This window comes from Anabrus simplex, chromosome 1 (assembly GCF_040414725.1).
Source record: "Anabrus simplex isolate iqAnaSimp1 chromosome 1, ASM4041472v1, whole genome shotgun sequence".
In the NCBI taxonomy this organism is placed as follows: domain Eukaryota; kingdom Metazoa; phylum Arthropoda; class Insecta; order Orthoptera; family Tettigoniidae; genus Anabrus; species Anabrus simplex.
In genome coordinates this window covers 965,839,495-966,127,852 of record NC_090265.1, presented here as the reverse complement: position 1 = coordinate 966,127,852, position 288,358 = coordinate 965,839,495, and the positions used below count along the sequence as shown (strand labels likewise).

The window sequence follows — 288,358 nt, the reverse complement described above, 5'->3', positions numbered from 1 at the left end:
TAGTATAATTGTAGGAATGTTGAAGTGCCAAAAAAATAACCTGTTTGTGCCAATATGTGAATTCTAAGGCACATGCCGGAGAAAATAACCACAGATACGTATTATTTATGTGTAGTAATATACTGCCGTGCTCATAAGTTGACCTGAGGTTAAGGTGAGCAGTATCGGGAAGTGAATAATGATGTCTTTCAACCTATATGCTTAAGAGAATGTCGTATGTCAAACTAGGCGAGGCTAAGATATGAAAGTGAAGTGTATAATAATAATAATAAACCTAGGCTACCCAATGACCAGATCGACTAACTAGGCCAATATCGTTCATATTTACGAAGAATTGGAATAAATAGTAGCAGCTTGCGGTGTTATGAATAGATATTGAGGTAAAAGAAGTGTTTTACTGCGACGAATAGTCATTATGAAGAAGTTGAGTAAAGATATTGATTGTATGCGGAGGAATCGCAGTAATTAGAAGCGTGAATGATAATATGTTGTTGGAGTTTTGAAATGTTGAATAGGTATTGTGTAAATAAATGATTGAATGAAATAGGTGCGAATTTATGCTTAGCTACGGTTATGTTGTGATTGAAAATGAGGCAAGCAATGGAATTAAGGCCTAGATACGTGAATATTAAGTATAGCAGTGAGGTTAGATGGTCGATTTCGTCGAACTTAAATGAAATAAGGAGACAGGTTGATCATAATTTACATGTGTTTGAAGTGCATATGGGAAAGAGATATAGTCGCCTAGCAATATATTTGTCTCACATAGTGGATATACAGTATTGGAACATGCTTGAACCTGAAAATGGTAAAATTAGTAGGCAGTAGAAGGAATCATTTTAATTGAAAATGCACATAATATTTAATTGATCTGTACGATTTTGGCAGGTTATGACGATTGATGAACATGGATATGGCACTCGTAAATGAAGATAATTTTATTTTATTTTGGCACATATTTTAAATATATAAGGATGTTGGAATTGATATTAATATGGTTAGGATTAATTCCTTTTAATTACTTAAGATGGCATTTTGAAGCCATAGTTGGAAAGGAGTTACTTATCTCATGCCATAAACAAGTCAATACGCATTTCCAAACCAATCCCATAGAGAACTGCAAATAGACCTAAAGGAAAGAAAGACAACTCCCTCCTTTAATAAAGAATAAATCCTAATTATCCCCATCATGAAATGTGGTCACACAGAAAAATAATAATTAATGCCCAAATGACTTACTGATACCTACCCAATTTTAATTGTGTTAATTCAAGAATTTGATTTGTCAAGAATGATAATGTGTAATATTTGAGTTTATTTTCCTCTATTACCAGAGATTGATATTATTTTATTATTTATAATATTGGCATGCTAATAAATTAGTTTTAAGATTATTTAAGCGTTTATTTTCCAAGGTAGAGATAGGAAGATTAGTTATAAGATAATATATAGACTGGTATTTCGGAGTCATGACATCTAGAAGCTCATATTGATTCTACGATAGGATTTCGGAGAAAATGAGTAACTTATTGAACAAACACACCCTCTTCAACGGAACTTGCGAAGGTAGATAGTATTTTTGAATATATATAGATGTTTTTACCCTGAGATACTGACTAAATATTGACATGCAACCACCGCGCTTGATCTGTATATCCATCCCCGATTTCGTATAGTTAATTAGTAGCATTTAAGAGGAAATATAGCGCGGGCAACAACATATTAAATTAGTACTACAACATGAGGTGAATTGAGAGGAAGTACAGCGCGATGGTCATACCTATATTTTTTATCGGTCCAACATGGAACTTGATAAGAATTAGGACTACTATGTCACCAAAGGTTGCAGTACCATACCTCGCATTTGCGGACGATCTGGCGATTTTAACAGAGGATGAGGAGACTGCCATCAAGCAGCTTGAGATACTTAAGGAATCTGCAGAAAAAGTGGGACTACAGATTTCATTTGAGAAAACTAAATTCTTCTGTTCAAAGACAGATATCACGAGCCTGAGAACAAAATACGGTAAAATCGACCGGGTCTCGTACTTTAAATACCTCGGAGAATTCATCGAACCGACAGGCCTTGAGAAGATCTCACAGCAAAACCGTATCCAAAAAGTCAAGAAGGCATTAGGGTTAGTTCAAGACATCTACAACAAAAAATTCATGTCAAGACAGACAAAAATTCGGCATTACAACACAGTCATAAAACCAACAGTACTTTACGCAAGTGAAACATTGTCACTTAACAGGAAACAAGAATTAGAAGAAATAAAAAGGCAAGAGAGGAAGATCATCAGGAAAATCCTAGGAGCAAGATATACCCAAGATGGTTACAGGCTACAATCAATTAAAACAACAGAAAAAGTTTCAAACATTGAAATTGACATTAAGAAAAGACGAATGAAATTCTTTGGACACCTCACAAGATTACCAGAAAATCGACTGTCAAAAAGAATATTAAATTATGTTAGCTCACTTAAGAATTCAACACCTTTACTGGACGAACTTCGAAAGGACCTCAAAAACGCAAACATATTTGCAACAAACATTTTAGAAAGAGACACCTTCAGACACAAAGTCAACAAGTGGGAAGTTACATCAGAGCAACCAAAGCAAAAACAGTGCAGACCGAAATGGTCGGAAGAACGTAAACAAGCATTCTCAGAGAGAATGAAAGCCTATTGGAAGAACAAGAAGAACCCAAAGAAAGCCTGATTGAGTTGTTTGCTTAACGTCTTCCATTATTGGGAGAATACGCTAATAATAATAATAATAATAATAATAATAATAATAATAATAATAATAATAATAATAATAATAATAATAATAATATGTAGTGTCACGCAAAAAGTAGTTCCTGAAGGTAAGCAATATCTAGCAATCCTAATAAATCAATTGGGTGTTCCACATACCAACACTATATTTCAGTGGCAATCTAAATATTCAATAAAGTTGTACGTATCATTATTCGATGTTGCGTCACAATAAGCCTACACATACATCATCAGGTCCTTTTAACTACTTAATATCTTCGATTGGTTCATCAGCACATCTGCCTTTCAATACTATGTTACTTCGGCTTAATAATGACGGCATTCATCTGATATCAGCTCCATCGCTGATTTCTCTACATTTTTCAATCAACAGGGAGGTACATTCAGGAAAACGGGATGGCCTAGGGAGCGGTGATAAGGGAACAGGGAACTGGAAATCAAGTAGGGATGACATAAAATTGTTAGTGTTGAACTGTAGAAGTATTGTAAAGAAAGGGATAGAATTAAGTAATTTAATAGAGATATATTTACCAGATATTGTAATAGGAGTTGAATCATGGCTGAGAAATGATATAATGGATGCAGAAATTTTCTCACGGCACTGGAGTGTGTATCGTAGAGATAGGATAGGAAAGGTGGGAGGGGGAGTTTTCATTCTGGTGAAAGAAGAATTTGTAAGCTACGAAAAAGTTAAAGATGAGACACATGAAATTCTAGGTGTAAGGCTCATTTCTAAAGATAATAGGCAACTTGATATATTTGGAGTGTACAGATCGGGAAAGGGTAGCCCTGATGCGGATTCGGAATTATTTGATAGGATAGTCAGCTATGTGGGAAACGACATGGAAAGAAATGTGATTGTAGCGGGGATCTGAATTTGCCAGATGTCAATTGGGAAGGAAATGCGAACGACAGGAAGCATGACCAACAAATGGCAAATAAGTTAATATGGGAAGGACAGCTCATTCCGAAAGTGATGGAACCAACCAGAGGGAAAAATATTTTGGATGTGGTGCTGATAAAACCAGACGAGCTTTATAGGGAAACTGAAGTAATAGATGGTATTAGTGATCATGAAGCTGTTTTTGTGGTAGTTAAAAATAAATGTGATAGAAAGGAAGGTCTTAAAAGTAGGACTGTTAGGCAGTACCATATGGCTGATAAAGCATGTATGAGGCAGTTTCTAAAAAGTAACTATGATCGGTGGAAAACGGTAAATAAAAATGTAAACAGACTCTGGGATGGGTTTAAAGGAATTGTTGAGGAATGCGAAAACAGGTTTGTACCTTTAAGGGTGGTAAGGAATGCTAAAGACCCACCTTATTATAACAGAGAAATAAAGAGACTAAGAAGGAGGTGCAGACTGGAAAGAAATAGAGTTAGAAATGGCTGTGGAAGTAAGGAGAAATTGAAGGAACTTACTAGAAAATTGAATCTAGCAAAGAAGGCAGCTAAGGATAACATGATGGCAAGCATAATTGGCAGTCATACAAATTTTAGTGAAAAATGGAAGGGTATGTATAGGTATTTTAAGGCAGAAACAGGTTCCAAGAAGGACATTCCAGGAATAATTAATGAACAAGGGGAGTGTGTATGTGAGGATCTTCAAAAGGCAGAAGTATTCAGTCAGCAGTATGTAAAGATTGTTGGTTACAAGGATAATGTCGAGATAGAGGAAGAGACTAAGGCCAAAGAAGTAATAAAATTTACATATGATAACAATGACATTTACAATAAGATACAAAAGTTGAAAACTAGAAAAGCGGCTGGAATTGATCAGATTTCTGGGGATATACTAAAGACAATGGGTTGGGATATAGTACCATATCTGAAGTACTTATTTGATTATTGTTTGGCCGAAGGAGCTATACCAGATGAATGGAGAGTTGCTATAGTAGCCCCTGTGTATAAAGGAAAGGGTGATAGACATAAAGCTGAAAATTACAGGTCAGTAAGTTTGACATGCATTGTATGTAAGCTTTGGGAAGGCATTCTTTCTGATTATATTAGACATGTTTGTGAAATTAATAATTGGTTCGATAGAAGGCAATTCGGTTTTAGGAAAGGTTATTCCACTGAAGCTCAACTTGTAGGATTCCAGCAAGATATAGCAGATATCTTGGATTCTGGAGGTCAAATGCACTGTATCGCGATTGACATGTCTAAAGCATTTGATAGGGTGGATCATGGGAGACTACTGGCGAAAATGAGTGCAATTGGACTAGACAAAAGAGTGACTGAATGGGTTGCTATATTTCTAGAAAATAGATCTGAGAGAGTCAGAGTAGGTGAAGCTTTGTCTGACCCTGTAATGGTTGAGAGGGGAGTTCCTCAGGGCAGTGTTATCGGACCTTTATGTTTTCTTATATATATAAATGATATGAGTAAAGGAGTGGAATCGGAGGTAAGGCTTTTTGCGGATGATGTTATTCTCTATAGAGTGATAAATAAGTTATAAGATTGTGAGCAACTGCAACGTGACCTCGAAAATATTGTGAGATGGACAGCAGGCAATGGTATGTTGATAAACGAGGCTAAAAGTCAGGTTGTGAGTTTCACAAATAGGAAAAGTCCTCTCAGTTTTAATTACTGCGTTGATGGGGTGAAAGTTCCTTTTGGGGATCATTGTAAGTATCTAGGTGTTAATATAAGGAAAGATCTTCAATGGGGTAATCACATAGATGGGATTGTAAATAAAGGGTACCGATCTCTGCACATGGTTATGAGGGTGTTTAGGGGTTGTAGTAAGGATGTAAAGGAGAGTGCATATAAGTCTCTGGTAAGACCCCAACTAGAGTATGGTTCCAGTGTATGAGACCCTCACCAGGATTACCTGATTCAAGAACTGGAAAAAATCCAAAGAAAAGCAGCTCGATTTGTTCTGGGTGATTTCCGACAAAAGAGTAGCGTTACTAAAATGTTGCAATGTTTGGGTTGGGAAGAATTGAGAGAAAGAAGAAGAGCTGCTCGACTAAGTGGTATGTTCCGAGCTGTCAGCGGAGAGATGGCGTGGAATGACATTAGTAGACGCATAGGTTTGAATGGCGTCTATAAAAGTAGGAAAGATCACAATATGAAGATAAAGTTGGAATTCAAGAGGACAAACTGGGGCAAATATTCATTTATAGGAAGGGGAGTTAGGGATTGGAATAACTTACCAAGGGAGATGTTCAATAAATTTCCAATTTCTTTGAAATCATTTCGGAAAAGGCTAGGAAAGCAACAGATAGGGAATCTGCCACCTGGGCGACTGCCCTAAATGCAGATCAGTATTGATTGATTGATTGATTGATTGATTGATTGATTGATTGATTGATTGATTGATTGATTGATTGATTGATTGATTGATTGATTGAACAGCTAATGTATAATCTCTCAATTACTCTTTGAGAACGACATCACATGACACACTATTCTGTTAAATATGGACCTCAAGAAATCTCTGACCGCTATCGTCACTCAACATCGCATTTCATTTCAATGACAAATAGTTCTTACTCGAGGCTATAAATTTTATAGTGATAATAATCACCCAATAATTATTCACTAAGATTAAACTACAAAAAAGTAACGATTACAATCATCTTTACTGAGATTATGATAGTAACCTACTCCTGGTCAATATTGAATTAGGTTACCACAATCCTAACCCGATATGCTGAATCACACAAATAAAATAGCACCATTAATTAATTAATTAATTAATTAATTAATTAAAAATGATTATTTTCCAACGACGGTCCTATAAATATCTCAAAATAGATATGTGTACGACACCACATCAAACTGAAGTTATGCTTCCCACAGTCATAAAAATCACTACAAATAACCTGAAGTAGTACCATAATACCCTAAATAATTTGACTGTGCCCTCGTGTCTAAATCTACGACTCGCGTACCTACATTTATGTTTTAAATTCTACATAATAATATGAGAATAATACTCACATATAGCAACTACTTCACCCGTCAGAGAATCCCGCCATAAGAAGTTAGTATTCCATGTAACTTCCGTTATTATGATTCTTCATTTTTCTTGATGTATTCATATTGCTTAATCACTACTTATTACATTTAACACAGAAAATATTATCTTTGATGATTTACACTTTCACACGATATTTTCACTGTACTTCTTGTATAAGATATCAGAACACTAATCATTGAATATGTACACATCATATCTCGTGCTCAACCGCGAAAGACTGTTAATAACATTTTTCGTCTTAGACGTCTTTTAGTTTCATACACACGCCGTCAAATACCTGGTGTTGTCGGCCTTCTCTGCGGTCTTGACAAAAAAGAAAGTTTAAGATGTGAGGTTGCGTTTAGCCTTGAAAGAGCCCGCTGGTGAAAGTGGAGATTACCCCAAATAACTGCTTGCCAGCTGACTGACTACAGCAGGACAAGGAAAGTGTTCTCAAGACTGCAGTGATCTCCTTGCAAGTTAAAGTGTTAAAGTTTCGTCACTAGTGAGCATAACAAACTCGTATTACAACTGTGTTCTAACTATTTCGCACTCAAAATCTCGTGTCGGCAATATGTAAATTGACACATAGAATATGCTTCTCCATTATCTACTTCCCTGATATTCTGAAAAAACACTGTTATTGGCACTTGGTGTTTCCATGACTTAACTTTGTATGTATACATAGTCAGATACACTTTGTTCACCGTAAATAATTACTCATTACGGAGCGATACTCAACACACGTCTTATCATCACGACCCCTTCTGATGAACTAAATGTTGCGAATTGCGGGCTCTGCTGTGGTGGAGTTACTTCTCGGCGGAAGGATACATACTTTTGTCACACAAAAATCCCCGTTGAAGTGCGTCTCCTAAATAAAATGTTCAAGAGATGAAATGCATTACTCAATTATATAAAAATGCGTGCCAATATATATGTATAGCGTGATCCAAAAATTGTTCGTAATATTTTTTATAATCTTGAGAGCGTTGGTCGGATTAATTCTCCCTCTGCGCTGTCGAACCAAATCCATAGTCGCGGGAGCTGACCATCTCTGTTGCTAACTGAGGGTTCTGTGTGCGATTAATATTTTCCATTACCATTAATGCATTTACTTGGTCCGAAATTACTTGATCAATACCAATATCCTGCTGTTATAAAGTCCATCATAATTATTTGCCTTTTTTGCAGATACATTAAATATTCCATCCGGCTAATTTGGAAATTTGAATGGTGAAACCTGATTGGACCAGATGTATTCGCCAGTCACTTGTATGGACGAGTCCATTTCAAATCAAGGGATTTCAGGTAGTATTCGTCATTTTCTGTCTCACTCATCCAGTGGAATTTTCCGCTGCTACTGCGCAATTTCTATTCGGATGCAACAGTCCGGATGTTGACCGTTTACCTTACAGAGATAGCATTTTCTTCCAGAAAAAAAGGAAGTTTGGGCTTCTAATTCTTTGTTCATATACAATGGCCTCCTGAATGTCCCACAATTTTTATAATTTTGATGACATATATGAACATCTCCCATCCAATATCAAATATAATTAATTAAATTTCCCAGTAGGCTCAAATGATGGGTGCAGTATTTCTGTACATATGGCCCAGTGCTGTAGTCTAGCACATAGATTTGAGCCTGAACAGTAGCAAATTTAGAGACATTTGGTTAATGAAATTTTGAAGCTTTATGAATCAGTAAACGAATGTTCAAATTTATTATGACGCGATTATTTTATTTGTTGTTTACGCGGTGTTAGAGAAAAATGACTTAATCCTGTAGAAAGCTTCTGTATGGCGATTTTTGGTGCCATGTTGCTTGACATTTATGAATGATTAACGTACGAATAATAGAAGCTTATTTATTAATATGAATGATAATACATGGATAACTAGGGTTGTGAATAAATCACCAACCACCGAGAGCACCCCCGCGCTGTCGTATTTGCATAGTATTCAGTACGGCTGTGACGTTAGCCGATTTATTGGCACGTATGTACATGATGACGGAGCAGGCGGACAAGCGTGAACAGGAACGTATGGCAGAACTATACAATAAAATAGAACGTGTCGCGAAGAAAGCGGGGATCAATTGAAGCAGGTCACAGAAAAGAGAAGAGGAACAATTTAAACAGCCTGCAGAAAGACAGATGAACAATTTAGGCAGGTCGGAGAAAAGACGGAGGAACAAGGCGTTCAACTCAAACAGGCGACGAGTGAGCTAGAAGTCAGAATAGACACAGTTCAGAGGTATTGCAGGGAAGGAATGAAGAGACAGGAAACACGCTTAGATGAAGTGGAGTATAAAGCGCAGGCTCAGATCGAGAAAGTCCGAGACTCTGTTGAGGAATTAGCTAGCAAAAATAGCGGATCACACTTTAAGCTCTGAGAAATGATATGGGGAAATTACAACTAGTCTGGATGAACCTAGGATCGATATAGCCTTGAAAAGTTGAGTGAGGATACAGAAAATAGATTCGGTGCTATGTCTACAGATATAGGGAAGCAGATAGCCGAAGCTAAGTAGAAGACAGAGGATAAGATTGATACGAAACTGAAGGGAAAGCGACGAGAAACTGAAGAGAAAATGGAGATGGAGGAGCGACTCAGGATAGAAATGCAGGGAGAAATAGAGGAGACAGGAAAAAAGTGGAGAACTTGGATCTTGGCGGATCAAGAAACGGCCAGAGCAAATAATCAGGAGCTAGGCTCTGGTATCGAAGCATGGGCGTAGGCTAGTCAGAAAAAACAAACGAACTTAAATTCAGTAGAAAAGGAAATAACTTTCAAGCGAGATAAACTAGAATTGGTTGATCTACATACGGACAAGGCGTTGAGTAAAATTAAATGCGCTTTACAACAACAAAGTATGGAGAAAACGCCGAGCCAAACCAGCGAACATGCTACTTTGAGCGATATTCTGCAATTACCCCGACCTGAACAACGTACTTCAACTCCAAACGTAACAGGTGTTGTTCCCATGTACAACATAGTACGCAGTAGTGAAGATAAATAAAGCACGGAAATTTACGGGAAACGATGACAGGACACCTAGAGCATTCTTAAGAGGAATGGATGATTATATCGCGGACTGTAGAATACCACCTGACCGAAGACTCCGGACTGTGGGTAAACTTTTAGGAGTTGCTACACAGGAGTGGATGACAGCTTTCAGAAAAAAACGTTAGCACTTATGAAGAATTCAATGTAGCATTTCTTAAAAATTTTGGGATGTTGTTACCAAACAATCGTTAAGAATGAAATTATACTCGCGAAAGTATCCACCTACCTTACCTGCTAAATTTTCACAGTTCTTTGTCTCTTAAGTAATTAAATTCAGAGATTCAGATGTCCCATCTTCGGAGAAAGAAATGATAGCGGAGATTTCCCGGCAATTATCTATTGAAGTTCAGAGGACATTAATTGCAGCAAACGTGCGGGCAGCAGCGGAAGCCGAGATAATCTTACGACAGTTAGACTAGATGTCAAGTCAAAATCAACCAAGAGTAAGACACGTAGAGGCTATTCATACTTTGGACGTGAGCGATGACAATAGTACCCTACCGAAGGTGAGGAAACATAATAACCAACAGAATCGTCTACACAAACCATATCTCGTGAGCGGAGACACGAAAATAGGATACCACAGCACGAGAACTGGCAACGTCGGAACAGGATGGAAGATCGCAAAAGAACAGACTACCGGGGTAATTCATCAAATCAAAGAGGCCGAAATTATCCTAGTGGAGACAACGAAAGAACCTATAGATATTAATATCGGAATTATAATGGACCCTGGAGACCTTACTACCGATGGGATGATAAGGATCAGAGGGAGAGAAGAGAGAGAGAAAACTATCGACCTAACTTCGACCAACCCAGCGATGAGTCACGCAAGTACATCGAAGAGTTGAGAGATAAAAGGCAGGAAGAAGACATATGGAAGGAAGCGATCCGAGAAGAAGATGTGGAACAATGTCACGTAGTAGGAAGTGGAGCATATAGAGAATATCGTCTGAGACAGCAAGGACAAGGATTGAACCCCAACGCACCAAATTATGACGGCGGAGGGGCGAACGAAAAACGAAGCCCGGTAACAGGAGGTCTAGATTTCATCCAGGTGGACCATAATGACGGATGGACAGTAGTGACAGTTGACAGTTGGGTAATATGACCGGAAGACCTGTTAGAAGAAGACTTACTGCAGAATTCCAAACCAATTAAACGCTTACCAGTTATTTATACCAGACAGAACATCTGTTTGTAAGGAACAGGCTTTACGGGATGTGAAGATTGGGAAATTAGTAATGACGCATCCTTGTGTAATTCTACAGAGAATGGAATTTAATTTGGTACTTGGTGCAGATTTTCTGGGGAAATAATATGCTTTGATTCATATGGGCGACAATCACATTATTTTTCGGGCTGAAAATTCAAAGGAGGAACTAAGAAAATTCGGAGGGGAGAAAATATGGACAGCGACTGCATTGGAAAAGAAGGAGGAATTTCTTGATTTCCCAACCAATTCGTTAGAAAATTGTAGTGAGCTCACAGAACACTTCGAAACAATGACAGCGAATCTGGAATCGGAGAGTGAAGAGGATAAATTTTTGAAATTGCTACCTAGGAAATTAGCAGAAGCATCTGTGAGCGAACAGGCACGTAGAAAGCTACGGGAAATTCTATTGCACCATCAAAATGTTTTCGGAACCACGCCAGGAAAATACCAAATTATAAATACAAAATTGTCGTGATCAACTGGGAGGTTTTTAAACAAAGGCCATATCACACTGTTGAGAAATTATTACCTCAAGTCAGAGAATTAATGGATGAAATGGAAAGAAACAAGGTAATTACAAAGTCACCAACTCCATTCTTAAACCCAATCCTCCCAGTGCCCAAAGCAAATGGTTCAATAAGGGTATGTCTAGATGGCAGAAATGTCAACAAACGCTTAGTCCCCGAGTACACACAAGCACCAGCTATTAAAGATATACTTAAGAAGTTTGGAGGTATATAATTCTTCGAAACTGGTGACCTAACACCATCCTTCCACCACATTGAGTTACATCAAGAATCTAGTATGTTGACCGGATTTATGTTCGATAATCAAATCACTTCTTGAGACTTCCGTTCTGTTTGATAAACTCAACTTCAGCCCTCATCCGATCACTTGAGGATAACCTAAGTTTCGAAGTTAAGGCCTTCGTCATCAAATACATCAATGACATAATTTTCTGTTCTAAGACTATTGAAGAGCACCTTCACAAAATTGATCTTCTATTGGCCGATTTTATCAAGTGCGATTTCGAAGTCAATTTAGAAAAATCACATTTCTCTAAGTGCAATACCCCGTATATTGGATATGTGATCGATGGCAAAGGGATCAAACCAAATCCAGCAAAAATTTCGGCAATTTTAAATTTTCCTAAACCTACTCGAGTGAAATATATTAGATATTTTGGGATGTCAAATTTTTGCGGATCCCTGTGTCTCGTATACTGAGACGGTGGGACCTCTTCAAGAATTATTAAAGGTTAACAACCGCTGGAAATGGGGAGAACAGGAAGAAGAAGCCTTTAGGTAAACAAAGGAAATGCTTGCAAGAGCAGTGAAGTATGGATATCTACTATATGATCACCCTTTTATAATACCGATAGATGCTTCAAATGTGGGTATAGGAGCATTACTCTATCAGGAGACTCCAGAGAGCGAGCAGAAAATAACATACATGACCTTCATGAGTAGAAAATTGCGCGCTCATGAGTTGTAGTGGACAACCACTTAACTAGAGACGGTGTCTATAGTTGTCGCACTAAGACAGTGGAAAAGGTACATTTATGGGTTTCCGGTTGTTATTCGCACGGATCATAAAGCACTTACTTTTATTCTGAAGTCTAATGTGGGAAGTGATCGCAACTCCCGATGGTCACTATTCGTACAGCAATTCGATCTTACGCTGGAGCACTGTCCAGGCAGACTGAGCGTAGTAATCAATGCACTTAGTCGAAATACAGATATCACTGAGGCTACAGTAAACTTAGAAGTATTAGATAATGAAAATCAAACTATTCTAGATAAACTTCCAAGTTTAGACCAAGAACAGAGAAGTTACGCACCTACACGATTGCTCATTGACTACTTCAGTAAGGAAATCGAACCAGGTATTCCGAGATTCCTTGAAGCTCAGAAGAAGGCTACACAATACCACTTCCTTAGTGATCTACTGCATAAGTTCATAGACGACGAACACACCAAGTTCCGGATTGTCGTCCCACTGGTGTTCCAGACATTTTTAATTTGGTTAGGTCACCGTGCTACTGGACACGCTGGGATCGATAAGGTAACTGTCACGCTACAGGAGACCTCCATTTGGCCTCGAATGCGACGGATGATTCAACAAGGATTAACGACAAGCGACACGTGCCAACGTATTAAGCCGAATACATATTTACTCAAGCACATACCAAAAGCAGTGCTACCAAATGAGCCAAACAACTGTTCGCAATAGAATACTTCGGAGCTTCACCCTCCGGACGCTGTGGTGTGAAATACATACTCGTCTGCATGGATGTCTTTTCTAAATTGGTACACAAATCAAATTAAAAACAAAATTATACCAAGGATGTGTAAACCTACTAACTTGCTGAGCGATCATGGACTTCAATTTTCCTCACCGGCATTTAAGCATGAACTGGAAAAGCTGGATGTAAGGCATGTTTTGAACACTGTACGGCACCGTGAATCAAACCCAAATGAGCGGATCATGAGAGAAATTGCCAAGTACTGCCGTATTTTCATTCCCAAGGAGCGTTGGAAATGGCCAGACGTAATACCGGTCATCACTGAGAGTATAAATTCTACCAAGCTTGCATCGACTGGTCAGATGTCGTCAGTTATACATTTGAACGAGTATCCGCGCCGACCTTGGCACGATATTATACCATGTCCTAGCTATCCCAGATCGTCAGCTGTGATGTGTATCAGAGATACCGCGGACGGATGAAGACTCAAGCAGGTAAGAGACTACGTCGCAGCAGAAATAAACGTTTCTATCGCAAAGTACGGATTAATGAGCTTGTTTTAGTAAAACGCCCAGCTAGTTCAGACGCACCAGCTAAATTTTGTCAGAAATGTGATGGGTTATTTGTTGGTCCAAACAAAGTAGTGCATGTCTACGGAAATAACTCATAAAGAATACAAAGTCCGGATGGAAATGTGGAAAAGACATTCAATGCCGACAATCTAAAATTATACTACCCAGCTGGACAAATTAGAATGGACGATACTCCCGAGAGTGAAGATGTGAAAAGAGAAGACGAGGAGGTGGAAGATGATGAGGAGGGGGAAGAAGAAGACCCAGAAGCAGGAACTGTGATGGTAGAAGACGGAGAAGAGGACGAAGCTGAAGAGGTAATCAACCTAGTGGAAAATAAGGATCCAGCCAACCTTCAAGACGATCTCTGTACAGAATGCGAAGGCAACCAGCGGAGATTCCAAGCGCTGCTTGATGTTTACTATGACATCCGGAAAGATTATGAACGTCTACGTAAGGAGAATGACAGACTGCGAGGCGATAGAGAAAAGCATGTGGGAGTTGGTCCACGTTGCTGAGTTCTTGTAGCTCAATTATTTGAAAGAAAAAACAGTCTCGTACTTTTACCCTGACTAGGAGGGGGATGATCCATACCTAGATGCCTCATGTATATTTAATCATATTTACAACGTGGACAACTGTCTGATATTCCTAATGCAGAAGGCTGAAGGCGAGGTTAAAAATAAGTTGGAGTGATGAGAGGAGGTAAGACTCGCCGGTAATTTTCCGCTAGCAGCGAGATGTTACAATTTTTAAATCAAGCCGTTGGCGGTAGGCATGTGTAAGGGAGCATCACATCACCAGTTGAATTTAGCTAATGACAAGCTATGGGCGTGCCAGATTTGAATCCCATGACGAAGATTCCAGAATGACCAACTTAGATTTTGCACTGCTGTGATCGGCAATATTTAATCCATTAAATCCGTTATTAGCTGTTATTCCACAGGTCTGATTGAGATAGAAGTCTGAGACAGAATTATTGTATACAAGTGGACAGATAGAATGAGTACTTGTGAGCTTTTACTTATTAAATAGTTGAAATACAGAGCCGTTTATCAAGGTCAGGCCACTGATTGGCTCCATTTCAAACACTTTGGGTATTCCACTTGAGTGTCGGTTATTTAAGCTCACCGCGAGGTGAAAGCTTTCCCCATTCTTCCGTTGATCGTGGTGTAAGTTGTATGTGTCACGATACGGTCGCCACATGGACAGACTTTACCTTTGTGCGGACATGTGTTTTAGAAATAGTGTAATATTGTACAATTGAAACCGAAATTTTGCCTAAAGATAACTGCATTCCATTGCCAAGTGCGGGATGGCATTAAAAACACGCATTAACTGTTTAAACTGGAAATTAAACATTTGCAACTGATAGTAACAAGCGCGACGGAAGCTTCTTCTTATTATTATCGGTCTGTCTGGGGGACCCGTGGGATAAACTGTACGAGCGCATTCCGTATGAATTTGTGCCGCTACCAAGGACGAGTGTCGAACCATAAGATGCTCTATATCTTAAAAAGTACGATGTGTTAATATACATAATTCGTACAACGGCTAACTTAAATATAGCCTGTGTTGGTTCGATGCTGTGCACTCGAGCACACTAAGCGGTCAAGAGTGAATTAGCATACTGCAGATCTTCCAGATTTCAACATAAACGGACCCTAAAGCAGATGGCAACACCAGAAGCTGAAGCAAGGACTTATCTGCGTGTGCAATCTGTGATGATGATGGTGTAAGGAGGCACGACACAGCGGAAATGTAAACCACTGGCTGGTGACATGTGAGCTGCTGAAAGTTAAGTGCAATGATGTCTTTTTATGCATGATTAATGATATACGGGAAATGCTAGTGAGGAATAGGTTAATTTATTCTAATGTAAATATCAGCCAGATTGGTATTTGATTACTTTGAATTTTATTAAATGTAAATATGGACAGGGTTGGACAACATGCTTTGTTTTCTGTATATAATTACTAGTTGGGATACAATGAAACAGCAGGTTTATTTTGTGTTTTATTGTATGTGCTTATGTTGTGTAGTGTATTATATTTCTTTGTGCTTCGAGAGTAAGGTTTAGCTAGCTGCAATCATCAAAAGTGAGAATAGTGTGTATTTGAGATAGATAATTTTCCCCGCTGTGTTTAATAGAAGCCCATGAGAGGCTGGTCTAGCGAGCCGAGTAATCAGCTGAGATACTGTTAGCCTTGTGTGAAGTGAACGTGTTTTCCGTTGTAAAACTGGCCCCCAGACAGCAAACCAAGTCTAGTGTATTTATCTGTATTTGTCGATGACAGCTGTTAGGCAAGCACGTGGCGTGAGTACGAGAAGACTGTGGGCGTTATGACACGGTCGAATACAGCTGAATGATACGGGAATATTTCCCGTTGCCTACTTCATTTTATGTTGTGATATTATGCCATTGTTTTTATTTTCAGGAGTGTTTCATTTACGCTGTGTGTTGATATTTACCTTTTCTTGTTTAAATTGAGGATACAGCCCGTATGCTGTTTGATGATTGTGGTTTTCCATTTCTGTATGGATCCTTGCCGTGGGCTGCGACCCACAAGTAGATTCCGTGCCTTTTGGAAGGGATTATTGCCAACCTTGTACCAATGTGTATTATGTGATTTTGTGACCGTAATAACGGATGAATATATAAAGTAATTAGAGATTCACTATTTTTTTCGTATGTCATGAATTCATGTTTTGGACGTTCGTAAACGCGGTCGTTAGGCCATTCGACATCGTACTTAACCGAAGCAACTCAATCAATTAACTAATTCGCAAACTTAGAGTTGTGTCTATACGTATATAAATTTTGATTTTGTGTAATTTGTTTTGGGGGTCGAAACCCAAGTTTGCATTTAATTGTGTTAAACTTTCTTGCAGTTTTATTTAATTTTATTCGTGATGTACGGATCATATTTTTGGAGCCGTTGTAAGGCTGATTTAATTTATTCTGTTTACATTTGTTTAGTACGGATCGGTTATTTTTCGGTAACAAAACCTCAACTTAAGTATAAGATTTGGGGATGGAAGAGTAAAGGGTGGGTTATTATGGTGGTTGATGGGACTGCATAGAAATAAAGGATGGATCAGAAGCAAAGAGAACTCTCAGTGCATGCTATGTAAAGCTAGGAATGATGATTTACATTTACTTTGTGATTGTATAGGAACAGAGAAGCTAAGAGCAAAATGTCTAAATACTAAGCAACAGAAAATGTGTAGACAAAAAGATGAGCAGAAAATTGTCATATGGGTAGCGAAACAGTGGAGAAACGACAGCGGCCTGAATAAGTTCTTATGTGCAGTGAAAAAGCAATGTCTGAGAGAAATACGAGGTAGTATATGATGTAAGAACTTGGAATGTAAATAGTGGAGCAGCTAGCATAAATAGGTCAGTAGGAGTTTGGCACTCAGCACTTTCAATATTAGGAACGTCAGCTTGTCCTAATAATTCCATTATACATGCTGACAGGGTAGGATGCAGAAGTAGGTTTGCATGGTTGCGACAAGCTTGCTCCTTTATTATCCCTTGTCTTATCTTGATTGGTATGTAGCATCAGTAATTTACGAGCATTATAACCTTATTATTATTTGCAGGAAGCTATCAGCATGATACTCAGTTCTATACATTTGGGCATGTGCGTTTTACTCACTATTCACGGATAGTAAGGGATGGTAAGGAGTGATGGGCAAGGGAGAACAGGACATAACCGTAAGAGAACGGGTGGGACGGGCCCACCCTAAATGTGTAAAAGAAGGGAGAAATGTGAGAGGTGGGATAAAGGAGGAAAGCGGCTCCAGCTTCACGTGGCCGGCCGCAATGGAATGGTGAGAGAAACGCACTGTCATCTGGTAAAGATGTTGGGGTCATCCTTAGGGCCTCACGGATAGGGCCGGTCGTATCATCAACGGGAGGGTGGCTTCTTTTCACCAGGGGTGATGACACGGCCGGGCAGTTGCAGTAGATTATCCTTAATATTAGTTCTTGCTTTTATTTTATTATCCCTTATTGTTCATTTAGTTTGTTTCTTAATATTAAGTGTAGACGATGGGCGTGCCATGTAGAGACTGAGGATGACTGCTGTGGTGACCCACCCTTGGGAGTGTCACGTTTCCGGGATATCCAATGAACCTCATGCCATGCCCAGGAATTTTCTATTTCTGTTTTTCTTATTTTGTTGTCAGCTGTCCTTGTGAACATGTATCGGGGCTAATTCGCCTGTTAAGGTTCAATAAATAAATAATAAATAAATAAATACAATATTGTTCGTTAATATATCGATCTTACCCCTTAATTGTATTTCTCATTCAACAAATCAACATTTTACCTGTCATTATACATAGCAGTATGTTTGTATTTTCGACTTATATTTTACCCTTGGCAGCCTAACCCACTTCTCTACCCACTTGAGCTTAGTCGGAAGTTATAGGAAATGGAACAATCGTCCTAGGTGGTCTTTACACTTATTGTACTGTACACTGTAAAGACTTATTGAATGAATAAATAAATAAATAAATATAGAAGATATTTGGACGATTATATTTTATTTGTGCTTGTTTGAGCATCTAGTAATGTAAAATGTTGTTTGTTTCACGTCAGCTAGCACTTGAGATTTTAAAATGATTTATAAATTATACCATGTTTGGTGAAGTTTAAAAAATCGGACTGTCTACTAATTAAGAACCGTTTTCTGAAATACTATTATATTTACCTTATTTTCATCATGAAAAATGTGCGCTACAATAACAAAACAATATTGAAAATGATATATAAATAATAATTGTTCAATATTAATGGTAATAACAATAACAAAAATGCGAGCTCTTATGAAATTGTATTTATTTATTTATTTATTTATTTATTTATTTATTTATTTATTTATTTATTTATTTATTTATTTATTTATTTATTTATTTATTTATTTATTTATTTATTTGTGACAGTGGCTCGGAAGGTGATGTTAGCGAAGATACTCAGAGTGAAGATGATATTGAAGGTATGTCATTATAATTGTATACACAAATGGAAATTTTAATTCGAAACAACAATTACATTTCATTATGAATCCGTTTCCATATTTTATATTTGCATGGATATGTAACGATCTCTACATATTAGAGAAGTTTTCTGTTTTCTTTTAGATTTTGGGATTACAGTTACTAGTTATGCTCGCAGTTAGACCGGAATGATAAACCTTCCACCCCTAGCTTTTCAGGCCAAGGAAAAAGTTAAAGCTTGCACATAAGATCCCTTCCCCAGCATAATTCTTCAAAAGAACAACACGGAATTTAAAGGCAGAGTCTTTCACAGCATTACAATAACAGCGTAATGTCGTATTTCGAATGTTAATGAAACTAAAAGAATGCCGTAACAACTTTGACATATTTTGTGCAATAGACTGTTGCCAAGAGTTTTTATTAATTATGGAATTGAATAGCATGAAAAGTAAGAAGTGCACTTTAACTACAGCTTTCAAAGAAGCTGCCTTTTGCAAACAAACAAGATGTGACGCCAGCAGCCAAAGAATTTAACCCTCAACTGCATAGTATAGTATTTTCGCTACATAATATTCTTCATCTTGTAGTTCAGTAACATGCTAAACGATGGCAAACCTAACAATGTACAAAATATTTTTGACATCTGTACTTCCAGATATTATGGTACAGGGAGCTAGGGGCAATAATTTTCTCCACTTATGAAATATGTTATCTTTGCCTGAGGCAGTTGGACGTGTATCATAGCGGCTGTATATGCATGAGAAGCATTGAAATATAAATTTAGGTGATTCATTGATGATTGAACTTCAAGAAAAATACTGCCCTGTCCACAATATATTTATCTTTTAGCATAAATGTCGAATAATGATAAATTAACAATAATTATTGTTAAAAATTATGAAATATGAATTTAGTATTTTACTACATAATGCAGCTAAAGCATTTATTTTCGTATACATATTTGAAGGTTATGGGCAGCAATGACTTGAAGTACTTCTAGATGATTATTGTATTAACACCCTAAGAATGGCGTATGGGTGTTTTTGACCCGGACTCAAATATTAGCCTATAATTCTGATTTGGTCACCTCTCGTTTCTTGTCGCCTTCAGTGCCTTCCTTTCTGACCTTGAAGTAAATTCTGTAAAGTTGATATGTTATAGCTTTTTCATCACCCGAGTTATTAGTGTGTTACTCCCTGGCTGGTCAGGTTTACCCTAGGCGCTAGTCCTCACGTGACTGTTCCTTGGTGAGTAAGCATTCCTCATTCCCGTTGCCTTCTGCTCAGTCAAATCAGTGCTTATCTTGATAGCTGTGGCTGTGGATTGGAATAAGAAACAAGAACGTTTAAAACGATTAATTAGCGAAATATTTCAAGAAGATGAAGAGGAGGAAGGAATTTGTGGAAAGGCAAGTGAAAGTGAAGATGACATTGTGTCAGAAAGGTTAGATTAGCACAAGATCTGCTGAACAATCATCGGATTACTTTAGTTGGAAAGATACGTATGAATAAAAAGTAAAGTCCTCATAGTTTTGTACAATAAAAACAGACTAAAGTATTCAAGTCAATTTGCATTTGATAATCAAATGTCTCATTTATCACATCTTTCGAGGAAAGGAAAGACCGTGCTGCTCCTATCAACAATGCACAATGACGCAACATTGATGGAGAAACCAGTGACAAACAGAAGCCGGAGATGAACACATTTTACAACTGCACAAAGTCTGGCGTTGATGTTGTTGAAGAGCTTTTTGAAACATACAAAGTTTAATGTGTGAGTAACAGCAGGCAACTAATGGTATTATATGCCATAATGAATGTAGATGGCATAAATACTCTCATCATCTACAAATCAAAGAGACCTGATAAGGTAGTTAGATGAGCTTGTCTCAGGAAATGGTCCACGAACACATGAAAAGCCGAGCCGTAATGCAGAACCTTCTTCGTTCACCGAGATTGAAGACAGCTGAATATGTAAACATTGAAACTCCGATGACAGGGCCTCCAGCTAAGAAAGACCGAATAAGATGTGGGTATTGCCATTCCAGTGCTGACGGGAAGACTACAACTGAGCGCAACAATTGTGGAATAATGATTTATGGTCAACACGCCACCCCCATGTGTCTACATTGCGCGGGTATTCGATACCAGCAAGCGTGAATAAAAGGGCATATTTTGGACGGCCATGAGTTCTTGAGGAATACTGGTAACGATTTGTGAGTGACTGGAAACGTTTATTGTTATATATGCTATATATTAATGTTAATATTTCTTTGAATTGTTGACCCTAAGTGACTGAAATTTAAGATGTATATTTTCCTGCCGATATTAAGGCCTATTTTACCATTCATTAAATTATTGAAATTATTTTGCATGTTATATTGAACACATTTTCAAAAATTCACGTTAAACGACTTAGAATAGTTCTTTAGAATAGTCTAGGTGCAAATTCATTTCGTACGTAGTGCATGATTGCTAAACATTTTTATTAAATCCGGGTCAAATACACCCATACGCCAGTCCTCAAGAGTTAATGTTTAATTCCAAATACATATTATTAATAGTAATGTGCATTGTACTGTAATATGTATTGCATTTCTCAAAATGGAATTGTGTACCTTTAGCAAATATATTCGTAATACCTTTTGACATAAATGTCTCATGGCTGGGGATCATTTGAAAATATGGGTTACGGAAGTTAGCTTGAGAGACGTGTAACCCTAGTAACTGTGCAGGCTGTGATGTAAGGTGTGGATGGACGGCCAAACAATGTTACCTAGCAACCGTGCAAACTAACATTATGGCTGGTGGTCATCTGAAATTAGCAGCCGTTGATGGATGGCCATGATCGAGCAGCATTTTGTTTGAAAATGAATGCAGATTTTTTTCCCGAAGGCTATCACATAAGTTGAACTGTGAACTTATCACGTTGGGTGCCACGTGCCGCCATATGGCGTCACGGTGGTCTACAAATTTGAGATGGCGTGACGCCATATGGCGGGACACCGTTCTTGAAATCAGAGTTGGCGTGACGCCATATGGCGGCACAGTTGAGTTTCAGGCGATGCGCCGTAGATAATCAGCTGTGACATCTATGCGCGTAAAATTGGTACTACGTGAAGGGCGAACTTCAGGGTCTATTCCAGCTATGTATTTTTACTGTATGCCACCATGTGGCGCCACAGTATTCTTCCGAAGCCACTGACTGGCCAGTGGTCTTTGTCACAGGCGAAAGCGCGCCAGGCTTTGTTTATTCCTCGTTTACGTACGTATTATCACTCAGTTTATATAGTTGTGCAAAAATATAAAAAAATGGAAGATATTGGTAATAATCTTACGAGGGAACACATACATGTGTTACACTCGGATTCGGTTGAAATTTCGTAGGAATATTCGGGGGAGGCAGTAGAATGCCAAGGTGAAAACTGCTTGTACCCAGCGCAAGTTTAAACGCCAAAATTGAGCAAATAAATAGTCATAAAATTAGAAGTACCACGGGAGTATCGGGGTGTGGCGGAGAGGTAGGGAGGAGCGAAGCATCGGACGTGATCCAACCGGGCTGCGTCGAGCTGCGCCAGCAGCCAGGTAGCGCGTCTCCCTTAACTTCCCGATCAGATGTGCAAAACGTAAATATGAAAACAGCACATGAAACAAGTGTACAAAGGACGATGTTTGAACAACGATGCCAATAAGGTTTGAAAAATTACAACGAGTAACAAGAACTCGGGCATGCCGAGACGCATATTTTCATTGTTTAGAGTTATCAGAAAACTGTTCACAACAATATGTAATGCAATATAAGTACTTGTTTTGCATTTTACTAGGTTTTCATAAATATTGCGTTAATTTGAATTAGGAAATAAATATCCCGTATTGGAAATTCGTACTGAACATTCCATGTCAAAAAATTCTGTTGACACCATATGGCGTCACGCTATATTTTATCTTTCCTAAAAATTGATGTGACACCATATGGCGTCACGCATGACCATGGTATGGTGAGATAAAATTTACTTAGTACATCATATAAATACATCCCAAGATTATATAAACAGTCTACAACGCGTACAATTGCTTTGGCACCAGCGGAATGCAATTCAAAAACATGCCTGGCACCAGTGGAATAGTGTGCTACAATCGGCTCGGCACTCAACGTGTTAACCTATCCATTTCAGCAAGCTATTATTTTCCAATTCTATCATGGTTATAGATCTCTTTTAATTGTTTAAAAATCATTTTATTAGTTTTCTATGTTCTTATGAGTAATAAACAATACTTCTTCTCGTATACTGTACTCGCTAACATTTGTACTTAAGTAGCCTCCGATAATATATGATGTAGCGTTTTTGAACACTCCTGAATGGTTTTTCCCTTTTGCTCACCATTATGCTCCCCCTGTCGGTGGAGACAGTAGAATAACACCCACGGTATACCCTACCTGTCGTAAGAGGCGACTAAAAGGGGGCCCAGGGGCTCTGAACTTTGGAGTGTGGATTGGCGTCCTCAGGGCCCTTAGCTGAGCCCTGGCATTGCTTCTACTTACTTGTACCAGGCTCCTCACTTTCATCTGTCCTATCCGACCTCCCTTGGTCAACTCTTGTTCTTTTCCGACCCCGAAGGTATTACGTATGGTGGCCCTTGTCTTCCTTTGGCCGATACCTTAATTTTTCGAAGTGTCCGATCCCTTCCATTTTTCTCTCTGATTAGTTTTATATAGAGGATGGTTGCCAAGTTGTACTTCCTCTTAAAACAATAATCACCACCACAACCACCTCACCAGTATGATAAAATACATCAAAAATCGGTTGTCAGTGTGTTGTTACATATCTAATCTCCCTGCAATAATGTTATCAAATCAAAGTTGTGGGTGTAAATATATTCATACAGTGCAGGGTTAATACTCCAACTAATATATCGTACAACAAGAAAGAGCATTTCAAAGAGGCAAATGAAACTTAAGTTTTCACAGCGCCAAAAAGATAGATATACTGAGGTCAATTTTCAAGTTGTGGTGTATATAAGTTGAGAAATGATGGTTTTGCTTTTACTCATTATACCATTTACTTAAGATCATTGGAAGTGGCAAAATAATTTAATCTTGTCAGCAAAAATAGACATACCGAATTTGCTCTCATATTAGATCCCGTTTTTTCCCATTTTTAAGGCCAAAAAAATGAAAGGGTCCGATATGCAATAACCTCAAAGTTTGTGCAGTGAACACATTACTTCTAGACTATAAAGATCTATAAATTATACACGTAAACATTCTACACTATTCTTTGACAAACTTATGAATGTATTCTGAGTTTTACTGGCTATTTTTCTTGGAAAGCAGCATTTCTAAATTCAAAAAGAGAATAAATGGTGAACACATGACTTTTAGGCCTACATAAAAAATAAATATAGTCAGTTTTAGTTACTCTTATATCACGTCATTCCTTTCATCTTATGAACTCCCCTTGTGAGGTTGACGTCAGGAAGGGTATCGGGTCGTAAACATTCGCTACGAAGATTCGTCTCACTTCACACTCGACCCCGTAGAAAAATGGGTAAGAGTATCATATTAACCAATATTAATACAGAAGAACGTAATGGCCAGTCATTTGTCTCTCTCACTTGAGCAGTAGGTCTACAAACAGTAAACATGATCACTGCTTTCATTTGAATTATCGTCGTTTTGCGCCGTCAAGTTCCCCGTTACCGGCATGCCCGTCATTCCAAATGACGCCATCTTCACTGCCATCTCGGTCAGCCACGCACTGCCATGCAGAGCATTCGAGATTCCGTCTTTTTGAAACTTTTAAAAATATTTTCGTTCCCTACTATAGGGTCCAAATAGTAAGAATCTATTCGCAAATGCTTTCTGGAGATGGTATATGTTATTCCCAATTGGTGTATGTATAGCAGAAGCCACCCTTTCTCAATAAAGCCGTGCTGTAGAAGCGTGACAACCCATGAGTTGATAACTCGCGTATGTTACGAGTTGTGCTTCCAAATGTATTACATAGTGACTGGAAGCATTATTTGGATAACTGCGGCTGTTGAAAGCCAGATCTTAATTTTTAGTTATATTTCATGCTTGTCCTCTACATTCATCACATCAGGATTTACCTAAACATCTGTAATTGAGATAAGAGGGACCGCATTGTTTAGGTTAGGCTGGTATGCTATCAAGTGCCCGGATAGTGCCAGAAGTTCCACGACGAAAAGAATAAAAATAAATAACAGGGAAGCTTGTCGCATGAATGGATATCTACAGATGTGGCAGTAATGTGTTTTATTATCATAGCGTTTAATTTCGTACGTTCGTTTTCTCCATTTTTTTATTAACGTGTAGCGTGTTTTGTTTGAAGTCTTCGAAAATCATAAAAGTAGATAGTGGCAATGTAAAAGCAATAACATTATTATTATAATTTGTTAGGTACGTTGGCGAGTAAAACCAGCGTTATAATTGGATTGTTTGTATTACGTTTTAAACCTTCCTCTCTCCAAAAATACCTATATTGGCCCGAGTTACGAGATATTAAACGATCACTTTGTTAACGATATCATCTGCTATATTGGTAACAGCAACCGTGAATATTTCATAACTAAATTGAACTCGCTTCCTTATCCCAAGGTGGTGCAGCTCCTTTTAAGCACGCATCCAATGGAGGGGAGCTGCATGTACCATTATTACCGCCTGTCAACCTTGCTGCCATTCATACATATTTGACAGTACGGTACCAGGAATAGAACTCAGGTCTAGGAGAATTGTGCTAACCATTACGCTGGAGTACATTCTTCAGTACGAAACACAAACATGTAGTATGATTGATGCGTGCTTGCAATGCGCGGGTCGGACACAAAACTATTCACTTATTTGTGCGACGTCACCAGAGCTGCAGTTGGTCTACGCTACGGGGCAGATATTTTAACTACGAAACAGAGATATATCGCACGAATTTGACGCGCGTTTTCATTGCGCGGGTAGTATAGACGAAACTATTCACAAATCTGTGCGATGTCATCGGAGCTGCACTAACGCTTGTAACCAATTCGAAGCGGAATCGTTGTTCCCTGACGAATTCCGTTGGGGCGTTCTTTATGCCAGATTTTTTTTCATTTTTGTTTCGAAAAGCCAGTGAACATCTAATAGGCGAGGGGGTCTAATACACGAGTAAATACAGTACTTATCTGTTCCAAAACTTTCAACAAAAACCTGGGGAGCCTCTTTTATAAGAGGGAGAATTCATGACGAAGAAAGACATATTAAAACAAGCAACATCTCGAAAGAAAAATGATCTACAACATGAAAAGCGATATTGCAAACTAGTAACAACTAACATCAGCTGTGTAGCTGATGTAACGTAACACAGATAGTATACAGAGTACCGTATTCACGCAGGTCTCGCACCTAAGTGGGTTGGTCCCGTCGAGGTCGATAAGCAGCTGGGTCATGGTGTCTACTTACTAAAGACCAACCCTCCTATCAAGGTCCACGCATCGGAGTTGTGGCGAGTCACCCAACCGCTGCGCATTCAGAGTAAGACTGGTACTGCCGCGGGTCCACCTGGAGGAGGGGCTATTCGTGACACAGCACAATCTGGTCATGAGGAGGAGAAAGCATCGACTACCACCGACCCCCGATTCGGCACGATCCAGTCAAGAGGAGGAGAGCACATTCAGCGACGTCGAGAAAGAGAGAAGATATAATCCATGCCAAGGCAAAGTCGACGAGTACGATACACCGTCGAAACTGTTTCAAGTCTTAGGGGGATATTGATGCAAGTGTAATGAACTAGTTTAACTTGGAAACAATTCTCTAACCATGGGTAAATATAGAGTTCGATTATTATTTACGAAGTTATGGACGGACTTTATTTGGTATAAATCGTGGTCGAAACAAAACGTGTGAGGTTATGTCACGACACGCCTGCTGTGTATATATTAACGTGAGTTTATTTAATGAAAGAACATGTGATTAATAATACATAATTTATTATTACCTGTAAATATGATGTATAAATCCGGTCTAATGCTGTGCAACACACGGTTATGTTCCAGAACAACGCATCTTGCCACTAGAGTTGTATAGAAAATTCGATCTATTTGTAAATAGGTTACTGGAGACTCGAGAAATTTTGAGAGAACATGTTGAGTCGTACTTTTCTAGAAGCCTGGCCTGGCAATGTATATACAGAGGCAGTCTCGGGAGTTGGAATTAAGGGGTCATACACTAGTCATGCCATGTTTAGTTACCACTTGACAAAAATATGACTATTTCCTACATTATTTCAAGTAGGACATTGAAAATCAATATGATAATATATAACATCCTAACCTATTGTATGATATAGTACAGATCGAAGTTTAATGTAAAGTAGCCACATTATTTATTAATTAATTTTGATAAAATTATTAACCACGTGATATGACAAAACATGATAACTCTTTAAATATGAGCTCAAAGGCTATTTTCTTTCTTTTGAATTGAAACTGACAGAATATTATAGACGATGGTCTAAGATGAAATCTCTTAGTGCTTTCAAATAAATTTGGCAGATTTTAAAAAATATACATATAATCTTTACATTTTTTGACCTGTTTATATCATTATATTAGTCATAAATGTTGTCTCAGTTCCATTATTTTGGTTCATCCTCTATAGAATTACTAATTTAACAACTGTGCAAAGTTTCATTTATATCAGACAAATGGTTCTTGTGATATTACACTTCTTGTTTGAAAAAAATAAGTGTTCAGGAAATCGCATGTAAAGTTGTCACACACAGTTCTACTCACCGTTCACCTTAGAAGGCTCCACTGTGATATGTTATACCCTCTGGCTGGGTGTTCATGGAATATTCTTCCAGTCTGAGTCTTCGCCTAGTCCTTCTAGCCTCCAAAGTTGAGCTATTTTTTTTACTTTTTTCAGCTGAATCCACACGTGCCTTATCAAACTTGTTCAAAGCTTCCACAGTATTCTTCCCAACTTTGATTCCCAATCCCTTCAGTACTTGTAGACTACTACTAGCTCCATCATTAAAACTGGCCACTGCACTGTAGGTTGCTATTTGAACAATTTAATTACCATTTCATGATGTTTTGGGACAAATGGACCAAACTTTACAGTTGAATGAATCATTTCCATTTTGGTTTCTCCTTTTTAAACATCTTCTCAGTAACTCTGTTTTGCCAACCCAAATATATTTCTTTCAGTTAATTTCACACTTCCATGACACAATTTGCAACACAAATGATCACTTATGTTATCCACTAAAGAAGAAAAATCTATAATCCTATATGACACACTGTCAGTATCCTTTGCATCATTGACAGGTAACCTAACCTCTGCTCCAAGTTTCCTGGCTGATGCACTAGGGCTACTGGTTACGTCAATAATAACATTGCCACTATCATCTCTTTCTTCATTAGAAAAGCGATTTCCAGCAAATCCCCTCTTTTTCCGTCTTGCAACGTTCCCTTTCTTAGGCATTATGATCACAATTCACAACACAATGTAATAAAAGCACGTGGAAAGTTTCAAAACAAATTGCTACTACCGCCAAGAAGTACACATCAGAAACCATGGAAACAGAAGTTCAAAGCTCTCCACTCTCAAAGACATCTCACTAAACCAAGGATACAGGCATGGCCTGCAACTCTCTGGCGCTGTACATTTGCATCCATTGCTACGTAGCCACGCCCATCACAATGTGCAAGCTGTCAGTAAAATGCAAATATCTCTAAAACTATGAGGAATTTTTACATAAAACTTTGTATCTGTGTTTAGAAAGCCTGAACATTTCGTCTGAGAATCATTTTTAAAAATGATAGTTTTTAGTATAATCTACTGTATGACTCTCCTTAGTTGTTAGCGAGAGTTGCTAGTGAAAGTCGTTAGTCAAGCATGGGAAATAATGTTGTCATTTTGTTGTGTTGGTAATTAGTTGACATGCAAATGTCGCAGTCTTCTTCTTCTTCGTAGCAGTGTTTTGTTCAAGACAGCTGTTTATTAGTGCAAGAACCAGGTGTGTATAATGTGTATATAATTTGCAAATAAGACTATACACAACTGACAGCATATCGTGTGTACGTCTTTATGGTTACAACGTTGGCGACCGTAGAACAGGACTGAAGAATAATTTTCGGTAGTGAATACGAGTGTAAGTGGGAATCAGAACAAAATGAAAATGATACTGGAAAATGTCTGTGAAACAACTTAAAGACGAACTCTCAAAGAGAAATCTTCCGACTAACGACAATAAGAAATAATTGAAGACACGGCTACAAGAGGACCTCATTGAAAACGGCGAAGGTCCCGAAAGTTTTTTATCTAGGTGGACTAAACACCGGACTCTTCATCGGAAGACGAGGTAAATATTACCAAAATATGTTCCAACTTAATGAGCATGATACACACATTCAATTTCACTTCAACACAACAAATTCCACTATAACAGAAAAGATTTCCAACAACATTTCGAAAGTAAATGACAAAATTTCAGACGTCAATTCTACCCTAACAGAACAGATATCAGAACTAATTTCGAAGGTAGATGACAAGATTTCTGAAGCTAATACAGTTTTAACTAGACAAATATCTGAAGTGTACACACAGGTTTACAAAGTAGAACAGTGCCTAGATTCGAACATTTCAACCGTAGATGACAACATTTCGCAGATGAATGCACAAATAAGCAACGTCACCAATCAATTAACAGAGCATATATCGGATATCAGGTCAAAACTGGGACAGGTTGAACAGATCGATAATAGGGTAAACCAACTTGAAGGGGACATCTCGAACCTCAAGGAGGAGGTAGAAATCCAGGTTTCCGGCATAAAACAACAGGTTGAGGGGGGATTTTCTGCCGTCGAGGTAAATTTTGGGAGCCGTATTTCTGCCATTGAAGGAAGGTTAAAAAACGGATTTCGACCATCAAGGGAAATGTACAGAATTTGAGAGAGACTATCCTTCACGCGGTAGAAAATAGATTAAATCGAACAGGATCTATCACCACGCCTTCAACACCCTCAAACCTAACCGACAATACAGAACATATAGACCCGAAGGTGATTATAGAGAGACTTTCGGAATTCCACGGGCGACTGGAAGAGAACCCGACAAGCTTCACTGAGGGATCGGTCAGTCTACTAGGAAGGACTAATCTGCCGGAGCACAACTTCATACAAATCGTTGCACCGCAGTTAAAGAGGCAAGCCGCTACTTGGTGGAAAAACTTGAAGGGCTTAAACGTAAACTGGAATGATTTCAAGAGGGAATTCCTTGCAAGGTTTAATTCCCAAGGGGTGAAGAGCTCTGTGAAAAGGAAGCTACTGACTCATGCACAACCCACCGGCATGAGAGCTAGCGCGTTCGTCCTCCAGAGGAGTACCAGCTCTTTAAACGGCTGCATCCTGAAGGAAACGAGAACAAGATCTTACCAGACATCGTAGAGCTACTCCACGATAAGATTAGACCCCTAGTGAAGGTATCGTAACCGAGATCCTATGATGTTCTGTGTAGAATCATCGCCCAGTTGGAAGAAGAACACAAGAGTAAAGCCACGGAAGAGACCAGCTCGGTTAGGAAATGCTACCAGTGTGGAAGAAAGGGACACCTGAGGAACTTGCCCAACTTCGGCGTCGGGAAACTAGGTCCGACCTGTTCTGGACTGAGTAGAGATGGGACGGGAAACAGGAATGCGCCTCAAGATCCGACAGAGAAGCAGGCCTGGAGAAGTAGGAAAGGGATTGTTTACATTGTGAGCAGAACATGCCAATGTGTCGGTGCGACGTAAAGCCCCTAGCAAGAAAAAATCCTAAAGTAGCGCTATGTAGAGCCTGAACTCCGCGATATGAGAGAATATGATCCCATAGAGCGAGCTAGAGACTGTGGGATTATTTGTGAGGACCCCGGAATTAAACGAACATTCAGTTCAAATTTTACTGCCCAAGCAGCGAGTCAGAGAAACGAGATTGTGAGAGGGCGACAGAGTATTTTGAATTTGTCATGTTGAGCTAATTGTGCCAACACCACGTAGCCAAATACGAGGACTCCAGGCCTGACAGTTAAACTAGTTATTTCTACATGACTACAAATTATAACATTCATTAGAGCATATGTCCGACTCGTTGGCTGAATGGTCAGCGTACTGGCCTTCGGTTCAGAGGGTCCCGGGTTCGATTCTCGGCCGGGTCGGGGATTTTAACCTTAATTGGTTAATTTCAGTGGCCCGGGGGCTGGGTGTTTGTGCTGTCCTCAACATCCCTGCAACTCACACACCACACATCACACTATCCTCCACCACAATAACACGCAGTTACCTACAAATGGCAGATGCCGCCCACCCTCATCGGAGGGTCTGCCTTACAAGGGCTGCACTCGGCTAGAAATAGCCACACGAAATTATTATTATTTATTAGAGCATATTGTGCCTACTTTATTTTTAAAAGGATAATTGTACCACTGCATAGAGATACTAGCTGGTTTTATATTTATGTACCCAAATTCAAACGTCCGTTGGGAACCAACCGCCACTTAACAAAGACAGGCTGGAGAGAGCTTGGGGATTCGCCGTCTGTAAAGACAACCGCCTTCGTCTATAAAAGAGAGATAGACGCCGAACTCGTCCTTCTTGTTACCGTGTTCGCCGTGTTCGCTTGTGATTGAGTCTAGTGCGCAGGCCGTACGGCTTGAAATTAACCTCGAGACCGCGTGCCTTATCGACGTACTAGAACACTATTAGAGTAAACTTTATAATAGAAAGTAACTAGCTCACCCGAGCACTGACTGTGCATTTGTAAAATATTATTGACGTAATTCTCGTTCGCGGATTTTAGTACGGTTCACGCTACAGTAAAATCTCGTCAATTCGAAGTCGTTGGGACGCAAAAATCGAATCTCGAATTACGTGATTTCGAATTAATCGCCAAATCGTAATTCAGAAATGCCAACCCTGGCGGCGTCACAAAGCTTTCTAAAATCCGTTACTGCATACAATTAACCTTGATTCACAGTTGAAGCCTTTAAAATGCCATGAAAAAAGATTTCCAAAACATATCCATCCAACAAGGTGTATTTCCAGTATTCAAATAATGCACTTAGATAACTCACCGGCAAACATAACATCACGCAATTTATTCATAGGATTATTGTACTGTATGCATTTTAGATGCCTTGTACTTGCACGGAAAGTACACAAAGCCCTTAAAACATCGTGGCTTATGGAACTTTCCTATGATGAGGGGAGAAAATCTCTTGCTTCCGTCTGTATTATAGTACAGTACAATGACTATCCTTGTACGATTTCCCCCAATGGCACTTGTCCATGGCCACCTTGTTTCGTAATTTAGAAATGGCAACTCTTGCCGCGTCACAAAGTATTCTAAGACCCATTAATGAATGCAATCACCTTGATTCTCACTTCAAACGTTTGAAATGCCATGGAAACCACTATTTACGAAATGTATCCAACAAGGTGCATTTACATTAATCAAATAATGCACTTGGATAAAACACTGGCAAACATACTAACCTCACGGAACGAATGAAAAAATATTTCAAAGAGGAGGAGAATTTATGCTGGTTCTCCTGTGCAAAAGATTTATCTCTTGAATTACTATACCATTTCCTTTTTAGATGCCTTCTAATTTCACGTAAAGTGCCCGACACCCTTAAAACATTGTAGCTTATCGAACTTTCATAAGGCAAGGGAAGGAAGCCTCTCGAGTAGTATAATAGCCCATTCGAGACAATCCTGGCATTCACGTGCATGCCGATTTACAACACATATTTTTTTCCTATTGTCCTCAATAAGCCCACGAAAAAATACAAAATAACAGTTATTTAACACTTTTATTACTTTTTCTTTTTGTCCCAAACGCACCCCAACGAAAAAAATTGTGTAAATACCTAAAATGGTGAAAAAACTGTTTAAATACCTATAATTTGTCCCAAGTGTGAAACTCGAAAAATCATAAAATAACAATTTTAAGATTATTATTATTATTATTATTATTATTATTATTATTATTATTATTATTATTATTATTATTATTATTATTATTATTATTATTATTATTATTATTCCGATTTGTCTTGAAAAAATAAATAAAATATCAGATAGGTAAGAAAAATTTTCAGCTCCCTCTCATTTCGGCTACTTTTTAATATCCCTAAGAACTACGAATTGGATTATATTTTACCTATTTTTACAATGAAATATTACGTAATTCATCTATTTTTTAATCTGTGGTCCAAAACTTGTCTTATATTAAGTGTTTATTCTGTTATCTAAATGGAAGCTGAAAATAAGAATTCTGCTACGACTAATAAATATTCTATTACAGAGTTGCTCGGAAATAAAATAAAACCAACAAACGAAAGATTTGGATTATGGTTATTAACAGAAAATTTACATAACAGTAATTTAGATACCAACATTGGAGACATTAATTATGTACAAGGAGAACAAAAATTACAACAACTTAAAACAATTACAGATCCATTTTGCGACAATATTATGGTAGTTAAAATAACAGATTCTTTGCATTGCGAAGGAGATTTAAAAAATGAAAAATTCTTATTTAAAAAAGGTGCATGTGGATCTTTTAATAGTTTTCTTAGAACTTGCTTTTCTAATTTTAAGTTAGCTGGACATGGGCATAAAGCAAAACTTCCGTATTTACTAAATTCTTCTTCTAAAACAAATAAAATAGTTAATGGAGTAAAACAAATCGCGAAACAAGACATGGATAGAACAACTTTCTAAAGAACATTATTATTTATTAGACTTAGATATAACACAAGATTTTGCTGGAATATTTAACAAAGAAGAAATGGTTAATTATTTAATAAACAACTATAATTTTCGAAAGGAAGGAGAATATAAAAAAGATTGTAATATAATTGTAGATAATGACAAAACAGTTGGAATAGATTGTCTAACATGGATTAATAGTAATTCTAGAGTTAAAATATATAATAAATTTATATGCCAATTAACTAGTCCAGGAGTAAATAAACAGTTAGGGAACCATATTATAGATTTTTTAAACTGTCCAGATAGAAGATTAAAAGAAATATTTGCATCTTGTTTAACTAAAGAGAATGGAATAACTAGATTAGAAGCAACAATTTACAATTAATAAAGAATTCCAAAACAAACAAGAATTTGATCCATTAAACGACTGCGTAAATTTAATACGAGACAGTAGAAATTTTTTCGATAATGCGCCATTTTATTCTGTTCCACTCTCTAAAATGTGGATAAAATTAACAGATTGGTTATTAAACAGTTGTTGTGTTGTTTCTAAAAACTTGTTACAATACGCATACTGGGAAAATATAAATACTAAAAAATTAACTGGAATACAAATAAAACTACCAGAAAAACCAGAAGATAGAAACAAGCTTATAAATTATGTATTATCGGTTTGTAGTTTTAACATGTTACCAATTAATTACTTAGAAATTTTAGAAGATGCAGAAGATAATAATAATGTGTCTATAATCCAAAAATCTTATATTAAATCTGAAGAAACTTATTTTTCCAAGTCTAATACTCTTTATTCTTCTTTAGATAAAGATATCGATATCGAAGGATTAGGATTAATTAACACTAAGAATGTTATGCCTTTAGTTTTAGTTTTAAGAAAGAGAACTAACATACCAAGTAAGATATTCCCTTATACATTTAAAGAAGTAAAACCAATTAATAATGCATACTTAACATCCACAAAGAAAAGAGAACAAGAATTGGATGAAATAATGTTACAAGAGAGAAAATTAGAATATTTAAATAAAACGAAAGCTATACAAGAGGATTACAAAACAGCATTAGAAAAGGAGCAACAGATTAGCAAACAGAAGACGAAATACGGAATTACTTTAGACAAAAATGGGATAATTTACAAACATTTGGGAATTATAATTTACATGCATTTTTAGCAAACGGAAGAGGAAAATATACTTATGTTGGTGCATTATGCGAAAGAAAAGGCGGTAAAAATGTTTATTTTATTAAGGGTGCATTTAAAAATACATTAATAAATATCGCTAAAGATAAAGAAAATTTAAAGAACGAAGGGTTTGTTTTTCTTCCATACAACAAAGATTTAGAAATAATTTATTATTCGACACAGAATCCTTTTATGGAAATAGAAATGGATGGTATTAAAATGTACAATGGAAATAGTTTTCCAAATATAAAAAACTATAAAACCTTAGATTCTTTCCAGTCTAAAATTAATCTAGAATACTCCGAAGACACCAAGGAACAAATAGATAATTCGAAAATGGGTAGTATAACTGGAAAAATAAAACCAATAGATTGTAAAAGACTCGAAAGCTTAGAAGAAGGTTTAGAATTAATTATTTCCAACTTATCTGTAATAAACTATAGAGGAAAAGAGAGATAATGTATTTAAATTCTAAAACATTGTAGATTGTTACATTTCCAATTATTGGATGGAGAAAGAAATGCAAGATAAAAAGAAAGATTTAAATTTTAAGTTAAAAGTTAAGTTGGATAAAATAAAAACGACACCAAATAAACATAAAAAGAGATTAGCGTTTATTGCTTAATTTTTATCTTTACAATCTAAATTTAGCAATTAACAGTAACAACTTGGAATGTTTCTGGAATTTTTATTTTTTATCTTTAAAATAATCCAACATAAATTTAGGAAATTCTTTACATGTTAATCCAGATATACTCCTAATAAAATTATCTTTATAATTACTTCCAAAATAATAAACTCGTCCACATTTTATAATATCTTTTGGAGCCAATTTATGGTAAACATATGAATTGCAAAAACTATTTAAGAAAACATAGTCGTCGTTAATTATTATTTTATTTGTTATGTATACTTCTACATCGCAATGCCATGGAGATATATCTCTGGGAGCCGGTCGTGGTGGTGGTGGCGGCCGAACTGTCCTATTATACTACTAATACGGAAATTTAGCTTTAAGACCATGTCCAGCGAACTTAAAATTAGAAAAGCAAGATCTAAGAAAACTATTAAAAGATCCACATGCACATTTTTTTAAATAATAATTTTCCATTTTTAAAATCTCCTTCGCAATGCAAAGAATCTGTTGTTTTAACTACCATAATATTGTCGCAAAATGGATCTGTAATTGGTTTAAGTTGTTGTAATTTTTGTTCTCCTTGTACATAATTAATGTCTCCAATGTTGGTAACTAAATTTCTGTTATGTAAATTTTCTGTTAATAACCATAATCCAAATCTTTCGTTTGTTGGTTTTATTTTATTTCCGAGTAACTCTGTAATAGAACATTTATTAGTCGTAGCAGAATTCTTATTTTCAGCTTCCATTTAGATAACAGAAAAAACACTTAATATAAGACAAGTTTTGGACCACGGATTAAAAAAATAGACGAATTACGTAATATTTCATTGTAAAAGTAGGTAAAATATAATCCAATTCGTAGTTCTTAGGGATATTAAAAAGTAGCCGAAACGAGAGGGAGCTGAAAATTTTTCTTACCTATCTGATATTTTATTTATTTTTTCAAGACAAATCGGAATAATAATAATAATAATAATAATAATAATAATAATAATAATAATAATAATAATAATAATAATAATAATAATTGTACCGGGCGGTACACCTCCACGCCGCTAATTCAAAAGGTGCGCCAGTTGAAACTCCTCTGCTGGAGGAAGTCTGAACTTTATTGACGGTATTAATTTTCTACTTTCTCAGAAGATGTCACTACCTGTAAATTTTGGAGTTTTAGAACTGTGTCATTTTTGATGTGTTTTTGTTTTGCATGAAGTAAGAAGTGTGAACTTTCTCTTCTAGAGGACACTACTGAAGAACTACAATAGTGCACCCTAGTGCGAAGAAAAAGAACTGTTCTTTGGAGAAAATTTTATTTCAAAAGTTTGTTCTTTGTTAAATTTCTTTCAGTCATTGGTTAAGTTGGCAATATTACCCCTTTCTTTCCCCTTGTTTTAAATCTAGCCAATCCCGAATTTCTGAAATTAATTTTCCACCAATAATGTGTGTCTTCTTCATCTTGTGTAGGGGTTTCTCTTTATTCTCCAATAAAGTGATTGTGGGCGGGTGTTCTCATTCCCCTAACGCCTAGAACCTTCCGCGAGAGTATATAAACTGCTGATTTTAGGGTCTCTGCGCCACTTCTGTTCCATCTTTCAGTGTGTAAAGTACATAGCAGGGGGCGGGAAGCGCCTCTTTCTTCGGCAGCGGTCAACAACAAGGTAATGGCCAATTAATAACTTCTTTCTTTGCTAGCTCAGCAGTTTAACTCTCGGGGCGGGTCCGAATCTTTTTCCATTATGTAACCTTCCTTAAAATGTAAAGAAACTTGTATCTATTTCATCTTTTAAACTGCATATCGGGATAGAGAGTGCTTAACCCTCTCGAGCTCCCAATCATATTGTTTTGAGGTGAACTTATTTTTCTCAACCTATTCTTCGTTAATATAATGTAAATTGTTCTTTTCTGAAGTCACCTCTGTAGTATGGGATTAGCCCTTGCATTAACGGCCTAGTGCCAAGTAGGTTTTAAATAAAGTGTATTAGGAGTGCGGTGAGCCTCCTTTCAAGTTGGTATTTTAGAGGCCATATAATTAACATTTTCTCACTTAATAGGCCTCAGTAGATTGGGTATTTTACCCCTGTGTTTATGTCCGTTGAGGACAGCTTGAAGGTGGAGTTTGGTGTGGCCTGGGAGAGGCTTAAATTTGAGAGCGAGTGGCTCTTTTCCGGAAACTAAGTCTTGCATGCCTCGAAGAGGCTTTACGGTGTAATTTGGAGCAAGTGCTCCAGGGTTTGATTGGGGTCTTCTGCCCCGTTGTTGAAATTTGTATATCGTAAAGTTGGGCTAGTTGCTCAAGAATTGTGTTTTCAGGGCTCGAAGCCCAAATCCTGTAAATACTGTAATTGTACTTTGTTGTCTTGCTACTCCGTACCTGCCATTCTTGTTATTTCTGAATTTTGGGAAGAAAATATAACCTTGTTAAATTTTACATTTAACTTTAATTCCGTAGTTGGAGACCTATTCACACCCGCACCTTCTTTCACCTCTACCTACCACGGAAATCTCCGTAACAATAATAATAATAATAATAATAATAATAATAATAATAATAATAATAATAATAATAATAATAATAATAATAATAAGTGATTGTTATTTTATATTTTTTGAGGGTCACACTTAGGACAAATTATAGGCATTTAAACAGTTTTTTCACCATTTTAGGTATTTACACAATTTTTTTCGTTGGGGCGCGTTTGGGACAAAAATAAAAAAGTGTTAAATAACTGTTATTTTATATTTTTCGTGGACAATAGGAAAAAAATTATGTGTTGTAAATCGCCTTGCACGTGAATGCCAGGATTGTCTCGAATGGGCCCTTATACTACTCTCTCGCTTCCGTGTGCATTGCAACACAGTACAGAGACCCCACCCTTGTACGACTTCCCAGCGCGGCACTTCTCTCCTTTAAAACCGTCAGTCTGTTTGGGCTCGGCATTAAAAATGCAGTTTCATCGGCACCGAAAATATTCTTCGTTGTGTACGAATTGATTATATGAGCCACGCTTTTTGGCTAAGTGTCAGCATTAACAGTGTTCGCGGATGATGTTCCTCCGCACACTGCCTGCTACGTGATAATGTGGCGTTCCTTAAAACGCTGAATACAAAATAATTACGATTTCACTCGGACTTCGCAGATATTAAGCACACTGTAGACACACCGAAGTGAGTGAAAGTGCGGAAAGCTACCCCTGCACATTCCTAAAGAGGCGTAGAAATTTTAAATTTCAATTACTCTGTAAAATATTATTTTTGTAAAATGTAAAGGGAGTTTTGAATTAAAAGTCTAAATTTTGGTAAGGGGAACGACATTGTTCTTCGAATTACGAATTATCCGTATTTCGAATTAAACGATGTAAATAACATGCAAAACCATACCACATGTTTCCAGGAACGAGAGCTTCTTCGAATTAGGCGAGATTTTGAATAAACTGATTTCGAATTATCGAGGTTCAACTGTACATATATTCTGCCAGATTAACTTGTCTGTGACCGTTTTCAAACCATAAATAGGCACAGAGCCAAACGTGCATGACCAATTCCCAATTATTACAGTTCGGCTATTGCTAATGACCTCACCTTGGACGACTTGATAACTTCCATGAATATACTAGAGGGGGCAGCTCCCTCGATGCTGGGCACTGATGGTCGTATCTTTCCGACGAGATGTTAATTTTATCTCCTTGACTCGAATCGTTGGTTGTTGCTTTGGGAGAATATAAAAATGGACTCCACGCATATCGGATTAGAGTTTTTGACGTATAGAAAAGTCTTTAAACACTTCAAACTTACACTGTACTACCATCATTCTCCTTTCTTTGACCGTTAATATACTCCAGGTATGGTTGTTCTTTCGCGTCCGACTCGTTGGCTGAATGGTCAGCGTACTGGCCTTCGGTTCAGAGGGTCCCAGGTTCGATTCCCGGCCGGGTCGGGGATTTTAATCGCTTATGATTAATTGTTCTGGCTCGGGGACTGGGTGTATATGACCGTCCCAACACTCTCCTCATCATATTCAGACAAAACACTACACTACCAACCACCACAGAAACACGCAATAGTGCTTACATCCCTCCATAGAGGGTTGGCGTCAGGAAGGGCATCCGGCCGTAAAAACAGGGCCAAATCCACATGTGCGACGCAGTTCGCACCCGCGACCCCACAGGTGTGGGGAAAAAGCGGCAGGAAAAGAAGAAGATGGTTGTTCTTTCGCAATATTTGTTCAAAGATGTGTGTTCGCTCCACAGTATGAATGGACTGCATGTTTTTCCTTGTGATTGTTGGAATTATGTTATGTTTGATGGTACGGTCTCATATTACTACTGTGTACGCGCGCTGCATGTTTATGTAATTCGCCATCTGATGACTGCCCTTTGTGTTGGCGCGAGATTCCACTCGTACCGTACGAAGTGCAAACTAGTGATGGGCAACGCTCTCGTTCGAGACTCTCGAGACTGACGTCACAGATCTCGAGACTCTCGCGAGAATCTCGAGAACGATTCTCCTGTATTGCGAGCTGTGCGTCGTCGCAGTAACTACGAGTGTAAGCTTTTCAGCAGTTCTCATATGGAAATGTGTGTGCCGATAAAAGTTACTAAAAGCCTGGGAGAGTACTACGTTTTGAACTGTGAGCCCCTTAATACCATTAACGAAAGTGAAAATTGAATGTCAGTACAGTATCTTAAATTGTTCACAACTTATTTGAGGTGGACATCTTAGCTTAATAATCCTGTATAATTTGTGAATAACTGTAGATAGGATGTACACCTACTTGGATACTAAAGGCGTGCATTATTCGAACTGGAGACGAGAAAAGATATGCTTTGCTACATGTGCAACCACCATTACACATGAGTGGAACGTGTAATCTAAAATGCCTGAGTATGCTCCAATTCTTTCGAGAGGGGTGATTGGCATCGCTCTCGAGACCGATTCTCCTATGCTGCAAGCTTTGTGACGTCCCAGTAACTACGAGTGTAAGCTTGATAGTATATCACCAGTTCGCATATGGAAACGTGTGTGCCAATACATTTTGTCAAAAGCCTAGGAAAGCACTGCATGTTTAACTTTGAGCTCCTTAATACCATTAACGAAAGTGAAAACAGAATGTCAGTATCTTAAACTGTTCACGACCGATTTCAGGTGGACTTCTTAGCTGAATAACCCGTGTAATTTGTTAATAACTGTATATAGGATGTACACCTGCCTGGATACCTCGCAGTTGTTGTCGACTGGGTAGCTTCTTGTGATGCAGACCGGCCCGGAGGTGTTTTGTGACGATTACTCTTCAGCGATAGTATGCGGGCTGTGTTATGTGACATCTCTTCAAAATAACCGACATCCACGACTTACGTTGCATTTCGGACATAGGCTTCAAGTTGTCGCGTATAACTGGACACAATTACACATTGCACCGCCATATACCGAAATACCTAATTATGACGCGAATACTATATAACATTGTAAGGAATTATTTCTTTAGTCACCAAAATATCGGTAAACACAAGCAGTGGTCATACGATATTGAATGTGGGGTCTGATAACGATGTACACCTACCTGTCGAAAGAATTAGAGCATACTCAAGCATTTTAGATTACACTCGTGCGTAATGGTAGTTGCATATGCAGCAAGATGCATCTTGCCTCGTCTCGAGTTCGAATATGCACGCCTCTAGTATCCAGGTAAGTGTACCTACAGTACTCGTCAGTTTCTGTACTTAGCCTATTCATTCGCATACTTGCGCTCCATGTAATGAGAGAATTAGTGATGGGCAACGCTCTCACTCGAGACTCTCGAGAATGACGTCACAAATCTCGAGACCGATCCTCCTGTAGTGCAAGCTGTGCGACGTACCAGTAACTACGGCTGTAAACTTGACAGTTTATCATTCGCAGTTATTGCGTGAAATAACGTTCTTATGTGAAAACGTGTGAGCCAATACATTTTCTCAAAAGCTTGGAAAAGTACTGCATGTTCAACTCTGAACCTCTTAATACCATTAACGAAAGTAAAAAACGAATGTCAGTATCTTAAACTGTTCACGACATATTTGGAGTGGCCATCTTAGATGAATAACCCTGCATAATTTCTGAATAACTGTAGATAGGATACTAGAGGCGTGCAATGTTCGAACTTGAGACGGGGAAGATGTTCTTTGCTACATATGCAACCCCCATTACATATGAGTGGAACGTGTAATCTAAAATGCCCGATTTTGCTTCAATTCTTTCAGCAGAGGTGATGGGCCACGCTCTCGAGACCGATTCTCATGTGCTGCGAGCTGTGCGACGTTCCAGTAACTATGAGTGTAAGCTTGATAATTAGCATAAGCAGTTCTCATATGGAAACGTGTGTGACGATAAATTTTGTCAAAAGCCTAGAAAAGCACTGCATGCTGAACTATGAGCTCCTTAATACCATTAACGAAAGTGAAGACAGAATGCCAGTATCTTAAACTGTTCACGAGTTATTTCAAGTGAACTTCTTATCTGAATAACTGGTATAATTTGTTAATAACTGTTATTAGGATGTAAACCTACCTGGATGCCTCACAATCGTCGGCAGGGTACCTTCTTGTGATTCAGACCGGGCCAGAGGTGTTCTGTGACTTCTGTGACTATTCCTCCTCATGTGTTTTTAAGTGTCGGACCACCCCAGAAGTGTTTCTGCAGACGTATTTTACTTCTTTTGAATAAAAAACACAGCGGGCTGTGCTATGTGGCATCTCTTCAAAATAACCGACATTCACGACTTACGTTGCATTTGGGACATCGTCTTCAAGTTGTCGCGTACAACTTGACACAATTACACATTGCACTGTCATATACCGAAGCACCTAATTTATTATTATTATTATTATTATTATTATTATTATTATTATTATTATTATTATTATTATTATTATTATCGTCGGCAGGGTATCTTCTTGTGATTCAGACCGGCCCAGAAGGGTTCTGTGACTTCTGTGACTATTCCTCATGTGTTTTTAAGTGTCGGACCATCCCAGAAGTTTTCCTTCGTAAACAGGACCATAAGGGATTGGAATAAATTACCTGCAGCAGTCTTTGATAGATTCTCTTCCGGTATCAAATCCTTTAAGATGATGATTAATGCTAGTGTACAGTAAAATATTAAAAGCTGTAAATGACGGACACTGAATTTGTAATTTTCTTCTGGATTTAGAATGTTAAACCAGTAGTATTTCTTCTTACATTCCCTCTTCATGGAATTGCTTGTTGTACTCTTGTTGTTGTAGTTGTTGGGTAGTTTAGTTTTAATTTTAATATCACTTGTAGTGTTAAGCTAGTAGTACATTCAACCTATGGTATTGTAAGCCATAGTGTTAAGTAATGGAAATACTTAAGCTGTGTGTGAATTAGCGTATAATGATGCTGGGTTTAGAAAGTTAAACTCGTAGTATTTATTGTCATATTTTCTTTCGTTGTTGTTGTCGTTATAGTTGTAGGGTAATGATGGTTTAACTTCACTTTATTATCACTTGTAATGTTAAGCTAGTAGAAAGCTCAACCTGTAATATTGTAAGCGGTAATGTTAAGCACTGGAAATACTGAATTTGTGTATGATGATGCTGGATTTAGAATGTTAAATTAGTAGTACTTCTTGTAATATTTCCTTTCCATGGAATTGCTTGTTGTACTCTTGTTGTTGTTGTTGTTGGGTAATTATGCTAACTTTACATATGACGCGAATACTCTATAACATTGTAAGGATTATTTCCTTCGTCACCAAAATATCGGTAAACACAAGCAGTGGTCATAATATGATATTGAATGTGGGGTCTGATAACAATGTAAACCTACCTGGCAAAAGAATTGGAGCAAACTCAACCATTTTAGATTACACATTCCACTCATGCGTAATGGTGGTTGCATATGCAGCAAGGTGCATCTTGCCTAATTTCGAGTTCGAATACTGCACGCCTCTAGTATCCAGGTACGTGTACCTCCAGTAGCCGTCAGGTTCTGTACTTAAACCACTCATTCGTGTACCTACCAGTGCATACAATGCCAGAATGCGTATCCTTTATAATTATGTTATACCGGTACTGGGTTAAAATAGACCCCGGTAGAAATGAACGCCCTAGTCGCTTGTTAATACGTATTTACGAAATGGAGAAGGCCCGTGGTTGGCTATTCGCATACTCATCACAAACAACGTTCAACACTGGCACCTGTAGGCCTAACGACACGCTGTTCGCCGCACAATGCGGGGACAACGTTCTCGAGATCTCTCGAAATTCCTCGCGAGAAACTGTGCCTGCGCTAGTCTCGAGAAATCCCGAGAAATCTCGAGAGCTAGTCTCAGACTGCCCATCACTAGTGCAAACCTTGATGGGGCTGTGCATGAGTGCGGGATTTCTCTTCTTCCATTGCTGAATTCGTTTGACCTGCGCACGCAACTTCTGGAATAAATGAGACCTCGTGTGAGCTTGGGGTCATGTTATATGAATATGATTCATTTAACTGACGCTGCTGTCCGTATTGTTTGCCGAATGCGGCTGTGTCTGAATGTGTGCACGGATGTTAGTATGAGAGGAGAGTGTAACAAGGACGTATCAATCAGTTGGGTTACGTCGCGCATTCCTATCTACGAAATGTCACTGTAAAATTTGTCACAAATGGAACATAATAATTGCTTTTACACAGTTGAAGTCTAAAATCTGCGGTAAATTAAGAAATTTTTATTTTTGGAGAATATTATGTATACCTATTTTACTACTTTACAAGTACCTTTGGTGCTACACTCACAGTAACACACGTATGTCTTTTGTCTGTCTTACACTTTCAACAATTTCGTGTGTGATGTCTTGTGTTCACTGAAGTTCTTTGCTTTCGTTTCATTGCTTCAGTTGTCAATGACATAATTTCCTGAATTGTATCGCGATATGCAAGATTTAATAGGCGACAAAAAGCTATGGCTAATGTACATAAGACGAATTCTGTGGACTGGTGATTTATTGGTCCAGGGATCATGCACGCTATTTTTCTTTCAACAAAAATCACTTTTGTGGTACTTAAGATATTTCTTTGTAATGTGCAGCACCAAGTTGTTGAATGCGTTTTTAGTTGTTTTTCCGCAGAGTTCCAGCCACATCACTATAACATGGTCATTTGCCTCACTGAAGAACGAAATAACATCATGAATGCTGTTGACCTCCATTTTGCTGTTTGAACTGGCCACTCTAGTCATATGGACCGTTGCCTACGAGATATACAAGGCCGGGACATAGCTACTAATTTGTCGCTGAAAAAGCGGCCCGACCGTGTTCACGGTTTGGCCGCTAAATGTCAGGCTTCCGTTCTGTTCTTGGCGGACTTAAACATTGTGATATGCGGAGTAATTGTGATGCTGTGTTGATTTTGTGCAATTTATTGTGAATATTGTTTCTGTCGGTGAGTGTCTGTGAGGTTAAGAAGAAAGTGCACTGTTGTGTACCTCTCTGTATTCCGGATGACACTAAAAAGCATGAAAATTGACGTTCCATAGTTTCTCTTCCGAGTGCGGTTCAAGGGAGAAATAGAAGCAAACTGTTTCTAGGCAAGGTGATATTGTAGGATCGCTTTAGATACCTAGCAATTCTTCTCATAAAACAGATTTCAGTGTAAGCACATCATCAAACTTCTGTTTTCATTGTGTATCCTGTTCACAAACAGGAAAATGTCAAACGTAGGAAGCGTCCATCTCCCAAAAATGATGTATTGCCATCAAAATTTAGTAGAAGTTCCGATTCAGATAACGATGAACATACCATATCTTCATACGTCAGCCACAAACGAAAAAGGAGTACAAGTCTCGTTTCTGTATCAAGGAAAGTCTACGAGTATCCCTGTTAAATCAAAAAAATATACGGATGAGAAAATTAAATACTAGATTACAGAAAACAATTTTAAATTGAGAAGTAGGACACGGGTAATGAAATCAGAATAAAAAAGTTTTACGGTATCTGAACTTGACCAAAGAGCAAACCAAATTGAAGAGCATGCTAAAATTTGTAATTTAGGAGCTTTATTCCTGTTAGAACGAAGAAAATAAGTCAAACAATTGCTCTTGGTCTATCTTTGATCTCATATCTGTTTGCTGCCTTCTGAAATTACTAGTTTTAATGAATTTTTATAGTTTTCATATTCGAACGTGTTGCAATGAGCGGGATAGACAGATCAGTAAAGAGAACTCTAGCGGCACTTGCCGGAAGTATATCGAGGACGAGTCTAGTGTGCTGTATTTCCCGGCCTTGTGTATCTCATAGGCAACGTATGGACAAAGATAATGAGAATCCAGACACATAGCGCTCCCATTCCTCGGTGATAGCCCTGGACCTCAAGAAATTAACAAAAGACGGCACCAGCAGCGGAATACGACATAAAGGTGTCCTATCTGCAGACCTTAAGTATGTATTCATATTTCTCTAATAACGACGGTATTTCTTAATTTACCGCAGATTTTTCACTTTATTTAAGTAAAAGTAATTATGTTCCATTTGTGACAAATTTTAGTGACATTTCGTAGATAGGAATGCGCGATGTAACCATCAGTTGAATTTGTATTTTGATCTTGTTTCATTATTTTATTTATGCATTTTCGTATGTGCTATTTCTTTTGCCTTCGCACCTACCTTGGCCCCTCATTTACCTTTTGGGAAACCATGTTTTTTCTTTCGTTCATTTAGACTATGAGCATGACTGGGATTTTCCCCTTTGTGATATATTAACTCCTTGGTTCAGAGTTATTTCTCTCTTATCCCATACTGAAATCCTACGATTTTTTTTTAAACTCTGGGTCTTCTCCTTGATGCGTGGGGGTTGGAGGATCTGGGGTTATTGTTATTAATGAGGGTGGTGTGTGGGCGTTATTGAGTGGAAATGATATGGAATATACTCGTTGGAAAGAAGATCTCTCTTTTGATCTGTTGAGCCATTTGAGATATGCAAATACTGGCACCATTTGAAAGGTACTGTACTTAATTGAGTGACCTCGCCCAATGTTTAAATATGGTTCTTTGTGACCTGATGCTCACAGAACAATGTCGTGCCAACAATTCGGTCTGGACTGATTATATATGTATGCGTCCTTTATCCTTTTTTTATTTGAATTAATTTCCTTTCCCTCTACTTTGGTTACAAGATTTGAATAAACCCTTATTTCCTGTATTTTGAATGTTATTACTTATAAATCTTGTCTCTTACTATTATTGTCAAGAGCATTGTTTCCAGTTCAAGGCCGTTTGCATTTAGGCCTATCCTAGTCGCGATCTACGCCTCAACCTTCGTTTTGTATCTTATTGGTACTGGGAGTGCTTCCGCGATGCAAGGGGGAGTGGCTCAGCACTACTTATAACGGAACTAATAAACAAGTGGGAGATTTGTCAATCTCGCCGAGGTCACAGCATTGTGCGCGATTTCGTACGACAAAGTGAAGCTGTGTATTCAATTTGTAGAAGCTAGTTCCAGGACGATCTAAGCTCAAGAAAGAAGACGACGGCATCAGAGATGACAGCCCAGGAGATCGAGTGGCTGATTTCCGGACTGGAAATCCACCGTGTAATTCCAACCCGAGCTCCAGCTGGAGGCAATCGCAGAAGATTTTTAGATGAGTTAAACTGCATTTTTAAGCATGAAATATAAGCTCGTCTGTATGCCCTTTTTCTTTAAAATTTCAGTAAACCTTTATATATTTCGTTATGGTACATAATCCTATGCCTTAAGCATAATATTTCCTTTGATTATAAAGTAATTTAACTTGGGGATGCTGACCCGCGTGTGATTTATTCAGCTTTGTTTAGAGATGGGATAAAGGGAATGTTAGTGATTTTCTTGTAGTGTTGTTTTATATAATTTCACCAGTGCCATTTTTGTGTGCTTAGATTTATGATGGCAGTATCGTCAAATTAAATTCACAGGTGGAATCACCTCTAGTATTTGTGCGAAAATGTGGGAATTAATACCAGACAGTTAAGGTTAGAATGTGTACGAATTTCTTTGCATGTGGTATGGCTTTCAGCATGGAGCAAGACAAGCGAGGTAATTTTCCACTATTGTGTTGAGATAAGATCATTCTAATTATGAAACAGACCAATCCGGAGTCGAGGAGAGTTATGAACCCAGGGAGGTATAGTGTGAGGCCGGAATGCACCCAGAGAGTGTAATACTACAGTCACGAGATAGATGTGAATTTAGTCACGTGAAGACTCTGTGAATAGCCCGCGAATGAGTCGGCAGTGTTCAGGATATTGGAAGCCAGGAGGGCTTATGAGAGTATATTTAAGCACAGAATGACGTGAATTGGAAGCCAGAAGTGCTCATGTAGAGTACGAGTGGTGAATGCCCTGAAACGGCATTATAATTGACGCGAATGTTGAGCAAAATGAGGGCTTATTTTGCAATTGCCTCCCTGCTACGCGAGCATCCGGAGCGTGTTTTGTCAGCCACGAAGGCAAGCATTTATGGAATGAAGGTTGGGCTCAAATGTTGGCGAGCCATGGCGTTGCAGTCTGTGGGTACACTCGGTCCCGTTATTATTGTATCCCAGGTGAAGGGGAGGTCAGCTCTTGCTATTTAAGCTTGTTTCCCTTGTCAATTCACTTTCTCCACAGCTGATAACTTTAGCCTTGATGTATACGACTTGCCTGTTGGCAGGACACAGCTGTTGATATCCCGTACGCAACACCTGCACATCAGACGATTCTGAGTGTATAATTTTGTTTTTTTTCTTTCAGCTGGTGCTCAATTTATTTTTATTTTGTATTTGTATCACAATACTAAAAAGAAAGTATACAGATTCCACCTTTTCAATACACTGTTATTAAGTTGTACCAATATTAAGTTGAACATGTTAACTTTAGGACCGGTTTTGATACATTTAAAGTGTCATCATCAGCCGATTAAGAGAAAAGGGCAAAAGGACTAAATCATGAACAATTATAAATACACATAACAAGTACAAGACGTTATTAACAGTCAAAAAGATGTACGTCTAAATATCAACACTTTTTATGAAGAAGTAAATTCAGCTGAAGTTCATTTGTAACGTGACAGTCTTGTATATTCTTGCTGTGTTGTAATCTCGTAAAAAGATGTTGAATTGATGGTAAATAACGAGTTGAAAAGCTTGATCCAACACAAAATCTTCAGGGATGACTCGTTAAAAGATTGATCTTGAGAGATGCAGCTTGTGTACAGTTGTCAGTCCCAAGACTGTGTTTTTGTGCATTTACTCACCGACTTCATCGGTTATTTGTTAAGGTTGGGCCAGACAAGCGAATCTTATCGTATGTCATATTGAATTATACAGTTAACTTTTGGCTTTAAGCCATGCTTAGCTTAGCTCACCTGAATATTCCGCGCAAATACGAGATCCAACCATATTTCTCCACTTATGAGACATTTTGACATAGGTTCATGGCCCATATTGGCGAGTCACACTTGTGAAGTGAAATTATTGTAATCATGTTTCGTTTGAGTTCATTTGTTTTTGTTGTATTTCTCATTGCGATTTGTTTATTAAATAATTCCACCTTTTACATCTGTGACTTCTCAATTAATGTATGTAGTCTTGCACCTGTCCTATTTTGATTTAAGTAAATTCTAGATAGATTTTTTAAGACCCACTTTACTATCGGACGATGCACGCAGCTTCTCCGCTGAGCTAGGCCAAGATTTTGAGGACATTGTAAAGTAGAGTAGGTCTACGAGTCATGTTCACTATTCAGAAAGGGAGGTCTCACATATTGGAACACCTCTTACTTTTTGTGGCTGTAAAAATGACAGGAAAAAATTGTGTCTAATATGAGATTAAATACAGTACACCTTCATGCACCTTGTTTCAGCACCCTAAAAAATGACAAAGCTGGGAAATGGCCAATGAAAACTGATGAGGAACCTATTACACCAACATATACCACTGCAGCAGTTTCTATAATTTACTAACTCTTATTTGAAGTCAGGTTATAATTATCGAAGTCCTTGCTTTTGTTTACTAAAATCAAATTAAAAACACTAATAAAATCCTAAGAAATTTAAGAGAAAATCTCTCACTATCTTTCTGTCTCACTTCTCATGTCGTTTACAGTATCATCATAATCATTTCCCAATTCCAGCTTCCCGGGTGTGGTGTACAAGCACTCGCCATCTCCTTCTGTCTTCATACATCTTCTGATCCAGTACATCCTCCCAATTGTATCCTCTCTCCTCCACATCTGATGAAAAAATGAAATGTCGTATGGCTTTTAGTGCCGGGATATCCCAGGACGGGTTCGGCTCGCCAGGTGCAGGTCGTTCTATTTGACACCCGTAGGTGACCTGCGCGTCGTGATGAGGATGAAACGATGATGAAGACAACACATACACCCAGCCCCCGTGCCATTGGAATTAACCAATTAAGGTTAAAATCCCCGACCCGGCCGGGAATCGAACCCGGGACCCTCTGAACCGAAGGCCAGTACGCTGACCGTTCAGCCAGCGAGTCGGACTTCCACATCTGATATTAGTCTCTATCCAACGTTTTCTTGGTCTTCTTCCTAAGAGATTAAGGTCAAAATATTTTCTGGCAGGTCTTTCCCTGTTCATTCTTATTACATGCCCCTACCACTGAAGTCTGCGTTTCTTTACGACACTGATAATAGGAACCTCAATACCAGCTACTTTCCTATTCACTTCATTTCTGATCTTGTCCTTTCTGGTTGTTTGGTTCATGGTTCTGATGAATCTCATTTCAGTTGCTTAGGTTCCACTTCAAGTCTTTGTTTAGTAGGGTACATGTCTCTAAACCGTACGTGAGGATTGGTAGGAAGTAAGTGTGGTACATGATTGTTTTAGCTTTTTGTGGTATTTTGCAGTCCCAGAGGAGATTCCTGACTTGACTGTAGAAGTTCGATGCTTTCTGTGTCCTGCTGAGTATTTCCTGCCTAACAGTGTTGTCTTTCGATATTGTGCTTCCGAAGTACTTGAAGTGGGAAGCTGATTCGATTTTTGCTCCTTCCAGAAATATATTTGAGCTTGTTCCCTGTTGATGGTCATCTCCACTGTCTGTTTTGCTCATCTTCATCCAAAATTTTTGGATGTGTTGTTCCATTCATTAAGTTTCTTCTGAACTTCAGCTTCTGTCTCTCCCCATAAAAGCACATCATCAGCAAATACCAAGGTGTTTGGTTCACTGTCCATTTTCTTGATAGATTTGATGACCATGTCCATTACTATTATGAACAGGAGTGGTGACCGAGCACTTCCTTGTTGGACACCTCTCGTTTCAAACCATTTTGATCGTCCGTTGCCTATCTGGATACAGCTGTAGCACTTCTGGTATAGCATCTTTACTTTGTCAATGAAGTACTTTGGCACCTTTAGGTCTTCCAGACATTCCCATATTATGTTTCGCGCCATCATATGCTTTTTCAATGTCCACAAATGCAATCACAAGATTTCTTCCGTATTCCCAGTACTTTTCTCTCAGCATCTTTACTGCAAAGATAAGATCCACAGTACTTCAACCTTTCCTGAACCCGTGTTGTTCTTCCTCAAGCAAAGGCTCCACTATCTTCCTTTGTTTCTATGATCTTTTCCAGCAGCTTCAGTGAGTGACAACAGCGTGATACCTCTGTAATTTCCACATTTCCGTCGGTTGCCCTTTTAGAACAGCGGGATGATGACTCCTTTACTCTAATCTTCTGGAATTTTGTTACTTTCCCAAATCATTGATAACACACTGTATAGCCTATTCAAACCTGGTATTCCAGCTCCCTTTATCATGTCTGAGCTGAGATCATCAAAGCCTAGGGACTTCCCATTTCACATGCTCTTTCTACCTCAAGCCATGTTAATGGGTATTTGTTGCTTTTGGCTTCATCTACACTACAATCATTGGTGGCGGTGTTGCCTCCATCTGCATTTACCAGCATGTAGAAGTACTTCTTCATTTCATCCCTGATCCCTTCCTCTGTTTGTATTAAGCTACCATCACCTGTTTCCAGTGCGAGGATGTTTATATTTTCATTTCTTTTACTGTTTACTATTTTGTATAGTAGTTTCCTACTTCCTTGACAGTCTTCCTCTATCCTTGTAGTAAAGACATCCCAGCACTTTTCTTCCCAGATCAGTCTTTTTACAGCTAGTTTCCTTTTCCAGTATTCCTCTGCTAGATGTACAATTTCTAATTCATTTCGCCTATCATCTGTTTTTCGAGGTCTAATTTTCTTTTCAGTATATTTTTATCTTTTACTGCTGTCTTCACTCGGTCATTCCACCAAGGTGTTTCCTTCTCTTTTGGTGTGGCACTTAATTTTCCGTGGCTCTTCTTTGAATAAGGACCATTCTTCTTCTACTCCCCCTTTCTCAGTTTTGGGTAATTTAGCTGTTATCCTTGCTTCATAGTTTTCTTTCTTCACCATGTCTTATTCTTTTGTTTAATTTTGGGCACATTAACATCTTTTAGGTAAGCGATTAATAGCCCATGGTCGCTATCTAAGCACTCGCTGGGTATGACTTTATGACTTTAACATCTGTAACATACTGACCCGCTTTTCTATCAGTGATGATGAAGTCGATCATAGTCTTGAGCTTTCCATCCCAGCTGTATCTCATTATTTTATGGCTGTCCCTCTTCTGTTACCATGTGTTCTGGATAATTAAGTTGTTTTGCACACAGAAATCAATCAGGTTCTTTCCTTCAGAGTTTCTGTTACCATAGCCATGGGGTCCAACGATGTTTTCACATTCTAGTCTTTCTTTACCAACTTGGGCATTCAGATCACCCATAATGATTGTGTTCTCCTTGGTTATTTGTTCCTCAAGTTCAATAAGGAATTTCTCTTTCTCTTCTGTGGTACATATACCTGCAGGAGAGTTTGATGTGCATTACCAACACAGTCTCATCTGGATGATCCTATCACTCACATATTTGACATCTGTCTGTGTCTATATCTTTATGAAGGAGGAAGCCAACTCCATTTTTGGATTCTTCATTGTTCCCACTCCAGTACAGCACATATCCATTTCTAAAGGGCTTCTTCCCATATCCTTCCCATTTTGTCTCACTCAACCCCAATACCTTGAGCTTACGCCTCTCCATAAGGTCCACAAGTTCTTCATATTTGTTGGCGAGAGTAAGGATATTGAGTGTACCAATTTTCAGTCGCTCTTTCTTGGGATTGGGAGGGTTTTGTGGCTTTTGGCCATCATAACTTTGGATGGTACGAGAAGAACTGTCATGTCCGGTATTTAATTTATTCTTCCATCCGAGGCTTGTTTTAGGTTTGAAAGCAGTATATTCATACTTAACTGTTGACTTGCTAGGCATAACAAAGGTGAGGATTTTCTCTTGGGGTTTACTCCCTTAGCCTTTGAAGATCCCTCTTCTCCACAAGGCAGTGGTGTCCTCTTCTAATTTCCCCCAGGGAGGATGGGTTGCCTCATCTGCCATTCTGAAGGTCTCCTCTGCCAAAGATGGGGTTAAGGTCTTCACCTGTAACCCTGGGCATGTGTTCCACGTTATACCCTGTGGTGCTGGGTCCCTGTCTGAACTTAGCCATCCTTTCACGCCGGCCTACTGATGTGGAGGATGCCCACCCCCGCAGCGTGGATGCGCCAGGCAAGAATTACTCAAGTGGAGAACAGGGAAGGTGACCCTCTCCCCCTTGAGTCGGGTTAATGGTAGCGTATGATGCCACAACAATATGCAGGGTGTAAACAATAAGGTAGGCAAACATTTGGGACATATTGTTCACATATAGAAGAAAACATGGTTCCGGAAACTCTTTATTTCCATGTTAGCACTCATTTTCTACAACTCTACATAGTAAATTAATCACGGGAAATAAAAAGGGGTAGAATATACCACATGAAACTTTCTTTCATGAAATGTTCTAAATCCCCTGCGTTAGCATTAATACAGGCATCAACCTACATCAGTGCATCTGGGATTAAATGTGATGGTGGGTTGATGCATGTATCACTACTAACGGAGAGCATTTGGAACATTTCATGAAGGAAAGAGTTTCATGTGGTATGCTGGTAGGTTCTATTCCTACCAGGTGAATGCATGAAGTCTTTTTCCGGTTCAGGACACAGCGTATGAATTTGACACATACATCAGTTTGTTCGTCTGATATTAAGCTACCAACTCACACAAGTTGAGTGCGCCAAACACAGTAGCGTAGCCAGGATCGGCCAATGAGGGGGGGGGTTACAGTTACAAAATTAAGATATAACATAATGAAAGTGCTTGTGCTTGTGCGTGTCTGGTACGCGCATGCATGACTGTCATAAGGATACTGATACAAGAGTGAATTACTGTATGTGATATTCAGATTGCAATACACTACAAAATTCTTACTTTAAAATACAGAACAAGAACAATATGATCAAGGTCAGCAGTTTTATCTCAAACGGTATGTTCAGTTTGCAATCTAAAATCTAATTTTTGAGGCTTCCTAGAAAATAAATTTAACACATCTGTTGGTTTTACAACTATGTCTCTGTGAATGTTCAAGGGAGCCAACCCGTTGAGTCGACTTTCACTTGTGGTATTTCTGAGGTAGGTTTTAAGGCGTCTAAATGTTGAAAATGATCTCTCACTGGCTGCAGTGGTGACAGGTAGGCTGGCAAACACTCTCAACAAGCAGTAGATTGCAGGGAGTTTATTTTGATCACATAAAAGAAGTTTATTGTTTACTGTCAGTTTCTATTTATTTTCTTTTTGTGAAAGTTCAATGGGGGGGTTCTAACCCCCAGTAACCCCCCTCTGGCTACGCCCCTGGCCAAACACTAGCGTCTGTGTTGTGTCGTTCAGTGATCATGTTGATGTTTGTGTCTGAAAAAGAACATTTGAAGCACGCTTTTCTTTTCTCATTTAATCAAAAGAAAAATGCTGTGGAAAGTCATAGTTTGCTGGTAGACACATATGGTGAACATGCTCCATCAATTAGAACATGAGAGACATGGTTTGGACAATTTAAACAGGGTGATTTCTTTCTTGTTCAAAGGGGCCTAACATCTAAGGTCATCGATCTAAGGGTGATTTCAATGTGAAAGACGCTGCGCTCTGACAGACCACAAAAGTTTGAGGACAAGCAATTGCAGGCATTACTGGATGATGATCCAACTCAAACTCAATGCTATCACCAACAAATGATTAATTTAAATCGTGCATTGATCAAAAGATGACCGGACATGGCAAAGTGATTATGTTACATGATAATGCACCGCCTCGCATACCAAAACCAGTGAAAGACACCGTAAAAATCGCTTGGATGGGACATCCTTCTGCACCCACCGTACTCCCACCGACCTGACGCCATATGACTATCCACCTATTCGCATCAATGGGGCACGTGCTCGCAGAGCAGCACTTTCGAGGAAGTTGGAAAATGGCTCAATGAATGGTTTGCCGCAAAAGACAAGCAGCTTTTCTGGTATGGTATTCATGGCGAACTGTGTAGAAGCCGATGGCCAATACTTTGAATTAACAAAAAAATGAATTTCCCTTAAAAATTAAGTGTTTCCTTTACCACAAAAACCAGCAAAAACTTATGCATACACCTGATAGGCGTTTCCCATGATTAATGAACTACGTCGAGTTTTAGAGAAATATGGAAATAAAACATTTCTGGACCCATGTCCATATAACAAATTTTCTTTTACATGTGAGCAATTTGTTCTGGAAGTTTGGCCTACCTTATTGCTACACCCTACATATAAATTATGCAGTTAAGGAATGTAGGTTATTTTAGTATCTATATTTAAAAATAGATAAACCAAATAAATGATACATTTATCAACAGAGATATTATGGATAGTGATAATGAAGTAACTTATAGTCTGTTTTATCCAAATAGTTCATCAGAAAGTTTTGTGCACCTCACTTACATTGATAAGTTTAGTTACTTTACATAATAAAATTTGATTATAAATTACAAGAAATGAACATTTTTCAGAACCCATTTCATATACTATATTAATAATTCATTCATCTGTACATTTTTTTTAAATCACCATGTAATACTAACTGTACTTTAAATAGTTATGTTCTTTGAAACAATCAATGCTTCTTTCAACCAAATTTCTATGCATTCCAATCTGGACATATATACAAGCCATTTAGAATAGAATTATTTACAAGTACTGAAATAAAAAATGTTCTCAATTGTTGATTTAACATAAAAATGACCACTAAAGTGCAACTACTTGTTGATGTAATTTAACTTGGTGGTGGTGGTGGAGGAGCAGCCAGTAAGCTTGGCAACCCTGCCAGAGTATTGATGTCAACATTCTGAGTACCACCTTGTGCTGGAGGAGGTTGAACAGGCTGAGGCTGTGGAGGGGGTACACCTATGAAATTTTGGTGCCAAGGAAACATGCTGGGTGGTGGGGGTGGAGGAGCTCGGGAGGGTGGTGGCACTGGCCCAGGTGGAGCAGAAGACAGAGGAGGCGGCGGCTGTTGCCAAGGTGGTAAACCTGGAGGAGGAAGAACAGCAGGTGGTGGCTGAGGCAAAGGTTGCTGTGGGGGCTGAGAGCCAGGAGGTGGAGGCTGGGATGGGTTCTGAAGCCATGGCAAAAGAGGTGGAATGCTTGGTTGCGTTGTGGTTACAGGTGGAGGCTGGTTGGTGGGTGGCGGTGGAGGAGGAGCTTGCAAAAGGTTAGGGGGTGGTATGTTAGAAGTTTGCCATGGAGGAGGCATAGCAACAGTAGGAACAGCAGGTGGAGGAGGATGACTTAAATTTGGTATCATTTCTGAACCCTGTGGTTTGCTGACAGCAGGTACAGCTGGTGACCATGGTGGAGGTGGCAAAGTATTTGGAATCAGTTGAGGTGGAGTAGGCATGACAGTCTGCTCGATACGAGGTGGAGGTGCCATTATAGCACGAGGAGCCATCTGTCGATCAAACACGCTAGCAGTTCCAGTAGCACGCCGAGTCATCTTATTGGCAGAATCACCATCTTTATTTGGAGGAGGACCTTCACCAAGTTCAGCCATCAGTGACATATACTGGGAAAGAAAAAAGAGAAATAATTTCCATACTCTCAGCAGCAGAGAAACAGAACAAAAACACCTACCAACAGACAACTGCAAGAGAATTTACAAGAATTATGTTACAATAGAGACCAGTTAAATTCATATTTGGAGGGAAGAAAAGTGGGGGGGGGGGGAGTTAAAGAGATATTATTACTACATTAATGGACTAAATCAATAACATTAATTTTTATTTTATTTTCTTGCTGTACAAGATATTCCTAAAAATACTTACATTTCATCGCTCATCTTTTTACTAAGCTATCAGAATAATCTGCAAATGTCAAGACACATGTCGGGAGAACAGAGTGGTTTGGAAATGAAATTGGGCTACAACAAGGAAGTGCTGAGCCATGCTAAAATGGCATGTTCATAAAAATGATGTTTTGCATATTGCAAAGGGCTTGTATCAGCCTCACCTCGATTGAGTTAAGTGTTTCCATGATTGTACCAGAGAGGGCAGCTCCCTCGGTCATGAGCACGGAAGATCATTCTTTTGGCGAGACTGTTGTTTTATCTCTTTGGAGCGAACCTTGGCATTGTTATGTGTGTGGAATATAAACATGGTCCCATGTAGATTGTAGTGGCGTTTTTATGCCATAAATGGGTTTTTAATAGATTTAAACTTGACCCATACTACCATCCTTGTCATTTTGATTACTGATATTACAGGTATGGTAATCCTTGTATTAATATTATTTCTACGGTTCTGATTTGCCATTCTCCTCTTTTAATGGTGGCCGATTGATATGCATCCTGCTCTACAGCGAGAATGGGCTCTGTGTCTGTTGCTGACGTGATTGTGATGTGTTGATACCTGGGTCTCTGATTGATTTTATTTACGTGCACTACATTGTAAAGTATTCTGCCGTCGAATGAATGTACGCCCTGCGTGTTGACGCGGAGTTCCATTCGTGTTGTACGAAGTGCGTAAGCTGATGGGTTTATGCGTGACCACTGGGTCCCTATTATCCTACTGCTAATTGTCTGCGCCGTGCACGCTATCTCTGACATATGTGAGACCTTCGTTTGTGACCATGAGAGTCATAATATATGAGTTGGTGTTCAACTTATTAACTGGAGCAACTGCTCGTATTGTTTGCCGATACCAGAAATGTCTGAATGTTTGGGTGTGTGTTGGTGAGTGGAAGGAGAGAAAGGATGACGTATCGGTCAGCTCAATTTATATTTTTTCACTTTGTTTCTGAGCCTCATGCTTGTTGCCGGTACGGTGATATTTATTTTGCCTTGGTCTCCGTCATGGCCGTTTGCTTGCCTACGAGGCCGCAATGTTTGTTTTCTTATAATCAGGCTATGTGCCTCCCTGTGTTTCTCTTTGGGTTCGAATATTGTTTCCATGGTCCAGAGATGTTTCTCTCTGTGCTGTTATGATCTTTCACATTTTATTTCACCTTCTCCGAGTTTTTTTCCTTTCTTCTCCTTGCTGTGTGGGAACTTTGATCTGTGGTAATTGTTGAGATGATGTGGAAGTAAAATAGACGCGTACGTAAAGAATTTTATTAATCTTGCAGAAAGAATGACCTGAGTTGATCTGTGTGGATTGTATTCACATTACCACATTACGTAGCGAGATTGCAATTGAGACGGTGAGCCCGCCGTATGAATAATTTAAGCTTGGTGTTTGAAAAGCTGTGCTCAGGCATTAATGTTAGGACTCCAATTGGATGAACTCTGCACATGTATGTATCCTTTCTTTTAATCGCTAGCTTCATTTCTTGTTTGTTTTTTTTCAAATTTTATTATATCAATAAACCCTCATTTAAATTTAGTTTTAATGTTATTGCTAGTAGCCAAAGTCTCGTTCCTGTTCTGCATTGAAATGAGGGTCGTTTCCAGTTCAGGGCTGTGTCATTGGCCTCACCTAGTCGCAGTCCACACCTCGAATCTCCCGACGTGTGTGTTTTATGGTGACGTAGATTGTTGGTAAGGGAGGGGGTGCTGTTCAGTGCGTTGTCACTACTTTTATTTATAATGCTTATGGATCAGGGGCATCTTGTCTTAAGGATCACAAAAGCACATGAACATCCTGGTAATCCCAAATCTATTGAAATTTAGATGATATTGTGCCAATTCACTTTCCATTTGAATCATGCGTCACGTCTACTGATAACAACCCCAATTTTGAAGTACAAACTTCGGCTCATTGCACAGCTAGAGCTTGAAGGGACAAGGCTGTGGGTATGGCAAATATGATCACAGTTTCCTGTGTGATCACAGACTGCTGACCCCCTTCCAATGCCTTCTCTAAAAGTTCTCAATTGCCAAAGATGGCAGCACATATCACGTAGTCCGTGACAGGGGTTAATGCACCGCCGGCAGCGCAGTAGCGTGACTGGGGAAGAGCTGGCCATGCGAGTACTGCCATGTTGAGTGCACTCCTTAGCTCGCCGAGGAGATTGTAGTACGGAATAAATGTATTAACCTACATTAACACACGCATGAAAATAACTCATTACTTCTATGACACGAGATAACACTGTAAGAACGAATGTTAATTAGGTACATAGAAAATATTTTTAAAAGGGACGGCAATAGGAAACAGAAAATCATCAGTTCGCAAACCAAAAACACTGTATTGCGAATTTTAAATCACATCCCAGGCAGATGTACACAGGGAAGTAATCCGAGGTTTGAGTGGTTAAAGTGGGACGTGAAGTGCGGAAGTCTGTGTGTTCTTCTACATTGATTCTCGGTAAATGTCCGAAAATCTCACATTTGGGCCTCAGGGAAACTTAGCCATTGTCAAGTAACTGATAATGAAAGATACAGCCCGCATCAACTGTCGTGTACATATAAAAAACTGAACACATTTTGCATTGTTATTGAACAATCAGCACTAACTTTTTTTTTTTTACAATTTTCTTTACGACGCATTGACACAGATAGGTCTTACAGAGACGATGGGATAGAAAAAGGCCTGGGAGTAGGAAGGAAGTGGCCGTGGCCTTTATTAAGGTACAGTCCCAGCATTTGTGTGGTGTAAAAATAGGAAACCACGGAAAACCATCTTCATAGCTGCCGACAGTGAGGTTCAAACCCACTATCTCCCGGATGCAAGCTAACAGCTCCGCGCCCCTAACCGCATGGCCAACTCACCCGTAACTAACATATTTTAAATTAAGAGACCGTTCCCGAAAACAGAAAAACATCATAAATCAGTACACGAATTTGATATCCTTAAAAAAAAAATCACGTAGCTCAGAGGCTTGTAATGAGCATTTGATAGACTTGGGCATAGTAAAAAGAAAATTGGGATAGCATATTTAACCATTCTTTTACTATAAAACAGATGTGAAAAAGGAGAAATCAAGACTTAGGGTTCTTGCAAAGATTTTAAGAGATAATGTTTAATAATTTGAAGCTATATATTGCCCTGAAACTAGACAGTCTTATCAAACTTTATCAACCACATTTTCCGGATTCTAGGCTCATGTTCTTCCGATTATTAGTACCGGTACACAGCCTATAAGAAAAATATGCAGTTTTTTTTTCAGAATACCTGTTTATTTCTTAAGAATTACCTCTCAATAAATTGAAAAAAGGCCAAGAATAAGAAGCCTACAATTCAAAACTCCACGTCTACACATTCTCTGAATCTGCCATCATACAGCCTGATTCATTCAGATTAGGGTAATTGAAAATATATTTTATAACAGTTCAATATCCACTCACTTATGTGAAGACATACCAGATCCCTTCTGAGGTGCACAAGGGTTCATCACCCTTGAAAAAGCTTCCGCTCCACACGTAAGGCCTTGCTTAACTCTCTTTTAATATTTCTCGTAAATTTAAGTACTGCAAAAGCTCTTATTCACTGAAAACATTTGACAATATATTATAACTCCTTCACATATAATACTACAACAGATCCACTAACCGACACGATTCAATATGAAAGCACGCAAGAAACTGTAAACATTATTACATGCTTCATTCAAAGCTGAAGTTCCCACAATATGGCGATGCTCGAATATGTTCAATATTCTTCATAGCATCAGCGTGCTCTGTGAGTCTAGATAAGTAATATTAAAGTCTTTGCTTAGTAGCATACCTAAGCTAAACAATGCGGTCTCTCATCTCAATTACAGCTGTTTTGGAAAATCCTGATGTAATAAATGTAGAGAACAAGCATGAAATATACTTAGAAATAAAGGCCTGGCTTTTAAGACGCGAGAGGTCACACCCGTTTTAGAACGCGAGAGGTCGCGCAAAGGCATATTGCTTACACTTAATATTCTAATGAGCTGCTATTTTCCTTTTGCAGTGAATGCTCTGATAAAAATATAAATATGTACCCTGTTTAACTGCCTTTCAACTAGTACTAACGTAGTTACCCAGTAAAAATATTTTCTCAATATAAAAAAAATAATGAATTTTGTTGCAAAATCTGGTAAAAATACACAAGTTTTTAAAGAGCGCGAGAGGTCACGCATGAGCAAATTGCCTCAATGTTTTCATTTGTACATTTCAATGAATGATTTGGTCACAATTCAAGATAAAACTGCAGCACCACACTTCACTGAAAGCCACCATAAACCTCATGAACCTTACTTAAAAGACTTTCTTGGAAATGCAGTCATGTAAGAATGCACTACGCAAGGGGTCGCATGAAGGCAATTTGCCGCGGTAGATGTGAGCGTGGAAGAAAACTTAAAACTACTCCGGAACGCAGCAGGCAATACACTGACGATAATCAACGTCAGGCGAGAGAGAGGGAGGGATGAAACGAGCGCCCTAAGCCCTACAGCGGCTAGCAACAAAATTATTAACAAATATTTAAAAAGTACGGCAAATAGCCGCGGGTGCGACCTCTCGCGTGTTAATAGCCGCAGTTATCCAAAGAATGTTTCCAGTCACTATGTATTACATTCAGAAGTACAACTCGTAACATACGCTAGTTATCAGCTGGTGGGTTGGCACGCTTTTTACAGCACAGCTTTATTCAGAAGGGGTGGCTTCTGCTACACATACACGAACTGGGAATAACAGAGACCTCCTTCAGAAACTATTTTCGAATAGATTCTCACAGTTTGGACTGTATAGCCTGAAACAAAACTATTTTTTTAAGTTGCAAACAGACGGGCACTCAGGTACTCGCGATTGCCGTGGAGAGGAATTTGGAATGACGACACATTGGTAGCAGGGATGTTGGCGGCACAAGACGAAGAGGATTCAAATGAAAGCAAGATCAGGTTTACGGTGTGGCAGACTTGCTGCTTAACTGACAGACACAAATAACTGCCATTACGTTCTTTTGCATAATACCATACCCTTATATCACTTTTCTCTACGGGGTCGAGCATGAAGCGAGACAAATCTTCGTAGAGAGTTTTAATGACCACATGCGGAGACGTCAACCTCATCAGAGGAGTTTTTTATTTAGCGTATGGCTTATACAGACATAATCAGTAATATATATATATTTACAGCTGAGAAAGTAATGTGTGCTTCACAATTGAATACAAAGTTTTTCTATCCAACGTACAGCATCTGAAGATACCAGCATGAAGTCATCTTCATCACCGTGATAAGCTCAAATTTTACATTCCCTGACGATATGATGAATAGTCTGGTGTGGAGCTCCGCAGTTGCAGTCTGGATTAGGTAGCTTTTTCCACTTATGGAGAGTGGCTCTGCACCGGCCATGTCCTGTTCTGATTCTATTCAGGGCAGTCCAGGTCTTGCGTGGTAGGTGGGATCCACTTGGAAGTCTGGGACCTGAGAAGAAGGTATGATGGCACACATCCGTTGCTGCTTCCCATCTACTTTTCCACTCATCAAGAGATTTAAAATCCTTAGCATCCATGTTAGCAGCATCACGCAGAGTTGGATGGCGTGAATTTAGTCTATTAAGATTCAGAAGTGGCAGGTCACTCACTATTCACGGGTAGACTAGGATTTCTTGAGATCTTGTGGAATTCCTTCATAAGGGCATTAGATCGGCGTAGATCAGGTGGCATTATACCAGTTAGCAGTGGAAGCCAATGAACTGGACTAGATGTGATTGCGCCAGATATGATGCGCATTGTGGTATTAAGCTGGGTGTCAACAAGCCTTGTATGACTGTTCATCCAAACAGGTGCACAATACTCAGCACTTGAATACACCAAACCCAGGGCTGAAGATCGCAAAGTGGTTGCTGAAGATCCCCAGGTAGTTCCACGCAGTTTGTGAAGGATGTTATTTCGAGACTTCAACTTTTGTGCTAAGTTCAGTATGCAGAAAACCTTCAGGAGTAACACCTGACCAAATTGCTTCCCGCATCATTACCACATCAAGAGTGCCTCCTGACAAAGAAACATACCAAACATATCAGACGACAGCTTCGTGACTTGAAAAAGACAACATCTCCCTCATCTGAATATGCACGTCCCTTCACAGTTTTAGACATTGACATGGGACTGAAGGACCTCAAACCTTTTAAGTCACCTGGTTTCGATGGCATCCATCCAGAATTTCTGATTCATTTGGGAGGATATGCTAAGAAATGGTTGGCAGAGTTCTCTACTGACATCCTGCCTACTGGTCAACTTCCATTGCAGTTCAAGAAGGCAAAGATAATTTCAATTCTGAAACCTCGCAAACCCAGCAACAAGGTAGAAAGCTATCGACCCATCGCCTTTCTTGGCTGCTGCTACAAACTTTTTGAAAAGTTGATATATAACAGATTAAGTAGCGCAATCCTAGAGCATATTCCAGTTGAACAGGCAGGCTTCAGACCAGGACGTAGTTGCTGTGACCAAGTATTATCAGAGGAGTGATGAGATGAAATGAATGACGTAATACAAGAGTAACTAAAACTGACAATACAGTAGAAGTCCGTTATAGCAAGAATTCGTAACAGCGAAAAATTTACTCACTATAGCGGATTGTCTTTATACCCGATGTTTGTATGAAAGCCGGAAAAAACCCATACACATTAAAATTGGTATGAAAGGGCAATTAGTTTGTTCAAAACTTGTGTTTCCGCGGATGATATCCACACTCTGTATCACTTGTTTGTTATTTTTCGTGGAAGTATGTGTTTAATTTCCTCCTGAAAAAATTATAGTACCGTATTTCTCCGAATCCAAGACGAACCCCACTTTTTCCTTCAAAAAAATTAAATCAGGCTCAAAAAGTGCTTTGTAAAATCATATGAAGCCTTTGTTGTACATTACGCATTTTTAGACACTGAACATTGGCTTTCGTTATGCCGTATTTTTTTTTTTTGCGGCTGTATAATTATTCTTTATTTCCGCGGGTTTAACGACCACTAACTTAAAATGGGCATCATAATACCGAAGAGAACCCGTTGAAAATTTGCCAGCAATACCTACTACATGCGCCTCTACAATACGACGATTCATCAGGGAAATTATTCTTGCTGTCTATAAAACTGTTACTTTTACTCAGCGTCGGATATAACTGGCTACCGCTACACGCACGTCTCGCTTGCCGAGTTCAGCCAACTTCAGCGGCAGGCGATGTACAGTATAGGCCTAATCGTGGTTGTTGAAGATCAATGAACGAGTTTATTGTGCAACGGTATGGCCATTCTGCCCTTGAGATTTTCGTGCACATGCCTCACAATTTCATCTTCGACTTCTTTATAGCACCCTTGTTGCGGACCACTAAATGCATTTTTTGTACAGTACGCATTTTTCAGCTATCTTTGTCTTCATGGTAACGTCAAATATTGGCTTTAGTTTGGCCTATGTTGTATTTTCTTGCGGCTGCACAATTATTCTAAATTTCCGAGTGTTAACTTAAAATTGGCATCATATCAACAAGAACCCATTGATAATTTGCTGGCAATACCTGTTCGAGGTATCTTTACAATATGACTATCCATCACGAAAACGTTCCTGCTGTCTATAAAAATTTTACTAAGCGTCAGGTACGGTAGATGCGTTATAACTCTGCCACTGAGTAGCCGTGGCTTTTCTGAGAATTCGAAGGCTCGCATGTTTTGATGCCATTCTGCAGATTTGAGAAACGATTTTGTAGAGGCTAATAGAACGTCATTCTCTCTTCACTATTGTGTATGTGCGTGTGCGGGGGTGAAAAGAAGCAGTGTGGTTACCGCGGTAGTTGTCAGTGGCATTCGTTACTGTTAGGCCGCGAATGCAAGAGAACCCTTGATATTTCGCATAAGATTCTGAGAAAAAAACGTTGTCTTGGATTCGAAAAAATACGGTATCACTCCAGAGGCTTCTGTGGCAAACAGTTCAGTTTTCTTCTTTAAACGGCGTTACCTAACCTAACCGTATATGTATCATGAAAACATATTTGAAACGCACGTAGAGAAACGATAACTTCCTCGCTAAAAATTTACATGTGAATAGACTTTCCGAAATTTAATCCGACGCGAGAAAATATGAATTATCCTCTGAAATCAGTGATGTACTCTGCCATGTCTTGAGGTGTATCACATTCTTACTTAATTTCAGTGTACGGTATAACATTAAAATTAAGCGACCGTTTACCTCAGCCTTTATTTTTAATGAGTTGACAACTGTTATTAGCCACGTTATTTACGCGTTTATTACAAACACATGGTATCCTCTTTCATTTTGAATTTTCGTTACGGAACAGCAGTCGACGGGTATTACTAATCGACTCTTGACATCGCCTTCGACCGTGGACGAGAGAACTCGCTAGTGGAAATAGTAAGGAACGATACTGAAGGTAATCGATCGCACGCAACATAATTACTGGGCTGCATAAATAGTGGAATCGGAAAAAATCGAGGATGCTGAATCACTCGTAATAACGGATGCGTCAGTGATAGGGCTTTGCTGTAACTGAAGGATAATACACAGTTTAATATAGGAATTTTGAAGGGTCCACAAACGATTCCCGTTATAACGGGGTTCTCGTCATATGCAGTATTTGCTATGGCGGGCTTCTACTGTATTTACTTATATGTAGACTTAAAAGTTGTGTGTTCACAATTTACTCTTTTTAAATTTAGAAATACTGCCGTCAAACAAAAATAGCCATTAAAACTCGTCGTAAATTTGTTAAAGAATAGTGTTGAATGTTAACATGTACAATTTATAGCTCTTTATAGCCTAGAAGTCATGCGTTCACTGCACAAAATTTGAGGTTATCGCATATTGGACCCCCCCTTTACTTTTCTTGGCGGTAAATGTGGAAAAAAAATTGGTCTAATGCGCAAGTAAATACGGTATCTATCCTATGCTATCAGACTGTCCAGAACAGCACACTTTGTAGTGCGATGGACACTGGCTCCACAACAGCCAGGCATGCCTTAAGTTATGGCAATGCATGAAAAGTGTTTCACTGGAATTATTTGTTCTTCCTCTTCCTCATGTACTTTGATCGTTTTCCACATACGAGATGGTGAAATAGCGAATCTTTAACTGTAACCACCCAGTATATCAGTTTACAGGCCGGATGTGACTCGCAGGCAGCTAGTTGGCCGCCTACTTCTTCTTATTCTTATTCTTCTTCAGAGGGCTTATCTCTTCATGGTAAGCATTGTGTTAATCTATCCAGAAACAGCAACAATACAGTACAATATTTACCTCTTCATCGATCTTGTTCTTATCTCCTGCAGTTGTTGTTCCTGCAGTCCCAGTCCGCTTTTGTCTGCAATCTCGTGCAATATGTCCTGCTCCTCCACAGCTTGAACAAACTATGTTGTTCGTAACATTGGGTTTATCTGGACACTGAAAAGAAACCACATAAATACATTATTTTATTTTAAATCTTCCTAACAAACCTAAATACCCAACTTCACTGAAATAATAGTAATAAAATCACATGAATTTCTTGTACAGTATGTACCATTGCAAAGTAGGTTTTTTTCAAGATACAGTAAAATCTCTTAAGACATTTCTGTAGGGAAAAGGAAAGGGAATGCATTAAATAGGAATACGTACTACTGAATATCCCATTAAAAAAATGATGTGAAAATTTCAAGAGAACAAATATGAAATATTTTCCAATGAAGCCTAAGGAAGTAACAACAGAGTATTAGAAGATGTGAAAAACACGAGGGAACAAATACGAAGTCATTTGTAGTGAAGCGCATAAAAGTAACTACTTATTCACTTTCTTCCTAAAACAAATGAGTAACGTTGAAATGTTAGTTGAAGACTCATGTTTCTGACCAGTGAGTTATTTTAAACTTTTTTTTTTTTGTCACAATCTTTGACCAGGAATTATTTAGAGGTCACATTCGCCCATGTGTCCCTTGTACAACGAAAAGACTTTGGCTGCCATCTTGAACGCGACAAGCCGACAACACTCAAGAAATACTCTGCATTGGTTCACACCGATTTCAACAATTACGTGCCGGTTGTCAAACTAACAGTTTCTATTTTTGTAGGAATAGTACACTGGTTCGCATAACCTTTTTAATGGAAGATATAGACGCCTCATCACTTGCCTATGCAGTTATTGGATCTTTGTAGTAATGAAATAAATTAGTTGTTGAAGACGCTATTATTGCTGCACTATATATTTTAATTTCAGTCAGAACACACAGATTTAAATCACCTGATCACAATCACACGCACATTTGTTGGCAGTACCTCAATAGAGGTACACAGAATTAAACATAGTACAGTGAGTTGTTAATAATAATAATAATAATAATAATAATAATAATAATAATAATAATAATAATAACAAATATGTACAGAAAAAATAGCATATGCCATTGTTCACTCTGGAAACTTCCCTTCATGCACTCATTTTATTTTTCCTGTTTTCTTTATAAACACTTTCAATTTTACATATGATGAATTTGATTCTCATTCTGTATTGACAATTTTGCTATATAATAAACAAGTATAAACGGTCCACCTAATCAATACTATAACATTCCAATGGGCTGGATCAGAGTTAAAGAGAACATTGGAAGTTTATGGTTATATAAAATTAATGAAATCGTACATCCAGTCGTCAGATGTCCAAGTACGTCAGTAAAATAAATAACTCGCGCAGCTGAATAAATAACAGATAACGAACTGAAGGCACCGGTGATTCACAAGCTCAGAGCCCCGTGGTATTTTATTAAGTCACGACCGACAACGAAATATATAGTACGATGAGATAATATTGAATAATATTGTATTTTCTTCAGCGTAAAATGAACAAATATCAACAGAAGGCATGTAGTATCAATGACGAAAATGCCAAGATCAGTGATTACAAGAGTGTTCTTTATCAAAGAAGTTATGCGTTAAACGTCAAAATCATCTAGAAGGAAGATTACAGGCCACAGAATTCGGTAGATTTATAAGATGCAAACCGACTTTTATTATTGCATTTTAGAATTGGATTTTGTTTTTGAGAAAACAATGTGGATGCTAAAAAAAAAAAAAAAAAAAAAAAAAAAAAGGATTCAGAAGGTCATCAGAAATATCGCACACGACTAGGGAAAAGCTGGATATGAAAACCAATGTTAAATGTGTAAATATTGTACGACAGTACAAATTATTTATTGTTAAGAGATAAAGATATATCTTATTCTTTCAAGTAATACGGCAAGTGTTAACTCAGTATACTGTCAATGTTATTTATGAATATGACATTGTATTAATTTCATGTTACAAGTTTCAGATACCACAATGTTGCCACATATGAAGAAAATTTATTATGTGATGTCTAAATACCAGACGATGATGAATTAAACATTTAATGGTGGGCCTGAAAGATCTGGAGAGTGTTGAGATGAATGCCAAAGGATAAAAGTTAAGACCCGAGAGATGGGAGATGTCATCTTCCCGAAGCCATCAAATCGATAAGTACCAAAAATAAATGTCTTTCGTCTATTCTGCTATGTAGTTGCTTAAAGTAGTATAGAATCAAAATTGTGGTGTCAGAATATGACATGTATTGGTAACAACTTGAATGATACTGTGTGATCGTCGATCATTATTTCATAATGGACAGGAAATGTTGTGATTTTCCTCATGAATAATCCATGAAAAATTATAATATGTCGCGTACTATATTTTGAGTCCAAGTGATCAACCTTAGTTATTTCGCAGGAGATTTTTAGACACGGTCGCTTCATATTAGTAAGATAATGTCATCGTAAGTGAACCTCAGTGTGTAATTTATTGTGTAGATATGTTTTATTTGAAGATGACTATAAGATGATTAACATGCGTGTGAATTAGTCATCTAAAATCGTATATGCAAGGATGAAGTAATCTTCACGAAATAATGTGCTTTGAGTATTTGTAAGATTGAGTAGTTATTGGGCATGGCGCACGTGTGATATGAGAAAGGTTTGGAATAGGATCGTCGAAATAATGTGAATAATTAATGTGTGTTGATGGAGAGTAACTTCATTGGGGTTATGCATAAAATGATATGATGCAGCCTTCGAAAAGTCCTGGTGATATGTTTTTGAGGTAAGGATTAATGTTTGTCATGGTATGATTTAATGGTGGTAATTAGTAATGTATACTTAGGCATGGATGTAATTTTGTGATGACGTTTTCGAAGAATACTGAAATTGCTTAGGTAATAGTTGTCGAATATGCAATAACTAAGATTTAATATGAGTGAATTACGCGCAGATGTGAAGGAATGAAATAGAATCTTCGATAATAAATGATGACATGTAGAGGTGAACCATGTCGCAGATGAGATGTGTAGGCATTATTTTGAGCAGTGTGTAGCTTGATTTCCTGCTAAATGATATTCTTCTAGTAGATCCTAGAGTTGGCAATTAGCAATGAATGTAGATTTTCAGGATTTCTCATGGAGGATACCAGAGGTTGCAGAGTCATCGGAAATTTTTGAACTAATGTTGTTAGTGATGACCTTATTTTCAGGAATTTGTTGTTTAGATGCAGCTGTTGCTGAAAATCAAAGGAGGGTGATTTCCAAGTTATTACCCAACCTTTGTAATTAGAGTGGGATCATAATGTAGTCTTATTTCTTGATCGCATGTTGGTGTAAGCAACAACTTTGTGAACATGTTATGGGAGCATCCAAGTTGCTTATTAAATTTTGCTGAATTAGGTGATGATTTTTTTTTTTTTTTTTTTTTTTAGATAACGGAATACTGAAAGACATGAATTTTTGGGGATCAACAAACACGAATGCCAAAGAACAAGATTTCTCTGATTTCATTATATTAACCAGAAATAAATAATGTGAATAATGGATTGGCAGTGCGAAGTAAGTCTTCAGCAACTTGTATGTTGGTTCATTTCATTTATGGAAATTTAAGGTTAATAATGGAGCCAACATGTTTTAATTATACTATGAAAGTTTATTATTGTGATGTATCATAACCAACAAAAGTTAAGGGCTTTAAATATTTACAATTATTGATTATTATAATCAGTTTCAACTAGATATCCATTTGTGTTGCTGTTTCAATTAATTTGTAATTCTATTTAATGAATTGATACTCATTAAACGGGATAGCCTTCCAATAAAAAAAACATTCTCCAAATTATCATTCATAGGCTAAGTTTAGTATCATAGTGTGGTATAGTTTTAAGTAATTGTTGATACACGCTCTCGTACGTCAGTCAGATACTGAAAATCTAAATCAGGGCCTCTCAGAGTGCATGCACCAGGTGCATGCACTGTGCACGGTGCAAAAGATGACTTCGCTTGGTTGACCAGAGTACAGACCCCCACTCCTCGATTTGGAGCAATATCGCTGTCTCTCTCTTTCCCCACGCCTGTCTCGCTCGCTCCACCTGTCTCCCACTTTGTCACTTGCTCCGTAGCGTTCTACATCCGAGCCGAGTTGAGCCGAGCTTAGCCGAGTAGTCCAGAGACAAAGCGTTGGTCCGAGGCGAATCGAGCGGGACCGATGCACAGTGCAAGGAGCTCTTGCGCCTCGATTTGCACGCGTGAGATTTTGGGCGTTTGAGAGTCCCTGATCTACATGGTGGGACACTGTGACTAGACTCGCTGAACTTGCACATCCCTTGAGTGGAGTTCCTTTCATCTCCGCATGATCCCAGCCCAGGCATAACTTTAATAATTTGAACTCAATATTTTAGATATGTGTAAGGTCACAACACATTTAGACTAATATACAATTTACCATTGCCACATCATCAGAAAAGGAGCACAGTACATGTTTTGGCCTATTTAGGCCATCTTCAGCTGTAAATAAGAACATAAAATTATGCAACTTTATGTGATATGAATAAAATTTACATTTTTGTAAAAACATAGGAACAAAATCATATGAATTAAAACATTACACATGAAAGAGTCATCCCTCATTATGTGAATATTAAACAACATTTTGGTCTTCAAAAACGATTCATCTTGATAGGTGTATGGCAAGCTAATTTCTAAGATAATAATCTTATTAATTAAAAATTGTTGTTTCATATAATACACTGCCAGAAAAAAGAAAAGAAAAAAACATGCAACATCCTTAAGGAGAAGGTCATTTTATTCACAACTGATGTGACAGTTAGTTCATCAATGCAGACATAATATGATTTACAAATTCAGACCAAATGATCACACGTCACAGTAAAGGGTGCCCGAACAGTCTCATCAATTCACAGTGTCCCCCCGCCCTCCACCAGCCATACAGGCATGTATTCGCAAATGCAAACTATCATGAGGTTGCCAAATGGCATCCTGCAATAGACTGTCTCAAGCAACTTTCACCTTTTGATGCAATTCAGCAATGGTTCTTGCAGGCCCTGGAGAACGCTTAAGTTCCTGCTTCATCACGTCCCATACGTGTTCAACTGGCGAGAGATCCAGTGATCTTGCTGGCCAGGGCAGTTGTACACCACGCAGAGTACATTGCGTCACAGCAGTTATATGTGGACACGCATTGTCCTGCTGAAAAAGTACATCATCCTCCTGTCGAAGAAATAGCAGTAACCCTGGGGACAAGTAACCTGTGCAATGTAGCGGGCACTGTTTATGTTACCCTGCAAAAATGATCACGAGCTGTAATTGATGGCCTCCCCACACCAAGAAGCCTACGGTGGGACTTGGGTGTTGGGAGCGAATGCACTCTGGAATAGGCCGCTCACCAGGTCTATGCCATGTATATGTATGTCTAGGGACCTGAAAAAAAATCGCATTCGCGATTCAGTAGGCTTGGATTCAGTACAAGATTCAAATGTGGAATAAAATAATTTTTACGCATATATAGAAGTGCGACAAAATGCGAATTGTGACCCAAAATGCGAAATTAGTATAGTACCATTTCATTGCCCTGATAATTTCGAATCATGGTGTTAAAATCGTTGTTTTGCCGTGAATAGCGATAAAGTGTTGGAAATCATGCGGCAGAAAATACGAATTATAATGTACAAGCATATACAATCAAACAGGCCGTAAACGTGAAGTAAGAAAGTACAGACCAACGGAATCCAAATGGCCGTGATTTAGGTGAATGCAGTGACTTTTAATTGGAAGAACCAACAATAGGAACAGGGGAACATCGCATGAAGTTACCAGAAAAAGATTTACGAGTGGATTGATATGCAACAAGGACAGAAGATTTAAAAGGGATACTTCCTAAATTGTTGTGAAACCAGATTGCGTTATAAAGTTATAACGATACATCTTTCGTAGTCGTAACAGAAATCCCAAGCGGAGTATCAAAAAAAAAGTAAACAAAGTAAATAGTGGAGCGCAGATCACTGGAGACGTTGAAAATTGATCATTAATGTATCTAATCAAAACAGGGCAACATTTAAGATACCTCTTAGATCATTCAAATTAAAATATTAACGTTTGTCAAGTCATAACCTACTTAGCTCAACATAAGTATCATTCAAGGAAGATCTACAAGTAGCATGATTGTCAAACTAATGACATTTTCAAATATGTGTTTTATGCATGTCTTCGAGAGCTACACGATGACCGGCTAAACTGAAGATGGGATTGACGTCTGACGATAACCCACCAACCATTCCTACGGACTCGAGGATCGAGACCGCAGCCCGATCGTGATGCAGCGATAATCCGGAGATGATCGTCCCAGGATAACCAGGAAGCAGCCATCCCAGTCCAGAAACGCAGACGGATTAAGTTAAGTTACACAAAGTTCTTTTCTTAAATTTTAGTTATATGTATTTTATTTGATATCAAGTTGTCAATGATGTTTGTACAAGAGCTAGGTCGATATATCTTCGAGAGATGATCTCAATATCGAGTTTCAGCGCGAATGAACCAATAGTGATGTTTAACTGATGGATTTAGGTAATCTTCCAAAACTTATAATCACTCCCATGTGTAGGAAAGATAACACTCGCAAATGATGTGCTTTGCTAGCAATGTCCAGCTTTCTTTCAAAGAAAATTGCATTACATAATGTGATCTTAGATATTTGAAATGAGAATATGTAGCACATTGAATTGTAGGTTATCGAGCGGATAAGACGTCAACTTTTTGCCAAATGTAAATAGATACAGGCTTAATATGTTCGTACTTTGATAAGAGAAGTGTGCGTCGATATAAATGATAGTTGTGGATCCATATAATATAAATTGTGATGAGATATTGAATCTATTGAATTGAGCAGTACTTTGAACAGAGTTAATGATGTTTATATTTGCAGTGAGGTCATATACGTCGGAAATATTGAGGTAAGATTTGTGAATGTTATAAATGATATATGCATTGAGATATTAGGCGGGGAATTATGACTAATACGACGAAGAATTAGGAAGGAATTCAGAGTATGGCTAATTGATGTCAGTTTATTTCAAGCAGTTATGGATCAGGATATATTTGACGACTATAGCGACATTTAATATGGCTTGTCTTATTATATGAGTTGTTGACAGTTGGTTAGTGAACTTGCAGAATAATAATAAAGTACGATCTTCAAAAATAACCCTAGATAACCTATAGTAGAGTATAATGACATCATTTTTTGAGAAAATTTTACCTGTTACTCAATATTTAAAACGACTTAAGTAGGAACTGCAAATCATTGATGGTAGTGTCTTCATACTGTTATGTTATTGCTATTTGCGTGTGTGGAAGTTACATCTACGGTAGTCCTTGACCATTAACATTCAGTTGATTGGATTTATAAAGCATTACAACCTTAATTTAACCTAGACATAAACTTGTTGAGATTTTATTGAAGAATTATTACATACTTCTTTGGGAATATTTTGAACATGTCCAAGTATGATAATATATATATATTTATTTAATGTTCATTGGTATATCAGCTTAGGTAGCAACTGAAAGCTACACATGTGAAACATTGCTTACTCCGTCTACGTTATTAATGATAGTCATAAATATGAAATAATATTAGAATGAGACACCAAAAAGAAGCATTCTTTAAATGCATGATTGAACAAACCTTTCAATAATTATGTACATATGTAAAACATATTATGTAATCATTTAATATCTGATAGAATTTAACAACAAATTAGGATTTGATATTTAAGGAGAATTTGAGAGTTCTATTCCCAGATAATTTTATTTTATTTTATTCTTAAAATAACAGTTCGTTAATTTTGAGTTAGCCAGAAGGAATGCTGGAATTATTTGTTAGTTTAGTGGATTGAACATTTTAACTTTCTTTTATATGGGACTGAGGAGATGTAGAAGGTAATCCATGTCAGGTCAGGAGAGCCTCCTGAAATAATACAATTCTGCAGAGAAATAGAGGGAGATGATTGTTTATGGGAGTAGACAAGACCGTGGATGTTGAGAAAAATATTGATAATGTGAAATGGAAACTAATAATTAGCATGATAACTTCACGGCAATCACTTTTTTCTGGATTAAATACCTACATGTACATAAGACTTATTTGATTGACAACTTATCCTTAGTACAAAAATAATTTTGAATAAAATTAGTATTTAAGAATTTAATTTATTAATATTATTATATATAGGTTATAAGATTAATTTAAGGTAATTTCGTAATGGAAATAGTTGAATTTAAGATCGATCGCATTTTGATTTATTGACCTGTTAGTCATGCAGATATGATGAATATATTAGAGGCGCGTATCTCAGTCGGATTCACGTAAAAAAAACAACCAATATTTAGTTTGATATAGGATAATCCCTGAGTTGTACAGCATAGCTAGCTGGAGATTTTCTTGAACGCTGGCATGTAGTTAAGTGGAAGAAAGAATGACTCCCATACGTGGGACAAGGAAAGAAGAAAGACGCCGCGGGACTCAAAACGTGGTTGCAAAAATAAGGGTTGGGTAAAAAAAAAAAAGATTGTCGTTAACAGTGGGGCTCGAACAGGAAATTGAAACCCCAGTCAAGAGCAGAGCGGTTCAGTATGAATATGCGACTTTGGTGCGAATTCTGCAAAAATATGCTATTTTACTGGCGAAAACAACATATTTCGGCAAAATCGTCAGAAATAGTCAAAATATGATGCATAAATCTTTTGACCGTTCCAATCAATGAAGAAAAGTAGCCGATCGATTGCTGCTTGCTGACTTTAATCGATATTTACAATGGGAATAGCAAGGGGAATAAGATCTGTATCAATTATTATCAAAATGTAAATAGAGTGTCACCGAAATAACGAGATAGACGCAGCGTTGTTTTCCTGTTGTTCAATATTGAAACTAGTGAGGAGTAGAAAGTCGAGCGATTGTTTAGGTTATGAGGCTCACGACAAAAACTGAGCACGACAGGGCTCAGCAATATGCAAAGGATGATTTATATGCCACAGATTCAGCGACAGTGTTTTGCAAGTATTGTAATTGCCGAGTTGGTTGGGGAAAAAAAGGATAGCATTGTGAAATATATTAAATCTGAAAAACACGTAAGCGACGCGATAACGAAAGTTCAATCCTTGCTGCTAGTACGTCTCAAAGAAAGCAATCTTCTGTGCTTACACAGATAGTTGTAAAAGACAAAAAAATTTCCAGAGATAATTTCTCGAAACACACGGTTGAAGTATTTGCCAAAGCAAATATACCTCTAGAAAAGCTAGAAAGCAAAGAGCTAAGTGCCTGGATTACTGAGTTTTCAAATGAAGAGCTGCCATGTGTGAGAACTCTACGTGAAGTATATTTACCGGGTAAGTTTAGATTTCATTGATCGGGTACAGTTTAGGTATTACATCAAAACCACGCGCAAAATTGAAGGATACCGAATTTGAGTGCGATTTCCATATCGAACTATCTTACCCGTACCCAATCGATCCAGTAATTTTAAATTAGTTTGTTATAATTTGAGGTATTTCTTCCTTTCTAGAAGTTGCATCTGATCACCAGAAAAGAACAGCAGAGGCTCTAGTGGGGAAGGACATAAACATACTCTGTGATGAAACTACAGATAGAATGGGCCATTGTGTTTTTATCATCATATTCCAAGTCCCAGCCGGATCGAAAAGAGAGCTGAACATTGTTTCTGTGAACTATCTTGATGCAGGAAATGCCACAAACTGCTCTCGTGCTGTTTTAGAAGCTCTGCGCAGTTATAGTGTACCATATGATGCAGTTTAAGTGTTTGTTAGTGACAGTGCCCCATACATGACCCGGTGTTATGATGCTCTGATGATGATGCTTGTTGTTTTAAGGGGCCTAACATCCGGTGTTATGAAACATTAAGTGTGGTCATAGGGGATCATTTAATGCATGTACAGTGCTGGGCACGTAAGATCAGCTTGGTTGGCAATAGTTGGGTCGCAGTGATGACAGATTTAAATCATGTGGTTGCGATGTAAAGTCTGCATTTTTGAACAGAAGAAAGCGAAAATATAATTATCTACAATTCTTAACATCGAAGTATTGTGCTTCAAAGGAAGCAAAGCTTTTGCCTGCACCTGTCATAACCCGATGGAATAGCTGGTTTCAGGCTGTCTTGTATTTGAGTGCTTATTTTACTGATGTTGTTACATTTTTCAAGATGTCTGACATGAAAGACATCAACAACTATGGTATTAAGACCTGACTGATCTGAATGACTGAGAAGTGAACAGGCTTTACCTCCACATGGTTTTTGTCACAGATCATGCAGCTGGATTGGTTGACCTCCTTACTGAACCTGAAGGGTCGCTGTATCCTACCGACTATCTCCTTTACCCCAAACTGCATAACCTTCACACCAGTTTTACCTTCATTTGTGAGGGAATTTTTCTGCGGCAACTAATGATGCTTTGATTAAGCTCACTCCTCTACAGCAGGCTGCATGTAGAGAAACATCTGTCAAAGCTGCTCATTCTTCACAGTGCAAGCTAGCCACATTGAAAGCTAAAGACCCCAACAATAAGCATTTTGTGTCAATTTCTCAAGCTTTGTATCCAAAAAATATAATTTTGAATAACACTGATAAATTAGATGAGCTTGAGAAATTGTTTGGAGTAACAGATCTCTCACAAAACAATATCTGGTCTGGTTACTGTTCTCTGAAACATGCAATTCAAACTCAGATGAAAGGAAGTGAAAAATGTGATGTCATGCTTGCATTAACTGCAGTTCAGACAGAGTTTTACATATCTGCTAAATACTGCCTTGAGTTGTTGTGGACCCCAACGAACAATGTAGATAGCGAGCGTGTGTTGTCTCATTACAACGCAGTGGTTACAGACAGACTGTGCAATTTGAAGAAAAGCAATGCCAAAGTACTGACAGTGCTTTCGTTTGAACAATGAATTTGTATTGTGTGTGAACTAAGCACAATAATTGCACTTCATAAACGTGGAATCGTTAAAATTAAAAATACCATGCGATTATTTTAACTTTGTAAATACAGTAGATGCTAATTTTGGAAAAAATAGATGCTAATTTTTCAGGTCCCTATGTATGTCCATCACCTGCATACAGACAGAACCTATTCTCATCACTGAAGACAACAGAGTCGACTCTGTCATGAAACCAGAGCAGCTGTGTTTGGCGATGCAATGGCGTCAGTGGTAGCCTAGCCAGAGGCACACGTGATCGTAATCTGTTCCCAGTGGTCCTTGGAGACACGGCAGGTGTAACATGTGACCAGATTTCATTCCTAGATGATCTTCGGTCGGCCACCACTGCTCGCATAATGCGTCTATCTTGATGTGCGTCTGTACTACGTAGACTCCCGGAGCCTGATCTAGGTGTGTGGGTTTGAATGTTCCACACACAACTGCTGAAAGGAGCGAAACATCATTACATTGTACCCAACGTGTGCAGCAATCCATTGATACGTCCATTCAGCTCCCCGCAGACCCACAATGCGACCCCGTTCAAATGGATGCAGTTGTTCAACAGGAGCACGTACTCGTTGGGGGTGGGGCATTGTTGTACCTAGAATGAATGTTGCAAACACTGTTCACCTCTAACTTCAGCACAATTACTGTCTGCAGAGTCAAAACTGAGTGCGCATGGACAGGCGTCCTGAGCGCCAATGATTGCCGATGTTCATGACAAATGAATCACTAACACAACAACCCCTCAATAAGTATTAAAGATAATTTAAAGATGTTGACGTATGTCAAATGTAATGCTAGCCAAATAATAGTGTTGCAATTTGAACTGCCAATAGTAATACCAACAATAGCTTAGCCAGCATACTAACTTCTTGTGATGCAAATACACAGCTATTAAAAACTTCACACCTCCATAGGTCGAGGTAGTTTGATGGCACTTTATAGTATATGAACATATGTTTTCTTTTTCAGGTAGTTTATAAATTTACTAATCAAAATTAGTTATGGCAGACTGAAGAACTTAACAGCTATAAATGTTAACACTTGCACCAACTCCGCCATCAGCTGCTACAGCAAGCATTGCAGTACATCATTGTCTTTCGCTTCCGGTAGTGGGTATGATAACACTCGCTGTCCCTTTCTTACAGATTATTCAACTTTGTGGCACATGGAAACAGATTGGCGCTTGACCTGCGGTTCCTGTTCGGGAGATCAAATATTCCTTCACTTTACGCTGAACCCTTACGTACCGTGACTCCTAAACTCTCGAAACAATGTATTAAACATGCTAAGAAAATTGAAGACCACTACTGGGAAAAATATGGACTGTCCAAAAATGCCCCTTATTTCGAGCCAGTCATAATATACATGAATGACAGCAGCAGCGATTCATCGGAACACAGTGATTCTTCAGACGAAGAAAATTGATAAAATTAAATATTGTAATTATATATCAATAATAATGCAAATAACTCTTGTAAAAATTGTACAGTGTGATATTTCTAAATTAGGAAGTCAACCATTTTTAAACCTGCCATTGAAGGTCCAAAGCCCTTATGAGAAAAGGTGATGGGAAGTGGTATTTATAAGAGGCAATAAAATTGAAGGTTGTAAAGAAAAGGCTGTGTTTGTTGCGCGCGTGATTACTATTGAACGCGGCAACACTGCGCCTGTTTTCACCACCCGGCCTGCTGTTAATCGCACAGTCCAGCGTACACAAAACCTCCTTTCAATATTACCCTTCATAAATTCGGTACCACACTGTATGGTTACAGTTGTTGTAGTTTCTGATAACCATGACTGAGTGCTTCAAAACAAACCCAAGTTTGCTGCTGTACATTTATTCTGGGCTGAGAAGGAGTTGCTTTAGAAAGAACTTATTTCAGGGTGGTTGAAAAAAATTGTAACTTAAGTATTACACTACAAATACATGTGGTTATAACATATAAAAATGTCATTATCATCAGACAAGTAGGTGTCCTTGTATATATTCTTAAGTGAGCGCTTCCTAGAGAAGAAGCCAAAAACCTGGGCAATATTTATTATAACCACAAATAAAAAATATTTAATGAACGTCAAAAACAATGTGTTTTATATACGGTAATGTAGAATTAAACAAGGAAAATATTGGTATAACTCGCATTGCAATAGGCCTATAGGTTCGTTTGTAATTAAACCCTAAACTCGAGTGTCCATAATAAAAAATCCGACAGTAATAAGTCTGCAACCTCACTGTGTGCACTTATTGTTCATTTCCATCGGTATCATTTGTTTTCATTTCTTTTCTTCTTAGGTTAACACGTTTTGTATTAACCCCTGTTTTCACTGAATTTTATCGCAGTGAGTTGTTTATTGCTCCATATGATTATGTAAATATTGTACAAGATTCCTTTTTTCTCAAGTAATAATGTTATTAGAAGAGTTATGTATATAAGAAACAGAGTCCTGTAAATATGTAAACAACACAATGAGTGAATAAATACTAATAGTACTATAAAAAAAAGAGGATACACTTAATTTTAGCTTAGTAAAGGAGAAAGTTTGATATTCTAGGATTGAGTGAGAAAATGGAAAGGGAAAGGTGTAAAATCATTGAGGAAGGGTTATAAGATCTATTGACATGGACACGAAAAGGAACCCCGTAATGCCGTAGCATTTGTCATCAGTAAAAACACTGACACAGTGCTGGATGTAGAACATGTCGATAGAATAATTGAGCTAAGATGGAAAGTGAAAGAGGTGTTAATCATAATCCAAGTATATGCCCCTCAATCTGGGTGTACTCTGGAGGAGAGAGACACATTCCTGGAAGAACTAGAAGAGCATATTGAAGAGAATGTAATCGTGATGGGAGATTTGAATGCCCAAGTTGGTGTTGATAAAACAGGGTATGAAAATGTTACTGGTCCAAATGGCTTTGGAAACAGGAAACAAGGTAAAGATCTGCTGGACTTCTGTTTAAGAAATAACCTCATAATTAAGAACACCTTTTTCCAGAAAAGACCCAGCCATAATTTAACAAGATACATCTGGGATGGACAGCAGAAATCTTTAATCGATTATATTATCTCTGATAAGGAAGCCGGTTTGTTTATCACCGATATGAAAGTATTGCCAGGAGAAAGCTTGGACAGTGGCCACTGATTACTGATGGCAACCTTTAGAAACATCCCATTGAAAAATATGAAGACCAAGCGAAAACCCAAAATAAGGGTGTGGAAATTGGATGAACCTGAAAAAAAGGAAGAATACCAAAGAAGGATCCGCGACCAGCTCCCGACAGATGAGACAGAAACAGGAGAAAAGGAAAGGACCTGATTCAAGAAAATACTGTGAGCTCAGCTGATGATATTGTAGGAAAAACGAGTTGTATACCAAAAGAACAGGAAACTTCTTGGCGGAATGATTCTGTTCAGCAAGCCATAAAAGATAGGAATACGGCAAAACGAGAAAGAGATAAAGAGAACGTAAAAGGCACAGATAAGGATTACGTAAAACTGAGAGAACTAGAACAGAAGTATAGAGACGTAAAACACGGCGCAAAGAGACTAATTAAATCTGAGAAAGAGAAAAACTGGCTTGAATTTACTGACAAATTGGTAGAAGACAGTAAAGGAAATAAGAAACGTCTGTACAGAATTGTGAAAAGCAAAAGAACTATTCATGTACCTATTGAAGCATTGGAAAGAGATGATGGAATTATAACGTGGAGAGAGGAAGACAATCAGGAAAAGATGAGAAGGTATTTTTCTTCCCCGTATAATGGAATAGACCCAGCAGAAATCATTCATTTGGAATTGGATACTGGGAACAAGGCTGGAAAAAGTGAATCCCCCACTGACTTGGTTTGAGCAAAAGAAGATCACCTGGCCTTGATGAGGTGAGCTCAGCCATGATTAAAGCTGCTGGAACTTATGGACTTCAGTGGCTATTTAGTGATGAATGCTATGTGGAATGAAGAAAAAATCCTGACTGACTAGACTACGGGTTGTATAGTCCCCCTCTTCAAGAAAGAAAATAGACATATGTGTCAATTATAGAGGAATCTCACTCCTGTCTCATGGACTTAAGTTGACGGAGAAAGTGATACATAAAAGATTACAAAACATCATCGAACCACAGCTTGAGGAAGAACAATACGGGTTTCGAAGTAACAGATCAACATTTTTTCTGTTAGGATGATAATGGAAAAACACTGGGAAAAGGGGACAAAATGTCATCTTTGTCTTTCTGGACCTAGAAAAAGCCTATGACAGTATACTGAGGTCTTTGGGATTGCTTGAGAAGGAGAAACGTTCCAGAATCTCTCATCAGTAAAGTAAAAATGTTGTACAAACACTGCCAGAGCTGCGAAAGGACAGGAAATGACTATTCCAACTGGTTTGTAACAAGTAAAGGAGTGCAACAAGTCACAAGTCACTTTGTCACCTCTACTATTTATCACAGTGATAGATGAGAGAATGAAAAGAGTGAAACAGCACAGCAAGAACAGTGCATTCAAGGCATTTGCACTTGCAGATGATGTGGTAATTTGAGGAGGTAATGAGGAAGTAGTTCAAGGAAAGATTAATGCTTGGAATTGTCATTTTAAGGAATTTGGACTTAAAATCAGCCTTAAAAAAAAAAAAAAAAAAAAAAAAAAAAAAAAAAAAAAAAAAAAAAAAAAGTTATGACAGTAAACAGACATAAGTCAGGAGCAAATATCACAGTAGACGGACAGAAATTGCAAGAAGTTAACCACTTCCAATACCTCGGTAGTGTCCTGACTGAAGATAATCGATCAAATGCTGAAATCACAAACAGAGTTCAAAGAGGAGCTGTCCTTAACCATCAGGTTAGAAGCCTTCTCTGGGACAGCCAGATTCCAATACTAGCCAAACACACACTTTACCAAGCTTACTTCTTGCCCATTATAACCAGTGGCCTTGAAATTTGTATCATCACAGTCAAAGATAGAGTAGACTCTAAGCTGCAGAAATGAATTTCCTCCAGACAATGCTACAAAAAACCAGGAGAGATAAGGTCTGCAACAAGAGGATTCGCCACGAGATTCAAATAAGAGAATCGTTATGAGATACCATAATCAGATCAAGATTGAAATAGTATGGCCATGTAATGAGAATGCTCAGTAGCTAAAGAACGGTTGGAGAGAACTTTAGATGGCAAAAGACCAGAGGCAGACCTCAAAGGAGATTGATCGAACAAGTCAAACAATACCTAGAACAGAGAGGAGTGGACTGGAACCAAGTACAGGAAGAAGAGTGGTACCTGAATTGACTGAAGTGGCGAGGACTCATACACTGCACCTGGAAAACTGGAGATGGTTAAATGATGATGATTACAGAATGCTGGAGTCTATTCTTGAAGCATCTTACATTTTTGGGAAAAGGCTCTAAGACAGCTGCAAGTAATGCATTCCAATCATCAATTCCCCAATTTACAAACGAATATTTACCATACTTACTTTTCTGCTATCTACCTTTTACTTTATGTGGACGATCTGTCCTGTTTGTCTAACAGAGCTTTTCTAGTCAACTGTTCAACTCTTCCGATGCTGGCTTATTCGCGTAGGCATTATACACGGCACATAACTGTGGCCGTTCCCTTCTAGCCCCCAGTGTCTCTCATCCAAGTTTTTCTATCATACATGTCACAATATTTCTAGGATCTTCTAGGTTCTGTGGTAGTGGTGCTTCATAAATGTTATCCTTAACAAAACTCGACAGGAAGAAGTCACAAGGAGTCAAATCCAGTGACTGTGGAGCCCTGCTGACATGTGCAAAGTCGCCAGCTCCTTGACGATCACTCCAACGGTTCAGTAGAGTTTCATTCAGATATTCATGCACCTGGCAACTCCAGTGAGGGGGTCTTGTTGAAAAATGAAGTTTTCCTCATGCAGCCTCAGAAACAACCAGTTTTGTAACATAGAAAGATACTGCTGTCAGTTAACCATGTTTCCATCAAAGAAGAATGGGCCGTAAACGAACGAGTAGTATATTCCACAAAACACATTGACTTTGGGCAAATTTCATACATGTTCAGTGTATGCATGTGGGTTCTGTAGGCCCCAAATTCAAACACTGTGTTTCTCTACCTGCTCTAACATGGAAAGTCGCTTCATCACGGAACACAACGCGTTTTGTGAATAGCATTATGAATCTAGTTACAAAATTCCACACATTTGCGGTGGTCATCAGAATGCAGAGCCTGTATCAGCTGTAACTTGTACAGCTTCATACCAACCGATGTCTCAAAACACGCCAAATTATTATTGTAGGCAGTTCTAACTCCCGACTCGCACGACGAGTTGATTTTGTTGGACGACGTTGAAAAAAGGTTCGAATTTGTGCGTTATTTTCTTCAGAAACACAAGGGTGGCCAGGACTCTTTCCTTTATACACATCCTGTGTCTAAAAACTGCCGATACCATCTACAAATGTTCCATCCTTTCGTAGGATCGATATGGTACATCAACCTCAAACGTCTTTGCACTGTGATAACGGAATTACATTTCACAAACTCTAGTACATAAAACGATTTCTGATAGAGAGTAGCAATTTTACATCAAAGTTAAACATGTAACGGTAACCAAGCTAAACAGAAGACAACTAACATCTAGCAGCAATGAATATAAACTAGACAATGTGTTCATTCCTATAATAACCTGTGGTGCAGCGATCAATAGTTTTGACCAAATAATACTTTATAATACATATATTCTTTTTGAAACACCCTGTATACAGAAAATTATAATTCTAGGCACCATCATCAAAGCAGTAACCCACATCTTTCTATTTCAAAGAGACGTTATACTGCTGAAGGCAGACAATACTTTTATATATAATACTACAAAGCTCGTAACTGACTGTCATGTAAATATTTGCAAAAGAGATATAATGTGGTCAGCCTCATTCTTGCTGTTATTCATGTTAGAATATACAGGCATAATTAACAATGATAAAAAAATCATCCTTATTTCCAGCAATTTAACAGTTTTATCATTTAAAAAACACAATTACAACACTACCACATAAGAATTTTAATAACAATGACTTTTGCATAGTTTCAATTAACTTATTACTGTTAATTGTTCTATTACTGCATTACTTTGGTTTGTAATTCTTTCCTCTCATTTAAACTTAGTGTAATTACTACAGAATTTATGCAATAAAGTTATGGTATAACTTAAATTAACCTTTTCACTGCCGAGTTTTGATGACCAGGCGAACCCTCTGGGCCGGGATTTTTAAAGGAAGAAGCACTTTTACAGATACATTTTTATTGATACTATTAGGCCCGGTTGTATAAAGACATCTGACTGGAGATCAATTAAGAACTTAGTTCTGAAAATGAACTGAGGTTACGACTTCATCGCGTTGTATAAAACTGAACTCGGTTTACACATATGTAGTTCAAATGTAATCGGAGTTCAAAAAAGTGGACTTGGCAACACCGCAAAACAAATGAAATACGAAATAGCTCGGCCCTTTGGATAATATATAAATGCCGGGATTGACCTGGCCGTGACTGTAAACAAATGAAATACGAAACTGCCGTGACTGTCGAAGCAGGAGAAGAAGAAGAAGAAATATTGAAATCTCGCGAAGTAAACATGGAAGGAAATTCAAAGGAGCGTTCTGCGAATTTCACACCGAAATAAAAGGACGATCTGGTGGATATTGCACTATCGAGCTACAAACATATAATAGAAAATAAAAGAACCGATATGGTGACATCAAAGTTGAACGAGAAAGCCGTTGACTTGTCAATTTAAAGAAATTTCCAACAACCAATTGAAAACTTCTTGTAGCAAAACATACACATGAGTGACAGGGGATAATTTCTTTGAGTAGGTTTTTGTAGTATGTCCCTTAACTTTAGTTCCAGTCGTTCCTCAACATCTTTCGAGAAACGGAATCTCATTTTGAACATTTGATCACTCATTTCAATCATCGGATTCCGTCTGTACCGAAAGACGCGAGGAGTTCATTGTAAAATCAACTCTTCTTCATCAGACGAAAAGTCGGAATAATCTGACATCCCTGCTAGTTGCTTTGTTTTGTAAACTTGAAACATAATTTAAAATAATTCATTATTGAAGCAGTATCATAAAACTAAGTAACAACAACGTGTTGGTATGGCAGTAGGCTATTGTTTATATGATATTCACATAACCTCACTTCTGAAAAAATCTAGCGATCTTTAGCAATATAATTTAATTACTAGCATTCAAGATATTTATAACTCATCTCGATATTATTAAGACGCGGTATTCTTACGCAGATACGATACAAGGAAACACTTCTCAAGTCTTCAGGACTAGTTCAATGTTTAATATGAACGATAATGATCTAGGTTCAAGGAGATTAACCGACGAATATTCGCCAGTCAAATCTGAACTTAGATCGAGACGAGATGATCTTAGATTAGCGTTTATACAACGGAAAATCGAAGTTCAACTTGACTGGCAGCCATTTTTCCTCGTTAAACTCAGATCAAATGTTTTATACAACCGGGCCTTAATGGAATGCATACCGTCCCCTTAGCCCCGCAGCCCAGAACGGGGTCGGGGATGAAGTGAGATTACATCTTAATGCATATTTTTACGGCCGATGCCCTTCCTGATGCACACCTCAGTTGAGAAGATAATGAATACGAATTGAATGATGGTGAATGAAACTGGGTAAGGAAGTGGAAGGAATTGGCTGTGGCTTCTGAATAGGAACTGTCCTGGCATTTGCTTTGAAGTGCAACACGCAAAATGGAGTGGTATATCTGCCATACAGAACTTCTTTATTGCGTTCATTTGTGAGATCGGTGAAGTATACACTGCACCAAAACTTGTATATATATACGGGTTTGACGGACAAGGCACAGCGTTCAATAACGTGTATATATACGGGTTTGGCAATGAATGGGTTAACTGCATGACTTATATGCTAGCAATAAATAAATACATATACAAGTATAAAATCGCAATACATACCATCCATGACTTATGATCAGATGCACCACAATTTGAACAACGTGGTCCTTCATTTTCTCTCAGAGTTCCATTTAAGAGAGCTAATTCTCTGAGCTGCATACGTCTTAAATCATTCTGGCCCTCAGGGACTTCAACACCTTGTCTAATGATCTCCTTTATCTGCAATAAACTTAAAATTGCTTTAGGTACTGAGCAGCCCAGAATGAATATTATATTTTTGAAAACACACATGGAACAGAAGGCAATAAATAGGAACAACACCTATGAATGTCTTAGACCGGCGATATTCACAGTCTTTCCATGGCAATGCATTACTGAACTCTAAAATACTGTGCAACACCCTATTGCTCGACTGCAACACGTTCATAGGCTACTTACACAATCTTCACGAGATGAATATAAAAAACACATTTTTCCAGTAATATTTACCCACCTTTGTTCATTCAGCACTTTAAACTGCCATGCTTCACTGTTTCAATACTGATCATCATAGAAAATAATGTTTAGCAAGAATATGTGGTTGAGAACTGCAAAAAGGATAAAAGCCTGTTTGGTCAGATGCAGAAAACCTCAAAATTAAATTCAAAATTTGTCCAAATAATTTTTGTGCTACCTTAACTTCAATTTCCTACAATTTTTAAACTCTTTCAGTTTTCCCCTGCTATTAAGTAAAGTCCACTAACTTCCAATGAAACATATGGATTTCTTAACCAATTACAGTATAAGCATTAATGTTCAGTTCTGGCAAGTAACTTACAAGTTTCTTTAAGTAATATCAAACCGTTCAAATCACAAGAGAGAGAGAAACAAAGTCTATTTTTAAATTACAGTCAGGTTTTACATATCTTTTAAAACCCTGTGAGTTTGTTCTTTTGCACATGCACACTGAATCATAACACACTGGTTGACAGGTTTGTACTGTGTTGTTGCTTCGCAGTGTGTGAAGTACAGCCAGTTATCTGGTTTTTGTCAGTAAGAAATGTGCCACCTGCAGAAAATCATCACCAGACTGAAATGCACAGCCCTAACGCTATGAGTGATGGGAAAGTCAGCGAGTGCGTAACGTTCAGCGAACATGTAAGACCAATAAAAAGGGCATGGAGCGCGAGGTGAAGCCAGATATGATGAGTCACCTTACTAGCAAGCATTTTGTCCTCCACAGAGCGTGGGAACTCAAGCCGATGATAAACCCTGCCATCAATTCGAGTTTAATATGTTGCATGGTATTAAATTATGTCTTTACAATAAAACATTCTGTGTGTTTAGAGCTCTTAGTTAGCAATGCTTCATAGGTTACCAGTTTTAATTCATTGCAAAAACAGAGGTGGATTTATTCAACCCTCTGAAGGTGTTTCGTTTGTTATGTATGTTATGTGAATCAACGGTGAAGTACGTAGGTGATTTGAAAAGTTCTCGGAATGTACTAGAATTAAGTATCTTACCTCGGTGGAACTGCTTTTATTTTTCAACATAGTCTCCCTGTAGACTAATGCATTTGGTCCAACAATGTTCCAATGCCTTGATCCCATCTCGAAAATGAGATTCCTCTAGGCCTGCAAAATACCTCTCCAATTCGTCAGTTCTTCCCTTATAGAAAATCTCCGTCCACCGAGGAAAATTTTCAGCTTGGGGAATAGATGAAAGTCTGATGGTGCCAAATCAGGTGAATAAGGTGGATGTGGCAACAATTTGTACACCAGTTCATGAAGTTTTGCCACGGCAATAACACTTGTGTGCGGCGGAGCGCTGTCCTGATGAAAGATGAACTTTTTCCTTGCCAAACCAGGCCCTGTTTCGCGTATCTTTACCTGTAGTTGGTCTAGGAGGTTGGCATAATATTGCCTCGTAATTATTTGACCAGTAGGAAGATAATCTATCAGCAGAATGCCTTTTGCATCCCAGAAAACTGAGGCCATGACCTATCCGGCCGAACGCACTGCCTTTGCTTTCTTTGGTGGTAGTGAATCAGTATGTTTCCACTGCTTTGACTGCTGTTTTGTCTCTGGGGTATAGTAGTGGACCCAAGTTTCATCTGTAGTCACAAACTGGCGCAAAAAACCTTGATGGTTGCACTGAAAACAGGCACCCATCTTGCGAATAATTTTTTCATACCCAATTCTTCGGTTAACATATAATATACTCATTCAGAAGACATCCCTACAGCTTCAGCAATCTCCCGCACTTTCAGTCGACGATCCTCCATGGCCATTTTATCCATCTTTGCGATAAATTCTGGGGTCGTTACACTTTTTGGCCGACCACTACGCGGATCATCATCCAAGCTCTCCCGACCAAATTTAAACTCGCTGGTCCACTTGGCAACAGTTGAAAATGAAGGAGCAGAGTACCCCAGTGTGTTTTGAAAGTCGGCATGAATTTCCTTTGCTTTCATACCTTTCTTTACAAAGTATTTAATCACTGCTGGAATCTCAGTTTTTTCCATTGCCACAAATCACTACGCGGGAACTACAACAAAGAGTCATCACTACCACACTCCTGCAGCTAGAGCACTGACGCGCCACGTGTTCACTCACAAAGGATGTGTGATTATTGCGTGGGAACCTCGTTGCTCTAGCATTGACATCTAGCGGTGATTCCAAGAACTTTTCAAACCGTCCTTGTATCTTGGGCCCAGATTTTTCAACTCTGCGTTAGGTTTTACTTAAATGTTAAATAACAATTATTATTAATTTAACACTTCAGTTAAAAGTACCCTGTTTCACGAACACATTTCCAACATTTGTTACAAAACATTTTCGTGAGATTTCAGAATGCGTTTGGCAGTGATCATCCCTTGTGTACATAAAGCGCTCGTAGCGGTGCGCTGAAATAGTATTTTGTCACACATGGTTGACATCATTATAGGTTATGGTTAGCGGAAACCATTTAGACGTAAACATGTCAAGTAAGAGGCAACAAAATCCAGCCCCGCGGTGTAGGGGGCAATGCATCCGCCTGCCACCCGGCAGCCCCGGGTTCGCATCCTGGCCGGGTCAGGGGTTTATAATTGTAAATGATTAATATCCCTGGCCTGGGGGCTGGATGTTTGTGTCGTGTCCTTAATGTTCCTTTCCTCACATTCAACACTTTACACTTCCACCCTTTACAAAATACATGCAGGTTCCCCACATATGGTGCAAGTAGGGGCAAAAGATCTTTCTAGGTCGAAGCCCCGAACAAACACCATATATATATATAAAAAGAGGCAAGTAAAGCGTTATGATGTTGAATGTGAGACAAATGTTGTTATAGATTTAATTTGAAAGTATGCGAGTGTGCTTGAAAAATGTAAGAACGAACTGTTATATCACAACAATCAATATATTTTTATACGAGTGCAACCTAAGGCTCCTACATCACCAGAAAAATGTGATAATTGACATGTCTTGAATGATTTTTGGGCATTCTTTCATTGTGGGAAAATAATGTAATGCCTCGTTAACAATGAAATGGCAGCAAGAATTCTTTGAAGAATTCTACACACTGTTCTTTTGCACTCATGAACATAGTCGCCTACAATTACACGAAAAGAGTTTGAAGCATAATATCTAACAAGGAGAGGCCAGACTCTGCGGTTAATCGATTTCAACGAGCTTCAATGTACCGTGGGGGGCTAAAAGGCTTTAGGTCAACACGCTTTTATTTTTTTTTTTAAATCAAATGTCATGACGCAGCACCCACTTCAGACAAAGTAGAGGTAAAAAAGTAAACTTGTGTCCTCATCCCGAGGTGGTGCAGCTCTTTTCAGGCACACCCCCACAGGAGACGAGCTGCATGTACCATTTCAACCACATACCAGCCCTCCTGTCATTCTTAAATTTCTGGCACTACCAGGAATCGAACCCGGGCCCCCAAGGACGGCAGCTAATAACACCAACCGTTATGCTACGGAGACGGACAAAAGTGGAGGTGATAGAACACTATGTATGAAGAAAAATCATCATAGAAGGTTGATTCGAGAATAGCTCTGATGCATATTGTGATGACATTTTACTTAAACATGTCAGTTCTGCAACCTAATAATTTCAGAAAAATTGATGAATCCCCGATTCCACTGTAATGCATATATACTTGGAGAGTTACGCCACAGTCAACCGGAGTGGTGGCCTAGTGGTCACCATACTTGACTGCGAACCTCGAAGACGCGAGTTCGAGTATCGTCGCATCTATTTTTCTTGTATAAAATAAATTCATATTTGAGGGAACATGAAGATAAAAATGGGAACAAAAATATTAAGCAAATTGCAGTACACTTTATTTTCTACCTGAAATTAATATAGGCCTAAACGTTCTCACAATTACGGCTGGATATCTCTCTCTCTATATATATACACACACACACACATATATTACAACCTTTCAGTGGTCTCGAGGTCAAGAGCGAAGGAGCCATTGAAAGTTATAAGTAAATAGATCAACAGAAGCGGTGCATAAGTACACAACCAGCCGGAATACGTCCAGTCTATACGTCCAACTACGTGCGTAAACCGAGACAACTTGCTCATTAAAAGGAAACCTAATGGGATGAAATCAGGAAATTCACAAGCTCAGAACCCCGTGGTATTCGGATGATTGAATTAAAAACATGACTTGGGATACAAATAGAGGCCGGCAAATGAAAGATCGCACCAACAGCTGTGAAGGAGAAATCTCATATGTAACATTCAAGTCCAGAAACGCCACGCGGCGAAGGCCATGGAACAGTTTGGAGCAATGCCAGGTCAATCATCAAGAAGGCGCATACGGAGTGACGGATCGTATGCATCGAGAAAATAAATGAACGGCAGAATGTGTTCCTTTGTGCAGTTCCGTGAATGAAAAGAGTGACTGTGTTAGGCAAAGTTCCTCAAATGTCAAAAACATATGCAACGGAGATTATGACATAGGAATTTTAATATGAATCATAAAATGCAAACCAAAGTATTATTGTGATGTTATTAAAATGGGATTTTGTTTTATGACAATGTATGAAGAAAAAACATCATAGAAGGTTGATTCGAGAATAGCTCTGATGCATATTGGAAGGAATTGAGGAGATTATAAGAGTTTTTAAGATATCGCAAGGTTTATAAAAGCTCAATAACCAATTGTACGACGTCAATATACGAAGGCGAGTTTAGTAAATGAAATTGAGAATTTTAAACTCTGTTTAGCACTATTCTAATCTGGTCTGTACAAGTTTCAGGGTGGAAGAACAACGAAACTGGTTATTATTATGATGAAGGATCCAGCTAAGACGGAGATGTGTGCCTAAGTCGGGACTGGGATTCTGATGGGTCCGAGTTCTGCTGGAGTTGCCACAATAACATGAAAACAGATGTCCATAGCTACCACAACCTAAAGGATCGGATGAACAACAGACTCTTCGGATGTTAAGTACCCAAGCACGGTTTTCCCTTATTCTATTTGTAGAAGCTTATACAGTAGAACCTCGATAATTCGAAATCGGTTAATTCAAAATCCCGCCTAATTCGAAGCAGCTCTCGTTCCCGGAAACAGGAGATACAGTTTTGCACGTTGTTTCAATTGTTTAATTCGAAATACGGATAATTCGTAATTCGAAGTACAATGTCGGCCCCATTACCGAAATTCAGATTTTTAATTCGAAACTGCCTTTACATTTTAAAACAATAGTATGTTACAGAGTAATTTCAACTCGAAATTTACCCGCTCCGCGTCATAATAGAACGCGCGTTCTGGAACGTGGAGGGGTAGCTTTCCGCACTTACACTCACTTCGGTGGGTCTACAGTGCGCTTCATGATTGCTAAGTTGAATGAAATCGGAATTCTTTTGTATTCAACCTTTTAAGGAACGCCGTAATATCACGCAACATGCAGTGTGCGGGAAAACAGAATCTGCGAACACTGGCGATGCCGACAGTTGACGAAAAACGTGGGAAATATAATAAATTCGTAGGCACCGAACAACATTGACATTGCCGGTGAAACTGCATTGCTTTATTTTCATGCGAGCCCAAACGGTCTTGTGGTTTTAAAGGAGAAATTGCCAGCCGGGAAATCGTACAGTGTGAGGGATGGGGGTCATAGTAGTGCGTTGGAATGCACATGGAAGCGAGATACTTCATCCCCTCGTCATAGGAAAGTTCGATAAGCTACAATGTTTTAAGGGCGTCGGGCACTTTCCATGCCAGTACAAAGCATCTAAAAATGCAAACAGTACAGAAATCCAAAAAATAATGTATTTGCACAGAGGAACCGGCATAATTTATCCTCGTCCTTGAATTGTGCGATTTTTTCTTTCGTTGCGCGAGGTTATGTTTGTCAGTGATTTATCCAATTGCATTATTTGAACATTGTAAATGCACCTTGTTGGGTACATTTCGGAAATAGTTTTCTCCATGGCATTTGAAAGGTTTAAACTGTGAATCGAGGTGATTGCATGTATTAATGGGTCTTAGAATACTTTGTGACGCGGCAAGTGTTTACGTTTCTGAAGTACGAGTGAAGTGCTATGGCGGGAAATCGTACAAGGATAGAGTCATAGGAAAGTTCGATTTTAAGGGCATCGGGTACTTTCTGTGGAAATACAAGGCATCTAAAATGCATACAGCATAGTAATCCAATTAATAAAAATCTTGCACATGGGAGCCAGCATAGATTTCTCCTCGTCTTTGAATCGTGCTTTTTTTCTTTCTTTCTTTCGTTGCGTAAGGTTATGTTTACCAGTGAGATATCCGAGTGCATTATTTGAATACTGTAAATGCACCTTCTTGGATACATTTTGGAAATAGTTCTTCTTTCATGGCATTTGAAAGGTATAAACTGTGAAGCAAGGTTAACTGAAACGGGCCTTAAAATATTTTGTAACGCGGCAAGGGTTGGTACTTCTGAATTGCGAATTGGCGGTTAATTCGAAATCACGTAATTCGAAGTCCGATTTTTGAGTCCCAACGACTTCGAATTAACGAGGTTTTACTGTACTAGTGTTAGATTTGTCATCATAATGCGGGTGACTTTTTAAGAATATGGCTTGAGTAACCTAACGTGTCTGTCATTATGTATCTATGTGAGGTGTTGATCTAATCATGGGTAAGAGTGAAATTCGGTCTATCATCAATGTCAAGTAGTAAAGGTATACAGGCGCGATTATATTTCATCTAATTTCCTGATACTGTCTGAATAATCATGAGAATCTATTTGCAATGAGATAATATCGAGTGCTGTGTAGGTAAGTTCAGCGAGTGATTGTACACAATAAATGTCAGTGTCAAGATCTTCTTTGGAATAACTTGTGCCACAGAATAATTTAATGAAGTGCGTATATGCTAAATGATATGATGATTTTATATGCGTATAGTGAGGTTCTTCGATACCTGCGCTTGTATATTTGAATAATGATGTAGACATGGTGCACATTTTTGATGAGATATGGTAAATATTAGGGTCGTCGAATATGTTATGATAAGATAGTGTGATTATTATAAGAATATGGTTTGTTGAGATTGACACTACGGTAATGTGGTAAATCTTCAAGAATGTCAATGAACCTCGGTAGTAATGTTAAGTGAGATGTTCATCATGTTATTTTAAAGATTCTGAATAGGCAAGCGGAATAATGTGATGCTAGTATTTCCAAAGGAATCCCGGAGAGATTAAATGTTAAGCGTGTAGAAATCATCAAAATAAGAATTTACGACACAGCATAGAGGTAAAACGGATATATTAGCGGATGAGTTGTTAGGATCTTCGGTATGACATATATAAAGAATAAAATAAGTTGTTTTATGAGGTTAATGTCACCTGATGAAGTGAGTTGGCATTCAAGGTAATTGCTTGCTGTAGTTATTTAGGCAGTAGTTATTTTCAGGAAACACTGGAGGAGAGCAGATGCAGTACAGACCTTCCGAGATTATCGTTTCATTGAACATGCCAGTAGTTAGATGATGTTGATTTTCAGGTATGGCGAAGCTGAGTGTTCCAGATGAGTGTGACCTCACCGTGATTGTTCATTTATTGAATTTATTTGTGTCTTTTGGATGATTGACAGGTTATTATATTTTCTCATGCAACATTAGGGAGCCAAACTACCAGGATATTCAAGTTGTATATTAGATAGCTAGACAGTTAAATGATCAGACAGAACTGGGGAAGGCGGACTATGGGCAAATATTGACTCAGATGAATGAACAAAGTGAATGACTTCATGACTGGCAGATTTTCGGAACTGTTAATAATTTCATTATTTGTGGAAAATATTTCAGATATTGTGATGAATTATTTAAGAGTTTAAAAGAGTATAAAAGTTTTTAATGTGTTTGCAGAACCAACAAAGATTGATAAGATGTGTGTTACTTGTAATTCTCTGTCATGTTGTCTAGTCAGATGATGATGATGATGATGATGATTCTATTTTCTTTCATGATTACTTAATTAAATGGAATATCCTTCCAAAATTTTACTGCAATCTTTCATTTTCAAATTATAATTTAAGAGCCTTTATACAATTAGGTAAGACACGAAAATAATACTTTGTTTGAGCTGATGTTGGAAGAGATTTGACCGGTACTCGCCGAATGACCATGCCCGTGAGTGGAGTTTCTTGCGAACCGCTGATACTCGCCGAGGTTTAATAGAAGGAAATCATGTCATTTCGAACCTCCCAGATCCACGAATGGTCACAACATATTAGTAAATTTGAGGTAGAAAATAAAGTTTACCGCAGTATGCCTAATTCGCATATTTATCTTCACGTTCCCTCATATAATAACTTATTTTGTACAAGAAATATAGCTACAACTCGAACTCACATTGTCGAGGTTCCTAGACAAGTACGGTGCCCACTTGGTCACCGTTCCGCTTGACCGACTTGTAGCTCTCGAAGGACTATGTACATTCATAGGTAATAAATTTCATATTATTCCGTATTGAAGAGCAATATAATGTAAAACAAAAGCTAAAGGTTTCCACCTATTCAATACTATTTATTGTAACCTTCAAAAAAGTTGCATATATTTGATGAAACTAGTTTGGGTCTTGCAAAAGACCATCATCAGTCAAAATCAATAAAAGTTAAGGCAAGACATGAATTACAGATAAAATTTATGAAGCAAAAGTGTGTTGTTGAAATTCAGTGCAAGATGAGTAAAGATATGGATGTTAAACACTCATCACAAACACATGTCTTGTGTAAGTTCTCAGTTTTCTTCCTATTTGAAGAATGCACTTCAAAGAAGACCAGGTGAATCACTTTTAATAATCCACAGATATACCAGATTTCCAACATTTTCAAAAAACATGATATAAAAATATCTTTTAAAACAGACAATAACAGTGCATCAATTCTACACAACACAATAGTAATAAATTCTATAGACAGTTTCTCTCAAGGCATTTGTGTCCTTAAAAATGTCACTTCCTCTGAAAGCATTTGTAAACTTTGTCAATGTATTAATTTTTTCATCTAAACAGTGTTATTATGTGGCTGAAGATGTTACAACAATATGAAACATATACCACTATAAACCCCTTAAGTGGGTATGACGTCTTTAGAAGTTTTCGCGCTGGGCTTCTACAGTGGGTATGACAGCATTAGTCGATCGTAAACTTTATCGCGCATTTACCTTGAGGGTAGAGGCATGAAATCTATCGCATTAGTTGATATGTTTTCCACGAGATCACGCTGCGTATTGTTTTTTAGAGCTGTCACAGCTTTGTGAAATATATTTGTTTTAGCGCCTTCCCATCCAGCCATTTATGTCGCGAAGCATGGCTTCCAAACGTAAAGTAGATCAGCTTGATTGTGTGGATATTTCAACAGTTTTAGAAGCGGAGAGTGATGATGAGGTATCTTCTTTATCTGATGATGATTGGATTCATACTGATGAAGAGGACAGTAATGTGATATGTCTGTAGTTTTGTAGTTAAGGATGTCCGTCGGCGAAACAGTTAGCAGAATTACCTGCCGTTCCTGCGGGCCTGAGTTTGACTCCCAGTACTGCCAGAGATATAACAGCAGGAAGGTTGATATGAGGTAAAATGGTACACGCAGCTCAACTTCATTGAGGGAGTACCGAAAAAGAGCTACACCACCTCGGGTTGAGGAAACTAGTTTACTTTAGTTAAGAAATATTAAATTTTACGTGCCTTTCCCTAAACTACCATTTCACTCAGCGCAAATAAAATTATTTATAGCCTAGATTGTAATGTCTCATTCCCAGACTTTACATACCGATTTTCATTAAATTCTCTTCAACCGTTTTCTCGTGATGCGTGTACATACATACATACAGACAGACAGAAATTACGGAAAAATAAAAAGTGCAATTCCTTGTTACTGTGGACATGACGGAAACAGAAATACCATTCTTTTCAAATTCTGAGCAATGTACAAACAAAATTCTTATTTATATATATAGATTTGTTTTGTAAAGTATTTAATAGGGTAATTATTCAAAAATATTGCACTTACAATGATACAAAATAAAAATATTACCCACCTATATTTATTTAGTAATTCATTTTAAATTAGGGGTGTCACTATGTTAATTACAGTATCCAGAAATCTTACACTCAAAAACATGTTAATTATTATTCAAAAGTATCACACTTTCAAACAAACAGTATATGACGAAATATGTGATTTAGAAAGAATAATAGAAAATCCAGTGCATGATATAGTTGGGGTAACAGAAGGACGAAGACAGAAATTTGTTACTTCGTGGTGGCAAGCAAATTTTCAAAGACCTTGCCAAACGTGATGTAAATTGGCAGCAAAAGCTGTGGATGGACAAGACGAACTGGAAGAGGCTTGTAAACACCTGCACCCAGCTTGCTGGAGCGGAAAATCGACGACTACGATGATGATGATGTGGCAGCAAGTGCAGGTCTCAGTTGATGGATGGCTCTACCAGGAAAAACCTTTGGTGAAGATCTTCCAATAGTGGTTGTAATAATGAGAGTGAGAGAAATTGAAAATATAAAGGAAATAAGGGAGAAGAAAATAAAGGTATGAAAATTAAAAGGTAAAAATGTACAGGAGATATTGAACCAACAAATTCTGGCAATGGAAGAAGGAAGTGTGGAAGGTTCCAAGTTCAAAGAGATATTTGTAAGCTGTACAAAGAACACCTGTGTTAGAACATCTGCAAGAGTAAAAACAAAAGAAGACACTATGGTGAGTATGCACAAAGCTGATGAAAGATGAAGGTTGACAGTTACTAACACAGCCAAAAGAGATAAAGAAAACATGTGAAGACTATTTTGACAAATTCCTGAATGTGAGAAATAGTGAGAAACAATAGTGGTACAGTATGAAGGGACAAATAGGATACTGTGTAACAATGTGATAGGTGGAATTAAATGTTAAAGAACAAAAATACCGAGCTCGATAGCTGCAGTCGCTTAAGTGCGGCCAGTATCCAGCATTCGGGAGATAGTGGGTTTGAACCCCACTGTCGGCAGCCCTGAAGATGGTTTTCCGTGGTTTCCCATTTTCACACCAGGCGAATGCTGGGGCTGGACCTTAATTAAGGCCACAGCCGCTTCCTTCCCAGTCCTAGCCCTTTCCTGCCCCATCGTCACCATAAGACCTATCTGTGTCGGTGCGACGTAAAGCCAATAGCAAAAAAAAAAAAAAAAGGAAAAAAATTGTTGAAATCCACGTGGGGCTGAGACCCAACGGAATAAAATTAAAGTAAAAGAATAGTGGAAGGAGAGAAGAAGTTGGAGAAATACCACAAATGCCCCGACACAGCTGGATAAGGAGAAATGAAGATGACGAAAAAATAAACGTTTTTATGAAAAGAACCATGGCACTGATGGTTTATTCACTGTAGAGACTTCACGTATCTTAAATTCTTCGTTAGTTATTTTCATGATCTGAAAACAAAATTCACAACTTTTTCAGGACTTTCATGACCAAAACTACAAATGATGATTTTTTCATTACTATCACAACCTGTGGACACAATGGTTTAACACAAGCGTAATCTTCAGCTCAAACGGTACAAGGTTGTAACTACAGTATGGTGTGTAGGGTAGGTATCTCCACGGTTTATTGCTGTCATTGCATAAATGTGTGTGATGTGCAATTTATGTTCATTCATACAGGCAAAGATACCTGGAAAAGGTGTGCTTGCCACTGAAACCTCAATTTAAGGCTTTAAAATGCTAAACAGAGGTTTTACTGTATCAGTACAGCGAAAAAATAACTGAAGCAAAGAGTTAGGAAAATAGAAATGGCATTAACATTTAAACTTAGTTACTTTGAATAAACCAGTCTCACAAGCAATTGGCTGTGGGATGTGGGTCACATAGCTATCAGCTTGTATTCGGGAGATAATGGTTTTGAAGCCCACTGTCGGCAGACCTGAAGAGGGTTCTCTGTTCTTACCTATTTTCACACTACGCAAAGGCTATGGCCACTATCTCCCCAATTCTAGCCCTTTCCCAATCCTGCATTGCCAAACACCTTTGATGTGTTAGTGTGACATTAAACCACTAGCAACAAAGTGTATATAATATACATATCAAAGGGCATAAAATAGTTGTTAAATAGCACACAAATCATTGCCATAAATACGGGCAGGTTGAGACTGTTCTTTTCTTTACAATTTGCTTTACGTCACACCAACACAGACATGTCTTATGGCAACAATGAGATAGGAAAGGGCCAGGAGTGGAAAGAATGTAACCGTGGCCTTATTTAAAGGTACACCAGCAGCATTTGCCTGATGTGAAAATGGGAAGCCATGGAAAACCATCTTCAGGGCTGCCCACGACTGGAATCAAATCCATCATCTCCCGAAGCAAGTTTCTCCTGAAGGGGTGTTTTCAAGATGCCAGAAGCTAATAAAGTGATCTGGTACATTTAAATATCCTCAAATGCCACAGAGCTCCACCAAGATTCTTTGGTAACAGAAAAACAAAATCGCACCAGGTAAGAAGATCAGAGGGATAAAACTTAAAACCTACACTCTCACCTTATCTACAGCTTTCTTCACAGCTTCGGGATTATTAGCAGTTACATAAGCATGAAGTGGTTCATCTTCTCCGGGCAAAGGCTGGCCATCTTTACGACCCACTTTACCTTCCTTCACAGAGCCCTTTCCACGAATAATTATCTTTGCTCCAGTATCACGTTCCATAGCTATAAATATTACAATGAAGAAATAATATAAACTAAAACGTAACGAAAATTACACTTTATAAAATAAAAAAGGGTGTATAAAGAGCCTAAATTTTAAATACATACATTTAAGAGTATTTCCGCGTGGCCCAATAAGAAGCCCCACGAAGTTGATATCAGGGTGATCATCCTGGGGAATCATAACTTTATCACTCACACGGATTATTGGTGGCCTATAAAATAAGAAAGACATAAGAAGGATAAATAACTTGGATATAATAATAAGCTATACTGTTAATATTGATCATGAACATTATTTTTTGTTCAAAATCCTGTAATTACTATTAACCTTTTCACTCCCAAGATCTTTCCTGCTTATGCATACCCCATCCCGGGTTATTTTGGATAATTTCACACTAGCTGAAATAAGTTAATATTTATTTTTCATTTACAACTATTTACAAAGTTTTATGACTAAAAATGAAATTAAAACATTATCCCTTCACATTTTCATCGAAACTTCACTACTGTGTGGTATATTTCCATGCACGGGGGTACACAACATGAAGCACTACACTTGACACATTCATATCTAGTTTCCTTCCTCTTATGGCTTGTCTTATTTGTCCTTTGTGAATAACTTAATGAATATTTCGTATTCAGTAGAACGTTCGTTGAGGTTAAGTTCGTCCCTAATGCCAGACTGGGTTGGGCCAAAATCATGCTTTATTGGTGTAAAATTAGAGTCATTTATCCAGGTTCTACGAGAAACTGTATGTGGTGGCACAAACCTCGCTCGTTTCCGCACCATGTTATCAGGTTCAATTTCTAATTCCTCCTCCTCCCCCCTTCAGATAAATCACTCCTATCACTTTCCACAGAATCATTCACTAAGGTATCATTCCCACTATCCTCGTAATAGACTCGTCATCATTACCTAAAACATCTAAAATATCACTTTCCGTCAAACTTTGTTTACTAGTGCTTGTGGATGCAGCCATGTTGGGCGACTCAAGACAGCTGTCAAAGAATAGTGTAAGGGTCGAGACTAAATATACGGCGCTTGCGATGTATCAAGATAGCTGTGTTCTCTGAGCATTGTCAGATGATGCCATCTCACGTTCAGCGACAGAACTGGAACATACGACCAAATTCGGCACCGGGAGAGAGCGGGGCATTTGAAATACGAGTTAACTCATGGTTGGGATAGCGAAAGACACTCGGATGTTCGAGTTAACTCGGGCGTGGGAGTGAAAAAGTTCATTACAGTAGCCAAAGTGTTCAAATTTTACTCTGAAAATGTTCTGTAAGTGCCAGAAATGTAGAGACAAATGTTACATAATTCATGTGCATACCTGCCAACTTTACAAAACCTAAAATCAGGAGATTTTGATATGAAAATCAGGAAAAATCGTGAGATACAATTGGTCAAAACTGCTTATTCTACATGTCTTGCACAACACAGTAATACTGTGGTATACGGGTGTTTCTATATACCCATTACAGACTCTGAGGGCTTGCAGTGGGGACTAAGACGGTAAAGTTTAGCATAGGAACCTGTGTCCGGAAACGTACTGTCTTCCCGCTACTCGCAAGAAACCACCACAGCACACATTCAAATCTCCCGCATTTTCAGTGCCACTGACTAGAGTACATACATCATTGAACGATCACGTGATGTCCCATAACCCTACAGGTTTGTTGATATTCCAAGCCATTCAGTTGAGTGTGTGATCTGCACGGAGACGTGTTGTACCTGCTGTTGTGGTTGTGATCTTCGTTCATACTACAGTACAGCAGTAATTCTTTACTACGTGCATAGCATAAGCTGTGCGTACAGTAATATACTTGCAATAGTTCATAGGTAGTATGTTGCTGTTGACCATACAGAATATGCCAAAATGTTGATATTGTACGGCGAAGCTCGGTGCAATATGAGAGCTGCTCATCGGTTGTATGGGGAGTGTTTTCCACACCGCCAGACACCTTTGCACGCCCTATTTGCGAAGGTGTATCAGCGAGCCTCAGAGAAGGGTAGATTCACCACCAACAGATACGAGGCTGTACTCCACGCAGTGGAAGAGGATGATACTACGAGTGCCAGAAACATAGCAAGGACACTGAATGTGGATCACACAACTGTCTGGAGTGTTCTGCATGAGCAGCAGCTACACCCATACCACCCCCAGAGGGTACAGGCAATGCAGCCACAGGATTTTGAGTCAAGAGCCCACTTCTCAAGGTGGTTCTTGCACCGCTGTGTAGATGGTCCCCACTGGCGGATCCTCTTCACTGATGATTTTCAATTCCTGCAACAGTCATGTGTGGGCTGCTGAAAATCTGCATGCTGCGTGCCCCTACGGGTTTCAGCAACGATACGGTGTGAACATTTGGGCAGGGTTCCTGAATGGATGTGTGATTGGGCCATACCTTCTTCCATGAAATCTCACAGGTGCTGCGTACTTAATATTCCTTGAAGACATACTGCACGAGTTCTTAGACGATGTGCCACTGCATGTGCGTCAAAACACGTGGTTTCTGCAGGATGGCGCACCACCTCACTTTTTACTTGCGGTCCAAGATCATCTGCACCATAGATTTGGGCAACGGTGGATAGGTCATGGTGGCCTGATTGCTAGGCCTGCACGTTCACCTGACTTGACACTGCTAGACAAGTACCTGTGGGGTCACATGAAAACCTTGATTTATGAGACCCTTGTGGAATCCGAGGAAGACCTACTGGTGCGAGTTATGGCTGCGGCGGATGTTGGAGGACCAGCGATTGGTGATTGTGTGTACGAAAACTTTGTACGGAGGTACCGTGTCTATGCTGACGTCGGTGGTTGTCACATCGAGCCCCACCTGTAACTGGACCCAGATGACAAGTAGCAGGAATCGGACAGAGCGCCGAAACTGCAGGAGCTGTGAACGTTTGCCGTGGTGGTTTCTTGCGGGTAGCGGGAAGACGGTAAGCTTCCGGACACAAGTTCCTATGATAAACTTAACCGTCTTAGTCCCGACTGCAAGCCCTCAAAGTCCATAATGGGAATTTAGAAACACCCTGTATATTATAAATCCAACTGTTACTATACAAGGCTACAAGGCTAAAAATTACACATTTATTCCCTCACAAGAAGTACGTAGGTGAGATGATCGGTCTCTGATAAGCCTTCCGAAAATAGTATGAACTCGTGCTCCACGTGTGTGAATCAGTCATGCACTTAGATGCTATTACTTACTTTTCCATATATAAGATGCTATTACTTAGCAAATGCATGTCCACGCGATTATGCAAAACACGATGCTATTTTTATCAAGTAATAAATTAAAATTCAACAGAATTGTCTACAGATGACTCCTAAAATCGCTATCTTTGAAGTTCTGTCACTAAATTACTAAAATAGACTCCAAATCTAGTGACTAGTCTCAACAATTGACTAGACTCATGAGAACAAATACAAACATACTGTAACACGTGAGAAGGAGAGATTTAAGACCGATATACACGTCGCGATATACAGGTTTCAATGAACATCGCACATTCGCACGTATTTCTCGTATTAATAAACGTCGATATTTCATCTGAAAGCAGCCAATGAGAGAAGGACTTCCGCCCAGTGGCGAACAATGCTGAAATGGCAGGATTTCAAAACAAATGTTCAAAGTTCACCAAAAAATAAGCTAAAATCGGGAGAAATAATAGAGTAATCGGGAGACGGGAAAAACCGTCGAAAATCGGGAGTCTTAGGCCTAAATCGGGAAAGGTGGTAGGTATACATGTGGAATTCGGAATTCAAATTTTCCAAAAATCTGACAAATTTTGACCGATTACCAGGCTGAGTAGCTCAGATGGTAGACTGCCGGACTTCCAAACACAAGTTGGCATGTATGACACCACTACAACTTGCAACTTGATCTCATCGATTTACAATGCAATGTGCTGTTGCGGGACAAGTTCTTCACAGCAACACCCTTGAAAGAATTCTATGAGAAAATTTCTGATCATGAATTTCCTTTACTTCACCGAAAACCACCAAACTTACTTGTATGTTCAGTTCAATCTTCCAATGTAATAGATTATTTTCGGTATTAAAACTAAATAAACCAAGTCTGCAAGTAGGCATTTCGGATGAATATTTCGAGATTTTTTAAGCTTATCTGCAACACGTTCATATGCGTCAGATTTTAAGACAATTGTTTACTCACGAAAACCAGACTGTCTGCCACAAATCGGGTCTTCTTTTGACAAACACTGTTGTGCAATCTTCTTAAAACTTCCCAATAAAAGGTTTCCACATTGTTCACTTAAACTTGCCATCATAAAAAACGAAACAAGAACAAAACAGCGCTAGCATAAACAATCACTGCAGATGAACAGAACAAGTGAGGTCGACAAAACAGGCGGCACTGAACTGGCCATGAGTTGCGTTATAAACGCCTAGCAGCAGAAATCATTACTACACCCGCTTACTACACACGGTGATGTCATTCCGGTTATTTTTGGGTACCCCTCGTATATCCCTTGGCTAATTATTCTCATTCCTAATTCCTCTTCCTATAAACTTCTATTTTCCCCAAACTGTCCTCCTGAATTTCAACTTTACTTTCATGTTAAGAAATTTTTACTTCAAAAATCTCCATTCAAGCATATCCTGAAGATACCAGTTAGTCAAGCAGCTTGTGTTCTCACTGCCAAGTCTTCCCAGCCAAAAGTTTGCAACTTTTTTGTAAAAGTAAACTTGTGCCCTATTTCTTAGGTGGGGCAGCCCTTTTCAGGCACTCTCCGATTGGAAGTGAGCTACATGTACATAACAGCCCTTCTGCCAATCATAAAATCCTTCCAGGCAGGTATAGGAAGTGTACGTAGGACAAACAACTGGCTGTGAATGGTGTTCCTGTTACCTGACAATTGCTCGGGCTGAATGTTCTCACCTCACATCTAGTTTAAGTTCTAAGGAATACAGAAAGAGAAAATAAACTGGTGTTTTAAAAAACTGTGCCAGCACATGTTTTCTAATCCAATAAATAGAAATTTGATCATTAAATGTCAGCCTTGTCAATACTTAGAGTTGTGCAATTAATCGTTTTTTATCACCTAATACACCGTATTTGTGTGTTTCGAGGCCTACTGTCCTCTTCCTCAGCGGTTTTTCCTCTCACTACCAATTATCACTCAGACCTTTCAACCTAATATTACACATCAAACACCCAAGTCCTAAACATCTCTTAACTCACTGGCATACTTTGCCGCCTGGCAGGCTGCAAGTACTTCAAGCCTTCTGTCCAGAGATGGCATGACATGCAGTATACCATCTGTAAGTTGAGAATCTGCTCTCTCTCTTGAGGTTGGATGAACATCATAGATTGCATCATGCAACAGGCAATTACTCTCCAAGTAGGGTAATTACCCGCTTGATAAACAGCAGAAATTGCAGGCCCTAGCAAATCTTGTATTACAAGGAATAAAATCAAACGTATATTAAGGGATAGTCAAAGTGAATTGGGCAGTGACGTAGTTTTAGAAAATTAATCAATTCTATTTACTAGCAGTGAAAATTATAGCAGCATAACAAAAGTTTCACATGAGAGTGATGACGCGTTTGAAAGTGACGGTGATAATGAAGTCCATCCTGCCTACAAAAAGACAAAGGAAGATGGCCGGGAATGGAATAAAACAGGTGATAAAACATCCAAATATAATTTTATATGAAATTCTGGGATAACCCATCATAAACAGCACTCTCCTTCCAGATTTCTCCCCACTACACATTCCTCAACATGTGATTCACAAGTCTACGGGATGAGATAGCTACTGAAAGAAACAGTTTTGCCAATCAGTTATTCACAGAAAAAATCCCAACTTACACTGTACGAGTTCACTGGGAACATTCCACAAGGCGTATAACCCTAAACCATGAGGTGACTGTGTTGAAAACAAGAAAAGTGTAATGAGATACGACTGTGAAAGTATTTGGTGGCTTTGCATTTCCCTGAGTGTTATAGATTGTTTCAGACCATTAAAAAATACACAAATTGTTCTTCTGGGTGCTGCACTTCATCACATCAAACAAGGGTATGACTAAAATTCAGTATGTTGCGGATTACATGTGTAAATCTCAGTAGCGTAGAACTGTATCTTGCACAAAAAATGGTATACATGTGCATGCTCAGTACATTAAAATTAGTATGTAAATAAGTTAATATAAATCTAACATGTGTCATAATAATTAAAATAAAATATTTCCTAAATATCATAAGAACACAAACGACCACTATTTTTTTACAACTCTCCCTTGAAATTTACATTCTTAACCTGCTTGTCAACTGAACACCGATATCAGGATGACAATCCTTTTCCTCTGTTTGCCAGATGGACGAGGATTATTTTGATCCCAAATCTGAAACCTAATCAAGAATATTAACATCACTCACCTAAACGCGGGATTATGGAAGGAAAATTTCAATACACTTAATGTCATAGTTACTCTGTCAGTTATACTATTAAACTTTTTAGTGCTTTCCCTTGACCTTCGTTGGTTGTCAATCGAATCAAAACAAACCTAGACCTGTTCCCTTGAAATGGCGCGCATAGTGAAAAGAGAGTGGGTAGAGAGGAAATTTGTATTTATTGGATTAGAGATTGTAGTCGATACGGACCATTATAAAAATAAACCACAATCATTAAGTTAATAAACTCTGCCCATGTTTTATCAGCACATCCTTGCGACCCTTCCAGGAAGAGGTTGTCTAGTCAATAGTCTCTCCCTCTCTAGGTCAATGGCTCCACTTCATTCTCATCACTTGCCATGAGAAACTGACTAGCATAGTCGAAGTCTGACCTCTCCAGGCCTATAACACTTCATTCTCATCTCTTCCAGTGAGAGCTTGCCTACCCTACAACACAGTCTGACCTCTCTAAGTCAATAGCTTCACCAATAAATAATAATAATAATAATAATAATAATAATAATAATAATAATAATAATCATAATAATAATAATAATAATTTATTGCCTTTACGTTCCACTAACAGCTTTTAAGGCTTAGGGAGAAGCCGAGGTGCCAGAATTTAGTCCCAGAAAGTTCTTTACGTGCCAGTAATAATCTACAAACACGAGGCTGACATATTTGAGCACCTTCAAATACCATAAGCAAGGATTCAACTTGCCAAGTTGGGATCAGAAGGCCAGCGCTCTATCGTCTCAGCCACTCAGCCCAGGAATGGAAAGTTTCTACTATGCACCAGAACAAACTTTGGGAAGTTCAACCAGCACCATATAATGTTAGGTGCCTGAAAACTGAAAGGGAAGATAGATCATGCGGCAACAGACAACGCAATATGTTGAAGAAACTAACTTAATTCAATGAAATGTGAATAGCAATAATAGACTTAGTTGCATGAATTTGAACATAAATAAACTAAAACTAAATTATTCACCCTCACGAATGAGTAATTTTATATTTGTTGAGACCTGACCCCCACAAAATAAAGTTAATATAATCGTACGGTTAAAGAAAGGTGAACTAGTCTCATATTTAGCATCAGAATTCGGTGTGGGTGTGACAACAGTGCGGAACCTAATGAAGAATAAAGACAAAGCGTTGCAGTTTGCGGCGAGTTCTGACAGTTTGCATGGATTTGCTAAAAGAAAAACAATGAAAGCATCATCTTTAAAAGAACTGGATAATGCGTTATTCATGTAGTTTCAGCAAAAGAGAGGCGAAGGTGTACCTATTAGTGGTCCTATGATAACAAGGCAGGCACAAATATTTCCCGAAAATATGGGGCTCTCAGGGTCCTCACCAGCGTCCAAGGGTTGGCTACAGAGATTTAAGGACAGACATGGCATTCGAGAATTAAACATCGAAGGCCAGAGAGATACAATTACGTTCCAAGTCAAGTGTACCATGCCGATGAAATTGGACTTTATTGGAAGAGCTTATCTAGTAAAACACTAGCAGCTGCTGAAGAGAAATCAGCTCCTATCTAGTAAAGAGTGCGTTACAATCTTGTGCTGTGCGAATGCTAGTAGCGACCATAAATTAAAATTAGCTGTTATTGGTAAAGCAAAAAATCCACGTTCTTTCAAAGGAACAATAAAATATTTCCGAGTAGATTATCGTCTGCATGGGTGACGTGCAATATTTCCAGGACTAGGTTCCATAATAAGTTCGTTCCAGGGGTTCGAGATTTCTTGGCGTGTACAGGCTTGCCATTAAAGGCCGTCCTTTTTCTTGATAATGTACCCTCTCACCCTGTTGATACAGAGTTGAAATCAGAGGACGGAAACATCTTTGTTTCCTATTTCCCACCTAATGTAACTTCATTAATTCAGCTGATGGACCAAGGCGTCATCGCAACCTTTAAGGCGCATTATAAGTGTGAATTGCTAGGCCTCTTACTTTCTGAAGAAACATCAATGGTTGAGTTCTGGAAGAAACTCAATCTTAAAGAGGCACTTCATCTTGCCCAGAAATCATGGGATCTACACTAGTGTCCAAAAGTTAAGCACAAGTTATGAGTATGCAGGGCAACAGTAAATAGACCACAAATCGCACGACATATGCACCTACCAACTTTACGTGTTCGCTCTGTATAGGAAAGGAGTGTTTCCTGCTTTGACTAGCGGCGTAACCGCAAGGTAAACACAGCCAGTGCTTGCGCCCCATATTCCTTCAGTCGTGTTTGCCCTGTTATAGTGTGTGGAGTGTAGCCTCGTGGTGAACGTGACAACGTAATGGCATGACGCCATTTGGACCCCGTTTTGCAGCAGCATAGAATACTCAGATGCCTAGAAGCAGGCCAGACACAGACCGAAGTCGCCGTATTCTTGGATGTGTCACAAAGTGTCATTTCCAGGCTTTGGAGACAATTTCGAGACACAGGAGATGTTAGTCGTAGGCCAGTACCAGGTCGACCAAGGGTAACCACCCCACTGCAGGACCGATATCTGGCCTTCACCGCCCGACGAAATCGGAGTGCATCTGCAACTCAATTTTCAGCGGAGCTTGCAGCCGTCTCAGGGGTTGACGTTTCCCGGCAAACTGCGTACCAGAGGCTTGGAACAGCAGGGCTGTTTGCCCGACGTCAAGCGGTGTACATCCTGCTCACTCCAGCACAGAGATGGGCCCGTTTACTGTGGAGCCGTCAACATCAAAACTGGACCATGGATGAATGGAGGCACGTGCTCTTCACAGATGGATTTCGCTTCAGTTTGAAGAGTGATTCCCGTCGCACATTAATCTGGAGAGAAGCGGGTAGCCGATACCACAGGAACATCGTAGAACGGGACCAGTATGGTGGTGATGGTGGTGTCATGGTGTGGGGCGGCCTCATGTTGAATGGCCGTACGGACCTGCACATCTTCGTGGGTGGTCCGAGGAACACTATTAACACTTGGAGATACAGGGATGAGGTACTACTGAGACCACATGTTCGACTCTTTAGAGGTGCGGTTGGCCCACACTTTATCTTAATGGACGATAATGCCCGACCGCACCGCGCTGCTCTGGTGGATGAATTTCTGGCTGGGGAAGACATTCATCGCATGGACTGGCCAGCGAGGTCTGTGGATCTGAATCCTATAGAACATGCCTGGGATGCACTGGGGAGGCAAATTGCAATCCGCCGGCCTCCACCAAGGACCCTCCAAGACCTTTGCATTGCCCTTTCGGAGGAATGGGATCAACTGCCACAAGAGCTCTTGGACTATCTGACAGAGAGCATGCCACATGACTGCGAAGCATGTGTGGCCTTTAGGGATAACCATACACCCTATTAACAGCATATTTTGTTGTGGAAAACATTGCTAAGTTTTGTTAGTTGCTGTCAACGGTATATAGCTATCAGAACATTTCTGACCCTGTTTTTTTTGGACAAGTTGTGCGACATATGATGTGTGATTCAGCTTCCAATTGTTCAGCAATCCGTCTTGACATTCCTATCAGGCGGTATGGCCTTGTTTAGTGATTATGCTTAACTTCTGGACACTAGTGTAGTAACCGCACAGAACATCACTCGATCATGGAGATATTGTATGCTGATGTCGAAGAGCTCGCCGACAATTTTCATGGGTTCACTGATGAAGATGAAAATGAGGGATTGATGATCAAAGATATCCTGAAGACTATTGAAAATAACATTCATTTTAAGTGGATGAAAGTAACAATTGAGGAGTGGCTTCATACTGATGATGTACTGCTTCGGCATCACATTTGAATTGATGACGAAATAGTAAATAAAAGCGTGAACGGGAACTCTGCAGTCAGCTGCGAAGTGACGAGTGAAAGAGAGGGGGATGGGGAAGAAGTGTGCGTCATAAACAATCGTGTACCGCTTCAGACCGAAATGGAGTCGGCTGAAATGTTAATGGAATTCTTCGAGGAAGAAGACGATATGGATTTTTCAGACATTCTTGTAATCAGAAAGCTCAGAATGGACATAAAGAAGAATATAAGTTGTAGGAGAGTGGAAAAAAAAAAAGCAATTTTTTTAAAAAAGCAGCTTAAATGATACCAGGTAAATTATTTATGGTCTGATGGTAATTTAGGTGAATATTTAGTATGTATTGTTGTAGCTTTGACTATATTATGGTTTTAAAGAGGGTATAATGCACTGCATTTTAAGGTTATACTGTATGTACTTTTAAAGTCCATTAAAATTAGTAGTATGGATTATCTGTGTTTCTTCATTAACCGTTTACCACTTCCCGGGCATAAGAACGGATAATCAAGGATTTACTGTACTTCATTCTTCAATCGCCTGTATTCCATTCTGCCCTCTTCATTCTTTTCATTCTTGTACTTTCGCCATTCATCAATCAGGTCTAGTGTCTCCCGAGTTATCCATTGATTGATAGTTGATCTTTCCTTTCTTCCTACATTTCTTCAGCAGCCCTAGAGACCTCATTCTTCACGACTGTCCATTCTTCCTCCATTGTGTTTCCTTCAGCCTTTCCATTCAGTCCTTGTGCAACATGTTCCTGGAAACAATCCCTCTTACTATGTTCTTTCAACTTGTCTAGATCCCATCTCCTTGCTTTCCTTCCTTTCTTCAATTTCTTCAATTTCAGAGGCATTTCATGACCAACAGGTCCACATTTTTTCCTGGGAAAGTCTTGCAATCCAAAACCTGGTTTCTGAATCTCTGCCTAATCATAATGAAGTCTATTTGATTCCTTCCAGTGTCTCCAGGTCTCGATGTATACAGCCGTTGTTTGTGGTGTTTGAACCAAGTGTTAGCACTCACGCGGCGGGCCATGCCCGACAACAAGAATACCCCGCATAGATCCTATGTCAGGCATAACTCTTTTGCCAGGTTACGCGTGCATGAATTACAGGTACAGTAAGCTACTGCCATCCTTCGACGACAATTTGAAGCCATCTATAGCTATAATCTCTTTGAAATCAGGCTTTCTGCGCATTCTTTGAAGACCATATGGGCATGTGCCAGGCTTTGTGGCTAAAATGGTAAATGAGCCTCAGGTATAACCTATTATAACAGAAAGGCTTGCCAATGAGGTGGTGCTTATGTTCAGCCTGACCAAGGAACAGAAATTTCCTTTTCAACACTCCCTCTACACACACACACACACACACGCGCGCACGCGCGCGCACACGCACAGAGTTTCAGCACGCTTGGCACACTGAGGACAGCCCGCCCCCTTTTCTTTTTTTTTTGCATCTGTAATAACGTAAGTGAAGCCTACAGAACAATGATAGACTTTTATATTTACGGATGAAAGTAGTTCGTTACTGATCTACGAAAGCAGCTTTTGTAAGGTTAGGTTATGAAGTGAATTGCTGAAAAAAAGTTTTGGTATAGAAAAAAAGTATTAGTCAGCATAAAACAAAATCAAATCAATTATCTAAGATCTGCATTTAAGACTTGCCCAGGTGGCAGATTCCTTATCAACTGTTTACTTAGTCTTTTCTTAAATGCTCTCAAAGAAATTGGAAATTTATTGAACATTTTCCTTGATAAATTATTCCAATCCCTTACTCCTCATCCTATAAAAACCAATATCGTCCTCTTGAATTCCAACTTTATCTTCATATGTGACGCACTCCAGAAAACCATGCCTATAGTCGAAAAATCTCAATTTGTGGTTTATTATATATCTTGATATTAGGTAAATTTGCAAACATTCTCATGAGAACCAGAAGCTTCTAGCTTAAAAACTGATCATGTTGTGTAAATTTGAAGTTGTAAGACAGAATTTATTGAATTTTGAGAAAATCAATTGGAAAATGGGGTATAGTACTCCGTTAATATATGTTATTAAGAATTTAAGAAAATCTGACCATCAAACTGGATAAAGGAACATAAACTTTGTGTATTGCAATCATTTTAGTAAATATTTAAGAGTTTTATTCTCTGGAAATTACAAATTACACACCACACCCATGGAGCCAAGCTCTGCATTTTGGAGATAAGTGGGTTTGAACCCCACTGTTGGCTTTCCTGAGAGTAGTTTTCTGTGGTGTCATCATTTGCACTTCCAGGCATATGTCAGAACAGTTCCTATTTTTAGGCCACAACCAATTCCTTCTCCCTCCTCACACAATTTCATTCACAATCATTCATTTCATCATTAGCTTCTCAACTGAGGTTGGCGCCAGGCAGGGCATCTGGCCGTAAAAAATATGCTGTACAAATCCATCTCACTTCATCTCCGACCCAGAATCAGGAAACCGGACTAAGGGGTAAACATGCATGTATACATACATACATACATACAAACAAAATTAAGCTTATTAACATATGACTCACATCACCTTGAATCTAATGCAAGATTAATTTAGGTACTGTATAGTCCCTAATTTAACGTTTATATCTATAAAATTACAGCTAACATGGCAATATGATGGGAACATTAAGAAAAGGCAACAAAATATATATACAGCCTCATACTTATAATCAGCAGGAGGTTTGAAGTCTGGATTAAGGCTCAACATCTGTTGAATCAGATGGTGCCTTTCTTCTTCTAGTCTCTTTCTTGTTCGATATTCCCTGGTGTTCAACCGTTTACCATCGCTGCTATAGATTGGTTCAGGTGAAGGGGATCTATAATATAAAATAAAGAATATTATTTACACATATAGTAATAAGTCATGTGTACAGCAAGGTACATCTGCCAGTGTGTTCTAGTACTTTATATAGCCAAGCATAAAGGTATTAGTTTTGAAATTTCTATCACACTTGTATTAACAAGTAAACTCATATAATTTGTACATTAATTGAAAGCAAATGCTTTCAACTTTTAATATTTCCAAGGACCTAGTTCACCAGGACTCGAAATATATCCTTGCACAGTTCATTTTCGAAAGTTTTTAATATCTTTCAATTTCACATCAGCAAGGATTTCCTCTATTTATTATTACAAGTAATATCTCAAAACTAAATCCAGAGGGAGTTGGATAAATTAGATCTATGTAACATTAAAGGTAGTTACACCACCAGCACCACATGCTATAACCTGAGTTTTCTCCTCAGGTTCAAACCTATGAAAGTTAACTGATCAACACCCAGTGATATTCTTAGTTTTGTATACACCATTAAAGTGACATATCTAAAATGATAAAAGCTCTGTATAGTAATTGTAAAATGAAAGTAAGAACTCTAGCAGTGGATTCCTGTCATCACTTTTATTTATAAGTACTACGGATGAAATACCGTACAATAAGAGATAAAATAATGATTATACAAAAAACAGAGCATGGTTAAGTATTGGTGTTGTACTGATGGAGGACAATGACAAACAAATACAAGACCAAATAAATTTGTAGGGTGAAAGAACTGAATATTCAGAAATGAAAATTGGTATAAAGAAATGTAAGGCAGTTTTATTGTAGTAACACGAAAGGAGAGGAAAATAACATGTAGCCATTGGAAACAGTACAGAATTTTAAACGCTTAGGATACAAGACATAAGAAGACTGTAGCATAAGCATGAATTTTTAGGCATACATACAGTACCATCTGACGTAATGGATGCCACTGCATAATGGATGGACTGGAATTTCCCCTTCCATTTTAGGAAAAACATTTCCTTGGTTAACTCTTATACGCTCAGCGAGCCGATCTATTGCTCTGTGTTTGAATGGCTGTATTAGTACTATAACGGACTCCCAGATGCCAGGAAAAGGCAGCAATAGTAGCTTTTGGATTTAGTTTACACTTTTCTTGAGAGATACTCTAAGCTCATCCGTTTGAAACAAACGAAATTATCAAACCGTACATGTTTACCGCATGGCAAGTTGAAGTGTGCTGTTTGCGAGTACAGTCCTGTTTACGCTTCAAAATACATGTTTTCCTTCATTATATTGTTTCCATTTTAATAGTAGTTTACCGTTTGTTATATTTTGTTTATATTCAAGATTTATCGGTGTTCTGAAGTGAAGTTTAGTTTAACATTTCGTGTTATTAGATTATCGTGCTGCGAGTAGGCCTAATTTTTTTAAATGGCTGGGCCAAGTTCTAGGCTAAATAATTCCAAAGTCTTGAATTATTTAGATGCTTTAGACGATGACAGTGACTTTATAGCCGAGAGTGATTCAAATTTTATAGATAGTGATGATAGTGCTCAAGAAACAACCCCAACAAATGCTCACAGTATATCTGACAGTGATGATGATATGGATGATGAAGATTACAGAGAGATTCTGTCACCTGAAAGTCCTCTCCCTTTTCCATTTCAATATCATGAATTATCTGGACCCAAACACATGCCACCTCCTGAGTCTCTTCCAATAGCCTACTTCCTTTTGTTTTTCACAGATTTTATTCTATCACTTATGGTGACAGAATCTAATCAATATGCCCAGCAATTCATCACGAGTAAGAGAGATAATGTTCCCGCCTCTCTAAAGAATTGGGTCAGGATCACACTGTCTGAAATGAAAGGATTTATTGCATGTCTTCTTAATATGGGTATCAACAGAAAACCAACCATAGCATCTTACTGGTCTACATAGCCTTCTCAGTTCAACCCATGGTTCCCTAAAATGTTTACTAAACATACGTTCTCCCACTTCCTGCAGTTCTTTCATCTTGTAAACAATGAGGGATTGCCAGGGCCAAACTGTGCAAACTATCAACCATTAGTGGATCATGCCGACAGTGTATTTAGGCACTACTATATACCACATCAGGAGATTAGCATTGATGAGTCTCTTGTAGGAACAAAAAATTAAATCAGCCTTCTCCAATACCTGCCCAACAAACACTACCACCGCTGGGGGATCAAATTTTGGATTTTTGTGTGATCCTGTTTCCAATTACTGTCTGGGTTTCTTTACCTACAGGGGTGCCAGATCTCAAGAAGACAGAGACAATATTATAAAAAAAGGTTTGGGATACACTGTTGTAAAAAAGCTCCTAGTGATGGATGGTTACCTCAACAAGGGTTACCATGTCTTTGTTGACAACTATTTCATGTCTATACAACTCGTGCGCCATCTCTACCTTCTTGGTACATATATAACAGGAACTGTTAAGAGAAATAGGAAATATTTGCCTCAGAATTTTAAAAATAAATTTTCTGTTGGACAGAAACAGTATTTTAGATCAGGTCGAATGTTAGCATGTGCATTCCGAGAAAAGAAGTCCCAGAAGAACCCAGTCTTTCTCCTATCTAGCCGTGCAATAGCCCAAGAACAGGAAATTCCAGCAACCCACAACAGTGCCAACAGCAATTCTAAACCAGCATTAATAACATCCTATAATAAATCCATGGGTGGGATCGACACCTTGGACATGATGTTATACAGTTACCTTGATGAGAGGCGGACTGTACGGTACTGGAAGAAGGTGGCTTTCAATATCATTGCTAGAATGGTACTGACAGCTACGTTCTTTATAAGGAAAACAATAAGGGATCAGGTAAAATGAAATCTAGACTGTACTATACAGTATCAATAATTGAGAGCCTAGGGGATGAGAGGATTACCATAAAATTAAGTGCCATCCATGATCAAAGAGAACCGAAGGGGGTGAGGAAGCTTCCTGAGAAGGAGTCCAATTATGTTGTATGCAGCACTAAGGAAAAGAGGAAGAGGGCCAGAACAGTATGCACTAGGTGTAACAAAGGTCTGCATGGAGAGTGTTTTCCAAAACACAAATGCCGACACCGAAAGTTACGTGTACAGTTCTTTATGTCAGGTGCTATAAATAATGACTAAATAAGAATACAAAAAAAAAAAACAACAATTATATCATGTCACAGAGGATTAATTGCTCTTATTTTCAGAATGGCTGATCAAAAATATCACTAAAGAACAATTACTTTTTTAGTAATTGAAAACCTATTTTTATTTTTTGTAATATATATTCTAATTTTCAAATTATTTTGGAGTCCTTGAAGTTGCCTTGCGTAGTTCAAAAATGTTGAGTTAGGAATGAATGAAATTGCATTAAAACTTGAAGTCCTGCCGATATCCACCGTTAATGGGTGTTAAAATGATGTCTATTTTAAATTAAAATATTGGACACAGCGTCGTATAATGGTGTGAATTTACGGTGTCCTAGGAATTATAATACTATCTTGCGTAGTTCAATTGGATTTGTACAAGAATAAATGAAGCTGCGTTAAAACTTGGAGTCCTGCCATTATCTTTGGTTGATAGATGTATTATGCAGGCAGGTTGAAAATAGGTTAAAATGGTCTATAAAAAGGAAATGAAATAAAAATTAACAAAAGGCTCCGACATGAACAATTGAGAATACAACAAGGACACTGTGAATTCATATCATCACAAGACGTTGTATTTAATTAGACATTACTATATTGTGTTTTTAATTTGTACTTGACAAAATGGGATTTTAATTCTATGTTTGTACTATCCAAAATTTTTAAGTGTCACATTGTCATACTCATTGTTTTGAATTTTTAATGGGGGCCCCCGTATTTTAGTCAGGTCTTATTGTATACTGAATTTTAATCCACTAGCCGAGGAAGAGAATGCATAATATTCTCAAAACATGTACTAGATATTAAGGTGAAAGGTAAATAAATGAATAGTATTGACTAGGCGGACTATCTTCCAACATATTTACTGTTACTAAGTCAATACGAATCCAATCCCGACCATCATGGTCAAGATTATTAATAATTAAAAAAAACAATGAGTATACGAATGGCACAAATATGGCATTCATACTACACAGTGTGTAAAAAGACTATTGAATGGAGCCACAAATGGTATTTCTTTGAAAAGTATCACAACGTACAGACTAAGAAGCAACCTAGGGAGTACATGTTCCAAGATTGAGGTTGATATCTTGAATACATTTCGAGTTACAGTAGTTTGAGTGCAGCAGTGTAATTTCTTCCTTGCAGGCTTGAACTATCTGGTCTGCATGGGGTAGCAGCCTCCGTTCGGCGCCCATGGTCGATGTGTTAATGTTTTTGCTGCTTCCAATGCTCTTAGTTGAATCACTTAAAACTACGATTTCTCAACTTACTCAATATACATAGCATTATTTGAAATAAGGTTGGTACTGCTTCACCTCAAAATATGACCTACTTATCATATAGTGTACGTTAGGTAGGCAACACGCAGTTTCTCTTTTTTCGGTTGTACCAATGTGTTAGGATGAATATTAAATTCTTTGGCTGCTGGTTTCACAACTTGTTTTACAGCAGAAGGTTAATTTGAAAGCTGTGGTAAATCTACACTTCTTGCTTTTTGTGTTATTCAATAATACAAAACTCTCTTAGCTGCAGGCTACTGCACAAAACTCATGTTACTGACAAAAGGAAGCTATATCTTGTTATTAATTCATAAACAATCAAAATGCAATTTTGTGTTGTTGTTGGAAAGCTTAGAAAGACTGCTACAAAGTATAACCTTTGTTTTTCTTTGAAAAATTATGCTGGGGGTTATATATGTAAGCTTTAACTTGTTTATTTTACTTCTCCTGAAAAGCCCAGGTGGGGAGAAGGGGCTCTAATATGCAAGGGAATCTAATACGCGAGTAAATGTGGTACAGACAAGCGGAATTGAGTTCCTGTAAAGTATGCTGGAAAAAACAAGGGATCATGCAAAAGGGGTGGCTCAGAATCAACAGTCCTCATGAAAGGATTTGAGATGGTATGGGCACCTGCGGAGAATGGACAAAAAGCAAACACCAAGTCAAGTATTTGAAATGAAAGTAAAAAGCACAAAACCCAGGCGGAGACCCAAAGGAAGATGGCTGGAGCAGGAAAAGGCAGATGTGGGAAGAGGAGTGAAAGATGCGGAAGAGGTGTTGGAACGAAAGTGGTGAAAGAATAGAAGCAGATGCAAGTCACTGATCCAAAACACCAACCCAAACTTAACTGGAGGAGGAGATACATCTTAAAGGCAGTCTCAAGGTCTTTCTACCACAAAATCAAATCACACTGCAACATCACTTAGGAACAAATATAATTTGGAGTGAACTTACTTATACAGAACATAATTAATCAAAACACTAGCCCATTGTTAACTGGGAGTGAGCACTTAAACAGTACTCAGTGTAAGGGTACGAACATGCCGAATGGATTACTCCTCGCTCAGCGCTCATCACTCCTGTGTCTTCACACAGGAAGCTGAGAGATGCAAAACAAACCCATACATTTCTATAGTAGTGTTCATGCCGGCACTTCACTCATCCCTCTTCTCTCCGCTCCTCCCTCAAGAATCAAATCGGTTTGATTTTGGAGCGATGTGCTTCTTGAGCGCTGTTCTGTGATTGGTTGGCTCAAGGCCACGGCCGCCTACTCATAATATTATCGGCCTGCGTTCACTGAAGGTAAAATATCCATGTTGAATATTATCTTTATACTCAGTAAATTTAATCTTTCGATGAAGTACAGATTGCTTTATTGAAGTGGAGAATAATATTATATTACTACTGCTTACGCTATTGTAATGACCAGTTCTTCTTCAATGCAAATATGACTGACATGATAGCTGCTGTACTTCCGTGGTTTCATATTGCCTTCAATTCCTTTCAGCAAATATTGAAATGTCTGCATTCTTCTTCTTCTTTTTCTGCCGCCATTTGCCACACCTTGTGGGGCCGCGGATGCGAACCGTATCACACATGTTGACTGACGCTGTTTTACGGATGGATGCCTTTCCTGACGTCAACCTTATGTGGAGGGATGTAATTACTATTGCGTGTTTCGGTGGTAGTTTGTAGTATGGTGTGTTGTCTGAGTATGAAGAGGAGAGTGTTGGAACAAACGCAAATAACCAATCCCCGAGCCAGAAGAATTAATGTCGCCAATAAAATCTCCGACCCGGCCAGGAATCGAACCCGGGATTCACTGAACCGAAGGGATTAACGTTTGCCATTCAGCCAAGGAGTCGTATACTGAAATGTCTGCATTGACATTCTTCAATAGTCGTGACATTTCTGTGGGTCTTTCTTCACTTCTTGGTATAAATGATGGAATTCACCCAATCTCTGCCTTCTCTAATTAATTGGATGTGCGCTGTATCTTCTGTCAGAACTTGAAATCAAGTACAGTTTGCGTGCTATCATAAGTTCATCATCACTTCTGCTACTATACTTAACTATTATGTATGCTATTTTGCTTTACGTCGCACCGACACAGATAGGTCTTATGGCGACGATGGGATAGGAGAGGCCTAGGAATGGGAAGGAAGCGTCCGTGGCCTTAATTAAGGTACAGCCCCAGCATTTGCCTGGTGTGAAAATGGGAAACCGCGGAAAAACATATTCAGGGCTGCCGACAGTGGGATTCGAACCCACTATCTCCCGGATGCAAGCCCACAGCTGCGCGCTCCTAGGCGCACGGTCAACTCGCCCAGTACTATTATGTATACAGAGGAGTATGAACATTTTCACGAAACAAAATTACATATAAAGAACACAACCCTATCTTCTCGTGAATGCTGCACAATCATAACTGGATGGAAAACTTTTCCTCATTAATGAAGAAAGAGCGAGGGTCTCCTACCCGGTATGTGCGCCTTTGAATGATGAGTGATGAGTGAAGAGCACTGCTATGAGCACTGAGTGAGGAGTAATCCACTCGGCATGTTCGTACCCCAAGACATTTCAATTCTGCTTCATAAAACAACTCCCCACAGAAACTGAAATGGTGGAACAGTATTACTGTAGTCTAAAATCATTACTTCTATCATTATTGTACTGAATAAAGCCTTTTTAAAAGCAGTAAAGTCAGTATATCCAAATAAATATTATGCATGACAATAGTACTAATACAAACACACTGGCTGTGCACAAAATAGTTAATCAACAAAACTACTATTTTTTTTTTAAAGTCAAGCCTTTCTTTAACCTAAAGCAGTGGTAATAACAATTGCAGAATATGGTGATTCTAAAACAGTTTGTCATACTGAAAGGAATAATTTCCACAATGCACTGAATCCTCTGAGCAGTTGATCACATCAAAAGGATTTACCAAATATCTTCGCGTTTTAAATACCAATATTGGCCCAAAGAAAAATGTTTATGCATAAATAAACCAAACAAACTACTTTTAAAGTATTAAGTGAGATTAAGGAAGATTTCTACATTGTAATAGGTCTACCAAAATGTGAGGATGCAGGGTATAAAAATGAAAAAACTTTACAACTCATCCCCATGACAAAAATACAAGAAAAGAAAATAAGTCGGAGCAGAGGCATGCTCAGCTTGGGGACATACAGTGTAAATCTAAACCTCACCAGTTTGCTGCCATGAGCTCAAATGAACTTTGGTATGAGTAAGCTCTTCTCAAAGAATTTGTCTGAGACCTTAATGCAACAAAACAGTGATGTATAGACTATCTGGCATCCAACTGGAAGAAGTATTGTATTGTAGGAATGCAGGAAATATATTTTCCTGTTAAAGTTCCATGATATTCCTGGACAAATAAATTCAAAATTTTATCAATGCAGCACTACTTGTTATGCAAAAATGACATTACTTCAAAATGTCACTAGATGGGCTGCTGACAGATACAGAAACAACATTTCTAAATAATGTTGAAGGTCATGAGTATAAGGAGCAATACACAAAAATTGCATTGAATTTTCTCAGATTCAAGAGCATGAAACTGTTCCATGGAGATGTTTGGATGCAGAGATATTTTGATATAAATTACAACCTGGGTCTACATTTATATATTACTGATCACAGCTCTCAAGGATTCATAGCACGCAACATCAATTCAATGTTCACGAGGGCCTGTCAGACATTGCTTCCACGTAGTTCCTCTCCTAGGGTGCTATTCATAGTCGTGTTTAGTCCGAACTAAAGCCTAAACAACTACGGGCTAACAGCAGGCGAAAGTTTTTCATATTCAAAGACTGTTTTTCCCATTAGTACGAGGATGACCCGGCTTTAGTCCAGATGAACTTTAGTAGTTTAGCCGAGGACTAACTTCAATAACATGAAGGTCGTACGTGAAGTTGCGTTTAGTTCCGAAATAAGGGAGATGAGGAGACGTATGAAAAGGTATGGAATATGACAGATTTTCTTCCTGAAGTATGACGATCTCAGTTTTAAGAATATAGTTTTTCGAAGACCAATGCAAGCGACTGATAGAAGTTGTGCGTCCAAACCTATATGAGCATGTAACCAATCAAGGACTGGCTGTTTCTATAGAGAACAGAATTATCATTGCCCTGCATTATTACACACGATGACAAATCCAAGACAATACTGCAACACAAATTTGCACGGAATTAGTCAGCCCACGGACAGCCGAATTATTTACAATGTCTATCTTCCCACCACTTGACTCTTACCTCAGTATGTTAAGTTTCCTGCTGAAGAAGAAAGATTACTGGAAATGTGAGTTTCAAAAATTGCTCAGTTCCCTTAGATAATTATTTGAGTTGTATTAGAATAGTGTCTGCAGTAACAGACGATATATCATGTGTAAATCATTTCGTTTGGTGGCCATCATTGTTAAGGCGTCTGTGTTATCACCTGACACCAATGGTTAGCTGGTTCAAGTCCTTTTGGTCAAAAATATTTTCACTATCTTAATGCTGGCTGGCAGGATATGGGAGGGGGTGGTATAGAATTTCTGATCACCAGATTGCATGCCAAACTCTCCGCAGTATTCATAATTATGGAGGGAGGGCATATGGCGCTGTTAATGGCCATTTGTCCGCCAGGTGGGGACATACAACCGTGAGCAGACACCTTGATGCCATTACAGTATTATGTGCCAGTATCGGGTTCCACCCTCTGAGTTGTAATCATCATCAAATTCGTTCTAGGTCATTGGAGCCATTGATGTAACACACATTCAGATTTAAAATCCTGGAGGGAAAGACGCACAAATTTATATTAACAGAGGATTGTTTTCCCTAAATGTTCAGGTAATAAAATTAATAAACTAAACCAAGCTCCATGACACATTAGCCCAGAATGACCATAGCCTACCAAGCGAACCCTGCTCAGCCCGAAGGCTTGCAGATTATCAGGTATCGTGTTGTCAGCACGACGAATCCTCCTGGCCATTATTCTTGGCTTTTCAGACTGGGGCCACTATCTCATCATTAAAGAGCTCGTCAATTGTAAACATGTTGGCTGTGTAGACATCGAACCAGCCCTCAGATCCAGGTAAAGTCCCTGACCTGGCCAGGAATCGAAAACGGGGCCTGTGGGTAGCAGGCAGGGATGCTTACCCTAGACCACGGCACCAGCGAAGTTTTACTATTAATAATTTTAATAATCTCAATACTAAACTTATTCTGAAGTAAACTCGATAAAATATGATAGCTATATTTTTTAGATAAAGGAAAACTGCGTTCTTAAACATTTTTTAATCAGCTAGCTTTAACAACTGACTTGATTATGGTCCATGAAATCTTAATTTTCTGCCCGTCACATTAACACCACTTGCACGTTTGCAACATCAGCATGTTATCCGTCGATCGAGAGCGAAATGCCTTCAGAGCCAGTTTGCTCCCCACTCTCGAGGAACGAGAGCAGCTTAGCGAGCAAGTAGGGAAAGAAGTAGGGGAAGTGCACGACGTAGTATGTACCGAAGGCCAGTGGCACAAGTACAATACAGACACGGTATGCAACCCACCTGACTGCTTCTCGTCACGTGACAAACACCCATCCTGAGCGGAGCAAGTAACACCGGCTCCCTAGAGCAACTACGTGACGTCTCATATAGACAGTCCATACCCTGTCCAGGTATGTAATGAAAACCAGTCATGATATTATCCAATGGTACAAAAGTCCTATTTTATAAACTTATAAGTAATATAAAATCATCAGGTAATATAAAATCATCAGTAACTGGGAGAATAATACAGTATTAGCCTAATTATGTTTACAAGAAATCGAAAAACATAATTAATGCATGTTCTTTATATTTGAATTTGTGAAAATAGAACTATTTTCCACCTTTGGTAAATCTCTCCTATACACATGAAAAGAGGAATAATTTTTCTTCTCGGTTCCATATTGTCTCCCATATCATCCTCTTGCTCTCCATTATAAGTCCTTGAAAATCACGTGCGAATAGGACATGAATCCAAGTTGTTATCGACGTCTCAGAACATGGTCAAATAGATCTACACTGTGCTACCTAGAGTGATGCATGAAGTCGGTCGTGTTCTGCTTTGCAAGCTTTTTACATGCTCACAAGTGAATCACAACGCTTGGCAACAATATGCAAGGATGATCTCCAGACTATCTTAGTACACGAATAATCCTGGTCTATGAATAACATTAGAGAAATAAACACCCAGAGACATTTAATAACAACGATAAGAAGGAGAAAAGCGTCAGTTTTTTGTCACATTCTCCGGCATAATGACTTCATAAAGAACTTGTTCGAAGGCAAGGTGATGGGAAAGAAAGGCAGATGGAAACCACAGAAGAAGATCATTGAAGAGGTAGTTGAGATGATGGGATGCCAAGGTTATGGAGAGATGAAAAGGATCGCAGAGAGAAGAGATCAATAGTTGCAGCGACAAGGCAAAGCCTTTAGATAATGATGATGATGAATAACATGACCTTGGTCCGTAGTTAGTCCCACCTAAGTCAGGATTAACTTTAGTCTGGACTAAGGCAGGACTAGTCAATGTTTATGAATAGCATCCTTAGTTTTCCCAAGCAATCTCACCACACCAAATCTTGTGCTTTGCAAGACACAAGAGGATGAAGACTACAAGACCTATAGTCCTTCAATCTGCGCTACAGTTTAGGCTAAAAATAATTTTATTCACAATGGGTGAAATGGTACTTTAGGGGAAGGCCTAAAATCTAATTGCCTAATATGTTATTTAACAAAGATTGAATGAAGAATCCTACTTTCCAACACTACGTTTTTAAGACAAGTTCATGAAAATACAAACATAATCCAACTTAAAGTCTAACTACTTAATTATAAGGTGAGTATGTTTCGTTCCTTAAGTACAGAACCACCTCAGCTAAAAAATGCAAAAGCAAAAATTAGCACATAATTAAAAACATGGATGGTAAGAACGAGGTTAAAAATGTTTTTTAAAAAGTAAGCTGGAACTATTACTGTTGGTACTTTATATAAACCTTACAAACAAACAAACCCCATGGCACTACAGTCCTTGAAGGGCTGGTCAGCACGACTAATCCTCTCGGCCGTTATTCTTGGCTTTCTAAACCAGGGCCGCTATCTCACCGATAGATAGCTCCTCAATTCTAATCACGTAGGCTGAGTGGCCCTCGAACCAGCCCTCAGGTCCAGGTAAAAATCCCTGATCTGGCCAGGAATCAAACCCGGAGCCTCTGGGTAAGAGGCAGGCACGCTACCCCTACACCACAGGGCTGGCTATAAACTTTACATAACTTGAAATTTACCATTCATGGACGTAAAATTTGAAGAATTTTTTTCTTACAAGGACCAGGGAAACTCACCGAGAAACCACAGGTGAAATTAGGTCTTGTGTAAACTTGTTGGAAAGGCATTGAGAAGGAGTCTGCAAATGGAAAGGAAAGAAATTAAAGAGAAAACCTTGTGGATGCACAATGGGTATCAAAAAACACTCAAACCGCTTCCCTCCTAGCATGTACCACTGTGGTAACTGTCCTTGCACTGTGAGCTCACTGAATGTGTATGTTGTGCAGTTGACTTATGAGACAGACAGGAAGGGGAAGAGGGGAAAGTAGATGTGAAATCGTAGGAAGTGGAACCAATGGAAGGAAGATGAATGAAATGTTTATCCGGACCCTTTTTGAAAAACTTTTCTTCGTAAATCCAGGATAGAAATCTCTCCCAATAGTATATTTATGTTTTCAGTAACCTTATTTTTATTCAGGTTAGGATTCTGCTTCTGATCAGTCTTAATATAAATGATTTCCAGGATATTCATTAATTTCCCTTTGTTCAGAGTGCGTAGGATGGTCAAATCTTTTTCTACTGCAGCGAATCTATGGTTACGCTCTGTCATATGTAAATTCATGGCCGAATATCTATTGCACTTCTCCACACTGATATGTTCGCGGAGTATAATTGAAAAACACCCCCCTGTTTGTCCGACATAAGTATTACAATCCACATAGTTGAGCCTATATCCCCCTGAATTTAAAATTTGCATTTTAAAATTGAAGATGTTCCATACTTTAGGAATGAAACATGTACTAATCTTTTAATTAAGTAGTTGGACTTAAGCTGGATTATGTTTGTATTTTCATGCACTAGCTATAAAAACATCACGTACAGTGAAACCTCGTTAGTGCGTTCCACACTAACTTGTTTTCCTGTTTAGCACATCATAAATTGGAAGTCCTGATTCTCATAGTATTAAATGTACTGTATATAAAATTACTTCACTTATCCCATCACAAATTTTCGCTATTATCGCTTGGTGTGAACACATTTTGCTAGCCTTGAAAATGTTATTTGTCATCCCTTGTGAAAGAAATGTGATTTCCAACTTGGGTAAGAGCTGTCGCCACAGTTGCGTGATTATGGGAAAAAAGGCCTTAAATTCCCAAACTTCACAGGATAAGTTGCACCTTCGGGGAGCAACCTTTGGCCTCATGAATGTTCACCTGCTGGTTAACAGTGAGATTGCTGAATAATACAGTGAGCATATTTGTGCTTGTATTTCGCATTCCATTGAGAAGTCGGAAATTTATTTTGTGCCGAGTGGTACAGTGAAGTGTAGTAAATATTTGTTGCGTGATGTCTGTGACTGTTAGGTCATCAGCCCAGAGGCTGGTTGGATCCTCAAATAGCATCACCAAAGGCTATGCAGTTATAGGGAAACCACAAAAACCAATGGCAGCACCAAAATGAGGCGTACTAGGCAAGATGAGGAGTGAGGTAGTTTGCCATTGCTTTCCTCACTGGGCCAGACATTGCTATTGTAGCACAACTAACCCTATGAGCAACACCTTTCATGACACTCAGACACACTGGTTGTGCTCTGAATGTCATTAATCCGCACCACCCATACCCCAGCAGCTTCCATATTGTCACAGCCATGGATGAGACTGGGATTTCAGTGGAAGCTACACTTTACTCTGGCCTGTGCCAAGAGATGGATGCAAAAGTACTGTATCCATCAAGAAATGACAGCAGGCAGGTGTTGCGTGATATAGTAGCCTATATCTGGATTAGGAACATAATCTGTGTGAAATTGACTCACTTAACATGTTCTGTTTTGTTGTCACCTGCAGAAACGCGGTAAGGAGGTTTTACAGTATTGGGGGATTTTTCTTTCAACCTTAGTTAAGATATTGCCAATATGGGATCAAAATAATGATATTTATACGTAGTAATTGTATTTGTCTTGAGATAGCCTAGTTGTGGATGTGGAAAAGGTCTTGAAATTTCTTACTAATAAAGACAAAATTAAAATCTGTCAGAAAGTGGACTGTGTCCACATCTTAAAGCACGCAGAGATTATGAATACTGAACTTGCACCTTCGAGTTTCAACATGATCGCTCGAGTTGGTCAAAGTTTATTCAAATCACGGCCAAAGTCATTCCTCCTGGTCACACATGGTTGAGTGTAACTTCCAATTCATTATCACGAAGTGGGACCATAAAATAATGTTTAATTAGCCTCTGCTCCGAGAGAAAAGGCTTTTACTAACATTTGCTTTAGAAAGAGTGTGATCTGCAATAATATACTTTGATATTTTTATTGGCCCCCGTGCTCATATATTTTCATATTCGTTTGGCGTTTTTCACACCTCTCAGTGCACTTATTTTATAAACCCCAGCGGAAACGTTTTTCATATTTGTGCTCTAATGTTTTTCACACCTTTTAATGCGTCCGTCTCATCTTTAGAAATGGTAGATATATTTTTCATTGTACCTGCGATTACACGATGTATAATGCCCTTATGTCGGAAAAAAATCTGTTTCAACATCCCTGTTGGACAGTTTTTATTCATATATGCAGTAGTACATTTTCTCACTTAACATGTTCTGTTTTGTTACCATCTGCATGAACGTCTTAATGAGGTTTCACTGTATTGGAAGGCGGGATTCTTCTTTCAACCTTACTTGAGATATTGCCAAATACGGGATCAAAACAATGATATTTATAAGTTGTAATATGTTGTTACTGGTCCTATCTATAAATACTACATAACAATAGTTACAGAGTATATAATTTTAGATCATTTAGGTATAATAGAGATTTACTATACCGACTATAACAAGAAACATGAATGAATTTAAACTTCTGTTGCTTAGTTCATACCAATGCCAAGCAGAACTTGAATGAAAATTTTGTTCTCAATCGTGGATGGTGGTAGTTTTCGTCGTGACTATCTTAAGGTGAAAAACCATGTGGTCCTGAGTCCATAACAGAAAAAAAAAAATTGTGAAGACAGCAAAGAAAAGATGATGAAGGAATGATTGCTTGCAGAATAGGACAAGAGGGAATCATGAAGAAGGAGGGCGACTTCCTTTACATTGGATATTCTAATATCGCACAGTCTCCGATATGTGGCGTTACTGCTGTATATGGCATGAGTTAAGGGAGTTATCAATCGAGTAGAAAAGCCTGCCTAAATATTGGCAGAATTAGGTAAACATTGGTTTTTAGCATGCCATTCCTGTGGTTCATGCATGTTCTGGCAACTACTGGTACGTGACATAGATTCATCATAGTTCCAGCTATTTAATCCCTGCTATGAGGCACTGATAGGAATGGGGATGTGCACACTTCATATAAAACAGCAAGAGCAGTGTTCACTGCTATCGGGGCCAGGTCATTCCAGCTCTGGAAACTGGCTTGTTATCAGAAGCCCATTATAAGAGGTACAGTCTGACAACTGCATACGGGAGATAAATCTCTACAATGGAATTATTGCCCGCCTAGCAATTCCGAATGGAAAATTCTAAGTTCCCATGGAGGGAATTAGATATTTTCCACCATTGTGGAGATTTATCTCCCGTATGCAGTTATCAGACTGTGCCTCTTATAATGGGCTTCTGATAAGTTCACCTGCATGCACCCCAGCGTCAGTGGGTAGAGTCTGACACATCCCACTCTGATGAGTCTAATGTCAGACATAAGACGAAACGCTGGTTAACAGAGCAAACGCCTGAAAAGCAGAGATGCAAACTATTACGATTCAATCGTAATAATTACGAATTACCCATCATTATTATGCCTTTACGAATGACACACCACAAATTATGATTTTTTGTTTTTTAAATGTAAGTGTATGAAGTGTTCAAAAAGATACGCAAGGAATGCCATTTCAGCTTAAGTATCAGAATATTCTTTTCGGATTTCTCAGTAATCCTCGTTTAAGAATATTTAGAGTTTCACGCGCCGAACGCAGTGTGTCCTTCCAGTATCGGAAAAAGCAGCCACCTGTGAAGTTGCTGAGTTGTTGTCCTTGTTCGTCACGTGATTGGACTTCCATGCTAGTATCTAAGTTCTCTTGTCTTTGTTTTGGCGGCAGAGTGGTGGCGGTGGTGGCAAACCCCGTTCCATTGTGAATACTGTGTGCGTGACTGTTGAATAAGTATTTATTACATTTAGGTTGCCAAATTTACAAATATTGCTCTTCTAGTACTTATATACTAATCGCATGTGATGAAATGCGAACAGTTTGAAATAAACAATGAAGCGATTTCTTGTGCAGAAAAATATGTGTGGTGAAGTTTCCGTGACCAGTGACGCTAGTGAGAAACCAATAATCGTTCAAAAATTCGGGGAGGAATACTCGAAAGAATGACCCTGTTTACTTCATTCCTCAAAATCTCCTTCACACGTGTTTTGTAGTGTGTGTAGCCGCAATTTTTCAGTTGCGCATGGTGGGAGAGACGACTGTCGTAAACACGTGGCTAGCAAAATTCATACGGATACAGTTAAGCTGAGGGACACAAACAAAAATTTAACCTTTTTTGCGAAATCCTCGGAAGATGAAAGCTTAGTAACAAACGCGGAGTTGTTGTTTATGACTTTTCTTGTTGAACACAACTTGCCTTTAGCCTGCAGTGACTATGCAGGACGTTTGTTCAAGAAAATGTTTCCCGATTCGAAAATAGCTTTGGAGTACGGTTGTGCGAGAACAAAAAAGGAAGCGCTAGTTAAAACTTCGGCTTCTACAGTTGAGGGAAAGGTAACAGAGGTAATGAAGTCCCAGCCCTTTGCCCTGGCAACACACGGCAGTAATGATGTGAATGACAAAAAGCTCTACCGATTAGTTGTGACGCTTTTCGATGAGGAATCAACGCAAATTTCAACGATAATTCTTACAATTCGGGAATCCAGCGACAATACAGGCAAAGGAATATTCAATATTTTGGATGAAGAACTGAAGAAGAGGGGGATTCCGTGGGATAACTGCGTAGGTTTTGCATGTGATAATGCAAATACTATGACTGGAGTTTCCAAAGGTGTGAGCTCCTTCATTTGTAAAGAAAATCCTAATATTTGTGTGCAAGGCTGTGCTTGCCATCTTGTGCACTTAGCTGCTCAAAAGGGGTGCAGTGCTCTTGTAAATGTTAATACTGAACAGTTTTTAATTGATGTTTATTACTATTTGCTGAAGAGTTCAAAGAGGCAAAATGCTTTAAAGGTATGCCAGGAAGTCTTTGGTGAAAAGCCACACAAAATTTTGAAATATGTTTCTAGCAGGTGGTTATCTCTTCCACAGTGTGTATCAAGGGTCTTAGAACAGTGGGACCCTTTAAAAATGCATCAGATTCAAACAAGGCCAACTCAAAATTTCTGAAAGTTAAGGAACAATTCGAAAATCCATCTACTAAGCTTTAACTTTCGTTCCTCAGCTCTGTTCTTCCACTTTTCATCTCCTTAAATGTATTCCTCCAACAAGAGACACCGCTTATTCATAAACTTCACTCAAAGTTAAATGAATTTTTCAGTGACCTTATTGTTCATTTTGTGAGAGCATCCTCTGTTCCAAACATGTGAGTACATTGTTAACATATGGCCAATTAGGGATAAGTTTCTCAATCATGCTGAAATTGCTGATGTTCTCCAGAGGAAATCGAAGAGTTTCTTATTAGTAGAATTCATGATTGACCGGTTTCCTAAAATACTGTCATCAGAAGAAATTGATTCTTTGGAAACTGAGTTTAGTCGTTTCCAATTTGATGGATTCCCTTTTGACAAGGATGAAAGGGCTGACAGACTTTAGTTCGAAATATCGAAGATCACTGATGCTTCGGGTATGAGGAAGTACCCTTCACTGAGTAAACTAATGATGGCTATTCTTCTAGCACTCCATAGCAATGCTCCAGTGAAAGAGTTTTTAGTTTGGTGAGGAAGAATAAGACTGAAATTCCGTGCTAATATGAACACCGAACTGTTAAGTGCTCTGTTAGTGCAGAAGATGCATATATCAAAACAAAAAGCCTGTTACCAGTGTACCTTTACGAAACAGGAACTACAAGCTACTAAGGGGGCAACTACAGTACTGAACAAAAGAAATGATCCTTCAACCTCCACTCAGATAGGTACTGCGTATCACCCACCCCTCTCCCCGTGCCCTCTCGGCTGCAATACTAATTGCCTTTCTTGAAAGTTGGCATCTCTGGAAAAGCCTTACATCTGATCTGTTTTTTACATGCTCTATTGGCAAAAAATATGTAATTCCCTCCATGGGAACTTAAAATTTTCCATTTGGAATTGCTAGGCGGGCAATAATTCCATTGCGGAGATTTATCTCCCGTGTGCAGTTATCAGACTGTGCCTCTTATAATGGGCTTCTGATAAGTTCACCTGCATACACCTCAGCGTCAGTGGGTAGGGTCTGACACATCCCACTCTGATGAGTCTAGTGTCAGACCTAAGACAAAACGCTGGTTAATAGAGCAAACGCCTGAAAAGCCTCACATCTGATCAGCATAGTAATTGTTGAGAAAAGTGATAAACTGTCTGTTTATCATTTGACTGAGCATTTTGTACACTAGCATTGCTTTTAACTGCAACATTCCAGTTAATATTGTATTCTGACAAGAATACTGACCTCATTGTAATGACCGATGTTGTGACGAGTTGGGGATGTAGAAAGAAACAAATTTATCAATTTGCAGAAAAACAAAGCAACAACGTAGTAGTTGATTAAGATTCTTTGACAAGACGTTCAAGGAGAAAAGGGCTGGGACCAATTGGAGGTTGGTGGATGTAATAATAAGAAGAAAAGGGTTAATCAAAACAGTATATTGTTTCTACAAGGAAATCAATTTCAAATTTACAACTCAAAATTTTGTAATCTGGCACACAAAAGAAAACGCTCATTGTGAATGACGTACATTAGAATAGAATCCCTAGACCATTTACAAGTTATAATGTGCGACTAATCAAATGAACATGGTAACCTATAAGCCTCGGAGAATATTGACACAGATTTCCAAAAAGGTAAACAAAGGGAGAAGAAAGGCACGGGAAAGACCAAGGACGGGGATCACAATAATGGGAGTCGCCTGAGTATAAACGTTGCCAAATGCAGGAACAGTTTTATGTGATAAGTTGTACCGTCCAGGCCCACAAGTTCAATCACTCACTAACTCTTGAAATTGCATATTACTCGATGTTCATTTGTTAAGGAGAAATATCACTCACATCAAGCTTAAAAGAAAACCAGCCACAGCAATGAAAATAACTCCAAAATCCATAGGAGAAGAATAATAATAGTGGTAATCATAAAAAAAATACTCTGTTGCTCACCCAATACAGCAAATAAAAGAAGTGGAGCTTCCCAGCAAATAGTGGGAAGTCCTCAGACGACCCTCCAACCACACTCGGTGTCAGCGCTGGACTGAAGACCGAGTATGTGGGGGAAGCCTTTATACCGCTGCAGAAAGTTCAGGAAAAAAGTACACAAAACGTTGAGAAATATCGGACACTGACGCAGCGGGTGACGTAATCCAGTGGAGACTCAGTGTGTAGTGAGCAATTCACCAGGACGGATGCACGGCGAGGCAGCAGTGAAAGTCCAAGGCCAGTTAGATGAGTAAAGTAGCGGCGAGTATATGAAAATAGGTGGAGTTCCAGATGACTGCAGCCGAAAATAGGTGAGTGATCGTTACAATGTCTAGTTCCGTTTAATATTTGTTTGAATCTGTTAAGAGCATCGTGGGAAGACTGATGAGTGAATTTTAATGACACTTGGTATTAGTTTAGATTAAGACTGAGTAGGATCTTACCTCTAAATTGTTAAATTTCAGGAGGAGGGTGTACTTTAGAAAAGACCTACGAAGCATGAAATTCTAGATCTCTCTCTTACTTTTGGTTTTACACGAAAATAGCTCATGGTGAACTTTTGTTCTATAAATTTCTCTCATACAGTGAGAAATAAGGGAAATATCAGTGGCAGCCGTGTGAAATTTAAGTCCAAGAACTGTCAGTATTTTTTTAAAATAATAACCTGATACCGAGGTTTATTGTATTGGAAAGAAGAGATCAAATCAAGATAAGCACAGGCGGGACTGCAAAGGGCCAAAGAGAGTAAGGAAGCCAGTATACACCCACTCATATGCTTCAGAATCTGCGGAACAATATGAGGGGTGGACAAAAATGTCATCCACATGCCAAGTTACGTGACTGTCTCAATGACATGTACTACAGCTAGTACGATAAGTCAGGAGCCTGGCAAACGTGAGTGGAAGCAATGTCGGCCTCAGTTAGGGATCATAATCCCTAAAATGCACACCAAGAAAACTAATAGGAACACGCAAAACCATAAAGCAGTACTATAAACTGACAAACTTTGAAAACAAAATTTTGCAAATAGTTATTAACCACCTGCAACATATTTGGAGAAACTGAATTCAGTAAAAATTAACACAAGTAACTAACTGAGCACTGCAGGAAATATAAGTATGCTGGGCTGTAATGTTTCCCGTGATAGTTTTGTATCCTATAAGTAATCTTATTAACATTACTACTCTGCCCAAGATATCGAGTATCTGTCTTATACTTAATTTCAGTACCCAAGAAGAAAATTACATAGATGTGGGAAATGAAAGTTCAGCATATGCTGAAATGACATACGAGCTACTATGTAAGACTAGTTCTTGTGTATTTAAACATCTGTAAAACTTATAGCCTCTTTGTTAATCATATGATCTTGATGTAGTTGCAAGGTTTGTCTGGACCACTGAAGCAGGCAGTTAAGCAGCAGGTGCAACGCTATCAAAATTAGCCGCTATGAGACCAGACTGATGAGTAGTTCATCGAAGCTGGCAGCAGCTTGTAGTTTTATGCGGCAGTTATTGCCAAGATCACAGCAAGTAGACACTTCCAGAATTATGAGGAATTTAAAGCTTAGAAACACAACTTTGATTTTTAAAATCCCACATGCATTGGCTGAAATTCAAATCGCAGCCATTTTGGCGAGAAGCTAGTGACATTGTCACTCAGCTACCACATTCCTTAGCCTTTCAAAAATGGCAAGGGTAGCAGTCTGGATGACAAACCCCAACCTCGCTTGGCTATGCTGAACAACTGGAAAGCAATGGAAAATTACAGTCTTAAATCCTGAGGACAAGCGTGTCTCTCTCTCTCTCTCTCTCTCTGCACACTTTACTGAAGATGGTTTCCTCCCCGGTGTGCAAAGAAAAGAGCGAGTAACATAAAGTGGATAATTACAAGCTAGTCAGCCTGACATGTGTTGCATGTAAGCTCTGGGAAAGCATTTTCTTTCTGAATATATTAAGACACATTTGCAAAATTATTAAATAGTTTGAAAGTTTGACAGAAAGTGTTTCAGGTTTAGGAAAGGTTATTCCAGTGAGGCTCAATTTGTAAAGTGAGAAAGTCAACTGAACTGCATCACTAATGACCTATCCAAGGCTTTTGATAGGGTAGATCATTGGAGACATCTGACAAAATCAGGGCTATTGGATGAGACAAAGGAGTGACTGAATGGGTTGCAACATTTCTAGAAAACAGATCTCAGAGAATTAGAGTAGATGAAGCATTATCTCCGTACCTGAGAAGCAAAAGGGGTTATGTCAATTTTGTTAAGAGTTTCCCGTAAAAGGCGGATGTCCCACATCCGTCCTTTTCCTCCTAAAAGCACTCTGGCCTACCGCCTTCATGTCACACTCAAAATCCACAGGGAATGGCATCAGGACAACCACCTGTATTCCATAAATGTGTTTGATTATAGTGAACACAAAATTGGCCATAACACAGAATCACAAGAAATTAACATTCTTTTGCCTCTCAGGTATAGACTGATCTTGTAATGATTAAGTGGCATTTCAAAGCCAATATTATTGGACATTTATGTTTTCTTTTGAATAAAACTGATATAAGTAAACAAGAAATCACAAAAGCCTCCTTTGAAGGTGATGATATACTGTATACAGTAATAAATAAGTTATAGGTTGTAAGTGACAAAAAACAGACAAATTTGCGAGATGGACAGCAAACAATGCTATGATGATGGTTAAGAGGGTGAAAAGTCAGGATGTAAGTTTCACTAAAAAGGAAAGTCCTCTGTTTTAATTGCTGTGTAGATGGCGTGAAAGAACTTCATGGGGCCACTGTAAGTACACAGGTGTTAAAAGATCTTCATTGGCATAATCATATTTACAAGGTTGTAAATAAAGGTTACAAAGTAAAGGAGAGGACATATGAGTTAATGGTAAAACTCCAATTAGAATATGGTTCAAGTGTATGCCATCCTTGCCAAGATTACTTGATTTGAGAACTGGTGAAGATCCACAGGAAAGTAACAATTTGTTCTGGGCGATTTCCATAAAAAAGAGTAATGTTACAAAAATGTCGCATAACTCTGGGCTGGGAAAACTTGGGAGTAAGGAGATGAGCTGCTTGACCAAATGGCCTGTGTATTTTTTTTAAAATAACTGTTTGGTTCTTCAGTCTGCCAAAACTAATTTTGAGTAATAAATTTATAAAATACCTGAAAAAGGAAACATAAGGTAACAGTATTATACTTTAAAAAAGAAACGGCTTAATTAAAAAAGAATTACATGTTTCATTCTTAAAAGAACATCAGATTCTAACAAACCACACTCAAATATTTAGAAGAAAAGTATAAATATCTATGTTTTTTTTCTGTTTACAAATTTATGAACTTGAAAATCTGGAACTTCCTCAATGAAGTCCTGTTTTCTCTCCACTCCAGCATAGAATGTTTATATTTTTCTAAATATCCGAGTCATTTGTTAGCATCTGATGATGTTTTTATAAAAACAAAATATGCCATTCTATTTTAATTAAGATGTTTCTTTTTCAAGTATAATACTGTTGTCATATGTTTGCTTAGTTTATAAATTAATTACTCAAAATTTGTTCTGGCAGCCTGAAGACCAAAACAGTTGTAAATTAACCGAGTCAAAGCTGAAAGGAGATGGCTTCAGATATTCCATATTTTTTTAAATGGAACGTTCCAAGCTGTCAGTGGAGCGATGGCGTGGAATGGCAAGCATAATTGGCAGTCATACAAATTTTAGTGAAAAATGAAAGGGTATGTATAGGTATTTTAAGGCAGAAACAGGTTCCAAGAAGGACATTCCAGGAATAATTAATGAACAAGGAGAGTGTGTATGTGAGGATCATCAAAAGGCAGAAGTATTCAGTCAGCAGTATGTAAAGATAGTTGGTTACAAGGATAACATCCAGATAGAGCAGGAGACTAAGGCCAAAGAAGTATTAAAATTTACACATGATAACAATGACATTTACAATAAGATACAAAAGTTGAAAACTAGAAAAGCAGCTGGAATTGATAAGATTTCTGGGGATATACTAAAGACAATGGGTTGGGATATAGTACCATATCTGAAGTACTTATTTGATTATTGTTTGGTCAGAGGAGCTATACCAGATGAATGGAGAGTTGTTATAGTTGCCCCTGTGTATAAAGGAAAGGGTGATAGACATAAAGCTGAAAATTACAGGCCAGTAAGTTTGACATGCATTGTATGTAAGCTTTGGGAAGGCATTCTTTCTGATTATATTAGACATGTTTGTGAAATTAATAACTGTTTCGATAGAAGACAATTCGGTTTTAGGAAAGATTATTCCACTGAAGCTCAACTTGTAGGATTCCAGCAAGATATAGCAGATATCTTGGATTCTGGAGGTCAAATGAACTGTATCGCGATTGACCTGTCTAAAGCATTTGATAAGGTGGATCATGGGAGACTACTGGCAAAAATGAGTGCAATTGGACTAGACAAAAGAGCGACTGAATGGGTTGCTATATTTCTAGAAAACAGATCTCAGAGAACCAGAGTAGGTGAAGCTTTATCTGACCCTGTAATAATTAAGAGGAGAATTCCTCAAGGCAGTATTATCAGACCTTTGTTTTTTTCTTATATTTATAAATGATATGAGTAAAGGAGTGGAATCAGAGGTAAGGCTTTTTGTGGATGATGCTATTCTCTATAGAGTGATAAATAAGTTACAAGATTGTGAGCAACTGCAACGTGACTTCGAAAATATTGTGAGATGGACAGCAGGCAATGGTATGTTGATAAACGGAGTTAAAAGTCAGATTGTGAGTTTTACAAATAGGAAAAGTCCTCTCAGTTTTAATTACTGCATTGATGTGATGAAAGTTCCTTTTGGGGATCATTGTAAGTATCTAGGTGTTCATATAAGGAAATATCTTCATTGGGGTAATCACATAAATGGGATTGTTAATAAAGGGTACAGATCACTGCACATCGTTATGAGGGTGTTTAGAGGTTGTAGTAAGGATGTAAAGGAGAGGGCATATAAGTCTCTGGTAAGACCCCAACTAGAGTATGGTTCCAATAATCCTCACCAGGATTACCTGATTCAAGAAGTGGAAAAAATCCAAAGAAAAGCAGCTCGATTTGTTCTGGGTGATTTCTGACAAAAGAGTAGCATTACAAAAATGTTGCAAAGTTTGGGCTGGGTAGAACTGAGAGAAAGAAGGAGAGCTGCTCAAGTAAGTGGTATGTATTAAATAACACTTGAATGTTTTATTATTCATCCACCTATTCAACACAATACAATTTTAAAAGTTAGGACATTGTCCTTATCAAAGTTGTTAACGTGAAATTAATATATTATATTAATAACAAAAGACACTAAACCACAAGCTAACTTGTTTACAAAAAGCCAAACCCAAAGCTGTCAACCAGAACAGGAACACCAGGTTTTCTACCTCTTTGTTGACGAACATTCCCACTACAATTAACCTATCTGACACAGTTTTCTCATATATTTAAATGAATCTCCTTAATAAAGGCATAAAATACAACTGGCCTAATCCACAAAAGGTCGAAGTTGTAATCATCACTATCGCCGAGACCAAATCTAATATCAACAAACAGATTTCCATAGAGAAAAAAAAACGATGTTAAATATGAAATAAAAAAGAAAATACCTACTCTCATTAATGACATAATAACTAACAATAATTCTAACCTTTCAAAACAAAATCTAAAACTAAAAACTAATATTAACAACAATAACGTCATAGTAACAAAGGCTGATAAGGGCAATACAACAGTTTTAATGAATAAACAAGACTACATAATAAAAAATAAAAAAAATAAAAATAAAGAGTTTTTCTCCGATAAAACCTACACATTAATCAATAAAGATCCCATGGTAAAAACACAACGCAATCTAAAAACACTCCTTAAAAATTCAACATTTCTACTAAACGAACAAAACTACCAAAAAATGATCACTATGAATCCGAAATTACCCACAGCAAGATCATTACCTAAAATACACAAAAAAGACCCCCATCAGACCAATCATTAATAGCACAAACAGCCCTACTTATAAACTTCTCAGTTCCTTTACAAGTTCTTAAAAAAACATTTTAAATTTCACAATGCAAATCCCATCAGAAATTCTATTGAACTTTACGAAATTTTTAACAAATTCAATTTACAACCAAATCACGTCTAATGTTCCTTTGATATCACGAATATGTACTCAAATATACCTGTCAACGAAAGTATCATCATAATAAAAAACAACCTCTCCAAACACAGCGCATTAAGCAAAATTGAAATAGATGAATTCATAAAGATACTAAGTTTTGTTTTACACAATAATTACTTTACTTTCAACAACAAAATATATAAGCAAGAAGGCTTAGCTATGGGAGACCCAATCTCCGGCATTTTAGCGGACATCTACATGGACAATCTAGAACACTATAAAATAGTAAAAAAACATCAACGGACTCAGTTTTTGGCTCCGTTATGTCGACGACACATTAGTAATTATTGATAAACAACTTAACAATAGTGGTAACAACCTAACATTTCTAAATGATTTAGACAATAATATAAAGTTCACAAAGGAAAACGAAAACAACAATTCAATCAATTTTCCAAACATCAAAATCACGCGAGTTATGAACAAATTTGATTTCCAAATTTACTGCAAGCCTTCATTTACTCCAATAACTATAAAAAACGAATCTCTGCACCCAAATTTCCATAAACAGGCCACTTATTACAGTTTAGTATACAGAGCATTAAAAATCCCTCTTTCTCCGAATAATCTAAAAAAATTAGAATTCATACAAGAAACAGCCAGATTCAACGGCTTCAATCTAGATATGATCAACAAAATCATTAATAAAGTCAGACTATAATTAACCACAAACCTTTCTCCAATAAAACCCAACAAACCAAAATTTGCGAAATTCACATATACCAACCCAAAAATCCATCAAATCACCAATCCTTTAAGAAAACATGAGGTAAAAATCGCTTACACAATGCAGAATACTAATAAAAATTTATTTTTAAATCGTAACTCAGTCAATTCAACCAATAATAAATATTCAAGCTCGGGTATATATAGACTCAAATGCTCAATATGTAATTTTTCTTATGTTGGTCAAACTGGCCGCTGTTTTTCAACTAGATATGCAGAACATTATAATGCCCAAAAACATAATAAATTCTCTGCGATGAGTAACCACATGAAAGAAACAGGTCACAAATTTACTACAACAGATCAGGATTTACAAATTTTAAAAAGAATTGAAAAAGGTAAGCTCATGACAGAATACGAAAACTTATACATCTTTTTAGATCAACACTTTAACAAAGACAAGAACTTAAATGATGTAATAAATAACAAAAGTCCTCTTTATGAACAGATTTCAATTCTATTACAAAAACCATTCCTTCTGAATAATAAGTTTTGCAAAATATTTAGCACCAAATCAGTAAACACGCCCACCAATCCAACACACACACCGCCCCCCTCCCCTCCTCCCACAGCCAACAACTCCTCCTCACGCGCAGCGAATGGGCCCTCAGCCACGCCTTCTCAAGCTCAACCCCTTCCACCAAGACCTCACAAATACGACACACGTAGTAAAAGCTCGGTGACTGCCAGTTACTCTAAAACTCTCAACGTAAGCTAACATCTCAGCGGTCGAAGGGGTAAGTGTCAACACTCTTCATTTAAATTCCACTATTCAGCTCCTTAATACCAATTATAGTTATTCATTAAATTTCAAATTAACTCTTTAATTACAGAACTCATCATATCTTTGGCTAATCTCCGAATGACAACAACGTTCCCTTCCAATTGATACACTCACCTCAACATCCCCAACAGCAAAGAGCCATACCCATTTACAAACTCTTACCACATCAAAGAAGATGGTCTAATGATGCCCACAAAGACTTTAACATAGCCTACGGCACCAACATTTCCAACTACTATTATTATCTCAAAAGGAACCAGACCATATGAAAATTCTCCAATATTTATAAGCAAATAAATGAAAATCAATATTTTATAACTTCAAGAACCAACGACCATTACCATTGCTCAACTTTCCATAAGTTTTTAACAATACGCCATCTGACAACTAAATGGAATGTGTTTTCTGATTTTTATCTTTATTGTAAAATCTTTTCATTATCATGTTTTTAGACTCCAATATTATCACAAATATTGTTAAATAACAGCATACTACATTTTATATTGTAATAGTGTTTAACAATCTCCAATAATTTTAAACGACATAGTTTTTAACAGCATTCATAAATTATTTCCAATCAGGTACCTGATCTAGGCGAAACATGTAAAACCACCATACAATATATCAATTTCACGTTAACAACTTTGATAAGGACAATGTCCTAATTTTTAAAATTGTATTGTATTGAATAGGTGGATGAATAATAAAACATTCAAGTGTTATTTAATACAAATATTTTCAATACGGACCCAAAAATGAATTTTATCACATGTAAGTGGTATGTTCCGAGCTGTCAGCGGAGAGATGGCGTGGAATGACATTAGTAGACGAATAAGTTTGAGTGGCATTTATAAAAGTAGGAAAGATCACAATATGAAGATGAAGTTGGAATTCAAGAGGACATACATACATACATTATCATTATAGACTGTTATGCCTTTCAGCGTTCAGTCTGCAAGCCTCTGAGCAAACTGGGGCAAATATTCATTTATAGGAAGGGGAGTTAGGGATTGGAATAACTTACCAAGGAAGATGTTCAATAAATTTCCAATTTCTTTGAAATCATTTAGGAAAATGCTAGGAAAACAACAGATAGGGAATCTGCCACTTGGGCAACTGCCCTAAATGCAGATCAGTATTGATTGATTGATAAGCATGTATGGAGTTTTTAAAAGTAGAAAAGATCATATATGAAGTTGAAATTCAATAAGGCAAAGAGGAATTAAGGCCAGAATAAATTTATGAAGGGAGATGATTGATAAATTTGCTACTTTTTTAAAACTCTTGAAGTTAAGAAAAGACTAGGTAAACAATTGAAGGGTGCAGGTGCAAAACGATGAGGGTCCACCGTTTGTAGATTTCAGAAAATGGAAAAGAAAATTTCAAGTCTCCTAGGTAAGTATCAACTTAAATACAGGTTTCTAGCACAATAAAGTATGTATGGACCTTACTTAAAGCATTTAAGACAGAAAAAAAATTTAATCCAGTGAAGTTTTTCAAAACATTTTGTGTTGCACATATTTTCAGGGGAAAAATGATGAGGCACCATAGGACAGTTTGTTCAAAACATCAGTAAAATCTAATATTTATACCTTTTTGTTATGTAATAATCAATTCCAAGGGTTTTTTGGTACCAGAAATGTTTTATGTACCTGTGTACATTAATACTTTATAGTCAGTATTTTTCAAAAAGATTTATTATTAATATTATTGTTAAAAAAATGCAAAAAAGTTAAGTATGACAATGAAATGAAATTACTACTATGTCTTACAGTCTCGTTAATCCAAAAGTTTATCTATAAATCATTCTTCTTTTTCAGCAAATGCTGCACTTCTAGAATGTTTCATAACAATATTAGTAATATAGCTTATTCTAAAAATTAGTAACATGACTCTGAGGGAATAAGATTAATCGCTAATGGAGTATAAAACTAACCAACTTTATACACTCCATTTAGTCCAACAAATATAGGTCTTCTTCTTTTCACTAACTTCAGCACTTTGTGGAAGGTTTTCATAGAAATATCTGGATTTCAGTTTTTCCAGAAACCTTTTCAAACGCTGGAGATTGTATTTTGCTGTCACAAGTGGCAAAGGTCCATTATAGAGTGTTTCCAATGGCAGTCGTCTTGGTTGTGGTTTATCCTTAATTTTTCCTTTGTTTGGTGCTTGCCACATTACAATGGAACTTTTGTAAGCTCCACAGAAAGTGCCATGGTGAAAAACAATAGCAGGACCGTCAGATTCGACTTTCAGGCAACAAATTGGACGTGTAAGGAAAGGGCTCTTAGGTTTATAGATTGCTTTCAAGTGCTTGGTCCATCCTTCGAAGAATTCTCGTTTGCAGTTGATTACTTTGAAAGGAGATGGCTAAGACCGGCTGTTCTCAATCACTTCTCTCTGCTCATCTGGGGTTTTGACTTTTGATTTCCGGTTGACAATGGCCCCGAACTGGGAAGAAGACCTTCACGCAATCAAACCAAGTTTCTCTATGACGAGATGATGGAGAAAGCGGAAAACGGTGTTCTTATTCTGGCCGCCACAAGTCACAAAAAAATCACAAGTTCACGAACTGTTTGAGAGAGAATTTCAGTCACAAAATGGCAAAGAAAGGAGCAAACGTCGTCTGGTGCTCTTCGAGCTACCATCTCATTGTAGGTACAGAAAAATGAACCATTGTTGGACAGGATAAGCATTATTAAAAGAGTGAAAATTTAGTTGTCGCTTGTAGTAAACATAGTTTGTTGTGATGTTTGGTAAAGTCGGCAAATTTTTTAGAAAATCCATGGCTATTACTGTGAGGGATTCTACCTTACGACATTTTTTCCGGATCTGTCCCTTTATGGAGTAAAATTTATCAGCTTTGGTTAAATGAAGTTTTTGTGAAACTTCCAAGCAGTCAAGTTCTTTCACCTTTTTCCTCTTTCATCTCCACTGAAGCAGTCCTGATGCCTTCAATAACAGTTTTTCTTTGCCTTAAAAACTAGTCACAAATACTGCAGGTATCCGTCCTCTGATACCCAAAGGAAATATTGAAGACTCTTTCAGAGATATTTCTGAAAGTTTCATAAGAAACTTTATTTCCTAGCATTTGCTCGTTGTACATGCGGCTCAGTTATGCAATATTGAAGTCTCCAGAAGATAAATTTTATCGGTATCTCAAATTGAATAATGTGACTTAATAAGTCAAAAATATGCCCATGAGTTTCTTTTGAGATTTTGTGAGGTCTATTGCTATGCTTACCTCTTCCATCTTTAGGGCTAACCCCTTTGGAGGCAAGTGACATCTGAATGCTCTGCACCCGGTGAGGCGTTATTCCATGGATAGCTTTAAACCCCTTACAACATACTTGCTTGTCAACCGTGGAACCAACTTCTTCAGCCCGCAATCTAAATGAATAACTAGTGTCAAACTTCTTTTCTTTGCGAGCCCGCCATCTTCGTACTGGTAAAACTGTAATCAAACCACTTAAATATGAGTTTTGTTCGCCGTATGTTTCCAATGCATTGAATTCACTGATAATGCGTTTTCATTGACTCACACCAACATTACCTTTTACATAAACAGTCAGGGCCTGCAAACCTAACCTCAATTTTATAACAACTGTCATGCGACCGTACTTCTTACATTTTTTGGTATTTTTCTGATCCGAATTCACATTCTTCATCACTCACTTCACTAAAATCACTTTCCGTACCGGTAGAAAACAAGTCAAGAAACGATACTCAACAAGATACTGAAAACTACAGACAATTTAGACGACCACAACACAACAACGAAGTAAACAACGCTGGCCTCGCCTCGTCTTTCTAGCACCAGCTGGCAGTATTGCGTGTCACGTGATTCTAAGCGGACGCTCATCGTTTTTCCCCTGTACCCCTGAAACCTGTATCTTTCACCGTGTTTATTGAAGGATTGTCACTGTTTTCTCCCCTGTTAGCACATGGCATAGCAAAAGTACAAGGCTGAGCTAACAGATGGCATTAATATCTCAAAAAAAAAAAAAAAAAAAAAAAAAAAAAAAAAAAAAAATTATACCCTCATCATTTCTCCCTTGGACACTTCAATTGATAAAGGATCTGCCACATGGATGACAGTCCTAAATGCAGAACACTGGTGATTGGTTTGAATACTTGAGGTTGGTTAGAGAAACCTAAATGAAACATAAGTGATGGAAAGAAATATCAAGTCGTACACGAAGACAGTAACACAAATAGGATAAACACGAAGACAGGCCAATGTGAGAAGACAAACTAAGCGGACTAGTATGAACATTAGAACACAGAAGGACAAAAATTCTTCAAATCTTCAAACACTGCTTTCTGTAAGCAGAGGAGTTCTTTCCTCATTCCCTGATGAGCTCAATTTTGTTTCCCAGCTTCATCAGAAGGGTGGGCTGCCACTCATCGAGATCATGATATATTTTAATTCATTTGAAAGATGGCAAAAAGAAGAAAGCTGAACAAAGGAGAGAGAGAAAAAGGTAAAAGCAAGTACATGTTGTAAAAAGACTAGGAACACAGTTCTTCGATCTACAATTTCGACTGCAATTTGTCATTAGGGAGTTAATTTTCTGTACTTTGCACCTAAGTGCCCCAAGCTGATAATTATAGCCTGGATCACAATTTATTTTGGGGTACTTAGTGTCCTTTTATTTTGTTCTGTTCTGTTCTTTAATCTGTTTTACGCCGCACTGACACTGACAGGTCTTATAACGACGATGGGATAGGGCTAGGAGCAGGAAGGAAGTGACCGTGGCCTTAAGGTACAGCCCTAGCATTTGGCTGGTGCAAAAATGGGAGAACACAGAAAACCATCTTCAGGGCTGCTGACAGTGGGGTTTGAACCCACTATCTCCCGAATGCACAGCTAGTTGCTCGGTGTGTCAAATATTTTACTATGCATATAAATTGTGTGCATTTACAATATAAGTAGTTTTCCTTTTATTGCTAATTAGAGCACATATCTACCTCCCGATGGCATCACCATCTTGACAAAGGCAAAATACATTTAGCCGGGTGTTTTGGAGGCTTGTGTGTTCAGATGATCTTTTAGAGCTATGCCGGCAGGAGCATATGCTCCTGGTAGACCCACCCAAGCCGGACAGGTCCAAGGTGATGATCCAGACCAAGAGTGATACCCTGGTCCTCCAGGTTTGGGGTTGGTACGTGGGGCTAACAACTCCATACCACAAAACTACATATTGTTCAGAAACCAAATCAAGATAACCAGACGGTCCCAAACTTACAACGACTAAAGCGCACTAAATGGCAACGACACGGATATATTGGAACATGGAATGTGAGAAGTATCTTTCAGGCCGGAGCTAGTAGAAAAGTGGAGGAGGAATTATTTAAATATCAGATAGATGTGGCAGCATTACAGGAGATATGATGGAACACAAACGAGGTGACAGATCTAAAGCACTATATTTTGTTCAATAGTGGGGAGGAAGAAAATAGAATAGGAACAGGGTTTATGGTCAAGAAATCGGTCAGTCATATGTGATTGAATATGAAGCAATAAGCCCCAGACTATGCTGGTTAAGATTGAGAGGGATATTTCCCAACATATCACTAATTAGTGTTCATGCCCCAACAGAGGATGCCGAAGAGGAAGAGAAAGAACAGTTCTATGAAAAAATGGAGCAAGTATATGACAAGTTGCCCAAGTATGATAAAGTTGTCCTAGGGGATTATAATGCCAAAGTAGGCAAAGAGAAAGAAAACCACCCAGTGGCAGAATATCACAGTAAACACCAAGAATCCAATGAAAACGGGAGGAGATTGGTTGACTTTGCCTTTAGCAAGGAGCTGGTGATTAAGAGCATATGTTTTCCCCATAAGAAGATCCATAAAGAGACATGGATATCACCGGATGGTCTGACAAAGAACCACACAGACCATGTGCTGATAGATGCGTGACATGCCTCCAATATAATGGATGTGAGAAGCATGCGTGGCACAGACAGTGATTCAGATCACATACTGGTGAGGATCAAGTTCCGAGAAAGACTGGCAATTAAACCCAGGGACAGAGCTGAGCAGAGCAAGATCTATAATGTAGAACTGTTAAGGGATGAGAAGAAGAAGGAAGAGTATAGAGACCGGCTGCAAAGAAAGCTACAGATGGGCAGAAACGGAGATGTGGACATCAACACAATGTGGGAGGAAACCAAGCTAGCAATAAATACAATGGCGCAGGAAGTACTTGGAGAGAGAAGGAAACAGAGTAGAAACAAATGGTATAACGAAGTGGATAAGGTTCTGGAAGAGAGAAATCTTGCTCGACAAAGAATGCTACAGAGACCCACTCGAAATAATACGGCAGTCTTTAAAGAGAAACTGAGAATAGCAAAGACATTGATAAGGAACAAGAAAAGAATAGAAGGGAGAGAGTGGATGAAATGCAGAAGAATTTTGAAAACAAACAAGGTAGAAAATTCTTCCATGGGGTTGGACAAGTAAAGAAGGGATATCAACCTAGAGTGAATATGCTTAAGGGTGAGACTGATAGACTCATTGTTGGGAAAGAACGAATTCTGGAAAAATGGGCAAAACATTTTGAAACATTACTTTCTGTCAGACCAATAAATGAAGAAAGAGAAGGATCAGACCATATGGAAACTTCAGAGAGAGATGAGGGTGAATATGGAGATGAGTGTGAGGGGGAAGAGAGGAATGAGAATGGAGATGAGGATGAAGACTATATGGGATCACCATCGATTGAAGAAATAAGAGAAATTATAAAACAATTGAAAAGCAGTAAAGCCCCAGGGAAAGACCTCATAACGGCAGAAATGGTAAAACATGGAGAAGTGTTGGTGAAGAAAATACATGAGATAATTAAAAAGGTATGGGAAACATACAATGCCAGAGGACTGGACACTAGCAAATATATGTCCTATACATAAGAAGGGGTCACGCATGCAATGCAAGAATTATCGAAGTATATTCTTACTGAGTATAGTATACAAAATCCTTTCTACAGCCATAACAAAGAGAGATAGTAGTACAACAGAAAGAATTATAGGGGAGTACCAAGCTGGCTTCAGACCTGGAAGATAGACGATGGACCATATTTTTACCATGAGAATGACTCTGGAAAAGACATATTAATACAACGTTCGACTAGGACATATTTTTATAGATTTTAAACAAGCCTATGACAAAGTTAAGAGATCGACATTGTGGAAAACAATGAAGGAGTTTAAATTCCCACAGAAGTTAATAAAATTGACTAAGATGACCCTGGATAACAGCAGAAGTCAGGTAAAAGTGCAGGGAAGTCTGTCAAGATCTTTCAGAACCGAAGAAGGCCTAAGACAAGGAGATCCCTTATCACCAGTGTTATTTAATCTAGTGTTGGAGAAAGGTGTAAGATCAGTAACTACTAATCCGGGTGGTAATATTTACAATAGACCAATCCAGACGAAGGACTGATTTAAGAGGCTTGTGCAAGGCTGTAATAGCAGACGGAATCTTACTGAAGAAAAAATTTGGTGATTCTCTCAAAATATATTTCCAGAAAATAAGCTCCAGATGAGTCTTTTTTATGGCATGCAGATAAGGTTGAGTTCCGTACATGTAAGCAAGCTGAGGTACAAGTAAAGATAAAAGCATCAGAACTGAATGAGGGTGTGGGAACATCAGGAGTAAAAGGCTGCTTAGTAGCAAGAGATAAGGCATTGATGGACATCACTCACATAGGTAAAGAATACAGATGCAAAGGTTCTGTGAAAAGATGACAATACAAAGCAAAGATGGAAAGACTTCTTCAGAAAATTGCTGAATAACGAGCATGCAAACAAAGGTAGAGTCCAAAGACAAACGCAACATCAGGGATAAAACGAGAAACAACAAAGGTTATTTGAAGAATGAACACCGGAAAGTCTGTGGAACCAGATGGAATACCAGCTGAGGTAAGGACAACTCTAGGAAAGATGTAATGAACTTAAAAGGCCAGGTATGCAATCTGCATGAGAAGACATTATCCCCGATGCTGGTACCCGAAAACAATGAAAAAGGAAACTTCAACTAATGTAAAAACTAAAAGGAAATAAAGGTGGTGCATGTCTCAAAAACTGGGCAAGAACCGCTGAAAAGATAGTTTGGGGAAGAAACTCGACATGATAGGAGCAGTTCAGTTTAGTGGCTGAAAAGGAATCAATAAAAATGAAGTGGAAGGATTGAGTTATGGAGATCTTAACAGTAAAAAAGGGGCTAAAAAGAAGACACAAGCAGTGTAGATTCAAAAGAGTGATCAATAATCAGGAAAGCTGAAGAAGAAAAAGTTTAATAACATGCTGGAAGTCAACGATGCAGTTATTCTAATTTTGCACCCTAAAATACCACACATCATGACCAGGATCAAACCCAATATTTTGAAATACCACACATCATGACCAGGATCAAACACAATATTTTGAGAACAAAAAGACAACTACTAATCAACTGTGCCACAGTGTTCAGCACACTGCAGTTTTAAAATGAATTTATCTTCAAAATACTATATAAATCAAATGCATCATTTATAGCGCCGATGAAAACATTTGCATCATACAATTATGAAAGACACTAAGATGGATTTCAAACCAGAAACATATTAAGAACCAACAATTATGCATGAAGTGAATTACCTTTCTAAACAGATTGATAATGAATACAGAGAATTAAATAATTTAAACCTTAGCATCAGCACACCTCCCCAAAATATAGTATGGAAAAGGTTACATAATATTCTTTCACAAGCTATGAGTATTCCAAAAGATTTATTTTTTTAAAACCACTTGCATCAACAAAATAAAGTATATCTTATTTTTATCGTAAGTTACAAAAAGGATCTTCTATACAGAATTTGCAAGAGAGAAATCTCATATCACCTTATTTCCTACAGTGCTCTATTAGCTTTCAGAACATAGTGTTTCTGTATCAGAAAATGCTGAGATCATGCATTATTCAAAGAATATTTATAATAGCATATACAGTGTTTTATATCTGCAATCCTCAAAGCTGTTAAAATTAATATATAAGTTATCATCAGAAGAATAGCTGGTGCCTATGTAAGTTCCTGTATTTTAATGTGATGGAAGAAAGGCTTTATTAAAACAAAGGTAATCACTGCTAAAAGGATAAAATTATTTAAGAATGTGTGGAATTATTGTATAATCCTGGAAAGTTTCAATGATATAAGCTGCAAGAGAAACTGCAAATCATTTACATAAATTAAAAACCCACCCCAAATTTGGAAATTAAGTAACATCCCAAAACGAAATATATTACAAGGCTTATAATTTAACTGAGCATGAACAAAAAAAAAAAAAACAGCATACCATATTATCAACTAACAGCTTGAAATGAATGGATTAAACAGTTTAATTGATACCTCAAATATGAGGCCTAAGGAACAACAACAAAAAAATTATTAAGCACGTAATTCAAATACATAAAACTCATGTGTAACTTGAAGAAAACATTTAATATGCACAGATCTAACAAAACCTACATTTTAAAAAAGTGGAACTAGTATAAAAGGGGTGATGTTGCATGAAATGCAGGATTTTTTTACAAGTATAATTTCACTTTATATAACAAGGTTAAACGAGAAACTAAAGATTAATTACACCATTGTTCTTATTACTAGAATAATTTGTCCTACAAGATCAATGCAACCATTTGATTATTTACATTCACCAACAAATCTAAGTCCAACATACTAACTACAAGACTGCAACAGTATTCTTACTCAAACAGCATATGTGCATCACCCATCTGACAAAGAAGATGTAAGGAGATGTAAGGAGTTCTTTTACATCCCAGTAAATCTACCAAATCCAAGCACCTTTAAATACCAACAGACTGAGCCAAGATTTAACCTGCCAAGTTGGGGTCAAAAGGCCAGCACCTCAACCATCCGAGCCACTCACCCCAGCAGAGATTCATGTCTGTGATATAATTTATATATAATTCCTGTACATACGCAAACAAAGCTGCGGGTAATAGCTAGTACATTAATAGAGGAACTAATGAAATAAGAAAACATAGTTAGGATGCCACTATTACCTTAGTTTGAAAGGTATTTTCAAAGAAACGGTGACTGTAAACTACCATTCTAAGATGCAAAGAACATTTCAAAATGACACATAATGTTCAAATTTAACATAAGTACCAAAACTTATTTCCAAGTCCTTCAGACAGATCTGGCATTGACTTCATTTGAAGTTCATTATGAAAAACTTGTTACAATAACCCAACTCAGGCTACTGAAATCCAGGGAGCAGTGTCCTGTGACCCACAGGAATGAGGTGGTGACGGCGGCAGCGACGGCAGTTTTAATAGAAGGCACAAGTGGGCAACCATTCTCTATGAACACTAATCGGAAGAAAGTAGGAAGTGGTCCAACACTCTGAAGAATTAAGGTATCGGAGAATGAAAGGGAAAGGGCCACTAAGGACGTGAAAATGAACGATTCCCTAGGTTTTGAAAATCCAATACAGTCATGGTCGTAAAATAACAAGAGCTGAGCAAGGGAGGTCGGATAGGAAATATGAAAGCGAGGAAACTGGCATAAGTGAAAGCAATGGGAACACAAATGACTGCAGTCAAAGTAACTACAGGTTGTTTTCAATGACTCTTGATGCAAGGCAGATTGCCCTATCTACCTGCAAACATTCTTTCATTACTTCATTAATTATTCTTCCACTAGCACCAAATTTTCTGCAGCTAGCAACAGTCAACAAATCCAGAAAAATGTTTGCCCTATAATTCTTAAATTAAATATGGTACACCATAATTCCACTTTCACAGGATGCAGCTGCATTATGAGTAACATGTGATTTTCAGCAGATTGATATTAAAATTCTGGGCAATGACATCTACTCACGGATAAAACCACAGAACATCTGAATGTTATGAACAACTGAAGACCTTGGTGCACGAAGGTGTTAACTCATTAAAAAAAAAAAAAAAAACAGATTGAGTTTTCTTTATGCAAGATGATGCCAACTCAGTCTCTATTTTATAGTGTTACAAAAATGCTCCAGCTCTCAACAGAGGCTGAGATATTTGCCTTCCAGAAAGTGTTATATCTGAAAACTGCTATTTTGTTACATGAAAGGTGGTGTCAACAGTTTTGACTTCATAAGGTGTTCACTCTGGAAATAACCCCTTCTTGACACGGTTAGCTATTATTTTTGGTATCCACTGCACACATACATAGTTGCCTTCATTGTTGTTCCATTTTCCCATTATTGTGGCATTATTTCACTCACTACACTGACATGATCCTCCTCCTCACTGCCATTTTCATCACTTTCTGGTATATAGTTTGATTCATCTTCACTGAAAACACCTTCACTCAAATCATCATCACTATCTAAAATCACATCGATTTCGGATTCTGTCAGCTTCTTCTTACTCACTTTGAATGAACAGTTACTTGTAAGAGCCAGTTATCACTTGGGTACTGTTACAATAGAAACTAGCATATTGTCACAGCAGAACAGCTAACAGAATACTGCTGATATATTCTAGATGGGCCAGGCAATACTTGCAAGTCCATTAGACTTAGCCTGGTTGCCAGCATAACAATGTGAAAATAAAGCGCATAATAATGAAGAATGACTAATAAAATAATGAACGAAGCCATTATATTATCAAAACGTGGTATTCATGAGCACAAATATAAGACGTTCCTGCAAAGAAAACTAAAGAGTAAACAGCACAAAATACCATAATCCCCGCCGTCGTATAATGCCCGCATCCTCATTTTAGGAAGGATCATTTTGAAAAAAAAATTAAATGAACAAAAATTCCTTCCATCGAAAGAGTAACATAGGCATAAACATTTTGTATCACTCCGCGAGGTCCACGTGGTCTTTACGCAAATATGAACATGTAGATTTATGGATATAGTTGCTTTGCCTGAGATGATAAAAATACATTATCACTGCTATGAAATATATTTTCCATGAAAATGAGAAAGTAAGCCTACTTACGAGACAGGTATTTCATTAATCTGAACTTGACCGGGCGAGTTGGCCGTGCGCGTAGAGGCGCGCGGCTGTGAGCTTGCATCCGGGAGATGATAGGTTCGAATCCCACTGAAGATGGTTTTCCATGGTTTCCCATTTTCACACCAGGCAAATGCTGGGGCTGTACCTTAATTAAGGCCACGGCCGCTTCCTTCCAACTCCTAGGCCTTTCCTATCCCATCGTCACCATAAGACCTATCTGTGTCGGTGCGACGTAAAGCCCCTGTCTGTCTGTTAGGTCATCAGCCCAGAGGCTGGTTGGATCCTCAAATAGCACCACCAAATGTTATGCGGTTATAAGGAAACCCCAAAAACCAATGGCAGCACCAAAATGAGGCGTACTAGGCAAGATGAGGAGTGAGGTAGTTTGCCATTGCTTTTCTCACTGGGTCAGAAAGTACTATTGCAGCACAACTGACCCTATGAGCAACACCTTTCATAACACTCAGATGCACTAGTCGTGCTCCGAATGTCATTACTCAGCACTACCCATACCCCAGCAACTTCCATATTGTCACAGCCATGGATGTTGACTGGGACTTCGGTGGAAGCTACACTTCACTCTGGCCTGTGCCAAGAGATGGATGCAAAAGTACTGCATCCATCAAGAAATGACAGCAGGCAGGTAAAGCCCCTAAAAAAAAAAAAAAAAAAAAAAAAAAAAAAAAAAAAAAAAATCTGAACTTGCAATAGGCTCGATTCCCTGTAGGTGGGAAGATTCGTTGTCTCTTGCATCACTAGAATCCTCTCCTAAATTACTTACAAATTCATCACACACCACGTCTAAAACACTTCACACGTGGTCTCTTTTTACTTGGTGGTGGATAAGTTTTTCGTGCAATGTAAACACTTGAAACAGATACACTGGCACATTCCGATGTTCGTCTAAAACACTTCCACAAGTGGTCTCTTTTTTACTCTGTTACTAATAAACGGTGTACAACTTTTATACAAGGTTTATACACCGTTTATGTGAAACTCGTTACTAATAAACAGTGTATAAACCTCCTGTGTATACATCTGTTATAGTTATTTAATGAACTGCTTTATCAGACAAGGACCCTTGTATAAGCGTTGTATAGCAGCGAGTAGCAGAAAAAGAAACGAGAGAGCAGTTTATTTTCGTGGTATTTGCTGTGTACAGTAATATAATTGCGGTGAAATATTCGACTTATCCATTCAACATTGAAGGAATGGACAATAACGATGATCTTCGCGATATTTTAAACATGGAAGACATACACCATTTAGGGGTTATGGAGGCTAGATATCTTCGTAAAGTGAAACACTTTTAAAGAGACGGAATGACAATGAACAACTATAAAAGAAATGATGGTTGGGCGAACTTTTGTGTAACAATGTGGAGTTTATTATACATTATCTGCCTCTACAAAGATCTTTCTCAAATCTGAGTATAAAAAGGGGCATGTTCCTCGACATAAAAAATGGTATAACTTGAAAACCGTACGTAATATGATTTCCATACTTCGTAGTTGAATACGCAGATATATGATGTATAAATGCCTAATAGAAACTTTTTTGATCAAACCTTTCTTTTAGCTACAAAACCGTTTTTCCTTTCTCTTGAATCCCTTCATTAAGGCCAAGGCCGCTTCCTTCCCATTCCTAGGTTCTTCCTGTCCCATCGTCGCCGTAAGACCTATCTGTGTCGGTGCGACGTAAACCAAGTAGCAAAATATTTCTCCATACCTGTGTTCTTAATGAGTAAATCTTGCACTTACTAGAGAGAGGAAGCTACTCTGATTTCAGAAGTGGAAGATTAACATTAATTTTCTTGTTTCAACACTACCTTACCACATTTATGTGGTGTCCCCACGACTGGAACTTGGGCACTCTGGCAGTGAAGATGCTAAACTGCATCCCCTGTTAAATTTGGTCATGTAAACAACTACAGTAGACAGCAAGTAACTTGGCAGTTGTTCAAGAGCTTTTGTAATGTGAAAGTTGTGCATTTTCCCCCTAAATTCCACCAGTGTGTTGCAGCCTCTTGATCTTGGGATACTAAAATGTTTCAAGCAACTGTATCATAAGCACCTAGTGCAAACTGCTGTGTGCTTGCTGGATGCTGAGAATGAAGTGAGCAAGAAAATATATTCTAAAAGAGATCCATTTCACAGTAGCAGTTTGGCAGTACGTTTTCCAACCTACTATATTGAAGGGTTTCCATACAGGTGGTTTCAGCTATCAGCTATGTGCAGCCGAAATAGACCCTGCTGAAAAGCTCTAAGCTAATGGTGAAGATAGTTACGTCAATGATGCCTTTAATGAAGACTGGGAACAATTAACCCCGTAGATTTTAGACTATGTGCTGATCAATTCTGATGTGCCACATGTGGAGTGAAAACAATTGAAGAGCTGTGTGCTGAAGGGGAAGAAGAATTTTGCCGAAGCGCACGACGCCTTAACCAGTCTGAATATTGTTAGAAAAATTATAAGTCCTCTGTAAAATAACTGATAAAAATACACACAGTTCACAAAACTTATATAATTATTAATTAACTATTAAATAGCTTTTCCATTTGGATTTGTACGTACCAAAACACCAAAACAAAATCAATTTTTAGAGTTTTACTTCATCATCTGGTTACAAGTTTTTTTTTCCTGAGTGGTACAATTAATAACACTGTTCTAGATGTAATGGAACCTTACACCATTTTACATTGATACTCTCTCCAATCTTTTCCCCTTGATTTCACAAACTTTACATTTTCTGGTGGCCTAGCTTATGTAGTTGCTAGTATTTTTTCAATAAAATGAGCCTGGAATTTAGCCTGCAGATGCAATGGATACTCAGCAGATGTTGATGGTCTTCGAATGGCAGATCGTACTGGGAGCTGAACGGATTGCGACAGTTGTTTAGTCAAATTTCTTTTGAACTGTGTGAAATGATACTTTTCTTTGTGATTTCTCTGTGAATCACACTGTTGTTGTAGAGTACACTGTCAAAAAGAGATCTCCTCATAACGGGAAAACAGCACAGCCTGTGATCCTGTTTGTCCACCCCACCCAACAAGTTTTGGTTTCTGGACTGCCTTTGATTTGAACTCCGCATTTGTCTTTAAGTAACAATTTCTCCACACTCAGGTTTTCTCGTCTGATGTTGAGAGCAATGTCACATCCTTTCTATCCTTCCATTTCAAACACAACAGACCATTGCATGAGTTGCCTTAGTTTCTTTAGTTTGACATGCTTTAGCTGCTTCGGTATGTCTTTCCTGCTTTGTCTTACAGTTCCTACTGCATAGCACTTCCTTTTCAAAAGTTCCTGAAATAAGTGGAGGGCGGGGAAAAGGGAGAACTGTACTAATTGTCCATGTAAATATCCCTGCCTTCCCCATAGAAATCAGAACACATTTATAACACAAATCTTTCACTGACAAGAAATTTAGAAAATCCCCAAGTGATGTTTTCCTCTTTTGCAATGTAGATTTTGGAAGTCCAACAATATCCAGAATTACAACTGCATATTTCGTAAATTTTTATGCCAAAACAAGTCCCCTTTGAAGGATTGAACTGGATATATTCAAGCCTACCACAAAATGCCATCAAACCACCTGGACAAAAATACCTTCTTGAAAGACTGCAAAATCAAGTCTACTACAGGTCTAATTATCTTAAGTTTCCCTCCAGAGTCCATCAAAGAAGAGAAGTGGAAATATTTTGAAACCTTTTTGAGCTTCACTAGAGATAGTTTCATCAAAAATGAGGAAATATAAGAATTTTCTAATGCTCCAATAATCATTGAGGTTAGGCTTTTCATTTTGTGACTATGATTAGGGAAAAATAAGCTTTCATTTCATCTACAGATACACCTACACGCTTGATACAAGGATCCCTGCCAGCCATAAGTAAATCACAAGTGTACTTACTGGTTTCATTTACGATTTGTCCCCAGAAATATATATTTTTTTTGCCAGTTGCTTTACGTCGCACCGACACAGATAGGTCTTATGGCGACGATGGGACAAGGAAGGGCTAGGAGTGGGAAGGAAGCGGCAGTGGCCTTGATTAAGGTACAGCCCCAGCATTTGCCTGGTGTGAAAATGGGAAACCACGGAAAACCATAACCCAGAAATAATAGCCCAAAAACTGACTAAAGAGATCTAATTCTGTACGAGATTCTGGCAGATGTCTGAAAATGAGTGGATGGATTCCTGGCTTACCAGAGAAGTTCATTTATACAATAGTATTTTAATCATATGTCCAAGTCCAGTCACATGGTTCATCTTTATTCACACACATCATCTTCCTCACTACTTGTACTTTCATCAAAATTAACAACTCTAGATTCATGATCATTCAGTCCGCTATCACTGTATTTCAGTCACCCAATCTGCCAACACTTCATATTCCATGAAAATTTCATCTCGTTTATGCGCAGGCATCATTATTGCCCCGATATAAACATAAACAAGAGAGCTGAAACCTCTTCAAAAATAAATCCAGAGAAACTAAATTATTGATGGAATACAATCGATTTCAAACAAGGAATATATTAAGACTTCAAAAGTGCATGTAGAAATTAACATAGCAGTGCCATCTGTTCATAGAACAAAGAAATATGGTGTTCAAAATGCTGTACGGGCATTGCCACTCTTTCAACATAATGGCAAGGGAAAGTCATGGATGGGTAGTGCCCATCTTTCGACTCCAATCAGTTAACAAAGGTGAAATCCTTTGAGAACTCGCATAATATCCGTGATCGTGAAGAAGAGAACATCATGCTCGTAGAGAAGGCTTTGTTTCATCTGAAACGCAAAGCTTCGACAAAACAAAATACAACAAACATTTTAATAAAAAGAGCAAGTAATGAAATAACAGAGGTATAACATTTTACCTTGAATATTTTTCTGTTTATAACAAAACTGATTCGTACTAAAATTAAGCTTCTGTAGCATCAATTACTTAATAAAACAGCAATTAGCTGGGTTGAGTAGCTCAGATGGTAGAGCACCGCCCAACTTGGCAGGTTCAATCCTGGCTCAGTCCCGTGGTATTTAAAGGAGCTCAAATACGTCAGCCTCGTGTCAGTAGATTTATTGAGATGTAGAAGAACTCCTGCGGAACAACATTTTGGCATCTCAAAAAACCGTAAAAGTAGTTATTGGGACATAAAATCAGTAACCTAGTTTTATTAACACAGTGCTGACCAAGTGTTCCTCACACTGCACATCCCCTGTGCCCAGCCATTTCCTGAGCATCTTTATGCTAAAGCACATGCATAGCATCACATGAGCCTGGCTTCAATAACCTTGGCCTGTGATGAAATTTACTGGAGACCTGAAAGAGTCCTAATAATGTTTTCTGGTGTGGAAGGTTGTGTAGTAATGATCTCTGTGAAGGGGCAGACAACAACGTGTGCGGGTGTAACTTTATTCACTCCATTTGCCACTGCTCATGGCCTTACCTGCCCCATCAATATAAACAAAGCAAAAAAATTTCCTCATCTCACTGGTAGTTATTTCAGACCACTTCAAGCTCATATGAGATATTTTGTGTGTTGAAGCAGTTTTCTAGTGATACAATTTTATTTGCTGTCACAAGTTCATAAAAATAATCACCAAAAATTAACATCTACTACTTGTTCAATATTTTTTAGATTCATCAAGTCTTAGTCCAGAGAAATCTTCTAATGTAGGTGCAGTCTTATTTACCAACCACACATTACATGAATCACTTCCTTGCCCACTCATCCCTTTCAGCATCGTTTGCAACCAGCACAATTCCACACTGTTTTGAAGGATGTGTATCTTCATCACTACTACTGACAGAAGACCTTCCAATATCGAACTCATGTTCTTTAACATCATTTGGGCATTCTTTAACATCATTTGGGCATTCTGAATACTTATCCGCATACAATTCATTAAATATTTTGTCCGGACCTAAACATGCCGTCGGTTTGGAAAGTGCCATCTTACATACTGCATGGCCCATAGAACTATGTAAAAAATAGGTGAGAAAGCAAAGCAAATAAATTACAAAACAACAGAAAACTAAAAGAAATATTAGCATGAAATAACCAAAACCTTCAACAACAAGATTCTATCAACCTTGACCACCAGCTAGTTTCTGAAAATCCAACAGATATCACCAAATTTACAACTCTCAGCAACACGAGTCAACTGGAGACATGCCAGCAAGGTTCAGTTAGAAAAACACGAGTAGACTATGGTCCCATCAGCAGTGTATTCAATAGCTATTACTACCTGTAACCTGTTTTGACGTTTCATTAGGCGTATTTGAGAGATAAATGAAATTAAAATACTATGCTAATACAAATGAAAATACATAACCTAACCAATATTACAGCGTTCTGTTAAATAAGAAGACCAGTAATGGTTTCAATATTGTTGCCAAGAAAAGAAGATAGAACAAACTAACAATGCAAAGAAAGAGGTAATTTAGAGCCACAAATGCTTTAAGATTTGTTCGTACATCTGAACTGAATTAACCAGAATTTTCTTTAAATTGGAAGAAGTTCCTCACTGATGGAAAAAATAAATGTTTGGAGGATAAAATTAACACACTTTTTGTTTTCATCTGAAAGAAGCAGCTTTATTTTAACATTGCCAAACAAAAAATATGTTAATTTTATCCTCCAAAAAGTTATTTTTTTCATCCGTAAGGAACTTCCTCCAATTTGGGAAAATGATGGTTAACCCGTTTTTGCGTGCATCCATTCAATTAAAGAATAACATTCTTCCCTCATTGCTTTCCAGTGTAATACTGAATGATCATGTGTTTTTAAATTTAACAACAATTCTCAATTATTGTAGGTCTAATCTAAAAACTGACAAAATATTACAGTGCTATTAAAATGAAGCCTTCGTATTGGTATCTCTCTTCAATACTCCCAAGAAACAATCACTGATCCCTGTCCTCTCTGCATGCATAGGTTATGGCTAATCTATTTTCCATTAATTGATGATACAATTCAGGGTTAGTGAATGGAGAATGTGCACAAAGTTTCCAGCCATATCGAAGAATGAAACAAAGTCTAAAAACTTTCTATTTCAATTCTAAGTAATGAAAAATTATACATTCTTTGAAACCATATGTTGCTGAAAATACAGGTTGCCATAATATTCTTACGTCACCTGCATTTATAGTTTTTCTGCACCAATAGTAATTTCCCACCCTCGAAAAAAGATTTATCGAGATTTTACTGTAAATGTGTAAAGGGATGACAGTATGCAGTAGTTTTTGAGCATATGTAGCAATTAGCAATGACAAGAAATGAAGGATGGAGTAATCATGTTCAAATTCAGGTTTTTAAACAACAGTGCATAAAAAACTGACTGCAACAAATTTATTTTAATGCATACAACATAAGCCAGTATTGTTAGAATATCTGCAGCAGTCAGTTGTGTTTATGAAGTGTTTCTGCAATGAGTAAGAATAAGTCAAAATATTCAACACAGTGAGTCAGCAATGTTTCATTTTACCAATAATTACTGCTGTACTTTACTTCAAATTTTAAGTTGTGGTACTCAGTGTACCAAAACTATAATTAGTTTGGTTATACCAATATCTGATTATGTTAAATTGATTATTAAATTCTTTGGCTGTTTGATGCACACCTTGTTTTTCTTCAAAAGAGACAGCTTTTAATTTGAAAGCTATGGTAAAACTACACTTCATTACTTTTCATATCATTCACCTCAATTATTCGGGAAAAAAAGATAAACTCACTTAACAGCAGGCTACTGCACATAAAACAGGTCACTATCAAAAGGAAGTTATGGCATTGTTGTCATTAGTTCTGAAACATATGAAATACAACTTTGCTCTATTATTGTAGCATTATGAAAGACTCCATTACAAAGTGAAATCCTTCTTCTTTGTCAAATTTTGTTGGGAGGGGAGTCTTACGCGCAAGTTTTAATTTTTTAATTTTTCAGGTTCTGAAAAGCCAGGGCTGCAGTCAAATTCGCAGTTAATATGGTAAATGGTTCAGATAATTACTAACACAGTAAAGAAGTGTACGAATGAAAACAGTTGAAGTGTGTAGACCAAAAAAAATTGCATAATTCAGCCAAGAAATTTCAATCTGCATGCATTTGAACAAATGATAAGTACAGGTGTCCGAGATGTCCCCGTACTCCTAGTTTCATACGTTCCATATTATAGTGAAGTACTTATATATAAAAACTATGAATCCAGGGAATCTGTATGCGCACCATCATGCCTTACACAGAGTTCCATCTGTCTCCACGCCCTCATTGACATCTTGCGGAGCATCTCAGGAGTTATGAAACGAAAGGCTTCCTCCACACTTTGGCGCAATTCTTCATTAGTCGTGTACCGACACTGAGCCACATAGGAGTTATCTGGCATGGTAAGGTCTGGGCTTCGTGGTGACCATTTCTATGGGGCTGGAGATGTTGCTGAGCCATGGCCAATCCAGCGGCCTTGAAATTGTTCATCAAGAAACTCGTGCACCTGAATAGCAAAATGTGCTGGAGCCCCATCCTGCTGTAACCACACATGACCCACGATTCCCTTGTCTTGAAGCTGAGGTATTAACCAAGATTGTAACATATACAAATAAAATTTTCCATTCACATACCCATCAAAAAAATATGGTCCGCACAAGTGACTTGATGATATCCCGGCCCATACCATAACATGAGGGGGGGTTCCTTTCCAACTCTTGCACATAATGAGGATTTTTCTTAGATCAGAAAACCACATTCCTCCTATGTGAACTGTGATGTATCACACATTCATCAGAAAATAACACTCTTGAGCGAGGCACGGCAGTTGGGAATTATGCCAACAAAGCATGGCAGGCTGCAACTCGTTGCTCCATGTCAGTGTCAGATAATTCATTCACATGCATCAGCCTAAATCCTTTCATTTTCAAATCTCTTTTAATGTGGTCATGCATTGTTGACCGTGGTACCTGAAGTTCAGCTGCTCTTTTACGAATGGATTTCAATGGAGACTGCTCAACTGATTGAGCGATGGCAGCACACGTATGAAACTAGGGGTACGGGGACTTCTCGAACACCATGTAGAAATATTTTTACTCTCCTACACCGAACTAACCATGTTCAGTGCAATTATCCTGAATTAATACACGTAGTAATATTTAAACAAAAATGAAGTTTAAATTGATCCAAGCATGAGATGCAATAATACACGACGTAATGTAGTTTTTAGATTAAATTTAGCTCAAAAGGTAAGAGCTTTTTTGTTGCACAAATATATTTTGTTTCAGTTAAATGTGCTGATTGATATTCTTGACAGAAACCCCTAGTAACTCTATGAATGGTTATTTCTCTTTTCCAGACAAAATTTCTTGAAAAACATCAGGAAAGTATCTGAAACTAATCCTTTCGATCCAAGAAAGGTCATATACCATACTGTTGGAAGAATTTGGTCTTATAGTATTATTGATAATCTCCGTAAATCGTTTTGTTTTTCCAAGGAAGACCGCTCATGATCACTGATTTGAAACTGGAAGGTCGGGTCAACAATAATGGATGTGGAATCATACATGCTAAATACCACTATGTCACTGAACCGATAGGACCCATCAATACTAACTGCTAACACCTCTTCGTAGCCTTCATAGCCTTTCAAAGCAAAAGAAAGTTGTTTTAATAACTTATATTGTAAATATACTGATTTACATACACTTTCAAAGTGATAGAAAATTATCATAGAGTAATTATACTACAAATATGCATATCCTCACAAAACTATTACCAAACTGTTCCATTCCATGTAAAATACCAAATTTGGAACCAGTAAAATTAAGGAAAGACTTTCTAATCATGCCGTGAGCCATGAAGGAGTCCATGCAGTATTAATTATGGAAAAATAAAACAATCACACATTATGGGATAAAAAAATTAAGTTGGCTGTGAAATTCAAAAGAGTAACATAGGATAATATAGGGCATGGATAAAATGATATTGATTTGGACGATGATGAGATTGATGATATTTGTTTTACGTCCAACTAACCACTCTTTGACGGGTTTTTGAGACGCTGAAGTGCCGGAATTTTGTCCGCAGAAGTTCTTTTATGTCCCAGTAAATTTATCGACATGAGGCTGATGTATCTAAGCCCCTTCAAATACCACCGGACTGAGCCAGCATCAAACCTGCCAATTTGGGGTCAGAAGGCCACTGCCTCAACCGTCTTCAGCCACACAGCCTGGTGATAACTATTTTGAGTAAGAAGTAGAGAAATTCACTAGTTCATACCCTCACTATAACCTAGGAGATTGTAACTGCATTTTAGCTCATTCGTGCTGACAGTGACCAATGAACACAAATATGAATAAACTTGCATATGTGGGAGAGGGGGCTTTAACACATGCATGTACACACGTGATATTCTTCAGTAAAAATTACAATGACCCACTGATAAAACTTATTGAAACTTTCTTTGTTTGACGACAAGCTACTAATAAGAATGCAGTCAAACTTTTGATGTGTTTAAACCCTGGACCTAGTCTTACCACATGAAAGAATTTAAAACCTTGCAATAATATAAAGCGAAAATATACAGATACTAAACAGTACATATATAATCACATAAAATCACTGAAGTAATCTATAATGCAAAAATAGTATATTTGTATACAAATCAACAATCCTGCAATTCATACAGTATTAAACTTCAGGCATAGAAGACACTGATTACATTTTTAATGCAGAAAAATAAAAATATTAATCAGCTGATTCAACCTGAAGTCACCCAACCTGAAATTCATCTCTTTTTAAAAGAAATGATTTAGTCGATTTTTTCCAAACCAATACATAGAGAACGGCACTCAGTGATGCAAGCCCGTTCACTGAAGTTAGCCCCCTTGCAGTGGTTGCTAAGCTGAACACAAGTGGTTATTGTCATGAGGCACACCTTTCTTCTGGATTAACCGGTATCCCTAATTCACCAGTGCGTAGCTTTCTGCTGATCTCTTCAATCTGCAGCTGAACTGAAATTTAATGGGTTAGAGAAGGGCAAAAGCCCAAAAATTAGACAGCAATTATTTAATTACACTCATACACAAATATAAGAAAGAAAGGGATTGGTACCACTAAGAAAGAAAAGGAGAACTGTTTAAGGTCATACTAACATAAAATATATACTAGTATATCAGAATTCTCTGAACAGCCAAATTTTATGCATAAATAATAACAGAACCTTCCAATTGCCCCAGTCTTTCTGTGAAAGCTGTCTTACATAATTCTGTGTGGACGAGTCCACACCATGCTTCCTATGGGTTGAAGGAACGTCAGAGAAAATCTGCAATCATTGATTATAAACGGGTATAAACAGTTGTTTCGTGCACAACAGCTATACAGATAGTGCCCACTTTGCTAGCAGCAAGCTTTTCCACACTACTCAGAGAGGAAAAATTTAAAATAAATACATTACACAGGTTACGAAAACCACCCAACATATAGATTCATGTCAATGTCCGATTAAATATTAACAAAAAACTAAAATATCTTCCAATAAATTTCTCAAACCCACAGCAACTATTCAAGGTTGAAATCATTCAACTGATCAACAACATCTTTGATATTTTAAGTATGTAGCTCTACAGAACAGTTCCACAGAAGAATCTAGTACAGAATAACAAAGGCAAAAATCTGGGAAGCTTCCTGAATTTTATGAGGAACCTATTATTCAAAAAAGATACTGAAGAAGATATTAAAAAATATGAAAAATGTTGTTTTATTATATGTAATCATATGAAACTCAAATAATATAAAAGAAGATAATTCTTGCATAACCTATCATTTTTCCCAAACACTATTTTAACTCATATTTTAAGCCAAGCTTGTGCAGGACACACTGCCAGTAAACAAATCTACCATACTTTTTGGGGCCATAGATGCAATTATTTTTTTAATATAATAATGACATCTGCACTCAGAAAATGCTTTAAATAGTTTGCTGTACAACTATAATTGTTACTCTAATGATGAAGAGAAGGTGGCGATGGCTATTACTGCTTTCAAGAGAAATACAAGGATTATCATCCCTTCTTCTATTGAAGGAAACAGGGCAAGTATAATACAGAGTGATCAGATATTGATTTTATGTGGCATGCTTTTTTCCTACGGGCAAGCTCCCCACCCATTCAACGCATACGGGAAGGGGGTGAGTATACCATCACATTTAGTTCCCCAACCCAGGCCTTTGTTTTATATGCATGTGGATCTCTACAAGCTGACCTTGTACACGTGTCCAATGTCAGAGTTTTACTTCACCTATTACCTAGTGTTCGTTTGTCAAAACCTTGTCCCGTTTCTCTACGGGTTTGGGTATGAGGTGAGATGAATCTGTTGTGATGGGTTCTTATGACCAGATGCCCTTCCTGATGTCAACCTCATCAGAGGATGTAATGAGATGAAATGAATGATGTGATATATGATAGTAGGAAGAGAAAGGATGAAACCCATTGCTGGCATATAGCCTACTCCTGTCAAATAACACCAAGGGGTCTGCTCAAGGCTCAACGCCCCCATCTGATGCACGAATCACAATCAACAGCGTCGGATGCCCTCACTCCATATGAGCACTGCGGAGAGGTTCAGAATTGAATTCAGGCTTTTGGCACACAATCTAATGACTAGAAATTGTATACCACCACTTCCCCTACCCTGTCGAACAACATTCTGATGGTGAAAATTTTTTCTACCTATGGGACTTGAACCCGCTAACCAGTGTCAGACCGTTTAAAATTCAATGCCTTTAACGATCATGGCCACCAAGCTGGCTACTTATTACCAAGTGTGTGTGTGGTTTTTCTTTTATTCTACAGTACTGCAGCTTGTGTGTTTTCAACAGCACAGCATGTCCTTATGTCTGATGCACATGCGTTAACTCAAGACAACTTGTAAAGTTTGAAGACTGTATCAAGAAAGATTCCCAAGAGTAGACATTCCAAGTCATAAGACAGCAGTACGATTCTCATGGAAGAAAAATTGGATGACAATGATCACCGCCTGGAAAATTTTCCTAAAAAGTAAATCACTTATTTTGCATGAAATATCTGTAGCACATGCACTCCCACCAGGTGAACCTGTACGTAGGTGTGACTGGAGTCAGGAAAATTGCTTCAATGGACAAATACGACACCCCTTTATATTCTTTTTGGATGTGGCCTGGTTTCTTTGCCATGGCTGTGTGTGTACACTAAACAATAATTACTGGAATGCTGTTAAGCCTAATTTCGTACAGTAAGAGCCCTCTTATGATGCAAAAATCTGTGTATGCTGTGTCATCAGTGGTGAAAGAATTGCCAAGTGCACATTTTTGACAAATTCCTTGTAACATGATTTTGTGTTCTAAAAAGTGAGATGCAAGTTTTAATGTTGAAAGAACCATGACCTAGCAACCCTTGCCAATACCACAGCCATCATGTAAGTTGTTCTGTGTTGAAAGGAAATTAGTCCTACAGTCAGTGTGTTTCAACATGGAGCATCCATCAGCAAGTTAGTCTGCCAACCAGCCTACGTAAAGGGCACTACTGTGTTTCCGATGTAAAGATTAGCGACTTTCTTCCTTTAGTTGAGTATCGTTCACGACACATCCTATGTGGCTGTTGTACTGCACATTATAAATTTTCAGTCTTCCTGTGTTTATAACTATTTTCATCATGGATAACCAAGTTATGCAAGGAAAAAAAAATGTTAACACCAAGAAGAAAATTACATCAGGAATGAAGTAAAGCGATTAAGAGTAAAAGGTTTATAATTTTCATATTCCGTATTGATGACAATATAATAATTGTAGACAAATGAGGTAATGGACACATCATGAGTAGAGTTTGTGATTTTTAGCATTTGCGATAAATGCGAAATATGCCGAAACTTTGTCAGTGTATGTGCCTTCATCTTATATGACCCGTACGGGTGGTTTTTAGCGGTTTCAAATTCGCGATAAAATGCTAAATTGGTTCAAAATGCGAAATTATACAATTTATGCGAAACTCTCAGTTTTATACGAAATAAACATATATATTTTTAAAAACGATGCATTTTTCTTAAAAATAAGATAAAAATGTTGTTATTTATTTCAGGAGAAATAAATATTACGGCGCCCATTGCGATTGTAAAGCGGTAACATGCTTTGACGGACACTTCCGTCTTGGTGCACGGAACATCTATAAGTTCATTATCGCAGTTAGCTGGTCGGAGAGATTTATTCTCTTTGCTTTGCAGCCTAACCGATTGATGTCAGATGATACCTGACACTATTTTCTCTGTGTAAATAGTAACTCTGAGCTGAAATACGGAAAATTAAAAGCACCTCATTTTGCCGCTCGTTGTAAACAATCATGGCGGCATCCAAGCGCGGCATGGATGAGTTTATTCGTAACTGGCTTGAAAATAGGATGTTGAAAGTGGAAAAGATTCTCTGGAGAGTGAAAATACTTCTTCTTCTTCTTCTTCAAATGACAGTGATGAAAGTGATTCCGATTTCAGTTCCGAGATGATAGTGCCAATTGAAACTACGTGACAAAACCAGAATGCACAAGAGCGAGTGAGAAGTCTAGTTTTCCTTTTTTTTTTGGGGGGGGGGGGGGGGGAGTTGCTTTATGTCGCACCGACACAGATAGGTCTTACGGCGATGATGGGACAGGAAAGGCCTAGGAATGGGAAGGAAGCAGCCGTGGCCTTAATTACGGTACAGTCCCAGCACTTGCGTGGTGTGAAAATGGGAAACCACGGAAAATCATCTTCAGGGCTGCCGACAGTGGGGTTCGAACCCACTATCTCCCGGATGTGAGCTCACAGCTGCACGCTCCTAACCGCACGGCCAACTCGCCCGTTGAGACGTCTAGTAAAATGATACTTGGAATTATGATCTTGTTGACAATAAGCCTCGTTCTGTAACATGTAAACCAGTTTTTGAAATTCACTCTATAGTGAGGAGGGGGTTGGGTAATAATCCGAAAGAAATGGACTTAGGGAATGAATTTCTAACCCCACAGTTCTAGGATCACGTTACTAAGGAAACCAATGCCTATGCCTCTACATTTCTTGCTAATTTATCTGCTTCCCTTGAAACAAGTAATACCTACGAACAAAAACATTGGTTTCCTGTTACTATAGACGAGCTAAAAGCTCACTTTGCTTTGTGTATTCTTATGTGATTAATCAAATTTATGTTAAAGTGACGAAAAAATAAATAGTATGTAAGGGAATATTTCCTTTCACAAGTAGGCCAAAGGGTTAAATCATTCAATGTGTGGAAATTCTTTCACTGCCTAAAGAGCACTGCAAAGACCAGTCAATCAAACAGCAAATACACTTTCAAGCACCATGTTCATTCTCTTTGTGTGTTGACCCTTGATCTTAGTCAGTTATTCTTGACATTGGTGTTGAGTAGTAGTTCTGTTTAAAAGTACGGTAGCGATTTATTTTATTGTCTGTTAGCCATGGGTGGAAGCGAAGTGACAATCAAACAGCATGCCGAAAGTCACAAATCGGGACATTTTTATGTAAGGATACAGATGGCCTATATTGATGTGCCAACTCTGCAATCAAAAACTTGAAGAAAAAAATGTTTTGCAGGCCTTCCTTTGCCTTGGCAGCACTTCTGTCCATTTGGGCCTCTACGAACAGTGTCGATGTAGAGTTTTTTTTTAGCAAGTAAAACATAATTGTAACTGATAGGCAGTCTCAAATGAAGGAGGCCACCTTTTAAACAATTGACAGGTTGTACTTAAATCATCATTGAAATTCCTCTTCCTTGTAGGTGTGTTGTACTGTGATAAATAAATACGTTCAGAATAGTATTTTTCACTTTGAAATTGTGTTTGTAAATTTGAAAATAAGCATATTCCTGTGTGTTCGTTAATACTTCTTGCAGTCTTATCTTGATGTTTGTCTTGTTTTCCATAGTGAATTCAAAACTGCATGACGAGCAATGTGTGATTAAACAGTATGATTTTACTCCCAACCGTTGTGTGTGCAATTTAGCAAATTATGCCTATTTTTAACCAATTTGCTACAAAACGCTAAATTTGAGAAGTTTAGATGCTACAAAATGCTAAATTTGAAAATCAAAATGCTAAATCTCTGATTTTTAAATGCTCACGAACTCTAATCATGAGGAATCAGAAAAGGTATGAGCTGCTTCAACTTATCCTGCAAGGGAAAATAGAAGGAAAAAGATCTCCTGGGTAAAGAAGAATTTCCTGGCTCGACAACCTTAAAACCTGGTTTAACATAAAACACCTGCAGAACTGTTCCGAATTTCAATGGATAAAGCCAGAATATCCATGTTGATCCGAGGCGGATAGACACGCTAAGAAGAAGAGGCAATCCACCTAATCAATACAATATAAAATTAGTACTTCAATTTCTTTTAATCATGGTACTAGTTTCGGCCTATTGATACTAGGCCATTGTCAGGCATAAGATCTTAAAACACTTAAACCGGGCGAGTTGGCCGTGCGGTTAGGAGCGCACAGCTGTGAGCTTGCATCCGGGAGATAGTGGGTTCGAACCCCACTGTCGGCAGCCTTAAAGATGGTTTTCTGTGATTTCCCATTTTCGCACCACGCAAATGCTGTGACAGTACCATAATTAAGGCCACGGCCGCTTCCTTCTCACTCCTAGCCCTTTCCTATCCCATCGTCGCCAAAGACCTATCTGTGTCGGTGTGATGTAAAGCAACTGGCAAAAACCACTTTAAAAACTAATTGGCCATACTTATAACAAAAACAAGTAGCATAATACTTGAAAATAGTTCTGATCTAATATTCAATAACCACTAAAATAAGTCACTGTCATGAGGATATAACACAACACTTGAAAATTCTGATCACGTGGTATACTTCAATAAATAATATAAATCAATGTCTTGAAGATCTAAATAATTTGTTGAACACTTGCATACAATTAAAGCAATTGGTGAAAAATTAATATGGAATACATTGATGTTAAATTAGATCTCAGTTGATTATGTTACGAAACAACAGGATAACACACACCCCCATGCTGCTGTTGTAACCCAACGTGCTCTACAGTGTGTCGACACACTGTCTTGGACTGCCTGATCCCCCGATCTGTCCCCGACCGAGCACATATGGAACATCATTGGACGACAACTCCAGTGTCATCCACAACCAGCATTAATTGTCCCTGTGTTGACCAACCCAGTGCAACAGGCATGGAACTCCATCCCACAAGCTGACATCCAGCACGTTTACGACAATGAAGGAACGTTTGCATGCCTGCAATCACAGTCAGGCGATTACATGGGTTATTATGGATCAGCATGGCACATTTACAATGGCTTTTCTCGCCCGGATATTAACCTGCAGTCTTGCATCTTTAATCAATTAAATATGTTACCTCGACAACTATATACTGCCAAAATTTCTGTATTCTACATTCCTTATTTCAAGGTGTTTGGATTTTTTTTTTTTTCTGCCAGTGTACATTGCAAGAGGAGAGGTTATAGACATTTTGTGCTTTTTATGGTTATGAAATAAGAAATGAACAGGATATCTACTTACAGAGACTAATTGAATGGTATCCCACAAAACGGCACAGAACTGTTCATTACGATGGAGAATGATCAAAATGGAACGTGAATCAGCATATACATATTTTGTAATGAGAAATCAACAACATCTGCAGGCAAGTAGGAAGGCATTCATTAGTTTACATGGAGTAATGCAGAAGCGTGTATTCAGATTTGCTAAGATGATGTTGAAAGGAAAACGTCCAGTGGACAACAATCCATCATACAATACAATATCGTGTGACATCTACAGAATTCGGGACCACCTTTTCAAGTTTCCTGTCAAAACATCTCCTTATGGTGGTAAAGAAGTGAACTACTTATTTGCAAGGCTGAAACTTAAAAAATGAATGATTTTTTTTCTGAGCTACATTTTAACACACATTCTAAGTTAATTATTTCAATAAGAACTTAGACTATAGATTTGGTAGACTGCAAAGAGATGTGTGTAGTATCTGCGAAGAACTTCAAGTTAAAATATAGTCTCCACACTTATCACTTAACAGCAGCAAGTGAGCTAAGTAATGACAAGCACAGAAGTTACAAATTTTATTCTTATATGAATTGTGCTCAGAATCCTGCTGTTGTGATTATACAGACTGCGTTGCCTTACCTCGTAGCTATTCAGGAAACATTCTATTTAAGGCAGCTATGAGTACAGAATCTACACTCGAAAATAATTTCGCACAATCATTGATTATGAAGGAAAAAATGTTAAAAATAGTGGAGCGAACTGACATCACTGTTGTGGATGTGCGGTGTCAGAAGCATTATAGGAAAACAGCTCTGAGTATGCAGCCTCCAAGACAATAACTGCAAAGTATACATGTAACATGCGGAGCAAGGTAAGATGCGGGCCAATGACGTGCACATTCATATTGGACTCTCACCAACAAGACTGCACAAGGTACAAAGAAACTTCACTTGTATTCGGATGGATGTACAGGCTGAAATAGGAACCATTAATTTATTTGTCTTGGCATAGATTTGGTCGAAGATAAATTATTTGAGGAAATTATTCAGTTTCCCTATTAGAGGTCATTCCTTTCTGCCTTGCAATAGGGATGTTTGTGTTTTTCAAGAACCAAATCAAGCGCTGCAACAGAATCTACACTCGAAAATAATTTCGCACAATCATTGATTATGAAGGAAAATATGTTAAAAATAGTGGAGCGAACTGACATCACTGTTGTGGATGTGCGGTGTCAGAAGCATTATAGGAAAACAGCTCTGAGTAATTAACAAACAAAGAACAACATTCCTAAAAGCGTAAAGGTGACACTTGCTCCTGGGTCGTTCTCTGAGTACCAGTGCAGTCAAACCGCGGTTAACTGAACTCCGGTGAACCAAAACCCGGGTTATCCAAAAACCTACGAAAACACATAATTTAAAAAAAAAAACCACGTACCGCTCTGGACGGAAATAATCGCAAGGGTGAGAATGTACTGGGCTATGGTTAGCGGAGAGGAGAACGCTCAACTTTTAGTTGATTCCCCAGCCACCGACTTACCAGTCCAAGATCAGCTAACTATGGTTTTAGAGCACTTGAAATAATAACTTAAGAATTTGTTATGTCTTCCAATAATCTATTACAGTATTTCATGCCTTTTTTTTTTTAATGTGAAAATTAAACGTGACCGTCGCATCAGCTGTAACTTACTGTATACTGCACATTAGTACTTTTTCTTTTAAAGCAACACAAACCACAGTATGTACGTGTTGTTATTTTAGGTTACCCTAAGATTTTTTGAACAATCAATGAATCAATGCTAGCTGGCATCCTTTTAATGAAAAACTGCCGGGACAATGCTGCTCGAATGGGAGGGGCGCAAGAAACAAACAAAAGTTACTGAGTTTCTTCAATGAGCAATTCATACTAAGTATACCGGGTCTCCCATTTACACTAAGACCATCCAAGCAGTGTTTTACTCTCCAATACGTAAGTGTGCCTGCATGGTTCTTGACCTTCAAGCAGCGTACACCTGTTCGACCTCGCAAGCATCAGTCGCCAATCTGAATCTCAGCTGTTAACATAGTGAGACAGTTATCCCTGCAACACCATACTTTCATGTGTAAAAATTATTTTAAGTACGAGTCTGTTCAACGGGTATGTGATGCATTTGTTCAGCAATTTCCTGTTGAAATGTGCCACCTTCACAAGCACAATTTCAGGTAATTGTAAATAAATTTGAAACTACTTGCTCAGTGCTCAATTAAAAAACATGTGCGCACACAAACAGTTTTAACAGAGGAAAAGCTAGATGACATTGGTGCGAATCTTGAACGGCTACTGAATAAGTCACTCACAAAATCAGCACATGTAGGAGTTTCGGTTTCTTCTGCACACAGAGCTACCAAGCTGTTACACATCAAACCGTACAGGTTTTACAAGGGCCTACTGTTTAAAGCCTGCTGATCCAGCCACAAGAGAGATATTGCGAGAGGTATCCTGCATCACTGAACGATCGTTTATTCGACCCACAGCTTGTGTTCTTTTCAGATGAGGCCTGGTTTCAATTTAATGGTCGTGTGAACAGTTATAACTCTCATTGTGGATGTGCAGAAAGTCCTAATGCTTTTTTGATGTGCTGTTAGTGCAAGACGAATAACTGGGCCTTTTTTAAACAATAAATGCAGAGGGGTACCAAGATGACATTTTGACTAGTTACAGTACAATTGCGCTGTAACGAACACCAGTGTAACGAAATTTTCAGAATAACAAAAAAAAATTTGGTCCCTTCCTTTTTCCCTATTTGTTGTGTGTTAAAATATTTCATTTTAACGAATCTCATAGTTTCAGTTTAACAAATTAAAACTGAGCTCTTTTCTTTACCAATTTGACCATATTTTCTCAAATTAAAACTAAAATTCATCCCGTTTCATGACCAACATTTTTCTTGTTACATTATTTCGTTATTCAGGTGGTATGATCGCCATTTTCCATGTATGCACCGTACATGATCGTAAAGGCAATTGCTTTTGTGTGACCAATATGCTTTGCCCGTCATCCAATGTAAAGACGTCACTCTATTAGCTGAGTAGGAGCACCAAGTTTGCAATCCACCAATGAACGCTACGCTTTGTGTAACCAATAGGCTTCGCCCATCAACCAATGTAAGATGTCACACTATTGGCTGAGCAGGATAGCAATGTTTGTAATCCACCAATGAACGTGACAGTTTCGTCGCATCATGCATTGCATGTTTCTTCTTCATATTTAATTCGCAAAGCAACGTGTATATGTTAAGGTTATATCATTAAACTTGCAAAGTTCGTGTACATTTCGTTAAATAAGTTCATATCATCGCAAATGAATAAGCAGAAGCGACAGCAGTTTTCGTTGAGCAAAAAACGTAAAATACTTGTGGAAGTAGAGAAAGGTGGAAAGAAAGGAGAAGTAACGAAGAAGTACGGCATTAGCCCGTCAACACTTTCTACTTTTTTAAAACAGAAAAGTAAGAAAGAGGAAAACATTGATGCTGATGCCCTAGGTCCACAGCGTAAGAAAATCAAGAGTGCCGACTACAAGGTACAAGGAGGTGGACCAAGCTGTCTATACGTGGTTTGTGGAAATGTGGAGTAAAAATATTCCAATAAATGGCCCATTGTTATGCGAGCATGCGCGATCTTTCACACGTTCGCTTGGGTCACCTGAGTTTATGGGTAGTGCTGGTTGGCTTCATAGGTTCCAGGAGAGATATGGCACATTCCACAAAATTATAAATGGTGAAGCTAACGATGCCCCAAAGTAAGTCGAGTCTTCATGGCGGCTGGAGACTAACGCATGCCTTAACGGAATATTCGCCGGCAGACTTTTATAATGCAGACGAAACTGCATTATTTTATAAAATAATGCTGAACAAAACCCTTGATTTCAAGGGAAATAAGTGTTTTGGGGGCAAACATTCAAAAGAACGTATCGCAGCTCTTTTGTGCACCAATTCCACAGGAACGGACAAACTGAAGCCTCTCATAGTTGGGAAGTTTGAGAAGCCAAGGTGCTTCAAGGGGGTGCAACATCTGCTCTGTGAAGACAGGCACAACTCTAAGGCATGGATGACATCTGTGCTATTCAAAGAGCGGTTGTTGGATTTGGAACGTCGGATGAAGGCTGAAAAGAGGAGAATTCTTCTATTACTGGACAATTGCTCTTGTCATAATTGTGTGCCTCGCCATTTGGAGCATGTAAAAGTTACATTTTTGCCTCCAAATACAACTTCAATTCTGCAGCCGCTGGATCAAGGTATAATTCATGCAGTTAAGCAGCATTACCGAGCTTGTGTGATCCGTCGAATGCTGTGCAACGTTGTCACGAACAGAGACATTAACATCAACATATTGGGAGCATGCAGATGTTTAATGCTGCATGGAAATCCCTGACCGCAGACATCAACGCAAACTGCTTTAGAAAAGCTGGAGTGGTTTTTGCAGAAGACGTCGCAGAAAGTGAAGTGTTGGATGAGCCATCTACGGTAAGTCTTACCGACTACATCAATGTAGACAGTGATGTAATAGTCCACAAAGAAATCACCAATGAGGAAATTGTGGAGGACATTATGAATGATAGAGATCCATGTGATGAGGAGGAAAACAACCCCCAAAATGATTGTGATTGACAGAGCTTGACTCTTCAGCAGGCAACGAACATGGCACGTGGCTTTCAATATTTTCTTGTGTCAGAATGTGTTTTAAATTCATGCGCAGTGGTTGGTGACTATTTGGAACAAGCTTTTGTGTCTGGATCTGTTCAGAAGAAAATCACATACTTTTTCAAAAAATGAGGTTCTGGAACAATGTGTAGACTTGCTGGTACAATGTAAAAATAGATTTTCTGAAAATATCTGTCAATACTGTAACTCATAATGGTATTTTGAAGTTATATAGATCCTGCAACGGATATAACAGGGCAGATGGCCTCGTAGTTCCGCCCCTAAGAAAACAATAACGGATATAATACTAGGCAAGTTCTTAGGAATTGACTTATTTCAACAAATTGATTTCAGAGGTCCCCAAAATTTTGTTACACTGGTATTTTACTGTAATGGAAGAAGAAAAATCGCATGGGTGGTTTCAACAAAATTCAGCCTCTGCTCATTCAGCCCCTGCTCATACAGCAGAAGATTCCCTTCTTACAATATCGGAAGTGTTCGCAGGCAGAGTGATCAGTGCTGGTCTATTTCCCCCCCTCCAGGTTCACCAGATCTAACAGTGTGTGATTTTTACTTGTGGGGTAAACTGAAAGAAAAAGCATATGGAACAAATCCTCACAGATTGATGGAATTGAAAGAAAACATTACCAATGAAATTAGAAACCTCCCATTGAACTAACTATTTACTACGGAGGAAGTAGGAACAGTGATGCTTCAAAGTAAGGAAAGGAAAACGGGCAGTCCCGACGAGATCCTTAATGAACATGTTAAACCTAAGTTTGCCCATACTCAAAGAAGTGATAACATTCCTGCTAAATCAATGTCTTATTCAGAGAAACATACCAGACAGGTAGAGAGAAGCCTCACTCAACATAATAAAGGTAAAGGCGATTCCGGTGATCCACATTCGTATCAAGGAATAGCCTGGAACGTGTGTTATTTAAAGACCTGGTGAAACTACTGGCAAAGCGAATACTGCTAACGGCAGATAGAGAAATTCTAGAGGAACTATTTGGTTTCCATGCAGGAAGATTTACACTACAAGTAGTGAGATGTTTACAGGATGAGGTAAGGGAAACATTGAGGCAAACAACACAACCAATGACGTAACAGTTACAAGAACCAAGGAAGTAACAACTTACTTATATGCAGATGATATGATTCTGGTTTTGACACGCTGAGAAAGACTTTAGGAACCATTTAATAAACTTGTACAATGGGTGTGACCCTGTTCAGGAAAGGGGGAAGACCATCCAGGGAAGGTGCTTTATACTTGATGGAAAGGAAGCTGGAATTAGTGGATCAGTTAAAATACCTGAGCAATAACATTTCAGACACGTGAGCAATGTTTTGCAGTTCACATGCGAGAGAGGGCCATAGCAGCAATCACAGCAATGAGCGACATCCCTTGCTTTAATCTTTTATCTTCAGAGACTGCAATTAAACTTTACAGAATAAAGATAGTCCCAATCGTTACCTATGGACTAGAAATCACACTAGAATATCTAACCAAGAACGACAATGTAAAACTGAAACAAGTAAAATCCATTTACTTAAAGAGAGTTCTTTGTATATCAAAATATTTACTGTCAAGACTGTTTTATGAGATGACAAGGGAGCCTTCCTTCATTGAGGAATTAAGATATGGAATGACATAGCCATATACACAGGAAAACAATGCTCTATAGCAGAGCCTGTATGAAAAGAAGAGGAACATTCCTATAAACTTCTACGCATCAGAGACTACGACATAAAATGAACTATGATCCGAGACATATGATTACTCGTTTTGCAGTGTATTATTTTCACTTTAAAGTGTGCACAAATAAATTCCACCATCCGACCTTAGACTGCAGATGTGAATGGCGTTGGGGACCATGTAGATACCATTCTGTAGCGTGTAATAAAGGTACTGTTTCAATACGCTAACTTTGCAGTGAATGGCAGTGTAAAATATAGTAATAACTAATAATATAACATGCATACTGTGCACTTTTCTATTTAATAATAATACTAAAAATGTATTTTAACTTTAATAAAGAATGGAAGTGTAGCCTACAAAGAGGAGTTTTGAATTCATTTGGCTTTCAAAACATTACATACTGTAACTAGTTAAAAAATAGTAATAGATGTTCACAGGCTAAACAAGTAAATCATTATCAGAAATATATTGGTATATTTTGCATTGCAATAGGCCTATTGGTTTGTTTGTAATTAAGGCCTAAACTCGAGTGTCCATAATAAAAAATCCGACAGTAGGAACCTAGACCATCACACATTTCATTTGTCTCAGCCTGAGCCAAGAAACAGTCCTCTTATGAATCAGTTTTGGAAGACCTATGAGGAAGGACACGCAGCAGTCAAATCAACAAGACAGGATGATCTCAAGGTTCAACATTGTCATGGCTTCTGAAGAGAGTAAAGCATTCTTTGATGAAGTACTATACAGGTCATGCCAGTGAAAACCCATTATATGTAACTTCCAACAGTATGACTTGTTTGACTACTACTAGTAGTAGCAGTTGTAGTTGTTCAGTATCTGTAACTACAGTGCAACTGATATAATAATAATGGGAACATTGAAAAGAAATGGATAAGAAAATAATAAATAAGTTCTGCGATTAAAGTTATTCCATGTAGTTTCCTGTTCCTTCCATACATTCATATACATATATTCATTTTGGAATAAAGGTAATAAACCAAGAATGTGAATGTTATTCTCACTTACAGGTTCTGTTCGCTTTGCGGTGAAAGGAATTAAGTCCAGTTATGTATTTTCTCAGTAAAAGTGTTACAACCTAAGAAGCATTGCTATTTTGCCTTTATTATAATTGTGTGGGTATGCACCTTACACAAGCAAACAATTACCTGAGTAGTAAAACAGTTTTGTGTTTATCTCAGAACTTTTAAAAATTGGACTCAGTGCCTTTCAGCAATGAGCGATTCAATTGTAAGACCAATCTTTTGAGAATATGGTTGATTTTGTTATGTGAAATACCATACTGAGCCCCCTTTTCCAGAGAATTAACCAGCAGGGACAGTGATTTTTCATTTTTTCAACAGAACTCTGCCACTGCTCACACTGTAAATATTTTCATTAGAGAAATTCATAGTTTCCACGGAACAGTTATTTGTAGGGATTTGTAGCCCCAATACATCGCTTTGACTATTTTCTCCTTCAGGTTTTAAAATGAAGTGGGAATTCATCTTTATTTATATTACGATCTTACGTGATCAAAGTAAACTTCTCCGGAACCACCTAATATCAAAGGAATAAATGTCACTCGCATAGATAGCATACAACAACATAAATTCACTTATCACAGATGTACACAGACTGAACTATGTAACGAACAGCCGGAATTTTAAGAATTTTATATCACAACAATCTATTGTATCATAATTTTAACTTATCTTATGTATCACTGCAGTAATTGTATTTTATAATGTGTTAAAATGTGTGTTAGATGGTTTAGGAATATATATATTGTCTAATTTGTACTTAAGGCTGATGATGGCACATAGATGCCGAAACTAGTACCATTTGACATGTGATTAAATCACAATAAAACGTCATTGTATTGAACAGGTGGACCTTGAAAGAATTTAATTTTACTGTAATCCCACTTCAATACGGAACCAATGAAATTCATAACTAAGTATTTGTAGCCCCCTCCGTACCCCCATTTTTCTACCTGCAATTATTATCTCTGGGACAAATTAAAAATGCTGTGTACAAGAAAATCCTTACACCATACAAGAAATGAAACATAATATTCATCAGGAAATTGCCCGGATTCCTCAGAGAACTATGGCAAGTGATGAATAATTTTCTAACTAGGAGTGGAGAATGAAGGCAGGCAGTTTCAACATCACCTGACATAATTTGGTATGTAATGAACTTAAAACTGTTTGTGTTACTCTTGTATGGTTAACCTTCCCACTCTGACATTGACCTGCATGCAGCAAACAAGCGCATGCTTGCCCATAGTAAAAACACCCCATGTGCCAGGGTAAAATCTTATCTGATCACCCTGTACATTCACAGAGTGAATATTCTTTAGTAAGAAGAAATCATCTTTCATCACTCAGTTCAAAAACTTGTTCTAAAACCCTGCCATACTTTATTGGAAATTCTCCCTCAACACGAAAATTTTCAAAATTATAACAAGCAACAACATAAACAGGATATCCTTTTTCAAACTTTCCTTTTTGAAATTCCACCCTGATAACACGTAACTGAGTCATCTTGTTCTGAATACAAATTAAGTTTGCTGAAAATGAAAAAATTATTATGAAGGAAATAACTAAAACTGACCAAGAATTAAGAATAGAAGCCATTTAACTGTATTAAGACTTACCTTAGTGTTTGGTGTTGAGGTCAATTGCAACTAAGGAAGAATATGAATTCCCACTTGGCCATAATTTTAGAATATATTTGGCAAGGTAGAACTAGTGGACATTTGAACATTTCAGAATTCTGTGAAGTAGCATCACATATCTGTATATTGTTATGAAAAATTTATTTTTCCTTCTAGATTCGTTTTCAAGAAAATAGACCAGAATTAAAAACAAAACAAAAAATCATTCTTCCCCATTAATGGAGGTTTGTGATCACAGGTTGCATTTCTGTCTGACTGGTTGCTGTGTGCAGTAAACTGTTGACAGTAAGTAACCCTGTTCATTGTTTTATGTTGTGTAGCCATGATATTCCTTGCCCTCTTCCTCTTTTGCCTTCGACTTTCTCTTCTATAATCAACAGTAAAAAGTAATATTTTTGAAAACTCTCGCAGTACTTTTTTGATGAATTTAGTATGCTTTCCTTTTGCTGATATGGATGAAAGCAGCAATGTCCTTAGTTCCAACTGTCCAACTTTTGAGAATGTTTGAAGTAATTTCTGGCTACTAAAAGCAATTTCTAAACGTTGATTTAGTTGTTCTATTTCTAAATCAGTTAGCACACTAAATCAACTTCATTATTATAATTCAAAGCAACTGCTGCATCAGTTTAGGACTTCAGGTAGACCCACAAGCTACTGATTGCTTTTCCAGCACTGCTTGTAGAAGTAGCTATTAGGTATTTCAGGTTTCATTAATGAAATACCAAGAAAATGTTTGAAAAATCAAGAAAACTCAATTGCTTGTTCTTATTCATCACACTCATTCAGTGTCTGGTTAGCACTGGTAAAGGTACCTTAGTCTAATGTGATATCCATGACCTTTATTTTCTACATTAGGAGCTAGATTGTAACTGCATTCATTCAAAGTTCTAGGGTATTGAAGATCACTATCAGTACTGTGCCATCAGCATTGTGAATGCTGTTGATCCAGAGCCCATTAATCTTAATGCCTTTCTCTGCATTTTTAAGTGATTCCAAAAGATACCTTCAGAATATAAGTAAAATACAAGCGGTGAGAAACATTTTACTGTGTTGTCCAACTCCTTATCAACCTTAATATTGTGGCAGGTTCTGCCATTTTATGATAAAACCTTGGGAGGAACAACTTAACCTGGACTGGGCTACAAGTGATGTCACCGAGTTAGGGACTCTCCACTCACCACAAAGTGAAGCAATTAGGAGAGCCAAACACAAAGTGGCAAGCCCTCCTGCCACCACTATTTCCATTGTCCTGTTACCTCACTAGAGGCACCCGATGTTGTGAAAAGGATCTTGGTGATACACGCACATCATTCGCTTTCAAGTAGACTCTGGAGGAGGTGTCTCCTTTCTCAAGCATTTAGAAGGGCCATCCTCGCTATTTACCGCAGGCCATACTGGGTTCAGTGAGAGTTCAGTGTAGGAGTGCAGTCAGTTTACTCGGAGAGAGAGTGCTAAGAAGTGCTGAGGTTCAGCCAGACTTGAGGAGGCAGTCTGTGCGTCAGTCTCTGTGAGTGATCTGCCCGTGGAACTGAGTGACTGTTCTGTCACCAAGGAGTTGAGCCTCTCGGTCCAGCTGCTGTGAAGCAAACATTGCATCTGTTGCAACATGGGAGACATGGAATTGGCAAAAGACTGAACAGAAACTGTTGGGAGTGAGTGGACAATGTATGTCATATGGGATTATGAGACAGTAGTGCACAGGCTGTGATAGCGACAGCCAGATTGCCATTTTTTTGCCTTGTAAGGAGCATCTAAGACAGTGTGATTTGTGTTAAGTCTCTACGAGATAGTATGAACAGAGCACAGAGAGAGCTATCAAAAGTAACTGTGTTGGCCTAAGTTGTGATACTGGTGTGCCTGTGTAGTTGTGTAAGAATTAATATAAGAGTAAATGCTACCAGCCATATAAATACAGTACTTATCTACCACCGCCATTACTGTCTGATGCTGATATAAGTTTTCTATAGAGCAAATGTCTTTTTGATCTATGTTCATTCTGAGATGCTCCTGATGTTGCACCCTGTGAAATACTATTTTCATAATGAATAAAACAAATGCTTACATTTTTCTCTAATCATAATAGTTCTCTACTAGAACTTGCAGTGTGACTTGCTTCTCATGTACCCAAACCCTGTCTAAACCCAAACTATGAATGACAAATCTTTCATGCTTCCTGAATAATTTTTGATAAACAGTCTGGGAAATAATTTAAAGGAATGGCTCAATCAATGTTTAAATTCTAACAAACACTTTCTGGACATATAAATTAATTGCCATGGATATCTCAACACAGCACACATACAGTAATAGCTGTGGAGTTTTCCAAATGAATGTTTAAGAACTACAACTAATGAGCAAAGAGATATCTACACCAGTTGGTGATAGAAGTAAATTGTAAACATGACCTACCTCTGGATTACAAAACTAAAATTGGAATTTAAAGCTAATAATTCAAAACATTAGTACTGATAATGAAAGAATGATGATCATGAAGGAAAGAAAATGACAATTTGCAAATGCGGAACAATTTTATGTTCCACTAGCAAAGAACACCACAAGTCTTCGCTCTAGCAGTTTCTGATTCGAATTTAAAGTACTATAATTCACAAAAATAATATACAGACCAGTTCCTACATTGATAACATTCATTTTCTAACTGTTGAATAAGAACAAAATCAGCTTAGCTGATTCAATTTTGGATAATTTCACCAAATTAATGTAATAATACAAGTTCCTTCCATTAGCACCAAGTCAATTCCTTAGGTTCAATTCTCTGATTAGCCCATACTTGGAAAGTGAACTTATTTCTTTGATTACTTCCTTTTTCAAACTGCTTTATGTCACACCAACACAGATAGGTTTTATGGTGACAATAGGATGGGAAAAGGAAGTGGAGAGTGGGAAGGAAGCGAGCGTGACCTTAATTAAGGTACAGCCCCAGCTTTTGCCTGGTGTGAAAATTTTTAAAAAACTTCAGGGCTCCTGAACGAAAACTGATAGCTACATGACCCAAACCAAACAGCCACTTGCTTGGTGATGTATCTTTCAACTGGGGCTTCACAGACATTATTAACTTATACAAATCTTGGGCATGGCATCCAGATTGCAGAAATGTGATGTATTCATTCTGAACTATTTTTTTATTCCAAAGTCTCTTCTTTTATCAACATTTCCTGATTTTGTCATTTTCAGCAATCATTTTATTAATTTCTTATTTATAAGTCACTTTTCCTTTTTCTGCAGTGTTATGTAGTCCCTTTTCATGCATTTATGATAAGTAAGCAACATATCTGAATATTAGAACTCTGAATACTCAAACATTACAAGTTTCAGTACTATGTTCGAAGCTTTTCAAAAACATGCTCGTAAACAATCAACCTCCTTCTGCAGTTGAGAACCTGCATATGATCACCGTCGGCTACTACAATGAGTAATGCGATAAATATTGAAATCTATACAAATACATAATACCTTAGTAATGTTCTTGCCTGGCAACACATTTGATTTGCTAATAGTAAGGCAGTTCCAAGCAGAACCCATGGCATGGTCTAGACATAGCAAGCCTGCCTTAAAGGGATTTACATGTGGATCTGACGGCAGGCTCAAAGTCCATTCAACCAATGAGAAAACAGTTGAGGGGCTATGCTACAGCAAGATAGCAGCCAGGTCTAGAAAGTCAAGAATAATAGCCACAAGAGGATTTGTCATGCTGACTACGCAGCACCTTGTAAATCTGCAGGTCAAGCTAAGCAACGGTCACTTGATAGGCCAATGCCCAACAGGGCTGTTGCAGTTGTTGAAGCAGTTCTTTTTCTTTTGAAATACTTGTAATACGTGATAGCCAAGTGGCATTGTCACCAGCTTCTTACCGACGCAGCCATTGTTTGGTTCAATGCTTTAGAAATGTTTGAAATTCACATAAGGATGGAGGTCCCATATTAATGATCATGAGATCAAAAGTCACATAAATATACAAGCCTGCATGCTTATTTGCAAAAGTTTTCCAGATACTGTTATTTTGGTTGTAAGAAGAACTGCATTACAAATATACGACAAACACAGTGTCAAACATTTCTGCATCTTATAATTATTCATCATCATCATCATCATCATCATCATCATCATTGCATTTTCCCACTGATTTGGAGTCTGCCTTCCTGTAGAGTTTCTTCCACTTCGGTCCACCCATAGCATCCCAAGGGCCGAGATTGGTTAGCCACATGTCATCTCGCCCTATCCTGTTGCTGCTGCTTGCTGATATATATATAAATAATTTCTTCAGTCCATTATGAATTAAAGGTAATGTAGATAACGTAGAGCTGCTGAAAAAAGAATGAGTGCATGGTATTGTATTTTGCTCACATTTAATAGTTTATCAGACTTAATTTTAATTATCAAAATATTATTCATGTCCTATGTAGATACAAACCCAGTGGATAACAACATTTTTAAAAATTATAAATTCACTGCTTTCTGAGAAAAGTGTATCTGCAAGGAACTTTTACAATACCACGCGTTCATTCTTTATCTGAGTGACTGTATACATTTGCCATTTTGAGTTATAAATATTCTGGGTCACTCAGTAAACCAGGCAAGGAGTTCACTGGCATTCTGGAAAGGGAAGTGCGATCAATGATGGAGAGTAAATTGGATTAAAATCGGTACGGTTTCAGACCACATAGGTGCTGTCAGGACCAGAACTTCAGTACATATCAAAGTAATTGAAAACTGCTACGTGATAGACAGTTCTGGTTTGTTTTTGTTTTCTTGTAGATCTAGATAAGACATATATCATCAATGTCCCTCATCCAGTTTCTGCTGCCTTAGGATGTTTTTGGCACCTTTTAATCTTACCCTATCGAACCACCATTGTTCCTCCTCAAGTGTGTTCCAATGCAGGTTTCTCCCTCTTGCCCTCCTTCCTCTTATCTGGATATCCATCATTTGCTCTAGTATCCTTCCTTCTTCCATACTCTTGACCACTTCCAAACCATTTTAAGTTTATTTTTCTCCATTCTGTCATAAAACTTTTGCATTCTGATTTCCTTTCCAGCATCATCATTTCTTACTCTGCCCTTTCATGTCTTATCATATTTTATAAATTTAATGTCACTGGCCTGGATTTTATTCTCTTGTACTTCCGTTGGTGTGCTGGTCCCCGCTGTATCAGTATCGGCAGTGGTACATTTTGTACATCACCTCCTTACACTTCATTAATACTTCCTTCCTCCACATAAGATTCTTCACACTCTAGCAGAATGCGTTTCCCTGTTGAATTCTTTCACTTTTCGGCTGAGCATTTGCCTGGTGAGAAAATGGGAAACCACAGAAAACCATTTTCAGTGCTGCCAACAGTAGGGTTTGAACCACTATCTCCCAAATGAAAGCTCACAGCTTTGTGACCCAAACTGTACGACCAACTTGCTCGGTGATTTGTATTTTTGTATTCCCCCAAGATAATAGTATAGTACGTGAAACTGAATCCAAATGCAGCAAAGCAAATGCAGTGAACTCGCAGTTGTGATCAACAGTATTCTGTAAGAAAGAGATCAGCTCCCGGATGAAACGGTCTTTACAACAGTTTGTTTTCAGACCGATTATGCTGTGTGGGCGTGAAAGCTTGGTGGACTCGGGATATCTATTCGTAAGTTAGAAGTAATAGACATGAAAGTAGCCAGAACAATTGCTGGTACAAACAAGTGGAAACAATGGCAGGAAGGTATTCAGAATGAGAAGATCTGAGTTACGAATGAACTCAATGAATGAAGCTGTGTGCAAAAGCTGGCTTCAATGGTGGGGTCATGTGAGGTAAATGGAGGACAGGTTACCTACAAGAATAATGGACAGTCATGGTAAGTAAAGGGAAAACGAGGTCATAATAGATGGACTTTTGGTTTTAACGATTGAAAGATAAGAGATGTGAAACTAAATGAGCCAGTTACAAATAGAGGATTGTGAAGGCACTTAATTCACAGAGGCTAGCAGACTGAAGGCTTAAAGGTGTAACAGTCCATAAGATGATGGATCTATTTTTAGGAAATTTTAGGTCCATTTTTTAGATTATTTTAGTTTTTTAATTGGTCATTTCTTGACATTTATCATCTCATCAAAATCTAGGCCCTAATGATGACCATCATCAAACCAACCCTTGCCAGTCAGAGAAAAATCCGAAGAAAAAATTACAGATAACTATAGTACTAAGCTTAAATCTACAAACTTGTTGCTTAATGTGACAAGAATAAAATCTCAAAGCTATAGAAGTGCTAAAAAACAGATATACTGATGTAGATTGCATCTTCATGTTTTATTGTACATTAGTTGAGGAAATCAATTAAAGACATTAAACACAAAAAATAGTGCAAAAAGTCAAATCCAGAAAGCCAATTGCATTCTTTAGAATTACGTACCTTATGAGTGTGCAGACAGTCACAATCACAGTCGCAATGTACTTCCCAATGTTGAATAAAGAATAACTACTTACCGAATAACTATAGCAGTTGCTCCCGAAAAATACTGATCGTGAATTTTCTCCAAATTACAAATATTAGTGTAAAACAGGGAACGACATGAACAACATTTAAGCACTCCACAGCACAAAATTTCAAGTCATTACGTACAACTCCTATGAAATGGAAAATGACAGTGTGGTGACCATAGTAAACAATGAAGAAGCTTAAAGGTCAAGATATAAAAATAAAAAAGATATGGGGAAGATTTAGCTCAAAATTTGATTAATTATTCAGAATATAATATGAAGATCATTTTTTACCAAATGGGCAACAAAAACCAACAAGAAAGCTGTTAAATCTTCAGACAAAAATAGTCTTGAAACTTTCAAGGGGAGACGAGCATGTGAGCAAAGCAATGTGTGGTGTGTGCATCACGTATAATCACCCAGAACCTGTAGAATACAGCTTATTAGCAATGCTTTCAGTTTTGGAGGAACCAGTGTCGTTCTGGTTCCCAATGGATGTAAAGGTAGAAGAGCCTGTTGGCAGATAGATTACTTATAAATGAGCCACTCAAATATTCGAGTCTGCGGCAGTCTCCTGCAGTTTTGGTGCATGTCTCATGTTACATGTGCTGTGGTTAGCATCTCTGAAAACAGGGCTGTTTCCTCCTTAAACAAGTAATGCCTGTGTGACTGTTTCCCATGTTTCCTCCTAAGAAATCCAATAGCAATGGGGTAAGGATGATGGAAGTGAGTGAAACTGGGAGCTGCCATGTGGTCACCTTCTTGCAACACGAGGAAAAAGGGAATCGGGAAATATCAGGGGGAAAAAAAGCGAGTTGATACAGGCGTGACTCGAATCGCCACCGTCATACCTGAGGCAGAGAACCTTAAACACTACCACCATGCCACAGTCTCTCTCTTGATGGTACCTGGCATGTTAAACCTCTTGTAACTTTTTTCGACATTTTCAAAATCGCTTTCTTCAAAAATTTGAGAGTTTTGCCAGTGTGTTTTTGTGATATAGTACTATCAACCTACAAAGTTGGAACAAAATCGGTGATGCGGACATTGTGACCTCCCGTTGTTATATATGCTTCCAAAAAGAATAATAGCAACAAAAATTTTATATATCAAACAGATGTGTCCAGATTTTATGACAATACCACAGTAGGAATCTACAGAGCTTGGTGCACTGAGGCATAAATGGTGCCATCTTTCAAATTTAAAGATATAACTGAATACAGGAGTTACTACTAGGAATACCTCCCTCCATTCATTCATTCATTCATTCATTAAATACCCAAGGTATGAAAAAGCCCTGGAAGTAATGGAACTGCTAAATTATCACATCCTTATCAGAACACTAAACCAAAAATTTTGAAGTAAGTGACATTTCTTCATCAGACTGTTCAACTGATGATGTTCTTAACGATTATTCACTGCCCTCCATATGTTTCCTTGTACTCTACAATCCTCAATTAGCATTCCTGAGACTTGCTATTCCCTACTAAAAAGTAAAGCTTTTCAAAACAACGGAATGAACTCTCCAAAGTTGAAATGACAATTATTCAAGAAGAGATTTTTGGAAAATGTTACAAAAGAGAAACTATAAGAATCAACATGTGGTATATTCTCATCCGGGAGGAGGTAACTATTTTAAGATACAATGGCTTACAAACTTTGCTACATTGTCAAAACACTAGCATATTGAAGAAAGTATTGGTTAAAAGAAAAATACATAATTTCAGAAGACCTTGTGAATGTTTCTGGTAACATCCCATGGGAAGGTTTTGCACTAGTTTGAGTAGTATGATAACTATTACAAAATTAATTTTTGTTTTATGTTGCAATGACACAGATAGGTAGATACATGATTTTTTTGCATTAATTTTTCAACGATTCTGTGAGGATACTAATTTTTGCGTTATTTCACGAAATAGATATTACCTTATCGCTTTAATGAAATTTTAAATTAATGCTATTTAATGCTATTTGCTTTACGTCCCACTAACTACTTTTCGGTCTTCGGAGACGCCGAGGTGCCGGAATTTAGTCCCGCAGGAGTTCTTTTACGTGCCAGTAAATCTACCGACACGAGGCTGACGTATTTGATCACCTTCAAATACCACCGGTCTGAGCCAGGATCGAACCTGCCAAGTTGGGGTCAGAAGGCCAGCGCCTCAACCGTCAGAGCCACTCAGCCCGGCAAATTTTTTTAAAAATTAATCATTAAAGGTTTCATTATTGTGGTTCTGAATTATTTATATGAATGGTAGATGTATAAATTACTAGTAAACATCCAATATCATTTCATTTTATTCCTGATTATGATTACATAGCACTTACATTACAGCATCATTGGGCCATCCTACCCATTCCTTACTTTATGAAATAATAAAATAGCACATGTTACAATGGAGCTCTCTTTCATTAGTCGTCTCCGGTCATTGACAATCAAACTGTACTTCGAAAAACATCGCTCTGCATCAACAGATGAACAGGGAACCCAAATAGACTTTATAACAGAATTTGCAAATTTCAGGTGCATTAATTTTAATGCTAGCAGTGAATGAATTATTTCAACTTGTTGACCGGGATTTTCTTCAATTTGTTTTTGCAGAGTATCTTTAAAAGCAAGGTACCCAGCAATAATATCAGACTGCTTCAACATTTTAAAGCCAGACAATTTTTGTACTTTTTCACTCAGTGACGAAACATTTGTATAATTCGATTGAATTACATTAGTTGGATGAAACAAATCATTCAAAAGTCCAAATAAAATGTTGGCATCACTTGGGGACATGTGCTTTTCAATTTTCTTTACAACTAAGACACTAACATTTTGGAAGAGTAAAGAGTCTCTTCACTTTTTAACAATTCACTAAACCCTTCAATAATCTTACTAACTAGTTCACCAACATGGCCAATATAAATTACATTCATTCTATATTTCAGTTCTGTTATTTTCGAAACAAGCAAGTGAGAATATGGATAATTAAACCCTTCTAATTCCAAAACAACGTCTGCAATAAACTTGCAATTTTAAAAACAAATGCTGCTTGGGATTTTACCAGGTTGCAAAATCTGGCATCTTCCATTTCTGCCAAGCAGTTTACCACTGGTACAGGTTCAGTGACAACTGTTTGAAAAATGAGTGGAGGGTATCTACATTTGCATGTATGTAAGAGGCAGCTTTAAACCAACTTCCCTATCTACTCAACACAGGCTCGGGATACAATGAAATAAATAAATCTGGGAAGTTTTCATCTAGATATGAACGAAACATGTGTTTGATTTTTCTTGACATATGAAAACAGTTCTTTGTTTTTGACACAATGGCATTAAGTTCTTTCAAATTCTTTCGCAGAACATCACCAAAGAAACTGAATTTATAAGCCCAGCAAGTGATGTGAATTAAATGTTCTCCCGTAATTCCCTTAAGCAGTTCACAACATTTTAACATATACAGGGCGGAATCAGTTATCACATACTTTACATTCTCATGGTTAATTTCAAAATTATGCAAAACGTGCAGGATTGCTTGAGAACATGTTTTGCTGTACGCAGCATCTAGAAACGCACATTCTAACAAAAATATTTCCTGTTCAGATACTGGATCTTGAGTTTTGATCAAGTGTTTGATGCTTGCTAGTACTTCGTTTGAGCAATGGGGGACGTATTGTTTCCTTAGTTGGTTGGCTGTGGGAAGGTCTCCAGATCCTAACTAATAGAAAGAAGAAAAATCTTTATCAGAAAGAGGTCTTAGAAAATCTAGTCTTAATATCACTGATCGTTGATTGTGGAGGTTTAATTGATAGACTGTACATAACTGGTACATACTTTTGAAACCATTTCCGGACTGCAGGTTCATCTACCTTCTCCAGCGGGTTGTTGGCTTCGAGTAGCATCACTGTTGTTTCGTGAATAAATTCTATTTTTTCACTCTTAGCTTTCTTTTTCATATCTCCGTTTCACTGTTGAAGTGCTAAATTCACGTTCTGAATGTTTCTTATTTTTAAAACAATGTTTTGAGACTATCTTTTTTTTTTTTCTCCCACTCGATACGACCATTACAAAATTTACACATTAAAATATTGCTTTCCGAAACGTATAAACCTTCACTCGCAAAGTGTTTAGCTCTTCTGTGCACCGTAACACTTGTCGAGCGACACATCTTCGCTACTGTTTGGGATTACTTTCTTAATTTTATCTGACCGTGAAGCCGAAATACACCAGTCAATTGTGCTGCTTGTAGACGTCATTAGGGATTCCAGGATTGCACAATGCCGTGAGGAGACAGGCTGGGGTGGGATTACCAGTCACCACAAGAACAACATTGCAAATATTTTGTTTGGCAAGAAGCCTGCAGCCAACCCCTTTTCTTTGATGCCAGGTCTTAAAGAGATTTTACAGAACATTAATGATAACATATTTCTTTCCTGTTGATGAATCTTTGTTCGCTCTTCCTTTTCTTTTCATACATAATCTTGGAACTAAGTGTCAAATTCATTATTCACTACAGATTTTGCTGTAATAACGCACTTATTGCGAAATAATTGAATTTTGCTTTAAAATGGCCTTATCGCTTTAATTCGCGAACATAATATGCATATTTTCTTAACCAGAAACTAATGATTCGTAAAGATATCGCAAAATCGCTTCAAAGTATTTTTGTCGCGTTATTCGTTAAGGCAAAAAAATCATGCCTCTACAAATAGATCTTATGGTGACAATGGGATAGGAAAGATCTAGGAGTGGGAAGGAAGCAGCCGTGGCCTTAAGGTACAGCCCCAGCATCTGCCTGGTATGAAAATGGGAAACCACAAAAAACCATCTTCAGTGCCGGCGACTTTAGGGTTCGAACCCACTATCTCCCAAATGCAAGCTCACACTGCGCGACCCAAAAAGCATGGCCAACTCGCTCTGTAAAATTAACTATTACACGCCAATTAGTACACATCACTCATCTGTTTCCATTTTTAAATTTCTCTTACACTTCTAGCGCTGGCCCCATGGTGTAGGGGTAGCGTGCCTGCCTCTTACCCTGAGACCCAGGTTCGATTCCCGGCCAGGTCAGGGATTTTTACCTGGACCTGAGAGCTTGTTCCAGATCCACTCAGCCTACGTGATTGGAATCTGACGTTGAGATAGCGGCCCTGATCTAGAAAGCCAAGACTAACGGCCGAGAGGATTCGTCGTGCTGACCACACGACACCTCGTAATCTGCAGACCTTCGGATTGAGCAGCGGTCACTTGGTAGGCCAAGGCCCTTCACAAGGGCTGTAGTGCCATGGGGTTTGGTTTTACACTTCTAGCCATTTTGAAACCACTACTAATTATGACACACACCAACATGACTTCCACAGCATGTACTGCAAGTTCTAGAGACTTCATATGTTTTATTCCATACAAATCATATGGATGTGCTTCTCTTATCTGTTTCAGATATCTGGCCTTCTTTAATTTACTTTATAATAGTTTGGAAAAATAGAAGCCTAATTAATTGCTTTTTCTACTGGTCTTAGTACAGAGAAATATTACACATATCATATTTAATATTATATTTAAAAACAATATAGGAGCTTAAATACAAGCATGTGCTGGGAGTTCATAGGGTACTTCCAACTAAAGAAAAGCCGGTGTAAAATGACTAGATCACATTTCAAGCAAGGAAAAAAGTTAGCAAATGAAAAAAAAAAATGTAGTGTACAATTTCACTGACCTGCGAATTCAAACTTTCTGATTACTGCATGAAGTTTGCATAGTGATCTTTTATATTTCGGGCATGCTGAATCCGGAACTGAAGTCAGTTTTCCCCTATCACATCAGGTTTTTGTGCAAATTCAAAATGAAAATTTGATAAATATGCAGCATGCGCACATGCAAGATTACTATTATCACATGTAAGAACGCTTCTTATTTTCACCCACCTGAACACTCCTATCTTACACTGGTATACTTATGAACATAATATTAAGATATGTAGTGTATTGTGTTAACAGATCTGTAGAAAAACACAGCCAAATGGACCAAAATTTACCACGCATTAAGCCTCATAACGTACTGAGAATGGTAAGTCTATGTTTTCAATTTTAAAGTGTCCTACCTTAGTATAAGAAACGTCTTCGCCTTGCTTTTTGTGTGTGTGGAATAGTTGTACCTTCTCTCTTTAGTAACCAGCAGTAATCTGCCAGCATGTTTTTGTTCCATTTCCCTTGTTATCTGCATTCCATTTCCTGTAGATCCTGATGGAATCTTTCTCCTTGCTCTTCGCTCAGCATTCCTAGGTTCTCAGGGAAATAGTCCAGATGTGAATGTAACATGTGCACTTTCAAGCTCATCTTGCAGCCTATCTTGGAAAGAAACAAACAATCTATCCACCATTTGTTTGTAGTCTGAATCCTTTGTGTTTCCAAAAAGGTTTTTTGACCACATTCCGGAATGCTATCCATGCTCATCACTCTGCAGCGCACATAACGTCTTCAAAATTAGCATCAGAGAGAAGTTTTCTGATATCTGGACCTGTGAAAATACCCTCCTTGATTTTGGAATTACTGATACCTGGGAATCGATGTCACAGGTACTGAAAGCATCCACCTTCATTGTTTAGGGCCTTAACGAATTGCTTCATAAGCCCTAGTTTGATATAAAGCAGAGGTAACAGTATTTTGCTCTTGTGAACAAGAGTTTCTTGTTTATGTTTTTCGACCCTACAATCCATTGTCTACGTGGTCATTCTTTTAGAGTCCAGTGATGTAACCTTGCTCGACTGTCCCACTCACACAGAAGGCAGGGGTGCTTTGTGTAACCTCCTTGTAAACCTAACAGAATACCTATCACTTTGAAATCACCACACACTTGCCATTTGTGTTCCTAGTACTTCAGTTTATACAACAGCATTTTGAGATTTCCATATGTTTCTCACATAATAACTGAATGAGCAACGGGAATGGATGCAAGTTTGTTTTCATTGTGAAGAAGGACGCACTTCAAACTACGCTTGGAGGCGTCGATAAAAATTCTCCGGTCAATAGGGTCATACTGTGGTGCTCCTAGTTTTAAGATAACCTCTGGAAAGTTGTTGCAGTAAACCAAGGCTCCCTCTTCAGAAAAGAAGGGTGTAAATTCTTGTTTGCGATGTCTGTACCAATAGTACATCGTCCCTGGTACAAATACATTCCTTTAATGAAGTCTAGACCCGAGTAACTCGGCAGATTCCTTTATAAAGCCAAGATCTCGAATGAAGTCATTTAATGCACTTTGCTCAAACAGTCTCTGTTCTTTTTCAACACATTCAGGAGAGAAATCACAGTCAGAGTTAGTGCCCGCCATTTCTGCATCAGATTCAGAAGAGGGACAATCCTGTAAATGTGTTGGACGCTGTGGAACTGGTGTATCAGGGCCATGAGGAACGGGTAAAATTGCAGATCGAATATTGCTTGGATACACAATGTTACCTTTGTTGCTGCTGTTAAATACATTCACAGAACAGAAGTAGCAGTTACTTCTGTGGACTGGGGGTTCTTGCCACACCACTGGAATACCGAATGGCAACGCAGTTTACTTACCATTCACCCATTGCCGTAACTGCTCTATACACTACAAGCCTTATGTGGTCCCCACAACTTGTCTTAGTCTCAAAGTTTCAAGCCCAAATAGGCATAGTGAGCCTTTCTCACAAACTCTGTTATATTGTGCCGCTGTCTCATCGGCACGAAACTTCCACATACATAGCAGAATGTATCTGGATTGTTCTTGCAGCCACGTCGTGGCATGTTGATAGATGTAAGTTCAGTAAAATTATTAACACAGTGCGTCACTCACATATAGAACACTTATGAAGACAAAAATCTCTTTTCACTAGCAAGCAAAACACAACTCAGACTGTTGCGGACGAAGCACAACGAAATAATGACGCCACTCAGCCAAAACCATGCGTTGCCAGCTCTATGCTCTGAGCATGATAATACAGGACTATGAGATGGCTGGAGGATGTCTAATTAATAAAATAAATTAATAAAAGAATATGGAAATCTAAATTAAAGCAACACTCTTCCTAACAATGTAAGAAGTGCATTAGTGAATGTGATGAAATAAACATAATATAGGATTTTTGAGAAAATGAGATGTGATGGGGAAAAATTAACATCGGATCCTGATTCAGGATGCAGAAGTCATCCTAAAAAGCAATACAGGATGGCGGCAATGAAAACATCGCAGGTCAGTGTTATCAGTTAAGTAATACGACACCTCACTGTTCAGTGGTCCAGACATATGAATCCTCCACTCTGTAGACTTACCACATATATTTTAATTTCAACATTTATAGCATTAACTGGTATTCTGGTAGCACTTACAAGGGACCCTCATAAGTGCAAAGGCGCGAACAGCCAATGGTACTGAATGCATTCAAAGCCCCATCTATTGTCTACCCGGCATGCACAGTATTGGCTGCTAATGGCAAAAGGGGGAGGAACTGTAGGTATCCAAAAGTGAACGGAGCGCGAGGCTATGAGACCTAGCTGAACAGCGCAGTTTACACATACATCACAACCGTACTATACTGCTAGTAGTATTGACATAATTGGTACAATAGCAACCATAAACAAAGCAAACAGTTGCAGATATTGACATTCCGTCAGTAAGGAACGCAAGAAATTTCGCAGAATGAGAAGGCAGTGGCAGATGACATACAGGGTTATTCTTATAAACCCCCACAGTCCAGCAGTATTTCTACTCTCCGAGACCTAAGCAGCTGTACGAGAGGCGCGTGCATAGTTCTTGACCTTGTAAGGAGCATGCACATGTTCGGCCTAGCATCAATAACCAGTCTGAATCTCAGCTGTTAGCATGGTGAAACAGTTATCCTTGTACCACTGTACTTTCGTATGTAAAATTTATTTTAAGTACAAGTCGGCTCTACGGGTACACAATGTATTAGTTCAGCAATTTTCTGGTGAAGTGCCACCTTCATGAGAACAGAATCACGTAATTGTAAATAAATTTGAAACCACTGGCTCAGTGCTCAATAAAATACATGCGCGTAAACAAACATTTTAACAGAGGAAAAGCTAGATGACATTGGTGCGAATCTTGAATGGTTACCGAATAAATCACTCACAAAATTAGCAGAAGTAGGGGTTTTGATTCTTCTGCACACAGAGCTATAAAGCTGTTACACATCAAACCATACAGGTTTACACGAGCCCAACTGTTTAAAACCTGATGATCCAGCCACAAGTGCGAAATATTTTGAGTGGTATCTTGCATCATTGAATGATAGTTTATTCTACCCACAGCTTGTGTTCTTTTCGGATGAGGCCTGGTTTCATCTTAATGGTTGTGTGAAGAGCCATAACTCTTGCTACTGTGTGCAGAAAATCCTAATGGTGTTCATTAAGTCTTACATTATGAAGGCTGACACTTCCAGCATCTATTGTAAGGTAAACTTTCATATCAGATTGTATACACGCTTAAAGCATGGCGGTCGCACACGGCGTAAGTTGGGCTGTGGCAGCTGTTGTAGCACAGAGTACAAACGAGGCGCGCTCGGTGTGGGTTTATAAGAGACCCTGTATTAGCGTTTTTGCATGAAGAGTCAGAGAAATGTGTAGTATTGTATACTCTTAACCATGTGGACAATGCACACGCGGATTGCACTGATGACGATACAGGTAAAAGTGAAATAAAAACAGATCTCCAGACATGCAGTTGATTGTCCATGCCAGAGCCACAACTCTCGACTCCAGTGAAGAACAGTAAAGAACAATCGTCCAGCAAATAGTTAGAAGACATAATTACGAACATGAATAACCATCCGCAACAATGTAATGGAAAACAATTACCAACATATTTCGAGTAGTCTGCAGCAATATGAGCCTGGTGTGTGTTAAGAAAAACTATGGTATTTCAAGGGAGGACAAGGCGAACCTGACAGACTGTTGTTTGTGCCATTCAAGGACGCTCGAGAGAAGTTACAAGATGGGCATGATCATGACCCGCTACGTTATGGGCATCGAATTGCACTGGACATAGGTTACAGTGACTTCAAGGGTTGTAGTGGACTGTTGCAAAGTTTCAAACAGAGCTACAGCATTGGACGACGCAAAGTAATGAGATCCCAAACAAAGTGGCAACTTGACAATGCATGGCAAACTGCAGCATCCGCTCGAGCATTTGTAGATGAGGTAAACGACCTTATCCCATCGTTTAATGCGGAATTCAGTTTTCAACACCAACCAATCTGGATTTAACAAGGAAATGTATACGAAAGGCATCGTGGCAGAGGTACCAAGAGAGTTACAGCACAAGAAACAAACATCAATACCTTAATGCATTCGTATACTACAATTATGCCTACTGTTAGCCTGGATGGCAAATTGGCTGGGAAGTTATTTATTGTGCTGCGGGAAGTTGGTGGTTGCCTGCCCCCAACGATTGTCGCATGTCAGGGACCTAGCAAGGGCAATAGTGAATGTTTTATGTCACAGCAAGTAAGAGTGGAAAAATGGGCTTACCAGAACTACAGATATGGTATGAACACTGCTTTCAGCCCAAAACTGGTGAAAATAACTTGCTGTTGCTTTAATCCTGGTCTGCCTATAAAAATCAGTGTTAAAGAAAACCATCCCTCCTGAAAAGTGTATGACATTTTAATTCACCCCACCTAGAACCACAGGACAAATTCACTCTCTGGATGTCTGTTCTTTTCGTGCCTACAAAACACACTATCACACCATCTGCAGCTAGCCAGTTTCACAATAAACTGCATGACAGACTAGTTCGCATTCAGTTTCATGCCATCCATCACTTTCCATCAGTTCTAGTTAGCACATTATATCAATATGATTATCTATGCATTCTGTAAGAGTGGATACCTAGCTGATTGTCCTGTACGATTTATAACTCCCAAGGCATTCGCCCTTTATCTTCCTGGCACAAACATTTGTGATCACTGTGGTGTGCCATTTTTCATGGTGTAAGTTTACAGGTTTGTAAACGTGAACGTCGAAGTCCATTTTGTGAAATGTAACAAAACATTTCAAAGAAGGTTGATCTCTGCACTGTTCTGACACTCGCTTGCTGTCGCCCTCCTATGCAGATGGTGCAGTATTAGCACCTAATATTGTTTCTGTCTCAATTGTTACTAGAACACTTTCAAATGCCCCTTTCTAGACATTGCACCTTCAATCTCGCACTAGTGAGGTCCCTTATCAGATGATATGAAAGAGATAACTAGGACCTATGCAAACTATGCAAATAACAATAACTTGCTCTTCCCCTCCTGTTTTCCCCAACATTTCCGTTTAAATCTCCACTTTTCCTCACATCCTAACATGAAAAGATTATGGATACAAGAGTTTGCTGTGTATTGCTCCTTTCGTGGACTCCACTTTCATTACCATGATTGTGAAACTTTTCACTTCACCACTGGACTTAACACTTTAGCTCTTATGTACTTGAACACGGCATTACTTATCTAGAAAATACTTGATATGAAGTTTCCTTTTTCAGGACGAGTTTTACCTTATTTCCAATCCAAATCATTCCAAAGCTAGAGTTTGAAGAATACAATTCTACACAATATATAATGGGTTCTGACAATGACTTGGCAACCAAAAATGCAAGAAAGGAAAATGGGAAATAACCTCTAAGAGCAGGACATCCAACATCCTCCCACCCAATCACACTTCATGTTACTCTATTGATTCCTCCTTACTGCTCCAATAAACTACATCTGAAGTTGGAGTCTCATGTCTGAAGTAACACTGTCATGTCTGAAAACAGATTCGAAATTTAACACTGCTAGAGAAACAAAATGTTTAAATGTTTTTGCAATTTGAAAAACTTAACACACGACAAATGAGATTCTAAAAGTGAACTGTATCTCTTGAAATCCTTACAGCATTGGACACAAGGATAATAATAATAATAATAATAATAATAATAATAATAATAATAATAATAATAATTAGAACTCTCTTTTAATATACTCGACACAAATATCTATCCTTAATATTAATAGTATAACTATCAATGTCTACCTGGAAAGAAAAAATATGTAGTGTAAATTTTCTACATGGAAACAAAGGTTCTGCATTAACCAAGACAAAACTAACAGAAAGATATATTTTTCTACAAGTGAAATCACCAGTACCTACAAAACTATAACAATAATTTGAAAAAAACAATGTCAAAGATTGTAGTATAAAGAATTAACCAAAATTAACAAACAAAAAAGAAAATAGCAAGGAAATGAAGAAGTTCTGAAATTTCAACATGAACACTGTGGAAGAAGGCGAAGAGAGAAACGAATGATTTGAATGAATAAATTAACAAAAATCCAAGGACTGCAACTTGTATAGGCCTACTGATCAACAAATAATTTACCAAAAAATAATCATTCACAGTACGAGAAGTTTTATGTTTCAAGTAATTGAAAATCTGAAAAACAGAACAGAAAGGATGACTAATAATAAAATTTCACAAATAATCCCTGTTCTGTATATCTGTGGTATGTACTTACCAATCACAGACGAACTTCACAAACTTTACGATTCCTGCTGAAATAACTGCAGCAATGTAACAAATACAAGTTTTTAAAAATCTTCAGGAAGAACAACGTAATAAGAAAAGGAAGGATGTAAGGTCCCAAAACAAAAACTAGTATAAAACAGTCTGTCGTAACAGAAAAAGGGAGTCTGATGAGAACTGGATTTCCTGTGCTTCAACCTTCACTCCTGATTTTTTTATAGTATTATGTTTTCTTGGACACAAATTCTCTGTGATATTCCATGCAACGAGAAAGAATGTAAAAAATTATAAACTTGCTAAATATGAGTCAAGATGGAACAGGTTCATTCACATTAAAAAGACCTGAATCCTAGTAGGATGCAAGTCCCTTTCAATTTTGGACTACTATGTGGTACCATCCCTACATTGTAGGTGAAATATCACATTCATTCAAGCACTACAATTATTTATTTTTTTAAAGCAAACAAGGCAAAGAAAGAGGTTGAAAACTTGTCTCAACTTCCAATGGAAACAATTCAAACAGAAGTACCAATGAAACAGAACATAGGATACTAACCTAGAGCAGTTCCCCATAAACACAATGCAATAAAAATAACAAATTCACTGGAAAAAAAAAAAAAAAAACAAACATAACTTTACTCTTCTTATCCATGAGGTACCTGTAAAGGTTATAAGCATAATAAAGAGGAAGTGACTGGTAGTCAAATACTTATAATGCTCTCACCTAAATATGCCTCCTCTTGTTCCTTACTAAGGTTAGTTGGCAAGACAGTTGGCATGCCAGGAATAAAAGTCTTTTCTTTCTCATCCCCACCCCATCGTGACTTCTTCCTTTTCTGTCTCCTCTCTTCCTTTTCAGCTGGAACAAGGAAAATCAATATGTTTACAAATTTACTTGTGATGAAGAGACAAATTCCAGTAGATTTTACTTCACTTTAGATGATTTTACTTCACTTTAGATGGTACATGAGGGTGAAGTTTAGATGTATTATTTCTTATTTGTCATGTATACAAAACATTTGACTAGAATCAAACGTTACATATACAGGGACATTGTTTTATCTATGACGGAGATTGTCACTCACTTGGTCACCAGCGCTGTGAGCTTGACTCCCGCCAGGCACTTTGCCGTAATGCACTTTTCGGCGCCACAAGTTGGCAGTTTGCTGAAAGCTTTTATCAGCATAAAGTTCAATTTAGTAGATTGTTTACATGTTTAATGCTCAGTTTGTTGTTCCAATGCCATTTTCAGTGTGTGTGCGCGCACCTTCACAAAATACAGGAAATCTTGTGCAAAAACGCGACAAATTCCATAAGAAATTTCTAAACAGACTCGTGCCCAGCGTTAATACAATAAAAAATCCAGCTAAAAAGTTCAAAAGGACAGGTTCATTAAATGATCATAAAAGATGCAGAAAGAGAATAGAAACTGGGTAAGTACAAATTTTTATACTGAATGACTCGGTACCGGGCGAGCGCTGGTTGCATTACGGCAAAGTGCTTGGTGGGAGATAGCCTCACAATGAAGGCAACCGGGCAAGTGACAATCCCTGTCACAGATACGTAGCCAAGTCAGTAAGTATCTACAATTTTGCTCTAATTGTCTTTAGGTTGGCTCTATGGCATTGTGTGCTAACCAGCCACTAGATGGCATTGTTATCTACATCTGTGGTAGGTTTCAGCGTTACTGGACCAGTACAGCTTGCACTGTTGCGACATGAAAATGGCTGCGCCACACTCCATTTGCACCAAGGAAGAACAGTGTTCCGTAATCAGTTTTTTGTGGTCTGAGGGTGTACCAAGAGCGGAAATTCATAGAAGACTTTCAGCACAATGTTTCGCCACAGCGAAGTGTTTACCAGTGGACTCAACCGTTCAAAAGGGGTCGCACAATCGTGAAAGATGAGAACAGATCCGGGCGTCCATCTGCAGCCGTAACTGATGCCAAAATTGAACAAGTGTGTGATATGATCCTGAACAACAGACGAGTGACTGTTGATGACGTGGCAAACCATATGCACATTAGCCATGGTTCTGGATATGAAATCATGAATAACAAGCTTAACTTTCACAAAGTCTCTTGAGATAGGTTCCAAAACAACTCATTGAAGAGCAGAAGCGCAATCGTGTGAGAATCTGTCAGTACCTACTGGACCATCATGCTAACGAAGGTGAAACATTTCTGAAACGGATCATCACTGGAGATGAAACATGGGTTCACCACTTCGAACCAGAGAGCAAACGTCAAGAACATGGAATGGAAGCATCCCAGATTTAAAAAAAAAAGAAATTCAAGTCTCAACCTTCTGCAGGAAAAGTGATGCTCACGGTGTTTTGGGGCTCTCAAAGACCAATCCTGTAACATTACCAGCAAAGGGGGGAAACAGTAAACAGTGGACGTTAAGAGTGATATGCTGGTAAACATGCTGAAACCTGCAATTCGCAACAAACGTATAGGTCGATTGCCAGTTCTTTTGTTGCATGACAATGCATGACCACATACCGCTGCCCACACCGCTTAAACTCTACAGATGCTGCTTTTTGAAGTGTTGGAGCATCCTGCATACAGTCCCGATCTCGCCCCGTCGGATTACCATCGGTTTGGTCCACTTAACAAGACTCTAAAGAGGCCGTCAATTCAGCTCCGATCAACGGGAGAAGGAAGCGGTGCATATGTGGTTTGCTGCGCAACCAAAATCCTTTTATGCAGAGGGTAACAGAAAGCTTGTGAAACTATGGACCATGTGCATTGAAAAGCAGGGTGACTATGTTGAAAAATATCAATAAAAAGTGTGTACATTTTATTTAATATTATAAAAACATGTTCTAGTAGAGCATAACTATGAATACAAACCCACATAAGAGAAATGTAAATCAGGAGCTGAGAAGAGAAAGGGCAAATCTGAAAATTATGGTTTTCGGAAAATTGCATCCAAACGTGAACAAAGTTAAGGATATCAAAGGTGAATTAGGTATAATACAAACTCCTAAGCAGTATTTAATATACACATAACGAAATAATGCAGAATCTTCAACTATAGGCCTATACGTAATATAAACTGTATAAGGATATTATTTAAAAACTATAGATTGCCTCCAGTAATGGTTAGACCTATCATGGGAAGTTTTTTCTGTTTTCTTTTTAACACAATTTACTATATATTTGGAGAACTAGGGAACATTGGCTCATGTTAATCATGAACAAAATATTAATTTAGAAACTAATATACAATAACTAAGCAGTGTTTCTTATGCCTTTTGTGATTTCTAACAAACTGAATAATGTGGCATGACAAATTCATTTATTAGATCACTGTCAATCAAAGTCAATGTTGTCATCTTCCTCAGCCGCTTCTTCAATCTCAGCTGTTTCATAATCTCCATTGTTTTGGATTGCTTCCTGTAAAGATGTTTTATATGGCACTGGAAAATAAACCAGGTCTTGCAGATCGCGTTCTTTCGCCAGTGTGAGCTTCAGAGGACTTGAATACTTAGTAGGTAGTCCAGTGGAGCCAAGATTGAACTTCTCTGGGCTTTAATTGGAACTCTTCCCCTTCTGAAGCTGAACGTCAGTTCGCAGATGAGTATTGTATAGGGGGTGTATAACAAAACCAGTCTTGAAATTCTTGAAATCTTCAAAGATTCTACCATCCTTAAATTCTGATCTTGTTAGATGTTTGTTACCAAGGAGAGTACGGAACTGAAATTTTTTCATCACTTCCCTGGTAACAGAAATGACCTGAAATGTTCCTTTGTCTGGTATTTTGTATGAAGTGAATAATGTTCTTTAGAAAACACCTTACAGTGCATAATTTTCACTTTGATGTGACCAAAGTCCCTATCACACTCCATCATTGAATGTCCTGACATGAAGAAAACACGACGTATTGTTTAAAACTGGTTCGTATGCATCAAAATTAACCCATTCAATGCCAAACCCGTATACAAACGTTATTGAGCACCGTGCCTCGTCTACCAAACCCGTATATATACACGTTTTTATGCAGTGTGTACTTCAATCTCATAAAGGACTAGGATATAGTGTCATGCTTTGAAATTCTGTGAAAAATGTTCAAAGAAGTTCTGTACGGTAGATACACCACTCCATTTCGCGTGTTTTGAAAACAATCTGATGTTATTTCAGCTTCGTTGGAGTGGAACATCTTTCCTGCGAACATGGCGTCTTGAAGTATACATTTATCTCTTGTTAACGAAGGAACTGAATGTTTACTCGTAAATAGTAATTCTGGAGAGCTACATTTTGATAATGAAGATGGAGAATATATAAGGGCGATAGTGAACTACAATAAAGTGCGAGATAAAGTAATAATGATAAATTTCATGCGGAATTGTCACCTCCACCTCAGATAAATTAATTTTTCTCCATATGTTTATGATTTTGATAATACCCATTCTTCGATCAATAATTTTATATTTCAGTAATAATATCACTGAGCGGAGTGGCCATGCGTGTTAACTTGCTACGGCTATGGAGCCAAGCTCTGCATTCGGCAGGCGAATGGGTTCGAACCCCACCGTCGGCTGTCCTGAGAATGGATTTTATTGTGGTTTTCCTTTTGAACTCCCAAGCAAATACCGGAGCAGTTCCTATTCATAAGCCACAGCCGATTCCTTCCACTTCCTTATCCAGTTTCATTCACCATCATTCATATCCTATTCATTCTCAACTGAGGTTTGCATCAGGAAGGGCATCGGCCATAAAAATATGCTGTAAAATATAATCTCACTTCATCCCTGACGCCATATTGGGCTGGGGGGCTAAGGGGACAGTATGCATTCCATTAACAGCAATCATAAAAATAATTATCTGTAAAAGTGCTTCTTCCTTTAAAAAAAAAAAAAACCCCGGCCCACAGAGTTCGTCTGGCCATCAAAACTAGGCAGTGAAAAGGTTAAATGTGTTAAGACTACATTCAAATTCTTATTTTGACCTGGGCAATTGTCACTGAAAATTGTCACTGTTTTCACTCGTTTATGAACGAGGTTTTGAAGGTAGTGGCTGATAAAACTTGCTAATTCACAAGATCCATGTTTACCAATAGCATAGCGTATCGAAGAGGAAGTGCGACATCATCTCCGTTCGCCCGTAAGAGAGCTCAAGAGGTTGGTGGGACACCTGCTTGGTGGCAGCACAGGTGACTGCGATGTCAACAGAGACCCTTGGCCATTAGCCCGCGTTATATTTGCCTTCAGATGTAGTAATTTTTATTGCTCATTATTGTCGCTGTCAGAGATGTTTCGACAGTTTGCATTATTAGTGTATTCACGATTGAGTTGTGTGAGAAGTGTTATGTCTTAAATACCTCGGTCTTTGTCGCTATTGTGCTATAAGGCAACGTATATCAGTGCGGGAGGAAACTATCACAACATGCCCTCATGTTTTGTACCTGGCTGCAGATCTGGATATGACCGTTTCGTCTTCAGGTAGGCATTTCTTTAGGCCCCCTAAAGAGAGTGGTGTTTTACTGAAATGGGAGAAGGCTATCCATAGAAAAGACCGAAAATTAACTCGTAACTGTTTTGTTTGTGACATTCATTTTTGCGATGACTTTCTAGTAAAAGTAGACTCATTTACAGTGAATGGTGAAAGAGTAGAGCTACCAAGACAGCACTGGAAATTAAAACCAGTAGTATTTCCTCACATATTTCCTAATCTACCCAAGTATATTTTTAAGGCAGTTAAGAAACGAATAGGCAATCCACACGAAGAGATTTCTCTAATAAAAGCCCTGAACAGATCGTAAATATCAGTGATAGTGATCAACCTGTATGCTCAGTAGTTGAAGATAGCTCTAATGTTGCAGATGCTAGGAAAACAATTGAGCTATTAAAGAGGAGATTGAAGAATCAGACACGTAATTTCATTACAATGCAAAATCAACTCAATGTCGCTAAAGCTAAGATACATTTGCTTGAAAAAGACATGTCTGATATAAAATCAAAGAGAAATTTCACTGAGTCAAAACAATTCGGTTCTCTCAGCAAAAAACAGAAAATTATAGTTGATACAATGTTAAAGAAATGTCAAGCGAAATGTAAAAAAGGAATGAGATATAGTGATGAATTTCTTCTTGGCGTACTTCTTTTAAAAATAAGGTCTCCCAAGGGTTATCAGCAGTGTTTAAATGACGACTTGCTGCCTTTGCCTTCTGAATCCCGCTTGAGAAATTTGGTGAAGGGCCTAAAATGTTCGTACGGCATAAATGAGCATGCTACCGTTGCCATAGGAGATTTTTTTAATGGAAAGGAGGAACATGAACGCTTAGGGATGTTGATATTTGACGAGGTGAAGTTACGAGAAGAAATTCGCTTTAACTCGGAATCGTTGCAAGTGAATGGTTTTGTTGATTTGGGGAAATTTACTGAAGATAAAAGCAAGGGTCAGTTGGCAAATCATGCTCTAGTTTTTATGTTTGTTCCTTTTCTATATAACTGGACACAACCCATAGCAATATATGCTAGCCGGAACGCCACCCCTGGTGATATAATTGCAAACATTCTCATTCAAGTCATCATACAATTAGAGCAAATAGGTGTCCGAATAATTGGTTTCACATCGGATGGTAGCCAGTCGAATAAAAAGTTGTGGAAATGCTTAGGAATATCTGGTAACAAAGAATCTGAAGTGTTATATTTCCAATCCAGCTGACTCCAACAGAAAATTATGGGCATTTTCAGACACGCCACATATATTTAAATGTGTAAGAAATCATTTTCATGACAAAGGACAGGTTAATTATAATGGCAATATTGTTGATTATTCATTCTACAGAAAAGTTTACGAATGTGACTCTTCTCCTGAATTTTCTGGATTGAAAGTTTGCTACAAACTGACCTCTGCCCATTTGGATCCCGATTCGTTTCAGCGAATGAATGTAAGACTGGCATTTCAACTATTCAGTAGATCAGTCGCTAATGGTATAGCATTCTATCGGGGTATTAAAACACAGGGTTTAGAAGACAGTAAACAAACGGAAATTTTCACAAGCATTTAAACTGTCTGATTGATGCATTAAATTCGTCTATTCCCACTCAAGCACTGTATAAAGGATCACAGGCACATGAAACATTAATTAAATGGCAGAATGTTCTCAGAGATACTCAAAATTCATTCGCCACATTTAAGTTACAATAAAGCGTAGCTGTTTTAATTGCCTGGATGGCATTTCCATGACAGGTTATAAACTTCATTCAGTATTGACGATTAAACTTTTACAATAATATATTTATTACGTCCTCCTACTCTATACATTTTTCATCTGTTGAGATGAAGTTTTTACTGTACCCAAACATGTTTCAACTATTTGAGTCATCTTCAGTGGATTATTCTAGAATTAAAACATTATAAAATATTACTACGTCTATGGAGTATATCACAAAAAATTCTTATTTCTTAAAATTATCCACACAATTCTATATACCGTATGTGTAAGCTCTGTATGGCTTACTAGTAAAAGTGTAAGAATATAAACACTGTGAGTTGCAGTCTCTTGCCTATATGTAAAATGACGTCTATAAGCATAGTAATATTTAATTCTAGAATCATTCTCTGAATGGAATCTTGAAACTTGTCCCTATTTTCTTCACAAATCTTCAAAGTATTAGCCAGTTTTTTAATGTAAGATAATTTTTTCAAACAGTGGCAAAGCAGTATTAATGATTGTCCTTCCTGGGGTGAAGTGTGAACGATTAATGGAGCGGGAGGAACTGTTTGTAGTATGACTGAATTTTCAGTGTTTAAATAAGTCTTTTAGTTTTTCACTAGTTCGGACAACAAAGTGCCTAATTTGACCTTGCTTAATTTTCAGAGATAACGGACTCTTTATATCAGCTGTTCACCTTTATCTGACTCTCTAAGACCTATCATTCATAAACAACATTATTGGAGAGAAAAAACCACACAAGAGCACGGTCAATTCTCAGGAAGTTTCAACCACTTCAGGTACTGTACCTACCTTTATTGAATGCAAGGCATGTCACAAAATTTACAAGAGGGGCATTAAAATACACCACACAGCAAGAACTCATGAATCCCTATCTCAGGACTCGTCATTTGTAGATAATAAACAATTGCAACTTTAATTTAGAAATTCCTCAGGCATCTCAAATTCTTCATTCCAGTTTACCAGCTAGCCATATTGCGAATTCCTCCTATCGGGCATATGACAATATAAATTTTCAGTACCCAAACTGCAGTTGTCATTATTCCAATTCCCGTGGGGACAAAATACACATCAGAAGAGCTCATCCTGAAATTCACTGTTAAATTTTAGTTTCTAGGAATTGACAGAGGGTTGATCCCTCTCAAAATGTCGAAACAATCGCTCAAGAAGGTAACCCTTATGCTAACATGGAAACTATAGGTATCATCAACTCTTTAACACATGAATTTAAGCAGAAAATGATGCAGTAGCGAAGCAAGTTTTAAAATAATTTAACAGACTAGCCGTTTAACAATGAAAATAACATTTGGTGAGAGTTCTTAGCTTCAGCGACTGACTTGCTCCTGGTCCAAAACATCCATCACTGAAATACCGGGTGTCCAACTGAAGTTATGGTATTCAACGCAGTACAGGCTGTAATGATCACAGGAATCTGAAATTTTGTAGATACGCTAACTAAGCAACGCTCTCACGAATTATGCCTTAAAATCATTAGTTCCAAGTTTTGCCACCAGGTAAAAAATATCGGGCTGTAAGCAATGGTAGGGGCCACAGAAAAAAAGGCAGAAAAGATCAAACACATGATAACGGTGGTTCTGGGAGGTTTATTAGCATTTATGGTTAAAAACACTGGTCAATATGGCTTCCAAACTTAGCAACACACTGGATCCATAACCCAGCATGGTCAACAGTTGCCCGCAGCATAGCGGGTGAAATCAGAGCGACATGTCGTCGTATGCTAGCCTTTAGATCAGGCAGAAACTGGACATGTCCCTGATAAACACGATCTTACAAATATCCCCACAACCAGAGGTCACATGGTTTTAGGTCAGGGGACCTCAAAAGCCACACATATTGAAAATACCTAAGAGATAATGCAGTTGCTACACAAGATTTCTCGAAGCAATTATTTCACCTGGCGAGCAATATGTGGTATTACCCCATCTTGCATGAAAATAACGGTGTGGTCAGAGTTGCATTCCTGCAAAGCTGGAATTGCATGTTTTACAAGGTGGTCCCTATATAGTGCAGATGTCACTACACACCTAACAGGCTCACGAGGGGTCATCTCCTCAAAGAAAAATGGACCGAGAATGACGGAGCTTGTAAAATCACACCAAACAATCACGTAGACCGAATGCAATGATTGTTCCTGCACAATGTTTGGAAGAGTCTAACCCCATACACAACAATTCTTTGCATTCACTACACGCTCCAAAGTAAAATGCGCCTTGTCAATCCACATAATACCCCCGGCCATATGTTGTCCACTTCCATGAACGCCAGAAACCGAAAGGCAAAGTCACAGTGTTGTGCAACATACTGGGGTTTTAATTTGTGAACAGTATGAAGTTTGTACGTATACCTGTGTAAAATGCGCCGCATAATCTTGTGAACTGTTGATCGGGGTACCAGCAATTCATGTGACACAGCTTGAGCATTGATTACAGAATGGGGAGAATGTGCTGCATGGTCTGCTACAGCTACTTCATCAACAACATCTATAGGATGGGCCGCCGTCCTCTCCCTGGTGCGACACCTAATTCACTTGTTTCCTCAAATTTCTTAATCATTTTCTTCAGCCCATTACTTGCCATGCGACCTCCTCTCTGCTGTTTCTGTCGGCGATATTCCTGCAATGTAGCATTGCTATTGCTAGTACTGCATGGTCCTTCTTCCCAATAGGCATTACGTTTCACACAGAAAAGTTCTTACGTTACAACGAAGACTCATTTCACAAAAGGAATCAACATGCATCACCAAGCAACAACTAAGGAACTGACACAACACAATTCCACCGAAAGAACATTTTGACGTCAGAGTTACGGAATATTGCACGTTCTGACTGCTTACAGCGCTATATTTTCGCCTGGTGGCAAAACTTTGTACTAATAATGTTTGTGGCATAATTCGCGAGAGCATTGCTTAGCTAACATATCTACAAAATTTCGGACTCTTACGATCAATACAGCCCGTGCTGTACCATGCTGAATACCATAACTTAAATTGTGGACACCTGGTACTACCAATACAGGAAAAATAACAAACCTTGGACAACCAGGGGAAATACAACTAATCCCAAATAGGCAACAAAAGAAGACTGAATAAAAAGCCACGAAAGATACAAATATCAGCTTACCCAGTACCACTTTTACAATCGGTGCAGAAAGGCCATTGGATCCCTTTTTGCTGAAAATTGTAAAATTCCTCTGGATGAAATATTCCATCATTCTCTGAAATTCTTGGGCATTCTAATGACATGACTGGATCTGAATACCCAACTCTTAAGAGTAACACTGATGGGGAACAAGTCAACATTTTACTGAATGACACTGTAAGCCCATGTGAAATCACCTTTGCTGTTTATCACATAGCCTTGGACACATCACCCGGTCCAGACCACATCATCATCAAGAGTTTCCAGAGACAGTATTGCAGTCAACATAATCTCTCACATTGCTGCTATACATATGCTGAAAACTGGAGTTGTACCTTCCATTTTACAAAAAGGCCAGGACTGTTCTAATCCACGAAGGTGGAGATACACTCAGTATTAAGAACTGGAGATCTACCACAATCTCCTCAGTGATAAGAATAATTGGGCAGGTCCTTGACAGGTATCTTCGTGAACTTGTTGTCTTAAACCCCAATCAATGATGATTTAATAACTCCACCAGCATGTATGTCAATACTGCTATACCGTACTCTTCTCCGTGACGCCAAATACCAACCAAACTCACAAAATTAATCATGAATCATCAAACAGGAAATATCACACAAATTCAGATGCAGGGAAACAAAACAAAATAACAGTTATGCAAGGTTCTCCAGTCACCAAACCTGTGTAATCTTGTAATCATATTCTGGACGATCTCGGCAAACACAGATATCTACATAACATGGCTTTCAACAGAGTCCAGATCACGAAGCTCTAACAGTATTAAGTTTCGCCAATGACATAGTTATTATCGGAAAAGATCTTGAGTCAGCTTTATTACTTGCTCATGCCACCATACATCAATTACAAGAAATATGACTTAACATCAATATTGGAAATTATAAAGGAATATGCATCAAACATTGTCACCTACCAGAAGAAAAACTATTCACTGCAGATGAAAAACAGATAGTGTCTGAAGATGGGAGAATCTATTAAGTATCTGGGTGTTAAATTTCTCTAATGAAACTACTTTCCAGTCTGTCAAGGTCCTAAATAAGCTAAAAACCACTCCAGAGATTCTCATTTCTTCACCGCTTTTGCAGTCCGAACAAAAATTTATAATTATGAACACTTCACAATCCATCCTTGTTTAGTACACAAATTTCACACAGTACAACATGAAAGTCCAGTCTAATTTATAAATGATGTCAATATTATGGTTAGGAGAGCATTAAAGGAAATGTTGTTACTGCTCATGGATATCCCAAATGATATATGATATATTGTGCCATTTCATTCTTCTAGGAGTAATTTGGTAGAGTTAATTTGCACGCGATTACTGGCAATGAAATGAAATATAACGCATAAAGTTATAAAATGCCAAAGGTATACAGTATTGCGCAAAGATGAAACTGTCACGATCATGATGGCAGTGCATATGATAAAATAGAGTTTGAATTGTTAACCTTTACACTATATAAAAATTTACAAATGAACAGACACTTCTAGAAAGCAGACGCAATCAATCAAGAAGCAAGCAACGCCATATAACATTGAGAATTATATAGAAGTAAAGAAAGAAGAATGTAAGATACATTTATATCAGATAACTACATATAAATGCAACGTTATTAATAAAATATTTGCGTCAAATACGTAAGATACAGCAAAAGTTGAATAAGCCAAATGCTAAGAAGAGGGCGAAGACTAGGCCTTGGCTCAGAAGAGATATTCAATCTAACGCAACAGTTATAAAGATCAATTCATTTAGCAACTGTAGTGAATATAAGAAATTAAGGCTACAGTAGACAATTTGGAGGTCTGCCTAATTTAAGAAGAAAAGCCTATATTAAGCTTGACTATTAATGACATACTAAAAGTAGATGGCGACATTTCAGAATTTTTCAGTATTTCACAGGGTGTCCGACAAGGCTGCAGATTATCACCTATTCTATATAACATCTATGCTGAATATGTGATGAAGAAAGCCCTCAATAACTGGACTGGAGGCATATCAATTGGTGGACGAAAAATCAGTAACCTGTGCTTTGCTGATGACACCACTCACCTCGCCAGCAGTGAAGATGAACTTGCAGAATTACTAGCCAGGATAAAAGATACAAGTTTAGAATATGGGCTAGAGATCAATCTGAGGAAGTCCAAACTAATGATAATTGACAGTGCGGCACAGATCCAGCTGAAAGGTCGATTAAGGGAACTGGAAATGGAATGACTTTATATATCTTGGGTCGACCATCTGTGATACTGGGAGTTCTGACAAAGAGATTAGGAGACGTATCACCTTAGGGTGTGTTGCCATGAGCAAACTCACAAAAATATGGCAGAGCAGAGCAATCACAAACAGTACAAAGATTAGACTAGTTGATTCTCTTGTCTTCTCTGTCTTCCTTTATGGTTCCGAGACTTGGACCCTCAAGGCAAGAGGTAAGTACTGTATCGACGCCTTTCAGATGTGGTGTTGGAGAAGGATGCTCCGTGTACCTTGGGAAGAAAGAAGAACTAATGCATCTATTATTCAAGTACTGAATATCTCCAAACGTCTCTCCTCTCGTGTCAAAAGGAGAATCTTCCAATTCTTCAAACATACTGGAAGACGGGATACCGAAAATCTGGATAAGTGTATCATGGAATGTAACGTTGTCGGCAGAAGACCACGAGGAAGGACATCGAGCAGGTGGATTGATAAAGTTCTGCATATCACACCGGTCTGACTCTTCAGCAGGCTTTAAGAGAAACTGAACATCATCGAAGTTGGCGCTGCTTAATCAAGAATATTGTATGAAGTCAAATGGGATCACGACCAAGGCCAACTAGATATACAGGCCATAAGGCTCCCCCTCCACTTCGGGCGCTACGTCACACTAGTCGCCAGCCGCTTCACTTTTCGCCAGTGACTTATAAGCTGATCTGAACTTCGCAGCAGTGAGGCTATCGATGGTGTTGAATGATTTAAACGTGTGTGAACATTGTGAATTATGGCCACGTCGTGTTGTATACCTGGTTGTAGAATAAACTACAGTTCATAACAGCCTAATATTTCAGTGTTTAAATTTCCTACTGGCGTGTTTCGGAAACAAAAGTGGATCATAGCTATCCATCGAACCGAATTCATCCCTTCAGCAAGCTCAGTTGTGTGCATAAAACACTTCGACGAAGTTTCGTAATCAGGGACGATTCCATTAAAAGACCTGATGAGTCTCTTTTAACTGTAAAACCTAACCATTTAAAACTCTCAAACGATGCTATTCCTAAGTTTTAAAATGTGCCTGCCTATCGGTATAAAAAATCTTCCAACAACGAGCAAAAATCCTATTCAAAGACAAGAAGAAATTGAAAAACGGGAAGAGGAAGGAAAGAAAGAAAGCTGAGGAAGAATATGACAGGATCAAGGACTTCGACGACGTTCAGGGTAATTTCAGTATTAAACGCAAATTAGATTTGGACAAAGTTTCCGTCAACTTTAACAGCCAAAGTCTGTATTTTCAAAATGTATGTGACTGAGGAAAATATTCCGAAAATTGGTACTTCCTTAACATTAAACGAGGCTCTTGATTTTAAATCCATTATCATGATATTTTCATGAGTTATAACCCTGATATACGTGCATTAGGTGATGGGGGCAAGATATTAAAATGGTCAAATTAGAAAAGTATTTATAACTTCCAGTTTAGACCTGCTCGTAACTCAAAAGTGACTGTCCACGACAAAATAGAATCTGTACACAAAATAATCGAAATTGAAAGTGAAGTTAATGAGTGTATCATTACTGATAATTTTTTTTTTTTTTTAAGGAACAGTTAAATATAGCCTTTGCAAAGAAAGTATCTTACTCCTGTATTCTAATAACATGGTTCACTTCAATATTTTTCGCATTTCCTGGGGCGTAAACGAAGATAAGACAGTCAACGTTTCTTACAATGCCCCACTTGGTTATTCACAGTCTTTTACTGCAAAACTAGGCACGGGAAATTCGGGTATTGATGATTCACATTGGAATTACTTGAAAAAAGAAACTAAAATTGTTAAAGGAGCATGAAATATTTTGTAACTTGTTGAATGGAGTCTACATAAAACGTGAGCTGAGCTATAAAGGAGGAAAGGTTTTATTTTTGTTTTTGCCAGTGGCTTTACGTCGCACCGACACAGATAGGTCTTATGGCGACGATGGGATAGGAGAGGCATAACAGGGAAGCGGCCGTGGCCTTAATTAAGGTACAGCCCCAGCATTTGCCTGGTGTGAAATGGGGAAACTACGGAAAACCTTCTTCAGGGCTGCCGACAGTGGGATTCGAACCCACTATCTCCCGATGCACGTTCACAGCCGCACGCCCCTAACCGCATGGCCAGATCGCCCGCTAGGAGGAAAGGTAGAGGGAGTTGCTTTTAGTAGTAAAAGCGGAGAAAATAACACTACATTAGCTACAACTGCACAAACTTTTATGTTGTCATCCAGTCTTTAAAAAAATAAAGACGTTGTTGATTTGTTTCCATGTAAGAACCTAATATGACATTTCTTAAAAGAACTAACTTTGCAAGTCTTTAAAGTATTAACAGATAGTCCTATAGCTTATAAGGTAGCATGCATAATTTCTAATAATAACAGGAAAATGTTTGAAAAGCTGTGCAAAAGCAATTTACAAACCACTTTTCAAAATCCATTTGACGAAACACACACACAAAAAATTGTTTGATACTGGTCATTTATTTAAAATCTTAATAAATAACTGGCTTAATCAAGCTGAAAACTTATCCTGACTTTGACAACTCTGAGTCAGACAAAAAAATGTCTGAGTCTATCTAGTGCGGCCTTGGCTTGCTCCTGCCCTGTTACCAAAAGGTGCTGTACCAGACTCTTTTAGAGCTACAAAACGTTAACCTGTATACTAATGTTTTTACATGAGGATTCTCAGAGAAAAATTCTGACTTCCCTTGTCAACAATGTTCTGGAAAACGAAAATGTTTAAACATGCTGTGATTAAATAAATAGTTTTAAACATTTCGTTGACAGATGTATATACATCTTTTGTAATATATTATTGAATAACAATAGAAAAGTTACCGTAGATAAACTCATCGCTGAGAAGAAGAAATCCTCAGGAAAATAAAAATGTACAAACTGAAACCTTAGGAATTCTTAGGTAAGTTTTAAGTTGCAGCTTAATTTTTAAGAAAGGTTTCAGACTTTTGTTGTGAATTGCCATCATGCATTTTCCTAGTAACATTAAAACTTTTTGTATACGTATTATGCGTTCTAATCTTTTAAAGATACCGTGTTGAGTTACAAGTGACAGATGTCATCATAATTTTACGTAAAGAAATGTACATGTACTGCCCTTCCAGTTTTCTCCCCGCATAAAACTCGTGTAGTATACAAGCCTAAGTGAAGCCACATTTTAAGTAGTGTTCAATTTTATCGTTAAGGTTGAATAAATGAACAATATCATGGTGAAAGTGAGAGCGGGCCCTACACTGCCATGCTGAACGCCAGCCACTAGCGTGACGTCACGGTCCGAGCCTTGTGGCCTGTCTATCTAGTGCGGCCTTGTCACGACGCAATGAGTTACACAACTCGATGATGAATGTTAGAAGGCTTTGACTATGATTATGTTTCAACTGATGTCATCTATGTATTTGATTCTTCTAATTGTGCAAGACAAGCCCGCCACGAGTCTCTAAGGAGACTGTCTAGGGTCAATCCAGCTAAGATGATGACAGCAGAGAGCGACATTCCCGGCAACGTCTCAATGGCTATCGGTGAACCATGGAGACTAACCACAGTTGCTGATGGCGAACCAGAAACAACATGATCCCGATGGCTAAAGGAAAAAGATAACTTTCGTAGAGAATTCAATATTGCTAGATAATATGTATTGTAGATTGCTTGCATTTGATGAATAGATGATAGGGTGACTGTGTCTTCGAAATGAATCACCTTACATTAGTTTCTCGTGAGTGACCTAATAATTTGTCAATAATATGATGGAAATAGGTATTCTTCATAAGAAATTAGACCATCTTTGGTTTGGGAAAGTGACTTAAATATTTGACAGTGTTATTTCTACGATATTAAAAAAACATCAGAATAAGCCATGATGTATATGGATTTTAGATGAAAGGTAGGATATTCCTTTAGTATGTGCAGGTTATATGTGCAGATCATAATTGAAATGAGGTTAAATATGGATCTGAAGGCAAATGGAAGACATGTTGTATATGAAGTTTGTGATCCATTGATCTATTTAATTAAGAATAAAGTTATTTACGTATTGGTATAAGTTACATGAGATAAGTACTTGATATAATTGGAAGAGATATGTTGTGAAATGGGAAGATAGAGATATGAAACGACGTTATATGATAATGATAATGAAGGAATTGAAAGAATATGTTGCTACGATGATATAATGAATGTAAATGAAATATTTGAAGTCATCATCATCATCATCATCATCATCAGTTTTCCACTCCAGTTGCCCGGGTGTGGTTTACGAGCACTCTCCACTTCTGTCTGTCCATGTACCACTCTTCTCTCAAGACGACATCCCAGCTGATTCCTCTTGTTCCTATGTCCTCTTTCACTTGGTCCAGCCACCTCTTCCTAGGTCTTCCTACCGGTCGTTTTCCGGCCACGAATGTGTGTAGCCATTGTTTTGCTGTCCTTCCATCGTCCATTCGTTTGACATGGCCAAACCATTTCAAACGGTCCCTTGTCACTTTTTGAAGTAGATAACATTAATGCAAGCTCAGATCAATTGTATTTATGAAGCAGTAAATTTCTTTGATTGAGAATCCATATCACACAAAAATAACGACATGACGTGATACTTATACAATAGTGTGGCAGGAATAGATCGAAATGAATCCTGATGAGGAGAATTATTTATTTAAATGATTATCTCAACATAGTATTCCTACAATAAATTCACATATTTTGAAATATTAATTAATGCAGGTTTTGATAGTTATGAGTAGATAACGCTACTTCTTACCAGTAATTTCAATTGAATAAAAATCACCTGATATCGTTAACCATGGTATTCCCTAATATTTAGTTGAGTCGCATAGGCCTAAGGTCATATGTTGAATTTTCAATTTAGTTGAGTCGCATAGGCCTAAGGTCATATGTTGAATTTTCAATGTAGTTGAGAATTTGTTTGGTTATTTAGGCTATGGCCCCCTGTGGGTAGGGGCAGTAGAATAACACCCACGGTATCCCCTGCCTGTCATAAGAGGCAACTAAAAGGGGCCCCAAGGGTTCTGAACTTTGGAGCGTGGGTTGGCGACCACGGGGCCCTTAGCTGAGTGTTGCCATTGCTTCCACTTACTTGTGCCAGGCTCGTCACTTTCATCTGTCCTATCCGACCTTCCTTGGTCAACTCTTGGTCTTTCCTCACCCCAATGGTATTACGTATGGAGGCCTAGGGAGTCTTTCGTTTTCACACCCTTCGTGGCCCTTCCATTTTTTCTCTCTGATTAGTGTTATATAGAGGATGGTTGCCCAGTTGTACTTCCCCTTAAAACAATAAGCACCACCACCAAATGGTTATTTATGATGTATATTTTATTGTATTTAAGTTGGAGACTAAGTTGACACATGATGCAATGACGATATTATCTTAAATGAATATTAGCCTATGTTTGCTATGCAGATATGAAGCCAATCTTTTTCCTTCAGCTAATTTTTATGAAAAGACTTATATAAATGAAGAAAAGTAACTGACCTAAGAAATAAAGAAAGAATTACAATTAGCATGATCAAGAACATATAGTGATATGATCAATTGCTTAACCAAATTTTAACCACGATAATTTGCAATTATTCCATTGTTTTCTTTTAATTATGAAATGTAATGTGAAAAAAAGAAACATTAGTTCATTTCAATAAGAAATTATGTAACAAGCAACAAATATAACAATGATATGTCAATGATTGATCTCTTAAAATCAAATTAATTTTGGATCTTCAATCCATTTAATTTACCTTCCTCTATTTCCATCACATTTTGTCAATAAATCATAGTAATTAAGATATACTGAGGTGTTATTCATAGCTTGCTGGAACACTATACAACTTAGAACTAAGATATAGCTTAATCTACTATTTCCGATTTTGAAGAGATACGTTAGGTGGAGACGTCAATCAATAGTTATGATAAATGGAAGAGATATTTGATTAGGTATCGGCATCTTCTTGAATTCACGTAAAAATATAACTACGATAATTACCCAGCAATAAGAGCTGGCTGGAGTTTTCTTAAGCCCACGGCGCAACATATATACGCTGAAATGAAATTTAAAGGTCGGGGTTTATTCTGTGCATCATAGGAAATATATCTGCAACTTATTAATGTTTACAAAATGTTGTGCTTTTCCAGTAACGTCCTTTTACACTCGAGAAACTTATGTCAAGAAATCAGCCCTCAGCCCTAGCCTCGTCGCATTGAATGTAGCATAAATTGGATCTAATGAAGATTTTTTTTCTGCTATTTGCTTTACATCGCACCGACACAGACAGGTCTTATGGCAACGATGGTATAGGAAAGGGCTAGGAATGGGAAGGAAGTGGCCGTGGCCTTAATTGAGGTACAGTCCCAGCATCCGCCTGGTGTGAAAATCGGAAACCATGGAAAACCAACTTCAGGGCTGATGACAGTGGGGTTTGAACCCACTATCTCCCAGATGCAAGCTCACAGCTGAGCGCCCCTAACCGCATGGCCAACTCACCCGGTCTATTTGAGACAAAAGGCATGGTTTTGTAGACTCAAACTGAGAAGAGCTTTTGACAGCTGGAAGAAGAAAGGGAATAAAGGCAAATGTGTAGTCCTACAGTATATCCCAGCGAATACATGGATTCATTATCATAAAGGATTATCTTGCAATGAATGGCGTGATAAAATAAAAATGAATGCCAATGTCTCTGCTGTGTGTACCTACCTGGCAGATCCCAGGGCAACAGCCTCTGTCGGCGTTGCCACAAAGAGTTTGAAACTCTTTTCCCATGTCATGGAAGCCTGTCCACATGGTGATTTACTATGCACCTCACGCAATAATCAAGCCAGATCAATGCTAGCTAATGCTTTGAGAGGACAAGGTTATAATGTCTATGAAGAAGAACACTGTCTCTCCAACAGCGGAAGTAACAAACACATTGACTATTGCTTTTAAGCAATCCTGTTCTGAAGGTTTCGTCACTGATTCCAACATTAGATTACAGACCAACGAAAACCAGCCAGAAGAGGTCAATGCGGGAAAAAAAATAATTTATGAAGATACAGTGGACTTCTATAAGCAAAAGTACAAGCTCTCATCTATATCAGTAATTGGCTTGATGTTAAATGCTTGAGGAAACATACCTAAATGTTTTCAACTTTTGCAATACCTTTGGGCTGAACAGAGATTTCATCCAAAACATCGCCATCACTACTCTCAAGAATTGCATCATGATCTTTAAGAACCATGTTTGCAGACACACGATAAATGACGTGCCTCACTCTTTTGCCTAATCTTATGTAACTTCCTACTATATAGTGTAGGGCTAATCCATTCATTTATATTCTTGATATTCAGGTGCTCTTTGTCCTTGGGCAACCTGCAGCAATTGCAGGAAGATTATATAATAAGGAATAACATAACTAATCATCTCTTATGTTTTGATGCTGAAGATGAAACTATTGGATCTGTCTCTGAATTTTGATCTTCGCTGCCATATGCCGTAGTATCAAGATTTTTTTTCTTGATTATCTTTCGTGCCGTTACATTTCTAAATAAGTAACCCCCATACTAGTAAATAACACCCGCATTTCTAAACCGCACGATTTGCATTTAGCTTTCATGCACTTCCCACTTGAAGTGCGAAGTCTTTTTTTTTAATCCTCCCCATATTGGATCCAGTTTTCAGCCTGGATTACTCACTTTAAATTAAAAGCAAATTTTCTTGCAACATTTTTACAAGTACAATATGACATAATATAGCGACTCTTCTATTAGAAAATTACTACTGAACTCTATCTCAAATGAACTGGGTGACAAAGTGAACAAACAAAAAAACAACAAGAAAACTTTTGGGAAATTAGTTTGAACAGCCTACCTTTTCTTAAAGTATTACAAAGACACAAGAATCTCGTTTATCCCCGGATTACATGGGACCGGAACTGACCCGGAGTATTAAAAATCCGGATAATCCAGAAAAAAAAAAAAAATACAGTACATGTTATATAATATATTAACATAAGTTGTACAGTAATACCTTTTTCAATTGTACAAAAAAATATAAGAACACTTTTCTTACAATTACGACTGTTTTATGAACTAAAATAATGTGCGAGCCTTCCCTGTTTTACATTTGTTTAACGTTGGCGCTCAGCACGATCACAAAGATGTTTTACTAACATCAGTTCTGCCAGTGTGGTTTCAGTCTGGGATTCTAAATAGGCCATCAGTTTGTCTACCTGCATTGTTGCATCTCCACGAGTGATGTTTCTTGTGATGGAGCGCCGGTTTCATTTTCAAATTCACCATCACTCTCATCATTACTTGCCAAGGAACAAGAGGGAATAATGTATTCATCTGTCATTATACCGTAGCCTGAATTACAGTCATTTTTCAACTAGTCTTTTACGTCGTTCACATCTACGTTGTGATGTTTGGGACATCACTGCATGTATTAAATTATTGAACTATATAATTAATTGATAAGATGTATATATTTAATCACTGGTAGGTCATTTTTAAATTTATATATATATATATATATATATATATTTATATATATGCCTTTATGCCTTTGCTGGCAGGACCTAGTGTTTACAGTGCACTATGTCTTCTGGTTTGGGCTAGAGCAATTTTGTTACTTTCATTGATCTGTCTGTCTCATCCTTGGCTTTGACGATATGAAAGTGACTGAGGTATGAGTGATGCTACTAATGCCATTCCTTGTGCAGCCAGTCCCTGCTATGAATGGTGTGAAAATGTTGCTTATAGGGTCAGTTGGTGCATTTCAGTGGGCTTGGCAGACTGATATGTAATAGCATCTTCTGGTCCAGTGAGGAAAGCAACGGGAAACTACCTCACTCCTCATTTCCCTAGTACGCCTCTTCAGTGATGCCTAGGCCATCTATGACAGCTGATGGCAGAGCTGTTGAGGATCCAACCAGCCTTAGGGCTGAAGACTGAACATATATATAGTTTTAATCATCCATTTCACATCATCATTTCTTTGAATCGCGGCTATAACGTATTCTGAATGACCAACTTATTGTGTAAAGTATTTCAACATCATTCGTATTAATAGCTTGCAAAAAAATTTCCAATAGCCGTAGTTGACCAAAGTCAGGAGGCTAATTTCAGCCCATTACCAGGAAATGTACGTCATCAAGGTTACGAGAGACTTGCCCTCTCCACCTTATGAAGACACAGTTGAAACATTATGAACGCCTACTTTTCGAAGTTCGCTACCTGACGCTTCATTTCCGCGGGAAAGTTCAGCCTATGTAAATGGACGTAATGAAGCAACGTGATAGATTCACAGCAAAACATAGGGGAAGGGATGAGACCTCGAATCTTATTGGACCATGTGGTACGGTTGATGGAGGGAGACTTTTGAACCTATATACTCCGACGACAAGGGCTGGAGAGGGACTTGCAGAGACTTTCACTCAAAGAGACACACTTGGAAGGACACTCTTACGACGATTCTACGTCTGCACATTGGAGAAGATCTTAACTTAGTTCACTTCGCATCTGAGTAGTGTACTACTCAAAAGTTACTCTCATTGGGACCTGTTATCTCAAATGACGAGAGGTAAAGTCAACGGGAGACCGGTTTTGACTGGTATAGGGCAGGAGAGATTTTGTTATGAATTTAGTTACGCTAAATTTCCATAATACGGAAGGTTACAAGAGTATTTTCTCCATGAAAGTAACCCATGGTGGTTTTGGTATTAAAATTAGGACTCAGTACGACTTTATGTAAGGAGTACAGTAGGAAGTGCTAAAGGCAGGAAAGTCATGGTACAACTATGTATTATGCACAATGCAGAAGTAGGACTGGAACCCACAACTTGAGACGACACCGTCTGTATGAGAGAACCATCAATCATCAGCTTCTACATAACAGAGTCTACAAATGGGGAGCTAATGGCATAAATTACTGCAAGTCTTCGCGCAACAGTTCATTTTCTTAGATTTAATTTCATTCAATTTTTCTTTTATTTCCGTAAGTTCAGATTTCGTTAATACGCCGTTACGTCACATTTTTCATCCTAATAAATAGCTGTTTTAATTTGTATCTTCTGAAATTATTATTAATGATCCTTAAATTCCAAGTTAGTGTACATAATGGTTAGTGTTCCGTCACCCCACCCCTGGGAGTTTTTAGAGTCTCATAAAGTGTTATTTTATTATTATTATCATTATTATTATCAACTATAGTTTTCAAGCCACAAGCTTGAAGGCTGGCGTCCATAGGATATTGTTTATGGAGAAACGAGATATTAATTTATATTAATATTAAAGTGATCCGCCACGTTATAATTTTGTAACACATCTGTGGGCAGAGTGGGTACGTCACATATTGGCGCCCAACGTGGGGCTCGTAAACCATTAAGTACTTGAATAGAACGGCTAGAATCAAGTATTTTTGGGGTAACTGTTGTGTATCCACAGTATATTTTTCTTGTGTGTTTGATTTTGGGGGAGCATGGCTGAGCAAGAGAAGAAAGACATGACGCTGCGTAGTGGACATGTGCTGAAGGGTAGTAGTGTTTTAAATAATTCTAAGGAAGAGGTAGATAAGTGTGTGGAGGAGGAAACCGATAGTAGGAGCGAAGATAGCAAAGGAAATAAGAGTAGGAATGACGAAGTTACATTAAATTCAGATGATAGTACGAGGGGGGGCGAGGCGGAGGTTAGCCCTAACATTGAAAGTAATAATAATCAGTTACTTGAAATGATGCAGTTAATGTTAAGGAAAATAGAGGACAGTAAATCTGAAATAAAAAATGAAATGGAACAAAATAAATCTGAAATAAAATATGAAATAAAAAAGGAATTGGAACAAACTGAATCAGAAATTAAAAATGAAGTAGAACAAACTAAACGAGAATTAAGTAAGGCATTGAATGAACACTAGGTCGAAGCTAATAAAAGGATGGACGAACATAGCAAACAGTTACAAGAATTAAACAAAATGAAAGATTTAACAAGCAGATAGAGGAACAGAGAGAGGCAACTAAGCAAAACAAACAAGAGGTAGAAAAGAAATTTGTGGAGCATAGGAGTGAGTTGTTGGGATTAATGGAAAAAGAAAGCAACAACACCAGAAAGGAGTTAGAGACACAGGTGACAAGTATTAATAATAGAGTTGAAACCCAAAAAGAAGAAATAAGAGCATTTAAGGAACAGGTATAAAACAATATCGATACGGTTAAGTGTATAATAGAAGACAACATTAAGGAACAAAGAGAAGTTACATTAGATTCAGACGATAGTACAATGGGGGGCGAGGCGGAGGTTAGCCCTAACATTCCAGGCGAATGCCGGGACGGTACCTTTGATAGACCATGGCCGAATTAGATCCAATTCCTGTCCTTAACTATCCTTGGCGGAAAAAACATTTAAGAAGAATCGACCCCGTAAAAGAAATACTGTACAAGTAAAAATATTTTTTATTATTTTCGATCCGGATAAACCGGAGATCCGGATTAATGAGGTTCTTGAGTACTTCAAATGTTATTTCCACATGAACATTCCATGTACATCATCTAATACTGTTTAGATCCACCTTTCACCTTACAAAGCAGTTAAGGTTCGATTCTGAATCAATACTTAGGCATTAAAGTCAACGGCAGGAACAACCATGGCTACATTCATTTAGCCAACTTCCGACCCACATACAGGAGCCAGTGAATTCTCTTATTATTAAGAGTTTCTTTCTTGTTAATATTTAGCAATTTATCATTATTAATGAAGTTGGTAGCCATTCTTTGTTTTGGTGTTCAGGATGTAGTTAACTGTTAGAAGTGAAACATACCATATGCTTTTACTTTAAATTTCAAGTTTATTGGTCGAGGCAGAGGACGTGGCACTCGTGGAGCCTGGGGAGCGCAAGCAACAGCAGCCACATGAATACGGGGGCAATCCGAGCTCTGCCCCGGATCCAAACCCCCCCTCACCGCTACCAACTCCTGGGACTGACTTCACCTGGATATTGTGCATTTTCTTGTTTCTTTTAGCCTTTTCGGCTGTATTATTGTTCTTTTCTCGATTCTTCTCTCAGTTCCATGTTTAATCTATGTATCGACTGTATTTGTATATATAATTCAATAAAGTACTTGAGGATAGTAACCTCGAGGGGATGCGCCAGTAACCCCCGTTTGGGTTGTAGGCCGCCCATGCCCTATTCAGGTTTGCTCTCGCTTGCCTGCTCTCTTCCCCGGCCGCCGCAGCTCTCGCCAGTGCTGTTTCCACCATAAACACGTCCACCAGTTCTCTAAAAAAGCCGGCAGATCCGCAGCCTGGGGAGCAGAGAGAGAGTGTGTGTGTGCATACAGTGGACACCACTTATTATGATCACTCTGGGACGCAGATAATTTGATAACATTAACCTACTGATAACAGCAGCCGAAAATAAAAATTCATAGGCAGCCTACTGTATTTATTCATAACCTACATGCACTACAATGAAACAGACACTGGTACACAGCACTGCAATACAGTTAACTGTTTTCAGCTATGTAAAATAGTCTCTAATTGTTGTTTGCTTCTGGCTGTCTCTGAAAAGTCCATTAATTAATATTTCATATTCGTAATGTTTTCGGAAGTCCACTGACTTAAGCTGATTACTTCGTAGCAAGATATCTAGCGTCCGTCGCATTTCAGCACTCGGTGTTCGGGAAGTTTCGGCAACAACGCCATCAGCATCACTACCTTCTGTTCCGTGTTCTTTACTCTCATATCTAATTCTGCAGAAGTAAATGCCTCACATGTCGTCCTCTGTCAATTTCGCATCAGTAATAATGCCCTCATCATTCTTCATCCATTCCTGAAATTCACCTTCCGTTAAGCCTGTTGGACCAAGTTCAACATTCTCCTCTACTTCTGGTAACTCTCTTTAAAAGCCCCCATGCCGGAAACAGTTTCTAATTGTATGTGCTGATGACATGGCTAGAAGATGCAGGACACTGAGAAGGCTGGTTGTTTTGGAAAGGGCGTTGGCACTAGTTTTATGTGAGTCCTCTGTTTTCTAAGATTCTTGTGCGCATTTCATGGCGATGATACGCTTTCATTGTGTGAATGATTCCTTGATCGCACGGTTGAATTAATGAAGTCGTACTCGCTGGTAAGAAAATCGCATTGATGTTCTTGAGCTCACAATTCACAACGTGTGCTACACAGTTGTGAAACACCTAAACTATTGTACGGTCCAGCCACTTCGGTAGCAATAGGAAGCATCCATGCATTAGAGTTCGAATGATAGTCCACTGGAAACTTATTGATGCCTTTAAAGCAACATGGGTTCTTACTTTTCCCAATCGCTAACAGTGTTTTCTTTTTAGCAGACATACGCGCACAACATAACTGTTACTCGTTCCTTAGAGGTTTTACAGCCTTTAGCACTTCTATTTTTGAACAAGTGTGTTCAGGCAAGGCGCGATAATACAGTGCAGTCTCATCTCAGAATTATGCACACACTCGGGAAGGAATTCAGAAGCAATTTTAGGCCACTCTTCTATCCACCTATCAGCAGCGACACAATCAACGTCCTTCTGCTCACCATGCGTTTGTTTGTACATTAGATTTTCTCGTTTCTTCCAAGACAGGCGCAGTGTAAAAACAAACTTTTAAAAGTTGGGAGCGTTTTCTTTGTATGCACTCTACTCGCATAGTTCAGAACGAAATCCTTGAAAACAAATGTGATAACATAAACCAAATTCATGATCACAATAAACGGAAGATTTTCAATGTTTCAGTATTTGTCCGTATGGGACTTCATTAAAGTGATTATATAATACGGTTGATAACATTATCCGTGATTACAATAAACGGCGTCCACTGTATATGTATAATTAGAGTTAGAAGTTAAAACAGCACGTTAACATACGCAAACACGAACTAAAATAAAGTCAATTGGATAAAAGCACAGTTAACACAAATACACTAGGACAAAGGTAATCATTACACACGATAAAAAAGACCACTATCCCTCAAAAAGCTGATGACGAGGTCTGCTGACTGCTCGTCATTGCGCAGGATGAGGGAGATTGTACTCGAGAGGTTAAGCCTACGGCACAGATCGACCAGGTCCACACACTCCATAAGGATGCGTACCACGGTAAGATGTTGCCGCAAGTACACACCAGAGGGGGTTCGCCCTTCAGTAAATAGGAGTGCGTTAGTATACCATAGCCAATCCGAAGACTACATAATACCACTGCTTCCCTCCTAGAAACCCAAATAGAAGTCCTCCATACCTTTGTTGTTCCTTTTATAGCTCTCAGCTTATTTGGAAGTGGAATGGCCTGCCACTCCATTTCCCAATGGGACATAACCAGATGTCTCAGCTGAGTGCGAGTATCACATGCTGGAACCTTGTAAGGCAACAGGGGCAGAGTAACTGCCTCCTTGGCAGCCCTATCTGCTAACTCATTTCCCTCTACACCCATGTGGCCGGGGAGCCACATGAACGTGATTCTGGTGCCGGCATCCGAACACCCGGCCAGCAGATCCTGGATCCGCTGCACCAGAGGGTGCCGAGGGAAACAGGTATCAACAAACTGTAGCGCACTCAAGGAGTCAGTACACAGAAGTGTCGGCGCTATTCGGATAGTGCGTAACACAGAGCTTCACAGATAGCATAGAGCTCTGCTGTGTACACACTACAGGTTTCCGGGAGAGCAAAAAGAAACCTATAATTGTCAACAACGAACGCACAGCCCACCTTCGTTTCTGTCCTTGAACCATCCATGTAAACGACGACTGAACCTGGACACCGACCAACAACGGACAGAAAGAGCCTATGATAAATCGAATGGTCTCAGTTTTCCTTCGGGCCAGTGTGCAGATCCAGGATTATTTCAGGTCGTCGTATTATCCACAGAGGTATCCCACTTGGTTGTCTGACAAGGCAGGGAACCGAAAGTATATCAAACATTCTTTGACTGCTATCCAAGCGTATTCCAACCGGCCGCGTTGCTCAAGGATGAGCATCTTACAGCGGGCGGTTTCCATTGTGAGTGAAGTGGCATCTGTCACAAATTTGCAGCATAGGACAGAAGCATTTGCTGGCGCCTCAGGCGTAAAGGCGGCACACCAGATTCAGTAAGCAGGCTAGCAATGTGGCTTGTACGAAAAGCTCCTGTAGCCAACCCAACCCCACTGTGGTGGATGCTCTTCAGGTGCGCAAGGACACTTTGCCTTGCTGATCCATATGCTGCACTGCCGTAGTCTAACCTGGATAATATATATGTGCCCTATAAAATCGTAGGAGCGCCGTGCAGTCTGCACCCCAATTTGTGTTGCTAAGAAACTTCATGATATTCAACTTCTTGGTGGACAGTAATTTCAACTGCCACACATGTGGCTCCCATGATAATTTGCTATCAAAAAGGAGCCCAAGAAATCGGTAAATGTCAACTACAGGAAGAGCAACATTCCCTAAGAAAAGCTCACGATCCGCATTAAAAGTTAGCATCGGGCAAAAGTGGACAACAGTGGTCTTCACGCTTGAAAACCGAAAGCCATGTTCTAAAGTCCACCGTTCCACTCTCCTAATAGCTTACTGTAATTGCTGCTCTGCAACATCTTAGGCCAGAGAGATTGGCGCACTCTGTGAGGATGTGGGCCATGGTGAAGTCAGCACCACAAGAACACACTGAGGGGTCTTCTTCTTTAGGAGGTAAGAGTGTGTAGATCCTAGGTCTGTATAATACTACAGCCTCTCTCCATGAATGCCAGAAAGAGGACCACCTCACGGTAGTTGTCTTAATTTCTCTCAGCCAAGGTGGTGTTATGTAGCTGAGAACAAATATCCCTAGCAGGTACATTCACAGGTCTAGGAGATAAAAAGTACCGCTTCTTTTGCAGCTTTATCCTAACTTCATTTTCTGAAAACCAACGTGGCTTGGAAGCCACGCAAAAGATTCTGGTGCCAATATCACACAACCTGGCTAGATGGTCACGAATCTGCTGCACCAGTGGGTGTTGCGGGAAATAGGTGTCAATACACTGCTGAGAAATTAATGAGTCTGTACACAGGAGAAAGTGCTTTCTTTCGTCATCCAGTGCAAACTGCAGAACTTGTAAGATGGCAAAGAGCTCCACAGTACACACACTACAAACACTAGGAAGCGAGATCTTCATGCTTACATTATCGGCAATGAAAGAGCAACGCATATTTTCTCCAATCTTAGCACCACCCATGAAGACATGTCTCGTGGCCAGATACTGGTGAACCAAGTCCTGGAAATATTTACAATGAACAGAGGAATCTGTGTCCACCTTGGCTCCATGGAGTAGATGTAGCCGTATATCCGGTCATGGAACAACGGAGGTACCTCACTGCGACTTCGCTCAAAAAACCACTGATAGCCACATCCAACTCACGACACAAGCTATCAATTCAAAACCCAAGTGGCCGTGTGGCATTCAGCCGATTTTGGTACATTGATAGCTTGGCTGTAGCAACATTTCACGAATTTTCACAGCGTATGGGAGGAGGAACTTGCCTCCTTATTCATAAAGGTGGAACTCTCACTTCAGCGAGTTGACTGGGAATGGGGCTAGTACAGAAAGCTCCCGTTGCCAGCCAAACTCCACTATGGTAAATACTGTCTAAAAGGTTCAGCGTAGATCCTGATGCTGAACCATAAGCTGCACTACCGGAGTCTATTCAAGAGAGGATAGTTGCTGTGTAGAAACGTATAAGCACCGCATGGTCAGCCCCCCCACAATGGGCCACTGAGAAACTTAAGCATGTTAAAGTCTCTTCATGTAGGCAACCTTTAGCTGACGGATGTGGGGCAGCCACGTTAGTCTCTTATCAAAATAGAGACCCAGGAACCTCCAAGTGTCTACCACTGGTAAGACACTATTTCACAAGCGGAGCTCGGATTCAGGACGCACAAGCCAACATCGACAGTGTAGAACTGAGGTTTTCCCCACTGAAAACCAGAAAACCATGTTGCAGGGCACAACTGTCAAATCTGTTAATAGTCTGCTGTGGCTATTGCTCAGCATACGCCATCCTTCTGGAACTGTAATGTAGAGCTAAATCATCTACATACAGCTAAGGAACGACTGCATGCCCAGCAGCATCAAATATGCCGTTGATGGAGATTGCAGCCTGACACTCAGTACAGATCCCTGCGGCACTCCATTTTCTTGAACACAATACTGAGAAAATACATTCCCTCCTCAGACTCTAAAAAGGCGGAGGGACATGAAGTTCACAATAAACATTGGCCAGTTTCCCAGAAATGCCCTTTGGTGCAGTGTGGAGATAATCCCACATCGTCAGGTAATGTCATGAGCCTTCTCCAGGCCAAAAATTACGGTGACTAAGTGTTCCAGAGAAAGGCCTCCTAAATGGAGTTCTTAAGTCTGACCAAATGATCGGTGGCAGACTGACGAGAGCGAAAATCGCACTGCTAGTTAAGAGACCTTCCTTTTCCATGGCCCACACAAGTTGCCGGATCACCTTACTTTCAAATAACTTACAAAGGTCATTTTTAAGATATATTTTGCCTATAACTATCCAGAAATTTCAAATCTTTACCTGACTTAGGAATTCCCTCACCCCATTAAGATGAAGACACTCCCTCACTCCACATTCTGTTGAATATGATGAGGACATCCTTGGGACATCGGTCACTCAAATTTTTAAGCATTTGATTGTAGATTTTGTCTGGTCCAAGAGCCGTGTACCCGTTGACTACAAGTGCACTTGCAATTCTCAATCCGTGATGGGCACATTATAAGAATGCGAAGCACTAGAGGTGAAGGAGATATAGTGTGCTGCTTCTTCGTGCTTAATGGGGAGAAAAGCAGGGTCATATCTCCCACGGCTGGACGTATCTCCAAAATGTGATTCAATGTGGTTTGCAAGACTGAAGGAATCTTCATTACTACTCCATTAATGGAGATGCTGGGGACTGAGGGCAAGTTCTGCAGTCCGACAATACGGCGGAGTTTTATCCGCACTTGTGATGACTGTGTCGTCATGGAAGACACAGTGTCCCCACGTAGCTTTCTTACTTTCTGGAGTAAAAAAAACAGGCCTTGGCGCACAGACGCTTAAATGCAATATCAGTTTATTTGTCAATACCAAAACATGAAATTTATATTTTGTGGTAAATGCATATGATTGGCTAAAAGCTTAAAAGCCCATCGACGATTACTTATGGTGCTGAAATTTTGTCGGTCCACCGTGGCTCGATTCCATGCGAGACACTGGCGGTAGTTCTAAAACTCGTGGCATTGTGCAACGAATTTGTAAGCGATTTATTATTTTTAGTGGTGTTCGTAATTAGTTCAACTAAGAAACTATATCCATCTTTTAGGGAGCCATATTCTGTTGAATTTCCTTACGGAAAAGTGAAACATTCGCATTCTGTTTCACGTGCTCGAATGATATAAACGTTTCTCACGAAGGAAAAACAGAATTGGTAAATCACATTAAATATCTTGAACACATCTCCAATACAAAATTTAACGATGGCAGTCAGAAAATTTTTGATTTTTACCTCTTCTGGAGCCGACCTTGATATAGTAACAGCGGAATGCTTGTTCACTTTATTTTTAATTGAACATAATATCTCATTAGCTGCTGCCGATCATGCTGGTGCTCTGTTTAGGAAAATGTTTCCAGGTTCAGAAATTGCAAAAAAAATATGGCTGTGGTCGTACGAAAACCACACACATTTTGAAAGAAATGGCTACGGATTCAAGAAGTGAACTCGTTGGTTAGATGCAACGTGAACCATTTTCTTTAGCTATGGATGGGAGCAATAATAGTAATGCTAAGCTTAACCCTATTGTCGTCATCTGTTTTGTTGCAAAGCAGGAAACGATAATTACCTCAGTGTTGTCTGTCCCAGCCTTGGTGGGTGATTCAACGGGACGTGATATTGGTAATTTGGTCATTTCACAGTTAGGGTGTTACAAAATACCAATTCAAAATTGTATAGCATTCTGTTCCTACAATGCTCCAATCATGACTGGAAAGAAGAATGGAGTTGCTGCTGTTTTAAGGGAAGCACAATCATCTGTCTTCATACTGGGTTGTTCATGCCATTTTATTAACACGGCTGCTGAGAAACATGCAAGCATTTTGCCTATTGAAGTTGAACTATTAGTCGACATCATCTATTATTTAGAAGAGTTGTAAGAGGAAGGAACACCTTAAGAAATTCCAAAAGCTTCACAACAAGGAAATTAAGAAGGTACTGAAAAGTTTGCACAAAATGGCTATCGTTAGGAAAGTGTCTGCAGAGGCTGTTAGAGCAATCGGATCCACTACTTGGTTTCTTTAAAGATGAGGTGCTTGTTAATGTTCAGTGTGCATCAGCTACTAGCTTAACACCATTTACGATCCCAAAAGCCAAGCCTGATAGTTCCAAAGACCATGAAAAGAGGAAAGCTACTGAGTTGTCAGAATTGGTTGCTCCCAAAACCTTTGCATGTGTCTCAAAATCTGACACTCCTGCGCTAAAGAAATTAAGAACATTATTCAAAACCGTGAAGAAATTTTTTTTATAGTTCTGTCATCAGGCTTAAATGAGGCATACTGTGCCTTCCTGTATGCTGTCATTCCTTTATTTCAGAATCGCAATTCTACTCTTCAGAGTGCTTCCCCTCACATTCATAAACTACTACAACTAATGACGAACCTGTTAAAGCAGCTGCTTTCGAGATCTGTGAAACCAAAAGTGATCAAAAGTTCCCTACCATTCTATTCAGAATCAGAGTGACAATGAACTTGAAGAAACTTAATGATAGAGATAAATCAACATTCTTTTCATCTGCCAGGGGTTACTTCTGCACAGCAAGTGATTATATTATTAACAAGTTCCCTCTCAATGATGAAGTACTGAAACATGTAAAGGTTGCAGATGTCTCAAAAATTGAAGTGCCCAGTTTTCTTCTGTACAATTCTCTATAGAAATAGTTCCGCCATTGCTGCCGAGGAAGGACAGTGAATCGGTTGAGGATGCAATGAATGTGCTTCAGAACCAATTTGTGGCTCTTCAGATTGATGACTGTGCTATTGTTGAGAGCGAGAATCTGACAGATGACATCAAATCAGCTTGCTTGATTCATGGAGCTGATGGTGTTCCTAAGTATGATAGGATATCCAGGCTAATGCTTTCTGTTCTGATTCTACCGCACATCAATGCTGAGTGTGAACGTGTGTTCAGCTTAGTGAAAAAGAACCAAAATCACTTTTAAGTCCTCAATGTCAAATGAAATTCTGGATTCTATTTCTGTTTTGAAAACCAGAAGTACTGGTCATGTTACTTGAGTAGTTTTTAGTTTTTCTCCAGAATTTTTGAAGAAAGAAAACTGCATACTGTTAACTTGACAGAATTTTGAAAATAAGTGTAGGGCCTACATGTTTAATTTTGACGGTGACATTCGCATTGTGACCCGCAAGTTTCAAGTGCAGAAAAATACTGTTTGTGTACTGTGTGAACTGTTCCCAGTGTTGGGTGAAAACAGATGATCACTCATTAGGATGTAACTTTGTGCAAGTATTTAATTTCAGGGGTGATCATAACATGTATTTGACTTGTATTGTTTGTAATCTCCCCCCCTTGCCGTCCTTTTTCACTAGGCTTATGTCTCAAGACTTTGAGACGCATGCGTGTGTTGTGAAAAAATTTCCACTTTAAGATCTTCTGGATTTCTCTTTTTGAAAGTTGACAGGTATGCCAATGCACGGTTTAACAAAAATTGATGCCTGCTAGGCCATCAGATGATATAAATATACTGACTCCCATAGGGAACCTGAAATATTTGTCTTGAATGAGAAAATTCATAATTCCAATATAAATGACTTAGTGATGCTAAGGGTGTCTTGCCCCTACAGTATTTTTTTCCAGATAGTAAGTCACTTTTGTACCAAGTTTGGTCAACCCTCGGAATGTCGCGCTGCGGTCTTTTCGACTGCACGCATTCTTCCTCCACCATATCTACCCCGTAACATTCCTCTAGTGTTTAAAGCCAAGTAGCGCTCCCTAGTTGCTATTCTATTGTCGCTGTAAATGTTTATGTGAGTGCGCGGTGCTTTCGACCGCGGGTGACTACTGCCGTTTGTTGAATTTGGTTTTAACACTGGACGCCTAACTATTAGTATACACAAATTGTTTGACTGTTTACTTGTGTAGTAAGTGAAAATGGATTCCAAAGTTGATAGGAAAAACAAATTGATTGATAGTGTGGAAAAGGAAGAGAAACGTAATGAGACATTACGAAAACTACAAGTTAGTGCAAGGAAGAGGCCTTTTGATGACGATGTGAATGATACAGAAGAGGCGTGTAATATTTTAGAAGACGACGATGACATTGACGATTTTCTTGAAGAAAGTGATCACTATACAGATACCGAAGATTCTGCAGATACTGAAGATGAAAATATGGATATATCACATATATCACAGGGTTCTACCAGAAAACATAGCAATACCTCAACACACTGAAAAGGACAAGATAACTAATTGGGACATTCACTGAACTAAGTCTAAGGGACGAGCCAGAAGACATAATGTAGTATCGCACTTGCCTGACCCGTTAAATTTAGCTTGTAATGTAACAACTCCCATTGAATCATGGCTGTTATTCTTCCCTGATGATGTGCTACACAAAATTGTACGTTACATAAATCTATGGATTGGAATGAGATGAGAAAATTACCAGAGGCCTCGGAATGCCCTAGACACAAACCGTGTAGAGGTAAAGGCAGTAATAGGATTGCTCTACCTGGCAGGATTACAGAAGTTGTCCCACACAAATCTAACAGATTAACGGGCTCAAAATGGTACATGTATTGAGCTTTCCGCACAACTATGAGTCTCAGAAGGTTTCATTTCCTATTGACTGCTTTGCAGTTTGACGATTTCACAAGCAGGGTAGACTGTCAGAAATCTGACAAATTCACAGCTTTTCAAGAGATGTGGGAGGAATTCGAACATTGCAAATTGTATAACTCTCTCAGTGAATACGTCACAATAGACAAAACGCTTGATGCCTTCCATGGCAGACCAGAAGGGAGCAACACGTTTGGTTTTGGAAATGTGCCCACGTTGTTGTCGTATGTTCCCAAGAAAAATAATGTAGTGTTGTTGTTATGGATTATGCACAACAGCAATGACATTGATAAGGAATCAGGTGAGGCAGAGAAACCTGAAATATTGACTTTTTACAACCTAACCAAAGGGGGAGTGGATGTCGTTGGTAAACAAAGCATCTTATACAGTGTCACGAACGAGCAGACGATGGACTCTGACATTGTTTTACACTCTCCTCAATGTAGGTGGCATCAACAGTTTCATAATACTACAAAACAAAGTTGACAAACCGTCGTTCATTTCTGAAGACACTAGCAACTGAGCTATGCCACAATTACTTCTAGTATAGTTTCTCTCTTGAAAATATTCCCCGACGAATTAAGCTAAGATTACGGGATATTCTTGGGACAGGAAGAGAAGAAGGCCTGAGAGGAATAATCAAAACCCTGGGAGATGTGCCTTCTGTGACAGAACAAGAAACAGAAAGCCAAAGACTGTGTGTGCCACCTGCTCTCTGTACACATGCCGTGAGCACGCTGTCTTCACCGGTCAAGCCTGCAGTATGGAGACGGCAGATGAAGATGAAGAAAATGAAGATGACAGTTTTATTATCTAAGGATACAGTCAGCTCACGAATATAATGAAAAATGATAAATAAATTTTCTTTAGTAAACAGTAAAACTCTAATTGCTGTTACCCTTCTATCTGTCGTAGCCTTGTTCTTACCATTGGACTGTATACCTTATTTATATTGCTGTAACTTTGTTTTGTACATATAGTTGTAAATTACTCGTACATTATACTATACTTCTTTTACCAGTTTACTTTTGTGAATTCCATGAATCTATGTTCTTCCCATTTCACTGTTTTTTTATGTGTGTTAAGTAAAATACAATGTTAGTTATTGTATTATTAGCAACATAACAAAAATAAATAGCAAATTCAAATACAAGAACGATATGGAATTCTTGCGCAGTCTTTTCCACCACACACGACGACTGATGGTACACTGCCTCGCGCGACATCCCGAGGGTTAAGAGCTATGCAAACATACATTAATAATCTGTCATTTTAGGACATTTTCTTCTCACGACCTATGCCAATTGGGGGCTGAACTTTGACTTAAACTGAACACAAGTTGTTGCTGTTCATCTTGGCTACCCTCAAAACTACAGACTACACTATTTTTGATTTCTTATGTGCCACCCATATGGGTGCTAAGGGTGGTTTGACTCCCACCACCACCACATACTGTTTGTCTCCAGATAGTAAGTCATAAGTGTACCAAGTTTGGTTGAATCTGCTCCAGTGGTTAAGGAGGAGATGTGGAAAGGTACTTCATACAACATGACTGCCATCCTCCTATACACAACATTTCTTACCGGACTATCACGTCACAGCGCAAGTCGCTGTCGCCTAGCGACAATCTGTCCATCAAGATCAATCCAATCTTGGTGCGGCTTTGTAACTGAATTAAGTGCATAATATACATCATAAAAAGCTACCCATCAGATTTCATTCAAACCACTTCCTAAACCCTCTCAGGAGTAATAAAAACAAATTATGACATTTTCGGCAAAATCGGTCCAGTCGTTTATGAGTGCATTCATGAAAAACATACACGTCTTTTATATTTAAATGGATAAATTAAGGTTGAACTGAAGGGTCTTTGGCCTTCAGAATGCTAGTTGTTTTACGTCGCACCGACACAGATAGGTCTTACGGCGACGATGGGACAGGAAAGAGCTAGGAGTGGGAAGGAAGCAGCCGTGGCCTTAAGGTACAGCCCCAGCATTTGCCTGGTGTGAAAATGGGAAACCACGGAAAACGATTTTCAGGGCTGCCGACAGTGGGGTTCGAACCTACTATCTCCCAAATACTGGATACTGGCTGCACTTAAGCGACTGCAGCTATCGAGCTCGGTGCCTTCAGAATGAACACATTTACAGTACATAACTTCACATTTGGAAATGATAAAATGAGCTAGGCCTATGGTGAAGTTTTAACTCAATGAATTAGTAAAATCCGTAATAATCAGCAACACTTCTGTAGTTCCACAATACATGTGAGAAAACCGTAAAAACTGTGGAAAATCTGTCGTAGTTGGTATCTCTGTGAATTTGTATCTACAGCATGTGTGTACCGCATATATGCGAACAATCCCGGTCATCAAATAGTCGAAATTAATTAATAGGGGTCCTCCTATTCAATACACGGACATTTATTAATGTAAATCAATCAAATGTTGTTCATATGAGGTACTAGTTTCGGCACTAACCTTGTGCCATCATCAGCCAAATGAGTGAAATCAGGCAAAAACAATAACTAAAAACAATTTTAAAACACACTGTAACACCTACATAGATGAATATTAAATAAAATATGGTACATGATAATAGTGCACTTGAGTATAAAATCCTTTTAAAACGACGATGACTCCGTGGTTTTGAACATAATGTATGGTGGTTTGTCCAGCTTGTATATGTCTTTAGTTCATTGATCTTGTTGAAATTACGCTGCAGAGTTTAAAGTCATATGAAGTTAACACTTTGTTTGACCTGTCGTTTGGTTCCGAAAACAAACGTGCATCTGATGGACTTGGTTAGGCCCAAAGAATTAATTCTAACTTCAATATGGGGTTTTTGGAACCTGAAGAAGAAATGAAAAGCCGAATTAGGCAAAAGATAGGAAGGAAAGACTAAAAAGAAAGATCTAGAATGACGGGAAACGACTAGAAATGAACTCACCTTGAGCAGCCTGTTTGATCGGCAGACGGAGCTGGACTGATGGATGGAATAATGAGGTTAAGGGCCGAGGCGGAGGGGAGGGGAGGAGAGGGGAGAGGTAGAGGCGGAGCAACTGTCAGAGAGCTAAGGTGGAGCGGAGGGATGTGGTAGTGAGGATAATTGATGAGAATATATATTAGTATGGTTTGAACTAGAGAGTTGTTTTTAGGCGGTCTAATATTCTTTAAACATTTAATTAAGAGATCAAAAAGAATATTAGATTCCTCGGAAATTTTGTTTAAATTATAGGGTTGAAATATTGATCGCAATGAATGAAACAATTTTTGACAATATTCATAACTAGCCCTTTGTTTGCTATTTGGAGTATCTCGAAGTCATGTTCTATGTCAGTGAACTTATGATTAGCGTCGTGAATGTGTTGGCCTATAGCAGAAAATTTGTAGTATCCTACTGCGTTGACGTGCTCTGAATATTTGGTAGCGAAGCTGCATCCTGTTTGCCCCATGTAAGAGGCGCTGCACTTGAATCTATAGATTCCGGAGTTAGAAAATCTGTTAGAGGTATTGACAGATTCTGAATTGTGTATAATTTCTGAAGTCCTCTTAGGCCCTATTAGTTCTGAAGAAAATTTTTAGGTTATGTTTTCGAAAGAGATTGGTGATATGATGTACATCGTCACTGAATGTAAGTAAAAGATGAAATTGTAGTTTTAGGTTTCTCTTTTGTGAGAGCAGTCTTAAGCCGGTGTCTGAATTTATTATCTGTTCTATAAATGATCTGTTATAGCCGTTAAATTTGGCGACTGCTTCTATAGCGTTGAGTTCTTTATTGAGGTCTTTCTTAGTCATAGGTATCGTGCATGCACGATGAACCATGCTATTGTACGCTGCACGTTTGTGTGTTTGGGGATGTATGGAATTTTGGCGAATAGTATTGGCAGTTTGTGTCGGTTTTTTGAAGATTCTATATGAAAGAGCAAAAGAGTTTCTGAAAATAGTTAAATCCAGAAAATTAATTACTTTATTATTTTTGGACTCAAACGTAACTTTGATGTGGGGATCGATGTTGTTTTTTCTTGCAAGGTAGAGGTCGCATTCTTGATTTCTTCATTCATTATAAGAAATTTGTCGTCAACATACCTGGCCCAAATGAGGATGTTTGAAAAAGTGTTATTTATTTTTGTATATTCCAGAAAGTTTAAGTAAATGTCCGCTAGAATACACGATGCGGGTGATCCCATGGCCAGTCAATTTTGTGGTTAGATGGATTCATCAAAAAGCAATTACTGTTGATGAGCAGTCTCAGAATAGAAAAAAAAACCTTGTATTTCTAATTTACTGAGAGAACTCTGTTTGTTTAAGTGATTTTTCAATAATGGAGGAGAGTTTGGTTATGGGTATGCTTGGATACATATTTACTATGTCGAAAGAATGAATGATAGTTGCTCCACCTCTACCCCCCCCCCCCCCGCCTCGGCCCTTCACCTCATGATTCCATCCATCAGTCCAGCTCCGTCCGCCGATCAAACAGGCTGCTCAAGGTGAGTTCGTTTCTAGTCGTTTCCAGTCATCCTAGATTTTTTTTTAGTCTTTCCTTCCTATCTTTTGCCTAATTCGGCTTTTCATTTCTTCTTCAGGTTCCAAAAACCCCATATTGAAGTGAGAATTAATTCTTTGGGCCTAACCAAGTCCATCACATGCACGTTTGTTTTCGGAACCAAACGACAGGTCAAACAAAGTGTTAACTTCATATGACTTTAAACTCTGCAGCGTAATTTCAACAAGATCAATGAACTAAAGACATATACAAGCTGGACAAACCACCATACATTATGTTCAAAACCACGGAGTCATCGTCGTTTTAAAAGGATTTTATACTCAAGTGCACTATTATCATGTACCATATTTTATTTAATATTCATCTATGTAGGTGTTACAGTGTGTTTTAAAATTGTTTTTAGTTATTGTTTTTGCCTGATTTCACTCATTTGGCTGATGATGGCACAAGGTTAGTGCCGAAACTAGTACCTCATGTGAACGACATGTGATTCACATTAATAAATGTCTGTGTATTGAATAGGAGGACCCCTACTAATTAATTTCAATTATTGTAAATCCCACTTTAATACGGATTATGACATTTCTAAATGTCAACCATGAAATAGTCTCCGCACCCTAATTTCAGGAAGGGAAATTGAGAAACTTTTTTCTCTAATTAATATATATTTTATATATACACACACACACAACTGCAAACAAAGACTAAAAAATAAAACTGATACACCAAGATAAGTAAATACTTATTTAGTCAAAACTGTGCTTTGTCAATGGTCATTGTAAAAAAATGTAACGAGAACTGCCTCCTTTTAAATTTGAAAGGTAGGTTACTGTAAGACACCAAATCAGTCTTAGGTAGATAAATTACCTGATTCTTGGAAGCACCTGTAATGACTTTTAATTTTATAATTTTGCAGTGGTTTTTTTTCCTGAGGACGAAGGTGCCTGTTCTCACCATGTAGGTGCTATTTTCCCGCAGGTTTTCTTCAAAAGTGCTTAACAGTCTGGCCAGTCATCAGAATCTGTTTCCTTTTGACCCCGTGAATCTTCAATCTTTGTTTTGCAATCATCTTCACCACGTGTATTTTTGGTGCTAGTTTTGTGTTGTACAGGATTACAAGTAGATATCACAATTTCTTCTTTTTCAGCCTGCTTATTTTGCTCAGCGACATAAATTAACTACTTTACTCACTCTGAACAATGATTGCATTTGAAGTAGATTATTTCAAAACTCACGTGAACACTTGAATGTTGCTAATCTGACATTGGAAACAATTAGAAAGCGAACAACTTCGCTGGCTCATTACCAACTTAAAGAGCCTAAGAAACACGTAAGCATGGTACCAACCTGAAAAAATGAAAACTGAAAATTCAATTCATGAACACAGTACCATCTGATGGAAAATTCATTATAAATTGCAGTTCTGTTTTAACAAACTTGGGAGAAAAAGTGCCAGTAGCATTAAAATTGCACCAACATTCAATTTTAATACATGTAGAGGCATTCCATATGGAATAATGGAGTGGAGGTATTTTATGGGTATGCTGCTTACAAAAGGGGCTGCCTGGCCGAGGCGGTAAAGGCGTGCTCGGTTCGCCCGGAAGGACGTGGGTTCGAATCCCCGTCAGGAAGTCGTGAAATTTAAGAAACGAGATTTCCACTTCCGGAGGTGCATATGGCCCTGAGGTTCACTCAGCCTACACCAAAAATGAGTACCAGGTTAATTCCTGGGGGCAAAGGCGGCCGGGCGTAGAGCTAACCACTCTACCCATCACGTGCCGAGGTTAACAATGGTGGAAGCCTTTACCTTCCACTCCTCCAAGGGCCTTCATGGCCTGTACGGAGGTGACTTTGCTTTTTGCTGCTTACAAAATCTGTGTCAGCATCACCATCTGACAACAGAGTATCAACACTGTTGTATGTCTTAAAACTTCCTGGGGTTAGGTGAAGAATGCCATCATTGAAGGGTCTTATAACTGCAGTTATAATAAGCTGAAGAATTAAAGTCTATACAATTGCCGAAAATGTGATTTACCAATGAATCTCACTACTTATGAAGTCACTGGGAACCCTTATTATATCATTTCCTATTTCATTATTTCCTAATTGTTGTAGCCATGCCACAAATTCCTTTTTGGTAGGGCTCGCATGGATATTTGTTTTCAAGTGCAATTCTTTAATTTTTGACCATATTAGAACATTCTAATTAATCCAAGATGACTACAGAAACAGGAACATCGGCAAGATGTATGGAACTGTCAACACAAAAAAGGATTTCAACCAAGATCGAGTATTATGCACGACAAGTCTGGAAATTTAATTGCTGATCATGACAAATTATTAAATTACTGTAAGGAATACTTTGATTCCTTGCTGAATTGTGCAGATCCAGAAATCTGTATTGGTAAACCATCTAGTTCTCCATCAGAAGAACAAATACCAGAGCCATCATATCAAGAGGTATTACAAAGTATTATACGTTTAAAAAACAATAAAGCTTCAGGTAGCGACAACATTCCTGCTGAGCTTATTAAATACGGTGGAGAAAGATTACATAAATACATATATAATTTCTAAGAATATGGCACAATGAAGTTATTCCAAAAGAATGGCAGGAATCACTTATTGTCCCAATTAATAAGGGGGGGGGGATAAGGAAGAGCTTCAAAATTACAGTGGTAGGGCCTATATCTCTTGTAAACACAGCCTACAATTTTCTACCATGTATTCTTTAACAGCGTTTTAAACCATTTGCTGAAAATGTTATTGGGGACTATCAGAACGGTTTACATAGTAACAGATCCACTTCAGACAACATATTTGCAATTAAGACTATTAACCCTGGAGAGGGCGCATAAAAATAATCCTGTGAAGAGGTGCGCACAGTCTTTTAGACCGAGTCATGAAAAAATAACGCAAATTAAGCAAAAACTATATTTAATGTTATAGAACTAGTAAATAATTTTGCCAGAACTTGCAAATAATGTTCAAAGGCATTATATAAAAACTGGATGTTATACAATTGATGTTCATTCTGTGTCATCACTAGACTGACTTTCCGTACTGCACTGAACCCATGTCAATGCCGGGTGTTCTTTGTAGATATTGAACCATTTAATTCATCGTCCAATGGTCATGATTTTAGCCTGAGAGGTTAGGAATATTCGAGACCACCAAGGAAGTCTTTGTGTACTAGTTTATTATATAAGAGAAGATGAGTGTGAGCAGTTCTCATGGGAATAGAGCATTATGTCATTATGAAATTTCTAGAATCTCATAAAGGGGATTTATAGCCCAAGCGACTCTTCCCAATTAAGACAGGGGACGCTCAGCACTTCACATATGTAGCAGGCCAACAAAGGATTTGGAGGGAAGGAAGAAATTAATTTAATATCAGTGGTTCCAGAAGAGATGCATTGGATCTGATAAGAGATTTGCAACCTCCATAATTTTTGCTAAATTTTGATATGCAACATGAGTATAATTAGAAGTGCACACGGTAAGTGAAGTACTCGAAGTGCTTTGTGCAGGAAAGCGTCATGGCGTGAGCGGGATGAAAATAGCCGCCAACCCGCGAGCGTGATGACGCCAGCCTCATTATAAATTCAGAGCCGCCGAGCGCTGAAGATTCATTCTTTGACTTACAGCTGCTGGAACGACGTTGCGAGGCTGCGAGTTGGCATCAAGAATAGCATCTTATCTCCGAGCTGTATACACATAGCACGATTGACTGGGGAGATGAAGTAAGTAATCAACCTGCACGATTAAGTTGAATTTTGTTCCTACATGTGCTAACCTGCCTGTCATGAGAAGATGTGCTGCTTATAATTCGACTGTCTGTCTAATGGCTTTATATTATTTTGAGGACCAATTGAAAGAAAACGAAATGCATGAATTAATAATAGCTCAGAATATTTCTGGTATATAGTAGCTCGGTCAGTAAGAGAGGATAACATGATGGTGTTACCGTGTGGGAAGAAGAAAATATTTCGAGTATCAAGTCTGAATTCAGAAAAGGACTTCGCCCAGGGAACCATGTAAAGTGGGGGTTTTAGTGGAAAACAAGCATCGAACCCGAACTCTGTGTAATAGATGACTCTTTACAGTTTTCCCTATATCGACCCAGCGAGAGAGACGACACGCTAACAGCGAGAAAGCAGTACGTAGACTTGAAGAAGACAGGAGCCATCTCGACATCGAGAATCGACGCGGGGACAGCTGAAATACCGGCCCATCACGACAACAAAGGAGACATCTTACAACCCTCTAAGAAGATGCAAGAGAGGTCCTCATCAGCCAGTATGTCTCCAATCATCCGCCTACATCTGCTACAAGTGTTGAAGCCGGTCGTGATGGAATAATTCCCCTGGTCCATATGGGGGGGCCGCTTCGCTATGTCATCGATACTTCCAGGTTAGATCTTTCCAGTTTGTAAAAAGCATGTAGACCTAAATTTTACCAGTTAGGTTCACGGTTGGCCATCAGCCAACAGGGATGGTCCTATGTGTCTAAATCTTTGTATAGCATAGCTATGTCCCGGACTCAAACTCAGGATTGTAGTATAGGTTGTAGGTTGTATATTCCTGTTTGTGTGATTTTTCTTTTTCTTATTCAGTTGTATCATGTACGTGTATTTGTTATCTACCTAGTTTATTTTATATCAGATCATCTGGGTCAAGTTTGCCAGGTTAGACAGATAGATATTGTAGTTTCTGCAGTGTAGGGAATTTTTTCTTTGTGGTCGTACGTCATTCATAGGAAACTGTGACTGACCTTCTAATACTCACATAGGTTAGCATGACAGGGGGTGTGTGCCATTATGCTTAAGATATACTGGCATTAAACATATTGCTGACTGTATGTATTGCTATAGAGAGACAGACTTAGCCAATAGAATAATGGATTGTTATGATGTGTTTATTATGCCTTACCATGGCCATATGATTGTAGTGCAAGGGGTTTGTGCCCTTGTATACTTACAGATAAGCCCTATAGAGGCAGAAATGAGATGAGGATTGAGTTATTTTGATATGGACCTGATGGCACATGGCCCCATATATGAGTACGAGAGCGCTAGGGAGTTATATTTACGCGAGAATAAGGTGAGACGAAATTCGCCCGGCGGGCAGTTCCCTCTGACAAGTCAGCTGGGCTATTCATAATGGCTACCACTTGTCACATGTTATATGTCTGTAAAGGGAGAGGGATCTGACGTCACAGCCTGGTGTCTTGCCGCATAGCTGTCTACGCTCGTTCAAGTGTTTTGAAGGGGAACGGCGACCTTCATGAGAAGCTGCAAGCAGGGATCGCCTTTCTGTTTGTTTGGTTTCATTTTCTATGACTTGCCCCTTGTATTTTTATCCACAGGACGATGCATTTGTATTTCTATGATTTCCTGGATGCGATTAGGTGTCTTATGTTAGCAGGACGTGTGATTGGCCTTGGGTCCTGGCCTTGTACATAGTAGGTTCACATGTGACAGATCGTGGGTTCGAGGTGCTGAGACATAGCATTTTTGTGAATAGGAGATGGCTATTAGACGTTTTGCAGATATAATTCTTTATCTTTTGACTTATTCCATGATTCCATGCTTGTTACAGCTTGGCTGTTTCGTGATGATAGTGAACTGGAAGTCTGCGGCAACATTTTAAATACCCCATTATGTTTGGAAAGCAAATATTATTTGTAAATAATTTGATTTCTATTCTTGGAATAAATACCATATTGTGAAAACTTTCTGAATGCAGCGACGTTTTCTGTTAATTTTTTTTGGTAGGTTTTGCTACTACCCTGCACTTATACGTATCTGCTTAATTTATATTATTTCGCCCTTCTTTGTACCCTGATCCCCTGAATCATACTCTACCGTGTTACTGAGTTTGGATACGTATCTCTTGGTAAGCTATGTGCACTAGCCCACGTTAGTGGGAGTTTTGTCACTATGATGTTCTTGGTTCAAGCTCGGCATTCGCCTGACAGGAATCAAAAACATTGTAGGGCACAATATGTCACTGGCATACACAGCATCTAATCTTGGTTTTTTTTCTATTGCAGTAGGCGTATTGCAGAGGGCTGCTCTTCTTCAGACAATCCTAATATTTAGCGAATGTTCCTTTTTTGCCCTGGTGGGAGAGTTTGAATACCGTTCTTGCAAATATCTCACGCATAGCTGTTGGTTTAGTTCTTTCAAATAACTACTCCTTTAAATGATAAAGTTACCCTCCGCATGCCTGTAAATAATATACGAATTAATTCGAGTAATGTTCAAGATAGTAAAAAACAAAGTCATTGGCCAACGGTTGCTTGCGAGTGAAACTGAGTAACGCTCTTTAGAAGTCTTTCGATTTCTCTTTCCCTGTTTCTGTCCATGATGCGTTGGACTTCACTATATATAAAGGCACTATTTTACACGAAAATAAAACAAAACTGACACATTTTTGGTATATTAACTGAAAAAATAAAGTAAAACTTAACTCATAAACACGCACACGTCATGGAGGGTGCCAGGAGTTTTAGACCGGGTCCGTCAAGCAAATGCACTTTGGCTGAAACTGAGGAGCATGATGAGTGACTTGTTTATGCACACTGATAGTAGACGGGCCCAATGTAAGGTACAGAGGGAATGGAAGCTAGCGGCCCGCTACGTTAATAACTATAAACATTTATCTCTGAACCCGGTCGAAAAGACCATGACGCACCCTCTCCAAGGTTAATAATAAGGTGTGGGAACACAAGGAGTCGGTTCATTATCTCTTTATAGATTTCTTCATAGCATTATGATTCAATCCATAGAGAAGGGCTATGGACATCATGATGGAATTTGGCTTTCCCATAAAATTAATTAACATGTGCAAACTGTATATGGATGGTAATGTTGTGTTTTGCTCAAGGGTAGAAAATTAAGTTCCTTCGAGAATAAAACAGGAATGAGACAAGGAAATGCACTATCTCCTCTTCTATTCAACATTGCACTGGAGAAGATTATCAGGAAACTAGCTCTTGTATCTACTAGCATCATATTAGTGAGACAATATGAAGTCCTTGCATATGTGGATGACATTGTTCTTATTGGCCACAATGAATTAGAAATTAGGCAGTTATTTGTGGAACTACAGGAACTGGCAGCAAAATTGGTTTATGGGTGAATGATAAAAAGACACATTACATGGTTGTACAGAGACCGAATCATGAGGAGGTTGACAGATTGCCTTTGAAGATTGGGATATATATATATTTAAAAGAGTAGAGGAGTTTAAATTCCTTGATGGATTAATCGATGATCAAAACCAAAGGCAACAGGAACACCAAGAATGCAAGTAAGGCATTTTATTCTATGAGCCCTAAATTAGGCTCCAAATTTTTAACAAGGAATGCAAAAATGATTATCTACAATACAGTCATTCGATCAGCACTTCTGTATGGTTCCGAGATATGGAGTACAAGCAAGAAAGAGCATCAGCATTTGGAAGTCTTTGAGAAGAAAGTTTACAGAAAAATATTTGGCCCATCGTTCGATCCCATCTCCCAAAGCTGGCAGAAAAGATCTAATTATGAGATTGACCCTCTCTCTCAAGAACACACTATAATGGGCATGATAGAATCCAACAGACTACGCTGGGCTGGACACGTACTGAGGATGCACGATAACAGAGCACCAGTAGATCTATACAAGGGATCTCTTAATGGGAAAAGACCTTCAGGAAGACCCCGAAGCACCTAGAAGGAGATCAACAAGGTATGCCGGACCCTCCAAATTGATAAATAGGAAGAGCGGGCTCAAGATCGAAAACGATGGAAGAGGATTGTGAGATCGGCACGGGAACTTCACGTCCCTCAGAAGCCTACGGAATGAGTGAGTATTAGAGCATTATAGATACATGCATCAATTACCTGAGCTCTTCCACCTTTGGATACCACAGAAAGAACTTGGCAAAAATCTCCCACAAATATAACAATCTTATCACCCACTTCTTTTTTCACACTGCATACTGTCCTTTAGTAGGCAATCGGTGCAATATTCTGCTAATGCAGGAATCATCAAAGCTTCATCAATAATAATAATAATAATAATAATAATAATAATAATAATAATAATAATAATAATAATAATAATAATAATAATAATAACAATAATAATAACAACAATAATAACAGCTGATTTTTTGCAAAATGTCTGCTTCTGAGCTGTTTCATTTAATATACAAAACTGAACTTTCTCTTACCAGAATAGGCATACAAAACGTTTTGTGAGCTGTCTCACGATCTGGTGGTATCCATGCAGCAGCGATTGCGATCTCATCTCTGCTTAAACTTGAATAAACAAATGTTTTCCAGCAGCCTCCTGGAGCTTCTAAAAAAAAGTTTTCTGACATGATTTCACAGAGCCATCTATTGGACTAACAGAAAGATCTGTATAGACAACTTTCATAGAGCCATCTACCGGCAAATACAATTAACTAATGACCTAAGCATTTTATTATATTTTTCTGTTAATACCGAGATTGAGACATTTCTTTTGATGTATAACACATACGTGTTAATATTGCAATATTGTGCTACACATTCAAATTATATATATAGATATATATTTGTTAAATATTACTACATTGGAAGTCCATTATAGCATAAATTCACAACAGCAAAAAAATTATTTGCTGTGGGAGATTGCAGTCATATCAAACTTTCTGCAAAGGTCGGAAATTATTTCTTTAAAAAGCCATAAAAACCTGTATGAAATGACAATCACTTAGTTCAAAACTTAACGTTTTCGCGCATGATTTCCAGATAGCGGTTTACTTCTTAGTCATTTTGTAATTCTGATACTATGTGAAATGTTCTGTCTGTGTCAGTGCAAGGAAAAAACAGTATCACTCCTGAGGTTTTTATGGCAAACTTTTCAATTTTTATTACTCAAACAGCATAGCTTAAACCTTTATCAAGAAAATATACTTCAGGCACCAGGCAGTGTATAAATATAGATAGAAAGTATAATGTGCGCTAAATCATTCGTAATAACAGAAAACACAGTGAAAGGGTTCTCGTAAAAACACTATTTCACTCGCACAAACCAATAACACCTCTGTGCAAATTCTCAATATTTTTTTCATAATTGGCCAGTAGACACTGTGCGGTGCTAGTTTTCCTACGGGAACTGAAGTTATTTCATTTAGAAACATCCATGAGCCAATCTATGACTAGCCTTACAGTCAGTAATTTTTAACGTTCTTGCTTTTGCTATAGCTTTGAACCATCACATTTTATTCGTAACCACATATCCAAACTAGTTTTTCAAACCATATCTACATATCCTGTTTTTGACAACTTGAAACCCTCGCTTTTTGTCCATGTAATACATGGCGGTTACTGCTTGTCCATTCATTCAAGATGAGCCTTATTTTCAATCACAAATGGAACTCTCGTCCTCGTACTTTCTCCCCACCGCAGGATTAATGTAGAGCTTTTTTTTAGCCATGAACAACCTGTAACGAGAACTTGGACTAACCATCTAAAACATGTGATATTACCTATAATTTAATTGGAAGGCTACTTAATTAGGAAAATGTGTATTATAATTACCATGAGAATGATTTAGTGAGATACACTAATTGGTAAACAAGATCATGTGGTGATAAAAGTAAATGCTACATAGATGAGATTAGAGATTAATAATAATTAATTAATTATAATTTTTGGAATTAATTTTGATTTTCAATCAGAATGTCTACTAGTGTTATTAATGAACGTTATACAGCCTACTTTAGTTATTGAAATTCACCAGAATTCAACATTGACCACATGTTGAGATTGCTATAAATTAATGGAACCTTTACGTTAATTTTATTATGGAATAATAAGCGAGATAGCTGCCTAATTTTGTGTAAATCCTTATTGAAGTCTCTGGATACTTTCATTTAAATATTTGAAGGCAGTGAAGGCCTATCTTTTGTTAATTTTCATTCCAGAACAGTAAGACTGGAGGACGAGGATTACATTTTGGTTGTTAATTGCTACAGGAAGACCAGACAATATGAAAGCTCATTGTAATTAAATCCTAGCAAGGATATTTTTGTGTTTTGGATGCTTATGTTAATAAATGTAATTGTATTGTTTTTAAATTATTTTTTTCGCTATGCCGTCACCCCTTCTTCCCTTAAATGCCTCTAAAAAAAACGGAAAGCCAGGAACGAACGGTCCACCCCGGGATCTCTCGCTCACTGGCTGGGCTTAGCTCGGCAATAATGGGGGCAGTACAGCCCCGGCATTTGCCTGGCATGAAAATGTGAAACCATTTACAGGAATGCAATCAGTAGGATTCGAAGTTACCATGTCCCAAATACAAGCTCACAGCTATGCGACCCAAACGACACAGCCAACTCGTTTGGTTTCATCTTTCCTATCCCATCCTCCCTTGGTCAACCCCTTCTTTTCCAATCACCATGGTATTACGCTTGTGAGGCCTAGGAAGTCTCATTTTCATGTCCTGCATGGCACCCTCTCCCTCTCTAGCTGATACTTTGATTTTTCGAAGTGTTGGATCTCTTCCATTTTCCTTTCGATTAGTCTTAATAGAGAATGGTTGCCCAGTTGTACTTCCTCTTAAAACAATAATCACCACTACAAAGGGCTTTTAACCTGCGAGCATGGTTTGGTGACCAGAGGGTCCTCAGGTGGTGGTGAATTTTTGTTTTAAGTACAACGAGGTAATCATCCTTTCTGAACATATTAGTGGAAAATAAATTTAAAATAAAAACAAAATTATTTATTCAACAAAGGAATTTGGAAACCCAGTACAAAATAAAACAAAAAATAATTTAATTAGGCCAAAAAATCACTAACAAATCAAAAGGGAACATGCGTTCCCTGAGTAAGAGTACACTTGTAATTTATATACCCTTGATGAAGCCACTGTCACACACAAAGCGGATGACGAGATCAGTAGTAGTCCCGTCATCGGCTAGTATGCATTTGAGCGTTTCCTGCAGGCCAAGGCTCCATCTTAGGCCAGAGAGATCGGTGCACTCTGTGAGGATGTGGGCCATGGTGAAGTCGGCACCACAAGAACACATTGGGGGGTCTTCCCTCTTTACGAGATAAGAGTGGGTAGATCATAAATGACCTATCCTCAGCCTACATAATACTATGGCCTCTCTCCGTGAAGGCCGGAAAGAGGACCGCCACACGGTAGTTGTCTTCTTAATTGACCTCAACTTGTTGGGAGTTGGGATAGCTAGCCACTCCGATTCCCAGGACGCCAAGATGGTTTGACGTAGCTGAGAACAAATATCTTTAGCAGGTACATTGACAGGTCATGGAGGTAAAAGTACCGCTTCCTTTGCAGCTTCATCCACAAGTTCGTTTCCCGCAATCCCAATGTGGCTTGGAAGCCACGCGAAGTGATTCTGGTGCCAGCATCACTTAACCTGGCTAGAAGGTCATGAATCTGCTGCACCAGTGGGTGTTGCGAGAAACAGGATGCAATAGACTGCAGAGAGCTTAACGAGTCAGTACACATACGAAAGTGGCTTCTTTCAACACACAGTGTAAACTGCAGAGCCTCCAAGATGGCATAAAGCTCCGCAGTATACACGCTACATACACTAGGAAGCGAGATCTTCGTGCTCATATCATCGGTGACGAAAGAGCAACCAACATTATCTCCGATTTTAGAACCATCCGTGAAGATATGCTTCGCGGCCAGATATTGGTGAACAAAGTCTTAGAAATATCTCCGATAAATGGAGGAATCCGTGTTCACTTTGGGTCCACGAAGTAGATCTAGACGTATATCTGGTCGCGGAACTAACTACGGAGGTACCTCGATGAAAGTTTGTTCAAGACAACCACCGATATAGATATTCAGATCACAACACAAGCTATCAATATATTGGTATTATCAATTTACTCATTCAGAATAAATATTTCAGATCCCCTATGGGAATCAACATCTATATCACAAGCTGTCAATTCGAAACCCAACCGGCCATGTGGCTTTCGGCCAGTTTTGGTACCTATAGTGGTATTGGGTACTGAAGATGCATTGATAGCCAGGATGTAGTGGCATTCCACGAATTTTGGCAGCGTACATGAGCAGTAACTGCTGCCTCCTTATCCGTAAAGGTGGAACTCCCACTTCAGCGAGTAGGCTGGGAATGGGGCTAGTACAGAAAGCTCCCGTAGCCAGCCTAACTCCACTATGGTGAATACTGTCTAAAAGGCTCAGCGTAGATTTTGATGCTGAGCCATAAGCCGAACTTCCATAGTCAATTCAGAAGAGGACCGTTGCCATGTAAAATCGTAGCAGCACCGTACGGTCAGCCCCCCACGAAGTGCAGCTGAGAAACTTAAGCATGTTAAGTCTCTTCATGCAGGCAACCTTCAACTGACGGATGTGGGGCTGCCACATTAGTCTCATCAAAATGGAGACCCAGGAATCTGCAGGCATCTACCACTGGTAAGACACTGTTTCGCAAGCGGAGCTCTGGTTCAGGATGTACAAGCCGACGTCGACAGAAGTGTACAACTGAGGTTTTCACCGCTGAAAATCGAAAACAACGTTGCAGGACCCATCTGTCGACTCGGTTAATAGCTTGCTGTAGCTGTCTCTCAGCAAACGCCATCCTTCTGGAGCTGTAATGCAGAGCTAAGTCATCTACATACAGCGATGAAACTACTGCGAGCCCAGCAGTGGCAACTATGCCGTTGATGGGGATTGCGAACAGTGTGACACTCAGTACAGATCCCTGAGGTACTCCATTTTCCTGAACGTAATGTTGAGAAAATGCATTCCCTAATCGGACTCTAAAGAGCTGGAGGGACGTAAGTTCTCAATAAACGTTGGCAAATTTCCACAAAATCCCCATTGGTGTAGATTGGAGAGAATTCCATATCGTCAGGTAGTATCGTAAGCTTTCTCCAGGTAAAAAAAAAACACGGCAACTAGGTGTTCCTTCCGGAAAAAGGCCTCCTGAATAGCACTCTCCAGTCTGACCAGATGAACAGTGGCAGACCAATGAGAGCAAAACCCACACTGATAGTTACATAATCCACTGGAACTGGAGTATACCGCTTGCTATTCTTGCCAATCTTAGACGCAGTTTTTTGAAGGGTGCCACCCTTTGAAAAAGAGGAAAGAGAAAAGAGAGGTTCTGCTTTTTGGTCCCACGAGTACTACGGAAATATGAAGTCACCTTCAGCAGACCCAAGGAGTAATATAGTAGGCAAGGCTATATACTCCAGATGGGCGCCCGGTATCTGGAGGGGGTCGCTATGAACTACTCTCCCAGTAGCCATGCATCACCTTGCCACGACCCGAAACTTGTCATTGGAGGAGGATAAAACCTCCGTACTAACCTATTCTACCCGAGGCAGAGAGGGTGGCCAGACAAGAAGAGGAATGAAATTTAAGAAGGTGAGGATAGAAGGATAGAAATAGTGATGAATAAAGAGCGCAGACACCTCACAGGCAACTCGGACACCTCGTTAGTCTGGCTCTACACCGAGGCCAATCCAGCATGGGAAATCCCGAGTTGGCACAGCCCTCGGAATCAACAAGCACAAAAGCCCCCACACCGACGTCAAGGTCATGGTGTCCCTAAAGAGTGCCAGAGGGCCCTCAGCTGAATCCTGGCATTGCTTTCACTGTGGTTAGCCAGTTCAAGTCCTGTTGGTCAAAAAAATTTCACCATCAGAATGTTGTTCGGCAAGATAGGTATTTCATTTCTAATCACTACAATGCGTACGAAAAGCCTGGGTTAAATTCCAAACCTCCCCGCAGTGCTCATATGGAGTGATAGCATATGGTTGTTGGTGGTGAATCGTCCGTTAGATGGCGACGTTAAGGCTTGAGCAGACCCCTTCATGCTATTCGACAAGAGTGGGCTATGTGTCGGCACTGGGTTTCACCCTCTCCCGTCCTACTATCATATATCACATCAATGATTTCATCTCATTAACTCTTTTAATGAGGTCGACGTCAGGAAGTGCATCCGGTCATAAAAACTCGCTACAAAGATTCATCTTACTTCAAACCCAACCCCGTAGAGAAACAGAACAAGGGTTGGACATACACACATACGTACGTACAGTGCATCATCCGCAAATAGTCTTATCTGCGATTCCAGTTTTTTACTCATTTATAAGAAAACACTAAGGTACAATAAAACAGGTCTGCTGAACTCCCCCCCCCACCGCAATAATGATTACAGAATCATAGCACTTCACCTACTATAATTCTCCAAATACTAATTTCTAGAAATTTAGCCACATATTCAACCACGCTTTTGTCTAGTCCAATAGACCTCATTTTCGTCAGTAATTTCACACGATCTACCCCCATCAATAGCCTTGGAATCGGAGCTTGAATCTAATATACCTGCTATGTCTTGCTGGAATGCCACAAGTTGAGCTTCACTGGAATAACTTTCCTAAACCTGAACTGCCTTACCAAATCCATTAGTAATTTTGCAAAAGTGTCTAAAATAATAAAAAAATAATGCTTTCCCAGAACTTATGAACAACACGTCAAACTGACTGGCCTGTAATTATCCACTATGGGCTGATTGCAGAAACGGTATTCAGACAATGTCTACGGTTAAACAATGTCCAAGTATGGCTGCTGCATTGCAAAGACGTTATTTATCACTTAGACAATGTCTAAAACCGATGTTCAACCCATCATGTTTAAACACTTCCGAGAGCACTGTTTAACCTCAAATGAGAGGAGTGAATCACAATCAAAGGTCATGAAACATGTAATATGTATTATCATGTTCAGACAATTCCGGGAAGAAAGGTTAGTTCGACAGCCACTCTCTGGGTCGCCCGCTGCTAAATCGCAGCAATTCGTTCGAGATGTACGGCGAGATAGATCTTAAAATAAGGTTTCGCTATTCGAGAGACTTTTATCTTGTGACTGACAAAGGGACAGTCCGGTAATTGTAATTTTGAATACAATTCTTGGCAACCAATATATTTTATTATATACATGGGGTAATTTGCATGGAATTACAGGTCACTTCGACTATATACGTATCAGAGTTACATGTACTGACAGTCAGAGGGCTGTCAAATACATCAACCGGGAGGGATTCCCTTATATTTACTGCCAAGTAAACAAACATAATAGTGAAAACTAAAAAGTAAGTTGTATGGATTTTTTAGTTATGCAATCGTATAAGTTTTCGGCAGCTATCAGATAGGAAAAGGCAAGTGGTGGTGATTATTGTTTAAAGAGAACTGGGGAAGAAGAGCCGTGCCCATAATAACAACCCCTGGAATTTGCCTGGTGTAAAAATAGGGAAACTACGGAAAACAATCTTCAGAGCTGCCGATAATGCATTTCGAACCTACGATCTCCAGATTGCAAGCTACATCTATATGGCTCGTACAACACACACTGTTACACATTACTATTGCTTCAGCTTCCCTTCGTTGAAGCTACCGTATTTACGAGTACATTACACTCACTGTAACAACGCTACAATAAAAGCTACACTTCCCCATACAGTGGTGTGTCGCTGTAGTGTCGATAATATTATGAAATTTCCACAGAAAGTGTTACTCTTATCTGTGGGCAAGTCATGCTCATGCTTACCCATATTTGAGTAATGTGCAGGAAGACAAACAGCTGACTGGCGTTTGGCATGCGCACCGACGAATTTCATTGGTTGCGACAAGCGAAGAGTTGCGTGAAAGATACGGCAAAAGTTCAGAACAGCTTTCAATTTCCAGTGCCGCGCATCCAGGCGCAATTGCAGTGACATTTGTGTCTCTCTCGCTCGCTTCTCGCGAAGGACTTGATCATGCGGTGGACAGAGGTGCCAACTGTTCATATAAAGAACTAGTCCTAGTGCAGCGGCGCTACTTTTATCAACGAATCTCGTTACAGTAGGTTAGTGACCAAGCCATTGGTCTGGATTGGTTAGACCATTGGTCAGTGACAAAAGCCATTGGTCTGTATTGGTTAGACCATTGGTCTGGACCAAGCAAAGGGGGTCTGGGAGCGTAAGCCCCCAGGTTAGAAGCCGCGAAGCGGCCCTAGGCCTCTAGTATCCCGCGTGACACCTCCATTGGTCTGGATTGGTTAGGGTAGGTTAGTGACAAAGCCATTGGTCAGGTTGTGTATTTCTTGTACACAGGTTGATAACGGAATTCACTTACTTCATTGCTAGGAGTGACGTCATATCCCATAGTGTCTCACCCAATGGAAATGCTGGTACGTATTTATTACAAGTTGTCCATTTCATGACCGTATCGATGTTTAATCAAGAAGTAAGTATAAATAACCACCTAATCGATACTTTGTTAATGCCTCAGGCAAAATTGAATAAAATTAAAACTTACAGGACATGTTTCGACCACTTAGTGGTCCTCTTCAGCTGTATAAATAAAGAACTGAAAAGAAAAACATTATGACAATAAGCACAAATAAAAGTTCTTTGGAGACTCCTTTGATAAAAATGGAGGTCATCAGAATAGGTCATCTTGCCTCTCGTTCTTGTTTGGAAAAGATGTTTATTCTGCGCTGTCTAGAGGGTCTGTCTTTGAGCGCGACCTGGAGAAGTAACGATGTGAAACAGTTTGACAGTTCATGGAAAGCTCTGGAGTGAAGGGAAGTAAGAGTTTTATCATCATCTAAAATAACATGTGAGGGAGGAGGGAGATTGGGCTTTGCTTCTGCGATGTCGTATTTGATTATATCTCTTGTTCGTCTAGTCTGTTTCATGTCTACCCATTCTAAGTATTTGCTAATATTCTCATATAAGATGTTTTTATGCTCGTTTTCGTTGAGATTCTCTTCACCGTTTTCCAATTTATCAAGAACGATGTGGATGTTTTCCAGGTTGTTCATAAGATTACCTTTATTAATCATACAGATAATTTGAAGGTCCTGTTTTACATTGGTGAATTTGTGGTTGGACTCTTTCATATGGGATCCCATGGCAAAGAATCTTTTGTATCTTTCAGCATTGACGTGTTCTTTATATCTAATTGAGAAGTTCCTTCCAGATTGTCCCACGTAAGTTTTTTTACATTGAGCACAAGTCAGCTTATAAATACCCGATTCCTGGAATTCGTCATCTTTAAGTTTATTAGCTTTATTTTGACTAAAGAATCTATGTTTCGTGTTGTTGTTTGTAGAGAAGGCTACCTTGGTATTGTGTTTCTTGAATAAGTTGGTGATTTCGTAAATCTTCGGGTTATTAAAGGTGAATTTTACATGTCCTTTTTCTTTTTCTGAATGCTGTTTAAGTTTAATTTGTTGTTGGTATTTGCATTTAGTGATGATTTTATTGATGAATTTCAAACTGAAACCATTATGTAGAGCCTGTTGACGAATGAAAGAAAGTTCCTTTTTTCTGTCTGTTTCTGTTAGCGGAATTTCAAAGGCTCTGTTGACGACACTATAATAAGCTGATTTCTTTTGCGAGATGGGATGTAAAGAATCACTTTTGATTGTAGTTGGGGTAAAAGTGGGTTTCCTGTATATTTTAAATTGGAAATGGTTGTCTTTACGAATTGTTTGGATATCCAGAAAATTGAGTATGCCTTTCTCTTCTTCTTCAGCAGAGCATTTGAAATTCCACTAACAGAAACAGACAGAAAAAAGGAACTTTCTTTCATTTGTCAACAGGCTCTACATAATGGTTTCAGTTTGAAATTCAGCAATAAAAATCATCACTAAATGCAAATACCAACAACAAATTAAACTTAAACAGCATTCAGAAAAAGAAAAAGGATATGTAAAATTCACCTTTAATAACCCGAAGATTTACGAAATCACCAACTTATTCAAGAAACACAATACCAAGGTAGCCTTCTCTACAAACAACAACACGAAACATAGATTCTTTAGTCATAATAAAGCTAATAAACTTAAAGATGACGAATTCCAGGAATCGGGTATTTATAAGCTGACTTGTGCTCAATGTAAAAAAACTTACGTGGGACAATCTGGAAGGAACTTCTCAATTAGATATAAAGAACACGTCAATGCTGAAAGATACAAAAGATTCTTTGCCATGGGATCCCATATGAAAGAGTCCAACCACAAATTCACCAATATAAAACAGGACCTTCAAATTATCTGTATGATTAATAAAGGTAATCTTATGAACAACCTGGAAAACATCCACATCGTTCTTGATAAATTGGAAAACGGTGAAGAGAATCTCAACGAAAACGAGCATAAAAACATCTTATATGAGAATATTAGCAAATACTTAGAATGGGTAGACATGAAACAGACTAGACGAACAAGAGATATAATCAAACACGACATCGCAGAAGCACAGCCCAATCTCCCTCCTCCCTCACGTTATTTTAGATGACGATAAAACTCTACTTCCCTTCTCTCCAGAGCTTTCCATGAACTGTCAAACTGTATCACATCGTTACTTCACCAGGTCGCGCTCAAAAACAGACCCTCTAGACAGCGCAGAATAAACATCTTTTCCAAACAAGAACGAGAGGCAAGATGACCTATTCTGATGACCTCCATTTTTATCAAAGGAGTCTCCAAAGAACTTTTATTTGTGCTTATTGTCATAATGTTTTTCTTTTCAGTTCTTTATTTATACAGCTGAAGAGGACCACTAAGTGGTCGACACATGTCCTGTAAGTTTTAATTTTATTCAATTTTGTCTGAGGCATTAATAAAGTATCGATTAGGTGGTTATTTATACTTACTTCTTGGTACGTATTTAGGCGATGTACTATGGCACGTGATAACTTCTATTAGGTTATAAAAGAAAAATTACTTCTGGGGGATGGCGGGTGGATTCTTAACTGTCGCAGTGAACACATCGCTCCTCCACAAGGTATACCACTTAAGATCTTCTACCAAAGATACTTCCATCTCCATTTTCAAACCAATATTGAAACTTTAAACAATGTCTAGTTAAACATTAACTGGACATTGTTTATGCAATGGAAGATGGTTTGGGTATAGTGCGCATTGGTATCACCTAAATATCACTATAAAATTTGTCACAAATGGAACATAATAATTACTTTTACACATATCAAGTGAAAAATCCCTGGCAAATTAAGAAATATATGTTTTTTGGAGAATATTAATACGTACTTTACTACTTTGCAAGTACATTTGGTGTTGCGCTCACAGTGACACACGTATGTCTTTTGCCTTACACTTTGAACAATTTCGTGTGTGATATCTGTGTTCACTGAAGTTCTTTGCTTTCGTTTCATTCTTCACTTGTCAATGACATCATTTCATGAATTGTATCGCGATATGCAATATTTAATAGGCGACAAAATGATATGGCCAATGTACATAAGAAAAATTCAGTGGATTAGTGATTTATTGGTCCAGGGATAGAAATAAAAATATTTATTGGTCCAGGGATCGTGCTATTTTTCTTTTGACCTCCATTTTGCTGTTTGTACTGGCCAAAGATAATGAGAATCTACAGACATAGCACTCCCATTCCACGGTGCTAGCCCTGGACCTGAATAAAGTAACAAAAGACGGCACCAGCAGCGAATGGACAAAGATAATGAGAATCCACAGACATAGCCCTCCCATTCCACGGTGCTAGCCCTGGACTTGAAGAAAGTAACAAAAGACGGCACCAGCAGCGTAGTACGACATAAACCAGTCCTGTCTACAAGCCTTAAGTATGTTTTCATAATTCTCAAATAACGACGGTATTTCTTAATTTGCCAGGGATTTTTCACTTGATATGTGTAAAAGCAATTATTATGTTCCATTTGTGACAAATTTTATAGTGATATTTGGGTGATACCTTTGCGCATCATACCCGATGGTTTTTGATTTAGATATTGTTCAAGGCTTAAAGCTAGTTATCATTTCTGCAACCTGCCCTTTATGCTTGCCACCTTTGCCCTTGTACACTAGAGGGCTACTATCGCAACTCTCCATTTATTTGGTATTGCTCCATACAGAGTACTCAAGCATTTCAGGTATGGCACTATATCCTAACCTTTAGTCTTTAATACATCCCCAGAAATTTTATCAATTCCAGCTGCTTTTTTTTTTAGCTTTCAACTTTTGAATATTTTTATAAATGGCTGTATTATCATACGTAAATTTCAGTTTTCCTCCATTCAGTGTTTTTATGCAATGTGTAAGCTGTTATAAGTTTAAAAACTGAGCTTGATAGCTGCATTTAAAGATAAAAATTTCATTGTTCCGTATTGAAAAGTATCACAGTTAAATTGAAATAATAAATATTGAATAGGTTGAACTACCATATTTATTATTTCAATTTAACTTTGATAGCTGCAGTCACTTAAGTGCAGAAAGTATGATCCAATATTTGGGAGACAGTGGGTTAGTACCCCACTGTCAGCAGCCCTGAAAATGGTTTTCCGTGGTTTCCCATTTTCACACCAGGCACCTTAATTAAGGCCACGGCCGCTTCCTTCCCATTCCTAGCCTTCCCTGTTCCATCGTCTCCATAAGACCTATCTGTGCCGGTGCGACGTAAAGCAACTAGCAAAAATAAGTTTAAAATGTGTCGGTTTATATTATTAAATTATGGATGAATTGAACAATACAGCTATAATTAGTAAACGTCTGAAAACGGCTGTTCATTTGAAAAAAATGGCTTCAAGTGTTACTTTAGTGATGCTGGAACCATTGACTTCAAGACCATTTGACTTGGAAGAGAAAAGGCTACTATCCCTGGAGGAGTAGGAGACAACACTTGTATACATATACTACGTGATCGTTTCTATAAATGTAGCACAGAAAAGAAAGTTCTATCAAATAACACACTTACTTCGCAAAACTCGGAGACAAACGGTTACAAAACATAAATGTCCCAGTGGCCTGGTCAGTTTCACTGGAAATCACAACTGCATTTGAGGTTAAAATTCTCAACCTACTGATAGCCCTATTAATGCAGTTTCACTTACTTGAGACGAAAATATTAATATATCGTATATGTTCACCAAGAACAACCCAAACATCCTAAAATCTACATATTTTATACATTTCAGCTAACAAATATTTAAGTGGTAAGATTTCGGAGTTTCTTAGTACACTACACGTCCCACACCGACGGGGCTGCGAGAACATTCATAGGATAAAACACAGTTTTAAACCAGGCATAACTACATCAGAAAGGAAGAAACGAAAAGAAATTCCTGTACCTTCAGACTCTCGTTTGTTGGATTCTTTCCCATTTGCAGTTTGCAAGTAACTGGGATTGAGTAAAGAAGTGAAGTTCCTTGAACTCGCAGACACATACATCGAATCAGTCGAACCGTTGGAACTCATGTTGGAGATAATCCAACCAGCCTACGATCGTCGGTCAGCGATACCAATTAACAGATAGTATTATTAATAGTAAAATATGAGTGAACATTCATAACGACATAATTCCTTAAACCCAACAGCACCTAAAACAAAATGGATTCCAAATCAAGTTGGCAAAGATAATGTAAGAGATATAGATCCGTCAATTCTGTATAATAAACATCGCTGAGAAAACTGGTCATGGAAGCTATACATGCACCTTTACTTTCACCAACATCAGGAAATAAATACCAGGTTAGCGATATTACAAAATATACCTCGTAATAAACTGGATAATAATAAGTTACTTTGTTAAAATATCAAATGTGATAGAGGTAATGATTGCATTTCGGTGTAAAAGTATCATCACAAACGTCTCCCGTGTCTTTTACATGAAAAGTATATTTTAATTTACGTATTGGTATGTTAGTATTCCTTTCATAACGCTAGGCTGTATCATTGTTTCAGCGTTCGCATATAATGTAAATTTACATCTATTAAATAGGAAAAACCACATTGAAAACAGAAAATGCTAATAAAATTCACATAAAACGCCCACACATACTTAAATGGCGATCTCACATAACTTCATTCTTTCGTTCGTTGAACACTCCCAACGACTTTCATGTATGGGAATGAAAAACAGAAAAAGGAAGGAAGTAGTGAAAAACATCATAATGCGCACATTTTATATTTTGAAATCATTTATGCACAAAAAACAGGTAAAAAGCACATAACATTACACACCCACACACACCCACACACACACACACACACACACACACACACACAATATTAAACGCAACAGCTAAAACAATGAGGGAGAAGTTCATGATCACAATATTATTTCTTCACATTAGAACGCGTATGGTTCTAATTTCACTCCATACTCTCAGGAACACGTAAAACTTGAAAATAACTAAACCTGGAATGAGAGAAATTCATCTTGCACAAGCATCAAACAGGCTACACACATCGTATAAAATATCAAAAATAAATCAAAGTATTGTACCAGCTCAAAGCCTGAGTCCCAACCAGCATTTATCACAGTGAGTGTTACGGTCCGAATCTATCGCAACTAACAAACAATAAACAATTATATTTTGAGATATAAGATCTCAAACTAAATGTAAGGGCGCCATCCAATCAGTACTACAGGGTTGAACGGGACACTCTAATCTTTAACTTTAGGGCGCATCATCAAACATACAAATTATATATATATTCAGATCAAAGGAAAATTATGAAGGCTCCATCCTAGGGATGGGGACGGATATTTAAACGGTCACCAAGGGTTTACTATTCTACAAGAACAAGAACCTGGAACTGTTTTCTTGCAAATGCTAAGTAAACAAAATAATTTTTACACACAATCAAAATCTGTTGTCCCTTGATTTGCCGGTAATTTGGCAAATTATTCCTGAAAAATGATTACATAATATTTATTACTTTTGACCACCCTTCCATTTTGGTGGTGGAACCGTTGATATCTGAAGGTATCAGATATACCTTCGTTAACACCATGACCAAATTTTTGTCGTGGACCAATTACCTGTTGGCTAAGTGGGCGCGATCGCATGAACTATGTTTTCGCCTCCACTTTGATTGAGATGAGACCAACCCGGTAGACTACAAACTCTCCCCGGGTTCCTAACCAAGATATGCTAATCGTTAGTTGAAGGAAACGACAAAGAGACTCTAACCTAATGGTCCAGATGTAGGGAGTGGCCTTCATTTTACAACTACTAACTTAACTAATTATTCACAACCACTTGACATTATTACGTTAATTCGCCAGCTGACTTCCCTAGTATCATTCATCATCAGCATAAGAAATAATAAAATAAAATAAAATACTAAAAAATATTATTATTATTATTATTATTATTATTATTATTATTATTATTATTATTATTATTATTATTATTATTATTATTATTATTATTATTATTATTATTATTAACATTATTATCAATAGTGTAAATCGTGATTATCGTCGCCCGTAATCATCCTCGCTATAATACTTCAACTTCTCGCTCTTATTATTCTCATTAAAAAAGTAGCTTTCTTTTTATTCTTCTTCTCCTTCTTCAAATATTCTCATTATTATTATTATTATTATTATTATTATTATTATTATTATTATTATTATTATTATTATTATTATTATTATTATTAGTTAAAAATCTCAAATTTTTCATTTCAACTCCCAACATCATTATTATGTCCAAAATATAAAAAAGTAAATTCTTCTTCTTCTTCTATTATTATTATTATTATTATTATTATTATTATTATTATTATTAATTTTTTTAAAAAATATTTCGCTTGTTACACGGTAGTCCACTCTTAATATGTTTAACGCATAACCCCTTTTACAATTCCGATTTATTTTGGCACTAATCAATCCAAACATGATTTACTTGGAATATTATTATTATTAATATTCTTATGCTTTCGAGAATCTTTATTTTTATTCCCCATCTTTATAATTTAGTCACATACGTTCTCTCCCAAACAGAAATCACCAAGATCCGAATTCACATCGGTCGGGACATAATAGTGTTCGAACCCGCAACCTTATTTTCGTACTGTCGTTAATTCATGGAGACCATATGTTCCTAAGACAATTCTCAAATCCCATAACACCTCGCAGTTGGGCTAATACCTCCAATCTCTGCAAGTGTTAAATTATTCCTTCCTTTTCCATTTTGAAGTCCATTTATCCATCGGAACTCTTCAAAACATTTTCATTAATTAACCCTCGGTGTGTGGACTCTATATTTTGCCACTCAATACACCGGTATGGAAATACAACCTCTATGTAGGCCTTAAGATCCATCTATTTCTTCATCAATATCAGTACAATTCACTTTTATTTCGGGCCGGATTTCTGTCCCACAAAACTCCAAATCTCAACTTTTGGCTCAAATCACTCTGGGCCTCAAACATAGCGTGACCATATTATCAAAATGCCTATCTCGTTTCTACCAAATTTATTTATGATTATTAGGGAGTCCAAAAACGTTAAATCAACAATTAGTGTTAAAATCGGATTCAATGCCCAAATTAAATATTCACGGCAAATGTGATCTCCACGTTGAAATTACTTTAATTTGCAATCATTCTATCCAACTAGGCCCGTGCCTTTATTCTCAAAGATTATTATTAAACACGCCTATACACATTACCCAATATTAATGTAATACTTCGACACTTGTACAGATTATTATTTTGTCCACTGGCGAACTTCGCGATATTTACAAACAAATCAATGGACTTCATTCTGTCCCACAACAATTTAAATCACTTGGCAACCCTACCTCTGGATTATCTTAACAACATGCCTTAATATCTATAAAAGTTCCGATGCTGGAAAAACACTTTGGAACCACTTCTAAATGAATATTAACATTATCTTTACGTGAAACGTGCTCCATATCATATCAAACAACTCAACCTTACTATACTCTATTTAATAATCAAAATTATGATGAGTGCTCGATCTAATCATGTACATATTAATTTTTCCCTTTGTCTATCTATCTTTGAATTTATACGAGCCGGAAACGGCTCGTTTCACAATCAAGTTACCATGATAAAATAATATGATTTCCTCCCCCTAACGATAGCAATCTACAAATATTTGAAAAGTTTACTCATCTCCTTTTGTAGTCTGCTAAGCCGGACGAAGAGCACAGGCCCCGTCCAGTCTTAGCCCTGCATCCTACTGGTTTATCTTGCCAGCTTGAAGAAGTAATCCAATGCACTTTTCAGATTTACACATATTAATTTTCAAGATTTAAATTTTTAACATTTTAACAAATTTACACACACTAATATTGAACTGAAACTTTACACTTCTGGCCTTTATCTGACCCGCCTAATTCATACACATATTCTTCATTCCTTCCCCGGCACTTAAGGAACTGGTGACACCTCGATATCACATTCAAACGGCCCGGCGCGCACTCGATTTTCCCGTCTCTTAATTGTGTAGCTGACCAGGTATCAGTTTATAATCGACTATTACTAGGTGAAATACCTCGAACACTCGTGACCGTTCTCTCATAACGCACTTCCTAATCTGTTGGTATAATCTCACACTCCGTAAGTTATGCTTTACTGAGTCCTGTCTATTTGAAACACTTCATACTATAGAGCGTTCCAACCTTAAATTGCAGTACAGCAGTAATGGGATAATTCCGTCTCTTTCCTTCTCCCATGCTTTGCGGGTAGCGCTGTCCTACTCTAATGCAGCGGGTTTGCCAAATATCCGTAAATCAGAATGTTATCGGTTAAAATGGGTGAATATCGTGTTATGTACAGAATTTCAATGCGCATTTGATGCCGTTAACAAAAACAATGAAAAAAAATTAGTGTGAAAATGGTAATATAATGGAAAGTTTCGCCAAATGCAAAATCTTCATTGCATAGAACTTATCATGTCATAACTCCTATTTTATATTCTTAATTTTCCTAATTTTTTCACTGCTGGTAAAGAAACATTTAAGCTCGATGTAGATAAGTTTATTTTTAAATTTAAATGATAACAAAGTGCAGTATATGCGTTTATTTTCAGTCATGTTCAGGGAATTTTATATGCAGGCAGGAAAAAGTCAGTCGCTGACCAGCGTCTTTCCTATTGAATTTGCATGGGGGGTCAAAGCGAGGCAAATGGTCTTCAGATATGGAAGTTATTTTTAAAACAATCCCAAAGTTCTTATCTTACTTAGTTCTTAATTTGTGACAGGAAGAATATCTCCTTGAATTTTGGTTTCGCGCGTGACTCGGCTGGCTGAAGTACCGGTAATGATCTCCCAAACATGGGCTTTTAACATTTCCAGACAGTCGCATGCAGTTCAGTACTCATTTTATCAGTAGCATGTATACTAATGAATAAATACATATCAATGACATATGTACAATTCTTGAGGGAAAGTGTATTTCGTTTGTGTGGTTCGTGAGTTCGTGCTCGTGCGTGGGGATATAATTTCGAAGAAAAAGTACAGAAGGATCATGGCGTGGTTAAAGCAAAACAAACGGTCTTCGGATATGGAAGTTATTTTTAAATCATACCTCAAGTCCTTATCTCGTTATCTCTTAATTTACGACAGGGAGAACGTCTCGTTTGTTTACGTTTCACGAGTGACTCGGCTGGCTGAGGTTTTAAATATACTGACAGCCGTGTGCAGTGGTGTTCATTTAATCAGTATTATAAGATTGATTAAATAAAGATCAGTGATATATATATAAAATACTTAATGGCATGTGGCCTCCGAAGAGGCCGAGTGCAGGTCTTTCGAGTTGACGCCGCACAGGCGACCTGCGCGTGTATAAGAATGTGGCCTTACCTGTGATGAATTCTAATGCTGAAGACGGCACACACACTCAGCCCCCGAGCCATCGGAATTAACCAATGAAGGTTAAAATCCCCGACCCGGCCGGGAATCGAACCCGGGGCCCTCTGGACCAAAGGCCAGTACGCTAATTATTTAAGCCATGGGGTCGGACAAGATCAATGATAAATGTATAGTTCTTGAGGACAAGTGGATTGTGTTTGTTGTGTTTGTGTAGTATGTGTAGTTGTCAGTTCGTGCTCGTGCGGGGAGTTCTTAGTTCGAAGAAAAAGTGCAGAAGGATGTACAATGGATCGTCAAATTAAAAAGAAACGGTCCGTAGGTAAACTCAGGGGAAAAGAACGCAATATTATAATGAGTGTCCTGGATTATTTTCTTAAAGACCGTGAATATGAGCAGCGCAGTCAGTGAAACAACTAAAGCTACAGGTTGTTCCGAAAGAACAATCTATGCTATAAGGAAGGAACACACACATGGTCCTTTGCGAACTCCCGCAAAAAAAGCAAAAATGAGAAGGACGGAAGAAAAATGCTAGGAAAATTAAATATGGTGAAATTGTGCGAAGTGGAGTGCGTCGGGTGGTTCACTCTTTTATTTGGTAACATACCACCGACATTGAACGTGACTTTGAGTGGGGTAAATGGAGAAGATTCTTTGCCACGATTTTCCAAAACTACGTTGTATCGCTTCTTGCATGATATAGGCTTCCGTTATTTAAGACGGGGTAAAAAAGCAGCTTTCATTGAAACCGATGAAATTATTAATTGGTGGCACAGATATCTCAGGGAGATAAAACGTTTGAGGGCACAGAATAAAGCTATAATCTACACAGATGAATCGTGGGTAAATATTGGGCAGACAGTGACAAAAGAATGGAAGGATACGGCAGTGAAAAGTGCACGGCAGGCCGCCACTGAAGGGGTGAGTTCGGGACTTAGGCCACCGAAAAGCCGAGGACCGTGATTTGCCTTAGTCCACGCAGGTAATGAACATGGTTTTGTTCCAAATGCTGAACTAACATTTTTATGCCATAAAAACATAAGACAATTGGGCAAATTACGTGAACGAAGTAAAGAAAAATGAAAGAGATTTGTGGAAAGCAGACGAATTACAGGACGATGTTGACGATGAAGAGTTTTTAATACGACTTTCTTCATCGTCCGGATCATCCAAAGCGGGAACATCAGGCCTTGCAGAAAGGATAGAAGGTGTACGTCCAATATCAGAGAGCAACGCCAGTGATTAAGGTATGTTGTATTTATTTTACTATCCTACAAATAGTAATTTATGAATGAATGAACTTAAAATTACAAAATTACAAACGAAAAATGTGAAACTGTGACTCCCTGTTTGAGTCACACTCGAGCGTGATCCTCACGAGTCGATTTCGCAACAGCGCGCTCCCTCTACGCTGTACTGCAATTTAAGGTTGGAACGCTCTATAGTATACTGCTCAAGACTGTAATATGAGCTATATCACGTCATGAATCACTGTACTATGTAACAATATAATACTTCGAACCCTACTCCACGAGTAAGTACACACACGCACCCCTGGCGTAATCACGGCTCGAACAAAATATCAGAAGTTGTCACACACCCCAGGCGTGGTATCCGCTCGAACGCTTTGTCAAAAGTAGTTGTCAGTCCTTGTCCACGACCTCATATTTATACTTGTATCCCCTCTCTTCCGAGTTCAGAGGAGGTCATCTTAGGACGCGCAGTTCCGATACCCTCATACGACAATTTGCGGTTCGGTCCGTGGTTTAAATATGATATCCAATGATGTAATTATGTTCTCAAAGGCTCTATACCAATTCTCAACTATTATCGTTCGCTGGTAAGTGATATATTTGCGAATTTAGCTGCCGTATCCCGGCCTGGGATTTCGCGCTCTATTGTGGCGTCCTTTGCCTCCAGCCAATCATCGGATAGCATTCATTAATTCTCAGAATTACACCATGCAATCTCCCGCAATTATTATTAACCTTTTATAAGTTTTACAATATAGTAAGGCTCCTAAATTCCACCTTATTCTAAATTGATATCTCACTTCCTTCTATCAGTTTAATCCGCGGAATTAGCCTCGCTAGTGCTCCTTACAATACGAAGTTGGCGTACCTGCGACTGGTCGATGAAATTTTCTATTGGTCCACATAAACCACGGGACTGGGAAGGCTCATATTTTTTTCTTCCAGTGCCAACCCCGCGTTCAACTACCGCTAGTACATGGAGATACCCTGCCATCATTTCTCAGAAATCTGCACCCAGCTCTTTGCGCTGTTGCTACTACCTATTCTGCCCGGGGCTATGAAAACTTTCCGCAACTTGTCAACAACTCGTGCCTTTCTCTTTCCCCCTTCGTCACAATTTCTGAGAATTCTAATTCTGCCGTTCATTGTGTTTGTTAATCTCAGTGGAGACAATAGTCTGTGCATGTTTCACCATACCATCTCGGCCTGGCCTGCTCTTACTGTATGTACAGTAAGATATTCTTTATTCTGAAAATGAAATATATATTCCTCAATAATTCATCATAATTGCATGACGCTTATCACACCCCCACCAGGGTGCAGTATATATAATAAAACAGCACCGAAAGCAAATGGTAGCACTCTATGAACAAAGTAGAAGGCTTAACAAACGGAATCAAAGAAAGGATACTTCAAAACAGCAAATGTATGCAAATACAGTAGAGACAATACGCGACACTTACGGATTTAGCCTTGTTAAAATGGGAGATACTTCGACGGTGACGCTCCTAGTGACTTGACCTGAAAAGTCGCGCTAAATTCAAATATCAATGGAAATAGATATACGAAAATGGATAAATTAATTACGTCTAGAAAGAAAGCATTATTGAGATATTAACTTCGAAGTTGCTAAGGCAATTCTGGATAAATGAATGAAGAATTATTTAAAAGGTTATTATTTAAAGACTGAAATCAGACATATAAACAAGATGTGAAATGGACTGCTGTGAAATATCTTGATCTTTCATTTATGCATATCGTTTTTGCTTTAGCATTCCGGCCTGAAATTTTACGGTTAGTTTTTTTCTCATTTAAAACCTTTGTATCATCACACTAAGTCACTTGTCAATAAAAAAATCGGCACATTCCTTACACACATGATGCAATGAATTAACATTTGAAAGCTGGACAATTTTTCTGTTAACATGAAGCCTACTAACAGAAAGAAAATCTATAAAATCCCGACTTTAATCTGAGAAGAGGGATAAAAGAAAGAAAAGTATGAAAATGTTATCGATAGTAATGCTGTGAGGAATATTTACGTACAATTAGAGTAAAAATGTAACATACCCTTGGCTGTATAGTCGAGTATTTTTAAAGTCGCTGGCCTGGATATGATGTGAACAGATCTTATAATTCTTATATAAACGTAAAGTCAATTTTTTCTTGTACACCTTATCCAAATCACTTCTGTGACATTTCAAAACCCACAGATCACACCTACAACAACACATCGGTATTGAAGGTTAACTGCTACACTATATAATAAAATATGCGTATTATATTTTAAGCCAGTTAAAATATGGGTCGAGCAGGTCAGAAGATTATGAAGTACTATAAAAATCTCTTTGTCAACGGAAGAATATATATGCAAACACAGTATTACTTACATTTTCTTGTCACGAGGGAGGCGAAAGAAAGACCGCGCATTCTTTCTCCTAATGTTGAGAGGAGATATCAAGGAATGACACACGCTGCTGTTTAATTATGTCAACCCACTGAAAATGCATAAATAACACCAAAAACTTCACACACAAATACACGTGTTCTTATGACAGAATCAGGAGTTCTCAGGTCTACCCGCTAGTGAGAGCTCTAATAGTTGTCTCTCGATATCTCGCTGAGTGTCGCGTATTGTCTCTATTGTATTTGGCTAAGACCGGATATTTTCGGAGAATGTTATATGGTGTTTTAAGTATTGTGTGGAAGTATATGAAAAGGGAATTCAATTAACTCCTAAACATCATGTCAGTCTCCACTGGAACATGTGAAGGAATTATAGGCTGATCGTTACCACAGGAGACCAGATGTTTGACAAAATGCCTATCTCATGCTTTATCCTTACAAATTTAATACAAACAATTTGTCATAAACAGTGTTCTCCAGAAATTTTCATCAGCCGGGTGTCAGGAATGAGTAGCCGGACGGGAAATAGGGCATAAAAATGGATATGATAAAATTTCAGTTTATTGCCCCAAGGACGTTAATAATACCGAACAGGTAAACAAAGTCCTCTCAGTAGGCAGAGTCATTATGCACTGAAGGAATCGGTACATTTTTGGACGTTTGCTGTTGAGAAGACCATCTCCTTCCAAATTCTGGAGCTCGCTCTGTATCAATAACCACACTCCAGGTGACACTAATTCCACCATGTCCTCAACGTCCTTCTTTTTTAACATCTCCTGAATACCCTTGCAATTACCCTTCAATTTATCGACCTTCAGCGCAATTCTCCTGGCCTGTTCACAGTACTCCTCTGCAGACTTCAGAAGAGCTTCCTTGCGTGGAGTATCTATGTCTGCATGGGCAAGGCCTGACTTCTGCAGCACTGGTGATACCTTTCTCCGCTTCATCTGTCTCTTGACTTTATCATCTGTAATGGAAACCAAGGAATAAGGATTAATGTTCAGTGTACCAACCAAAAACAAGTATTAAAAAGACATACGTTAATTTCGTAGCCACGAAGTGAGCCTAGAAATGTTAATGCATGGATGATCCTTTGGTTATTCCGTTTAAAAATTTTTGATGATACACACCAATATCTGACCTGTAGTGACCTAAGCATCTGTACACCTAGTATAGCCATATTATAAAGAAAGTGAACTCTGCCTGGAGACAAATAAGGGCGCAGAATCTTCCCGTACACAAAATTATGAAGAACATGGATATAATTAAGAAAAGTTCCAAGCAATAGACAGTAAGAAGGTTTAGGATAATTATAACGAGTAAGATTTTCATTGGCATTTTGGAATGGAAGGTGCAATCAATGGTTGAGAGTAGGCTAAGTTGGAATAAACCAGCTTCGGTGGTGGGATCATGTGAAGCGAATGAAGGATAGGTTACATAGGAGAATAAGGGTCGGTCAGCGATACCAATTAATAGAAAGGATTATATGAGTGCACATTCATAACGACATAATTCCATAAACCCAACAGCACCTAAAACAAAATGGATTCAAAATCAAATTGGCAAGGATCATGTAAGTGAACAATTTAAATCACTGCCGTCTCAATCCTCCTATGCATGCTTTTTTACGAATAGGCTGCGACAAAAGCTCTCCGCTAGATGACAGGCACAGGCGTACAAATTTCTTAAAGCGTTGTTATGACGAAAGCCTACAAAACACTATGCAGTATAGTCATATGCTCACTGAAGCTCGTAAATTACATCAGTACTATCAAATATCGATAATATTACCTGTATGAAGTCGTAGTTGGCTTCTTCATGGCACAATTTTAAGACTTTCCTGGACGAAGTCTTGGAATGATACACCGGGCGGCTAACGTTTTGTGTTCTTTCCAACGCAATATAAGTTAATAGAGGTCATACGAACTTGGTTAGGTTATGATCACTAACAGTGCTGATGTTCTTTGACCTCACAGTATAACAGAACACATTCTGAAAGGGAAGAAGTTGCAAGTCCTCACATTAACCTCGTAAGCTATAAGGACTTCCGACAGCAGGGCACAGCAGCTTCAACAAACTCCTGCAGGTACTTCATCAGAGCAACAAATCAAGGTGTTGGGTATAGAAGTCCTCCACTGTCCTGATGCAAAATCAGTTCCGTTAGTGGTGTCAAAGGTCTAGGCAGGGAGATATTGCTGATTCAAATGTCACACTCCATCCTCTCTTCAACAATACGAACCAAATACCAGCAAATTAGGACTTGATGTTCTGTTTCTAGATTGATTGGGGCATTATAATTTGGATATTTGAGGTTGAATATTTCAGAGGGAATCTGAAGTTTCGGTTCTATAAAAAAGTTAGATGAAGACGATTGTTTTGTGATCAACCGTCACAATTCCTATCACAGGAATACACAATGCTCCACGGCTTCGATCACCTTCTGAAATGAGGTGTAAAGGTGTAAAGGCTACAGATGCGAGAGTAATCTGAGGATATCTTTTATTAGGACCCTGCCTGGATGTAGCCGACAGCCAATTTCCTCTTAATTCCCTTTTAAGCGGTATTTTATGGAATCGTAGCCCTTCCGGTTGCGAATCACCTTGCCGAGATTTTCAAAATGGTACACAACAGTTGAATATTTCGGGGGGGAAATTTGAAGTTTCAGTTCTATAAAAAATAACTTTCACATACGGAAGAAAACAAGTACAGTTTAAAAGAACTTTTAAAATATTTGTAAGGATAACATTATTAATTCATTTCACAGTTCTTTACAAAATATCACTTGTACAAACGGAAGTGAAGAGGCAAGTTTTCTCATTGTACGAAATAACAAACTTAAGCTCTTTACGCACATGCATGCAACAATAACACAAAGCAACACCCACACTGACCGCGAAGATTGTGCTTCTATGACTGCACTCTTATGGCAACTTGAAGAAATATTGGTTTTCCCGCCTTCCTGTGTTAAATTAGTGGCATCAGTATACGAGGATCGAGCAAGACCAACTCCAATCCTCAGACCGTAATATAAGAAAAACATGGCGGCCGAAGTAGCCGAATTGCTGGTATTGGCTAACACGAAAATATCACGTGCATTTTATATAAACGGCCGTAATTTAATATGATAAATGTAACATCGTAAGGAAAATCACTTTTACACGTATGAAATCGCTTCGCCAACAAGTACGCATCACATATAATCAACTAGAATCACATATATTCTACTAGAAAAGAGACCAACATGCTGATTATTTAGACATTTCAATTCGTCAAATACCGGTAACGTTTTCTCTTAGATTTCACTTCGCTGGATAGATGAAAATACGTGATAAAACTGTTAAAATGCTATTTCTAACATCATTTTGAATGTTTCAAAATAAATTAAAGTGCAAAATTCCTCGATTTATTCGCTCTCATGAGAACTGTGAAACACAAACATAACTTGTTGCCTTAGTTTTGAAGTGGTAGATAATTTCTTAAATTCACCACCCAATGAATGGGAATTACACCTGAAATCATAATGTTATTCGTTTTACGTCCTACTAACTACATTTTTTACGGGTTTCGGAAACGTCGAAATGCCGAAATTTAGTCCTGCAATAGTTCCTTTACGTGCCAGTAAATCTACCGACACGAGGCTGACGTATTTGAGCACCATCAAATACCACCGGACTGAGTCAGGATCGAATCCAGCAACGTGGGATCAGAAGGCCAGCTCCTTAACCGTCTGAGTCACTCATATCATTGCTAGTTTTTTGCTAATTGCTTTACGTCGCACCGACACAGATAGGTCTTATGGCGATGATGGGAAAGGAAAGGTCTAGGAGTGGGAAGGAAGCGGCCGTGGCCTTAATTAAGGTACAGCCCCAGCATTTGCCTGGTGTGAAAATGGGAAACCACGAAAAACCATTTTCAGGGCTGCCGACAGTGGGGTTCGAACGTACTATCTCCCGAATACTGGACACTGGCGCACTTAAGCGACTGCAGCTTTCGAGCTCGGTGTCACTCAGATCAAGTACACCCGAAATGATTATGTTAACATGATGATAATATAATGTTGACATATGGCATAACAGCACTTCACGCAATGATAGTAACCTTAGTAATGAAACGTTCAGACACTAAAGATATAGCCTAATAGGTTTTTACCCATTAAATAACATGAGTGGAAAAACTCTATTGACTAAACATTGATATTTAACCACATGCACGAGCTTCAGTTCGGCACAGTCTGCTTGATAACTGATAGCCACAGCATGAATCGGAAGGTGTTGATAGTGTAAAACCCTACGTTACAAACCCAACTAATCCCTCTAAATCACTATTTCTTTTGTGTAACAGTATACATATTGCTCCATCTGTCACACTTATAAGTTTTGTTATACTCCAAGATCCAGCCTAACATTTCCGCAGGCAAAGCGCAGATTATTGTAAAATACACTTGCATCTAAATCACTAGACACTTTGAAGCACATAGACACTGACGGAATAACACAATATCAATTATATTCTATCTAAGTTAATATTTTTCGAGGAACACGAATAGTTTGGAAGTAGAGAACTAGATTTCCTAACCTCAGACCTATTCTCAAAATGATGTATGCACGCTACGGTTCTGCCATGGACTTCAAAATAATCACGATGTATATTCCTAATCGATTTCTCTTCTAATGTTCTATTTCGTAGGAAACTTAAGAATAGTTGCATGAGAGGCATTGCCATAGTTAGACTAAAAACTGGTCCTCCTAGTGCACTCATGTTTTTTAATGAGTAAAAATACGACCAAAACAAGCACATTCTCACATTACTGGGTATAATTACAGATCCTATGTACCCACCGACTCATATAAATACACTCGCACACTTATATTCTACAAAGAAACTAACATTTATCGTCAAATTTAATAAAATTACACCGACTACATACGATAACAACAAACCAAAACAAACCCACATTTCCAACAATTTCGGCTACTCGATTCGCATCTTTGAACGATCGAGAGTGGCATTAAGGTCTGAGCAAGACCAACTACAATTACATCAGACCGTAATCCAGGAAAAACATGGCGGACATCGGTGGGCGATATGAGAGGTTGAGGGTAAGGTTATGCATGTTTATTCCGAGTCACCTAAAGAAAAGATCACAAGTCGAACGTCATAAAATGCAACTCATTAACTCGAAATACGAATAATCAAACACCAACAGTAGCGTTATCGCGAATTGGAAGTCTAAATGTAATTTCAGAGGGGAAAATAACGAAGGGAGAATTACTGCATCAACGTCAGGTTGAAACAGACACAGAGTACTGTATAAAAATATTTCACATATGAATCTCCGGACAGCAAATACGATATATAGATGTCAACAAAGCATTATTATCCTTACATGAAATACTATGACACCACCATTAACCACAGCCCATTATGTAAAACACGCAAACAAATTTCTCCAACAATATTTCAACCCTCCAAAATCCACCTGTATTGTTGAGTAGGTACAAGCGATATTTGTATGATACACTTGACCATCTAAAGCACTCGTCACCTTAAAACTCACCAGAATTATTGATGGCATAATTGTATATTATATATAAAAAAGAACATAATCCTCATGTCCACTCACGGGAAATGGGGTTAGGTTTGGTTTACGCACGTTCATTGTAAAACGTTGAAAATTAATTACATCATTCTTGCACCACCGTTTAAGATTAATTTTGTCTCCAAATCATAAATCTTGGTCATGATTTTCCAGATCTTTCTGGGACTGATTTAATTTTCTTTGTAGTAAGGTACGTTGGCTGATAGGGCATCATTAGTTTAAACTTCGGAAGTTTGCGCGGCACTCGAATTAGATCATCACCTTCTATGGGTATATAATGTCTTCCCTAACAATACATTTGATTTCAAAAATGATAAAATGATTAATGCACAGAACATTATTAGGCCTATGATTCGGTTCGAAGTTTTCCTCACGAATGCTCAACCCAACTTTGCCTTAATAATAGGTCTTTTGGAAACGGGAACACTGAAACTCTTACTTACATCCAGGCACACAACACATTAAACTATAAAGATATTGCATAGGTAACTAAAAATGAAGAAAATACTTTCAGAGAACAACACGAGAATGAACATTAACCTAATCACTACCGATATTGTTGGAATAAATACCCCTTTGAGAACAAACAACTTCTTACGGCACTGGAAGAGGATCTATAACCTTCTTAAGACTATAAATAAATATAATGTACGATTAATAATATTCAAATTTCCGTAAATATTTGGTAAAAACACAATTTTCACAAATCAAAACAAACGCATGCTAACACTCCAGCTGCCGCCATTATGGACAGTTTCGATAGGTCGGTTAAGGTCTGAGATATTGTAGTTGGTCTTGGTCTGAGGATTGGAGTCGGTCTTGGATCGAGACGGTGGTAATTTAAGTCGACACTCGCCAATGCCTACTAGATTATAGAAGGCATTGAGAGAGAGACAAATTACTGGACGAACAAAGTAGTTTAGTCAATGTCCGCTAGGATTGCGTTCAAGTTCTGTCTATGTCTTTTACATTGAATATCCATACAGGAAAAATAATGATGATAATCATAATAATATAATAATAATTATATTATATTATATTATATTATATTATATTATATTATATTATATTATATTATATTATATTATATTATATTATATTATATTATATTGTATTGTATTATATTATATTATATTATATTATATTATATTATATTATATTATATTATATTATAGTATATTATATTATATTATATTATATTATATCACTACTGATCGCCCAGGTGGCAGATACCCTATCTGTTGTTTTCCTAGCATTTTCTTAAATGATAGCAAAGAAATTCGAAATTTATTGAACATCTCCCTTGGTGATTCCAATATATATTATTATTATTGTTATTATTATTATTATTATTATTATTATTATTATTATTATTATTATTATTATTATTATTATTATTATTATTATTATTATTATTATTATTATTATATACAAAATCACTCAATCAATCACTACTGATCTGCATTTAGGGCAGTCGCCCAGGTGGCAGATACCCTATCTGTTGTTTTCCTAGACTTTTCTTAAATGATTGCAAAGAAATTGGAAATTTATTGAACATCTAGCTTGGTAAGTGATTTCAGTCCCTAACTCCCCTTCCTATAAACGAATATTTGCCCCAATCCGTCCACTTGAATTCCAACTATGACTTCATATTGTGATCTTTCCTGCTTTTAATGACACCACTCAAACGTATTCGTCTACTGATGTCCTCCCACGCCATCTCTCCACTGACAGGTCGGAACATACCACTTAGTCGAGCATCTCGTCTCCTTTCTCCCAAGTCTTCTCAGCCCAAATTTTGCAACATTTTTAACGCTACTCTTTTGTCTGCAATCGCCCAGAACAAATCGTGCTGCTTTTCATTGGACTTTTCCAGTTCCTGAATCAAGTAATCCCGGTGAGGGTTCCATATACTGGAACCGTACACTAGTTGGGGTCTCACCACAGACAAATATGCTCTCTTCTTTACATCCTCACTACAACCCCTAAATACCCTCATAACTATGTGCAGAGATCTGTACCCTTTATTTACAATCATATTTATGTGATTACCCCAATGAAGACCTTTCCTTATATTAATACCTATGTATTTACAATGATCCACAAAGGGAACTTTCATCCCATCAACGCAGTAATTAAAACTCAGAGGACGTTTCCTATTTGTGACATTCACAACCTTTTATCCCCGTTTATCATCATACCATTCCCTACTGTCCATCTCACAACATCATCGAGGTCATTTTGCAGCTGCTCACAATCTTGTAACTCATTTATCACTCTGTACAGAATAACATCATCTGCAAAAAGCCTTATCTCTGATTCCACTTCTTTACATATATAATTTATATATAAATAAGATATATAAAGGTCCAATAATACTGCACTGCCTTGAGGAATTCCCCTCCTAATTATTACAGGAACAGATAAAGCTTCACCTACTATAATTCTCTGAGTTCTATTTTCTAGAAACAGAGCCTCTCATTCAGTCACTATTTGTCAAATCCAGTTGCACTCATTTTTGCCAGTAGTCTCCCATGATCTACCGTATCAAATGCCTTAGACAGGTCAATCGCGATACAGTCCAATTGACCTACTGAAAACAGGATATCTGCTATATCTTTCTGGAATCCTACAAGTTGGGCTTCAGTGGAATAACCTTTCCTAAACCCCAAACTGCCTTCTACCAAACCAGTTATTAATTTCGCAAACATGTCTTATATAATCAGAAAGAAATCAGAAAGAATGCTTTCCCAAAGCTTACATGCAATACATGTCAAACTGACTGGCTGTCGTGACACAGGCTTTGCCACGACGAGAAATGATGAATAATCAGATTGACTTCCTCCGAGCGGTAATGAGGGGTTGTTTAATGGGCCTGGGAGATTTGCTACGTGTGAAGAGACGAAGTCCTCTGTTTCCCAAAACCTTCCTTTAATAATAGACTGATGAGTATGTATAATTATATACAGTATTTACAATCTCTCTTCCAACTTCAAATAACGCTGACATAGAAGACTTGGCGTGGTCGAAGTATTGAAGTGATTACTCTAAGTCCACACTTGGACCTTATTATCGGTGACCTGACTGACAGGGCTTCCGCCCGCACTTCTAGTCGACTTGTTCCAAAAAGCCTCGATCAGGGTGTGTACCCCTGTTTTATACCTTCACTAACTTTCGCCTCCCTTCGAGAAGGCCATCGAAGTTCTCATCCTATGGAGACTGTCTTCAGACAGGCGAAAACGGAATTGCCTGCTTCCGTTCACTCTCTACCCACCTTTTCTGAAGATATACTACGCACCTTTAGCAGGGTGCAGCTTATGATTCACCTACTTCGACCAAGCCTTACTTCTAATTACACAACTTGTTGCTCACAGCTTTTGGTGTGCCTTCAAACTCTTAAATCTTATATGATTCTTAATTTACTTATATCAGCATTATAATTATGATTCCTTGGCCTTGTTGCCATTACATAGTCATTACTATTAACTTATAATTTCCCCTATAATATCAATGTATATTTCAGCGACACCATTCCTCCTACGTTCCCGGTCATGGGTTCGATCCTCGGAAGAATGAGTCCTGAGCTCCAATCTGGGGCTGACACGACACGGCCTGTAATTTTCAGCTTTATGGCTATCGCTCTTTCCTTTATGTACAGAGGCTAGTATAGCAACTCTCAATTCATTTGGTAAAGTTCCTTCATGTAAACAATAATCAAACAAGTACTTCAGATATGGTACTATATCCCAACCCATTGTCTTTAGTATAGCCCCCGAAACCTTATCAATTCCAGCTGCTTTTCTAGTTTTCAACTTTTGAATCTTACTGTAAATGTCATTGCTGTCATACGTAAATGTTAATACTTATTTAGTATTAGCAACCTCCTCTATCTGGGCATTATCCTTGTAACCAACAATCTTTAAATACTGCTGACTGAATACTTCTGCCGTTTAGAGAACCTCGCATACAAACTCCCCTTGTTCATTAGCGATTCCTGGAATGTTCTTCTTGAAAACCTGTTTCTGCCTTAAAGTACATATACACTGACTGACAGGGCAAATGCAACACCAAGAAGGAGTGGTTCGAAAGGGATGAAAGTTGGGGAAAAAACAGAGACGGCACGGACGAATAATTGATGTTTATTTCAAACCGATATGCAGGTTACACAATGCGCACGGCATCGACTCAGTAGGATGTAGGACCACCGCGAGCGGCGATGCACGCAGAAACACGTCGAGGTACAGAGTCAATAAGAGTGCGGATGGTGTCCTGAGGGATGGTTCTCCATTCTCTGTCAACCATTTGCCACAGTTGGTCGTCCGTACGAGGCTGGGGCAGAGTTTGCAAACGGCGTCCAATGAGATCCCACACGTGTTCGATTGGTGAGAGATCCGGAGAGTACGCTGGCCACGGAAGCATCTGTACACCTCGTAGAGCCTGTTGGGAGATGCGAGCAGTGTGTGGGCGGGCATTATCCTGCTGAAACAGAGCATTGGGCAGCCCCGGAAGGTACGGGAGTGCCACCGGCCGCAGCACATGCTGCACGTAGCGGTGGGCATTTAACTTGCCTTGAATACGCACTAGAGGTGACGTGGAATCATACGCAATAGCGCCCCAAACCATGATGCCGCGTTGTCTAGCGGTAGGGCGCTCCACAGTTACTGCCGGATTTGACCTTTCTCCACGCCGACGCCACGCTCGTCTGCGGTGACTATCACTGACAGAACAGAAGCGTGACTCATCGGAGAACACGACGTTCCGCCATTCCCTCATCCAAGTCGCTCTAGCCCGGCACCATGCCAGGCGTGCACGTCTATGCTGTGGAGGCAATGGTAGTCTTCTGAGCGGACGCCGGGAGTGCAGGCCTCCTTCAACCAATCGACGGGAAATTGTTCTGGTCGATATTGGAACAGCCAGGGTGTCTTGCACATGCTGAAGAATGGCGGTTGACGTGGCGTGCGGGGCTGCCACCGCTTGGCGGCGGATGCGCCGATCCTCGCGTGCTGACTACACTCGGGCTGCGCCTGGACCCCTCGCACGTGCCACGTGTCCCTGCGCCAACCATCTTCGCCACAGGCGCTGCACCGTGGACACATCCCTATGGGTATCGGCTGCGATTTGACGAAGCGACCAACCTGCCCTTCTCAGCCCGATCACCATACTCCTCGTAAAGTCGTCTGTCTGCTGGAAATGCCTCCGTTGACGGCGGCCTGGCATTCTTAGCTATACACGTGTCCTGTGGCACACGACAACACGTTCTACAATGACTGTCGGCTGAGAAATCACGGTACGAAGTGGGCCATTCGCCAACGCCGTGTCCCATTTATCGTTCGCTACGTGTGCAGCACAGCGGCGCATTTCACATCATGAGCTTACCTCAGTGACGCCAGTCTACCCTGCAATTGGCATAAAGTTCTGACCACTCCTTCTTGGTGTTGCATTTGCTCTGTCAGTCAGTGTACATACTCTCCCATTTTCACTAAAATTTGTATGGCCGCCAATTATGCTTGCCATCATGTTATCCTTATATGTACTCTTTGCTAGATTCAATTTCCTAGTATGTTCCTTCAATTTCTCCTTACTTCCACAGCTGTTTCTAACACTATTTCTTTCCAACCTGCACCTCCTTCTTAGTCTCTTACTTCTCTGTTTTAATATAGTGGATCTTTACTATTCCTTACCACCTTTAAAGGTACAAACCTATGTTCACATTCCTCAACAATTGCTTAAAACCCATCCCGGAGTCTGTTTACAATTTATTTACCGTTTTCCACTGATCATAGTTACTAATTAAAAACTCCCTCATGGCTGTTTTATCAGCCATATGGCACTGCCTCATAGTCCTAATTTTAAGATCTTCCTTCCTTTCACATTTAGTTTTAATTACCACAAAACAGCTTCGTGATCACTAATACCATCTATTACTTCGGTTTCTCTATAGAGCTCATCTGGTTTTACCAGCACCATATCCAGAATATTCTTACCTCTAGTTGGTTCCATCACTTTGTGAATCAGGTGCCTTTCCCATATTAACTTATTTGCCATTTATTGGTCATGCTTCCTGTCGTTCGCATTACCTTTCCAATTGACATTTTGTAAATTGAGATCACCCACTACAATCACGTTCCTTCCCTTATCGTTTCCCACATAGCAGATTATCTTATCAAATAATTCTGAATCAGCATCTGCGGTAACATTTCCTGGTCTGTACACTCCAAAGACATCAAGTTGCCTATTATCTTTAGAGATGAGCCTTACACCCAGAATTTCATGTTTTTCATCCTTAACTTTTTCGTAGCTTACACATTATTCTTTCACCAGAATGAATATTCCCCCTCCTACCATTCCTATCCTATCTCAACGATACACACTCCATTTCCGTGTGAATATTTCTGCATCTATTATATCATTTCTCAGCCATGATTCAACTCCTATTACAATATCTGGTAAGTATATATCTATTAAATTACTTAATTATGTTCCTTTATTGACAATACTTCTACAATTGAGCACTAACATTTTTGTCATCCCTACTTGGTTTCCTGTTCCCTGTTCCCTTAACACCGCTCCCTAGGCCACCCTGTTTCCCTGAATGTACCTCCCTATAACCCTTCTAAACAAATTTCCTAACTGATATGTATCACTGCGGTTTAAGTATATTATTATTATTATTATTATTATTATTATTATTATTATTATTATTATTATTATTATTATTATTATTATATTTCATAGATTTCATCCGTTTTTCAGTTGTGTATCATGCAAGAACAAAATGAATAAGAAACAATTGAAATACACACCCGATGTTTTCCTATTTCTATAATTCCAACCCATTCTTGCTCAGCCGTTTACTGTAGAATTCCTTTTATAAACGGCTGTAATTAGCCACTTCCTTTGCGTAGTTGTCAAGAACAGGTCTGAAAATATATGTAAGGATAATGTGGTGAATCCTACCCTGCTAAGCATGTGACTTTGCCGCGGTGAGGCAGACAGCCGAGCCGTAGTGCAACCATACCGGATATGTATTTTTCGAAAGAGAAGAATGGATCATAAAACGGGGGTGGTAGTAGCCGTCGGAAACTTGCAAAGGCGGCAGTCTAGACCAGTTGTTCTCAACCTTTATCGGCCTGCGCACACATTTGATTTCATAACATATTTCACACACCCCTAATTAATTTAGTATTGTTTTCAAAAGTTATACTTTTCTGTAAGGGTTAATATAAACATATTTTTAATTATTTTATAATGATTAATTATGAGTACTTAATATTGCATGTTTCAAAGTAATGATTATGATGCAATCCTCCTAGTAAGCAAGTCCAGAATTATTTAACAATAATAATAATAAATAATAATAATAATAATAATAATAATAATAATAATAATAATAATAATAATAATAATAATAAAAAAACAACTATTACAGTATTACAAGAAACATATTACATAGGACTCCAAACACACTGCAATTAACATTTCAAACTACACCATTTGATTTGATTTTGTAAGAACATAATAATGATTAATCAGAGGGCTGAAATTGTTTTTCTTTACAAGTTATTTAATGTGCGGATCCAACTATGATACTACACACCTCAGATCACTTTCAACATCTAGCCGTGATCGGTGTTTTGACTTGATGTAAACCAGCGTAGAAAACCCAGATTAACATAGATATGTTGATGGAAACTACACCAACCACCATTCAGCTCTCATAGCAACTTGTGGGTTTATAGAAAAATTTCTTAAACAAAATTATTTTACAGTCAAATGTAGAAACTCAGCTATTGCTTCGGAATCACATTTTAGGTCCATTGCCTGCTCTTCAAGGGAATCAGTAAACAAATCCAATTTCATATTGAACGGATTTCGTTACTACTGAAATTGTTAGTATCTGAAGAAATGTCTGGACAGTAACGTCCAATTTCGGTGTTCAAGGATGACAAATGTTGTGAAATCAAGCTCTCCATTTCACTTTTCAAATTTAATGGAAGATTATATGTCACCAAGAATCTCGTTAAGACGTGGGAAGGACGTGAAGTTGGGTTCAGAACTCTGAAGGCGACGTTGCCAAATTTCCTCCAGGAAACTTTTCATTGCACCATAACCCTTCAAAATCTTTTTCTGACAATGGACTTTCAAATTCAAGAGGTTGATAAATTCAAAAAAGTCTGATAAATAAGTCAAGTGGTGGATATATTTTATAATCTGCAAAATTGCGTGCAAAAATCTGTTTTTAACTCTTCATCAATATTTCTACTTCAAATTTTAGATTGTATAGCCGAGCGAGCATGTTTTCTTTTATGAGAAAACGAACTTTAGTGTGGAACAGAAGTGTTTGTTGGTCACTACTTAACTCTCGACATAAAACCTTAAAATGTCTAGTATTCAGAGCACTAGATTTGACGGGCCGAAGACCTAGATATTAGGCCCCTCTAAACAACAAGCAAACTAGATTTGACATAGTTCACTACTTCGATCGACATCTGCAAAGTACGCTTTAAGTTATTTTGGGCAGAGTCTTACAAGTAAAAGTCAGTATGTGTATCACACAATGATAACCAATGATGTTAGAGATCTGTTCTTTTGCAAGCTGAACAAATCCAGAAGAACCCTGTAATGGCCTGTGCCTCATAAGCACATATTGCAACAACGTTCCCCAAAGGAGGATTGTTAGCTGATAAATTTACATAGAGTGGAAAAAACAGTGATCCTCTCTCTCTGCACTCCTTAAACTGACGCTGCCTTTGGATCTCCCTAATCCGGCCTAAAACCCAGTGGCGGCTCGTGACAACATTTTTAGGGGGTTCACAAAAACATTTTTGTTCATGTCTCAAATCAGCAAAAAAGCAACATAGGTACATAAATCATTTCACTAACAGTTCCTTGTATGGTTCCTTCTTCACAAATAATTTGGTAGAACCCCTGTAACCGAGGATAAATTTAATACGAAACCAATTTGTTACCGTAGTGTAGAACAAAAGTAAAATTCACAATAACTTTACTACACTGCGAATATTGAAGTATGCGAGCACTATTCTTGGTTTTTAAACAGCAAGTTCACCTGGGTGTTAGTGTAGAACCAAACCAAACCCCATGGCCTACCAAGCGACTGCTGCTCAGCCCGGCGGTCTGCAGATTACGAGGTGTCGTGTGGTTAGCACGACGAATACTCTCGCCCGTTATTCCTGGCTCTTTTGACTGCCATCTCACCGTCAGATAGCTTCTCAATTGTAATCACGTAGGCTGAGTGAACCTCGAACCAGCCCTCAGATCCAGGTTAAAATCACTGACCTGGCCGGGAATCGAACCCGGGGCCTCCGGGTAAGAGGCAGGCACGCTACCCCTAAACCGTGGGCCGGCTGTCTTAATGCAGAACAATAGTAAAATTCATAATAGCTTTACTGCACTGCGAACACTGAAGGTTGCGAGCACTATTCCTGGTTTTTAAACAACACGAAGTTCACCTGGATATGACGAGAATCATGGAAGGAATGTGTACCGCATTTACCGGTAATTTTTTTAAATAACTATTTCCGAATTGACCCCAATAGTCTCCACATTATCTCAGTTAGTAAGTGTTCTACTATATCACATGGTAATTATTCTCATTTTGCAAATTATAGCCATTACTCTAAACAATTTATAGCATGAAGTACAATCAACAGTACTAGATCATGCTTATTTCAATGATAGAATTTAGATTAGCAACTCACGTATATGCTGATTATTTGTACAAGAAAGCAATCCTTCTGTCCTTCAATCGCGCAGATTTCTCAATCACTTTACGATTGAAGTCACTGATGTTGTTGACAAATCTCTTCTCAATAGCAAGCATAGCCAGCGCTGACAGTCGTTCTCCAGACATGGTGTTCCTCAGAAACATTTTAATTCGTTTCAAAGTAGAAAAACACCGCTCAGACTCCGCTGTCGTCATTGGGGTTGTGACAACAATTCGGAGTAATTCGCATAATTGTGGAAATATGTCCCTATCTAATTCATAGTCAAGCAGAAATTGCAACGTGGAAATGGCCCCATCAGCTTTCTGAAAGTCATTTCTCATATAGAATACTTCAAGTTCAGTCTTCAGCTGTGGCTTATTTAGGCAGGGATACATATGCGCCACTGTATTTAGTTCTCTTTGTGGAAAAGAGTCTGAATAGACACCAAGCGCACGAACACCAACCAGACTAGAAGCCAGTAAGTTAGAACGGAATGAAAATCGTTCTTCCATATGAACAGTTATTACATCACATACTTCTTTAGCAGCTACTGAACGATCTGAGCTTTTCGCCTCTTTTGAGCGAGTTGATCATTGGAGGATATATCAGCGTCCAAGACCGTGGTGCAGTCCCTGACTTTCTCAAAATGCCTTCGGAATTCTGAAATATGTTCTTTCACTTTAACTCCATCGATATTTCTGTGCTGTAGTAATTTGGACAGAATGTATGCATGTGGCATCAAACGGTGAAAGAATTGTAGCCAAAACATAAATTCAGTACGGTATCTCTCAAACTGTACAGAAGCCCGGAGCTCTCCCGCCTCGTAACACCGTCAATATGAGATGAATTTCGAATTTCTTCGAGACATTCTATTAAATTGTCCTTGTTCTCATATACGGTTTGGACTAAACGAGCTGAGAAATTCCATCTAGTCGTTATAGTCTTCGGAAGCCTCTTCTCTACCAGCGAATCCAAAACTTTCGTACTCTGCGCTGGTCGAGAACAGAATGATGGAAAGGCTGTTAAGTTGGAAAAAAGATCATACACGAACTATTTATAGATGCCGCTTTCCGTAAAATTAAATTGAACTGATGAGCATAACAATGACTGTAATGCGCTTGAGGGCAAATCTCCATTATTCTGGCCTGCACCCCGTTTCTACCCCCACTTAATACTGCCGCTCTGTCATAGCATTGTCCAATAACCTTCTGTCTGTGACTCCCTACTTGGCTTTCTAATTCTGCATGAACAATTCCAAAGATAGACTCCGCGTCTTGAGCTTTCGGGTTGACAAAACCCCAGTACCTTTCAACCGGAACCCCTCCAACTTCATATCTATAAACAATTACTATTTGTTGCAATGTAGAAACATCTGTCGTTTCATCAGCCATAACTGCCAAATAATGAGCGGCATGAATCTCATTAGATATTTCATCTCTGCAATCAAGTTCATTTTGAATAGTGTGGGAAGTACCTTTAAAAACGGTAGCATTTTCTAAATGCTCTTTCATTGCATTGTCAATAGAGCTTACAAAGTTTACTTGTCCCCTGAAAATCCCAGGATTATCAGAATTTTCGCTTTCGTCGTGGCCACGCAGTGACAGTTCGAAAGCTCCACAAAACTTAACACAGTCGACTAATCTAGACAGTATACACCTATTTGCATCGACTTGCTCATTATATTTCTTATTCGATTCACAGTAAGCGGAATCCAGTTGCGTGGTGATATTGACACTGCCTAGGATAGAAAATTCAATACTCGCGTTTTTGTGTGCATGAGAATTTTCATGTTTATTTATTTTTCCACTCAAATGAGCAAGGTCTGTTCACCCAGCTGAATTCCATACACTTCTTTCTTTGCTGAACAATAAACAGGACAAACAAACAAGCGCATTCCTAGATCTACATCCACAGAGCCACTTGCGTGTTTCGTACACTTCTCTCTTAAATTTACGCCTACAATCGCGTTTGTCAGTTTGTGTAACTTTTTCGGTAATCAAATCCGGTCTGTACGGTCCAAGCCTTTTAATTTCTAACTTATCCTTATAGATTAATATTTCACTGGTTATAATTACCTGAACCGAATTCATTTCCTCTTACACAAAGAATGCCACGGTCACAAACCATACAAACACAGAAGCAAAACACAACACTTAAATTAATTTCACTTGAAAAGATTTTCCAGTCACGAGGTAAAGAAAACTTCTTCCCGCGATTACAAACACCTGTTCACAACGAGCTAGAAAATGCCCATTCAGAATTAGGGTACTAGCGAAATCAGCCGGTAATGTAATGCAATGGTACCTCCTGGGAGGCTGTGGCTAACCGTAATAGGGGAGGTGACGAACCCTTGCGGTCAACTGTAATACTGTCACTGGGTTGAGGGTGGCTCTAGACGACAAGGCGCGTACCTTACCGTGCTCTTCGCTAATGGGAATATCAGTGCAGAAAGCCATGACGTCATCTGCTTTGCGCAAGCGTATAGTCTTCAGCACAATAGCACATTATCCAGTGTGCTCGCTGCACTGTCAGTCAAAACGAACAACTGTCGGTGTAACGGAGCTTCGATATAAGTCGAGTGCTTTCGATCGATTGTCGAAATCAGGTCGAAAGAAAGGAAAGTTTTAAATTATCCACGAATGCGTAAATATGTATTAAAACTGGGTGTTCACGTGCTCCTGTGCTCCGGAGAACCCATCGCCACTGATAAAACCTCTCTGTGTCCACTATTCCTCTTTCTATTCCAAACTAACCTCCAGATGCAACACATACCGATCCTATCTACATACTGTTATGATTTCCGCTAAATGCTAAGTATATTTTCTACCTTCGCATGCTGCCCTTTCTCCGATCACGCCGCCGCTGCTTCACTCACTCTACTGCTCTGCTCACCTGCTGCCTGCCTACTTCGTTCATCACGTGACTGTGACGTCATCTTCTCCACGCATAGCTTTCGCGGCTTGCCGTGTGTTATTAACTTCTATTGGACACGTGATTATGACGTTCTCACTTCTGGAACATGCTGGCTTTCAACTTCCCTATTCTTCTGGACGTTTCTATTCTGCTATATATTCTCTTCTCCGCCGCTCTAAAAATTGAGTCTGCCTTCGTCTCGGAGTAGTGGAGGACCGAACATTGTGCTAAGTTTATATTGTCATTACCATCTGGACTATAATTCTGCAGATTATTTGGTGAGCAAGACCTATCATAATGTTATGTTGACATTACATTCTTCATTGGACCATCTGCCCCAGTTGAATTTTGCTTTCGCCAGCTTATTACAGCAACAAAATTAAATACGCAAGGCATTATTGCTACCTAAAATTTTCAACCACGAACTGTACTACGGACAATGGAATTTTGCTCTCACATTAACTGCTTCCTAGGACCAATGCTCGTTTCTGCAATAATAATCATAAAACACCCTGAAGCGCAACTACACCCGATGAAGAGAATCCTTTCCGCAGTTTGAGCCCTACTTCCATTTCCATATTCCCTTCGTTTTGCATCTTCTTTTCTTCTCATTTTTAAGGTTGTTTCCTCTTATTGGAGTTTTACCATTCTTTATTTTACGCTTAATACATGTTCATACGGTTTTGAAGTACTTCTATATTCTATATTGTAAATGTGGTACATTTTTCTTGTCGTCTGAGGTTACCTCTATATAGTTTACTGTCTAGCAAACTCTTGTCTGGGATGTACTATTTTGTTGAGAAATGTTTAATTATTCATTTATTTATTGTTAAATATATCTCTTATTTACGTTGTTAACTTTTGGATTTCTCTTGTCCCTGTTATTTTTCTCTTGGCCTAGTTCATTCTCACTGCACATTTCCGTTATTATTATTATTATTATTATTATTATTATTATTTCTTGTGCTTCTTCTTTGCCAGTTGTATGCTTAAGCTATTTCTATAACTATATTATCTCAGCACCGTACACACATACAGCGAAGGCTGGGTAACAGCATGGTAGAGGCGTAACACTTGATCGACTCCCGTCTCTTCTTTTTTTATTCTTATGTTCGGTATAGTCTTTGTTCCCTTTTGTTTGTCTTCTTACTATGGCTTACTTTCAGACAACTTTTCTCCCTATCAGTCTGATACTTCTTCTACATTTTCTTCTATTCCCGTCAATTTCTCGGCTCCAAACCCCTTTGTTGATAATGATTCACTTTCTCACAATCCTTCTTCGACTACTGATTTTACTTCGTCTACTGACCTGTCCTCTTCTGTAACTTCTTTACCGCAGAACGAACCATCTCTTGATTATACCGCTTTTATTCCTAATATCAAATCACATTTATGTCAATCGCCCCCTCCCCCTCCCAAACCTTTCTTAACCGCTTCCCCATCCCAGCCTACACCACCGCCTACTCCGTCTCCACTTTTTTGTATGAATCTCCTAACCCGTTTCCTACCTCTTCTAATTCACATGCTATTAATTTCCATCTTATCAAGAAATCTTTAGACTTAGTCCCCCACCTCACTTCGACGCATCCAAAAGAACTTACACTCTGGTTGTTTCCCGTTCGGAAATTCTTAAAACTGGACTTGGCCACATTTTTCAATTACTTTCTCTCTTATATTCTAAAACTTCTGGTCATTTTAGTAATTTCCTTTTACAGCACGTGTTACATCACATGTCCGATTGCCATAATTGGATTCAATTTCGTTCTATTTTACACAATTACTTTCTTTCCTATGAAATTCGCCCGCAGTTATGCTCCATTTTCTTACGTCATCACCAACGTCTAGATGAATCGACTTATGATTTTTTGGATTCTCTCACCGGCTTCGCTGATGCTCTTGCCATATACGAACGCCCACAGGAAATTATCTCTCTTGTTCGTTTTTATGCTGCTCTTGCTTTTCGGCAATTAATTAACCTTTTTTCTCCTTCCACATCTATTTCTCACCTATATCATATTGCTCAAATGGACACTTTCAATTCTTATAGTAATGCTTCGTATTATGCTTCTGTTCCCCCTCCACCTCAATTCTTCCCACCCCACCTCCTTCTTCCCTCCCCTCTTTTTCTCCCTCTACTTCTTCTCTTCATCCACCTACTTCAACTCTCTCTTGTTTTCGCTGTCAAGATCGAGAACATATCGCCCGCTATTGTCCAACTCCCCCATCGGGAAACGATTTCTCCCGCCGTATGTAGGCAGCATTTGGTCTGTGGGGCAAAATCTGCCATCCGTCTCTCCGCTTTTCTTACCAACGTGTCATGCTCGATCTGCTTATATTCTTGCTGTACTACAGAATATTTCCTCCCTTGCCTTATTGGACTCCGGAGCTTCTATTTCACTTCTCAGTTCCTCTTTTTTCAGCAATTTCTTCAATTCCACCCACACTTTCAGTTACGTTTTTCGGAATTATTATGTAATTCAGTGTCACGTCACCCTTTAAATATTCTTGGTCAACTTACTCTTACTGTAAATATTTCTAAATGTTCATGGTCCTTTCGCTTCTACGTCGCTCAAGATCTTCCTATCCCCCTTGTACTCAGATATGATTTTTTCTCACATACTGGCTTAATTCTCCACACTCTGACCTCTTCTATTTCTTTTCATTTTGATTCTGTAACTAGCATTCCTCTGATTAATCCTTCTGATTACCACACTTCATTACATCTTTCTAACTCACAAGTTTATGTTACTGAGTCTCAGCAGGAAGTTTTAACCTCGCTACTCAACCAATTTTCTGACATTGTTACGCAATATCTTGGCACTGGCTTCAATTATGAGGCTCATATTGATCTCTTGGATGATTCTCCCATTATATCTCCCCCTTATCATCTTAGTCCACCCCGTATGAAACTTCTAGAGCAACACATATCTCAGATGCTTGCTGATGGTACAATTATCCCTTCTACTTCGAATTATGCTTCACCTGCTTTTCTTGTCAACAAGCCTGACCATTCCACGCGTTTTATGCTCGACCCGGACTCCCCCATGAGCGCCTGAAACATTTTACTTTTCTCTTTATTACCTTTCCGTCGTGGAATTTATTTTGGAAACCTATGCATTCTTAACTGTACAGTAGATATATTCTTCTGTGCCACATATATATATTTTATATTGTATACTTTATATTGTACAACGTGTGTAACGTTTATATTACCGCTCTATTTTGTGAACTCCTTCCCTCCTTCTTGCTTCCTCTTTTTCTATCTTTGGACCGGTCCATCTCATCACCTTCACCCTTCTTTCCTTTCCCCACCTCTTCTCCCCTTTTTTCTCCGTTTGGATCCGCCATTTTTCGCCAGTCTGCTTTCTCCTTCTAGTGCACGATCTTAGCTTTTCCAAGTGGCGTCCCCTGTGAAGACCGCTACGCTATCGTCTCTGCATCATCATCCACGCTCCGCTTTCGCCGGCACGTGGAAAAAACGATCTCCACTAAATGCTACGTATATTTTCTACCTTCGCATGCTGCCCTTTCTCCGATCACGCCGCCGCTGCTTCACTCACTCTACTGCTCTGATCATCTGCTGCCTGCCTACTCCGTTCATCATGTGACTTTGATGTCATCTTCTCCGCGCATCGCTTTCGCGGCTTGCCATGTGTGCTTGAGTTAACTTTAACTGGACACGTGATTATGACGTTCTTACTTCTGGAACATGCTGGCTTTTAACTTCCCTTTCCTTCCCGACGTTTCTATACCGCTATATATTCTCTACTCCACCGCTCTAAAAATTGAGTCTGCCCTCGTCTCGGAGTGCCGGCCCCGTGGTGTAGGGGTAGCCTGCCTGCCTCATACCCGGAGGCCCCGGGTTCGATTCCCGGCCAGGTCAGGGATTTTTACCCGGACCTGAGGGCTGGTTCGAGGTCCACTCAGCCTACGTGATTAGAATTGAAAAGCTATCTGACAGTGAGATAGCGTCGCCGGTCTAGAAAGCCAAGAATAACGGCCGAGAGGATTCGTCGTGCTGACCACACGACACCTCGTAATCTGCAGGCCTTAGGGCTGAGCGTCGGTCGCTTGGTAGCCCAAGGCCCTTCAAGGGCTGTAGTGCCATGGGGATTGGGGATTGGATTGGATTCGTCTCGGAGTGGTGGAGCACCGAACACAGTGCTAAGTTTATATTGTTATTACCATCTGGACTATAATTCTGCAGATTATTTGGTGAGTAAGACCTATCATAATGTTATTTTGACATTAGATTCTTCATT

At 38.5% G+C, this 288,358-nt stretch overlaps 1 protein-coding gene and 1 pseudogene across 1 annotated transcript; one reads left to right on the top strand and one right to left on the bottom strand.

The window, feature by feature from the left end:
* Positions 1–55,203: 55,203 nt before the first annotated feature.
* On the bottom strand, positions 55,204–256,965 carry LOC136857827 (splicing factor 1). The gene is made up of 9 exons (XM_067136790.2): positions 256,696–256,965; positions 197,332–197,466; positions 161,956–162,031; positions 112,074–112,226; positions 99,287–99,393; positions 99,015–99,181; positions 86,073–86,231; positions 66,016–66,159; positions 55,204–56,437 (listed from the first exon to the last, which is right to left on the bottom strand). The coding sequence occupies exons 1-9, from the start codon at positions 256,820–256,822 to the stop codon at positions 55,649–55,651; spliced, it is 1,857 nt and encodes a 618-aa protein (XP_066992891.1). The 5' UTR covers positions 256,823–256,965; the 3' UTR covers positions 55,204–55,648.
* LOC136858813 (piggyBac transposable element-derived protein 4-like) lies at positions 112,236–116,330 on the top strand (annotated as a pseudogene).
* Positions 256,966–288,358: the final 31,393 nt, after the last annotated feature.

Coding starts and splice junctions, on each gene's coding strand:
- LOC136857827 (XM_067136790.2), bottom strand. CDS start 256,822: ATGAGTTCCAACGGTTCGACTGATTCGATGTATGTGTCTGCGAGTTCA. Junction 99,182..99,286: donor ACGCGGAAATACTCTTAAAT/GTATGTATTTAA, acceptor TAATATTTATAG/CTATGGAACGTGATACTGGA. Junction 66,160..86,072: donor CTGATCATAAGTCATGGATG/GTATGTATTGCG, acceptor GTTTCTTTTCAG/TGTCCAGATAAACCCAATGT.